The sequence below is a fragment of the Sorex araneus genome, chromosome X (assembly GCF_027595985.1).
Source record: "Sorex araneus isolate mSorAra2 chromosome X, mSorAra2.pri, whole genome shotgun sequence".
Taxonomy (NCBI): domain Eukaryota; kingdom Metazoa; phylum Chordata; class Mammalia; order Eulipotyphla; family Soricidae; genus Sorex; species Sorex araneus.
In genome coordinates this window covers 372,962,250-373,209,939 of record NC_073313.1, presented here as the reverse complement: position 1 = coordinate 373,209,939, position 247,690 = coordinate 372,962,250, and the positions used below count along the sequence as shown (strand labels likewise).

The 247,690-nt window shown below is 58.2% G+C and overlaps 5 protein-coding genes, 1 long non-coding RNA gene and 1 other non-coding gene across 11 annotated transcripts; 4 read left to right on the top strand and 3 right to left on the bottom strand.

The window, feature by feature from the left end:
- Positions 1-14,784: 14,784 nt before the first annotated feature.
- KCNG3 (potassium voltage-gated channel modifier subfamily G member 3) lies at positions 14,785-31,827 on the top strand. The gene is made up of 2 exons (XM_055123517.1): positions 14,785-15,415; positions 30,834-31,827. The coding sequence occupies exons 1-2, from the start codon at positions 14,826-14,828 to the stop codon at positions 31,477-31,479; spliced, it is 1,236 nt and encodes a 411-aa protein (XP_054979492.1). The 5' UTR covers positions 14,785-14,825; the 3' UTR covers positions 31,480-31,827.
- Positions 31,828-48,716: 16,889 nt separating this feature from the next.
- On the bottom strand, positions 48,717-50,988 carry LOC129399984 (uncharacterized). 2 transcript variants are annotated; one of them, XM_055121982.1, is made up of 3 exons: positions 50,300-50,988; positions 49,644-49,950; positions 48,717-48,975 (listed from the first exon to the last, which is right to left on the bottom strand). In XM_055121982.1, the coding sequence occupies exons 2-3, from the start codon at positions 49,873-49,875 to the stop codon at positions 48,968-48,970; spliced, it is 240 nt and encodes a 79-aa protein (XP_054977957.1). In that variant the 5' UTR covers positions 49,876-49,950; positions 50,300-50,988; the 3' UTR covers positions 48,717-48,967. The 2 variants fall into 2 exon arrangements, with proteins under 2 accessions (XP_054977957.1, XP_054977956.1); XM_055121981.1 differs by having other exon boundaries at positions 49,644-50,983.
- Positions 50,989-52,966: 1,978 nt separating this feature from the next.
- LOC129399985 (uncharacterized) lies at positions 52,967-55,779 on the top strand. The gene is made up of 3 exons (XR_008627328.1): positions 52,967-53,117; positions 53,824-54,327; positions 54,988-55,779. It is a non-coding gene; the product is annotated as an uncharacterized LOC129399985 (long non-coding RNA).
- Positions 55,780-56,388: 609 nt separating this feature from the next.
- LOC101537051 (cytochrome c oxidase subunit 7A-related protein, mitochondrial) lies at positions 56,389-58,869 on the top strand. The gene is made up of 3 exons (XM_055121704.1): positions 56,389-56,647; positions 57,097-57,228; positions 58,110-58,869. The coding sequence occupies exons 1-3, from the start codon at positions 56,576-56,578 to the stop codon at positions 58,248-58,250; spliced, it is 345 nt and encodes a 114-aa protein (XP_054977679.1). The 5' UTR covers positions 56,389-56,575; the 3' UTR covers positions 58,251-58,869.
- A 1,715-nt stretch (positions 58,870-60,584) lies between these two features.
- Positions 60,585-155,399, bottom strand: EML4 (EMAP like 4). 4 transcript variants are annotated; one of them, XM_055120619.1, is made up of 23 exons: positions 155,225-155,399; positions 109,653-109,835; positions 100,401-100,533; positions 97,090-97,263; positions 95,155-95,283; positions 94,714-94,739; positions 86,437-86,560; positions 85,444-85,593; positions 82,742-82,811; positions 81,543-81,653; positions 79,720-79,815; positions 75,268-75,402; positions 75,024-75,159; positions 73,326-73,477; positions 72,713-72,838; positions 72,503-72,634; positions 71,995-72,062; positions 68,323-68,411; positions 67,646-67,743; positions 64,843-64,930; positions 64,487-64,585; positions 62,754-62,884; positions 60,585-62,569 (listed from the first exon to the last, which is right to left on the bottom strand). In XM_055120619.1, exons 1-23 carry the CDS (start codon positions 155,247-155,249, stop codon positions 62,147-62,149), a joined length of 2,898 nt encoding a protein of 965 aa, XP_054976594.1. In that variant the 5' UTR covers positions 155,250-155,399; the 3' UTR covers positions 60,585-62,146. The 4 variants fall into 4 exon arrangements, with proteins under 4 accessions (XP_054976594.1, XP_054976597.1, XP_054976595.1 ...); XM_055120622.1 differs by lacking the exon at positions 97,090-97,263 and adding an exon at positions 94,505-94,537; XM_055120620.1 differs by lacking the exon at positions 97,090-97,263.
- On the top strand, positions 129,831-129,935 carry LOC129400453 (U6 spliceosomal RNA). The gene has a single exon (XR_008627694.1). It is a non-coding gene; the product is annotated as a U6 spliceosomal RNA (small nuclear RNA).
- A 42,468-nt stretch (positions 155,400-197,867) lies between the features above and the next one.
- Positions 197,868-203,714, bottom strand: PKDCC (protein kinase domain containing, cytoplasmic). The gene is made up of 7 exons (XM_004616086.2): positions 203,190-203,714; positions 200,878-201,000; positions 200,525-200,796; positions 199,720-199,799; positions 199,535-199,642; positions 198,428-198,601; positions 197,868-198,358 (listed from the first exon to the last, which is right to left on the bottom strand). The coding sequence occupies exons 1-7, from the start codon at positions 203,673-203,675 to the stop codon at positions 198,273-198,275; spliced, it is 1,329 nt and encodes a 442-aa protein (XP_004616143.2). The 5' UTR covers positions 203,676-203,714; the 3' UTR covers positions 197,868-198,272.
- Positions 203,715-247,690: the final 43,976 nt, after the last annotated feature.

Below are 247,690 nucleotides of genomic sequence, written 5' to 3'. Positions count from 1 at the left end.
CACACATACATACACACACACTCACACATACATACTCACACACTCGGACACATACATACATACATACTCACACACTCAGACACACACATACACACACACTCATACATACATACTCACACACTCAGACACACACATACATACACTCATACATACATACTCACACACTCAGACACACACATACACACATACATACATACTCACACACTCAGACACACATACACACACATATGTACATACTCACACACTCAGACACATAGGCATACACACACTCACACATATGTACATACACATTCAGACACACATACATACACACACATACATACTCACACATTCAGACACACACATACACACACACATACGTACATACTCACACACTCAGACACATAGGCATACACACACTCACACATATGTACATACACACTCAGACACACATACATACACACACATACATACTCATACACTCAGACACACACTCACACCCTCTGTGTGTGGGCCCAGCAGACAGGTGCGCGTGGAATCAGAGGCTGCCCACCCAGGTGCGTGGACAGTGCACCTGCCCAGTGGCCGGAGCCCCCACCGGGTGCATCCAGTCTGTTGCCATGTCACCCCCTTGCAGCCCCCCAGGGGCCCCCAGCTGCCCCCTGGGTGCGCCCTGCGGCAGCCCGACTGCCCTGGCCGCAGGCTCCTGGCGGGCAGGCCAGAGGGAGCAGGTGGGGGCCACCCGGTGCTCCTGGAAAGATTTCCAGCCAGGGGACACACTGGCAGGTGTCACCTGGACTTGCCCCGGCGCAGGTGTCCGCACAATGGGAACACCCCTGGGAAGGAAGGAGACCCCAGGAGCTGCCCATGCGGGGGGCGGGGGGCGGGGAGCAGGGGTCTCCTATCAAAGCTCCAAGGAGTTTCCAGTTCCCTGAGGATTCAGGATCCTAGTCGGCAGCCTGGCAGCGGCCACCAGCTTCCACCAAGAACAGGGGAGGGCAGAGGGAAGACAGGGAGAGGGCAGGGGAGAGTAGGGGAGAGCAGGGGAGGACAGGGAGAGGGCAGGGGAGAGTAGGGGAGAGAGGGGTAGGGCAGAGGGGACAGGGAGAGGGCAGGGGAGAATAGGGTAGAGCAGGGGAGAGTGGGGGAGAGAAGGGGGAAAGCAGGGGAGGACAGGGAGAGGGCAGGGGAGAGTAGGAGAGGGCAGAGGGAGGACAGGGAGAGGGCAGGGGAGAGTAGGAGAGGGCAGGGGAGGGTGGGGGAGAGAAGGGGGCAAGCAGGGGAGGATAGGGAGAGGGCAGGGGAGAGTAGGGGAGAGCAGGGGAGGGCAGAAGGAGGACAGGGAGAAGGCAGGGGAGAGTAGGAGAGGGCAGAGGGAGAACAGGAAGGGGGCAGGAGAGAATAGGGGAGAGCAGGGGAGGGTGGGGGAGAGAAGGGGGAAAGCAGGGGAGGGCAGGGGGAGGACAGGGAGAGGGCAGGGGAGGACAGGGAGGGGCAGGGGAGAATAGGGGAGAGCAAGGGAGGGTGGGGGAGAGAAGGGGGAAAGCAGGGGAGGGGAGGGAGGGCAGGGGGAGGGTGGGGAGAGCAGAGGAGGGCAGGGGAGGGGGAGGAGAGCCTGGGGAGAGCAGGGGGAAGAGCAGGGGGAGGGCAGGGGAGCAGGAGAGGGTGGGGAGGGCAGGGGAGGAGGGGGGAGGTCAGGGGAGTTTCACTAACAGGTTCCCGTGCTCAGATGTCAGACAGAAGCTTCCCCCTCGCCGTGCTTCAGCCTGACTCATTTCTTCCTTCCTTTCCCCTTGCTCTGCCCGTCCCTCTCCCCCTTCCCCTCCCTCCTCTCCCCTGCCTTCTATCCCCGTCCCTTTCCCCTCCCCACGAGGGCAGAGGCCGAGGCCCACGCAGACCCCCACCCAGCCACCCCTCCCTCTCCCCTCCCCCCAGGCTGAGGGAAAGGCCCTGGGGTCCCTCACAGCTGCCCCCTCAGGAGCCCCCAGGGGCAGCCCCTCCCCTCCGAGCGTGCCAGCGAGGGGGGGCTCCCAGTTCCGAGGGAATGGGAAAGGGGTGGGGGAGGGCGGACGGGGTGGGGTGCAGGCCGCCTGCCTCCCCGCCCCTGCCCGCCTGCGGCCTCCGTCCTGCCGGCCTGGTTTCTGCCCTGGCCGGTTCCCGTGGGTTCAAAGCTCAGCCCGGCCGGGACAAACACGTGGGTGCGACGCCTTTTATCTGCAGGATCTGCGGGAGGCGCCGGCCTGGTGTCCCAGAGCTTCGAGTGAGTCTGGGCAGGGCGGGCCCAGAGGGAGGCGGGGCAGGAGAGAAGGTTCTGGTCCTTCCCTGCTGGCCTTGAACCAGCTGTCTGGGGCGGGGCGGCCCCCGCACCCAGCACCGAGCCCAGGCCGGGCCCTCCCGGGGCGGCCACCCGGACCCTCTCTGCACCCACAACCCGCCCTGAGGGCTGTCACCTGGGGAGGGGTGAGTGCCACACCTGGGGGCCAGGGACACCCACACGGGGACACACGGAGACACACAGGGACATACAGGGACACACAGACCCACACGGGGACACACAGACCCACACGGGGACACACAGGGACACACAGACCCACACAGGGACACACAGACCCACACGGGGACACACAGGGACACACGGGAACACACATACCCACACAGGGACACACAGACCCACACGGGGACACACGGGGACACACAGGGACACACAGACCCACACGGGGACACACAAGGACACACAGACCCACACGGGGACACACGGGGACACACAGGGACACACAGACCCACACGGGGACACACAGGGACACACAGGGACACACAGACCCACACGGGGACACACAGACCCACACAGGGACACACAGGCCCACACGGACCCGCACAGGGACACATGGGGACACACAGACCCACACGGAGACACACAGGGACACACAGACCCACACGGAGACACACAGGGACACACGGGGACACACAGACCCACACAGGGACACACAGGGACACACGGGGACACACGGGGACACAGGGACCCACACAGGGACACACAGACCCACACAGGGACACACAGACCCGCATAGGGACACTCCACCACAGGTCCCCACTGATCCAACTGACACTGAGTGTGGTCGGGGGTCCAGCCCCTGTTCCCCTGGCGAGAACACACAGGGGTCCCAGGGAGGACTGGGCTGTCCCTGACGGAGGGGTGCGGGCACCCCCGCAGCCCGAACCCTCTGCTCCCCTGACCCTCCAGCCCCAGCCCCCGGGCCTGCCCTCTGTCCCCGCCCGTCCCCGCGACAGCTGGCACAGGGGACACCCCCTGCACGTGTCTGGCCCGAGGAGGGACGGGCAGGGGCCCCGCAGGGGCCGTGGGGCTGCCACTCCGACTTCCCTGTGTGGCCTGGGGTCTGCCAGCCGGTGCCCAGGGGTCACTTCCTCCCGGCTGCCCAGGGCTCACTCTGGCCAGGGGTGGAGTGGGTGTCGCCGTGCACAAGGCCAGCGCCCTCCCCCCAGCCCCTCTCTCTGGCCCCAGGGCCCGCAAGCTTCCTCCCTCTGCCCCAGAGCCCCGTCCGCCTGTCTGTTCGTCCGCGCTGTCTCAGCCCCGAGAGCCCCATCTGTCCGTCTGTCCGTCCGCGCTGTCTCAGCCCCGAGAGCCCCGTGCGCCTGTCTGTCCGTCCGCGCTGTCTCAGCCCCGAGAGCCCCGTGCGCCTGTCTGTCCGTCCGCGCTGTCTCAGCCCCGAGAGCCCCGTGCGCCTGTCTGTCCGTCCGCGCTGTCTCAGCCCCGAGAGCCCCGTGCGCCTGTCTGTCCGTCCGCGCTGTCTCAGCCCCGAGAGCCCCGTGCGCCTGTCTGTCCGTCCGCGCTGTCTCAACCCCGAGAGCCCCGTCCGTCTGTCTGTCCATCACGCTGTCTCAGCCCCGAGAGCCCCATCCGCCTGTCTGTCCGTCACGCTGTCTCAGCCCCGAGAGCCCCGTGCGCCTGTCTGTCCGTCCGCGCTGTCTCAGCCCCGAGAGCCCCGTCCGCCTGTCTGTCCGTCCGCGCTGTCTCAGCCCCGAGAGCCCCGTCCGTCTGTCTGTCCGTGCTGTCTCAGCACTCCGCTCTCATGGGCACCTGATTCCAACGGACGTCTTGGGCGTTGAGCACTGAGAGTCCTTTCACTGTGGCCAAATGTTCTGCTTTCTTTGGGGGGAGGGTGTGCACACCCAGCAGTGCTCAGGGCTGACTCCTGGCCCTGTGCTCAGGGAATCAGACCCCCCTGACCACAGTGCTCCTGTGCAGCCTCCGTGTGGGCTGGCTTGGCCAGGGTCTCCCCACTCCCGACCCCCACCCTAATCCCCACCTCTGGCCTGGCCTCACCCGGAGAGGTGCTGACTCAGCCCCGAGGCTCCCGGGAGTGCGGGGCCCTATGTCCACTCGGGCGGGGGGACGGGTCCTCCCAGGCCCCAGAAGGCCCCACAAGCCCCGGCCACCCCCAGCCCCCGAGCGTGAAGGACTTCTCTCCTTTCCTGCTTTTCTGTTTGGGTCCCGGCCACACGCGTCTCTGGGTGCAGCACGGGCCCCGCCCTCGCAGCCCGACTCTGTGCCGCAGGGTCCCCTGTCACCATTCCCCGGCCAGGGGCCACGCAGCAGCCCCTGGGGGTGTGTGTGTGTGTGTGTGTGCGACACAGGTGAGCATGGAGAGTCAGTGTGTGTGTGTGTGTGTGTGTGTGTGACACAGGTGAGCACAGAGAATCAGTGTGTGTGTGTGTGTGTGTGTGTGAGACACAGGTGAGCATGGAGAGTCAGTGTGTGTGTGTGTGTGTGTGTGTGTGACACAGGTGAGCACAGAGAATCAGTGTGTGTGTGTGTGTGTGTGTGAGACACAGGTGAGCATGGAGAGTCAGTGTGTGTGTGTGTGCGTGTGTGCGACACAGGTGAGCATGGAGAGTCAGTGTGTGTGTGTGTGTGTGTGTGTGTGCGCGTGTGTGTATGTGACCCCGCCCCGTACGACCCCAGAGTGCAGAGCGGGAGTCAGCCCTGGGCTGGCGTGCCCCCACCCCCAGGAAGAAAAGGTCAGAGTGTGTGTACGACACAGGTGAGCATGGAGAATCAGTGTGTGTGTGTGTGTGTGTGTGTGTGTGTGTGTGTGTGTGAGACACAGGTGAGCACAGAGAGTCAGTGTGTGTGTGTGCGACACAGGTGAGCACAGAGAATCAGTGTGTGTATGTGTGTGTGAGACACAGGTGAGCATGGAGAGTCAGTGTGTGTATGTGTGTGTGTGTGACACAGGTGAGCACGGAGAGTCAGTGTATGTGTGTGGGTGTGTGACACAGGTGGGCACGGAGAGTCAGTGTGTGTGTGTGTGAGAGACACAGGTGAACACAAAGAGTCAGTGTGTGTGTGACACAGGTGAGCACGGAGAGTCAGTGTGTGTGTGTGGGTGTGTGACACAGGTGGGCACGGAGAGTCTGTGTGTGTGTGTGTGAGAGACACAGGTGAACACAAAGAGTCAGTGTGTGTGTGACACAGGTGAGCACGGAGAGTCAGTGTGTGTGTGTGTGGGGGGGGTGACACAGGTGAGCACGGAGAGTCAGTGTGTGTGTGACACAGGTGAGCACGGAGAGTCAGTGTATGTGTGTGGGTGTGTGACACAGGTGGGCACGGAGAGTCAGTGTGTGTGTGTGTGTGTGTGTGTGTGTGGACACTCAGGAGCACGGAGAGTCGGTTTACGGGGAACATGGGTGGGCAGAGTCAGCTGGGGCAGGACGGGGGACACAGGACCAGGCAACCCCCCTTGTGGACACCTACTTGGGGGAGGGGTGCTGGGCCCCGCAGGACTCGGCGATTCCTGGCTCTGTCTGGGGGTCACTCCTGGTGGTGCTCTAAGGGCACGTGCCACCCCCCGAGACTCGGCCAGTCTCCTGGACGGCCCCAGCCGAGACCCCGCCCTCTGCCGTGTCTGTGGCAGGACGCTGGGAGCGGAGCGTGGCGCCCTGTGTGTCTGCTGGGCCCCAGGCCTGGTCTCGGGCTGTCCCCGAGGGAGCAGAGCAGACGGGGGCTCTGAGAAGAGAGGGTGTCGGGGCGCAGGGCCTGGGGAGGGGCGGCGGGAAAAGGGGGCCAGGCCACATGTGGGGCCCCAGCTCCGGGGCAGGCCGCGGGCTCCAAAGGCCTGACCCCGACTCCCCGTACGACCCCTGAGTGCAGAGCGGGGGTCAGCCCTGGGCCGGCGTGCCCCCACCCCCAGGTCAGCACAGGGCAGGGTCAGCACGCCCACCAGACGGCAGTGGACAGACCCCCGCACGCCCCGCCTGGCTCCCCGACTCCTCTGCTCAGAGGGGGCTGCACCCCTGCTGAGCCCTCGGGCGCCTCGCACTCGCCCCCACTTGGAGTCGGGCTCCCGGGAGGGCCAGGGGTCACTGTCTCACCACCACACTTTCGGTCTCAGGGGTCACCCTGGCGGGGCGGGGCCAGGGGCCGTGCGGGCTGCGGGACCGGTCGGGCCTTGCCCTCGCTCACAGTTCAGGATCCAGTTAGGAAAGATCCACTTAGGGAAAATATACATGCTACACGCACACGTATATATAGTCACAAACCACACTGCGTGATCAGAGGCGCGGACCAAAATACACACGCAGAACCCAGCGGAAACGCCCCAGCCTGCCGCCTCGATCGCGGGGCGAGGAAGCGTCTGGGAGGTTGGCTGGGACGCGCGCCCACCGCCCTCTGGGGGCAGGAGTGGGTGGTGGGTGAAAATAGCCGTTTCTCCCCCGTGCCCGACTGCGCAGCAAGGGCCCGCGCTGCCGGCAGAGTCTCCGCGCGTGGGGAGGCGGTGGGAGCCCAGAACTCTCGGGCCGGCCCTCCGGGCACCCGCCAGCCCCCTCGGCCGCGCAGAGGAGCCCCGTGAGCGTCAGGCCGCCCCGCCCGGCTGAGCGGGAGCCCGGCGTGGTCCCACGACACGTGTGCACGTCGCTCCCTCCTCTGCGGGGACGGGGCCCAGCAGCCTCCGCCTCCAGCTGCACCAGCCCTCCAGCACTTCCTGCCCACCGCCCGCCTCTCCCGCCTCACCCACCAGCACCCCAGTCCTCCGGCCTGCACTGGCAGCACCGCCCCCCCTCCGGAGTCCTGGAAACCACCGAGTCACGTGCCCGAGAGCTCCTGCCGCACCGACACTGCCACGCCCCGCATGCTCACTGCACCCCACTCCCCAGCCACACACTCAGCACACCCCACACAGTACACCCACACACTCAGCACACCCCGCACAGTACACCCACACACAACACACCCCGCATAGTACACCTGCACACTCAGCACACCCCACACAGCACACCCCGCACAGTAACCCACACTCAGCACACCCCACACAGTACACCCACACACTCAGCACACCCCGCACAGTACACCCGCACACAGCACACCCCGAACAGTACACCCACACACTCAGCACACCCCACACAGTACACCTGCACACAGCACCCCTCACAGTACACCCACACACTCAGCACACCCCGCACAGTACACCCACACACAGCACACCCCGCACAGTACACCCGCACACTCAGCACACCCCGCACAGTACACCCGCACACAGCACACCCCGCACAGTACACCCGCACACTCAGCACACCCCACACAGTACATCTGCACACAGCACACCCCAACCAGTACACCCGTACACAGCACACCCCGCACAGTACACCCTTACACTCAGCACACCCCACACAGTACATCCGTACACTCAGTATACCTGCCCTTTGGTACATCCTGCACTTAGTATACCACACACACTCAGTAGTCTCTGCACACTCAGTACACCCCACCCAGATACACTGAGTACGCACCCCCACACAGCATACCTCCCAGACCCCCAGAAATCAGTGCACCCCAGAGACTCCGTATCCCCCACTACCTGGACCGGGCCTGTCGCCTTTGCTGGAGAGGCAGCTCAGAGGGTGTATGGGATGAAGGTGCTGCGCCTGGTGGGTCTGTGGGATGACACGCGTGTGGTCTGTGGGGTGACACGCGGGTGATTCTGTGAGATGTGTGTGGGTCTTAGGGAGATGCACTGGCATGTCTGTAGGGTGACATGCAGGCGGATCTGTGGAATGACACGTGTGTAGGTCTGTGGGGTGACATGCATGTGGAGTCCGTGGGAGAAGGGAGACAGTGGGAAAGGAGCCGAGGTGGTGGCAGCGCCTGACAGGACAGCCAGGTGGGGCCCTGGGGGCTCCGAGGGAAAGTGGCCGAGGGCCTTGGGAGCTGGTGACACAGGAGTCAGGCCAGGCGACCTCTCGTCCGCCGGGCACCGTGGCACTGAGCAGCTCTGCCTTCCCGCCCAGGGTCTCCCCACTAGAGTGTCACACACACCTACAGCCCCATGGGCACACAACACACCGAAACATCCATCTCACAGACACGCACCACCACACATGATCAGACATCCAATCCACAGCCAGACACACCCACCCCAGCACCCACAACACCCACATGCACACTCACCACACGTAACATGGCAACACACACGTCACTCACACATTGTCTCACCCCCATCACACACAGTCACACTCACTCGTCCAGGCCTAGCACGGAGGCTGGGGGCCGCCCTGGACATCTGCTCTCTCTGCTGCTCACCTCACCGTGAGGGCAGATCTGGGCGGGCCAGGCCTCTGTCCCCTCTGTCCCCTCTGTCCCCGGCCTCCCGGGGCGTCTCCTGCGCGGGGTCTCCTCAGGCGGAGGCCTGACCGGCCCCGCGCTGGGCAACGCGGGCTGTTCCGCTCCTTGTGCCAGTCCCTGCTCCTGCTGCAGAGACCCCCATCCACCTGGGCTCAGGGCCGACTCCAGACCCCGCATGGGGCAGTCGCTGAGCTGTCGCCCGGCCCCCGGCCCCCCGCCCACAGTTCCAAACAACAAACCTCGAGAGTCTGAGGTCTGGAGAAGAGCAGACGCCCACACAGAGCAGGAGGGAACGGGGTGGGGGCCCTCGCCTGCCGCACCCCTCCCCCCTTTGGGTCCTGCTCCTGAGGGCGCCGGCTGTCTCACAGGCCGGAGGAGCATGGGTCCCGCCAACCTCCCAGAATTCGTTGGGGACAGGGGTGTCCACAGGACTGTGGGCGTGTCCAGACAGCCCTGGGCAGGCTCTCTGGCCAAGACAGGTGCCCTGTCCTTTCTTGTTTGTGTGTGTGTGTGTGTGTTGTGCATGGGGAGTAGGTGCTCATTTCTCTGCCTACGCGGTGACACTGTTTGCAGCGTTGCTGTTCACATTCCGGCATATACACGTGTGCATTAGCTCTTTTGTTTCTCCAGTTCATTTTGTTTTGGGGGCGGCACACCTGAGGGTGCTCATTTGTCGTGTCAGGGATCTGAGCCACATTCGTGTCCGCAGCTGCCCCTAAGCACCTCAACCCTGAACTCTCGAGCGCCCTGACCTAACTGCAACTGAGTTAGGTCTCAAACCCTCTCCCTTCAGCTTGACAGGCACAGAGTGAACGTTCACAGAGCTTCTCAAGTAAGGACAGACGCGATTTCAGGGGAAACATAAAAATGGGCATTTTGTACAAGAGCATGGAGGTGGTCCCCTGGGAGCACAACTCTCCCGCGCTAAGTCAGCCGCGGCTCGCCAACTCTCGTCACTGCAGACACTGAGTTCTTCAAGCTGAGGTGGAGGAGGAGTCGGCAGTGCTGAGTCTGGTGAAGCCGCATCCTCCCAGAAACTTCCAGGGCTTTCCAGAGCTTACCAGAGTCTCCTGGGATTTTCTAACGCCTTCTAGGTCCTTCCAGGGCCTTCTGGAGTCGTTCAGAACAGTTCAGAGCCTCCCAGAGGCCTTCCAGAACATTCTAAGACCTGACCTAGACCCTTCCAGAGCCTTCCAGAATCCCCCGTGGCCCCTCAGCGCACGGGCCTCCAGGGCAGGCTGGAGAGCCCCATCGTGCGTCCTCCCTGCTCCCTCGCCGCTGGGCCTCACCTCCCAGCGTCCCTCCTGGGGCCCTCAGCTCCTCCCGGCCGCGCCATGCCGCAGCAGCAGGGCCTGAAGAGACCGGCAGGCCGGCGCTTCCCCAGGGGTCCCTGCTGCTGCCCCCCACCCTGCCCCGGGTCTCCAGGCGGCCCCTAGGAAGCGTTGCCTTGCTCAGGCCTGGGGTCTGGGTCCCACCAGGAGACCCTTCCTCTCGCAGCCGGGCCCCAGCCGTCCCGTGGACCCCGTTGGCAGCTGAGTGGGCAGCGGCCTCCCCTGTGGGCCTGGCTGGGTGACCCCAGGGAGATGAAGTGGAAGACGGGGCACCCAAGCAGGCCGTGCACGTGTCACAGGCCCGAGGTCAGGCCTGCAGAGACACGCCGGCCACGTGTGACCAGGAGAACCCCCGAATCTATCTCCCTGCGACCCTTCGAGCTTCCACTTGGGGGCGCCACGGAGCCACGGAGCCCAGAAACGCAGTCAGGAGAGCTGAGAGCAAGGAGGGCTCACCTGGGCCTTGTCTCTGTCCTCAGCCCCCCCCCCCCCAGGTCTGCTGCACCCCAGTGCCCAAGCAAGGTGCGCGCGCGCGCACACACACACACACACACACACACACACACCCCACTACCATACCACATACACCCACGTACACACATGCACTTACCCCCTATGCACACGTACACAAACATCCCATCACATACATACTCCCGTACATACACATGCACCTAGCCCCCATGCACACACACACCCATGGATACACACACATACAAACATACCATCACATACACACACATGCATACACAAGCACCTACTCCCCATGCACAACATACACACACACACAAACATCCCACCACATACCATATACACATGCACCTACCCCCCAAACATGCACACACGCGCGCACACACACACATGCGAGCACACACACACACACACACACACACACACACACACCCCTCGCGCGCACCCTTGCTCCTGCAGCAGAAAGCTGGGCTTGCCTCCCGCGCCACACGTCCGGGGCAGTGGGCTCCGGTCTCCAGCAGGGTGGAGGGTGCAGCAGTGGGGGTCGGGGGTGTGCTGGGCACTCGGGTCTGAGTCCAGCGATGCCCCCCGTGTGCCTGCCGCGCGGGTCCTGGCGGGGGGAGCCCTCAGCGCCGCAGCATTCCCGGAGGGTTTCTCTCCCCACCCCGCCACCTCCTGCTTCTGCACCTGCTTGGGAAGTGCGCCCCCTCCAGGCTGCCCTCCGCTAGGGTGAGCGGAAGAGGCTTGTTTCCAGGAAACCGGCCAAGGCTGGGGCTCCGCCAGGGCAGGGTGACAGCCACACACACACACACACACACACACACACACACACACACACACACACACACACACACACACACACACACACACACACTACACAGTAGTTTGGGCTGGACTAGGCTGGGAAGGAAAGAGCCGGAGTGCCCCAGCCTGAGCCCGGGGAGCAGCCTAACTGGCTCTGTCACTACAGGCCCCTGGGCTGTGCTCCCTGGGCGGTGCTCCCTTCCAGGAAGGTCACACACGTGGCCTCAGGGGCACCCGAGGGCCTCGGTGGGACGCAGCAGGGACCCTCTCAGCTGCCTTAGCACTCGACAGGGGGTGCAGGGGCCCAGCCCTGGCCGCAGAGCCCGAGCCGTCCCCTCTGCACGTGGCCACTCCCCAAGCTCCGAGAACGCAGGGCCCAGACCCCCGGACCCTCTCCGCACCAGTCCCCAGGGCTGGGGTCTCGCCTCCCTCAGTCTGAGACCCCCTGAGGGTCAGGCCTCCACCCCTCCTCTCACCCGCCCGACGCCCCTCCTCACACTCCCCTGGGCCTCCCCGTGCAGCCCCAGGGCCCACCTGCATGCAGGACATGCTGTTTGACACACGCATCGCCGGGCAAGAAGGGGCAGGCGCCCTGCCTGTGCGGACTGCCCTGGCCATGCCCCAGGATGCCTGCTCTTGGTGGGGGACACGGGCAGTGGGCAAGGAGAGGCCCGGGAGGACGGAGAGCAGGCCAGAGGGCTTCCTGGAGGAGGAGGTGTCTAGGCTGAGGCGTGGCCAAGGGGAAGTGGACAGGGGACAATGGCGATTGCCACTGGCCAGGCTGAGTGTCCGCTGGCCCCGCCAGGCCCACTGCGATGGCTCCTTCACCCCCGGAGACGTAGCAGGCTCCCGGCTGCGGCTGACTCAGCACCCCCGACGCGACCTCGTGTTCCTGAGGCCGCCAGGCTCCCGACGAACACGGTGGCCCAGCAGAGCGCCCGGGCTCCAGGGGGCCGGGGTCCAGCGCTTCTCTGGGGCTCAGGCCACGCCCGGCCATGCTCAGGGCTTGCTCCTGACGCTCCGCGCCAGGTGCCGGGACGGGACCGGGTCGGCTGTGACCAGCGCAGGGGACGCCCACTGTCCTAAGGCCCCGGCAGCGGTCACGCAGGTGATCCCCTGAAGGGCTGGCGTGGACACTCGGGCGGCCGGACACAGGGCGTCCAGGGCATCGCAGGACGCAGGACTCGCAGGAGAGCAGCAGAGGCTGGGCTGCCAGTGGCGGTGAGGGCTGCGGCCAGGGTCAGCCGGGCGGCCGCTGACCCCTAGAAGTGGGCACTTAGGCTAGCAACACGCGGGGTCTCCGCACTACGCCCGGCTCCCGTCCCAGGAAAGGCGCAGGGGTGGCGGGCCGCGGGTCACGCCGCTGAGAGCCACGCTGTTCTCTGAGCAGCCGGCCCGAGCCGCAGACCAGCCCTGCGTCCACCGGGCGCTGCGCTGCGGGCGATGGCCGACGGCACCGGATCACGCCAGAACATTCCTCCTGAAGAAATGAAATGATTTTAGCCTCTAAGAAACTCTATGAAGATACGCCCAGGAGACACAGATCTCACTGCTGGCAAATCAATGTGTTTCCCAAGCCCCAGTTCAGTTTACAGTGTGGCAACTCTCCGGCGGTTCAGTGACAGACTCCAAAGGGACCGTCAGCCCCAGAGAAGAGGCGAGCACGCACGGCAAGGCCGCGTCAGTGACTGCCAAGAGCTGGTGACGCCGAGTAGGGAGCTTCTAGCAAGTTTTGGTTTTGTTTGGGGCCCCACCTGGCTGAGGCTTACTCCTGGCTGTGCATCAGGGAGCACTCCTGGCCTGCACCAGGGGAGCACTCCTCCTGGTTCTGCACCAGGGAGCACTCCTGGACTGCATCAGGGAGCACTCCTCTGGTTCTGCATCTGGGAGCACCCCTCCTGGCTCTGCATCAGGGAGCACTCCCCGCGGGGCTCTGGGCGGTGCCACGGTGCGGGGAGAGAGGCACCTCCCTGGCAAGGTGAGTGCTGTCGCCTCTGTATCTCCCCCCAGCCCCGCCTGAGTACTTTAAGGGAGGCCGAGACCCAGACCCCGCACTCGCATCTGTGAACCGGCCCCTAACTCGCAGGCGCCGGGCAGCCCCTGCCCGAGAGCGGCCCGCATGGGTGTCTCGGCGGGGAGCTCCGGCACCCCGCAGGCCGGCAGGGGTGGGCGTCGCAGGCCCAGAGTCTAGAGCTTTCCTGCCCGCCCCCGCCCCGAGAGCTCAGCAAGGCCCCTGCGCTGGGGGGGGGGGGTCGCCGCCCCGGGCCGCGCCGCCCGAGAGGCCGCTCCCCGCACGCTGCCCCCGCGTTCCTCACCCCGAGATGAATTCCCGCGCCCCCCGGGGCCCTCGCGCGCCGCGGCACAGCGGCCTCTAGCGGGCGCCGCCCCGCGCCGGGCGCAGAGACCCTCCCGGAACCGGCCGGTCCACGCGGGCCGGTGCCGCCGCCCGCGCCGCGCCCGCTCTCCCGCCGGCCCCGCCCACTCACCTGCGCGCGCCGTCCCGGGGGGCTCGGCCGCTGGGCGGGGGCGCGAGCCCGAGACGCCGTCCCGGGGGTCGGGACCGCCGGGCTCTGAGCGCAGCGCGCCGGGATCGGGGGCTCCCGCGGGCTGCGCTGCACACGCGGCGTCCCCGTCCGGCGGCGCGGGCGCGGGCAGGCTCCGGGGAGGGTCCGGGCAGGGTCCCGGCAGGGTCCGGGGACGGTCAGGAGCCTGGGGTGCGCGCTGCTCAGGGAGGCGGCGGCGCGGCGGGCGCGGGGTGCCTGGGGAGGGTTCGGGGAGAGTCTGGCGCCCGGGGCGCGCGGGGTGCCCGTGGGGGGAGATCTGGGGAGGGCCCGGCGGCGGGGTGCCCGGGGTGGGATCTAGGGAGGGTTCGGGGAGGGTCGGGCGCGGGTGCCCCGGGGGATCTAGGGTCTGGGGAGGGGGGATCTGGGCAGGCCCGGAGAGGGTCGGGCGCGCGGGGTTCCCGTGGGGGGAGATCTGGGGCGGACCCGGCGCGCGGGGTGCCCGGGGTGGGATCTAGGGAGGGTCGGGCGCGGGTGCCCCGGGGGGATCTAGGGTCCGGGAGGGTCGGGCGCCCGGGGCGCGGGGATCTGGGCAGGTCCGGAGAGGGTCGGGCGCGCGGGGTTCCCGTGGGGGGAGATCTGGGGCGGGCCCGGCGCGCGGGGTGCCCGGAGTGGGATCTAGGGAGGGTCGGGCGCGGGTGCCCCGGGGGGGATCTAGGATCCGGGGAGGGTCGGGCGCCCGGGGCGCGGGGATCTGGGCAGGCCCGGGGAGGGTCGGGCGAGCGGGGTGCCCGTAGGGGGATCTAGGGAGGGTCGGGGAGGGTCGGGCGCGGGGTGCCCCGGGGGGATCTAGGGTCCGGGGAGGGTCGGGCGCCCGGGGCGCGGGGATCTGGGCAGGCCGGGGGAGGGTCCGGTGCCCCGGGGCGCGCGGGCCGCCGGGGGAGGACCGGGGAGGGTCCGGCGCCAGGGGCGCGGCGGGGCGGGGCGCGGGGGGCGGGGGCCGGGCTGGCCCCGCCTCGCGCGCGCTCGGGGCCGGCGCGGGGCCGGGCGGGCGCGCGGGGAGCGGCGGGCGCCGGGCCGGCCCGACGGCGGCGGGGCCCCGGCATGCCGGCCCCGGTGGTGCTGAACGTGGGCGGCGCGCGCTACTCGCTGGCCCGCGAGCGCCTCAAGGACTTCCCGCTGCGGCGCGTGAGCCGCCTGCACGGCTGCCGCTCGGAGCGCGACGTGCTGGAGCTGTGCGACGACTACGACCGCGAGCGCAACGAGTACTTCTTCGACCGGCACTCGGAGGCCTTCGGCTTCATCCTGCTGTACGTGCGCGGCCACGGCAAGCTGCGCTTCGCGCCGCGGATGTGCGAGCTGTCCTTCTACCACGAGATGCTCTACTGGGGGCTGGAGGGCGCGCACCTGGACTTCTGCTGCCAGCGCCGCCTGGACGAGCGCCTGGCCGCCGCCCCGCCCGGCGCGCGCGCCCCGCCGCCGCCCGCGCCGCCCGCGCCCCCCGACGCGCCCCCGCGCTGGCTCGAGCGCATGCGGCGCACCTTCGAGGAGCCCACGTCGTCGCGCGCGGCGCGGGTGCTGGCCGGCGTGTCCGTGCTCTTCGTGATCGTGTCCATGGTGGTGCTGTGCGCCAGCACGCTGCCCGACTGGCGCGCCGCGGCCGCCGACAACCGCAGCCTGGAGGAGCGGAGCAGGTACCCGGCGCGCGCGCCTCCGTCCGTCCGCGCCGGTCCGTGCGTCCGTCCGCGCGCCCCCGCGCGCGCCGCCCGGGCGGGGGGCGCGCCGGCCAGGGTGGGCGGCGCGGGGGCGGCGAGGGCGCGCTCTCCGAGGGGTCAGCTCCGGCCCCGCGCTCCGCGGAAGGCCGCAGTCGGGGTCGGACCGGGAGGGGCCCTGGGAGCAACCGAGGCCACGGCCCGTGCTGGGTACTGCTAGGGGGGAGGAGGGTGGGAGCCCCGCGGCCGCCCCCCATCTCAGGCCCGGGAAGAGAAATGGGCGTGCGTGCAGGGGTGAAGCCGGGTTGCTGCGGGGCGCGCGTGCAGGGGGGAGGCCTGGTTGCAGGGGGGAAGCCTGGCTGCTGCGGGGTGTGCGTGCAGGGGGGAGGCCTGGCTGCTGCGGGGCGCGCGTGCACGGGGGAAGCCTGGCTGCAGGGGGGAAGCCTGGCTGCTGCGGGGTGCGCGTGCAGGGGGGGAGGCCTGGCTGCAGGGGGGAAGCCTGGCTGCTTTGGGGCGCGCGTGCAGGGGGGAGGCCTGGCTGCAGGGGGGAAGCCCGGCTGCTGCTGCGCGCGTTCAGGGGGGAGGCCTGGCTGCAGGGGGGAAGGCTGGCTGCTGTGGGGCTCGCGTGCAGGGGGGAGGCCTGGCTGCAGGGGGGAAGCCCGGCTGCTGCTGCGCGCGCGTGCAGGGGGGAAGCCTGTTTCTTTCTGTGAGCCTCTCCGGCAGGGCGGAGTTGAACTTGCCCCGGGCTATGCAGCCTGCACCTTTCCCTTCACCCCTGAACTCTGGGTACCCCATTCTTTTGGGGGAGCCGGACCCGTCTGCACTGAGGGCTTGTCCCTGGGCCAGTGCTGGGGATCATCCCCAGGTGGTGCTCAGGGATCACCCAGCAGTGCTCCTGGCAGTTGTGCGGGGTCAGCTGTGCGGGGAAAGCGCCTCCCTGCCGGCTGGAGCTCTGGGGGGTCCCCCCAGCCGTGCTCTGCTTCCCCCGACTCCGTCTGCAGGCGAGGGGAAGGGTGCGACAGTCTCCCCGTGCTCACCCTTCAGTGCTCGGGCTTGGTCCTGACGCCACACTCAGGGGTCCCCGTGGGATGCTGAGCCCGGACACGGTCGGTCGCAGCAAGGCACGTGCCCGCTGTCCTGTCTCCCCTGGGCGCTGCTTTCACGGAGGCCTCGCCCGGCCTCTCGGGCCTGCTCCCGGCTCTGTGGGGTGGGACCCAGGCCTGTCCTCTGAGCCCGTCCCCCCCCCACCCCCGCAGTCCATCCCGAAGGCCCGGCTGTGCCCCTGTGCTCCTGAGGGGCTGCCCGCGGCTGGCCCCCCATGTGTTCTCCAGGCCCCGCCCGGAGTGGCCCCTGAGCGCGGAGCCAGGCGTCGGCCCTGAGCGGGCGGGTGTGGCAGCGTGGGGGCCCGCGGGGAGCCCAGCAGGACGCGGGCGGCGGGGCACAGCCAGGCCTGGCGTCTGGTTTTGGGAACGTGGATCATGACTCAAGGCGGCTGTTTCCTGGATACCCAGATATTTCAGGCCGAAGGGGGTTTTTCTTGGCTCGAAGGACCAAATTTAAGCTTCCCTCAGAGCGCCTGCAGGAGGCTGCATGTCTGCTGCGCCTCGGACCCCTCCGTCCCGCCATCCCCCGGCCGCCCCCCTGCCCCCGCCCGCCCCGCAGCTCGCCGCTCCCTTCCTGTGGCCCCGAGTCGCCCCGCAATCCAGCCTCACTTCCTTCTGGCCCCTGGGCCCTTCAGACTCGGCCCCCACCCGAGCCGCTCTGGGGCCCGTTGTGTCTGGGTTTCACGGAAGGGGTGAGCGGGCACGTGGACACGCCACTGACGCCCTGTGGGAGGCGCTGCTCGGGGCCGAGTTTGGAGGGGGTGGCGCGGGCCCGGGGCCTGTCCTTCCGGGGGCTTGAGCTCAGAGAAGAGCGGGGGAGAAGGTTCTGGGCCCGGGCAGGACAGCTTGTTCTGTCGGGAGGACGGTCCTGGGCTGAGCTCTGGAGGCTGCCCTAGCCGTGGCACCACCCACATCACCCTCCCGGGGGGCCTTCCCAGGGGCCGGGCTGCGAGCACTGAGGCTCTGAGCATCCCCGACCCCCATCACGCGTGACCCTGCCTGACGGGCGAGCAGGGAACGCTTGGGCCCGGCCAGCAGCCGCGGGAACCTGGGTCTCCTGGGCTCGGGGCCGTCTGAGTCTCGGGAGGGGCGAGGCGAGGCGAGGCGGGGCGAGGTTTCCTCAGGCCGGGTGTTGGAGGGCAGGGAAGCGCATAGCCTGGCGCGGGAGAACGGCCCTGTGCGGGGTCTGCCGCAGCCGGAACCCCGGGGACCCCAGCCTGAGCCAGGGCGAGGCAGGGTGTGATTCATACGTTCTCTAAAGAAGAGCACTGTAGATACGAGCACCCGCCACGTGCGATGCTTTGAGAGACAGACGCAGGACTTGCCCGCAGTGCCCGCGGACAGCGGGTCAGTAAGGGGTGAGAGATAAGGCATCGCATTACATTCAGTGAGAAATGGACCGTCTGAATTGGGGTGGGGCTTTGGAAAGGCGTGGGCTGAGCCCTGAGGGGCAGGGACCCCGTGGAAGCAGGCCCAGCTCTCCTCCCGCTCCCTGCGGTCAGTTGTGTGGCCCCCAGCGTGTTCCGTGACCGTTCCTGTGGCCGCCTCCTGGCTCTGTTCCCTCTTCCCCACCAGCGTTCCCCGGTCTTGTGGCGTAGCCCATCTGTGCGATCTTCAGCAGCCCTGGGGGGCGGGGGGCTTCTGCCCCACCGCGGCCTCGGTCAGGTTCTGGGGTGCTGGGACTGCACCCGGCCCTGAGCACCCCTCCTCTCCCCGCCCGGTTTCTCCCAGCCCGGGATGCTCAGCGCGGCTTGGCGCCCTCTGGCCTGAGCCTGTGCTTCCCCAGGGAGCTCTGAGTTGGTGCTTCTTTGCTCAGCCTGTTTCCCATCAGCAGGTGGAAGAAGGTTCTGGAAAGGGCCCTCCTGAGGCCTGCGGTCCTCCTTCCCGCACTGCCAAGGGCGTGTCATCCCTCCTCTGTCCGGCCTTCCGGAAAGGCCGCACCCCGCTATCCTCCGGCGTGGGGGAGCGGCGTCTCCGTGCCCGGAGGAGGGTCGGGGTAAGGGGGACTCGCAGAGGCGTGCGGGGGGCACTCACCCGGGCTCAGAGCTCGCTCCTGCCCTGCTCTTGGCAGGGGGCCCCGAGGCAGCTGAGTGCAGCCCTGGGCCCTGCTGTGGGGTCCTGCCGGAGGAGAGGGGTGTGTGGTGCTGGGCCCCCCGACTTCGGCTGTGGCCCAGCCGTGGCGTCCCCGGGGTTTGAAACCTCCTCATCTCCGTGCGAAGCTGTCATTTTAATCTGTTCTCTACAAACCACTTCTAAAAATTGCCTTGCTGGAATCTTGATCTTTGATTTGTATTGCTTTGCCTTGTGGGTGAGCGCTTGTGAAGACTGAAGGATGTTTAAATTTCTGGCAGTGTTATTTTGAGCACAGGGTCTTTTTTTTTCCCTAATGAAACAAAACGAAACCCTGGGTGATGGAAGTTTAAGTACTGTGTGATTTCTGTTGCCGTTCAGGCTGAGACGTCTGATGGGTCTTAAGTCCGTTCAAAGCAGCGCTTGAAGCCGCACTGGCGGCTTTGCCACACGCTCGCTGCTCTGTCTCCGGCTCCGGGTCCCGCCTTGAACCAAGTGCCGGTTTGCGTCCCCGGGCAGAGCAAGTGACTCTCCACGTCAGCCTCTTCCCGCGAACTCGCGCTGCAGTTACACAGTGCTGGATGGACAGACGCCCCGGCCTGCTGCCCATTAGCCAGGTGCTGGCTTTCTTTCCGTGTGTGCAGAAACGCACACGTGTGCTTCCATGTGCGTAGGCTAGAGCACGTGTGCGGTTACATATCCGTGAGGCACGGTTATCTCCCAGCATCGTAACTGAAATCGTTCTGCCGTCTGGTCACGGACGCCATGTTGCTCTCACGCCGGCTCTCTTGAGCCCTCCCGGGCTTGGAACCTGGTCGTCTGCTCTGTGTGTCAGGCACTGCCTGCAGGGCAGCGGCGGGCAGCCGGGCCCGTCCTGGGGGACATCCTGGGGGCAGGAGCAGAGAGGACGTGCAGTGTGCAGTGTGTGGCCGCGGGCCCCGCAGTGGCCAGGGCTGCTAGCAGCCCGCGTGGCTGAGACTTGTCCGGCGTCGGTCCAGCCCTGCCCTCCACCCGGCCTGCCCTGGGCACGGCTCACTTGACCCTGGTTTTCCAGAGTCCGGGTGTGCAGGATGAGCCTCTCCCACGTACGCTTGCAAATCAGTGTGTGTGAGTGTTGGGTAAGCTCCGCAGGAGGAATGGCTGGACCTCAGGGTTGAGTGTACGGGTGGTTTAAAGTACAGGCGCTACCACGTGTCCTGCTAAAGTCTGAATGGGATTCACCGTGTCAGTCAGGAACGCTGCTGCAACAGTTACGGGCTTAGCGGTTAGAGAGCGAACATGGTCCTTTGGCAGAACTCGGGACAGCTTCGGTAGAGGCGGGTCCGGGCTGAGGCCTTACATGCCGGACCCAGATTCTGTCCCCGGCACCACGTGGCCCTTTGGGCACCAGCCGCCACACGGGAGTAGCCCAGCTGCCCAGTGCCGCCAAACCAGATCAGAGTGTTGTTAAGACCAAATTCCAGCCACACAAGTGTCACTGCGAATCACGGCTCAGCTCTCACCCGTGACTCCCCCTCACGCTCACCTGTCACCCTCACCTGTCCCTCCCCCCACCCCTGTCACTCCCCCTCACACCTGTCACACTTCCCACCCCCGTCACTCCCCCACACACCTGTCACTCCCCCACACACCTGTCACTCCCCCACACACCTGTCACTCCACCCACACCTGTCACTCCACCCACCTCTCACTCCCCCACACCTGTCACTCCCCCACACACCTGTCACTCCACCCACACCTGTCACTCCACCCACCTGTCACTCCCCCTCACACCTGTGACTCCCCCTCACACCTGTCACTCTTCCCACACCTGTCACTCCCCATCACGCCTGTACCTACACCCACCTGTCACTCCCCCCCACACCTGTCACTTCCCCTCACACCTGTCACTCCCCCTCACACCTGTCACTTTCCCTCACACCTGTCACTCCTCCTCACACCTGTCACTCCCCCTCACACCTGTCACTCTTCCCACACCTGTCACTCCCCCTTACACCTGTCACTCCCCCTCACACCTGTCACTCTTCCCACACCTGTCACTCCCCCTCACACCTGTCACTCTTCCCACACCTGTCACTCCCCATCATGCCTGTCACTCCCCTTCACACCTGTACCTCCACCCACCTGTCATCCCCCCTCACACCTGTCACTCCCCCCACACCTGTCACTCCCCCACCTGTCACTCCCCCTCACACCTGTCACTCCCCCTCACACCTGTCATTCCCCCTCACACCTGTCACTCTCCCGTCACGTCTCACCTGTCACTGACTGCCCCTCACACCTGTCACTCCTCCCACACCTGTATCCCCCACTCCTGTCCCTCCCACCACTCCTGTCCCTCCCCCCACACCTGTCCCTCCCCCCACTCCTGTCCCTCCCCCCACACCTGTCCCTCCCCCCACTCCTGTCCCTCCCCCCACTCCTGTCCCTCCCCCCACACCTGTCACTCCCCCCTCACACCTGTCACTCCCCCCTCACCTGTCACTCCCCCGTCACGTCTCATCTGTCACTCCCCCCACACCTGTCACTCCCCCCACACCTGTCACTTCCCCTCACACCTTTCACTCCCCCTCACCTGTCACTCCCCCCTCACCTGTCACTCCCCCCATCACTCCCCCCACACCTGTCACTTCCCCTCACACCTGTCACTCCCCCTCACCTGTCACTCCCCCCCACACCTGTCACTTCCCCTCACACCTGTCACTCCCCCTCACCTGTCACTCCCCCCCACACCTGTCACTCCCCCCTCACCTGTCACTTCCCCTCACACCTGTCACTCCCCCTCACCTGTCACTTCCCCTCACACCTGTCACTCCCCCTCACCTGTCACTCCCCCCCACACCTGTCACTTCCCCTCACACCTGTCACTTCCCCTCACCTGTCACTCCCCCCTCACCTGTCACTCCCCCCACACCTGTCACTTCCCCTCACACCTGTCACTTCCCCTCACCTGTCACTCCCCCCCACACCTGTCACTTCCCCTCACACCTGTCACTCCCCCTCACCTGTCACTCCCCCCCACACCTGTCACTCCCCCCTCACCTGTCACTCCCCTCACACCTGTCACTCCCGGCACACAGGCCACTACCAGTGCACAGGCCGGTGGTCAGAGGCTGCTCCCAGCTGAGGGTGCTCCTGCCCAGCCTGTGTGGAGGCTCTGACCTTGTAGGGCCTCCAATGCCTTCGACCTTGAGTGACCTTGAGTGACCTTGTGTGTGCTGGGCCTCTCAGCCCCTGTGGCGGGACCGTGTGTCCAGCGAAGGGCTGTGGGCACGGCCCAGAGGCCGAGAGAGGTGCGCGGCCTGCTCAGCTCGCCCCACAGGAGGCTGCGGCCCGAGGTTTCCCGCAGCCTCTCGGGCCAGGCGGCAGGGGGGTCCGTGCGCCTGCTCACGCCCAGGGGGTCCGGAACTCTAGCAGGTGACGTGCCCCCGGGTATCGGGGGCAGTGTCGGGGCCCTGGGGTCGGGCCAGTATGTCAGGACCGTGAGCCCGAGCTTGCAGCCCCCCGGTCCGGTTTCCGGGAGGGGCGGCTGGGGAAGGCCTGTCACCCCAGGACCCCCGACGGGGGCGGCATGTCAGAGGCCGCAGTCAGCGGCCGGTTGGAGAGGCGGGTCCTCGGCCCAGGAGCCCCGCGCAGCCTGGCCGGGCCTTCCTGTGGGCGCAGGAGGGGTGAAGCAGCGAGCACGGGCCGGCCGGCGCCCCACGGCCAGCCCAGGACGCACCTCAGGCCCCAAAAGGTGCGTCTGGTGGTGAGGAGTAGGACAGTAGTCATGTGTGGGTCGGCCGGTGGTCAGAGCCTGGTCGGCAGGGCTGGGTGGTGGTGGGTGTGGCGGGATGTGGTTGGGTGTGGCTGGCTGGGGGTTGGGCAGTGGTGGGTGGTAGCAACACCTGGTATACCCCAAAAACAAAAAAGAAAAAAAATGAGTTTTTCATCCAAGAGATCTTTAAAACTAATGGTTGTTTTTTTTTGTTTTTGTTTTTGTTTTTTTTTGCTTTTTTTGGTCACACCTGGCTCATGCACAGGGGTCACTCCTGGCTCATGCACTCAGGAATTACTCCTGGCGGTGCTCAGGGGACCATACGGGATGCTGGGATTTGAACCCGGGTTGGCCGTGTGCAAGGCAAATTCCCTACCTGCTGTGCTATCGCTCCAGCCCCTTTAAAACTGTCACCGTCACTGTCACTCATCCCGTTGCTCATTGATTTGTTCGAGCGGGCACCAGTAACGTCTCTCATTTTGAGACTTATTGTTACTGGTTTTGGGCATATCGAATATGCCACGGGGAGCTTGCCAGGCTCTGCCGTGTGGGCTCGACACTCTCGGTAGTTTGCCGGGCTCTTCGAGAGGGGCGGAGGAATCGAACACAGGTCGGCCGTGTGAAAGGCGAATGCCCTACCGCTGTGCTATTGCTCCAGCCCCTTTAAAACTAACTTAAAAAACTTATTTTAGAGGTTTTGTGGCCACCCCCAGTGGTGTTCAGGGCTGCTCCCGGCTCAGCACTCAGGGATCGTTCCTGGCGTGTTCGGGGACCCCGTGGGCTGCCCGGGCTCGAGCCGGGTCAGCCGTGTGCACGGCAGACGCCCTCCCCGAGGTGCTGTGGCTCCGGCTCTTCACCTTTTTTTTTTAATATATATTTTTTGGTGTTAATTTTATTTATTTATTTTTCCTTTTTGGGTCACACCCGGCGATGCACAGGGGTTACTCCTGGCTCTGCACTCAGGAACCACTCCTGGTGGTGCTCAGGGGACCATATGGGATGCTGGGATTCGAACCCGGATCGGCCGCATGCAAGGCAAACGCCCTCCCCGCTGTGCTATCGCTCCAGCGCCCCCCCCCCCCGGCTCTTCACCTTTCATGCCTCCCGACTCAGGTCGCTGAGTGGAGCTCGTCTGATGGACTCATCTCTGTGCTCCAGACTGACCTTCTCGGTGGACGTGACCTAGGGGGCGAACACGCACGGCGCCCAGTGTGGGGTGCACGTGAGGGGGAGGCGGAGGACTTCCCGGAGGAGGCCTCTCCTCTAGATAGGGGCACCAGCCTTCCCTCTGTGACAGCGGGAGCGGGGCTGGAAACGCAGAAGCTGCCGCTTCGCCAACAACAAACAGGACTTTGCATGTCAAGTTCCCGACTGCTAAACACACACGCGTGCGCTGAAAAGAAAGAAAAATCTCCATCTCATGAAAAATAGGGTTCCGGGGCTTTGGCCCTGTGGCTGGTGTTGGGGCGCCCGGAGTTTGATCCCTGCCACCCCCTCCCCGTCTGCTGCCCTACAACAGAATATCTTTATTTATGTTTGTTCATTAACTTACTTTGGGTTTGGGTCACGCCTGTAGTCAGGGCTTACTCCTGGCTCTGTGCTCAGGGATCACTCCCGGTGGGCTTGGGGGACAATATGCGGGTGCCAGGATTTGAACCCAGGCCAGCTCTGCAAGGCAAGCACACTCCTGTGGTAGATTGCTCTGGCCCTCGAATCAGAGACTTTTCAGCAGCTGAGCTATTATTATACCGGCTGGTGAACAGTAGCCCGCGGGGAAGGAGCCGGATTATTGCCGGAAGCCAAGGAGCAAACAACCCCGGAGGGTTCCGGCAGGGTGTAGTGTCGCGGAGAAGTACGGGAGGCGTTAGCAGTTTCCAGACGGGGAAGGTCAGCTCAGAATGCTGATGGGGGAGGGGAGGGGCTGCCCCGGAGCCCTGACGTCCAACTGTCCGTCTGTCCGTCTGGCTGGCGGCCGTGTCAGGGCCCAGGCGTCCGACTCCTCAGACGCTGGCAGGAAGCTGTGGCAAGGGGCCGGCTTTGAGACGTTGGTGTCGACGAGTCGCTGCTTCCCCGGGGGTGGGGCGGGTGTGAGGGGGCCCTGGCCGGGGTCCGCAGCCCTCGCCTCTTTCTGGCTGTGGAGGGGTGGAAGGTTATGGGGCACAGCGCGGGGCCGGGGCCGGGAGACTTCGGGGGGACACTGGCGGGAAGGGCCCACGCCCAGTGGCACGCGGTCCGCCCAGCCAGTGGTGGCCAGCCTGGTGCAGGACCCCCGACGGACCCCGAACTCTGGGTTTATTTGACATCTGTCCTCAAGGGGAGGCCCGGGTTTCATCCCGGCATCCCCGTGGTCCCCCCGGCCCCATCTCTGAGTGCAGAGCCGGGAGTTAGCCCTGAGCACCCGCTCTGGAGTGGCCCAGCGCCAAAGCCCAAACCCGAGTCGGGGAAGCGCAGAATTTCCCAGCGCCTGTGGAGAGAAATTTACTCCTGCTAACAGTGCAATATACAAGGAGCCTCTAGAACAAACTGTCCCCGCTCTCCTTCATTTGTGTAATTTATTTAAATTGGCGCCCGAGGCACTACAGCGGAAGCTCTGAGACTTCCTGCAGCCCCAGAGCACGTGGACGCCGGGGCAGATCCACAGGCAGCCGCCTGCTGCCCGGCACCGTGTCCCCTGACGGGTCTCAGCGGGTGGGCCATGCCTCCTCCCAACACCCACCTCCGCGCCTCGAGGGGCAGGTCCCCAAATGAAAACAAAACTAAGGCTGGAGATGCAGGAGCTCCGAGCCCCCTCCCCCTGAGGAGCCACGCTCCCTCGCATTGACTCTGGTTTGCGGTCACCACCGGCCACGCGCAGGGGCGCAGTGCTGGGGGCCAGCCTGGGGCTCCCACACCCGCCCTGCTCCCTCCCTCCCTCCCTCCCGTTGTTCATTGATTTGCTGGAGCGGGCTCCGTACCGTCTCCCTTGTGAGACTTGTTACTGTTTTTGTCATATCGAACACGCCACGGGTAGCTTGCCAGGCTCTGCCGTGTGGGTCCCCCTTTTTCGGGAGGGGTCACACCGGCGATGCACAGGGGTCACTCCTGGCTCTACACTCAGGAATTACCCCTGGTGGCGCTCAGGGGACCATATGGGATGCTGGGATTGAACCCGGGTCAGCTGCGTGCAAGGCAAACGCCCTCCCCGCTGTGCTCTCACTCCAGCCCCTTCCTCCCGTGTTTTGGGGGCACATCTGGCCGTGCTCAGGGGACCCACCTGGTCCGGCCGCATGCAAGGCCAGTGCCTCCCGCTGTCTGTCTCTCCGCCCTCTCCGATCTTGGCAGTCCCGCGTGAGCGTCCACGGCTGCTTCCAGGGGGCCTGCTGGACGGGGCCACTCCCTCGGGGCTCGACCCAGCAGTTGGGGGTGGGCAGAGGGGGCAGGGGTCCACCTGGGCTCACAGGTGCTTCTGTTCCATCACACTAGCCCCTTTCGCACCGTCCGGGCCGTGGCTTGTTCTTGGCCCACCTGGAGGTGCTCTCGGCTGCTCCTGCCTCCACCCACCAAGCCTGGCAGGGGCTTCTGGAAGGCCGGGGGGATGGGCAGCAGAGGAGCCCCTCAGGGCCTTCCGTGGGGCTGCACAGTGCGGGCATGTGTGGCTCCGCCCCCCGCGGGTCACTGGGCAGCAGTGGGACCCCGAGCTCAGGGTCTGACCCCCCCCAGGCCCCCGGCCCCGAGCTCAGGGTCTGACCCCCCAGACCCCCCCGGACCCCGAGCTCAGGGTCTGACCCCCCAGCACCCCCGACCCCGAGCTCAGGGTCTGACCCCCCAGACCCCCCCGGACCCCGAGCTCAGGGTCTGACCCCCCAGACCCCCCCGGACCCCGAGCTCAGGGTCTGACCCCCCAGCACCCCCGACCCCGAGCTCAGGGTCTGACCCCCCAGCCCCCCCGACCCCGAGCTCAGGGTCTGACCCCCCAGCACCCCCTGGCCCCGAGCTCAGGGTCTAACCCCCCCAGACCCCCGACCCTGAGCTCAGGGTCTGACCCCCCAGCCCCCCCCGGACCCCGAGCTCAGGGTCTAACCCCCCAGACCTCCCAGCCCCGAGCTCAGGGTCTGACCCCCCCCAGGCCCCAGGCCCCGAGCTCAGGGTCTGACCCCCCAGCCCCCCCCGGACCCCGAGCTCAGGGTCTAACCCCCGAGAACCCCCAGCCCCAAGCTCAGGGTCTGACCCCCCAGCACCCCCCCGGCCCCGAGCTCAGGGTCTGACCCACCAGACCCCCCCGGCCCCGAGCTCAGGGTCTAACCCCCCCAGACCCCCCAGCCCCGAGCTCAGGGTCTGACCCCCCCAGCTCAGGGTCTCCCCGCCCCGCCTCTCCTGCGTCCTCCTGGTCCCCCCCGCACTTCCCTCCCCGGCGAGGACACACGGGGCTTCTCACCGGCCACTGTCACACCACAGCATGACCGCCGCGGCCTGGCTGTCCCCTCACGCCACGTCACAGGGCCCTTCCCCACCCCCACACACCGGGCATCTCGCGGGCTGTCCCGAAGGCCTGCCCGCTCGCTGCCCGCGAGTCCCACGCGGGGTGAGGGGGCAGCAGGACCCCCGTGAAGAGCCGCCCCCGAACCGTCTGGTCAGACAGACCTGCCACCTGCCCCTGGGCCGCGCACGGCAGCCACGAGCCGGACAGACGTGCAGGGGCCGCGGCCCCGGGTCCCGCCAGCAGTGCCAGGCGCTCCTCCCCGTCCTGCTCCTGCTCCTGCTCCTTCCCCTTCTCCATTGCGTCTACCCACCAGCCTTTGCAGAGGAGACTGCCGCCTTCTTTGGGGCCGTCGTCACCCATCAGGGTCCCCGGCGCACTGGCCCCAGGCCTGCCATCCGTCACCCGTCACAGGGTCCCTGACGCACTGGCCCCAGGCCCGCCGTCCGTCACCCGTCACAGGGTCCCCGGCGACTGGCCCCAGGCCCGCCGTCCGTCACCCATCACAGGGTCCCCAGCGACTGGCCCCAGGCCCGCCATCCGTCACCCGTCACAGGGTCCCCAGCGACTGGCCCCAGGCCCGCCGTCCGTCACCCATCACAGGGTCCCCAGCGACTGGCCCCAGGCCCGCCATCCGTCACCCGTCACAGGGTCCCCGGTGACTGGCCCCAGGCCCGCCGTCCGTCACCCCAGCAGCCGTGCTGAGAAGGCGGCAGCAGCGTCTTGACCGATGTCCCCGCACGCGGAGCTGCGAAGCCTTGCAGGGCTCGGAGCCCGGGGCCAGCGCCGGGACGGACGCAGCCGGGCCGTAGCCCCAGTCTGGCTGGGTGTGAGGGGCGAGGACCCCTCAGGCACTGCTGCCCTGTCCCCCGGCCCAGCCTGTCTGGTCAGGCCCTGGCACCCCCGTTCCTGCCGTGCGAGTGCAGGAGGCCAGGAGGGTGGGGGCGACCCTCCCCCGAGCAGGGCCGCAGGGACCGCCACAGGGGCCCGCCCGAGGCAGCTCCTGGGCCGGGGGTGGGCGTGGAGGCGGCAGGCAGGGGGTCGCTGCGGGCAGGCTCCTCGCACACGGCACCACAGGCGCCCCCTCCCGTGGGCGGCCCGGGCGCCACTGCCTGGGGCCGTCCATGTCCACTCGGTGTGACCATGACGCCGTGTGATCATGGGATCGCTGAGAGCCTTACACAGAGGCTGAGTCCTCACGCCCCGCCCACCCCGCGCTCTGCCCTCTCACGCCCCGCCCACCCCAGGCTCTGGCGCGTGCCCTCTCACGCCCACTGTCGGGAGCTGTGGCACTGTGCAGGCTCTGTCCAGCACACACAGGCCTGTGTCCAGCACGTGCATGGCCCTCGCTGTCCTGGACATGCATGGCTCACGCCCTTCCCCGCGGGTCAGCTCCCCACCTGTCCTCCCCCAGGCCCGGTCTCTGCCCTGCGGGCAGCCTCGTGCTCCCCTCGTGCTCGGGGCCCCGGGAGCCTCTGCCGTGGCCTGTCTCGGGCTGGCCCTGGCGCTCGGGAGCCGGCAGTGTGGACACGGTGGTGGGGACAGAGCTGTCCATGCTGCCGTCTGCGACCTGGGCAGACGCTGGGTCCCTCCCTTCCCGTGTCCGCCCAGAGACATCAGCTCACAGCCCAGCCGGCCCAGCTGCCCGAGCCCCCCGCGGCCCGAGTGCCGGGAGCGCCGAGGCCTGTGTGTCCCCCGTGTCTCTCTGTCTCACTGTCTCTACGCCTCTCTCTGTGTTTCTCTTTCCCTCTGTCTCTGTCTTTCTTTCTCTCTGCCTCTTTCTCTGTCTCTCAGTCTCTGTTTCTCTCTCTGTCTCTATGTCTCTCTGTCTCTGTACCTCTCTGTCTCTCAGTCTGTTTCTCTTCCTGTCTCTGTCTCTCGCTCTGTCTTTGTCTCTCTGTCTCTGTGTATCTCTCTCTGTGTGTCTCTGTCTCTGTCTCTCTGTCTCTGTCTCTGTGTGTCTCTGGCTCTGGCTCTCTGTCACTGTCTCTGTCTCTCTCGTGCTCAGGCTGTGAGCGGAGTGTTGGGAGCAGCCGTGGCGGCTGTTTGCTGCGGGCAAGCCGGGAAGCGGTTGGCGGCCGTCCCCTGGAGCGAGGAGCGGGCAGCGCGTCTGCCGCGGGGCCTCTCCCGGGAGCCTGGGCAGCGCGGCCCCTCCCTGCCGCCCGGAATGGCCCTGGTGCTGCTGGAAATAATTAGGCAGAAAGCGTCCTGGTATTTTTGGCACAGTCAACGCTGTGCTAATGTGGATTTAATGGCGTCTCTGGGCTTTCTCGCCGTGAGCGGGAGGGCGGCTGAGACTCGAGAAGGCCCCACGCACACGCGTGTGGTCAGACACTGCCCTGCTGCCCGAGCCCTCGCCCTGCCCCTGGCTCCCCGAGACCGGCACACGGCACACGGCACACGGCACACGTGTGGCCTCAGGTCAGCCCTGCTGCCACCAGCCAGAACAGGCTCGGCGGGAGTGAGGGGTCCTGGGGTCCTGGGTCTGCCCCCCTCTCCCGCCACCCCCAGGGAGCCCCTCGGGCTTATGTATGGGTGCAGGCGAGGGCCCTGCTGGCGTCCAGCCCTGCCCGCCTTGAGGTGGATGCTGCAGACGCAGGTCACTGTGCTCGGGACCGGGAGGTGACCCAGGGCCCACGGCTGTCCCTGAGGGCAGAGGCCGCCCTGTGTGCTCTGCTGCTGGCCACACGCGTGCGGGCCCGCCTGGCTCTGTGGACGCCCGCCTGCCCTCTGGGTGCTGGCCGGGCAGGGCGGCAGGCGCTGTCCGTGCCTGTAGCTGCCCTCCCGCCCCTGCCCTGCGCGGGGAGGCGGGGGAGAAGCTGTCCCGCTGAGCTGGACGCCGGCTGGGCCTCGCTGCCCGCGCTGCAGGCCGGATGGGGCGTGCAGTAACGAGACAGGCCTGGAAACTGCCCCGGCGAGGCAGGAACGGCCCGTGGCCCCCCGGCCCCTGGGTGCACCCGCGTCCTTCCTGTGTGTGGCCGGCGGCCCCCCCCCCCTGCAGACCGCGGCTCCTCTGGAAAGTGCAAGTGAGTCTGGTCTGGCCACTGGCCGGCCTGGAGCCCGCGGGGGCAGCAGGGCAGGGAGACTGTCCGCCCTTTGCCCAGAGCCTGGACGCGCGGGTGTCTGCGGCCAGCCAGCCGGGCCCACTGGCCGGGCCCGGCCCTTGGTCAGTGAGGCGGCTTCCGGGCGGGGGCTGGCGGCGGGCGCCTGTTCAAGCTGGTGCTTCTGCCCGGCGGCCCAGAACCCCTCGGGGTTCGAGTCTGCCCGCGGTGGCCCTGGGGTCCGTGGGCCGGCACCCTCGGGGCTGCACTGCCGGTGTCCGCGTGTCTGTCGGCGTCCACGTGTCCCTCGGTGTCTGCGTGTCCCTCGGTGTCCGCGTGTCCCTCAGTGTCCATGTGTCCCTCGGTGTCCGTGTGTCCCTCGGTGTCCACGTGTCCCTCGGTGTCCATGTGTCCCTCGGTGTCCGTGTGTCCCTCGGTGTCCGCGTGTCCCTTGGTGTCCGTGTGTCCCTCGGTGTCCGCGTGTCCCTCGGTGTCCGCGTGTCCCTCAGTGTCCGCGTGTCTGTCGGCGTCCACGTGTCCCTCGGTGTCCGCGTGTCCCTCAGTGTCCATGTGTCCCTCGGTGTCCATGTGTCCCTCGGTGTCCGTGTGTCCCTCGGTGTCCGCGTGTCCCTCGGCGTCCGCGTGTCCCTTGGCTTCCGTGTGTCTCTTGGCGTCCGTGTGTCCCTCGGTGTCCGCATGTCCCTTGGTGTCTGCGTGTCCCTTGGTGTCCGTGTGTCTGTCAGTGTCCGTGTGTCTCTGTGTCCGCGTGTCCCTCGGTGTCCGCGTGTCCCGCGGCGTCCGCGTGTCCCTCAGTGTCCGCGTGTCCTTTGGTGTCCGCGTGTCCCTCGGCGTCCGCGTGTCCCTCGGTGTCCGTGTGTCCCTCGGTGTCCGCGTGTCCCTCATTGCGTGTCCCTCGGCGTCCGCGTGCGGCCCGTGGGGAGGCTGAGCGTGACGCCCCCTCTGCTCTCCGCAGGGTCATCGAGGCCGTCTGCATCGGCTGGTTCACGGCCGAGTGCGTCGTGCGCTTCATCGTCTCCCGGGACAAGTGCGAGTTCGTCCGGCGGCCGCTGAACATCATCGACCTGCTGGCCATCGCGCCCTACTACGTGTCCGTGCTCATGACGGTGCTGACGGGCGAGAACCCGCAGCTGCAGCGGGCGGGCGTCACCCTGCGCGTGCTGCGCATGATGCGCATCTTCTGGGTCATCAAGCTGGCGCGGCACTTCGTGGGGCTGCAGACGCTGGGGCTGACGCTGCGGCGCTGCCACCGCGAGATGGCCATGCTGGCGCTGTTCGTGGGCGTGGCCATGGCCGTCTTCAGCGCGCTCGCCCAGCTGCTGGAGCACGGGCTGGCCCTGGGCGCCGCCAGCGAGGACTTCGCCAGCATCCCGGCCGCCTGCTGGTGGGTGATCATCTCCATGACGACCGTGGGCTACGGGGACATGTACCCGGTCACGGTGCCCGGCCGCGTCCTGGGCGGGCTCTGTGTGGTCAGCGGCATCGTGCTGCTGGCCCTGCCCATCACCTTCATCTACCACAGCTTCGTGCAGTGCTACCACGAGCTCAAGGTCCGCTCTGCCCGCTGTGGGCGGGGCCTCTCGGCCGAGTTCCTGAGCTGACGGGCGGGGCAGGGCACCAGGGGTGGGCGCCGGCAGAGGGGCACCAGGCCGCCGGCCCCCCGAGTCCGCCTCGGTCTGTTCTGGGTGCCCGTGTCTTCCGGGAGCCGCTGCCCCCCGAGCATGTCACCGCCGGGCGGAGCCGGGGCCACTGTCCCCCGAGTGTGTCACCGCGGGGCGGAGCCGGGCCACCGTGCCGTTTCTTGTCGGAGAGGAACGTTTCCGTCTCCCAGTGTTTCAGAATCTCGTGTATCAATGTCAGAAGTATGCTGGGAACATATGTCACGGCAGGAGTGTTTAACCAATACTTGAAAAATCTGGCCAGCTCCTCGGCTCGGGGTTGGAGCTCTCGAGGCGGGAGGGGCTGGGGGGTTGGGGGAGGGGCTGGGGGACTGGGGGGCGGCTGGGGGACTGGGGGGCGGCTGGGGGAGGGGCTGGGGGAGCAGCTGGGGGTGCAGCGCCCCAGCCCCGGGTGCTCTCGGCCTGGGGACGCTCTCCCGTCTCCGTCCTCACTGGAGCAAGTCGCCAGAGAGTTCCGGAACGAAGAAGTTGCTTCGTCTTTCCCTGGCGCCTTGGTCTGAGCTCGCCGACGTGGCGTGACGACGTCCGTGTCCGTGTGTCCAACAAGGCCGCCAGCGTGACGAGGAGCAGAGATGGCTGGAGAGTAAGAGCCGGTTCCGTGTCTTCCTCCTCTTCATCCTCACCCCCGGCCCTGTGGGTCCAGAGCGACTCCCGGGCCGGGGGCTCTTCGCGGACCGTCTGCGCCAAGGCCTTCCTCGCGTCCCCGTGGCCTGGACTCAGGCCTGGGTCAGTCCCACCTCCTGGCCTCGGGCCGTGCAGCCGCCGTCGGGCCCGTGGGCCTCGGGCCGCGTCCTGGCTGCAGCGCGGAGGGTCCGTGAGGGGGGACTCGCCCTGCTCGCCCTCGGAGGCCACGCGGGGCAGGACTGGGAGTGACCGGCGCAGACCGTGGCTCACGGGCAGAGGGAGTCCGTGGAGGGAGTTGCCAGAAGCTTCCCAGAGGCCAGCGACTCTCGTCCAGGCTCGTGGGCGGATGCGCTTTGCTGTTCTCTGGGCCTGGGGAGGGGCGCAGCCCCCGCCCCGCCCCGCCCCTGCGGCTGGCCCGTCTGCAGCCCACGGAGGGGCCAGTCCGGGCTCTGGGCAGAGGCCTCCCTCCTGCGTCTGCTCCGGGGGCCGTGGGGTCCTGTGACGGAGAGACGAGGCCGGGGGGGGGGCCTCGTGTCAGACGGGCCGGCCGAGCTTTCTGGAGTCGCTTCTTTCTTTCTCTTTCTTTCTTTCTTTCTTTCTTTCTTTCTTTCTTTCTTTCTTTCTTTCTTTCTTTCTTTCTTTCTTTCTTTCTTTCTCTTTCTTTCTTTCTCTTTCTTTCTTTTCCTTCCTTCCTTCCTTCCTTCCTTCCTTCCTTCCTTTCTTTCTTTCTTTCTTTCTTTCTTTCTTTCTTTCTTTCTTTCTTTCCATTTCCTTTTTTTTTTTGGTCACGTGCAGTGATGCTCAGGGGTTCCTCCTGGCTCTGCACCCAGGAATCTCTCCTGGCGGGGCTCGAGGACCCTATGGGATGCCGGGATCGAACCTGGGTCTGCTGCGTGCACCGCAAACGCCCTCCCCGCTGTCCTATAACTCGGGCCCCTTTTCTTTTGTTTTTAAATTTGATTTAATTTAATTTAATTTTTTTGTTTCTGGGCTGCACAGCGTGTGACTCCTGGCTCTGTGCTCACCTGAGTCAGGCTCGCGCCTGCCGGGGCTCCACAGGTGCTTCCCGCTGTCCTGCCCTGGCCGGGCCTCCCTTTCTCCCCCTTTCCTTCTTTTTGGGGTCTGTCCTGCTGTCTGGCCCTGGGCGCACACTGGCTGTCTCGGGCCCTGCCAGCCGCGCGCCGAGGCTGACTCCGGCCACACTGTGTCCCGGCGCCCTGGTCCTCCTTTCTTCAGTTGTGACGCCACTGGCCGCGGCTGCAGGGACACTGTCCTGGGTGTCCCAGAGCCCAGGACTCAGGCGCCCGGTGCCCTGGCCGCTGGCCTCCTCCTCCCAGCGAGCACTGCCCGGCCTGCAGCCTCGCGCCCCGCTGCCTCGACGGCAGGAAGGATTTCTCTCCCGCCCTCTCGCACACGTGTGGTCTGGGCGTCCCTCCGGCGGGCCTCACGGACGGCCCCACAGTGCCAGCAGGACCACTGGGCAGGGCAGCAGAAGAGGCATGTCCTGGGTTGCTGGAATGTTCTGGAAGAGGACACTTGACTATTGCCCCCTTAACGCACAAACTAAGCAGTTCCTCTGAGGCCTGAATTCCCTGTGTGTGTGTGTGTGTGTGTGTGTGTGTGTGTGTGTGTGTGTGTGTGTGTGTGTGTGTGTGTGTTTGCATGATCTTACGTAACTGTTTCCTTTTAAAGTACATTATAGTTTAGGGAGATGTAAGTGTCGCAGTTGATGTGTTGGGGCTGGAGTGATAGTGCGGCGGGGGGCACTTGCTTTGCACGCGGCCAGCCCAGACTTGATCCCGAGCACTGCCAGGAGTACTCCTGAGCACAGAGCCAGGAGTCGGCCTGAGCACCGCTGGGGTGGCCTCAAACCGAAATAAAGACGTCAAGTGGATGGTGTTGATGTGTCAAGTTGCCATTTCCCTCCCCCCCGCTGCTCATCCCCTCAGCCGTCCCCACGTCCCACTGTCCCCACGTCCCTCTGTCCCCACGTCCTGCTGTCCCCATGTCCCACCGTCCCCACGTCCCACCGTCCCCACGTCCCACTGTCCCCACGTCCCGCCGTCCCCACGTCCCTCTGTCCCCACGTCCTGCTGTCCCCATGTCCCACCGTCCCCACGTCCCACCGTCCCCACGTCCCACTGTCCCCATGTCCCGCCGTCCCCACATTCCGCCGTCCCCACGTCCCACTGTCCCCACGTCCCTCTGTCCCCACGTCCTGCTGTCCCCACATCCCACCGTCCCCACGTCCCGCCGTCCCCACGTCCCGCTGTCCCCACGTCCCTCCGTCCCCACGTCCCGCTGTCCCCACGTCCCGCCATCCCCACGTCCCACCGTCCCCACATCCCGCTGTCCCCACGTCCCGCCGTCCCCATGTCCCCTGTGGCCCCTCCACTGCTGTCCACATGTCCCTTGAGACTGACCCGCCCTGAGGCCGAGGGTCTGCGTGTGGAGCCGTGCCGGCCTCGCTGCCCGAGGGTGTGGGCGCGCCCATCTGCCCTCGCCGGGACCTTCCCCTGCGGCCCCTCCAGCCCGGTCCTGCTGCAGCCCCTGAGGTCCCGTCTTTCCTCACAGTGGTGGAGTGACCGTGACCACGGGCCACACCTTTTAAAATTGGTTTAACCACCGCGAGTCCCAGAGTTATTCGTGGCTGGGTCCCAGGGCGGGTGGTCAGCACCCGGCCCCCCCCCCGTGTCCGGTCCCTGCGTGCTGGCCTCCCCTAGGCCTTGGTGGACACTCCCGGCCCGAGAGGCGTCTGCCTGTCTCCCGACCTCCCAGCCTCTGCTCCCCGTCAGGAGGCCCCTTCCCCGACCCGTCCCCTCCCCGCCCAGTGACCCCCTTCCCACTTGTTGGGGAACAGTTTCCCCCCCGCGGTGCCCGGACACGTTGTGCACCCGTCCGGGCAGACGTGGGTGACGGCTTACGGGGCGCGGAGAAGCACCGCCCGGACGCAGCAGAGGGGTTCACCTTACTGCCAGACGCCCGCACGCTGCCCGGGGGTCTCGCTGGAGAGGGTGGTCCAGTCGCAGAGTGTTCAGCGTTCGGGCCTGTCCCCTCCCCAGCTCTGCTCTGCTCAGTCCCGTCAGGCTGGACGCGGCAGGTGGGATGACCTGCTAAGCAGACGGGACAGCGTCTGAGTCCAGTGCTCCTGTGACCGGGAGGTGAGTGAGGCGCAAGGCCGGGCGCCCGGTGCTGGCTGACACCCTGTTCTTGCCGCCTTGGCCCAGAGACTCCCCCCTGCGAGGCTTCGCAGCTGGGCCGATCTGCAAGGCCGGGCCTTGCCTGCACCAGCCCCTGTCCCCTGCTCACTCCCTGAGGACCCCACCAGCCTGTCCCCTGCTCACACCCTGAGGACCCCACCAGCCCCTGTCCCCTGCTCACACCCTGAGGACCCCACCAGCCTGTCCCCTGCTCACACCCTGAGGACCCCACCAGCCTGTCCCCTGCTCACACCCTGAGGACCCCACCAGCCTGTCCCTGCTCACACCCTGAGGACCCCACCAGCCTGTCCCCTGCTCACACCCTGAGGACCCCACCAGCCTGTCCCCTGCTCACACCCTGAGGACCCCACCAGCCCCTGTCCCCTGCTCACACCCTGAGGACCCCACCAGCCTGTCCCCTGCTCACACCCTGAGGACCCCACCAGCCTGTCCCCTGCTCACACCCTGAGGACCCCACCAGCCCCTGTCCCCTGCTCACACCCTGAGGACCCCACCAGCCTGTCCCCTGCTCACACCCTGAGGACCCCACCAGCCTGTCCCCTGCTCACACCCTGAGGACCCCACCAGCCCCTGTCCCCTGCTCACACCCTGAGGACCCCACCAGCCTGTCCCCTGCTCACACCCTGAGGACCCCACCAGCCTGTCCCCTGCTCACACCCTGAGGACCCCACCAGCCTGTCCCCTGCTCACACCCTGAGGACCCCACCAGCCTGTCCCCTGCTCACACCCTGAGGACCCCACCAGCCTGTCCCCTGCTCACACCCTGAGGACCCCACCAGCCCCTGTCCCCTGCTCACACCCTGAGGACCCCACCAGCCTGTCCCCTGCTCACACCCTGAGGACCCCACCAGCCTGTCCCCTGCTCACACCCTGAGGACCCCACCAGCCTGTCCCCTGCTCACACCCTGAGGACCCCACCAGCCTGTCCCCTGCTCACACCCTGAGGACCCCACCAGCCCCTGTCCCCTGCTCACACCCTGAGGACCCCACCAGCCTGTCCCCTGCTCACACCCTGAGGACCCCACCAGCCTGTCCCCTGCTCACACCCTGAGGACCCCACCAGCCTGTCCCCTGCTCACACCCTGAGGACCCCACCAGCCTGTCCCCTGCTCACACCCTGAGGACCCCACCAGCCTGTCCCCTGCTCACACCCTGAGGACCCCACCAGCCTGTCCCCTGCTCACACCCTGAGGACCCCACCAGCCTGTCCCCTGCTCACACCCTGAGGACCCCACCAGCCTGTCCCCTGCTCACACCCTGAGGACCCCACCAGCCCCTGTCCCCTGCTCACACCCTGAGGACCCCACCAGCCTGTCCCCTGCTCACACCCTGAGGACCCCACCAGCCTGTCCCCTGCTCACACCCTGAGGACCCCACCAGCCCCTGTCCCCTGCTCACACCCTGAGGACCCCACCAGCCTGTCCCCTGCTCACACCCTGAGGACCCCACCAGCCTGTCCCCTGCTCACACCCTGAGGACCCCACCAGCCTGTCCCCTGCTCACACCCTGAGGACCCCACCAGCCTGTCCCCTGCTCACACCCTGAGGACCCCACCAGCCTGTCCCCTGCTCACACCCTGAGGACCGTCTCTCCTGCTCTCGGCTGCTGCCTTGGGGCTGATCAGTCTCCCGCTGTGTCTTTACGTCCCGCAAATGAGTGAGCCATCCTGTCTGTCCTGTCCCTCTGACCCATTTCCCTCGCTGGCACTCTCCCTGCCCGCCCAGGTGGCAGCAGGCGGCAGGGTTCCATCTTCTCCATCGCCTCGCAGTGTCCCGGGCAAAGCTGTGCCGTGGTTCCCTTATCCAGTCGTCTGTTCGGCACTCGGGTGGTCTCCAGATCTGGCTGTTGTGAGCCGTGCTGCAGTGCGTATGGGAGTGCAGGTGGCTGTGCTTGGGGGGTCTTGGGGTCTAGTCCCAGAGCGTGTTGCTGGGTCGTGTGGAAGCCTGGTTGCTGGTTTGCTGAGGACGCCCACATTGCTTTCCGAAGGCTGGGCCAGTGGCCTCCCACCAGCAGTGCGGGAGGGTCCCCTTCCGCCCGCACTCGAGCCAGCGCCGTGGCTGCTGTCCTTGGCCGTGTGCCAGTCTCCGTGGTGTGAGATGAAATCACGTTGTTTTGATGTGCGTCGCTCTGATGATTCGTGGTGTCGAGTATTTTCATATGCCTTTTGGCCATTTGTTTCTGTTCTTTGAAGAAGGTTCTGTTCATCTCCTCCCGAGTGTTTGATGGGTTTGGATGTTTTTGCTTTTAAAGTCCCACCAGCGCTTTATGCTTCTTGGATATTAACCCTTTGTTGGAAGAGTGGCAGGCAAACAGTCTCTCCCAGTCCTGTTGTGCTCTGTCGCTCCCTTTGAGACACAGAAGCTTCTTACTCCAGGGTCGTTCCATTTGCTTGGTTCCATTTCTTGGCTTCTGCTTGCTTGGCCTGCGGAGTTTCATCCCGAAGGGTGCCTCTCGCGTCAGCTTCCTGGAGGGTTCTGCCCGTGCTCTCCTGCGTGGGATTCATGGACTCAGCTCTGATACCAAGGTCGTTAGTTGTTTGGATTTGGCTTTTGTGTGTGGCGTTAGAAAGAGATCTGAGTTTTCTTGTTTTTGCACGTGGCCGACCAGTTTTCCCGGCACCACTTATGGGAGAGGCTTTCCTTGCCTCCTTCATGCTTTTTGCTCCCTTCTCGAAGGTTAACTGACTACATGCCTGTGATCTCTGGATCTCCGGCCCTATTCCATTGGCCTGGGCGTCTGTCCTTGTCCAGGTGCCACGCTGTTTTAATTACTACTGCTTTGTAGGACAGTTTGAGGCTGGGAAAGTGGTGCCTCCCATATTCTTTTCCCCAAGGATTACTTTGGCTATTGGGGGTGGAGGGGGATCATTCCATATGAATTTCAGGAGTTTCTGATCTATTTCTTTAAGAAATGTCCTAGGTATCCTTAAAGGACCACACTGCCCTCTGGTGCTTTGGGGAGTGCTGCCGTTTAGACGCTGTTGATCCTCCCAGCCCAGGGGCAAGGCTGAGTCTCCGTTTCCTCAAGTCCCCCCTTTTTTCTTTCCTTTTTGGGTCACACCCGGCGATGCTCAGGGGTTCCTCCTGGTTCTGCACTCAGGAATCACTCCTGGCGGTGCTCGGGGGACCCTATGGGGTGTCGGGTATTGAACCCGGGTCGGCCGTGTGCAGGGCAGACGCCCTCCCCGCTGTGCTGTGGCTCCAGGGGTCCACGTGTCTGGGCGTCGGCCCTTCTGCCCAGTGGTGCCCACGTCTCCTCCCCTCTGTGGGATGTCTTGGCATTAGCCCGAGTCTTTCGCCGTGCAGACCCTTTAACCTGATGTAGTCCCCTTGATTTACTTTAGTTCTTGTCGCCCTAGCCCTGAGCCTGGCCCCTGAGGGGACCCCGAGGGCCGTGTCCTGAGAGTCCCCGACGTTCCCCTCAGTGCTCCCGATTCTGGGTTCAACCCAAGTGCTTGAGCTCGCCCTGGACGATCTGCTGGGAATGGGCAGGAGACGGTTCCAGTCGTTTTCGCGTGTGCTGACGCCTGTCCCCGCGGGGCTAGCCGAGCCTCTCCTGGCCCCGCCCTGCCCAGCTCTCGGACCCGCGGCCGGCCGAGGGGTCTGTGGGGTTTGCCTCTTTCCCAGGCCACGGGGCCTGGGGCACTGTTGCTTCCTGGGACGGTCTGGGGTCCGCAGATGCAGTCCACAGACCCTCCCTTCTCCCCGGGATTGTGTTGGCGTCTGGGGAGTTTTGTGACTCCATGCAGGGCTGGGAGCGTCGGTTCTAAGTTCTCGGATGGCGTGTCGGCCTTGTGGCCACGGAGCCCGTGCAGTGCTGCCGTTTCGATGACGTCAGTTCTTCAGCCCAGGAGCACTGGGTATTGTTCCCTTCGGTTTCTCTCCATAGCGGCGTTGTTTTCTAGGTAGGCGCCTCTCGCGTCTTTCGTTCAGTCTATTCCTAGGCTTTTGGTGTTTGGGGGCACAGTTTTAAATGGCTGTAGGTCGTTGGTGTTTTTTGGGGGGCCACACCTAGCTGTGCTTGGGGATCACTCCTGCAGGCTCTGGGGATTCCTCGGGGTGCCGGGGTTGAACCCGCTTCAGCCACAAGGAAAGTGCCCTCCCTGCTTCTCTCCCCTGGGTCGGTGTTTGGGGCTTCACGGGGTTTTTCTGTTTTAGTTCGTTATTTGCAGATGGCAGTGCCGCAGATTTTTGTGTGTTGATTTTGTATCCTGCTTCCTTGCCATATTGGTTTATTTCTAGGAGGTTTTTTTTTGGGATTTGGGGGCCTTTTTTATTATCGTGTCATCTGCAAATAGTAATAGTTTAACTTCTTTTCCAATTCGGGGCCCTTTGATTTCTTTTTCTCGCCTGATTGCTGTGGGGTGGACGTCCAGCACTATTGAACAGTCCAGAAGGTGCCACCTTGCCTGGGCCGACCTCAGAGGGGTTCAGAATGCCTGACCCCTGGATACCCTCCCCCCATCCCCCTCTCCCTTGCTCTCCCCCAGTCCCCCCCTCTGCCCCCGGCCCCCGCTTTCCCCCCAGATCCCCTGATCTCCCCCCGGGCCCCCGTTCTCCCTCCACCACACGTCCGTTGTAACCAGGAGCTCGCGCTCTGTCCTGGCTGCTGGTCTAAGGAGCGGATCTGGCGCGTGCTGTTCACACTGTCGTCCAGACGGGCTCACTCCGAGTCGCTGGGCCGAGGCCCCTGTGATCTCTGCTTTGGTACCGCAGTGCTCTGCCCAGAGTGCGGCGCCAGTGATGCTCAGTGGCCGGAAGGCAGAGGAGGGAATATGGTCTGGACCTCACCGACTGGGACCAAGTCTCCCTGGCATCCGCCCGCAGCCGCCCAGCACCCCCTGGGGGGGCCGTCGCGTCCCTCCCGGCCCCGACATCAGCTGCCAGGAGACGGTTCTCCACGTTCCGGGGTGACTGTGCAGAGGGATATTGGTGTAACCTTTCTGCTACTGTTAAAGACCGGAAGCATGTCTTTAAGAAAGCGTTTCTCTGTGTATGAACACGCAGTGGTCTGTATTCTTACATTGCTTTTCAGCCGACTGTTCCGAGCTGGGCCTTCGGCTGATTCTGCAGTTTCCTACAGACGCAGAGACGGCAGCAGGGCAGACTGTCGCCGCGGCCCGGCCCTGGCTCGAGGCTTCCCTCTGCGTCTCTGTGTACGACAATAAACGTATGTTGTATAATATATATTGTCCCTTTCTTTCTCCCCACAGCCACTGTTTCACGTGAAACACTTGTTGGTAACATGCAAAATCCTGACAGATGTAAAGCTCGGGCCACAGGCGGCTTGTTCGATTCTGCGTAGGCGCGTGTAGAAGGTGCAGATATCTTAGAGGGTCACTGCCTGCTCTCCTGTATGTCTACTCAGTCATTCTTGCCATTTGAAGGTTTGTTTCTCTCCAGCGATGAATAAAAACTCCCAGTGTAAAGGGTAACGGCTCCCTTTCCTCCCAGGCTCTGTTCAGAGTGACCCGAGACAGTCCCTCTGGGTAGCTTCTGCGTCCAGCTTGCAGGGGCCAGAGGGAAGCTCAGCAGACGGCTGCGTTTCCCCGTGGACACCTGAGGTCCAGCCCGAACCCTGAGCCTTTGCGACAGACTCGGGGCCAGGCACCCAGAGCCACAGCCCCTCTGCCACGCTCACCCTGGTGGCGGGAGCGGGTCCCAGGGCTCCTCCCCGGAGCACGAGCCTCTCCTTCCTTCTGTCCGTGGGGGGCTTCAGCCCCCCAAGAAGCTGCCCAGTTTCTGGTGCGGCACCAGGCGCTGTGGGGTGTCGCATTCGGCTCTCAGGGCCCCGGTCTTTCAGGTGGTGCCAGGGGGCGTGTGGTCCCAGGAGGAGCTCGTGTCCCAGCCGCACCCCTCTGAGCAGGACCGTGCCCCCTTTCTCCTGTCCCTTGTGCTCCTTGGCGTGATGTGTGTCCATTTCCTTTTGTGACTTTCATAGTGGTTAGGAAGGTGGTTTCCTGGTTCCCACAAAAGTTGTCTGAGGGGGAGCAAGGGGGGCAGGGGATCCCTTCCTTTTACCAGCCTTCTAGATCTTTCCAGCTCACCGTCCCAGTGCAGAGCTGGCCGCGTGGCCATGAGAGGAGGGAGGCTGGGCTGGAGACTGGGCAGCGTGGCCAGGGCCAGGCTGGCACGCGGGCAGGGGCCGGGCTGGGCTCACGCGGGGCTCGTCCAGCTCCGCCTGCGTCTGCCCCTCTGCGGATGGACGTCTGGCCTCTCCGGCTCGAGGCAGCCGCAGCACTCAGGGGGGTGTCTTGAGCTCCTGCGGGCTCTCGGGTCACCCGGGCACTTGGCGCTGGACAGACGTGCCCACGCGCTTCCCCTCCTGCCTCTCCGTCCTGCGGCCCGAGTGTGGCCCCGGGGCCGGCTCTGCGCCTCCCCGCAGCCCACGCCACGGAGCGTCCCTCCAGGTTTCACTGACTTATTGATCATCCTTTGGCCCGAGGTTTTCACTCCGCGCCTTTGCCCGCTGGGAGCAGGGGCTGTCTCTGCCGGCCGGGGAGCCCGCGGTGGGTCCTGGGAGAAGCCCGTCCCGCCCGTGCCCAGAGGCGGTGACGCCACGCCCAGCGCCCCTGGCCCCACACGGGCGTGAAATGGGACCTCTGTGGCCTTTGAAGATTCTGTTCCTGTGCTTCCGTTTTGGGGTCACACCCGGCAGCTGGGGGCTTCCCCCGGGCTCTGTGCCCTGGGCTCGTCCTTCTCAGGTTCCGATCTGCCCCCGCCTCCGGCCCCACGCCCATCTTGAGTCGGTGCTGGGGGGGGGGGGGTGAGGAAGGTCCTTTCCTGCTGGACAGCTGACCCTGACCCCGGGCTGTGCACACGAGGGGGCTGAGCCTCGTCCGGCCTGGGGACTGCAGAGTCCAGAAACCTCAGGACCGCTGGCGCGAGGCCGGCCACCCTGGGGCCCTCGGGGACACAGGCAGGAGCCTGGGGCAGAGCTCCGTCCCCGCCCCCAGCCCCTGCGTGCTCTGTCTCAGGGCTGACGGGACAGTGTCCTCCCCAGGGCGCGGGCCTGGGGCAGACTGGCCAGAGGCTGGGCCTGGGGCAGACTGGCCAGAGGCTGGGCCTGGGGCAGACTGGCCAGAGGCTGGCCGGGCCGGCTGGACGCTGTCTCTGCCTTCCGGGGCGACGTCTCCTCCCGGTGCAGCAGCCCAGGAGGCGGGGGGTTGGGGGGGCGGGGGGGGGGCGGCTTGCTGCTGTATCCTGGGAATGAATCAGGTTTTTCTTCTAAGGAAAACAAGCAGGAAACGTTAGCCTGAACATTCTGTGGTGGCTATTTTCTGTGCCTTGAAGGAATGACAAGCTGTGCAATTGGTCGGAATTCTTGGAACCTCAGCATGAGAGCTGGAGTTTTGCCAGAACAACGAAGAAGACACTGGGGGAGGTTGGGGCCTCTCCCCTGCCCTTCCTGGCGTCCAGCCTGCGCGGGGTCCCCGCTGGGAGCTCGGGGACAGGGGACCCGCCCGACCCTGCTCATCTCTCCCTGGGCTGGGAGCCGGGAGAGGCCGGCACACGTTTGGCTCAAAGCTCCTTCTTTGGCTTGAAGACTGTGGCCCGGGTGGGGCCGGGGTCCTGGGGCCCGGGGCTGGCTGCTGGCTGGCTGCATCTTCACAGCAGAAGCTCAGACAGACGCTCCCCGCTGGGCGAGTAGGGACGCCCCCCTGCTCTGTGCCGGCAGCTGGGGAGGGAGGTCGGAGAGGGGGCGATGAGTGTGGAGCCCCCAGCACAGTCTCTCAGCACAGGAGTCAAGGAGGGCTTCCTGGAGGAGGGGTTCTTCGGTCCATCTGGGAGACCCGCCGGTGTGTGCCCTAGAACCAGCGGGCAAGGCTGCTCCCGGAGTCTCGCACGCCAGAGCTGGGGGCGGCACAGGGGGAGGTGCCAGGAGACGGTGTGTGTGGCAGCGCATCAGGGGATGAGGCTGGGCCAGGAGGGTCTTGGGGCAGGTCCCAGGCAGAGACCCAGATTCCGGCCGGCACGGAGGGAGCCCCCGGGAACCACCCCAGTCCTTTGACTCGGAAGGGCCTTCTGACGTTTCCAGAGGGCCAGCGACCGCCTGACCCCGCGGAGGGAGGGCACTCCCGTCCAGTCCCCGGGCACTCGCGTCCAGTCCCGGGCACTCCCGTCCAGTCCCGGGGCTGGCACTGGGCTCCTTGGCACAGCCGAGAGCAGGGCTGGCCTGCGCTTGGAAAGAAGAAGGTTCTGGAAGGCGGCACAGGGAGCGGAAGGAGGGACCGGCTGGTCCCGGGGCCAGAGGGGGGCGGGAGGACAGGACAGAGGGGCTGGCCGGAGTGCGTCCAGAGTCCCCTGTGGCGAGCGGTGGAGGACTGAGGCGCAGCCCCGGTTCTGTCCAGTCCTGTGGGACGCTGGCCTGTCCCTGTCCTGAGTGGGGCCTCGCCCGCCCCACCGGGGAGACAGTGGACTCTGCCCCGGGGTGGGGGCTGGGCTGTCCCAAGCTCTGGGCGGGGTCTGACCTGGATGCCGCCACCAGCCTTCAGCTCTGGGAGGGGGGCGCCCGCCCGGCCCCAAACGAGGACAAAGCGGCCGCGGGAGCAGCGGGCGCTCGGGGGCATTTTCCGTGAGAGTCGCGTGTCGGCCTGTGCGGTGACGTGTGCGGTTTGGCCACGCTCAGGCTCGGGCCGGCTGCGGTCGTGCTGGCCAGCGCTGGGGACCAGGCAGACGCGGGCAGAGACGGGGCCGCCTGGACTCACAGACGCTTCCTCGGACGTGTGTCCGAGCCCTGTGGTGCCGGGCTGCCGGGTCAGCTGGGCACCAGGCGCAGGGTCTGAGTCAACAGAAACGGGCGTCCGAGTCCGCCTGCTCCGGGCGCCCAGCACCGCGGGCCCGTGGGTGGGCTTCACCGGGGAGCGGGGGAGGGTGGCCGGGCGTGTCCAGTGTGCGGGGGGAGAGTGACCGGGCGTCTGCTGGCCATAGATGCGTGTCCAGCCTGAGGAGGGAGCAGAGCCCGTGCCCCGAGGCTGGTCAGCAGGTGGGTCGCTCTGGCCGGGCAGGTGGGCTGTGCTCGGCTAACGAGCTGGGCCTGAGGGGGTCCTTGTTTTGGGGTCCAGACCCCTCCCCTCTGGGACACGCTGCCCAGGGCCTGCTCCAGGCTCTGTGCTCGGGGTCATGCCTCGTGTGCTCAGGGGACAGCACGGGTGCCAGGGGTCAGATCTGGGTTGGCCTCGTGCCAGGCCAGCGCCCTCCCGCTGCCCCGTGGCTCCGGCCCGACCACGCTCTGACACGTGTCCCGGCATGGCTGCCAGGCGGTGAGCAGGGCTCCTTCCACGCGTGTCCGCCCACAGCGGAGACGGCAGCGGGGGCCTGCACTCGGCCGAGGCGGAGCGGAACGCGGGCCGCAGGAGCTGAGCACAGGCCGTCCCGCCTCCGCTGTGGGCCGGGCAGGGAGCGCCGGGCAGCCTGCAGCTCCAGCGACAGGCCCGGGGCTGCCCGCTGCCCGGCCCGGGCCCACGCCGCCTCACTCGTGTTTCTGGCCGCGCCCCTGCTGCAGAGACTGGCCTCCCCGGGGGAGGAGGGGACGTTCCGGGCGGGACTGGGGGCCGCCCTGGGGACTCAGAGCCCATCGGGGGCCGCCTCGGCCCCAGGGACTCGGCCCCACGTCGTGTCACCTGCTCTGGAGAGAGCACTGCGGGGAGGGCGCTCACCACGCACGCAGCCAACCCGGAATCCGTCCCTGGCACCTCGCAGGCCCCGGAGCACCACGGAATGATGACCCCTGGGTGCAGAGGCAGGAGCGACCCCTGAGCACCGCCGGTGTGGCCCCCAAGCAAGACAGAAACAGGAAAGTAAAAGGCCCCTCTGGCCAGCAGGGCCCACGGGCGGGGCCTGTCCCCGAAGGCCGGGAGCCACCCGGAAGACGCAGGGCGGGGAGGTTGTCTCAGGGACAGAGGCCCGGACTGTATGTGGCCCCCAGAGGTCTCAGCGGGCCCCGCGGCATTTGGGGCTCGCGCCTGCGGTGCTCCGGAGACCGGGTGGTGCTGGGGGCTTTGCCTCGCCCCGTCTGCCTCTCTGGTCCACGGCTCCGGGGTTCACAGAGGAAGGCGACTGTGAGCGGGCCCGGCAGCGAGTTCCTGGGCTGAAGGAGAGAGGAACGCCACAGCGGGGCGGCCTGGGACGGGCAGGGTCCGGGAAGCGCCCGCCCGCCAGCCGCCCTCGGGGGAGTCTCTGGGGGCTGGTTCTATGCCCAGCCACAAGCATGGGTGGGGGGTGCGGGTCTTTGCGGGGGAAGGCTTTGGGGTCCCCTCCAGGTCCCCACCGGAGCACGGCTGAGAACTCCATGCGCCCGGGGCCACGGGGATCGTCTCGAGTGAGACGCCCGAATGGGACTCAGCGTCTTCACTCCAGAAGGGGGCACGGTGGCGGGTCGGGTCAGCCCCCACCTCGAGCCGAACCCTGGAATCAGCTGTGCGCTGGCCGTGCCCTCACCCCGCCCTCGGCTGTCCCAGGGGCCCCAGTGCTCCTCGTGCAGGACGGCCACCAAGTGCCCCGTGACAGGAGACACCTGGGGCTCGGTACCAGCAGCCGAGAGACGGGCGTGTGCCCCCGACCTCCTGCCCCCACGCGCCTGGGGCGTGGCCCCGTGAGGGCGGCTGGGCCGAGGAGGCGCCGGGTCTCTGTCCCCTTCTCTGTCGCTTCCTTCAGAGACCCGGGACGGAATCTGCGGCCTCCGGCCAGCAGCTGGGCTTCCCCGAGCCCCTTCCCCGGCCCCGCCGGAGGCTCCGGCTCCCCCGGGGACACTCAGAAGCTCGGGCCGATGCCGGCCAGGGGCGGAGTCCACGCCTGACCCCTCTCCTCTCGCAGGGCGCTGGGTCAGGCAGGGCCGGGCGCTCACACGAGGCTCTGCGTTGCTGTTCTCAGGCGGCTCTTCCCAGAGGTCTGGAGCGAGGCCCCTAATTCAATCATCACAGGAGATGGGCTGAGCGAGGCCGGCTGCTTGGTAACCAAGGGCCGAGCTTCCCCAAAATAGAGCAAAATCCAATTGTGTGGTCGCCTCCTCGGCACGGCATGAGACTCCCCGCTGTGGCCTGCCACACACCACACGCCTCACGCCACACCATGTCACACATGCCACACACCACGCCTCACAGGCCTCACACATCACACACACCACACGTCACACATGCCACACGTGTGGGAACAGGGCGGGCGTGGCCTCTGGGGAGCAGAGGGGAGCCTGAGCGCAGCCCCAGGAAAGGAGCCTGAGCTGGTGAGTGCAGGCTCCGAGAGGGGGTGCAAGCAAGGCCCGGGGGGCTTGGTGCAGGCCAAGCCCCTCTCAGCCGGGACCCACACACCCGGGGGTCTCCCCACCTGCTGACTGGCTGGCAGGGCCCTCAGCCCGGGCTCCAGGCCCCTCTGGGGGACCCTCCCCGTGTGCGGTTCGGGGGTTGTGCTGCTCTTTGCTCTGGAGGCCACCCTGCAGGTGCTCAGGGATCAGCCCAATCGGGGCCGAGAGCCCAGTGGGTGCTGGGGGACCATGTGCTCGGCCAGCGTCTTCCTGGCCTCGGAACCAGAACCACAGCCCAGGGCTGTTTCTGCCTAGGCAGCTCTTCCTGCCGCTCCAGACCAGGGGTGGGTCCACCCTCCACCCCCAGCCCTGCCCCAGTCCGTCCAGCCGGGAGCAGAGGCCGGGGCCCTCCACGCCCAGCCCCTCCCGCTCTGTGGACTTTGGTGCTGCAGGCCTGGGTGGATCCTAGGCCCCCCCCCCTGCTTGTGGCCCCCCGGCTTGTGGCCCTCCTCCCTGAAGGAGGCCCGCGGAGCCCCGGCGCCGGACCAGAACCTCACTGCGGCCCAGCAGTCTCTGTTCTGCCTCCCCTGGCCAGAAGGCGCGTGGAGCGTGTTTGAGGCCTCTTCGGCCGTTGTGACGGGGATGTGTGCATGTGCACGCGTGTGCATGTGTGTGCATGTGTGCCCGTGAGTGTGCACGCATGTGCACACGTGTGCATGCGTGTCCGTGAGTGTGCACGCACGCACTCCTGCTCGCATTCACTGGGGAGCTCTCCTCGTCTGCACCTTACACCCAGTGGAAAGAATATTCTGGAAGGTGCACCCAGAGAAGGCGCTGCAGGGCTGGGAGCGCCCTGCAGACGGCGACCCGGAGACTGCCCGGTGTGAGGTGCGCCCGGAAACCCAGCACCCCCGGGGGAGGGGCCCGAGGCCGCACGGTTGTCGCTGTCACTCGCGGGGGCTCCATCAGGGAGGCGCCCCTGGCCACCTGCAGTGGTGGGAAGTGGCCCATTCCCCAGAAAAGGGTTCCAAGAGCCCCGGACAGGCCGCGGAGGGACTAAGTCAAGAGGGTGGAGACTGGCCCCGCCCTCTCCCAGCGGCCCAGGCCCCGCCCCCGTCCTCCACACCCAATCATTCTCTCCTGCAGGCGCCCAGGCCCCGCCCCCGTCCTCCACACCCAATCATTCTCTCCTGCAGGCGCCCAGGCCCCGCCCCCGTCCTCCACACCCAATCATTCTCTCCTGCAGGCGCCCAGGCCCCGCCCCCGTCCTCCACACCCAATCATTCTCTCCTGCAGGCGCCCAGGCCCCGCCCACATCCAATCATTCTCCGCAGGTGCACAGGCCAGCCCAGCAGCGCTATCCGCTGCTGGACAGGCTCCCCGAAAATGGCCTGGCCCAGCAATCTTGGCCCCCTGGCGGGGGACAGTCCAGCACGGGGCAGGTGGGCAGGCCCTGCCGATCTGAGCAGAAGCCCGGGCGCTGCGTGGGCCCCACGGAGGGAGTCACTTCCTTGCTCCCTGTCCCCCAGCCCATGGACTTAGGAAGTCGAGTACAACAGCAAATGTCCGCAAGACTCTTTTAAAAACGTTATCTTTGCACACATCGTAATAGAAATATCGAAAAGGAAGAGCACAGAAATGGAGGCAGCCACCTATGACTCCAGTAGCCTCCCTTCCCCGAAACGTAGGGGATCAGGAACAGATTCTCCTGCCGACCCAGAGCCCGACTGTCAGCTGGTGATTTGACACTTGACATAAAACAGGCTCGACATCTGTTTGTTTGCTTATATTCATGTAATATCCGTCCGTCCATCCATCCACCTACCCCTCGCGGCTCCGTCCACCCACCCGCCCCCGGGCTCTCTCTGTACCTCCCCAGCCAGCCTGCATTGCTCTGTGCCATCCATCATCCACCCGCCCACCACGGCACTCTCACACATCCCTCTCTGCATCAAGCCATCCACCCACCCTCCATCCATCACCCACCCCCTCACACCCTCCTCCTCCCTTTGTACTCATCCATCCTTCCTGCGTCCATCCATCAGCCACCCACCCACGCCCCTCTCCGTGCCCTCCGGTCGCCCATCCGTCCACCCACCATCTGCCCTTCCATTGATCCAGTGTCCGTAGAGCCGGCCGAGCCACTCCGGAGGAAACGGGCGCACACGCCGGCTCGCGGTGGCTCTGTGAGGAGCCAAGAAGCGCCCGCCGTGCTCTTGCTTTGTTTTTGCTACCAAAGAGCTTTGTGGAACATGAAAGGATTCACAACATCGCAGTCATTAGGGGGACGCAGATCCAGATGACAGCGAGACACCGCTTGGTGCACATTAGAAAGCTATTCCAAACAACAACAGAAAATAGGGTTGGCAAGGATGTGGGGAATTATAACCCTGCTGGGGACACGCAATGGCACAGCCGCTGTGGAAGCAGCATGGGGGTTCCTCCACCACCAGCCGCATTGCCACGCGACCCAGCTCCCCCGCCTGTGGGAAGGAGGCCGAGAGGCAGAAGCGGGCCTGGCGCTGTGGAGCCCCAGGAAGCAGCTGTGGACGGGCAGACGGGGAGGCCCTGCCAGAGGCTGGCCAGGCACGGGGGCCGGCAGGCCCAGACTCCTGCTGCCCCCAGCCCACTGGCGAGGACCCCCGAGAGGCTGGTGCAGCAGGAGCTGGTGAGCTGGTGTCTGCAGGAGGAGCAGGATGGCCCCTGTGGGGACAGTCGGTTCTGGGCACAGAGGGTGTGGGGGCGCCCCCTAGGGCCCAGTGCAATGTCGCGCCTGCCAGCCGCCAGCCCGTGGGGGTCAGAGTCCTGTTCACCGCGCTGCTGATTCGGGGCCCCTGTGCAGCCTTCAGGCCTCCAGATCCTCTTCTTCCCAGCACGGGTGACAGCGGGGTCCCGTCACCCTCCCAGAAGCCACCGGGTGGGGAGAGAGGCGTGGAGGCGGTAGCTCAGGGGCAGTCAGGCTGGAACCGTGGCCCTGGCCACAAAGCCCAGTGAGTTTCCTACCTTTGTCGTTGTGGTCACCACCAGCATCATCTTCCTCGTCACCATCCTCTTCATCCTCATCGTCACCATCATCTTCATCCTCATCGTCACCATCATCTTCATCCTCATCGTCACCATCATCTTTATCCTCATCGTCATCATCATCTTTATCGTTGTCACCATCAACGTCTTTGTCGTCACCATCACCATCGTGTTTGGTTGTCACCATCGTCTTTGTCATCACCATCACCATCGTGTTTGGTTGTCACCGTCATCTCGCTGTCATGGTCGTCCCCAGAGCTTGGCCACACACCTGGTTGGGGCAGTGCTGGGGGGGGGGGGCGCCAGCCTCGTGAGGAGTGGCGGGCACGTCCCCACACTCCGTTTCCAGAAAAAGACGGAGCCGCCCGCCGCCAGCAAGGCCCAGGCAGGTCGGCAGCTGTGTGCTGGGGCGTGGCTGGGGGTCCCGACCAGGCACGCCTGCGTCCCCGCCCACCCCCGCTGTGTCCCTCAGACCCTGCTGCTTCTGAGGGAACCGTGTGCGGTGGCCGGTGCCAGGAGAGATGCCCTCTGTGCCCGGGCGGGTGGGGGCCTCCCGGGGCCGCCCCCTCCTCCCACTGCCTGCCCACCCCGTCCTTCCCCTCTGCGCCTGGGCTGGGGTGTGGGAGCTGTCGCACCTTAAAGGGACGTGACGACCCGCCCGGAACCAGGCTGCTCCGGGCTCCTGCGCCCCGCCCCCGGCCTGGCAGTGCCGCACCCCACTTGATGCCTTTCAAAGCTGCGCGCCAGGCTGCTGGCCAGGAGCTGCAGCTGGGTCAATTTCTGAGCCCGAGGCCCTGTCCCCTTGCCCAGTCCCCAGCCGGTGTGCCCTGTGCCCCCTTGGGGAGACCCACTGTAGGCTTGCTGGGCACTGGGGCAGCTGCATGGGCAGAGGACACGTGGCTCGGGACAGCAGCTGGGGCCTCACTCTGCTGGGCTGGGGTGGGGACGGGCCACACGCGTCAGCATGTCCCGTGCAGGACACGCCTTCCCGGAGGCACCGTGGTCACAGGTAGGACACAGGCACAGTCTGGGGCTTGCTCATGGGACGCGGGGTGGGTGCAGCTCCTCCTGCCAGCCCTCCCCCACACGAGTCCCGGGCCCCTCCCCCACGCCGTCCCTTCACGGTGGGCCCTCGTGGGGACGTCCCGGGGGACAGCTTCTGTCTCTCTGCTTCACCCCACACGCCCGTTCCAGCCTGCCGGTCCTGCCCAGGAAGGAGTTCTCCAGCCGGAGACAGGAGCAGGGCTAAGCCCCACCCTACCCCCACCGTCACAAGGCCGTGCCTGGACCCCACAGAGAGGGGCTGCCTTTGGCCACTGACCTCGCAGGCTGCGGACACCCCCTTCCGGGTCCTGTCACCCCAGCTCTCAGTGGGGGGCAGCAGCGCCTGGTGGGGTTCACTCTACTTTCCGGGCCCCTGTCTTGGAATGCTGGGAGGCCCAGGTGGGGGCCTGAGGGGACCTGGGACCCGGGGCCATCCTGGGAGTGGCGACACCCCGCTCTCGAGAGACCCCCGTGCTGACCCCGGGTGCCACTCCAGGGCTGAGTAATCAGGCCCACTGTGGGCACCCGTGAGACCAGCTCATGCTTTTGCCCTTTAAGCCACCATCTGGGATAGGGCCTGGGGTGGGGGATGGGCCAGTGGGGGCATCTGTGGGGGCCTCACCGGGCCTCGCCGAGGGCCCGAGGGTCACCGTGAGGGTCTCTCAAGCTGGAGTTCTGAGAGGTGCCTCTGAGGAGGGCTCCTAGGGCTGTCGGGGATTGCGGCTGCCGGGGCCTCATCCTCCGACCTCCCTTCATTTCAGAGAGAACTGGGGAGGGGTCAGCAGAGCCACCCCCAGCCCGAGCCTGCCACAGGCGCCCACCGGACTCACTGCAGTGACGTCTCCGGCTTCCCGGCACAGGCTGGGCTGCCCCACGGCTGGACTGTTGGTCCCAGAGGCGCTCGCTGCCTTGGTGCCGCTTGCTGGATGACGTGGTGTGGGGGGCTGGGAGCTGGGGCGGGGCGTGGGGAGGCAAAGGCGGAGACCCTGGGTAGCCAAGAAGGCTAAATGGGCACACACTGTCAATCCATGTGCACATGAATACATGAGCTGATGTGTGTAGGTGCGTGCTTATTGACCTGTGTGCACACATCCGCACACATGCAGATGTGTGCACATGTCAGTCCACATGCACATACATGTACACATGTGGAGGCACACATTATTCACCCATGTGTGCGTGTATGTGCTCAGGTGTGGTGCATACATGTTCATATGTGTGCAAATGTGGGTATATATGTCCACCCAGGTGAACACATGTTCATACATGCGTGTATGTCCATGTGCATACATGTGGGTATACACACGTCCATCCAGGGGCACGTGTACGTGTGTGTGGCACAGGTGTATGTGCAGGGACATACGATGGTGCCCTTGTGTCCCAGAGCACAGGGACCTCCAGGTATAGGGCGGCCCCCCGTGGCCTCCAGGCTGTGACCTCCATGGCCGTGTCAGTGTCACCCAGGGGCCGCCAGACTGAGTCGACGTGGACTCGGGGTGGGGAGGCTGGGACCCGCAGGCTTCCCAGCAGCTGTGACTTCTGTGGTTCCCTCGGGGGCCCCTCTCAGGGCCGCCTGCCTGGGCGGGGCCCGGGAGCAGCTCCAGGCACTCCGACGGTCTCAGCAGTGCTCTGCCGTGCATTCCCCGGGAGGCGGCCCTGGCCTGGCCCTCCAGACCACAAGGGTGGCCGCCAGGTGTGGCCGTTCGCTCAGAGAGCAGCTGAGCAGGCCCCCTGCAGACCCCTGTTGTCTGTCATTGGTTCTGGCTCTGGCCCCGGCAGTGCTGGGGGGTTCCTCCTGTGGGTGCTGCCGGGGACCCCGTGGGTGCGTGGACGGACGCCCTCCCCGCTGGACGGTGGCTCTGGGCCCTCCCGGGCAGCTGAGCCCAGTGTCTCGGGAGCTTCTGCTCGCACGGTGCTCCCCGGGAAGCAGCCTCCAAGGCAGAGAGGCTGGTGGGCCGAGCGGCGGCCAGGGCCCGCCCCAGCCCAGACGGGCACAGGCGCCGTGCAGACCCCGCAGAGGACGCGGACGCGAGGGTGCAGGGACGCTCTCCGGGTCGCAGCTTGCTCTGTGCATAATTAAGTGTCTTTAAGATGATTTAAAATAAATCATGAGTCACCCCTCATCCTTCTGAACAGCGGAGTGAAGCGCGACGTGTCACAGCTGAGTTGGATCCATAATCCCGGCTGCGCTTTTGACACGCACTGACGAGCAGCGGGAGGGGAGCCCGCAGGGGAGGGGCGGGCAGCGCGTCCTGGGGGGGCAGGGGGGCGCGCCCCGGGAAGGGGCCAGGGCTTCCCAGCAACCCCAGGGCAGCTCGCGTTCAGGTTCCAAAGACAAGCCGACCCCCCCACGGACAGAGACACGAGCGCTGACCGTGGAGATTGCCAGCGAGGACGGGAGCCGCGGGCGTGAGTGACCGTGTCCACCCACACCTCTGGGCTTCTTCCTGGGGGCGTGGCCACCGATGTCCAGCCAGGGACATGTTTGCCCAAGAGAGGGGACGGACGCAGCCACAGTGCTAAGAGTTTTGTGCCCCTGCCCCACCCCCCACTGAAGGGCCAGTCCGGGCACGGTCGCCCCCAGGTTCAGGTTTGGCTGTGGCGGATTTTACAAGGAAATGTGGATGGGTGGGGCGGGGACGAGAGGCTCCTGGACGAGCCCTCCCGCAGGCCAGCCTGCGAGGGGCAGGGAGGGCTCAGAGAGAGGGACCCCACGGCCTCACGGTGACCCCTTTCCCACGGGAGCCGCCGGCCTCCGTCCTGCCAGGCCCACCCAGCACACAGCCCCAGGGCACCGCCGGTAAGAGCTGTTTCAGCGGCAGCCGGCCCGCGGCCGGGGGTCCCGGCACACTGCCAGGCGCTCGGCGTCCCCATCCCGCCCAAGCGCTCTGCCGCGCCCGGGGCCACAGCACAGCAGCTCAGGGGCGCTTCCCCGCGGACAGCCCGAAGCCACGGGCGCCCAGCCCGCTGTGGGCTGTCAGCGGAAGGGGAGACAATCTGTCTCCGATCAGCCGGGCCACGTGACACCAGCCCACACTCAGCTCTGACATTTCATCTCCCACTGAACAGCCCGGCTCCTGTAACAGTTCCAGGAGTCTTAATTTATGTCTTGCAGGATGTGGAAGTAGAAAGTGAGCCGTGCCCGCGACAGGCAGCAGCGTGCCTCCGAGGCGGACGGACGCGCTCTGCCCCGCCCCCCCAGCAACGGGAGAGAGGCAGATGCAGGCAGATTCACAACCAGGTCACGGAATCTCTCAGCGCCCCCGGGCAGGGCACACGCTGCTGCCCTTTCGGGGCTGTTGGGTCCTATCACGCAGGCACCAGTGAGCTGATTGACATGCAGCTCAGCCGAGTCAGGCGAGCCTCTCTGTGACCGAGCACTGCGGGAGTGAAGGGCCTCGGGTGAGACATGCCACTGAGTGTCTGCGTGTCAGGTCGAGGGTAGAGGCTGCGGCAGGGTGACAGGACAGGCCTCAGGTCCCAGGAGGTCTCAGAGGAGGGAAGAGCGCGGAGAGACAGCACAGCACAGCCTCGCACGCAGCCAGCCTGGGCTCATCTCCAGCATCACATCTGCTCCCCTGAGCACAGAGCCAGGAGTCATCCCCCAGCACAGCCAGGAGTAAGCCCTAAGCACTGCTGGGTGTGACCCCTAAGCAGAGGGAGGAAGGAAGGGAGGAATGAAGGAGGGAGGGAGCGAGGGAGGGAGGGAAGGTAGGGAGGAAGAGAGGGAGGGAAAGAAGGAAGGAAGGAAGGAAGGAGGGAGGGAGGGAGGGAAAGAAGGAAGGAAGGAAGGGAAGGAAGGAGGGAGGGAGGAAGGAAGGAGGGAGGGAGGGAAGGAATGAAGGAAGGGAAGGAAGGAGGGAGGAAGGAAGGAAGGAGGGAGGGAGGGAAGGAATGAAGGAAGGAAGGAGGGAGGGAAGGAATGAAGGAAGGAAGGAAGGAAGGAGGGAGGAAGGAAGGGAGGAAGGAGGGAGGGAGGGAGGGAGCACCTTAGACCACTCCGCCTCAGAGAATGTGCTCTGGAGGCCACATCCCGCTCTTTGCGCCCTCCATGAGCTGCCCGGGGCCCAGGGCCTTGAGTCCGTGGCTCACTGAACCTGCCCGTGTGCCAGCAGTGCTGACCCCGGGGTCCTGGGCCGGGTGTGGGGTGCGCTTGCTGTGGGAGCACCTGCTCCTCCTCCCGGTGCTGATCTGCATCGATTACCGCAGACTCAGTCAGCAGGCGAGCCGCGGCCCGGTGCCCGCCTCACTTTCCTGGGCCTGTTTTTCTGGCCCGAAGGTGGGTGGAAGTGGAGGTTGTCGGGCCGTGAGGAGCAGCGAGGGGCTTACTGGGGCGAGCTGGCTGCCGCTGCCCCGTCTCCGCACGCTTCCCAAGGACTCTGGGCGGCTGCGCACTGAGCTCTGCGGGGTGCCCGGCAGAGAGGGTGCCGCACCCCCTCCGCACAGTGGAGGCCGGACGGCCACTGTCGGCTGAAGAGCTCTGGACACTGGGGCCTCTGGGGCGCAGTCCCAGAAGCTGCCAGCAAGGTGAGTGTCCCTCCCCGCACGCCTGCCTCGCGAGCTGACCGCGGCCGCCCACCCCACGTGCAGCCATTCCCATAAATGTCAGGTCAGGGTGAAACGGTGGGAGACACTGCAGCAGCCGTGCGGGCAGGACAGTGGGCACCCCCACACCGTGCCAGGAGTAACCCCTGAGCACCGCTGGGTGCGGCCCCCAACCTAAGCCCCCAAGCCCCGCAGGGCCAGCTCCGACAAGGCCCAGACTACCCAGTGGAGCACTCCCGGGTCGCCAGGGTGCATCTTTAAAGCCAAGTAGCCAGCTGGCGGGCACTGTGCAGACGCGCACCGGGCACGCGCGGCTCACGGCGCGAGCCCACTCCTGGCCGGAGAGGCGCGGCACCGGGGAGCACGAGTGGGGAGGGAAAGAGCGGACACGGCTGGGGCTGGAGTGATAGCACAGCGGGTAGGGTGTTTGCCTTGCACGTGGCCGACCCGGGTTCGAATCCCAGCATCCCATATGGTCCCCTGAGCACCGCCAGGGGTAATTCCTGAGTGCAGAGCCAGGAGTAACCCCTGTGCAGAGCCAGGTGTGACCCAAAAAGCAAAAAAAAAAAAAAAAAAAAAAAAAAAGAGCGGACACGGGCTCCTTCAGCCTAAGACTTGCAGGAGAGGTCACCTTCGGAGCACTCACCCGACCCAGGGACCCGTCGGGCCCCGCCCCGCCTATAGTCGCCAATAGTCCCGCCCTCGGCCCCGCCCACAAACGATCGGGCCCGCCCACAGGCGCCGGAGCCCGCCGGTAGCCCCGCCCACAGGACCCGCGCCCTCCCATAGCCCCGCCCACAAGAGCCGAGCCCTCCCACAGCCCCGCCCACAGGAGCCGAGCCCTCCCACAGCCCCGCCCACAGGAGCCGAGCCCTCCCACAGCCCCGCCCACAGGAGCCGAGCCCGCGCGTAGTCCCTCCCCAGACCCCTCCCGGCCTCGTGGAGCCCCGCCCACCGTCCCATGGCTCCGCCCCCAGCCGGCCTCTCCCGGGCGAGCCGGTCGTCCCCGGCCGTCCGCAGGGCGCGCGCGCGTTTCCTAAGGCGTCCTTGTAGTGCCCGAACCGAGACGAGGGCGGGAGGGGCGGAGTGCGCCTCGGAGCTGCGCGAAGCCCCGCTCGGCGCCTCCCTGCGTCTTCCCGGCGTTGGTCTTTCCCTCGCCGTCCGGGGGCCCGGCGCTCCCTCGGGCCGAGGCCGGCGCGTTTCCAGGCAGGCGCCGCCCGGGCAGCCCCGGGTCGGGGCCTTGGCTCGCGCCTGCGCGGCGGCGGGCGCGGGGGCCTTTCCCGGGGCGTCGCGCGGGGCTCGGGCGGCGGGTCACGGGCGTCATGTACTACAAATTCAGCGGCTTCACGCAGAAGCTGGCGGGCGCCTGGGCCGCCGACGCCTACAGCCCCCAGGTGCGCGACCCCGCTGTCTCGCCGCCCGCGCCCCTCCCCGCCGCCCGCGCCCCTCCCCGCTGCCCGCGCCCCTCCCCGCTGCCCGCGCCCCCGCTGTCCTGTCCCCGCTGCCCGCGCCCCTCCCCGCCGCCCGCGCCCCTCCCCGCCGCCCGCACCCCTCCCCGCTGTCCGCGCCCCCGCTGTCCTGTCCCCTGCCGCTCGCACCCCGCGCCCCCGCTGCCCGCGTCCCCGCAGCTGCGGCCCGGAGGAGGGGCAGGACAGGCGCCGGGGCCCCTGCCACGCTCATCAGGCCCGTGACGTGACACGGCGCAGCCGTGCGGCACATCCCGAGACTCCCACGCCCGTCCGGAGCCTCCTTGGCCCCTCCTTGGCCCCGGCCCCATCTCCGCCCCGGTGTCCTGCCCGCCGGCAGCCCAGGGCCTCCCAGGCTGACCTGTTCCCTTCCGCAGGGTCTGAGGCCCGTGGTCTCCAGGGAGGCGCCGCCCGTCATCTTCGCGACCCCCACCAAGTTCCCTTCCCAGCTCGCTGCGGAGGACGCGGCGGGGAGGAACCGGGTTCCGGAGCTGCAGCGGTTCTTCCAGGTGAGGTTCTGCACCCCAGTCCGGGGCCCAGTCTCACCCCCAGCCCCCATCTGCTTCGCCAGGAAGATTCTGGGTTTGTTTGCCGAGGTGCTGCTGACGAGACAGGTGCCCCGGCCCGCGTGCTGGCCCAGGTGTGCGACCTGGACCGTCCAGTGCGGTCCGGCCTTCCCGTCCATTGGCGCCGCGCTTGCCTCGCGTTCTTTGCTGTTTGCTGTGGGACCCGTGGGCGGGGTGGACATTGCTCTGTGCCTGGGCCGCTCCGCGCTTGCTGAGCACCAGGCGGGTTGGCACGCCCAGATGTTGGTGCTCGGCTGCGTGTGCACGGGCGTGCCAGAGCCCACTCCTGGGATCCGGCGCCGCCCTCCCTCAGCAGGGGCTGCTGGGGAAGGGGTTTGGGAGGTCATGCAAAATCACCGGCTAAACGGGACGTTAGCCGGTTAGCCACAGGGCGGGGAGAAAGCGGGTACCTTTGGGGGCGTGACCCTGAGGGTTGCCCCAGCGCGGCAAGCGGGCGGCAGAGCCCCGAGCCCTATCCCTGTGCCTCGCCCAGTTTAGTTTTCCTTGTTCACTCACGCGGTTACATTGTGTTCGCATTGTGGTCTGGATGCCCCACGGCCTGTGTCACTTCTAGTGTGACCTTTCCCAGCTGGGCGATAAGCCGGAGTCCTGGGGACCTGGGCCGCAGCTGTGGGGACGCGGGCAGCGGGGGCGCGGGGTGCTGGAGGTGCCTGTGCCAGGCCCGTCTCTGCCTCGCTCTGCCTTCCCTGCCGCCTGTGCTTGTAAGGGGTCAGTTCTAGAAGCATGCTTCGCTCGCTGCCCGCCCCGCAGCCTGCCTGCCCTGCAGCCACCTGCCACCGCCTCCCTCCGCCCCTTCTCTGCAGAGAGCCGACGGTGTGCCCGTGCACCTCAAGCGGGGCCTGCCTGACCAGATGCTGTACCGGACCACGCTGGCGCTGACGGTCGGGGGCACCCTCTACTGCCTGGTGGCCCTCTACATGGCCTCGCAGCCCCGCAGCAAGTGAGCCGAGCCCTGCCAGGAGGCACCAGCCCTTCGGAGTTCCACGTCTTCTCTGAATCTTTTCCCTTTTTTCTCTCTGGTTTTTGGGCCATGCCCAGCGGTGCTTAGGGGCTGCTCTGAGCAGGCTCCGGCCCGTGTGATGCAGGGATGGGTCCCAGGCCTCCCGCGTGCAGAGCCGGGCCCCAGCCCTCTAACCATCTCTCGGCCCTGGACGTCTTCTCTGTGATCCGAACTGTCTACTTTGCCCTTTGTCAGGAAAGAGAAAGCCTGGGAGATGTTTGGCTCTTGAGTGGGACTTTCTGGGCCTGTCCAGGGTTGCTCAGCGATTGGAAAGATTGAAACGTGAAAGGTCCGTGCCGCTTTCCTGGCTGTGTGCTGCAGCCGAGCTGCACGTGGACATGGGCTGAGGTGCGGGCCTGGCACCGCCAGGAAAGCGCGAGAAGCTGTGTGTGGACCTGAGTCACTGCACAGTTGGTCTGGCGGGAGCTGAGCCCCTCTGGGGTTGCACTTGAAACTGATGGTTGTGGCCTGCGGTGTGACAGGCTTGTGCCTTTGACTGTGTCCAGGGCTCTCTGATGATTTGCTTTGATTGCGGAATAAAGACATGAATGGAAAAATCTCAAGTTTGAAGTCCTTGCCGGTGACTTGCCGAGTAGCTTCAGAACCAAGTGTGCGGACACCTGAGTCTACTGCCCCAGGCCACGGTGTGTGGGGCTGCTGGTGTTGGCCGTGTGGCACCCTGCCCCTCCATCTTTTCCCGCAGTGGCTGGCTCTGGAGCACTAGAGAGGGGGGATCAGGACTGGGTGCGAGGGTTGCCCACCATGGCAGTTCAGGATAAGAGCCTGATCCGCATCTTGAACGTGTGTTCTGGATTCTGGCCAGAGAGATACAGGGGAAGGCGCTGGCCTTGCAATCAGCTGACCTGGGCTCAGTTCCTGGTACCCCATCTAGTCCTTGAGCCCCTCTAGGAGTGACCTGAGTGCTACCAGGTGAGGCCCTAATCTCTACACACACTCACACACACTCACGAATGAATTCTTGTTCAGTGTTTTCAAACACACGCACACACGAATGAATTCTTGTTCAGTGTTTCACCCTCACTTGTTTTGAATTGACAGACGGGGAATAGAGAAAAGTAGTGCCTAGTTTACCCTTCTGAGTTTGACTCCTTTGGGAACTCTGTCCTGGGTGTTTTCTTGCTTTCTCATGTGGGCACTTATAGGAACATGCACATAGGAACATATGCACACAGGACGACAGACAGGAGTAGCTCACAGGAATAGGTGTGCAGGAATATGCACACAGGGACATGCTCCCGGGAACACACTAAAGGTGCTGGGTGCTGGTTTCTGAGGCTGCTGCAGATATGATAGTGGTGGGTCTGCTTGATCAGTCACGTACTCCTGAGGGCAGGGGACAGGCTTACGATTATCAACTGCTCCTTTCGGCAACCCTCGTGCTGTAAAATGGGACCACCCCAGGCTGGGGGGAGCCATTCCCGAAGAGACCAGGCCCCATAGCTGGGGGGTCCCTTCCTCCCACCAACAGGCCTTGCAGGCTTAGGGTTGGGCCACAGGTCAGAGTGGATCAGGCTGAGGGAGGCTGTAACTGGGCTCCTTCCTGGAGACTCCCAGGACTAGGTGACATGGTCAGCCGGAAGCAAGAGCAGTTGAAGGCACCTCCTTGGTCCCGTCCACTGCCCTTCTCTGGTGAGTTGAGTCTGTACCTCACTGGGTCAGCGTCAGGCCCTTGGGGGGTGCCTGGCCTCAGGTGTGGGATTCCCCCACTTGAGCACCAAGGCTGACTCGGTCACCACATAGGCGTGCCCAGCACCTGTCCCCTGCAGAGCAGGAGTTCCTGTGACAGCCAGTGTCCCCTCAGCATCCTGGCCACTTTTGCTCTCCGAGATTCACTTGGTAGCTCCTCCTGGTGGGGCTTGGTGGATCAAATGAGGGTAAGCCACGTGCAAGACAAGGGCCCACCTCCCACACTGCAGCCCCCTCCCCGCTCAAGGCCCGCCTGGCCGGCTCCCTGCCCTGTTACGGGAACCAGGTCCAGCCTGCCCCAGGGAAAAAAATCTGGCGTTGGCCCTGGAAGCTCGAGATGCCCTCTCCCATGACAGGGCTGCTGGCCTGGGCAGCAGGAGGGGCGGGCTGCGGGCAGGGCGGGCCCTCAGCCCGGGGGGTAGAGGGGGTAGTGGGCCAAGCTGTGAATGAAGTGTCTCCTGCCCCCGGAGGAGCAAAGACGTCACTTCCTCCAGGCGGTGGACTTCCCCAGTCTTGAGAACGGGAAGTAAACGGTGCAGGTGAAGGAAGAAGTCACACAAACAAGGAGATGTTTTGGTTGTGTTTTAATCAATGTTTTCTGCCATGAGACAGGAATGCATAATAGAAATGGCTCAACATCCTCACATGGAAACACTTGGGTTCATTTTCATTCACAAGTTTTTCTAAAGACACGGACATTTCTTAGTTCCACCCATTCCCAACTGTGGTCACAGGTTCATGGACTCACAGTCGCCGCTGCAGTGCAGAACTGGGCGCCTTCTGCAAGTCAGCAGTGTCCTTGGGAATGACCACCCGAGCGTCGCAGCAACCCCACGGGTGGGCGACTGCGCCCCAGCCCCTCCACACTTGCGGGCAGCATATGCCCACCGGTGCTCGGGTGCAGAACATTCTGAAAACAGGGTTCTTGGAATCTCGGCCTCTTTGGAAGAGCACTACTTTGAGGTTTTGTTTAGTAGCTGTAAACAAAAGGAAAGATATACGCGGACATCTATCTACACAGAGACACTGAGTATTTCAGTGTGTGTATCGGACTCAGATACACACAGACTGAGTGTCTGCACTCGCCCTTCGCACACCCCCACCCTCACGTACAGATGTCGTGGGTTTCCGTGGGGCTCACTGGAGTCTGTAGGTTACCAAAGGATGATGAACTACCTGATTTGTATTACTCCTGAGAAGATACTAGAAGGAATGACAGTTCTGATGCACTTTGGAATGACACAGTCACGTAAACTCTTGCATACTTAAGACTTCTGAACTCATCCAAAGTTTCTAAAAATGATTCAACCTGGGAAACAAGGTATCAAAACAATGCAGCAAGTCAAAAAATAAGGCAAACAGTTTTTTTTTTATAATCAAAGTATAAACAAGTACATAAGAAATTCTTATTTCAGTAATTTTTAAAGTAGGAAACACATAGAAAAAAACGAGTCGGACAAAACTTAAACGAGTCAATGCATAATCCAACGCCGGCCCCCACCAGTGGCTCGGGGCCGTGCTGGGGCGGAGGCTCAGAGGCCGCGGGGCCAGCGGACAATGCGTAGATGGCACGTCTGGTAGGGACAGTCTCTGGGGCTGTTCACACGGCTACAGAAGCCTTGCAATTTTCTATCTCATCCCTCAAGATAATTTGTACAAAAAAAAAAATTACAAAGGACAGATTTCAAGCACCGATCTAATCATTGAACTCACTGTGTATTTCTCTCATTACTGAGCGAACACATCACAGTGAAGGCTGAGCAGAAAGCCGCCGGTCTGGTTTAAAGGCGTGCGGTTTCCCCTTCCGTCCGCTTGGCTGTGGAGCCTGGCAGCGCAGGCCCGTCCCGGGCCGTGATCTGAGTGTCGGTTTCCTCCACAGCAGGGCGGCTGGCAAACCACCGTGTTCTCAGTCCCACGGCGGCGGCCCGGGAGGGGCTGGTGCACGGCACGCGGGAGCACCCGGGGGCCCCAGGGCTGCCGCTCGCTGTTCCTAGGTGCCTCACGTCATGCAGCTGTGCCCGTTCCAGTCTTCACACCACCCTCAGTGGTCACTTCAGAGAGCAGGTCGGGGCCGACTTCTTAGCACAGCCCCTGGGCCCGGCTCTCCGAACTCTGTCCCTGGCCTCGGCGCGGTCAGGGCAGTGGGTGCGGCTCCCCGGGGTCTGGGTTGGCAGTGGCCGCCACCAGCGCCTCTTCACACACGGCCTCCTCGACCAGGTCCTCGCTGCCCTCTTCGCTCTGCCCCTCACTGGGGGCTTCGCCAGGCCCTGCGGGCTGCTCCAGGCTGTTCTCCAGGGGGGCAAGGGTGCTGCGGGGCGGCTCCGTGGCCTCAGTCAGGGGTGCGGGGGGCAGCGGGGGGCTCTCGCTCTCGGGGGCTCTGGCGGGAGGAGGGTCTGTGGAGACGGGCTCGCCGGGCGGCAGGGACATCTTCTCCACCAGCCGCCACTGGATGATGCTCATGTCCTTCCCACCGGTGGAGATGAGGTGGCCGTCATCGTGTGTGAAGCTGACGTTGGTCACGTGGCTGCTGTGAGCGCTGTACTTGTGACTGGGCGCCTGTGGGGAGAAGCCAGAAGGTGGGGGGACCCTCCCTGCACACTAGGCGGAAACCGGCCCCTTCTTGGTGCACTGCCTGGGCGCTGGGGCTGTGTCCAGCACTGTGGACATCCTGAGAAATGCACCGCTGGGTGTGGCCCAAACCCAAGCGCTCTCATCAGCCCTCCCGGCACACGGCTCTCACCTTGGCCTTGGAGCAGGGGTACTGGAACAGGTGGACCTTGCAGAAGTCGTCGGCCACAGCGATGACCTTCCTGTTGTGGGAGCGCACCAGCGCGTTGATGTCGGTCCCGTCCGACCCTTCTGGCCAGACCCCTGGGCAAGAGGTGAGACAGGGTGGGCAGCGTCAGCCTGGCTCCTGCCTCTCCCTAACCCACGGACGAGCAGTGATGGTGCAGTGGAACCCAAATAACCTCTGGAGTCGTGGACGCAGGGGTGTGTGTCAGAGGCCCACTGCAGACCGTCCTGTGATGGGCACGGCCACTCAGTGTCGCGGATCACACTTGGGGGTCCTGCAAAGGCCCGTGGACCACATTGGGGGTCCTTAAGATGCTTTCTGAATGGGAGCGGCAGAGGCAGCCACTTGTGCTCCCTGGCAACTGTGACTTACACACAAAGGAATCTCAGCAAATCCCTGAGCCCTGGGGTCATCTCGCCACGACGGGCACAAGCCTGTTCCCAGCTCGCCAAGCTGACCGCCTCCTGTGGGTCACTGCCCCGCAGAACAAAGATACCCCTGACGCGTTAGGCAGCGAGCGCGGGAAGGCCTGGCTAAAGTCTCGCCCAGAGTAATGCCCCATCAGCAGTCCGTTCCCAGAATGGGGCCGCTGGTGCAGGGTGGCACCGGGTTCTTCTGCCCCCCCCCCCCCCCCGTTGCATTTAGAGCCTCTCAAGCCATTTTCTGTCCTTGCTGGGACCCCAGACAGCAGGGCCCCTACAGATGGCACCAGGGCTTGAGAATCTGCCTCACTTGACGTCAGGTGAGCACGCCTGACGCCACTGAGCTGCTCTGGGCCCAGAAGGCACCGGCCAGGGAAAAGGCAAAGGGGCACTCAGGACAGTGTGACTTGTCGGAGCTGCAAAGTGGGAAAAGCCCCAGCGCCACAGGCCGGGCACGGGTGAGCAAAGCTGCTGGTGTCCACTGGGCATCGTGGGGAGAGGAAGCAGCAGCCGGGTCCATGGGGGCAGCTGTGAGAGTGGCCCGGTCAGGGACCATGTAGCTGGGTGGGTGCTGGGGAGAAGCTGAGGGTGCTAGTCCTTGAGGAGCACGCCAGGGAGCTGCCAAGAGCAGGTTCTGAAGGGCCGGAGTGCCACTACCTAAAAGGCCTCCGAATGCCAAAGCTCTAGCTTCCACTTGGAAGACAGACAGTGAGAAGACTGTTGGGATCACCTGGTGAATTCCAGTGCATCATCTTTGCTGGGGACTGGAGCAATAGCACAGCAGGTAGAGGTTTGCTTTGCATGCGGCTGACCCGGGTTTGATTCCTCTGTCCCTCTCGGAGAGCCCCGCAAGCTACCAAGAGTATCCTACCCGCATGGCAGAGCCTGGCAAACTCCCCGTGGCATATTCGATATGCCAAAGACAGTAACAAGTCTCACAATGGAGACGTTACTGGTGCCCGCTCGAGCAAATCGATGAACAATGGGACGATGAACAATGGGACGACAGTGCTACAGTGCATCTTTGCTGGGAACCAGAGTCTCCTGGATTCTCCCAGGAACAAACTTTATGTTGGTTTAACCCTAATACAGTTCAGTTCTTGCAATCTGACACTATCAAAGACACAGCGACTGTTGTTTTGGTAGGTGGGTTTGGTTCTGGGGACCCCTGGGCATGCCCCACTCCCAGAGCAGCCCTTTCCCTGCCCTCCCTGCAGACAGCAGCAACATCTGCCTTTGGCTCCCCACGGGACTCACCAAAGACCTGGAAGCCCAGCACGCAGGTGTACGTGGTCCAGTCAATGTCCTTGCAGTCGGAGCGGTTCCTTATGAGCTTGCAGCCGTGAGTGATGTCCCCTGCCCGTGGAGAGACGGGTGGTCACAGTGGCATTTAGGAAACATGAGGGCACCGCTCAGGGAGTGGATGTGTTCAACAGCGGTTACGGAGCTGCTGGGTTTTCTGCCCTGAGAAAGTGTGGCTGCCCGTCCACTGCAGCCTTCCCAGCTCCGTGAGGGTCCTGCCCAGCCCTGCTGCCGCCCCCCGCCCCAGTGCCAGTTCTCAGCTGGCCGAGGCCAGTGCGCATGCTCTGCACGTCAGGCTGGCCTGGACTCACAGTACAGGATCTCGTAGTCTCCCGAGTTGGACATGATGTACTGGTTGTCTGGGGACCAGTCCAGGTGTGTGATGTAGCTGGAATGGCCCTGGGGAGGAACAGGCGGCTTCAGCGGACGTCTGGCGCGTGCAGGGAAGACCCTGGCGTGATCGCCAAGTCCTGGGGATCCTGCTGACCCTGATCCCTCTGAGCTAGATTCTCAGAAAGCCCGAGACTGTGCCAGAAGCTTCTACCGGGACATGAGAAGGAATAAAAGCAGCCGCAACGCTGGAGCCCCGCTGGCTCCGTGGGGCAGTCGGGGAGATGCTGCTCGGCTGGCTGCATCCAGAGGCCTCGTGAGACCGGTGTCCTTGGCAGCTGACCACCGTGTGCGCAGACCTCTGTGGAGCCGCTCTCACCCCAACAGCTGAGTGATCCCCTGAGCTAGCTGCTGGAGGGGTGGAGGTGGGGCTGGACACAGCTTCCTGCAGTCGCCCAGGACTGGGAAACTGGCTGGGGATCATCTGGAGGGCACACAGGGGAGCCCCAGAGCAGGTAAGATCAGGTCTGTGTCACACAGCCCCAAGTCCTAGAGCTTCGTGAGACACGAGTTAAAAAGAGCTTCTGGATATCAAGATCCCAACAGCTGGAGTTCTCTGTGAGACCTACTCAAGGCCTCAGTTACGCAGCGTGTGATGTGTGGCATTTTCGTATGCGTGTGTCACACATGCTGCTGTGAGGACATGCACAGTGCACATCCCACCCACAGTGTCCTCACTCATCATGTGGTAGTTCCGGCCACACCACCTTTTCATATTCGCTTAACACTCAGAAGATGAACGTTACGGGCTGGAGCGACAGTACAGTGGGGAGGGCATTTGCTTGCACATGGCTCACCCTGGTTCAATTCCCAGCATCCCATATGGTCCCCTGAGCACTGCCAGGAGTAATTCCTGTGCATGGATGGGTGAGACCCAAAAAGCAAAAAAACAAAACAAAACAAAAATTAAAAAAGAAAAAAAGATGACTGTTAGCATGGAAAGGGACAAAGGGTAAATAGGTGAGAGCCAAATTTGAGATCACAAGACCCTAGTAAGAAGCAATGCCAAGTGGATGAGGCTTCAAAGGACTGAGACATCAGAGTTTAACACTATCTTTATGAAGACACGAATTTCTTCAAAGGCTGAGGTAAAAAAAAAATAGATCTTTGATGCCTGGTGAACTTTACTAACATGAAAATGCCTTTCAGTGGAATGTTCCACCTGATCATATTATACTATTCCCTGTGCATTAAGACAAGTCAACTAAATTAAGATTTGCTTAATTGACACTGATTTATAACTGTTAAAGATTTTGGAGAACTCTCAAAGTTTGGATGTTGCTTGATAGACCAGTTTCTAGGCTGCGTTTATAAGGGGCTGGAGCGGTAGCACAGAGGGTAGGGTGTTTGCCTTGCACGCGGCCAACCCGGGTTCGATTCCCAGCATCCCATATGATCCCCTAGCACCACCAGGAGTGTAATTCCTGAGTGCAAAGCCAGGAGTAACCCCTGTGCATCACCAGGTGTGACCCAAAAAAAGGCAAAACAAAAACAAACAAAAAAACCCATGCAGTATAAAATATGTTAAAAATTAAAAAAAAAAAAAAGGCAGGGAGCTAAAGAGATAGTACTGAGGGGAGGACTCTTCCCTTGCACTCAGCATACCTGGGTCTGATCCCTGGAGCCAGTGGGCCCTGAGCACAGAGCCAGGAGTAAGTCTAAGAGAATAAGTCTTGTGTGTCCTAAGTTTAACAACTGGATCTGTTAATTCCCTCCGACTATTCTGAGTACCCAGGGATCTGGCTATTAATTCACCAGGCAGTATGCTGATTCCAAACGAAAATACAGGGAAAGCTCTCTTTCTCTCTCTCTCTCTCTCTCTCTCTCTCTCTCTCTCTCTCTCTCTTTTCTTTTTTGGGTCACACCCGGCAATGCACAGGGGTTACTCCTGGTTCTGCACTCAGGAATTACCCTTGGCAGTGGTCAGAGGACCATATGGGATGCTGGGAATGGAACCCGGATCAGCCGCGCGTAAGGCAAACGCCCTTCCTGCTGTGCTGTTGCTCCAGCCCCGCTATCTCATTTTTAAAGAAGTAAGTCTGCATACGCTGAACTCTCACGCCAAAAACTGTCTAAGAATCCACTATGGTGAGATGTGGCCGGATGCAGGCGGGGAGCGGGACAGAGCCGGGTCTGAGCCCAGGTCTAAGGGAAAGCTGGTGCTCCCAGCAGGGTGAGACGCAAATCCCACACAGATGCTGGCGTCAGGCCAAGTTCTAGGAAGACGTTTCTCCATTTGCTAAGTGGAAGGTCGTCTCTATCCTACAAATGATTTTACTCTCAGTGCCAGAAAACTGACACAAGAACCACTGTCTACCCAGATGAAAGCGAGGGACCTGCTCCTTTCAGATGCTCCCCTATCCCCAGAAATTGTTCTCCTGAGAGTCCCCCAATCTGAGAAACCATCTAAAAATGAGTCTCAGAGGAGGCCGAAGAACAGCTCAAAGGGCTGACTGTGCTTTGCTAGAGGTGGCCTGGGTTGCAGGCCCAGGATGGGAGCTGCCCACAGCCAGGTGTGGCCTCCAAACAAAACAGGAAACCAAAATTACAGAAAACTGGTCGTGGAGAAACAAGTAAACCGTCACCAAAAGGAGGAGTCCTTTCAGAGTGTGGACCGAGCATGACAAGTAGCTAAGGGTGGCAAACAGTAGACACAGCCCTAACTCTCCCCTTGACGGCAGAAAGCAGTCTAACTTTACAACTCCCCTGAACTTCACTACTTACAGAGCACTTCCCGTATCTGCTGTACTTTCTTCCGTTTTCTGAGACTGCATAGAGGTAAATAAAGTTGTCGTGCGACCCCACGGCCAGGAGGGTGCCGTCTAGAAGGGAACAGGGAGGGAACAGGTGAAAGAGAGAAGGACGGCAAGATCTTGTTAACAGTGCTATACTGGAGCCCGAGTGTCCCTATCTCACAAATGTTCCATTTTATTACTCTGGTTCTTCTGTGTTTTGGGGGCCACACCTGGCAGTGCTTTGGGCTTACTCCTGGTGCTGTGCTCAGGGGAATGGACGTGGTGCCGGGTATGAAGCAGTGCCTTGCCCCACCCTCTCATCATCTCCTCAGCTCCGTGGCACCTTCTGATGCACTCAAAAGACCTGGAGCCTGGGGCCAGCAGCCCGCCTGCAGGGGTGCTCACAGCCCACCCCATGGGGCCGTCTCCTCTGCTCAGGGGCTCTTCGCCGCATTTGAGGGGGCACCTTCTCCTGCTATCCTGCCCACACACCAAACAACAGCCACACAGATTTTAGCTGTCCCACTTGCACTAGTCATTTTGCCACGACTGGAAAGAAACTGAGGACAAATGCGCTGGGGGGGGCTTTCCCATGGTGCCCCGCAGCAGGGGGCTCTGTCGGGGACAGCCTGGCTGTGACAGGTGGGGGGTCCGGCCGCCGCTCACCCGCGGAGTAGCGCACCACAGACAGCTGCTCGTTGCCATCCGTGTGGATGGACACCAGGTCTCTCGTGTCCGCGTCCAGGACGAACCACCTGCTCGGGAAGAAGCACACTCCTCAGACACCAGCGTCCACGGGGAAGACGGCGGCTGACACTTTCTCCCCTTATAACAGTCTTGAAATTTCTTAAGTAATTTTTTAAATTTAGATTTTATTTATTTTGGCGGCCACACCTGGCAGTGCTCGGGGTTTACTCTTGCACTCAAGAGTCACTCCTGGCAGTGCTCACACACTATGCTAGGGACCGAGCAGGGGTGTGCTGAGTGAGAGCAGCTGCACAGGCCCAGTGCAGGGTGGGCTGAGCACTGGCGGACAACGGACCAAGGGCTTCCTGTCAGCTAAACTGAAGGCCCTAGGGTTAGACGGCCACGGCAGCACTGCCTGGGAAGCAAATGTTTAAATGGGCGAATTTTATGGTATGGATTATCCAATGAAACTATTAAAAAGAACCCTTGCTTCACGAAGATTAGGATGTGAAGTATTAGCACGACATATTTAATTTTTCCCCATTAAGAAGTATGTTAGGGGGCTGGAGCGATAGCACAGCGGGTAGGGCGTTTGCCTTGCACGCGGCCGACCCGGGTTCAATCCCCAGCATCCCATATGGTCCCCTGAGCACGGCCAGGGGTAATTCCTGAGTGCAGAGCCAGGAGGAACCCCTGTGCATTGCCAGGTGTGACCCAAAAAGCAAAAAAAAAAAAAAAAAAAAAAAAAAAAGAAGTATGTTAGCGACAGTCTTTCTGGCGATGATCTAACTGCCACATTAGGTCAGGGGAGGAGGCACCCTGCACGGCCTCAGTGTCCTGCATTAAGCTTCAGAGCCCTGAGTGAGTGCAGCCTTGCCTGTGTGAGACCTGGGGCCGGCCTCCCAACACCAAAGTCTAGCTCCTCCATGGCTTTTAAGGCCCAGGGTGTGGACAGCCGTTTTTAGGGAGCACAGCCAGGGCCTTCAGGCCCCTCTCAAAATAAAGGAGAGGGTCCAGAGAGATGGCATGGGGTATGAGGAGGGCACCTTGCATGTGCTGGCCCGGGTTCGATCCCCGGCATATCCATATTCCCCTGTGCCCCCCGGAAGAGACCCCTGGTGCAGAGCCAGGAGTCAGCCCTGAATCCAGCCAGGCGTGGCCAAAAAATGAAACCGACAAATGAAAAGGAGAAAGTCCTCTAAGTCGAGACTCAGCAGACAGGAGCTGTGTCGGCCCGACCCCACCCCCGCTGCTCACTAACAGTCTCCTCAAGGCGTTCCCACTCACGACTAAGAAAACACCGGCTCAATTCTCGAGTCGCTTGGACTCAGCAAGTTCATAATGATGATGTCACGGACGTAAAAATACAAAGTAATTCCAATGTGCTTGAAGCAGATGTCTTATCTTAGAAGCTGGGGCCTGGGCTGTAGAGAGAGCGCAGTGCAGGCTCCGGCTCCACGTGCGAGCCCCGAGCCCCGCCCAGCGTGGCCCCACAGAAACCAAACCTGGTGCATACCCTGCACCACCCGAACAAGGGCGGTAAGGGTCAGACCCTGCTGTCCCACACTCCCCGGAGTGGTGCCCTGGTACCCAGTGACAGTCAGCATGCCCCCACAGTCCAGGTGGCAGTGGGAAGAGACTGTCTTTCAGTGGGACCACACAGAAACTGAGCTCGGGGTGAAGCGATAGCAGAGCTGGTAGGGCATTTGCCGGGCACGTGGCTGACGTGGGTTGGATCCCCAGCATCTCGTATGGTCCCCCGAGCATGGCCAGGAGTAACACCTGCCCCCAACAAAAAAAGACAAGACAGAAAAGGGGGGGTCTGGGAGGCCAACAGCATCAGACTGAGAGCCCCAACTATCCTTCACGAAAAGTATTTAGGGCCGGAGCGACAGCACAGTGAGGAAGGTGCGTGCCTTGCACGCGGCCTACCTGGGCTTGACCCCTGGCCCTGTACGCATGGGACCCTGTGTACAGAGGAGCCCCGGTGCACTGCTGGAGTGTGTCCGAAAGAGGAAGAAACCGAGTTCAAATCCCAGCTCAATCCCAGCGACTAAACCAGAATGGGTCTTGGTCTGCTATCTGTGTAGCAGAGATAGACAGGGTCTGTAAGAACCCAACAGACACCCACTCCCACCCCAAAGCCATCCAGGGCTCACCCTCCAAGCCGTGTTCTTTCGGAACACACATCCTGCTGGCTTGTTTATGTCACTCTGGAGAAACCCGTGTTCTCTCCAACACGTCCTCTCTCTCCTGTCTTTCTAAGTAAGTTTCGATAGGACCACGCTGCTTCACCAAAAAACAAAAGCTCCAACATAACAGAAGCTTTAACAAACGCTGTTGTGACTATAAAATGGACTTAGGACGAGGCCTGTGGTCACATACTGAACAAACGGTAGCTCTTCTTTCTAACAGCTTTAGCATCTGTGTTACTCTGATCAGGCTCCAGGAATGGAAACTGGGAGAAATTCCTTTAAGGTTTTCTGAAGACTTTAGTATTAGAGCCCAGGTCCTTCAGTGTAGGCTTAGTTTGGAGTGTAAGAATACTGTCCTCTAAACCCTACAAGGTGATCTCGGTATGTTGCTTAGTAGCTCAAGCCTAAGCAGCTCTCGGACCTGGGTGGAATAAGGCATCGTGGGCGTGTTTCGGAGACCCGAGAGAAGAGCTGTCTCTATCCAGAAGCAGCCCGCAGGCCTCTCCCGGACAGCCTCGTTCTAACGGTCACTCCCGTCAACAGGACTCACAGGAGTCACACAGGTTTCAGGGTTCGCCTTTCTCTGAAGAGACAGTTTCATGATTCTAGATCCGGGAGGAAAGTCCTGTACGAGAAGGGAGCCGAGTATGTTCTGACTTCTGGAGGTGTTACTTAATATCCAAGTAGGAAAAGGGGAAAATAAACTGAAACGCCAACTTAAACTCTGAATATCTGAGTTTTGTTGGAATAAAATGAACTGGCAAATTTAAGTAACATTGTTACAAGCTCGGCTACAGTAGTAACACCTCAACAGAAGTCAGTACTCCACACCTGCGATGGGTGTACTCTGGGTGTACTCGTGGCACCTGAGCTGGGATTTGCCCTCTGCTTCTGGCAGGGATCTGTTACTCGCGTGAGGGCCGTCACTAGCGAAGGCAACGAAAGGGGCCCGTGAGAGGAGAATGAAGGCAAGCTGGCCCTGGGAGACCTTCCCTCGGGTCTGCGTGGATGGCAGCAGCGGCTTGCGGAAACAGCCCCTTGCTACCCGGCCAGGCGGCATTTAGAAGGGGCAGGAGGGCACAAGCTCCAACAACCGACTTCTGAAATGGGCTCTCCGGGGCTAGTCCTGCTTCAGTCGCTCCCTAGAAAGACGACTCTTCCTGACCCCACAAAGCAATGTGCAGAGGAGGGACGAGCGTGCGGGACCGTCCCTGCAGTCGGGTCTCTCGGAAGCTATGTCCAGCCTCCTTCCTCCAGGACATTCTCTCACACTACTGGCGGAGTTGTGTTCCCCATCCCCACTCCCCACGCAGTGGAGCGACGGGTCTGTCCGGGGAGCCTGCTGAGGCTGAGTGCTGCGAGGGGCCGGGCGGTGTGCAGGCACGGCGGAGCGGGCAGAAGCGCCACCCGAGGTTGCCCGCCATTCCCAGGGCTCTATTTCCCCTAGAGACCTTACCTGCCCGAGTGCGTTCCTATGGCCACCACTGAGCCACTGGGGTGAAAATCCGCACAGTGTCCTGGTTCCTGGAAGAGTGACAGGCAGGGTTGGGGAGAAGAGAAGATCAGAGCCGTGGGGGCCCAGCCAACCTCTCCGTGTGGACGGGCAGTGGAATGAGGCCACAAGTGCCGAGTTTGGGGGCTGGATGAAGACATGCTAGAGGCTGTGTATGGACCGACAGTTGCAATAACCAACAGTTAGCCTGTCCTTAGCGCCGGGGAAAGCATGTGCCGTGCCGTGGGGCAGGGCCGTGGGCTGGGAGGGCTGACGCATGGTGGGAGGCCAGGCCTTTCCACAGCGATGACGTCCTGAGTACGCAGCACGGGGCGCGTGCGGTATGCCTAATCTGCGGCTGCAGAGTGTGCCCAGGGAGCCCGTGTGACTTTCCTGGCTCCAGCCAGCGCAGAGTCCTTCCGACTAGTGTGGGTGCTGCGGAGAGGGTAACCTTGGGTGTCGTTTGACTCACATCCACAAGCCGAGTCCACTCCAGCCTGTGTTCCACCGAGTTCCACATGCACACCTGTCTGTCCTGAGCACATGTCAGAAGCAAATCTTTGAAAGGGTGTGTGGCAAGACCCCAAAGTTCATCTGTGTGGCCCTGGAGATAAAACCAGAACAGTCCTAAGAACCCGAGACGCCATGAGAACACGCAGCCAGCACCCACCACACAGCTTACCTGCACTTCTATCTGGAAGCCGTCATTAAAGGTGCCCCGTAAGATGAAGTTCCGCGATGTGCCCACTAAAAACTGGTCTGCCCTTCCCTCGGCCACGGCTCTGATGGTTCCGTACTGGTCAGGGACCTGGAAGGGGCATTTGGGAGCTCACCACACCAACACCCACTAGTCCTCTACTGCCAGCCGCATTTCCAGTGCCGGGAAGGTAGGGGCAAAACTTCAGATTCGGAAACAGTGATCTTGCACTAATGATTTTTAGCATTTCATTGTATTTCACAAAGGCTGTTATATTAAAACATTATCAACGGTTTCAATTTTAATTTGAAGTAAAATAGCATTTATCCAGAGAAATATGAGAGGAGTGAAAGAGGGAGGGCAATGGGTGGGGTCGGAGAGAAACAGTACTTTGCCTGTGGTTGGCCCCGTTCAATCCTGGCACCAGAAGGTCCTCCCCAGGCATCACACTGGGGTGGGCCTGGGGGTCCCCAGCACCCAGGGTCGGGGTCACACTGTCCTGGGGGCTGAGAAAGCCTGGGAGGTAGCCCAAGGCCTTACTCCTGCCAACCCCCCACTCTGGGCACACAATCTGGCCTTTCCTCCGAGCACTGCTTACCTCAATCTCCCTTTCGGGGCTCAGGTTGTGATCCCACAGAATGATTTTCCGGTCTTTCCCTCCTCCGGTCAGCAACGCCCCAGTCCGCAACTGACAGAGCGTGAACACGCTGCCGTCGTGGGCTCGGATCTGCTTACTGATCTGGTAGACGCCTGCGCGGTGGGGGGACAGACAGAGGCACGTGAGAACAGCCCCAGCTGCTTCCTTTTGTCCCCTCTGTCAGGAGTCGGCCAGGGCCTCGCCATGCTGGGCCGTGTTGAGTCCTGCTGTGTGCCCAGCAAGTTTCAGTCTCTTTGGGAAGAAAATGGGAGCAGAACTATCGCCTGCTCAACTGAGAAACAGCCACAATCCCATGACCGGAGCGTGTTTGCAGCGCGTCTCCTGATTCTGGAGCAGGGAGGTGGGTGCACGTGACTCAGGGTGCATGGTGCTGGGGACCTGGGCGGGGAGGCCGGCACCGGCCTCTGTCCTGTCTCTCCAGCCCTCAGGGAACAAACAGTACACTCTTTCCCACTCAGCAAGTATTTCAGTGCATTCTTCCGGAAGACAAAGCTGGGAAGCAGCAGCTACTGCCCACAGAGGGGCGCTGTCAGCTGATGCTCGAGAAGTCAGTGCAGGGCCTGCTCGGGGCCCACACAGCTAGCTCGGTGCCGAGGCTGTGACCCAGACTCAGGCCAGAATGTTCCGGTAACTATGCACGAAACCCTTCATCTTCAGCCACCACAGCCGGCCTGGGCGCCGTCTGCGCAGCCCAGGGCTACCCTCCTCCCTCTGCCCAGATGGACACCCCACCGGGCAGCAGAGAAGCACCTGTCTGGTTCTGTTCTTGCACGGGGGTGGGGGTGGAACCAGGACCCACCAGACAGCCTATGCTGTGGCCCTGAGACAGCCTCGTCCCCGTCCCAGTCGTGGGGAACAGGCCCAACAGAACGGCTATGACGGCTGGAAGGCAGCCCAGCTTTCTTGGATGTTCAAAACACTTTTTAAGTGCCCTGGGAGGGACAAGGCAGGCAAATGGAAAAGCTCTTTTCACTTCGGTCTCTGTGGACTCTGTCTCGGCAGGTCTGTTAAGATAAATGCAGTATCAGAGACCGGTCAAAGGTCTGGCTGGCTTCCACCCAGAGGCCCTCTGCAGGAACCGTCTGAAAAGCAGTGCTCTCCTATTACTGCTCTCTTCGCCTCTGGAGGGGCCATACCCAGTGGTGCCCGGGGGAGCACTCAGGGCCTGGCACATGCCACAGTGTGCTTCTCTACTTGAGCCATATCCTTCACCACGAGACCGTCTCCATCCATTAAAAGAGTCCAACACAAGCTACTTGGAGGACCGTTTCACTGAGCGCAGCGCCACCCTCCGTAGCCACCCTGACGAGGTCCCTTCGGGAGTTTGCGCTCTCACCCACCCAGCCGAGGGCTCAGCAGAAGCTGCCATCTGTGCTGGCTGGCTCACAAGAGCAGAATACCAGGATGGTCTCTCGAGCGAGTATTTACACAGCTTACATTAATCAGACACCTGTGTCGCCTCCTGATTACTTCGTATTGCCTATTGCCTCTTGCCTCCTACAAGGAAGGCTCAGTGTTATCAAATGCAGGCAACAAGCTTAATAAACTGTAACGAAAAGCAAATGGTTTCATTTGGAAAAGACCCCCCTGAAACTCTTCAAGTGGGGGTGGGGGGAACAGGGAGCCGGCACAGCGCACCTTTGGGCCCCTTCCCGGCCGTGGGCTCAGCAGCCGTCCTGCTCCATATGAGAATGACGCCGCCCGAGTCTCCGGTGAGCACGTCTCCGTTCCCCAGGAACGCCATGCACTGCACGAATTTGGGCTTTTCGTATTTCTATGATGAAACAACAAGGATGTTCAGTCGTCCCGTTGGCACGGTCATTTTACACTTACTTAAAAAGTCTTAGTTTTATAACAAGAGTAATGACATTTGGGCCCTTACCCCAAAAATTCCCTGTTTTCTTGTTAGTGAATTGCCACTCCAGGTCCAGAAAAATATATGGGATTTACCACAGGTTATTATGGTGTTTGCATCTGTTGGGTGGAATTCCACAGCCAGAACAACTTCATTTGTCGTCTGTGAAACGAGAGACAAAGCTTGGGGTGAATGTGCATCCTCATCAAGATCAAGGAGCTGTGAGCTATTTAGACAGGGAGAAGTCTCGGGCAAACACCTCTTCCCACCCTCACGATCTCAGTCCCCGAAAAAAAAAAAAAAGTCTTTACTATGATTTGATTTTAATATCCTTATGTATACTTATAGTAATTATTGTGCTATCTACAGTAACTGCATGAGGAATGCATGTAAATTAGTTGTTTTGTTTGTGGCCATGCCTGCTGTGCTCAGGGCTTACTCCTGGCTCTGTGCTCCGGAATCACTCCTGAAGTGCTCAGGGGACCACATGGGATGCTGGCTTCATACCCGGGTTGGCTGCATGAAAGGTAAGACCTTCCTATATCTTTGGCCTGGTTAGTTTTAATCTTTAATTTTGTGCACAGAGAAATGTTCACTGAAACTATAAAATCAGGAGCAATGTGCAAAATATCTTCAAGACATTTTTGACTGAAAAAAGAAGAGGGCAGGAGATGCGGCTTACAGTGACAGCGAATGCCTGACATGGGGAGCCCTGGGTTTGAGACCAGGGATACATGGGGTCCCAATACTGCAGGTGTGGCCTGGTGGCCCCCGGCAGTGCCAGCTCCAAGCACCCCCAGCATGAAGCCCTAGCATTAGGGGGCATGACCCCTATGTGAAAACAAAGGAACAGGCCTATTATTGTCATTACTGATGGTCAGCAATTCAAGAAAATATCACTGACTCAGAGATCTGTCCTTCAGGCTACTGCACTGACTCAAAGAACTGAAATAAAACACAGGCCCAAGCAGGAGCTCATTAAATCGAACCTGGGCACGAAAGAAAGCTCAGTGCCAGAGGGTCAGCAAGGCATGACCAAGCACAGGTTTTCCACTGAACTGAGAATATTGTTTTGAAAAACATGCCCAACTTCCATGAAGCAACTCGAGCACCATGGAAGCTCTCGCACTGGCCATGATCCAGGGACTCATAAATAAATCTCGAGAGAGTTGAGGAACTGCTTCTGGACCCTAGGCTATCTGCGTCATCCGGAGCAGCCCAGAGGTGGGCGGGTGAGCCCAGCACCTGCCCAAACAGTGCCCTAACAGCTGAAAACCTCCACACTCCACAATTGCTGCCATGTTCCCGGCCAGACTCCACTGCTAAGGATAAACCTCATGCAGAAAACAGTCTGTTGAAAAACTCAGATAAATGGGTTGGGACTGAAATCTTCAGGCTTTCATGCAGTTGGGGATGGGCTACCTCCCCTCTTCTCTCTGAACTTCTGGAAGCCCTAATAGTTACACACATACCCACAAAATGCCACCCAGTTAAAATTTAACTTCAATTGTATCACTTCATTAAAAATTTGGATTTACTGGAGCACGTGGTCGTGATACTGATAAACCAGGAGTAACATCAGATTGGATGGGATATACTGTAAAAGGTGTCCAATCTTGATTAACAAAATACTCACACACACAGAGATGGCCTAACCTGTAACAACATCGTAGTAATCTCTTATACAAGGGCTTAATAACTCAATAGTGTGATACACAATCTTCACTAACTTTTTTTGAGGAAATATTTTTTTGATCATTCTTCTAGCAAATTGTAACAAGCAATCTAAGATAAATTATTAAGGGCTTGATATGGGGGACAGGTTTAAGGGGTGGTTGGGAAAACTGGAGATAATGGTGGTGGCATTGGCGTTGGCATATTGAAAGTAACATACTGAACAACTTTGTAAACTGCAGGGTTATATAAGATGAAAGGGGGAAATTGGGGGGGGGGGAAGGTGTCTCTTTCTGTTCAAGTAAATCATGTTTAAATTCTGACTAAACTGACACCTCATGGTTGAAGTGGCAGTTCACACTGGACACGGCGGAGGGCTCCGGATGCTGAATGCTGTCATGACTGGCTGGCGTTTGTGTGCAGGATCATTATCAAATGACAATGTGAAGCAAAGATGAAACATTTCAGAGGCTTTACTTCAGACTGATAAAATGAAGGAATTGATCTTAACTTAAAAAATTTCCCAAGGTTCCCTCGCCATACGGAAGTGTTTCTGCTCTTTCCCTGACAAGCCAGAGCTGAGAGCCCCGCTGTGCTACACTAGGGGAACGGGGCCAGGCCGGCAGTGTTCTGGGGCTGAGTGCTGGCTGTGGAACCGGGTTCTCACCTTGGAGCTACCTCCCTGCACCTAGCTGCAAAGGCCTTGTATGAGCATATCGATGAACGGAGGCTGCCTGTTTCCCCTTTGATAGGACAGAATTCAGGCTGTACTGATGGGAAAAGAACTGTGTGCTCCTTAAAGGTCCATAATGTACTGACAGCAAAGTGGAAAGTAGTCATCTCCCCCGAAGGATGATGCTTTCTAAAAACAAAACTGGGCCAGAGACTACAGTGGGCAGGGTGTCTGCCTTGCACACTTCTGACCTGGGTTCCATCCCTGGTCTCCTGAGCCTATGAGGAGCGATGAGTCAGGAATAAGCCCTGACCACCACTGGGTGAGGGCCAAGTAAAACCAGAAACAAGCAAAAATTAAATCTGACCACCTGTTTTCACCAGCATAAAATAAACAGTGCTCAACAGTGAAATCCTTTAATCTTTCTTTTGGGGGGTGATTGGGGACCTGGTGATATTTGGGAGACCACGTGTGGCCCAGTGGGAGGGCGCTGCCCGAGTGGCGCACACCACCGTGTGAGTCAGCAAGCACGCTGCTGCTCCTCTGTCCAGCCTGTCTGTGGAAAGGCCACACAACTTGAGTCACAATTTCCTCTTGAAGGGTCCTGGGCGGTAGTCCCCAACCCTCCACTTTCTGCTACCCGTTTTTGACTCCCCGTCCTCTGGCCAAGAGACTAATCTCCTGCTGCTGTTCACAACCCGGAGCTCAACAGGCTGTGTCCGGGGCACACGTGTGTGCACGGTTCAGCAAGGGTAGGGACAGCCGCCCGAGCCCCAATGGCTGCCTCACCTTCTCTGCCTAGCAGGAGCCTACACAGGTTTCAGATCCGTTATACCCTGACCGCCTTGACACTTTCTTGTAAACGTTTCCACACATACTGTCAGGTGGACGCCTCCGTCACGTGGCCCGCCTTGTGGCTCTAGCAGAGTCCTCACTCACCTGCGCTTTCTCTGGCTTTCAAGTCTCTGACAAAACTTTAGACTTAGACTAACGGGCCAGGTAACAATTTCTTAAGCCTAAGTGGATAAAGGCAGGACAGAGCCCGTCTAAAGTGAACTAGAAGAGGGTCCAGGCTGAGGGGTGCTGTCCTGCCCCAGCGGGAGCCGCCTGACACCACCAGCGACCCAGGCAGGCACTGGGCGGAAGATGCTGAAGGCAGCAGAGGCTCAGCTGGGGCTGGGCACCTGGGCTGGCCAGAGCAACACGTGTACCTGTGAGATACGCAGGGCTCTGGCCCAGGGCAAAGGCCGCCCTTTCCACAGAAGGCCCAGGGGAAGCGTGCCCATCACTGCGGACACTGTGCTGAGTCACTCAGATGATGGCAGAAAGACAACTGTGTCTTCGCAGTTTAGAGTTCAAGGTCTGCTCATGCCTGGTACTTCTTCATGTTCGTGTACAATCAATGTGGCTGCTTTCTAGAGCCACATGCAATCTCAAAGAACCACTCTGGCCGGCAAGCCAAGAGATGCTTGAGGAGGAAAGGGCCACAGCTCCGGGCACAGCAAGCATATCCCAGGCTCGCTGACACACGGCGCACTGGAGCCTGAGAGGGAGCCTGAGTGGGAGCCTGAGAGGGAGACTCTGAGGGAGACTCTGAGGGAGTCTGAGAGGGAGTCTGAGAGGGAGCCTGAGAGGGAGCTTCACAGGGAGCCTCACAGGGAGCTGCCTCACAGGGAGCCACACCATCTCACAGCACGGGTGAGCACTGCAGCCTGCTCCACACCTACCACCGAGCACCGGCTCTTCTCGTCCCCACTTGAGCTGTGTGAAGCTTGAAAGAGGGAACGGGATCACATATTTTGTTATATTGAAGCAGCAGCCGCTGCCAAGTAGAGTGTTGGGTCTTATTTCAAGATCTGACACGTACTGACCTTTTATCCTTCCTACTGCCCCACTGGGCAGGACACCCGCTTCACACGCGAGGCCAGGAAGCGGGTAGCCACAGAGCTGTGGCCTCAGGCCTGCCCGGGCATTTCTGCAGACAAGAGGTGAGAAGCGTCTCCGGAGGAGTAGCGCTGAGCCCGGGAGACACGCCACGCCAGGCGATGTGCTCCCAGAACCACGGCCCAGACACAACTGCTTCCACATGGACTCGAGGAGACAGGGCAACTTAAACATGGGGGGAGATTTACCTTTATTTCTGCTGCTTTAGATTTTCTCTGCCAGTCCCAGACAGTGAGCATATGTTCATTGGAGTCATCAATGACACACAAATGAATACCTGAATCCTAAAGAGAAGTCAATTAAAGGCACTTAGAAATTTTCAAAGGACTGACTGTAAGAAAAAGAACGTATTAAGCCACCAACATCAAAGAACACCCCAATTCTCTAAACCCCTGGTCCCTTGAAATACAATGAAATATATTTGTCAGTAAGACTATTTTCTTCATAGTCTTTAAATGGATATTTTCTAGACAAAATGTTTTTCCTTGGCTACACGGAGTTACTTTACTATGGAGACTCCAAGACAGCAAATGTTTTCCAAAGGGTACGACCATCTCTCTGCACCCACACCCCTTCTCGGGGCCTATTCACCGTGTTCCTGACCAGAGTCTGTTAACTGGCTGGAACAAGGTAAAACTAACACCTAGTTTAAGATATGTCCCATTTGTTTTATGAAACACTGACATAAATCAACATAAATAAGCAAAATAAAATAAAACCCCCAAATTTCCTACTAGGTTTCTGAAACCATTTTTATTCACATAATTTGTTTCCAGTTAACAAACAGTAACAGTAGTTAAGGGTACTAAACAATCACTTCCTTCTCTGTCGTTTGTCAGGGCCTTCAATGTCTCTGAACAGAGCGCAGTACCTTGAGGAGAGCAGACCTGACTGTCACTCCCTCGGGCCACACAGCAGCAAGGGGAGAAGCTGAAAGCAAGGTGAAGGCACTTATCCTGCAAGTGGCCACGCTGCTTCTGTTCCAGTCTGGCACCACACTGGTCCCTGAGCACTGCCAGGTGTGGCCCGGCCTCTCCATCCTCTCCAAAAGAGCAGCACTATCTCCTTCTTGCCACTTGTTTTCTAAATGCCTTCGTCCCCACGGCTGAGAGTGAACCTCAGTCATTCAGCACCTTGAAGCTGGTGAAGTGTCTCAACACAGCCACGTCTCTGCCCCTTAGGATGCTGAAGGCAGACATCCTAAAGCACCAGCAAGCCTCTCCCCCGCCCCGGCGTGGAGGGACCCTAGAGCCTTAGCAAAGGGCCCTTCTGGGTGCCATAGAGTGCAGGGAGCAGCAGAACGAGCCACCTCTGCTTTACTGTCCCCTCAGAATACGCAGCAGGGCTTGGGGAGGGTCACCAGGCGGATGTCACTGGTTCAAGACCAAGACAGCTCAGGATTTTCATGAGCACAAGGGTCCAAGTATTTCTTCAACGTGACACCCAACAAAACCAATCCAAAAGACAGAAAAGTTACAGACTTAAGATCTGGCCAAGTTTTAAGTCTGTAAGTTTTCTGTTTTTTGGGTGGGGAGACCTTCCAGAGCTGCTGCTCTGCTTCTTGGTGACTGGGCCCACAGAAATGGCAATGGAAGGTTTCCTGTGGCTAATAGCTCGGAGAGTGTTTCTGCACCGTGCGGAACACTGGGCCACGCGACAACAACCTGCCCGGGTGGCGCCTTCTGCACAAACAGACCTCAGGGGTTCAAGCACACGCAGAGCCTACCGCTCGTTCCAAACTGTACTGAGTCACGTGGACGGCCCCCAGCTGCTCCCTGCCACTCCTCGGGAGCTGTCTCAGGACAGAGTATCAGCAGGTCTAGTGAGCAGGACACCCTGGGTCCCGTCTCAAGCAAGCGCCTTACTTACAGCTAAACGCTGGCTGCTGTCAAGCCAAAACCTAGCATTTCACTTTTCAATTGAGGGTTCTGGGCACATAATATGCAACTGAGCTTAACTTCTTTTCTGATGCTTCATTCAATTTCCCAATTCTCTGAGGATGGTTACTCACTGCTTTTGAAAAGTCCAGGCACCCTACTCCACGCTCAAAAGTTCCAAGTCCAATAATCTGCAGTGTGGACAGACTAAATGAATCCCATACTCTGACGTGGGGCTGCAAAGGCTACAAAACCAAGGAGAAAACAGAACAGCGAGGTTAGCTGGTATGCAGGTGAATGGAAATCAATAGCACTACGCACAGAGAGCTCTGCTATGTCTGACATGGGCACTTAATTAAAAACAGCGAGCACATTAAAAACACCCCCAAGACTCGTAAGCTGCAGTCTCTTCTCCTACCATAAAAAAGAGGGAACAACAAAGTCACAGTGAATAATGAGTCAGACTGTTCTGAGCACATCGCATGTATCGAGTCATTAAATCCTCTAGAAATGATGCACTAAAATAATCACCACCCGATGAAAAATATGGACATTCACCAAAACTCTACAGCAAGTGGGAAATAGTGCGAGTCAAGATTCTAACCCAGGTAAATCCGCTTGGCCTGCCTTTCTGAGAAAATAACACTCGGCAAAAATACTGGGGCCAAAGAGAGTAGAGTTAAGGTGCTTGCCTTGCACAGTCCCTTGCACACTGCTGAGAGTGACATCCCCACAAAAACACCCCAAGCCGGATACAGCGCAAGAACACTGCTGGGTGTGGCCCGAACACGTCTGCCCAACAACAGACCTGCCCCAATAAAGTACAAAGAAAACAGTTCTGAAAGAGAATTTAGAACTGGCGGGCACCTTAGAATTCATTCATAGAATCCCTCCAACCCCTTTTCCTTCAAGAAGTTGAAGCCAGACACAGCATGAGAACGTCCTATGTACGGTGATCAGTCACTGCTAAGTCACTGTTGTTTGATCGTCACAGGGGACGTCTTTATGGATGTCAACTTAATAACATTAAAGAGTATCTATTACAGGCTGGTATTCTCCTGCCTATCCAGACATCCTCCCATAGTTTACTTAGAATCTGGGGCCACCTCAGCAGCGCTCAGGGGTCACGCCCACTCTGGGTGGGACCATGTAGTACCTGGGGAGGACTGCGCTTCCGCATGCAAAGCAAACACTTCAACCCTTTGAACTACTTTTCCTGACCCAAGGAGCTAAACTTTTCAGTAAAAGAGTTATGGTTAAAATGAATATAAGTTCCATTCTAACAGCAGCATCACAGAGACGGGTACAGAATGCAGAAAACTGCGCCACTCACCCTTCCATCTTTATCCACTCCAGCTATCTGTCCTGTGGCAATCCTAATTTTGTCAGGATGGATAGCAAGGCTAAAAAGCATTTTTAATAACAATTTAAAATACAGAAAGCATGTCAAACAGCAGAAATATGCCACAGTACCAACATTTTCAAAATAACATCTGATTTTCTTTAGCAAATCAAATAAACATTTAATAGATTTCTAAATATAACATACTTTTGCCTTATTAAACCGAACAAATCAATGGAGCTAAATCTGACAACAGTATCTGTTCACAATGTGGCAAGGTAACAAAGTTATTTGGTCAAGTTCCCTTCCTATCCATGCAGACAGGCATACATTCTCATGGCGCTGTGCCGAATATGCAAACCCTCGCCTATGACAGCACTAGCATGTTTGTGCCTAGTCCAACGGATGCCCTCTGCCATTCCGCCTTCCTCTGCAAAGGACACACACAGAGGGGGTAGTGTGCTCGCAGCTGCCCATCACGTCTTGTCCTCTGCCTCTGGGTCAGTGGCTGAGTGACTTCTGGCAGAGCTCAGGGGTCCCACAGAGCCAGGGGCTGAGCTGCCACGCACGTGCTCCAGCCCTCTGTGCCACCTCCCTTGTCCAAGTCTATCTTTTCATCATTCTAATCTTCTACGGGGAGGGGAGGAGGGCAGTTAGTGCCAGATGCTGAGTCAGGGTCGATCCTTCACAGGCAAGGCATGTGCTTAACCAACGAGCCACATCCCTAGCCCCTCTATCAGCTCTCTACGCTAACCTTGTTTGGGGGCAGAAATTTTAAAATACAAATGCAATACTTAGAGCACTTAGTGCTAATTTCTTATGACACGCAGACAAATGATTAGCAACATATGAAAATACATTTTCATATCCTTATCTGGAATGTTTCTACATCCTGCAACCCAGGGCCGAGTTCAGCTGGGGGTGGAATTGTTGGTTCTCAGTCTGTACTGCTCATTACTTCCAGGAGAAGACAATCCAATATAAGTTTTCTATGAAACAAACATTTTTGTAGCTGCTTTTTTTTTGGGGGGGGGAGGGAGGGATATTTCTGGGCCACACCTGTTGTACTCAGGGCTTACTCCTGAATCTGTGCTCAGGGATCACTCCTATACGACTGTATAGGGTTCCAGGGATAAAACCGGGGTCAGCTGTGAACAAGGCAAACGCCCTCCCCATTGTACTATCTCTCCAGTCCTGAAACAAACTGTTTTCCAAGTTTCACTACAATTTCCCCCATATTAAGACTTAAAATTTTTAAATTCTTTGTGAATTTAACCAACACATGCTATTTTATTTCAATTACTTATAAAGAAGCCTAAAGCTCATCACTATGTTTCTTTAATTCTATTCCCTATTTAATAATTTGTCCTCTTTTTGAGGTCACTTACATTAAAACTAACTGACGTCTAATACAGGACCATCATCTTTATTCCCAATCTCCTTCCTTCAAATAGACCTGGCAGAGAGGGGATCCCAAGTGGTGCTCAGGAGACTCTGGGATAGTGTACAGGAACAGGGAGGACGGGCGTGGTGACCAGCTGGGCAGGTCAGTGTGGTGCTAGGCATGTGCATGGGGCCCTCTATGGCCATCCCTGGTGATACTGGGCGCATCCAGTGACGCACAGAGGACCATGTGGTCCCAGAGATCTAACACGAGCCTTCACCCCTGTCCTACTCTCCTGCACCTCAGATCTCTGAAAAGAATGGTTCCTGGGTTAGGCAACGTATGGTGCACGGCTCCCTCACCGAAAGCTGCAGGAAGCAAGAATGAGATCCCGCCCTGCCTTGCCCTGTCTGCAGGGGGCTCCTCTCTCTACCTTTGTTCCTGCTCCCTGCAGCCACAATCAGGTAGCAGTCACAGTTCACTGCTTTCAGCTAATAACTCTAGAGAAAAAGAATGCAAGAGGAAGCGGACACTTCTAAGAATGTCTTCTACCTTGTCACACAACAGAGCAGTGCACGCTGGGTGTGTACCAGGCACTCCCCTGAGGAAGTGTCCCAGAAGACCCCGTAGCAGGCTTCCTCAGTCTCTGTTGTGGACGGAACCCTCGGGGAACACAACTCCTCTCAGCTGAAAGGGCACGTAGACGCTCATCTTTACTATCACACACAATGCCCCAGCAAGTCATTCTGTGTCTGCTCAAGTGTACTTTAGTAATCTTGGAAAGCTTGGTAACAGGCATGTGTTATTCTAGACATTGATTTTCCCCTAGACATAGTTGCCAAGATAGGATAAACATAAGATACCTTGAAGTGCTTATGGTAAGGGGGGGAGGTATAAATGCTTGAAAATGAGTTAGCCTATAAATGTTTGAATTTACAGAGCACCAAGACTTATAATATTAAGCAATATAAAACAAACCTAACAATTTAAAAGGGGTTCTCACATTTTAACAGTCTGAACCTTACTCCTTTTCTTTGTTCCAAAGAGAAAAATTAAGACCCAAATTTCTGTGCCTAGAATGATCCCTCCATCCATGTTGAGTGACGGGCGTTCAGGTCTGAGCCCTGGGACGCAGGCCCCAGCAGAGGTGAGACTCGGGCCCCGGGTCGAGTCCACACAGCCTTTCTCACAATACTCTTGAGTTCTAAGTCCTCACGAGGAATTATTTTTAAGATGAGGCCAAATTAAAAAAACAAACACAACAAAACCAACGCATCAAGACAAGGCATGATGGTGTGCTGATACCAACCATTTCACACAGTCCGTGTGGCCCAGGTAATGGCGCTGCGTCCTCTCCTCATAGTCAAAGAGAACTACCACCGACGCTATGAAGTACACCATCTCCCCGGTGGGGAGAAGGTAGACATTAGCGCGACAGTCTTTGCCTCGATAACCGTATCTTAGAAGAAAGAGTCAAGGTCTTCAAGAAGTTTCCAAAGAGGCAAACGAACCATTCCCCCATGAATGCTTAAGGGAACCAGGGAAACAGGAATAAAAACGAGGAAAAGTGCCATGCTATTCTAGCATGGGGCCTTTCTCCATGCTCTGGCGAAGATGACAGACACAACTCCCACACACATTCATGACAAACTGTGGGGAGAGACCGGTGTGCTAGAACAAGGCCAGGGCGCATGGTCAGAAGCAAGGTCACCTCAGAAGGTGCCCTGCAGGCTGAGTGCAGCGAGCTGAGAGTCAGCCAGGCACTGCATGGTCTGTAGAGCGATAGTGAAGTTTATAGGACCTGAGCACCAGGCCACGAGCTTCTGAGCACCGCTGGGTGCTGGGTGGGGTCCAAAGACCCCAAACCAAACCAAATCAAATTGAAGGGTCATAGAATGACAGCATTTGGGCAAACAATGAGGAAGGGAGAAGTGGGAGCAGGAGCATCAGGGCAGAGAGCTCAGCTCCCTGTCTCCAAGGGTTTCTCAGAGGGGCAGGAGAGCTGTCAGGGTGGGCTCTTAGCAGAGTTGCTCCTGCCATCCCTCTGTGGGGAGACCATTCCCTGTCTGACAACGGCTCAGCGAGGAAGAGGCCATAGTCACCTTTCCCGGGAGTCAGGGAGGCAGCTCAGGCCCGAACCTGCCGATTCCTTGCTGCCACAGCCCAGGGCCCAGGTCGGGAGAGCTGACTGCACAGTGCAGGAAGGGAGAGGCGCTCCCGCGGGCTCTCTGGCTACGGGACAGACACTCTGCACTCGGACACAGCGCAGGTGGACACAAAGAGGCCTGGCCGAGGAGGATACACCCACTCCAGCTTGAGCTTCTCGGGAGGCAGTTCAGTCCTGATGTCGTCATAGTTGTCCACGTCCGAAGGGATGAACATTGTGATGGGCCGACCTCGCATAAACATCTTAACATACTCTCCCTCTGTTAAGACACAAGGCAGAAAAGAAGTCAGATAGCTTCTGAATAACCACACGAGTATACAATGCGACAGAATCAGAGTCGGACCTAAGGGTTTCTTCAGGTTCTATTCTCATTACATGCCACTGTTTCTGCATAAAGACCTAATCCAAAATACCATAGGGAAAAAAAATGACCATTTTTCGTAGACAAAGAGAACTACTTTTTTTTTTAAATACATTTATTTATTTTTAATTAATGAATCACCATGAGGGTACAGTTACGGATTTATACACATCTGTGCTTATGCTTCCCCCATACAAAGTTCGGGAACCCATCCCTTCACCAGTGCCCATACTCCACCACCAGTAAACCCAGCATCCCTCCCATCCTCCCCAATCCCATCTCCCCCCACCCCACCCTGTCACTGTGGCAGGGCATTCCCTTCTGTTCAAAGAGAACTACTTTTTATAACTAAAATCTGTACAAGCTGAAACTTGTTGACAAGAAAGGTCAGGAAAGCTGAGGGAGAAAAATGCAAAAGAAAATATCTTTGGGGATGAAGTTTTCCTGAAGGGTGAAAAGGTAGAGATGATGTAGGTGGACAGATGGCACTGTGTCCAGTATACCACCTGTTGTCCAAGCCCTCCAGGCAGCCCTGGGTTTGCAGAGACGCTGCCTGCACACCAATGCTGTGCAGAGACAGAGGCGGGCAGCAATTTTCTCAGCAGCAGCAGAGGTTTGAAGATGTCATTTATGTCGACCAGTATTTGCTAAAAGGCCTCCTACAACTGCCTAAAAGGCTTAAAGTAAAATATTGCATTTCTAAAGAGACTGTTTCGAGAAAATCATCATCCGTCCCAGCACTGCAATGATCCACATCTGGCAGGCTGGTGGTTGAGCAAGTCCCCAGAGCAGGTCACAGGCAGGGCAAAGGAAGGTCCAGAAGCACAGGGAAGTTGTCAAGTGTGGTTGTCGTCCAGGACAATTTCGGGGCTCTGACCTGGGCCTCACTACTAAGAGTTCACTGAAATTCAATCATTTTGTTTTGGTTTTGAGCCATACCCAGCGGGGCTCAGGGCTGACTCCTGGCTTGCACTCTGGGGTCTATCCTGGTGTTGCTTGGGGGACCAGATGTGCCAAGAATCAAACCTGGGTCAGTCATGTGCGAAGCAAACGCCCTACCCGCTGCACTACTGCTCTGGCTCCGAAGATCAATGATTGTAATGGGAATGGAGGCACGAAGGAAGGGAGACACGGCACAGCGGGGCGTCTGTGAGAGCACTGCAGAGTCGGGCGAAAGCCATGCTTACAGCGGCCGAGAAGGCCAAGTTCCTTCTACGATTCCGACTTCTTGTGATCCGAGTTCGGGTTGGCTGAGTCCCCGTGACGCATGTCCTCACCACTCCTACACCAGAGTGGGCACTGCTTCCAGATGTGCTCCAGCTAGAGCTAACGCTCTCAGCTGCGGGCATCTCGAACCTCACGTGTCTTCTTGTCCTCTGGAGGACAGACCTGGGCTTCTTCTAAGTGTTGATTTATTTTTTTTGGTGGGGGTAGGAGGACACACCCGGTGGTGCTTATAAACTTGTCTGTTTGCATTTTGTCTTGGCCACCCCGGGTGGTGCTTAGGGACCACTCGTGGTTCTGCACTCAGGGGTTGGTCCTGTAGGCTTGGGGGACTCTATGGGGTGTGTGTGTGGGGGAATCCAGGTCAGCCGTGCGGAAGGCCAGCCCCCTGGCCACTGTACTCTCTCTCCAGCTCCAAAATTATACATCCTTAAGGGGAGATACCCCGTACTATGGAATTCCTCCCAGGATTTTTAGATCAGATGCTTGAGTCCAAGGCCGAGTCCAAGCCCTCCTTTCACAGAAGCCGAGCCCCAGCGAGCCCCACCGAGTTCCAACGTTTTTATTCTAAAATCATGTTCCAGATCTGCGCCGTCAAAGCCGTGGTCAGCCTCAGCAACACAGCCTGTGGCCGGCCAGCAGGGCCAGCAGGTTCCAGCCCCTCACACGTCACTCACGCTGCCGAGACAGACAGGCTGCTGTGACAACAGGGGGACATGCAGGGAGTCCTGGTCGCTGCGACACATCGGAGATCAATAACAAGCGGTAGCAGATAGGGAAACCGGGCAGACGGAGACATCAGCCAAAGCCCGAGTCTGACTCTGCGGTGGCACTCCAGGGGGAGGGCTGGGAGCAACGGGGCCAAATGGCAGAGGGAGCCTCAGCCTCCCACGGGGAGGGGCCACACAGCAGCACACGCTCCACCAGGGGCGCAGCTGGAGTTGAAACCTCTACCGTGCCGTAAACCAACATTACTCCATGTAAGATGTCTTCACATGCTGCATACTGAAACGTCAGCTGGAAGATCACGAGCTTCATTTGACCGTCTATTTACTCTGGGGAACGGGGCGACCGTCCACTCTCCTTCTCCTAGGCAGTGGTGCTGGGCGGGAGGTGGCCTGCAGGACAGTCCCTGGGAGGGCCCGCTTCCTTGGAGGCCCAAGAGTAGACCAGAATGGAAGAGGGTTTTGACTCAATTCTCTACAATGCAAGTGGAGCCTCTCCAAACTGGAATTTTTGAATTTTGTATTTAGTAAAATGTAGCACAATATGATGCCACCAAATTCCAGAAATAAAATTCTAAACAATCTTTACTGTGTTTTTTTTTTATACCCTGAGCATTAAGGAAGAGGTCGGATCCTAGAAGTCCTGACTGTAATTTTGTAGTAGAAAGTGACAACCATTTTAGGTAGGCTAATACCTTCTAAAAAGAAATTTTTTTTTTCAAATGAAATATATTTAAAGTGCAAGTCACTGAACCACCTGTTTTGTAGCGATACTTAAATGCTCTACAATCTCAGTGACACGACATAACCTGCTCCAGAGAATTCTGCTCTGGCCCTGACCTGGAAGGTCGAACTGTCTTAACTGTCATCATCTGTGACTGACCCTGAAGAAAGCCCCTGCCTTCGGTGAGGCCAAGGGCCACTCCGGGGACCCTCAGGGCTGGGGGATCACATGGGGTGCCGGGGAAGGGAGCTGGGTGAGGCGTGTAGGGCTCCGCACACGCAGTCCCCGGCACTTGAGAGACTGCACTGGCAGTGAGACAGCCAGAGAGGGCAGTTCTCCACTCTCCACTTCGCAGAGGGGAGCGACGGAGAAGAACGGGATCTGATCCCTTAGCTCGAAGCTTTGAAAGTAACCCCAGTTGTAAGTCTGTCAAATATGCAGTTTGACTGGCTCCAGCAGGCGCCCAGGTCTGGAACACGCGCCCGTGTACTAGGAAACTGCCTTAATTCTCTCTACCCTATAGGCAGTGCTCTGAAGGTTGGGCAGTCTGGCGGACTCTTAATCTCACGGCAGGGCTAGGGGATTTGAGGCACGCAATGAAAAAGACAAACCCTTCAGTTTATCACAGTGACATAATAAGTCTTATGAAAGTGCTAATCAACTCAAACTAATTACAGTAATAAGTCAACTAGTAATTATGTTTTAAAATCGAAACCTCCACTAGATTTCTCCTGTTTTTGTTTACAAGTATGTCAGTTACTTAAAAATATGAGATCTGGGAGTTTGCTTATGAATTATAGAGTATATGGCTGAAAAGGATTCTTTTGGGAAAAAAAAATTGATCCCAGGAGGGTATGTATGCCCATGTCTGCACTCCCCCCTCACCCCCTGCATGGCTGACAGACTTGATGTGCAGAAGGAAACTTGGGGTCAGTAACCCCATTTCACTTTCATTCTCTGGTCTCCCAGCTGTGCTGGCAGCCCAAGACCTGAGCACCCCAGACGGAGCCACAGCAGAGCCACCCCCAGCAGTGCCTGGGGACCAGGCATGGCCTTACTCCGTGAGCTATGCGCATTTTAAACATTCCCTAGGGGCCGTCAGTTCTGCTGACCCGGGTTCAATCCCCACACCACATAAAGTCGAGTAACTCTTGCTTGAGTGCAGAGCCAGGAGTAAAATCAGAATATAGCTGTATGTGCCCCTTCCCCTCGCCCCCCAAGTCCCCTAAATCATCCATCCACTCACGTCTCTAGGAAAAAATTATTTTAAGCACGAAGTGAAGAAATTTCATTTATTTGAATACGGCAAGTTGGAATTATTTAGGGTAAGAACAATTTTTAAAACCTCCGAAGTCAGAGGCTGAAGCAGTACAGATGGTGGAACGCTTGCTCTGAATGCAGTCAACGGGGGTTCAGTCCCTGGCACCCCACATGGTCCTCCAAGTCCTGCCCAGAGGTGATTACTGAGCAGAGGCAGGAGTCAAACCAGAGCACGGCTGGGTGTGGCCAAAACAACAACAATAAAACCCTGGATACAAAATTCTGATTAAATGATTAAGGTGCTTTATCTTTTTAATGTTTTACTTCTTTTTTTTAAGAGGTTCCTGCTTTTTTAAAATTTTTATTTATTTTTGCTTTTTGGGTCACACCTGCGATGCACAGGGGCCACTCCTGGCTTTGCACTCAAGAATGACTCCTGGTGGTGCTCAGGGGACCATATGGGATGCTGGGAATCGAACCCAGGTCGAGCCGCATGCAAGGCAAACGCCCTACCCGCTGTGCTCTCTCTCCAGCCCTAATGTTTTACTTCTTAAAAGTAGAAATAACCCACATCAAATAAAACCGAACATAAAGATATAAAAAACCTTGGTGGGGCATATATGTATATGTGTGCTGGCTATATTATAAACACACTTTTTTTCCCCTGGGGGGGGCTTTTTGGGTTCCACACAGTGATGCTCAGGGGTGCCAGGCAAACACCCTACCAGCTGCACTATTGCTCCAGCCCCTTTGCATATGCTTCTAAAGATGAAAATGTTTTAGGATTTTTAAAATATTTTAAAAGTACTGTGGTTTGTTATCTCCAAACAGAACGGATTCTTTTTTTTTTTTGCTTTTTGGGTCACACCCGGTGATGCACAGGGGTTACTCCTGGCTCTGCACTCAGGAATGACCCCTGGCGGTGCTCAGGGGACCATATGTGATGCTGGGAATTGAACCCAGGTCGGTGGCATGCAAGGCAAGTGCCCTACCTGCCGTGCTATTGCTCCAGCCCCAGAACGGATTCTTAATTAGAATGTCTCAGGTGCATGTTTGAGGAACAGAGAATTTTGGTTAACTGTATTATCTAGTTTTTTTTTTTTTTAAATTAATGTCTATGGATGTGAAAATACAAGCATGACTGAAAAGTCCTGTGTCAAAGGTGTTCTCCTGAATGCACTGAGCTCTACAATAGTCAGAGGGTCAGTCTGCGATTGCTCCAAAGGCTGGACAGCTCACACTCTGGGCGCCTTTGCCACCTTTTGATTTGGATGACCACTGCAGCAACATCACCATGAAGCCCTGCTTACAGGGTACAAGTGAAGTACCACTGGTACTTTCCCTAAGTACTTTCTTATGAAAAGTCTCTGGACAAAACTCAAACCCACGGACCCGGGAACAGTCACGTAATGGGTTTAAAAATGGGTGAATGGGTCCAGCAGCACATGCTCTATAGGCCGGAGCCCTGATGGAGCAGCCCCGAGACCTGAGCTGGGAGGAGCCCACCCAGCTGGATGTGGCCCCCAAACAAAGCCAACAAACAGGAACCTGGATCCACACCTGAGAAGCGAGCCTGACTTCTGGAAACGCAATGTCCTCTTCCAGCCCTTCCTGCTTGTCCACACTAGCACAGACCACACTTCTCCCGAGAGGTGGGAGTGGCTTCAGTCCAGCTCAGTGGCACTAGGAAAGCTCGTGTCCTGTGTATCCCATGCTCCCCCCTCACGTGCCCCCAGCAGGTAGCTGGGAGAGTCACAGGACACTGCTCGCCCTCCCTGGAGCCATGCAGGCCTGTCCTCTCGCCCAGGCCCAGCCCCCCTCGGATGAGAGCCACCCGAAGGAGCGCAGTGCAGTTTCCCGGAATGAGCCGTGGGACGTGGACCCTGAGTGTCTGCCCACGTACACGCCAGCTGAAGTCGTAGTTCCTGCAGGATTCTAATCCCGTTGGCACTGTACTCGGGCTCTTCCCTCCCCTTCCCAGAGTCTACTGCTAACCAAGAGTTCATATCTGTTTTGTGGGGGCTGTGGGGGATTCGGGCCACAGCAGTTTCTCCAGCACTCACTCCCGCTCTGCTCAGGAAACACCATCTGTGGGGCTGGAGGGTCCACAGGGCGCGGGCTGGGTCAGCTCCATGTGGGACAAGCCCCTCAGCCCTGCTACAAAGCTGGAGGCTCCCCCCAGATGATGGCCCGCCCATCACTGCTCTCCTTCCCTGGCAGTCCCTCCAGCAGCGGCGGGAACACCTTCATCACGGTGTCTAGTCGCATACGGATGGATCGACACGACCCACTCGTCACATAATAACCCGGAGCTCCGCCCTCCCAGGGACACAGTGAGAGGAGACGGTCCTTTCTCCTGCACACATGGATTTCAGAAAATCTAAGCTGGGCAGCAGAATCGTGCAGCCCCTTAGGGTTAGTGCCTACACTTACGGGGCTTCTCTATCCCTCCGGGTCACGGGGCAAGGCCAGGCTCACTGCCCGTTTCAAACCAGTGCTGTGATATACAGTAAGGACTGTCTTTATTAAAGTTCATTTTGTCCTTAAAGTGTTCATCCATTATTATGCTTAATTACAAGGGAGAAAAAGTTAGGACCTAACCAGTGAATGTCAGCAACATTCGATTTCATTTAGAATTTCTTTTTTTTTTTTTTTGGTTTTTGGGTCACACCTGGCAATGCACAGGGGTCACTCCTGGCTCTGCACTCAGGAACCACCCCTGGCGGTGCCCAGGGGACCATATGGGATGCTGGGATTTGAACCTGGGTCGGCCGCGTGCAAGGCAAATGCCCCACCTGCTATGCTATCACTCCAGCCCCTCATTTAGAATTTCTATTTAAAAACAAATGATCTAAATAAGATTACAACTATATTGATTGTAAATCAGAGTTAAAGAAAGTAAAACCTCACAGAAATCAAGTTAACTCTCTTACAGAAAACTTAATCACATTTTAGATGTTGAGTATTAAACAGCCTGAAAAGTATCTCTGGCACAGGGGCGAGCTTTTAGACAGGACCTGCCTTCACTGAGGGCCCCGCTCTACAGTGACTGGGTGCTGACAAAAATCCTACTCTCAATTCAGTGAGAACAAGCCAGAAATTATGATTATACGAGAAAATTTTAAGAGGTAATGGATTTGCTAGATTCATCAGTTTTCAGTCTGATCTGAGCTATAGGAAATAAGTGCTTATTTGCAATAAAATTGGCAAGACAGGAAACTGTTAAAATTTTATCAATTTTTAAAATGGCTTTTCTAATACAACTTAGAAAGGGGGGAGTGATTCCCTGTAGTATTTTTTTTTGGGGGGTCACACCCATGGTGCTCAGGGCTTACTCCTGGCTCAGGGGACCATAGGGGTGCCAGAGATCTGAACCCTGGCTGTCCAGGTGCCAGGCAAGTGCCCTCCCTGCTGTACAACCGTTCCATGCCACCCCATCTTTAGTACTATTCTTCTTTGTCACTGTCATTGTCATCCCGCTTCTCATCGATTTGTTCAAGCGGGCAGCAGTAACGTCTCTCATCAAGAGACTTTTTGTTACTGTTTTCGGAATATCCAATACGCACGGGTAGCTTGCCAGGCTCTGCCGCTCGGGCTCGATAACTCTAGGTAGCTTGCCGGGCTCTCTGAGGGGCGGAGGAATCGAACTTGGGTTGGCCGCGTGAAAGGCGAACTCCCAACCGCTGTGCTATCAACTTCATTTATTTATACTGTTGAACTTGAATCAGCAAATCTCACAGAAATAAGTCAAATTTATCGAAAAGTAGCTGAGTGCACTGTTTCAAATGACCACCTATTTTTTACTAAGAGGAAAGGTTGGGGCGTGGAATTAGAAAAAGCCAAATAAGAGATCCATGAGCCAAGAGGAAATTAATTTTGAAGGCAACCAACTGTGTAGTTTATTCTTACCTTGGTTGTTTTTTTCACGGGTTGACATTTTTGCTGGTTAAGACAAAAATGACATATCTTACAATGAAAACTGAGCACTTCACAAAAACTATACAAATACACTTTCTTTTTTGATTACTACTGAGTGTACCTCAGTCTACTTTAAAAAGAATTATTATCAATTTGAAAAGATTTAACTGATGTAGAAAAAGAAAAGAATTTTAATTTACCTTGGTTGACGATGACATCTTTGTGCCTGCAAAAGAAATTCAAAGACATTAATTTTACAATTTGGCTGACCCTTAGCACTACATAAATAAATCCTGACAGTTTCAACGTCTAGGACACAATCCAGATAAAACTCTAAAAATGAAAATTCAGGTACTGCTACGTTTTTACGTTTCTCACTGGTTCTTATATATACTATTTTAAAAACATTGAATAGTCCACCTATAAAGATTGCCTACATAACAGATATAAAGCATTTATTATTTGAGATGAGAGGCTTTACCAAAAAACATACTTTAGAACACAGAAAATAAGAGAAGGTAAAAAATTATACTGTCAATTCTTTTAAATAATTTACATCATGTAGATATAATTTTAGTTACACACATGGTAGTGAAGGAATTATTTCTTTTCAGAGAAAACTAAGGATGAATTATACTTACTTGTCTGTGTTTTTTATAATTTTAGATATTAATTTTGATGTTGGAACAGCCTTCAATAATTTATTACGACTCTCATCTGAATTTTCCCATGAATTATGTAACTTTTCAGTCGCTGCTGGTCGTTTAATGCTGAAAGAAACATTCACCTCTGAGAGCTCAATTCCGCAAACAGCAGAGACATGCAGCGACAGCTCAAACAAAACCCCAGAGCAGCAGCCAGCACGTCCGCAAAGCTGATCCAGAGGGAGGAGAAGTGTTAGTGGAAAGGTTTTGCCCGGATGAGTAAAGGAGCTTAACAAGGCAACTTCCAAGTCCAGTGTGGAACTTTCAGTGTTATTCAGAAGATTCACTAGAATGCTATTAAAAAATTTAAAATTCATTATATGTATTTGTTGTTGTTAACAATAAAAACTACTTGGTTAAATTTCCATGTTTTTCTTAAAATATGCAGGAAAAATTACACTTTCATGCCATTGAAGACTGCTCATTTCACTTACGCCCTCATAATTAAATTATATCTTGGTACAATGGCCATTTCTCAATGATGTTATGAAAAGTAAAACTCCTCCTTATATAGGTCAAAGAATTTATCTCAAATTGGAAAGAAACATGATTTAACACAAGGCTATAATATCAATACTGATTCCATTGATTCATAACTGATGCTAAAAAATTTATAAATGATCTTTAGCTGCATTGCCAACCATCCTACAACTCATCTGGTCTTCAATACCTCTTGAAATAGTATATCCAGACAGCAGTTTTTAGAATGCAAGCACATTTCCAGGAGACCTAGAGAAGCTGGAAAAAAAAAAAAAAAAGATCTGGAACAAAGATACCAAGTCAAATTAGAGCCTTCAAGAGACTGGTTATTCTGAAAAGCACAAAGAGCCTTTAGCCACAAGGAATCCAAAGTTGCATGATATTAATAAGCTATATCCCAGGAAAACTCCACGTGAATTACAAACCATTGAGAAAGTGTGAGACACTGTGTGAGACACACAGAAAAAGCACATTTAGATGTGAAACATGCATCAATCAAGCGAAGGGTGCTTTGTTTTTCCAAACTTCCATCAGAGATTTGAATGGGAAAAAAAAAAGTCAAAAGATATTTCAGGAATGGCTGTGATTTGTTCTACTAAAATTCTAGCCAGATCTGAGAATGCTTTATAATCTCCTAGTAAGAAGTACAGAGGTAAAATATATCTACATCAACGCAGACAGCTTGAACCAGCATTTCTAGAGCAGACAGACTTGACTCAGTGGACGGAAAGAGCTGCTAAGGAGCCGGCTGCGGCCTCGAGGGCGGGTGGGCGGGCGGGTGGGGTGAGATCCCCAAGGAGGCTCACACAGTGTTAGAGTGTTTCTCCGAGCGCCTCTCCTAACTTTAAAATATGAATTACCACAGACACAGAGAGAAGCCCTCAAGCAAGCCTTTAGCACAGAGAAGACCAGGTGGAATGGATTCATTTCTCTACTCAAGCAAGAACTCAGCCCCCCACACCCAAACCTACAGTGGAGGAGCAGTGGCGGGGGAGAGGTGCTGGGGGAGGACCCTGGCAGGGTCTAGGCTGTAATGATCCCAAATGCGGTGAGGACAACGACACACGGCAGCCTGGTCGGAGTGTGCCACGCAGAACTTAAAGACAAAATTCTGCTCTGGATCATTTTTAGTTTTGGAGTAGGTCCCTTCTACCTTTCTTCCATCAGATTCTCGAGAGCTCGCTTTCCCCTCACCCCCAGCTTTAACTGATCAATAGTGACCTCACGTTTTTATTCTGAGGTGCTACGATATAGAATTACAGCAGCACAGAAAAGAGAAAGCAGCCACCAGGCTTCTCTCCTGAAATCCACTGCCAGCCAACGCTTTCCAAGCCCCGTGACCCAGGTTTCATTACAGCCATTCCCTACTCTGCTCGAGGGCCCAGTGGAGACCTTTTGGTGGGAGTAGGATTCTTGCTCTCTTGGATCTGTCTGTGTGTTTGGTGAGGCTGTGGAGAGGGCTGGGGAGAAGGTGGTGCTCGACTCTGTGCACTTTGATCATTACAATGAGATTCCTCTTTTTTTTCTCTCTGTCCATGTGGTTTTTCTTTCTTTTTTTCTGTACCACTGTAAAATAAAGTATGACATGGAACAACACAAATTTAAACAAATTAAAAGCTATATAAAAGAAAGTATTACATAAATCAAAACCCTGGTATCATAGAGTTGACACAGTTAATGCTGCTTTCACTCAACAATGAAAATACTTCTTTGAAAATTCTGGAAGCTGTTAAAGAAGAAATTTACAGTAACGCTAAAGTAACTTATTCTCTGAAGACCGCCCCTTAAGAACATACTGGCCTCTTCGGCATACTGCAAAGCTGGGAGGGGTGCTGTTAGCAGAACACTAATCTCCCTACGGGAGCACCAGCAATACTCAGAGCATCTCTGTAAAATATACTAACGCTCAGGCACTAAGTGCACATATTTTATAAACTATTGTCTAATTCCCATTTTTTTCCATCTACTTTTGCTGCCAGTTGAGTTTTAAACTGACCTAGAATCAAATGTTTTCCCCCAAACCCGTCAGTCTTGCTGTTTTAGATTTGTAAGCTAATGTCATATGCGCGCGCGCGTACACACACACACACACACACACACACACACACACACACACACACACACATACAAACTGACAAACATGCAAAGAAAAAATGCTGTAATTTCTATAAAAACTAATTTAAACATTCTGGAAAGATTCTATAAAAAAATAATTTGCTGGGGCCGGAGCGATAGCACAGCGGATAGGGTGTTTGCCTTGCATGAGGCTGACCGGGGTTCGATCCCAGCATCCCATATGGTCCCCCAGCACCGTCAGGAGTAATTCCTGAGTGAAGAGCCAGGAGTAACCCCTGAGCATCGCTGGGTGTGACCCAAAAAGAAAAAAAAAATTACTGTTGTTCTTCTTAAAATACAAAGATTTTCTAAAGAACTTCTGTTCCATTTTCTGTAGGTGGGTAATTCTAAGAATGGGGGAAGGTGGATTTTAATCTTGAGTTTTCATTCCTTTTGCTTTGTTTTGAATTCTGGGCATCTCACAGTGGTGCTCAGAGGACCAGATGGTCCCAGGGACTGAACCCGGGGCTCCGATATGCCAGCCCTCGCCCAGCCCTCTGAGCTTCTCCCGAGGCTATACTAAAAGATAAAACTATGGGTGGGAGAGAGAATCCCCAGGGTAAGGTGTTCAGGAGTGCACCCCCAGCTGAGCCAGGTATAGCCCCCAACCCCCAAAATAGTAAAATAACATACATCAAAAAGTTTTTTTCTATGAAAAATAATGTAAGTATATTTCAGGCAAGACAGTTAATGAGGAATCAAAGATGCATAGTTGGAAAGGGATGGAAGACAACATTTCATTAAAAATGGCAGATGTTTCAATTTTATGTTAAAATGAAAGCTTTAAGGTATTGGTGCATAACTTCTTATGTCCCCTGAAACATACAGCCCATGGCACTGGTATGCGGCCTCAGAGGGCACCTGTGATGAATGGATTCCAGGTCTGGCGAGAGCCGGCCCTGCAGAGCCTACAGTCCTTGCGCCGCGTATACGGGCACCAGGGCGGGCTCCCGCCGCAGAGCCCCTGTCTCTCCGAGCCACTTCTCCGGCCCAGCTGTACTTCTTAAGCAAACTGCATTTTTTACTTGACTTTAAGTGGCACAATTTGAGGTGTACGTCCAAGAACATTTTTTAATAAAACACACACAGCACGTACAACTAGGTAGCCTAATGACGACGCTCACACAGAATTCTGACAGAGCCATTTCTTCGCCTGGGTCCGTTCTGAAGCCTCTGACTGTAATCCGCTGGGCCTCGGCTGGCTAGCTAGCTCGGGTTCAATTTTTTCAGTGCGCTAAGAAATCTAAGTCTTTTATAAGTATATTACTAAAACTCTAAAACTGAGATGACTTCTTCCTTGTCAGTCTTTAAATTCTCCCAAATACATAGGGGCCAAGTCCTATGTGGGTGAGAGTCTTAGAAGAACTTTCTGCTGGGTTACTGAGAGGCACAGCGGCAGGTCCTGCATCAGAGCACTCAGAGACTGTCCCCTGGACTGATGAAAACACTCATCTGCCCGGAGCTAAGGCTACGGAAGAAAACGACACAAGTCTGAACTATAGCTAGATACAAGGAGTTATTAAAAACTGTATGTTTGTTTTCTGATGATTTGTCCTTTTCTCCTGAAAGTGTGGGGGACAGGTAAGCTGGGAATGATTTCTATATTCTTTAATGACAATGATCCAAACACTGAATTCCAGAAGGGACTTTTTTTTTCTTTTTAAAATGCCTAAAGATCTTATTGTTTCTTCATCATTCCTGTACCCCAATGTTCGGTGAACATCTATAAATCCACACCGATGAATAATTCAGTCACTGGCCTTAGTTTATTGAGGTAACCATTTTCCTTCAGTACATTATGATTTTTTTGTATTACTTAAGGTTTTTCCTCAATTATTCTTTGAAGAAAACAGCTGTAAGATTAGGTAGTTGATCTCTTCTGGTCTCTCCAAATTCTATATCGAATAATTTGCTAGGAATTACACAAAAGCAGAGAAAATCTGTAAGCAATTTTATTAAAAATAGATTAGACTAACTGATAAAAGAACATATAGAAACTAACCCTTTAATCCACTGAAACTACAATATATAACGTCAACACAGAACTCTAATACTCTGAATTAAAAGCCTTAACTTCAATGCTATAGAGAACAAAATCTGCAACAGTCTAATTTGTAACTAAACACTGTAAACACTGTAACACTGTTGTCCAGTTGTTCCTCGAGCAGGCACCAGTAACGGCTCCATTGTGAGACTTGTTACTGCTGTTTTTGGTATCACTGTATCACTGTCATCCCATTGTTCATCAATTTGCTCCAGTAACGTCTCCATTGTGAGACTTGTTACTGTTTTTGTCATATTAAATATAAATATATACAGAAGATTCTATTTCTTCTTTTTAAAAGCTCTATCCATGCTACCAAAATGCCACCTGTATCATCCAAATATTTAATGATATTAAATATGTATCTCAACAATGCTTGTTAAAAAACAAACCCAGACCAGAGAGTGAAGCCGATGTCCTTCCGCAAGAGTGAGGCACTCCCTGGACAGGCTGAACTGCACCCAGCTGTTACGCTCTTTCCCGACCCCAGTGACCACACCAAGACAACTCTGGGAGTCAGCTTCTCCCCCCCTCACATGGTTACCTTTTAGCAGCAGATGAAAGAGTTTCTTTTTTTGCAATGGAGACAGAGCTTGTATGATTCTGTTTTCTGTTTGCACCACTACTTCCATTGGTTATACAGGACATGGAAATAGCTTCTCGAAGGCCTGGCTGACCTAACGGGGTTGAAAGAAAAAATAGATTGATGTCAAACCGGTCCTCACAGACGACACTTAAGCAGGTCTAGACCCGGTGAGCCCACTGTTCCCGGAAATACTGCCCTGAGATTCCAGCTCAGCGAAGCAGACCCAGAGGAAGCCAGGTGGGCTGGGGGCCACAGCTGGGGGCTCCCCAAGAGAGCAGATCAGGCACACACCCTAAGTCGACATCAAGGAAACCCAAACCCCCCACCTCAGCGATGTTCAGAAGTCACACAGGTTGTTATAAAGCCATGAATTAGGAAACCTAGGAATCCTAAATATTCCACACAAATCAAGTGTCAGTGTGTGAAGCAACTGTGACCACAGCAGCGGGGTGAGAAGAAATGCCCAATGGATGCCAGTGTGTCAGGAAAACTCAGACACACACCAAGGAGCTCGGAACAGAACCTGGGCTTGGAATTCTGGTACTCAAGTTTCCCATATGTCCACCTGAAATCTTACATCTGCCCAACCTGTTTGCTTCTTTTCATAAGAACAAAAATTAAAAAAAAAAAATTCTTCTAGGTATCAAAAAATATTTAGTGTCCCAGAATTCCATCCAGGATGGTATGATGCTGAATGTTTGACCAAAAATAGCTGCTAGGACCCACTCGTATCTTAATGATCTAAAATGCTCCCCCCACACAGAGATTTCTAGACCCTACCAACGCCAAATAAATCAGGAGAGAGGGAGAGGGAGACCAAGTGTCTTATTTACCCTCTCCATACGTTCAGACAAGCCTCACGAGTGAAGGAACCAGCATAGGAATGCAGGTGTGCGGAACCTGGGGCTGAGATCTCCAAGCCTGCTCGGATCGGGACTGGGCCTCTTCCGCCCAAATCCCCCATTTTCCAGTAGCTAGGCTATCACACCCAGAAACTGCCCCCATCAACAGCCAACAGTCCAGAGACTATAAAACCAAACTCCCGGAAGACATCTTATAGCCTAGTTCTCCCTCTCAGAGAACCTGGCAAGCTCCCCGTGGCGTATTCCTATGTCCAAACCAGAACACTGATGGGTCTCATTCCCTTGACCCTGAAAGAGCCTCCAATGCAACACAATTGGGAAGGATAAGTAAAGAGAGGCTTCTAAAATATCGGGGCTGGGACGAATGGAGATGTTACTGAGATTGCTCAAGAAAACTGACGATCAACAGGATGATGATGGTGATGATAATGATTTTAGTGATATGATTAACAAGACAGATTCTTTTCTGTTTGGAAAGATATATGAGCAAAATCTAGAATTTGATTTTATCCTATCTTTGCTATGCCTGGGTTCCTGCATTTGCTCTGGAGCCTGCTTCACCTCCAGACTCATTCTCTTTTAAGGGGGGCAGAGCTGGGACCACACCTGGCTCAGGGGAACAGGACCAACGCAGTGTTGGTATTCAAACCAGAGGTGTGAATCTTTGTGCCAGAGTTTCTGGCCCTCCTCACCCTCACAGTTCAAGCTTTCACGTCAACCCCACTCTTTGAGGCTTTCCTCATCACGAGATCACGGTCGGTGTGCCCGTGGCCCTTACTTCCTTCCCAGGCGGGTCACTGTTCATGATGTTCCCTCATCTAGCAGGGTACCATGGTTTCTTTAGCTGTCCTCAGATTCTTATGGATCTATGTGCTTGGCACAAAGAAAGAGTTACTATCTGTATGTCTAAGGAATTTCATCCTTGTCACTACTACTTCATATTTCTCTTCTGAATTATGTTGAATTTATCTTTCTGTTAGAGCATTCTCCAGATTGCCCCGAATGATCTTTTTAAAACATGCAAATTCTCTTTGCATCTAATATGCCATCAACTGTAACAGGCATCATCATTTATTTTGCATGTCATTAGAAAGAAGTGCTACCCGTGAAAACTATGTTAGGTAGAATACAATGCAATTTCAGACACTAAGATACAAGAAATACAGGCATTTTAGAATTAATGGGTTACTGTGGATCTACCTGTTACGCCCCAGCTTAAAAATCTTTAAATAATTCTCTAGTGCCCTCAGGATAAAAACTAAACTCCGAAGCAAGGTAGGAAAAAGCCTTTCTCTACGGCCTGTCTGCCAGCCTCGGCTTATTTCTTGCCACACCCAAGCTCAACCTTGGCTTCTTCTACTCTGAACTCCCAAAGACTTTGACTCTCCAAGCTTTCACACATGATCCTTTTCGCTGGCCTCCTCCAGTCATCCCTGCCCACTAAATTAACATGTGTTCCTCATCTGTTTACCCATCTAGTATTTCCTCAGGCTTATCAGAATTCAGCCCTGTTTGCAGAAAAGCACAAAGGCAGCCAAAGAAATGGGGGAGTCTGTGAAAGAATCCCACTGGCAATGAAGAGGTGTCCTAAGTATAGATTAAGAGTACAAAGAAAAGATTCTTACAATCAGGGACAAAACTCAAGAACGGCTTCCTAGAGAAATGCCAAGTCTTAAAAGGAAGCAAGAGACAGCCACGCAGAAGGGAGACAGTGACCTCCTGGGTTCCGACCCCAGGATGGGGACAGATCAGCAAACTGGGGTGTGTATGTGTGTAGCCTGGGGACTGTGGGCTCAGGTGAGGTAAAAGCTCGCTGATACGGCGATAAGGGGAGCAGAATTCTCATGGGAGAAAGGCGGGAGGAAAGCAGGAGCCCAGTCATGGAAACTATGTAGAAATGGCCAGACCACTAAGAGGTCTATGCTGGAAGTGCAACTGGGCTCAGGGAAGGGCCCGTGGTAGAGGCAGGGGGTGAGCACCTGAGGCTGCAGGAGGAGGCAGGATGTGCTCAGTTTGGGGACATGGCATTTTCATAAATTCTGGAGGCCAAAACAGCAAAACAATAGATAATCCTGAGTTGTAAAAACCTTGAGACAATCTGTTAAGTGGCGTGAGCGAGTCACCACTGAACGAGCAGGAAGCAAGCAGCGGAGTCACACTCCCGAGGAACATTCTGATTGCAGCAGTCAGCACGCAGCCCTGTGCAACCATCCCGTGTCACAGACAGGACAGGAACCAGGGCCAGAGACACCGCAGGGAGAAGAGAAGGCGCATGTGTGTGTCCCAAACCGACAAGTCAGGCTGACAACTCTCACTCCATGCAGGACACGAAGCACTTGTTGGGTGGAGGCAGTGTCCCAAGCATTTTATACTTGTCACACAGTGCCAGGAACCGAACCTGGGTCGGGCACAGATGTAGCTGTACTATCTCCAGGCCCCTTCTCCCCCAAAGTGCACCGGGCGAGGAGGTGGAGGTGCAGACCTGTGCCCGACACCACCCCTGTCACAGGAATGCTTCTGCAGGAGAACTGACACCCTCCCTCCACACTACACGCAGCCTTGGGGGTGGTCCAGGTGACGGTGCTGGACACTCAGTTTATCAGCAGTTTTCTGATTTGAAACTCCATCTTCAGATCATCAACCCGACCCCTTAATTTCAAGCCACCATGTGCTAAGTATGTATTCACAGGTTGCCCTGGGCTGTATTCTCAAATGACATTCATGTGGTCACCCCCAAGAAGTCCTAACGGGTTTCCCAGGCACCATCTGTGACACAATCTGTCTTCCCAGTGGTCAGTGCTGCTGAAGTGTCCCCTGGGAGGGCTGCCATCCCTTCACCCCAGGGTCTGGGCAATTGCTCTTGCTCGGGCAGGGGTGAGGCTGTGACTGGCAGCAGAGTTAGTGAAGACACTCGCCATCAAAAGGAAAGAATCTCCTCTAGAGACGATGATGTGAGATTTCAGCAACTTGTCCCCTTAAAAATGGGATGGTGGGGAGTTCTCCTGACCTGCTCGTGGCCTGGGTTCAACACCCAGCACCAGATATGTTCCCTGAGCCCTGTCAGAAGTGGCCCAAAAGTCCTAAAAGTTTAAAAAAAAATTAAACTACTGGGAAAACTTTCTACCCCAGCTAAGAGTCTGGCACAATACATTTGAGAAGGAAAACAAACTAAGAAATCCCTGTGACTTTGCTTTTTATTCTACTGGCAGAATGGAAAAGATAGAATTCTGGAATGCCTAGCTCCATTTCTGGCCTCTGCATTTTCCAAGTGGCAGTATCAAAAGGAAGTGCCACAACAGAAAGCCACTTGGTCAGTAGCATCTGTACAAACTTTAGCTTCAGCTGTACAGCAAGCAAGTGCATCAAGTAGCTGTCTGCCTTAGGAAGAAAGTCAAACTTTACTTGAGCCACAATTTCATAGAGAATTCAGCTGAGTTATCCAAAGACATTTATCTTACTTTTAAAGTTCTCTAGAAAAATATAAAAACCTTAAGAAAACAGGCATATTATTAGTGATTCTGTCCTTGACTGATGTGAAGGGAAATACCATAAATTCTAATTTCACATACAAGATTCAATTATCTGTACTATCAAAGACAACTTTTCTTTAATCGAAGGGGGAAAAAAACCCCAAATCCTTAAAAACAATGTTTAAGCATCTTATGAAAACCTTCACTCGGGAACCCAGTCACAGCCATGCTCAAGGCCCCTCTCCATACGTTCGGACAAGCCTCATGCATGAAGGAACCAGGATAGGAACCCAGGTGTGTGAGACCTGGGGCTGAGATCTCCAAGCCTGCTCGGATTGGGACTGGGCCTCTTCTGCCCAGATCCTCCATTTTCCAGTAACTAGGCAGTCACACCCAGAAACTGCCCCCCCCACCCCCCGCGCCGTGTAATCCCATCAATGGCCAACATCCAGAGACTATAAAACCAAGCTCCCAAAAGAGAGCGACGACGAAGAGTCTCTTGCCCCCATGCCTGGCTGTCTTCACCCAGGTCCCTCGGAGGAGGGCTGAGTTTCCCTCCCTGCCCCGAGCAGAGCTCCGGCAGCTGAAGACCTGCCCCTGGCCCTGGGTAATCCCATCAACGGCCAACATCCAGAGAGTATAAAACCAAGCTCCCAGAAGACATCTTATAGCCTAGGTCTCCCTCTCAGAGAACCTGGCAAGCTACCGAGAGTGTTCTGCCCACCTGGGAGAGCCTGGCAAGTTCCCCATGGTGTATTCATATGCCAAAACCAGTAACAGTGATGGGTCTCATTCCCCTGACCCTGAAAGAGCCTCCAATGGGGCACCATTGGGAAGGATGAGTAAAGAGAGGCTTCTAAAATCTCAGGGTTAGGACGAACAGAGACGTTACTGAGAATGCTCGAGAAAATCGACGATCAACGAGATGATGATGATGGTGATGATTTTAAAATACTCTGCTCAAAAATTCTAGTAATGCATTTAAAAAATTTTCTAGGGGCTAGAGAAATAGTATAGGGGTTAAGGCCCTGAGCTTGTCTGCAGCTAACCTAGGTTCCATTCCTGGCACTGCATATGGTTCCCCCACTCCTACACACACACAAGCACTATAAGGACTGACCCCCTGAGCACAGAGCCAGGGAATAAGCCCTGAGCACTGTCAGGTGTGGCCCAAAAACAAAACATACAATCAAAAACCAACTTTCGGGCCAAAGTGACAGTACAGCAGATAGGGTGTCTGCCTTGCATGTGGCTGACCAGGACCCCATATGGATCCCTGAGCACACCAGGAATGATACCCAAGTGCGGGGCCCTGAGACCCACTGGGTGGGGCTCAAAAACCACCACCACCGCAAAAAACCCCACCTTTTTTATACTGTGAAATATGACAGCTGATCCTTTTTTAAGCTATGCAAATACTGAAAAACCACTTAAGCTATTTTTTTCCAACTTCTTTGCAACATCTATGTATACACTCCAAGTTAAAGCTACTTAGAATTTCCAGCTAAAAACTTTGAAGTATGTGCTTGGGGCCCTAGGGGCAGCCTCTGGTGAGTGCTTCGCCAGCAGGAGGCCTTGAGTTCAGTCTTGGGGGCTGCAACCTGCAGTGACCAGGGCCCGACAGCTCTGCGGTCTGCTACCCAGTGCCATAAGCACTATCTGAACATTCTGGCAAAGTGTTGTGCAAAGACTATGAGCACAGGGATGTGGGCCTGTACTCACTCTGAGTGTCCAGAAAGTGTGATCACTGGCAAGAACATGTGTGGGCCTGCCGCAGGTCCAAGACAGCACAACTAGAATGTGTGGGAGCATGTCTAACGGAGAGTGACCCCCGGTAAGCTCCCAAACGTGAGCGCACCACCGCCAGTCACAGGGGTGCCCCTGACCATCTGACCGAAGGACGAGAAAGGGAGCAAATGACGACCAACATGAGCTCGAGGAGGCTAAAGGGCCAGCATGCAGGCTTTGCAGGCTGGTGTCCTGCAGTCCATTCCTGGCACCAAATGGTCCCCCTGGGGTACTGCTGCAGTGGTCCCTGGGCACCGCCTGGTGGGGCTTCCCCAATAAACAAAGCACTCTGACTAAAAATAAATTTCATGAAGATGTATCTCAATGCTTTTACACCAAGAATAGAAAATATAACTGGTTGGCAGTCAGTTTTCCACGGAAGTAATTATTTCCATGAAGCAATTTGGGGGGGTGGGGAGGGAGGTCGGGTCACACCCTGCAGTGCTTAGGGCCTATTCCAGGCTCTGTGTTCAGGGGTTGCTCCTAGTACTCAGGAAACCATATAGTGCCAGAGAGCAAACCAGAACTGGCAACATAAAGTGCCTTAAGCCCTGTGCTATCTCTTGGTGCTTAGAGCAATTATTTCTTAACAAATTAAAATTATGCTCATTTCAAAAAACATTTCTTTGTTTTTCGCCAAATTACTACAAAGCCATGCCTCCATCAGCCCACTGCGTCAACAGCAAGCGAAAGCCTTTACCTGAGTAACCAGATAACAAAGCATCGCAGTAGTGACCCCCGCTGCAGAATGTCTCCATCAGCCGGACTGTGAGAACAGCAGAGCCAACTCACTAAGAAAAAGCCAAGGCGAGGGGCCCGTGTCGTGGCGAGTGAGAATCACTGTGGAGCAGCTGGATGTGGTTCCGGGCAGTTCCCCCTTAAAGAGCCTTTAACAAAACTCACCCTGAATTCACTTTTGTTTGGGGCCACACCTAGCAGAGCTCAGGACTCTCTCCTGGTAGAGTTCAGGGGACCCACCTTTCAGGATGCTGACCCAGTGCAAGGAAAGCGTGGTACCTGCTGTGCTACCTTTCTGGTCCCTAAATTAAGAATAATAAAGACAAGATAGAAGGGGAATATAAAGGCCGACTCAGCACAAACTAGGGAAGAGCAGCAGCTCTGATCATATTGATGCTTCCTGACACAGAAACAGCAGCCAAAATGTTAACGATCAGCTGCATATCTTCCAGGGGCTGGAGCAATAGCACAGCGGGCAGGGCGTTTGCCTTGCATGCGACCAACCCGGGTTCGATTCCAGCATCCCATATGGTTCCCTGAGCACTGCCAGGGGTAATTCCTGAGTGCAGAGCCAGGAGTAATCCCTGTGCATCGTCAGGTGTGATCCAAAAAGCAAAAAAGTAAATAAATAAAAAATAAAAAAAATAAAAACATCTTCCAATTTTCCTGTAAACTGTTGTGTAATGGTACTTGGGGACAATCTATGCCAGTACATGGTCCCACCTAGGGCCTTGCACTGACCAGGCATCTGTGTGTTCTATCACTCAGCCACATCCCTGCCCCTGCATTTCTTTAACAAAAAATGTTAGTAAATAAAAAGTTTAGTTTTTAAACTTTTACTGTTTACATCTTTGGGGGGGAGGGCTGGTGAGGGAGGTCAGATGTAAACCCTGTTTACATCTTTCTCAATGAGCTGCTTTTAGCATAGTATATGTTAAATACTATCTTAGCACAGTAAAAGTTTAAAGGTTTCTTGTAATAATAATGGAAGACATTGGGAAGGGGGTTAGTTATCCACACCCCGCAGTGCTCAGACCGATTCCTGCCTCAGTCTCAGAGATCACTCCTAGGAGAGCCCAGGAGAGCACATGAGATGCTGGGGATCAAACCTGGGTGGGGCTGCATGCAAGGCAAGCACCCTACTTGGCCTGAGAGATCTGTTTTTGTTCTCGCGGTGTCACAAGCAGCTCTGTGCTCAGGTTCTCTCCTAGAGGTGCTCGGGGACTGTAAGTGGTGCTGAGGACCAAACCCAGGTCAGCTGAGTTTAAGGCAAAAGTTCTATCCACTGTAGTACCTCTCTGGTCCTTAAAAGAAGCTTTTTGGTAGGTTGTGGACAGTAATCCAACACTGTATTTCTTTCTCTAAAAGGATTTGTTTGGTTGGTTGGTTTTTGGGCCACACCCAATGTTACTCCTGGCTCTGTGCACAGGGATCACTCCTGGCAGACTCAGGGGACCGTATAGGAAACTGAAACCTAGACTGGCAAGGGATTCCCAGCTGTAACAGCACTGGTAAGACACACAACTTTTACACAGTACGGTAAAGAAACACTGCAGACATCAAGTGCAAGGCAAGAGTCCTCCCCACCATGCTATCGCTACAGCACCTCTCTACCAGGAATTAAAACAGTTAAAGTCAGAAGGACCAGGGTCCATGAGAAGACCTATGAGAGATGGGAAACTTGTTCTACTGTATTTTGGTTGCAGTAAAATTTCAGAATTTAAAGGAAAATCTTCAGGGTTCTCTCACTATCAAACACAGCAAGCTTAGAATAAAGCAATCTGAACTACAAAATTTGTTATCATTTTTTGTAATAAGAAGAGGACTGGTCTCACAGGCACACCTGAATGCCTATCTGCTATGTGTAAGACAATGCAAAGAATTAAAGAAGACCAAAGAAAAGTCACTGTCTGTTCATATAATACTAAACACACAAAGCAGTATGACATAAAAGCGCATAGGCATAACTGGTGCTATGATACAAAAATCCCAATTTAAACTAATAAATGATAACCTTCCAGAATTTCTTGGAAATGAGAAACCAGAGGGCTGAAGCAACAGTACAGAGAGTAAGGTGCTTGCCTTGCATGCACCCAACCTGGGTTCTATTCTCAGCATCCCATATGGTCCTGGAGCACTGCCAGGAGTAATTCCAGAGAACAGAACCAGGCTTACGCCCTGAGCAATGCTGAGTGTGACTCCCCCAAAAGAGAAAAAATCAGAGGTACTCTAAAGGAGAGACTTTGCTGTTAGACTCCCAACTGCCACAGCACTATAAGACACACAACTCACACAGTAAGGTAAGGAAACCTGCAGTCATCAACCTGCACCTTCCCAGCACCCTCGGTTACCTTTGCTTGGCACTGATTTCCTCATTGAGGTTACATGGTCTTCAGTGATTGCAAGACGTCTCAGCACATCGGCCAGAGCTGACTTCAGCACAGTGATTTCATCTTCTTGTTGCTGAACTCGTAACTCAAGAGCTGACAGGCGATCCTGAACATCAGAGGTGCTTGCTGCAGAGACACTGTCATCTACGGAATAAAGCCAAAGACTTAAAACTCTTATGAATCAACAACAAGTGAAAAATTACACAAAGACAAGTCTTTGGGAAGATGAGAAAAAGTATTTCAAATGCCCATTTTTATCCAGATGTGAAGAGCTCCTGTAAAGACCTGCAGAGTGGAGCAGGAGACAGCTCGGCGAGCAATGCATCTGCCGACAGGCCTGAGCCCCGGTCCACACCCCACAAAGCTCACTCGCCAGGCACAGAGCTCACAGGACACCAGCCACTGATAGCCACACAACTGCAGATCTGAGGCACCGCCACCCGGCAGGGCACCAGCCCTCTGTGCCCCTGGGAAGAGTGTGCGAACACTGAAACTCACTGTGAGACCTGCAGCAAGCAGTGCCAGAACCAAGCCTGGCCCGGCATGGGAGCCACCACAACACACGTCTGGGAGCCACCACAACACACGTCTGGGAACGCAACACAGAGGAGAAAGAAAAGGTCTCCATAGCTATTAGACCTCATTTCAAGTAGCAAAAGGGCAGTTTAAAGAGCCAGGGACATGGCCCGGGTGGTAGGCCACGTGCCTGGCCACCCCTTGAAGCAGCACGACCGCAGAGCACAGCTAGCAGTGACCCACACGGTCTCAGGGCTTACTCCTGGCTCTCTACTCCAGAATTACTTCTGGAGGTGCTCAGGGGACCATTATGGGATGCCAGGGATCAAACCCGGGTCAGCTGCATGCAAAGCAAGTGCCCTACCCACTGTACTCCCTATCTCTGGCCCTAAAATTAATTTTTTGAAAAAAAGCAACTAAAAAGAAAAAAGAGTTGACATGTAAGTAAAATTATGAACAATTTTCTCACAGTCCAATTTTCCCTATCAGCACCTTAGATTTTTTTTCTCATCAAAATACTTCTTAAATTTGTTATTAGTAGACATACGAAACCTGCAAGAAGGGTCAGAGGGACAGATGTGGGGAAGTGCTTCCCGTGCACACGACAGAGCCTACTCTAATCCCCAGAGCCATGTATCAGTGCCCGAGTACTGACCAGGTATGGTCCAAAACTTCATCACCCACATAATGAAAGAAAACTTCCAAGACAGCAAATTATTCAGCATCTTAATTCCCATATCACTCCCAGGTCTTTACTATCACATGTTGTGGAATTAGCAGTCTTTCTTTTCCCCAAAATCGCAACCTCAAAAAAAAGGCAGAGCTTCCGACAATAACAGAAGCACATGATCTCTCTGACTAAACCTCTCCTGTAACATGTCCAATAAAAAGCTGGACTTTATTGAAAAAAAAAAAAGTGTTTTTTTTTTTATAAAAAGGTATGGGCTCTAAAAAGCATATAGCTACTATCTGCCTTAGGCATGAAAATAACAAAAAAACTTTATTTTTATTTAGAATTGTTTTCCCAAAACATGGCAATTACAAACTATTTCCAAAGTGATGTAATTTTGGAGCACATATCAGGGTCAATTTGGGTCCAAATGAACAGAGAGCAAATGCTCTTGGCTAGTTCACGGTAAGCAGGAAAATTTGGGGGGCTGTGGGGGGCAATTTAGACTAATCAAAGAGTCTGGCCCAGAGTGTGAGCTGCTGGGTCAGGCAGTAAGCCGCTTTTCTTATGTTCAGATAAAATGTTACCTTCCTAAACCTGAAAATCTACAAGTAAAACAAAAGAAGCCCCTTACTAAGTAGCATACAGTATTTCTATTTAGCATACCCCAAAAACCTTACAGAAATACAGATGTACTTCCTCAGCCTTCAGAGGCATTTTATTAACAATTTTGGGAAATGTGGTATGAATGGAAGAGTCAAGATTTTATTTTCAACTACTTTAATTCTGCATCTATATTAGCTACATAATCACAGGTGAGTTAACTTCTCTAACTCACTTTCTTCATCTCTGAAGGGCATGTAGGTGCCTCTGGTGCCGTATAAGCTCATTAACGAACATGATCCAGAGATGCACAAATAAAGCTCTTGGAAGAGAGCAACACAGAACGATACGCCACAGAGATGCCTCAGAATCCCAAAGTCACCATCCAGTTAAAAAACAAAACAAAATAAAACAATTAATCTCAGCTGTATAACCATATTTAAAATTTTAGGATTCCTGGAGTGCATCTGCGGCCATGCAACAACTCATACATCTCTCATACAAGGGCTTACTGGCTCTGGGGTGAGACACAACAATCTTCACACACTTTCCTCTAAGGAAACTTTTTAGGATCATTTTTAGCAGATTATTCACAACAAGCAATACAAAATAAATTATTTTAGTTCCTGCTTTGGGGGCAGGGCTTGGGGGTGGGGTGGGAACACTTGAAATGTGGTGGGTAGGTATAATGGTAGTAGGGTTGGTGTTGCAATATTAAATGTAACACATCATTGTGAATAATTTTATAAAAACTAAAAAATTAAAAAGAAAATAAAGAGCATTATTGGAAGGTGCCTAGACCATAGCTGACATCCAATAAAATGCTTCAAATCTGACAGCAAAGCACAAGCTCTGAGCACAAGTGCAACACAAAACAGCAGCTGTGGCCCCTGAGCCGCATGACCACCTCCCTTCAGCGAGTCCCATCATCTCCGCCGTGGTCCCTTGGGCCAGTCAATCTCTGCGCTTGGTGAGTGCCAGAGCAAGACGACTGTGCAGGCCCTTCCGAAGGCAGTGCCATCAGGGCTGTGCCGGTACAAGGCCTCGGGAACAGAAGCTCCCCTACTACAAGTCAGAGAGATGATGGCCATCGCAGAATGCAGGAGGGGGCCCGCTTCCTGGCCAGCCAGTCCTGACACATGCTTCCCGCTCAGGCTCTGGAGCCTTCTCTGGACCTCCAGTCTGAGAGCTACTCGGTATTTCCTCACCAGTGACGTAGCTAATAAACTCTGTGTGCAAACTGTCACTTGTCTCGTGAACCAAAGGTCCTTAAAAGTCAGTAAATTCATGATGTCTTCCCAAAACTGTTCTCCATTTATGAAGGATGAGTTATATTTTAAAATTTCAATCTCAGGTAATTATGATTCTACAAACCAGAATCTTAATTCTTGTGAGATTCTTGTGGAAAGACAGAGCCTTGTAGAAATATCAAAGCCAACATGCTGGTCCTGACATGGAAACCAGCTTAAACTTTTGGCAAGCCCCTGACACAAGTAGAGAAAGTGAAAATTTAATGGGCAACATACGGATCATGAAAGCAACATGCCCAGCAGAGACGAGAAAGGAGCTGAGCAGGAGGCCTGAGTAGCCTCTGTTACTGGACTTCTCTTCCACTGCCAGGGAAGTACGACTGTCCTTCTAGAATTCAGGCGTTACCCGCTCACCATGAGGAGGGCTCTGAGCGCTGCCCAGTGCTCTGACTTCTGCAGACAAGCATCTTGGCACAGCACCTGCAGGTGTGCTGGTCAGTTTCAGACCCTGCAACAGCGACACCAGCAGGAGGCCATCTCCAGAATGCCTCTTACATAAGCACACACAGGGGTCCGAGTGCGCAGCAGCAGTATTGGGGTGAGCTGAGATGTCTGAAAACACAAGACACTAGGCTTAGTGGGAGACCAAGCGGGCGCGGGCACATGCGGCGGGACAACAGCACCAAGTGCGTGGCACGGGCAAGGTCAGTGCGTGGCTGCCCCACTTCAGCCTGGAGAGTATTACTGATGTGGAGAAAACTCCCTGTGGGTCCTCCTCAGACCCAAACCTGATCCCAGCCCGGAGAGCACACGGGTTCCTAATCTCAGGTGAGTTTCTATGTTCAAGAATCATCATCTGTCATCAAGTTAAAAACGGTCCCCAAAGGTTGATTCATTCATTTAAACATTTGCATACTAACAAGTACAGAAAACTGTCACAATGCTGAGGAAAATAAGCAATTTTACCATTGGAAATACTACCCATGAGGAATTTGAAATCAAAGATTTAAGAGCTGTGGCTCAAGACACAGAAATGATGGAATACGATCACTGTCTTAGGAGACAGTGATTAGGCAACACTGAAAAAGACAGGAACTAGGAAGGAAGAGTGGGGAGCAGGGGCGAAGGGAGAGTATGAGGAGAGGTCGCATACCTGCTGAATCGGATCCCTGTACCAAGCCTCTAACTAGGGGCTGAGCGATAGGACAGCGGGGAAGGCGCCTGCTTTGCACGCAGCCAAACTGGGCTTCATCCCAGCTTCCCATATGGTCCCTGACTGATTCCTGAGTGCAGAGCCAGTAGTAATCCTGAGCACCGCCGGGTATGACCCAAAAATAAAACAAAAAAATGTGGGACTTAACTGGGATCTCAACTAACAGCTGTAGCCAGGAGACTTGCTAAAGTGGGCAACAGGGCCAGGAGAGACCGAACACACAGAGTACAGCTAGAACACAGGCTGCCAGAAAGGCGGGCACAGGCTCAGGATGAGAGACCTCATTCACACGCAGGAAGAACCAAGGACTTTGGTCATTCTCAAAGTGGCAGTTCTAAGAAAACTCTCCCACAGGGAGCAAGAGGGGCTGAGCCACGGCAGGAGGGAGGTGAGGGAGGTACTGAGCACTGTGCTTCGCTGATGGTGGGTTCTGTTCCAGCTGGAGGGCGGGGCAGTTGCAGGGTTGGTGGCCGGTACTGACAGAGCAGGCAGCACACCAGAGCTCCAGCATCCCAGAGGATGAAGACGAGCAGAGAACAGGCCAGAGCCTGAGCGTGAGGAGCCGTGACCTCAGGGAAGACTGGAGAGGAGGAGAGCCCACACACACGTTTGTCTACGAGCTGCTTCCCTGCTGGAAGGCCTGGGTAGAGCCTTCCCGAGGATCAGCGTGAACTGTCCATCTGACTCACCACACAACACCTGAAAGATCGTGTTGGGAGGTTCCGTTCTAAATTCCGAACTAGCTTGTGAATCCCTGGGGAGAGGCTACCTCTTGTCTGTTCTCCTCCTGATGTGGAGAGCACCGCACACGGGTCTCCCAACCCTGGGCTCTACGGCACAGACAGACACAAGGGGAGACAGATCACTGCGACTTTGTGACATTCACAGAAGTGGGAGAGAGAAACAGAAGCACCCCCCTCATTACTGTATGGGGGGGGGCGAGGATCTGGAAGAGACTTCAACCAATGACTGCGCCCAGAGAGGACAAATACGTCCCTCACTGCCCCAAAGAGTACTTCCTTCAGGGGCTTTCTCGCCCTGAATACTCCTATCTTCTTTCTGTACCTGAACCTCAAGATTATCTGCCTCCTTCCTTCCCTCTCTCTGCCACAACATGTCCCCCAAACCACCTCCGGTCAGCCATACAAACTCATCATCAGCCTTGCTTCAGAGACCCATAAATGAATCTCAAAAGAGATCAAAAGCCACAGTTAATCTTGAACCTGAGCAAAGCTAAGAGACTGGGTAGATCAGAGTGGGGGTGGGTCAGCCTGGTGCTCACCCAAGCAGAGCCCCTGACAGCTGCTTGTTCCCACCATATCCCCCACCAGACTCCCCTGTCTACGGACGAACCTCACTGAGATGTTAATCTGCTGAAAATTCAGGTATGTGAGTTTTGTGACTGAAATCTCCAGGCTTTCTCAGGCTCGGAATGGGCTATCTCCCCACACCTCCCTGTACTTCCAGAAGCCTCTGCAGTCACATCCCACATCACGTCCCACCCAGTTTTTAAAATAGATACTCTATCTTGCCTTCCCGATAAAAATACTGAACGCCCTGAACAAACACACAATGACCTCTAGTACCTGAACTGTTTAGTACCTGTACTGCAAACCATAATGTGTGTGTATGAGAGAGCGAGCGAGAGAAAGAGACAGAGAGGGCGAGAGCCAGAGTGAGAGCAAGAGAGAGAGAGAGAGAGAGAGAGAGAAGAAAGGAAAAGGTGCCTGCCATAGAGGCAGGCAGGGAGTGGGAGGTGGCAGGGAAACTGGGGACACTGGTGGTGGGAAATGTACACTGGCAGAGGGGTAGAAGCTGGAACACTGTGTGACTGAAACCGGAGCATGAAGAGCTTTCTAATGGTCTATCTTGCAGTGATTAAAAAAAAAAAAAGCAGCAAGCAAACCTGGCACCAAAACATGAGTCCAACTCTGTTCCACTAAAACTTCTACTGTGGGTCAAGGAAGAACAGAACAGGCTGCAGTGCAGACTAAAGAGCATAGCACGGAGGGTGCTTGCGGCGGACCCAGTCGGACCCCTGAGCACCACTAGGTGTGGCCCCCAACAAAAATGGGGTGGTGGGCTGGAGTGCAACGCTTCATGTGTGGAAGCCCTAGGCTCAATTTGTGACAGTTCCCGAGCACTAAGTCAGGAGCAACACATTATACTACTGGGTGCAGGTGCAAAACAATACAGCAACTATTAGAATTTCGTATCTTTAGAAAAATAAAGGTTGCTGGTCAACCTATAATACTGAATGCAAATTAAGCAGCTCACAAGATTTATCTAAAGTTTGATAGGTTAAAATGGACAAATTTACCATTTAAATAACTTGAAGGTACCTCTTTTGATTCAAAAGAAAAAAAAATAATGTTATGAATATGGCTGAGAAAGTAGGCGGTGTGTTCACTGGAGGGTCTGGCCCGGGGGAGATGAGCACCTGTGCTGGGCCTCCCTCGGGACTGCTGGCCCGGGAAGCACAGCTGCAGTCCTGGAGGAGACAGCAGCTCCCGGAAGCTACACAGGGACCCCCAGGACGCAGGTGCGGCAGAGAGAGGCAGTCTGGCAAAGCTGGTGCCAGCCACCAAACACTGACTTTCTGATGTCCCCTGGTCTCTGTCTGCCTCTTGCAGCCGTAGTTCTGACAACACGTGGTCAACACAGGCCTTCCCTGGGGGCCCCGTCTAAACTCCTGATCAAAGAATCCATGATGGCAATTAAGTTTGTGTGATTGATTATTCAACCATAATGTGCATATACCAAAGAACTAGAGTACTAAACACTGAAGTGCTAAATTCTTTCTGAAATAAGCAACAAAACAAAGATGCCTACTCTCACTACCTCTATACTACAATCCTACTCGATTCAAGGAGACAAGATTAGAAAAGAATGAAAATATCCACAATTTCATTACATATACTAAAAGCCCCCAAATACACTGTCTATTAGAATTAAAGTGAAAGAGCAAGGGGCTGAAGCAATAGCACAGTGGGAAGGGCGTTTCCCTTGTACGCGGCCGACCCAGGTTCAATTCCCAGCATCCCATGCCAGGGTAATTCCTGAGTGCAGAGCCAGGAGTAACCCCTGTGCATTGCCGGGTGTGACCCCAAAAGCTAAATAAATAAATAAATAGATAGATAGATAGATAGATAGATAGATAGATAGATAGATAATAAAGTGAAAGAGCAAGACTGGTGGATATAAAATGAACTGTACTATATTCCCAGCAACCTGAGAGAAGACTATTTTACACTACTACTAATATAACATCAGGAATAAAAATGACCAACAATGTTTAAAGACCTCTGCATACAAAACTATTATTACTAAGAAAAAACGAAGACCTAAATAACTGGGGTAACTATACCATATTATGAAGTGTCACTGGCTCATGTCACCACGTTACCCAAATGGACATGGAAATTAAATGCAGTATAGGGAAAGTACAAATAGTTTTTACGCAGGCATGCATGTGCATGAAATCTGATAGGTTTATTCTAAAGTATTCATGAAAAGAATGAAGGACCAAAAATAACTAAAATCTGGGGCTGGTGCCATAGCACAGCGGGGAGGGTGTTTGCCTTGCATTCGGCCGACCCGGGTTCAATCCCCAGCATCCCATATGGACTCCCGAGCACCGCTAGGAGTAATTCCTGAGTGCACAAGCCAGGAGTAACCCCTGAGCATTGCCAGGTGTGACCCAAAAGGCCAAAAACAACAACAACAAATCTAAACTAAAATATTTTTTTCTTCAAGGGACGGGCAAGGCTAAGGAGCATTTGCTCTATTTGGTATCAAGATTAGAAACTCATAGTAATTAAGATGAAGACAGAAAAATGAACTAAAAAACAGGAACTAAGAAGAGCAACCCCAAACAAGCTCATCTATAAGCAAAGTAATATTTCAGGGAAAAACAAGTGCCATCCCCACAAGGACTAGACAGGGGCTCTCCGTATCGGGAGGGAGAAGGACCAGGAGCGACCTCCCGACCACCAGTCAAGTCTGGGGACTGTGACTCTCAACAGGAAAGACAAACCAGTGTTTAGGCTGTTTTTAAACAAAACACAGAAATTCCTCCCAATGAAAAGGATGACAGTGATTTAAATTTGAGCAGAGGGGGATAAATTCCAACAAAAATAGTGAGTCTGTTTTGAAACTCTAACAACAATAGTGAGTTGTGTGTTGAAATCTGGAATGTAATCAAGGTAAAGAGAAAAGGAAGTGAAATTATCACTCACGCACGGGGTGGGGGGGGTTGGGGGTGAGAGGTGGGATGTATACTGGTTTTTTTTTGTTTGTTTTTGTTTTGTTTTTGTTTTTATTGGTGATGGAATATGGGCACTGGTGAAGGGATGGGTGTTTGAGCATTGTATAACTGAGATATAAGCCTGAGAACTTTGTAACTTTCCACTTGGTGATTCAATAAAATAAATTAAAAAAAAAAAGATAGTCAAAAGAAAAAAAATAAATAAATAAATTTGAGCAGAGACTATTCATTTAAAAAAAGAAAAAGAGTGAAAAGACAAATAAGGAATTGGATACAACAGAGCTCAGATCCAAAACATACAACAATACATACAACAGATTAGAAAAAGAACTGTCCTATAGAAAATTTGCAAGGAACTTAAAGGGACTATGAGACAATGGGCAAACGGTAAGTAAATATATTAAAAGGTGCTCAATCTTATTAGTAACTGACAAAATATAATTTGAAACCACAATAAAATACCACTCCACCAGATGGCTTAACTTTAGAAGATTAATAATTAGAATTGGTGAAGACAGGAAAGAGAGGAACAGGAACTCAGTGGGATTCTATATAGTCACTATAGAAAACTATTTGGTGTTATCTGTAAAACTGTTTTTTATTTTTTTGCTTTTTGGGTCACACCCGGCAATGTTCAGGGCTGACTCCTGGCTCTGCACTCAGGAATCACTCCTGGCTCTGCTCGGAGGACCATATGGGATGCAGGGAATCGAACCCAGGTCGGCCATGTACAAGGCAAAGACCCTACCCGCTGTGCTATTGTTCCAGCCCCATCTGTAAAACTGTTAATAACAGGGGTCAGAGAAATAAGAGGGAGGGCAGGGCACCTCCTTGCATGCAGCTGATCTGGGTTTAATCCCTAGGATCACATATGGTCCTCCGAGCACTGCCTGGTGTGACCCAAAATCAAAAATTAAAATGTAAAATTACATTGCATTTTTAGAAGTCGAGTAGATATTTTTGGAAAATGTAAGAGTTGTTTCTGGGGGTGAGCAAGTTTCCCTGGCCCAGACTGTGACTGTGGAACTATGTTATAGAACAGCAAGGCTTATGCCAAGCTCAGGTTCCACTATTTATTTTATATAGTACTACTCTGCTAATATGGTATGTATATATCAAAACTTGAAAGTGAAGAATACTAAAACAGCAACAACAACAACATCAACAACATATCTTGATGCCCTGCTAACATGCCACCTAGGGGGCATGCAGTGGAAGAAATCATACACATTTGTTCCAAATGAAGCAAACAGCTTCACCGTGTGGTTCTAACTTTTTACTAGTTTCCCACACCACCCATACATTGCCTTATTTTCCCAACAGGACTCAATCCCCAAAATGCCTGTAATACTGATATTTCACATAGGAGCGGTGAATGATACTTTGTTGCAAACCAGTGAACTGCTTTCTGGTCCTTCAATCAGTTCGTATTTCAGCGGAAACACAGATTCATGCCCAGCAGCCGGACCGCACACTCAGCTGTCAGTTTCCTACTGGTCTCCTGTGCTTGACTCAGCAACTTTCTCTTAAATCCCGAGTTTCTTTTCAAGACTTGCTGAATGAAGCCACTTGCCTGTTTTGTCAGAGTACTGACTGACGGCACACGGCAAGACACCACAGAATCAAGACCCCAAGAAGGGCCTCTCCGCCAGAGGGGCCCCAGGGCTCTCCAGAAAGGGGCAGTGAAAGTGACCATTTACTACAGGCCAGGCAGGGCTTCCTCTGAAGATCTACATTTCTGTGTTTTACCACCACTGTGGCGAGACCAAAAATGTGATTATGGAGCTCCATCCACGGGGGTTAAGAGGAGGAGGAACTCAGCCTGTGGGCTGGTGGGCCAGGGACTGTGAGAACGAGCTGGCGCCAAATTGCGGGCAGTGGCACCGCAAATGCAAGGGCAAAAGAGGTCACTGCCTCTAAAGGAATTAACGAAAGGCTTTTTGTTTTTCACCCTTTCTGACTCATCATCTTCAGCACCCTCCCAACATTTTCCATTGATGAAACATGTATTTAATATGGACAACTGATAGCTTTCTAATCGGGTATGATGTGTGCCAGGCACATGAACAAGATTGTTCTTAGAGAACTGTGCTGCTCTGAGTGATTTAAACAGATTCTTGAATTTTCTCCACCTGCTATCCCTTTCTGCCCAATAAGTCTTTACAGGACCCCAGGTATACTATCCTGGGTACATATCTGAAGGCCTAGGTACCATGTTTATTATGTAGGTACCATGTCTATAAAATAGGAAAGAAACTGCCTGGCAATGTAAATATTCTTATTTTGTAATTGTAATTATCTGAAGTCGTCTCAATACTATGTGTATCACTGATTTTTTAGAAATAAAATTCTTGGGGTTGGAGCAATAGCACAGCGGGAAGGGCATTTGCTTTTCACGCAGCTGACCCGGGTTCTATTCCCAGCATCCCATATGGTCCCCGAGCACCGCCAGGAATAATTCCTGAGTGCAGAGCCAGGAGTAACCCCTCAGCATCGCTGGGTGTAAACCAAAAAGAAAAAAAAAAAAGAAAGAAAGAAAATTCTTTTAAGTTTATTTATTAATTAGTGAATCACCATGAGGGTACAGTAACAGATTTACACAATTTCATACTTGTGTTTCCCTCACACAATGTTCGAGCACCCCTTCCTCTACCAGTGTCCATTCTCCACCACCAGTGAACCCAGTATCCCTCCCACCTCCCTGCCTCTGTGGCAGGGCATTCCCTTTTGTTCTCTCTCTCTCTCTCCTTTTGGGTGTTGTGGTCCGCAACAGGGGTAATGAGTGGCCATCGTGTTCACTCTATAGTCTACTTTCAGCACGCATCTCCACTCCCGAGAGGGTCCTCCAACCAGAGAAAGAAATAAAATTCTTTTTTTTTTTTTCTTTTTGGGTCACACCCGACGATGCACAGGGGTTACTCCTGGCTCTGCACTCAGGAATTACTCCTGGCAATGCTCAGGGGACCATATGGGATGCTGGGATTTGAACCCAGGTCGGCCGCGTGCAAGGCAAACGCCCTACCCGCTGTGCTATCACTCCAGCCCCCGAAAGAAATAAAATTCTTACATAAAATCTACAGCTTTGAAAACTACAGTGTTTTCAAATAAATTAGTATTTATTTGAATAAAAAATTAAATATATAAATTAGGCATGCAAAGCAAACATTTACAGGCAATAAATCATGAAAAAAATTACTTTAAAACACTTTGTTTCTGGGAATGTCGGCTAGTTCAGCCCTTTTGGAAAACAATATGGACGATTCTCAAAAAACTAGAGGTTGAGTTCCCATTTGACCCAGCAATACCACTGCTGGGAATATATCCCAGAAAAGCCAAAAAGTATAGTCGAAATGACATCTGCACTTATATGTTCATCGCAGCACTGTTTACAATAGCCAGAATCTGGAAAAAACCCGAGTGCCCTAGAACAGATGACTGGTTGAAGAAACTCTGGTACATCTATACAATGGAATACTATGCAGCTGTTAGAAAGAATGAGGTCATGACGTTTGCATATAAGTGGATCAGCATGGAAAGTATCATGCTAAGTGAAATGAGTCAGAAAGAGAGAGACAGACATAGAAAGATTGCACTCATCTGTGGAATATAGAATAATAGACTATAAGACTAACACCCAAGAATAGTAGAAATAAGTACCAGGAGGTTGTCACCATGGCTTGGAGGCTGTTCTCTCATTCTGGGCAACTCAGAGAAGGGAACACCAAGTAAAATGTGGTTGGAGGTCATGTGGGGGAGAGATGATGCGGGCTGAATATAGACTAGAGACTGAACACAATGGCCACTCAGCACCTTTGTTGCAAACCACAACACCTAATCAGAGAGAGAGAACAAAAGGGAATACCCTGCCATAGTGGCAGTGTGGGGTGGGGGGAGACGGGACTGGGGAGGGGGGGAGGGATGTTGGGTTTACCGGTGGTGGAGAATGGGCACTGGTGAAGGGATGGGTTATCAAACTTTGTAAGGGAGAAACATGAGCACAAAAATGTATAAATCTGTAACTGTACCCTCACGTTGACTCACTAATTAAAAATAAACTATTAATTAAAAAAAACACTTTGTTTCAAAAGTCATGTGACCACATATGGTGCACCCCAGTTTAGGCAGCTAGGATTACAGCATATAGTATATGAAACTTTTTATTCAAGTAGTATATGAATGAGACATTTTATTCCAAAGCAGCTACCCCCAGTACACACAAATTGCTCCCCACAGCTCTTTCTACTTAGGAAATGCTGAAACTATGACTCTGGGCTGCAAAGAGGGTTTTAGATGTTCCTACATTGGCACAGAACAAAACCATGAACCATATAGACAAAAGTTTGTAGTTCGAGTTTCAGTTTTATTTACTGAGGGGGAGGCCTCCCTGGGAATGCTCAGGGTGTTAGTACGGTAGGACAGAAGTGTTGCGAGGGGAGTTCTTACAGGGCCAGCAAGTGGGCCTGTGGTGCTGCTTGGGGCCCCGCGGTGCTGTGGATCCCTAGGCCACACTGGTCAGGCCCAGGGACTGCCCTGGCTGCACCTGGTGATGCTCAGGGGACCACGTGGTGCTGGAATCGAACCTGGGTCAGGCATATGTCTAATAAGGGCCCTAACCACTGCCCTATCTCTCAGCCCCAGACCTTCTGATACTAAAGAACTGTTCAATTCGATTTTTTTTTTTGAAAATCGAAAGAAAACAAAAACTCAAGCTGATTACTTGTGTAAGTTGTAAATGTCTAAAGTGTAAAATGTCATTTTGAAAACATCCATTTTCTTATGAAAGGGTGCTGTTTCTCACTGATGCTGCTTCTGCTAGCATGAATCAACTCAAGGTCTTCAAAATGGTTTGGGGAATCGGGGTTTGGGGCCACACCTGGTGATACTCGGGGGTCACTCGTGGATCTGCACTCAGGAATTAGTCCTGGCCTGCTCAGGGAACTATATAGGATATAGGGGATTGAAGCTGGTTGGCCACACACAGGGCAAATGCCCTACCAGCGGTACTATTGCTCCAGCCCTCTACATCCAAAACTAATCTTGCCATGAGACTTGTTTCTATGTTCACTCTGAGTTCCTCACTGCCAATCTTGTCCTTATTTAAATGATACCATTGACGAGCCAGGCAAATGTGTCTTAGTTAAATGTGGGAGATCATTGTTAATGGATCATTCTGAACAAGTAACACAAAACTTATTTTGTACGTGCTTTGGAGGCAGGTTTGGGTGGTGGTGGGATGGTGTAATGGTGCCAGGACTGGTGTTGGAATACTGAACATTATAAATTATTGTGACCAACTTTAAAAAATTAAATTTAAAAAAGACTAGAAATGTGGGAGAAATATATAATAAACATTACTCAGGTTTTGCTTATACATTGCTAATAAGTGTTTACTAACCATAAGAAAGTGTAAAAGCTATTTGCAGAATACTGGCTGAAATCTAGAACTCCATTTTTTTCAGTCCAAGTAAAGCATCCTTAATATTAAAGAAGAAACCATATACTCCTTGCATAAAATTTCCATTATTCTAGCTGAACAGAAACCAAGGTCAAGATGCAAACACCAAAATCTGGTGGGAAAATTCAATTCTCCTTTCCTGGCCCATCTTTCTCTGCGCAAAACAGAGATCTAAATATGAAAAATCAGACAACTGTCCCTAAGCTCACCCATCAAGTCCAGCTTTACAGACTCACAATTAAATCTCAGAAGATGTCACAAATATTCACAGGTATACTGGTCTTCTGGCTAAAAATTCCAGCGCATGTGCGTGCTTGTGTGTGTGTGTGTGTGTGTGTGTGTGTGTGTGTGTGTGTGTGTGTGGTGGGGAGGGGGGGCGAGGGTATAGTCCCTGCCCTGCTGAGTCCCAGCAGCTGCACTCAAACTTCACAGCTGCCGCTATGCCATTGGCCCAACTCTGCTGCCTCATGACAGAGCTCTGCAGAGATGCCAGATTGCCAAAAATTCCAGGTACACTGGTCTCTAGGCTGAAGCTCTGGAGTCTTGGGGTGGGGGGCGAAGATGACAACGGGGACAGCCTCTTTCCCACCCCAGTCCTGTACTTCTGGAAATCCAGCCGTCTCACCCACATCCCACAACTGCTGCCTTGTAAGCTCACCTCCCAGTTAAATATTTTGGAGTTTCTGGAGTATTTGTGACCAAGCAACACTTCCAAATTTTATTGTACTAACATCCCAGTAGGAAGAGTAATACAGGAGCCAACTGATCCCAATAAGCAAAAATCAGACTGAAGGCTCAACTAGCAAAGAACAGCTCAGTAAACCTTCAGACAAGAAATTAATGCCCCCATGGTAGGATATAACAATTTTCACAAATTTTCCTCTACTGAAGTATTTTTTGATAATTCTATTAGTCATTTAGTTCTACAAGCAATATAAAAAAAAGTTATTTTGTGCCTGCTAAGAGGGCAGGCTTTGGGGTGGCTGGGAAAATGGTGGAGGGAAGGTCACACAGGTGATGGGACTGGGGCTGGAATATTGAATGCCTGTAACAAATATATCATGAACAACTTTGCAAACCAGTGTTTAAATAAAGGTTAAAAAAATTAAATTAAATGAAAGTGAAAAAAAACAAATAGTACTACTCAGGAGCACAGACTATACACAGTAAAGTACATTTTTAAAAGGCACCCAATCTCTGAGATCACCCAAGATCTAAATGACCCATTATTTAATCCCAGGATCTATTCTGAGAATTTTAAAAAAGTAAAATGATTGTAGCCAGATCAAATTCCCTATGACTTACTCAAAGTAAATTTACATATTCAAAATTAAGATGAAATCCACTCCACTTTCTTGAGTGAGATAGCTTGCTCTATTTATGAGCAGATCTGACTCTTAGGCATATGTTCTAGAGACAATCCCAGCAACCAACAAAAGATGCTCAAATTACCTAATTGCTCATTAAGACAATAGATGTCTGTGCACATGACCTAATAGAGACCAGAGCATGTTTGAAGATTCTTTCTCATAGGCAGGAAGCTCCATTTGTCTGAATCTGTCTTGTAGGGAACTGAAGTACAGTGATGCCCAAAAGGAATGATCGACTTTCAAGTATCCATATTAATTTCAACAACAGAAGCAATGGTGTGCTGCTCTCCACCAATATAAACTTGCACGTATGGTAGCTACAAATTTTTCTGCTTACTGATTGTTTTTCCAGATAAGACACCCCTGATTGCTATGATTCATTCTTCCTGCAAATTGACCTTTACTGTCCAACCAAAATGATGCCTGATATAGTGTTCATCTTAAAGGCTAAGTCTATTTCTTCTTTCTTAGTCCTCTGTGGAAACTAATATGGAAATTAAAATGCCAAAGCAGGGGCTAGAGTGATAGCACAGCGGGTAGGGCGTTTGCCTTGCACGTGGCCGACCCGGGTTCGAATCCCAGCATCCCATATGGTCCCCTGAGCACCTCCAGGGTGATTCCTGAGTGCATGAGCCAGGAGTGAACCCTGTGCATCGCCGGGTGTGACCCAAAAAATAAAAAAAAAAAAAGCCAAAGCAGTTACAAAAAAAGTTTAAATGCCCACTGAAAGACAAATCTGGAAGTTTAATATTCAATACTATTTCAAATGATGTGTTGTTATAAATATAACACAATTAAGATGGACATTTTCATTAAGAACTTAAAATCCTAGCAGGTGGGGTGTTTGCCTTGCACACAGCCAACCTGGGTTTGATTCCCAGTATCCCATATGGTCCACTGAGCACCGCCAGGGGTGATTCCTGAGTGCAGAGCCAGGAGTAACCCCTGTGCATCGCCGGGTGTGACGTAAAAAGAAAAAAAAAATCCAGGTCTGGGGATATGGCTGAGTGGTGGTGGATTTGCTGAGCATGTGGCCATCTGTGAGGGAGGGAGAAAGGCACTCTCATCTCAAAGGATGACCACCAAGGCTCCCAGATAGTTGAAGGAAGCCACTGCACACCTTCATGTACTGTTTCCAAGTGGGAAGAAAATATCTCTGTTCATTGCTTCTACCTGCACACTCTAAATAGCCAATCTAAATGTCATGTTTCAAGGCAGTAGCTTTAAACCTTATGATGGAAGGCTGAGGGAACCAATTTGTTCAAATACTTTCAACTCAGCAGTGACCTGGCGACTCCCACTGGTGCAGACTCTGCTAGTTAGTCACAGCATGGCTGCGCCTCAGCCTGCTGCAGGCCCAATACAGGGCTCAGCCCCGGCAGCTCCCCTTCCTCTCACGCACACTGGCCCTGCTTTATGTGACGGCTCCCAAGCCAACCTCTATCACCCAGTACCAAATGCTCACCGGATTCAAATGGTTTTGTCGAATGCACTTAGAGCCTGCTGACCAAATACAAGTCTGTGCCCCTTCCTGACAGAAGACATTATTTCATACCCTTTTTAAACCTCCCACGGTGACTAATATGAAAAGTACAACAAGCATAGCACAGGTATTTCTATAGCTGTTGAGGCCACTACAAAAATACTAACATTCAAGTGAAGTGTCTGGGACAGACGCTTCCACGCTCCCATCACTTCGGGGTCAGGTTTCCGCTGCTGCGCAGCTGTGCAGTGCTGGAATCAAAGCCGTGCCCCACGCATGCGAGGAGCACCTCTAACCACGGCGCCACAGCCCCTGCCCCAGCTAAACCTAAGGATTTTTTTCTTATAAAGCTACTTTATAGCAAACAACGTATTGTTTTATTTTAAAATAATCATGCCTGGGCCAGAGAGAAAGTAGAGGTGGAAGGCACTTGCCTTGCACAGCACCCATTCAGGTTCAATCTTGGCACCATTTCTGGTTCCCTGAGCCTGCCAGGAGTGACTCCCAAATGCAGAGCCAGGAGTGGCCCCAAAACAAAACAAAAAATAGTAATAAATAATAACAATGTCTAAAAAACAGAACTTGACTTTCTCGTACTTGTTTTACAGTATTAAAAAGGAAGTTCTCAAAAAAAAAAAAAAAAACACTGGGAGTCTATCAAAGGGAATCAAGAGCTACCTGAAAGAATAAGAGGAAAAACTAAGCAGTACTGAATATAACTCAAGTATCAGATAATTACCTACCAACCATGCTGCTAAAAATAAGTTAAGTGGACTGAGGACTAGAGGAAGAGACAATTCTCCCATGCGGAAAGCAAACAAAATGGAGACACACCATCCTCCAGGATGCAGGGAAAGCGCCACCACCAGAGGCCTGCGAAGGAGTGTAAGACAAACTCTCCACAGCTCTAAACCCCAGTCATGCCCAGAGAAGCAGCCAACTCCATGGAAGGACACCTGACAACCTACAGAACTGAACTGTCACGGTCTGCAAAACACAAGAATTCAGGATGAAACCAAGCAGATGACAATTGGAAAGAGTCCTGAACAGAAAGAATGCATCTGGTAAAAGCTAAGACAAGTCACACAAACTACAACCTAAATCGGCTACCACTGCTATTTTGCTAATCATATCAAGCGTCCAAACTATAATATCACAAGGAATATATACACATTAATGCAGGTGGCCAGAATATTCTGGTCTCCACCCACAGTTCCTGGCTCATGGCTCCCAAAGCCTTGGGATTTCCTCCTTGCTGACAGCGATGGTGTTGCGTGCAGTGTGGATGGGGGCACTTCCTGAGAGGCACCTATGTATGGGGGAGTAGAGGGTCCAGTCCCGCCAGACAAACAGTTGGATGACAAAGGCAAAAAAAAAAAAGAGATTTTTATGAGAAATAATATGAAGTGGTATTAAAAAAACCAACTGTCGAGTGACTGAGGAAGTGAGGTACTAGGAATTTTCAGGGGGAAAAACACCCACATTGGACAGAAGCAGTTCTGCTCAAAGACGAGATTCCATGCAGTTCCTGGAACCTAAGCCAACCTGGCTGGAACAGGACGGAGAAGAGCAGCTGTGCACAGATCAGAGGAGCAGAGCCTGCTTTGTTAAAGGAAGGCCAGAGCCAAATTATGAAGAGCTTTGAACTCGGCCCCAAAGAAAACTGGATTTCGTATTACCAGCCACAGCCAATCACCGAGTGATTCTGACAGAATATTATTCATGCAAATAATGTCCCCCAGTTCTGTCTAGACTGATTCACTCAACTCTGCGTCTTAAAAAGAACCTTTCCTTTTATGCTAACAGATATTCTGATTCCTTCATTCAAGTGCCTGATTCTCATCACAGGCGGAGGATTTAATATCAGAGATTTACTGAGTGCTTACTAAGGGTGAGGCAAGCCTACCCAGGAATGCTGACTCGGCACCAACCAAGCTGTCTCTATCAAGGACAAGATGAGAGTCAGAGAGCTAGTACAGCGGGCAAGGTGCTTGCTTGCCTTGCACTGTACACAGCCCACCCAAGTTCAATCTCCAGTGCTGCATGAGAGATGCAAGCACTGTCGGGATTGATCCCTGATTGCTGAGTCCGGTGTAAGCCCTGGACATAGCCAGGTGTGGCCTAATTTAAAAAAAAAGTTTTAAATAAAGGGTAATGCTATCTGTACCAGCAAGGGTTACTGGTCAAAATAATCCGTGTATTTTTCTCCCTAGCAAAAATTAAAATAAGACTGTGCTATTTCAGTGCTGACATGTCAATATGAAAAGCTGTCGTTAAAGGAGACTGATAGGGCTCAGCGGCCAAGCTCTTCTCTTGCAAATCGGAGCCTGTGACCCCTTCATCCCCAGTGCCATCTGCCATGCCATATGATCCCTGAGCTCTGCAGTCTGGGGCACCCCACCCCCCAGCCCCAGTGCGCAAACCCCGTAGAGCCAGCTGTGTGCCAAGACTGCAAGTAGGAGTGATCACCCAGAGTACTCAGGGCAAGCACCATAACGAATCTTGGCACACACAATATGAGCACTGCAAAGAAACAGGACTGAGCACCACGGAAAGGGCACCAAGCCTTTGGCGATGTGTGTGCCAGCACGGTGACCAAGCCCACGCAGAGTTCACCCTCATCTCTACAACAGCAACGGCACCGGGGAAGGGAACGAAATGCCGTTAAGCATTTTCACTTAAAATCACATAACTGGGATCACATCTGGAAGCATTTTTGGCTGCACCTAAGCCAAACTTACCCTACACTATTCTACGAGAGTTCTCAAATGCATTTGGCCAACTACCTCCCCCTTAGAAAAAAAAGATAGTTCTCCCTAAATAATAAAAAGTATACTATTTTTTTGCTTTTTGGATCACACCCGGTGATGCACAGGGGTTACTCCTGGTTCATGCATTCAGAAATTACTCCTGGCAGTGCTCGGGGACCAAATGGGAAGCTGGGAATTGAACCCAGATCGGCCGCACACAAGGCAAATGCCCTCCCCGCTGTGCTACCGCTCCAGCCCCCAGAAGTCAACCTTTTCTACGGGACTGAACAGAAGCTTCTCCATACACAGACCAACTGCACCCAAGGCTACTATCACCCCCCCACCACCACCACCACCACATCATTCCAACCCTCGGGAACTGTTTTTCAAGATCAAGTTTATGAATGGCAGGGACCGGAGCGATAGAACGTGAGTAGGGCACCTGCCTCAAATGCAGCAGACATGGAGTCAATCCCTAGTCCCCACGAGAAGTGACTCCTGAGTCCAGAACCAGAGGCAAGGCCTGAGCATGTTGGGTGTGCCCCCCAAACAAAAACAAACAGTGCTCACTTCGGCAGCACATATACTGAAATTGGAACAATAGAGAAGATTAGCTTGGGCCCTGCATAAGGATGACACGCAAATTCGTGAAGCGTTCCATATTTTTTGGAGCAATAGCACAGCAGGTAGGGCCCTGTTTGTCTTGCATGCGGCTGACCCAGGTTCGATTCCCAGCATCCCATATGGTCCCCTGAGCACTGCCAGGAGTAATTCCTGAGTGTAGAGCCAGGAGTAACGTATGACCCAAAAAGCAAAAAATACAAAAATCAAAAAAACACAAAAAAGTTTATGAATGTTAAACTGCTACCTTAAAATGCAAATTCTGTAAACCAGAGACCAGTAACTTTGGTTTAGAGGGCATCCCCCCACCTCCTCAGTGCTCAGGGCTTACTCCTGGCGTGCACTCAGGGATCACTCCCGGAGTGCCTCTGGGGACCATATGTGGTGCCAGGGATGGCATCGGGGTCAGATGCACAGACACACTATACCATCACTCTGGTTCCATGAATCATCTTTTTAGAGAATCGATCGCCTTTACCTCTCATTCTGTTAGCTACTGAACTGCCCAAGCTAGGCTTGGTTACTTATAAAGTCAAACCTTCTGGTGACTCTGGATTCTGTGTCTATAGTGAATTATTTGTTTTTCTTTTTCTTCTTAATCTTTTCCTATTTCACTATTGAACAATGTTTTTTGCTTAAATTCAGAAAGACAAATGCTGTGCTCCTAACACCTGGGAGCGGACTGACTCTGAAATAGACCTGCTCCTGGCACCCGACTCAGTACCTGACTCAGGCTCTAGTCACCACAGTTCCTAACACCCCTAACAGCGGGGTCTCGCTGAGATCTCTGAATGGACCTGGGCCAAGCAGCAAAGCGACCTTGGCATCGGTATGGAACAGTCTAGAAATCATTAAGCACAGTCTTGATACAAGCTGTGATGACCTCAGAGACAGGACCCCATGGGGTAGGGCTTCGTGGAATTCAGGGTAAAATCCCAGCCAGCTTTTAACCTTAGCCCCTGGAGCCCAGAGAACTAAGTTTTGGAATCTGTGTTTATCCAAATAACTGCAAATATTGTAAGAAGTAAATGTAATTGTTTAATATATACTAGCAGCAAGGGAAAGAAAAAAAGCAATATAGATGTATTTCTCAATATAGTCTCTAGGGGGCTGGAGCGATAGCACAGCGGTAGGGCGTTTGCCTTGCACGCGGCCGACCCAGGTTCGAATCCCAGCATCCCATATGGTCCCCTGAGCATCGCCAGGAGTAATTCCTGAGTGCAAAGCCAGGAGTAACCCCTGTGCATCGACGGGTGTGACCCAAAAAGCAAAAAAAAAAAAAAAAAAAAAAAGCCTCTAGACAGCAAGTCCTTGAGTTAATTCCCCCAAAGGAATTGCCTCCATTGAAAAGCTTGACCTCTGTAAAAGATCAATCACACCTACGGGCAGTTCTATACCTCAGATCCCCTCAGATTCTCTATCATAACGCTGTTCAGTTCTGAATTAAACTGGACATTGATGACTGGCCGGTGGTTCCCATCTCCTCATGCTCCCACCAGGAGGCAGCTCTTAGAAGGGACCCCCGACACTCTCTGTTCCTCTCAATACAGCTACAGGGAAACCTCCCCCTATAAAACTGTTGTGGTCCAGGCCTTCAACAATAGATACATGGCACCAATATAGTTCCCTCCTCCGTTCTGGTTTCTTTCCTTCATACTTTGGATAACCGAAACTCACACCAAAACATGTATTATTAAAAAGAAAGACTTCTATAAAATGTAGGGTGGCTATAAAAATCTAGAAACATGGGTAAACATATATAAAACTGACTTAGACTATATTTGTAGTTTCCCTGAATAAATGCTTCCACAGGCAATGAAACTGTTTACTATAAGTAAAATTTATTAAACAAGTGAATATATTAAACAAGTTAACTTACATTAATAATTTGGGCACTGTCAATACATTTGGATAAATTATGATAAACCAAATTTATTCAAGTCCAGAAAACCTAAAGTATATGTATATAATATGGATTCAGTGTTTTTATTTCAGGTCTTATGGTATTTGGTGTGTTTTGTTTTAAAAGGCCACCATCAAGGGTAGATAAACTGCTTCTATATATAACTCATAATTTAAATTTTAATGGCCATAAATTCAAGTTTAAAAATTAATGAAAAATGGTTATAGACTGACCCATGCTGGGTGACCCTGGAAATGAACACAGCCTTATTTTCTTCATCTACACATGTGTGAAATAATACTAACCCTTCACGAGGCCACTGAAGGTTAAATGAATAATACACTGAAAGAACTTGGAATACAACCCAAAACCAGTAGGTCAAGTAGGAGAGCACATCCAAGACGGACAGGCCTTGGGTTCAACCCCAACACTGCCATCTGAGGTGATCCCACAACAATGTATTAAATATTTATGTAATTATGATTCCACAAAATTGACTGTATTTTGATGGGAATGCTTCCACAGTTTGTAACTCATTAATATATAGCCAAGGAAAATATTATGAATGTTGGCAAAGTTCACAAATCTCCAGAAGTGTAACTCTATTGAAGGGAATTAGAAATCAAGTACCCTTCACCTGAAAGGAATTCATTTACAGGACACAAGCTTAAAACAATCAAAGGTGGCCATCTTCAACACTTGGGATCTTCCAATCCCCACCCTGCCACGTGCCGCTCAGGTCAGGCTAGCCAAGTCCAGCCGACTTTCTTTTCCCAGGTGGCCCTGGGGTGAGAGTCTGCTCTCACTGGGCTGGGAGCAGCTGCAGTGTGTGGTCTGTGGGGTCTCTGTCCTGCCTGTCTCCTGTAATCGTCAGTTAACCCTTAGTTTTAGGTGCTGTTTTCAATGAGAGCATTCTGGCATCATTTTAGGAATATCTGCAAAAGCTGAAAACACCAAAAGCGAACTGAAACTTTCCTTCAGATATGAATTTATTATACTTAGAGTCAAATTTCTTACTGAAGATTTTCTAAACCAATGTTTGAGTCAATGTACAATTTCTGAAACAATCTTTTCAACTAGATTCTAACAAAAAAGAGAATTCAAACCAAACAAAAATTCAAAGAAAGAGTTCAAACAAAATAGGTGTAACATTTGACCTTAATGACGAGCAAATAAGATCCCAATACTTAATTTTGTCAATTAACTGGATTTCCGTAACAACTACAGCTGAAAAGCCAGAGTCCTCAGTTTCACGGTTTCTCTCCACCTCTTTTTTTTTTTCTTTCTGCTTTTTGGGTCACACCTGGCGATACTCAGGGGTTACTCCTGGCTCTGCACTCAGTAATTACTCCTGGCTGTGCTCAGGGGACCATATGGGATGCTGGGAATCAAACCTGGGTTGGCCGTCTGCAAGGCAAACACCCTCCCTGCTGTGCTATGGCTCCAGCCCTTCACTCCAACTCTTAAACTTCGCACTAGTCTCAGTTATTCTGCAAATACTGGCAACTCTCCCCAACACTCACTCTCAGATATCCCCTGCCTCCTCAAAGAGAACAAAAGCTTCGGGGGCATAAACTAGTTAGACGGTTATTCTGACATTCCCATTCGTCATTCAAACTAGTCTCTATCATTCCAGCCTTCTAGCACACCCCGGAGAACTACAACTATCTGCATCCTCATGGATCCAGGATCACGGTCCATGGATCAGAGGGGAAGAACCACTACGGTCCATCTGCGCTTCACGTATGTCATAATTAAATCCTCACATAACCCCTCTAGCATTACTCGGTTTTACAAATGAGGCATAGAAAATATAAATAATGTGCTCAAGGACATAAGTGAGCAATTGCAGAAGCCAAAACTCAGGGTGAGGCACCGCAACCAGGCACTGGAACATGGTCCCTTGCTTCAATGCTAAGGCACCCATGGTGCCTCTGATCACACCCCAGCGACTCACTAGAGGAAGGGGAAAGGACTGGAGCATCTGGAATTCTTCCCAGAACTGTCATCTTTGTTGATAGTTAATGATGCACTTGACGCATGAACCGACATTCATTCACTAATCTGATACTGGTTTCTTCGGTGGTGCCAGTAAATGATTACTTCCAAATGTTTAACATGAAGTATTCATTGTGGGCGTTGCTCGGGGATCACACACGCCAGGAACTGAACTGAGTGCTCCTGTACACCAGGCATGGCTCAACCTTTGTTGAGCCATGTGCTCCTGCTCTCTAACACGCACTGAGATGGCTCGAAGAGCAGGACTGGCTCTGCCTCCTCACCACTCCTTCCTGCTCAGGTCTGGTGACCAGGGAACCAGGGGCCGAGGTGTGTAAGCGGGCACGCATTGGCTAACTGCCAGGTCAGCACGCTCAGAGAAGGCAGGGCAGATTTAACTCCTCACAGACAAATCCTATAATCTAGGATTTCTTGGGGAAGCCAGTAAATCCCCACTTATCCACAAATCCATGCTGTCTCCTCAACTCCCACTACTACCAGAAAGCAGAGCCAGAGATACCTGCCTCATGCTGGGTCTATTATTTCCTTATTGACCTCAAAGAAGAGGGTTAAATGTCTGGTACCCTAACTATAAGCCAGTGACACAGTGTTATCAGATAATAACAATCAAAAATCACATATAAATACCTTTTATATCATTGGCTACCCTAGCACGCGACAGGGACAAATGGAGATGTTATTGGCGCCCGCTCAAGCAAAAAAAAAAAAAGATCAAGGGAAAGACAAATGATACAAGTGAATACATTTTAATCTTAATCTTGCAAGGTATTTTTTACCCAAGCTAATGGAAAAACTAAGGATCACTGTCATCCCGTTGCCCATCGATTTGCTCGAGCAGGCACCAGTAACCTCTCCATTGTGAGACTTGTTACTGTTTTTGGCATATCGAATACGACACAGGTAGCTTACCAGGCTCTCTGAGAGGGGCGGAGGAATCGAACCTGGATCGGCCACATGCAAGGCAAACACCCTACCCGCTGTGCTATCGCTCCAGCTCAAGGATCAAAAAAGTTAAATAACTCATACAAGCTTCCAATCCAGTCAATTTTATAAATAATCTCCAATCTCAAATACTGGTGGTCTCGAACTTCTCCCTCAACTGATGAAGTCTCTCAAAGCAGCCAAAGGGTGGTGTGGAGGCGGAGGGCCAGCACCAAGGTCAGGGACCCGTGTTCTGCCCCAGGCCCCATTCCCAGCAGTGTCATCAGCTCAGGGCCGAGGGCACTGCAAGTAAGGGGCTGCTGGCAAGCCCCAGCAGGGACCACAGGGTCAAGCAGCTTATCCTCAGGCCCTGGCCTGGAACGGTCCTTCCTGTTGGCCAACAGCACCAGGAAGAGCTCCCAAGCCCCTGAGCACTGCCTGTGAGCAACTCCCCTCACAAAAGTATAATATAAAGTATGATCAATATTTAAACAAGCATCAAAGATACATTTGTTCACTACAAAAGGAGTGACTAATTCTTTATACAGCTGGGTAATGAAATACTTAACTAGGTTGTACAGGGAATTCAGTTATTGAAAAATAATTAACTTAAACAACACAGGACAATAAAGATTGGAGGAGAAACCTCTATTGGCTGGAAGCTCCAGTTCTGGAAGTCCAGGCTCCCTGTCATAAACATATAATGCGACAATAAAGCTCCTTTAGAAATGAGTGTCTTGAATCAAACCTATCGATAAGATAATGATTACCCACGAGTTGCACCAACCCAGCCCTTAGAAGACGACTCTTGGTTAATGCTGATGTCTCGAAATGGAAGCCATGCTCACTTCAACATGTCCAAAGGCACACAGAACTATAGCTTGCACGTTTAAGTTTGTCTTAAATTTCTGCAATTATCATCAGTTACCAAAAGACCCAATAACAAATGGACTTTAGAGTGCTGTATTTACATTTCTTATTATACACAAAACCCTGGAAAATTATTTCCTCATGTTTATTGGAATTAGTGTCTTTCCACCTATCTTGGTAGAGCATAAAAGCTGAACATGCCACATTAGCATTATATTACTTTGAATGCTGTAGTCTTAAAAATGTAATAAAGTGGGTGAGAGAAAGAAGAGAAAGAGAAAGGAGAGGGAGAGAGAGGGAGAAGGAGAGAGGGAGAGGGTGAGAGAGGGGAGGGAAAGACAAGGAGAGAAAGGGAGGGAAGAGAGGGAGAGAGGGAGAGATGGTGGAAGAGAGAGAGAGGAGAGGGAGAGGGAAGGAAAGGGAGGGAAGAGAGGGAGAGATGGTGGAAGAGAGAGAGGAGAGGGAGAGAGGGGGAGAGAAAGAGGGAGGAGGGAGAGGGAGGGATGAAGAGAGAGAGGGAGAGAGGAAAAAGATGGGAGAGAGGGAATGGGGAGAAAGAGGGAGAAGGGAGAGGTTGGGAGAGAGGGGAAGGAGGGAGAGAGACAAGAGGGAAAAGAGGGGAGGGAAAGAGGGTGAGAGAGAGAGAGGAGAAAGAAGGGGGAGAGAGGGAGGAGGGAGAGGGGCGAGGCAGAGGGAGAGAGCAAGCACCCAGCAGACCTCTGCACACAGGAAGCAAGATTCAATTGCTGGCACTGCACGAATCCACAAGCACTACCTGAATGTGGTTCCAGAAAACAGAAAACAAAATAAATGCAGTAAGTCTGTTATTTATACGAAATCAGTGACTCATCACCTTGGGTCTATACTCTGAAGTTCTGCCTGGTAGCACAAAGCATTCCAAACCTTTGTTCCAGAACAGTGGTACCAATCTACCAAATGGCTACAGCACGTTAGGAAAGTATTTTGTGGCCACAAACCAAAGCCAAATTAGTGGAATCTTGAAGGAAAGAACTATAATTCTGACCTCAGAAGAACTGGTAGGGCCAGAGCAGCAGTACAGCGGGTACAGTGCTTGCTTGCCCACTCAGGATCTCTGGCATCCGAGATGAGCCCCCAGCACTACCAGAAGTGATCTCTGAACACAGAGCCAGGAGTCACCCCTGAGTACCGGTGGGTGTGGCACAAGAGCAAAACAAAACAAAAAAAGAATTCGTTCTATAACCAGCACGCTAACTAAACATGTAGTCACTTGAATTACTTTATAATGTAATAGCCAAAGCTTAATTGGGTAGTAAGACAGTGTCTTTAACAAAACAGTACTGTTAACTCCTCGTTAAGGAAAAGAAATGAATTTTAGCCCTACTTTGCACCACAGAAGTTAATCTGATTAATAGATCATAAACCTAAAAGCAAAAACAATAGCATTAGGAACAAATTATAAATCGTACTTCATCAAAATCTTAAAATTCCGGAGCCAAAGTCAAGGTGTGTGCCTTTTGTGCGGCTGAGCCAGTTCAATCCCCAGCACTACATGGGCCCCGCAGCACTGCTAAGGAGCGACCACCTCTGAGCGCAAGACCACCAGAAGGAACTGCGAGTCCTACTCACTCAAAGACATCATTAGGACACTGTTCTGCACGCAGCGGTGCCAGTCCAACCCTGATTCCAATCCCAGGTACCGCATACGAACCGAGTAGTGCCAGAGATCACTCCCAAGCAGAGCCAGCAACAGACGGCCCAAACCCACCTCCCTGAAACAAGTAAATAAAGTATCTCGGGGAGGCCAAGTAAACAGCTAGCTCAGAGCCTGCCCTTGTGCACAAGGCCAGCAGCTCAGTGACAACACGAAGGAGAGAAAGGGAAGAATGGGTAAGCCACAGAGTAAAGAAAACATTAATGACACATGAGCCTGACAAAGAATTTGCATTTATATTCCAGTATTCAACAAATCAACAATATACGTGATCAAAATACACATGATCGAAAAGAAAAAGTGGAAGTGAAATATAAACCAACTGAAAAATACACATATATACTTTACCTAATCTTATTTTAAAAGGACTTGATTTTCTTCAACAACTGTAAGTCATTCCAGTTTTAAATAACACTAACATTAGAAATAAAAGAAATGGATCACAATGCTTTGGGTATATTCATGTAGATTATAAAAACAATGTATTATAATCAGGATTGTAAATGAGCAAGACAGACAGCATATGTGACTCCAGGACATATGAAGCCTCAAGTTCAATCTCTTGTGTTGCAAACAAAATGCAAGTAAGACTTTTCCTAAAAACCGTTAAGAAAAGAATTCCTATAATCTGACAGTATTATTTCAAAGGCACATGTAGAGAGCAACATATTTAAATAAGGATGCATTTAAAGATTCTGGGTCGGAGTGGCTGGACAGCAGGTATGGCGCTTGCCTTACATGCAGCCCGTGTGGGTTCAATCCCTGGAATCCTACAGGGTCCCTGAGCATCGCCAAGGGGGATCCCTGAGTGCAGAGCCAGGAGTCAGCCCTGAGCACAGCAGGTCCTCCCAAACTCCTCCAAAATTTTTTGATTCCTGACAATAATTTAAAAAAATTAGAGGGCAAATTTTTTAAAACATTCTCTAATTTTTGACATTACTATTAATGAAATGAATGCAAATGAAATAAATTTAACACACAAATGAGTGTGAACAGTGGAAAGCCTGTTGGACTGGGGGCCTTAGCTCCTGTTTTATCACATGAATTATCTGGGCTTCTTTACTTATAATACATGGATATTATGTCATATCCAATGCCTAAGTCTGTTAGTGAATCAAAAGATTATGTTCTGACAGTTTTTAAAAGTAAATGATTAGCAACAGTCATTGAAGTATGTCACTTTCTCAGTCTACAAAGTTTTAAAGTTAGGCCAGAGAGACTGCACAGGGGGAAGGATACATGGGTTTGATTCCTGGCACCATATATGGTCCCCTGAGGCCCGCCATGAGTGAGGCCTGAGCACAGTCAGTAGTAAGCCTTGAGCTCAGCCAGGTGTAGCCCCAATTATTTTTTTTTCAAATCAAATAAAAATTAAAAGTTTAAAATTAAATCCATTCCTCTAAATAGTTTTAAATAAAAATTTTGATTCAGATTTTATTAGATCACTAGCGTTAGCAATCAAAGAAGTCTGGTTATTTGCTTAATGATATTCATGGCAATCCATGAACAGAACAGTGAAAAAGTAGGCTGCCACATTGTAGCCTGCTCATTTTCAGCACAGACGCCAAGGTAAGTCAACGTATCTTATTACTCACAAATGGTGCTAGAGCTGAGGGGTATCCATGTAAGTGAACCTGGATTCTTATACCTCACACCACACCGAAGCATTAACCCTAGAGAGAATATAGACCCCAAAGCACACTAAAAGTAGAACCTTCTAGAATAAGACAGAAACTGTGACTACAAAATTTAAAAATTCCAATGATACACAAACCTAGAAAAACAAAATAACCGAAATGGCAGCTAAGTGGTTTCCAGCACTGGGACAGGCTCCATGAGCTCATGTCCGAGGGCGCCTGCAGGAACGGAGATGCTTGGGACCCTCGCTGGGGCAGTGACCACAGACACAGGGAAATGCTTCAGACCTAAAGAACACTTAACACTGGCATGTTCTCATGTTGGTAAACAAAACCCTAAAAAGCTGATTTTAAAAATCTGACATCTCTGGGCTGGAGAGAAAACACAGCAGATAGGGTTTTGCCTTGCACATGGCCAACCCGGGGTTTCATACTTGGCATCGCAGATAGTCCCCCAGCACCACCAGGAGTAATTGCTGTGTGTAGAGCCAGGAGCAAACCCTATGCATCGCTGGGGGTGGCCCCAAACCAAAACCAAAACCAAATAAAAAATCTGAAATCTTACGACTACTCTGCAGTCTATTCATTTTCAGTAAGATCAAGATAAAATGAGGTGTTCGGTCCCAGGTTCCGGCACCAAAAAAAAAAAAAGATAAAAGATAAAATGAGGCGTTTTGCAACATTTTAAAAACAAATGAGTAGGAGAATTAGTGTCAATAATGCATTTTATTTGATAACAAAAATACCAGATAAATTTCCAAAGGAACCGAGTACACTCCATTTTTTAACGTTCATCGAAGTTTGGGGCCAGAGAGATGTAAGGCAGGGTGCTCGCCTTGCACACGGCCAAAAGGATCCGGTCCCTCCCATTATATACGGTTTCCCAGCACTGCCAGGAATGTAATTCCTGAGCACAGAACTAGGAGTAAGCCCTGAGCACCGCTGGTTATGGCCCCAAATCCCAAAGTAAATAAAAGTTCATAAAGCGTGACAAAAATTGCCAATTGGCTTATTCATTTTTCACAAAATATGTGGCGTATTAGAAATGCCAAAAACAGTAACAAAAAGACTCACAATGAGAGACTTTACTGGTGCTGGCTCGAACAAATCGATGAGCAATGGGATGACAGTGACAAATAATGAGAAGATGATTCTCAAAATCTTGTCCTAAAAAACTCTTAGCAATGTCTTTTACAATATCTGTTGATTTCCAAACTCCATAATTTTCCTGGGTGGAAGGAATAAGGTAAACCCGTCAATTTGAGAGTTAAAAATATTTAAATAATTTTTTGGAGATGTAAATAGAGAGTCTCTTGCCCGCATGCCTGGCTGTCTTCCCCGGGGCCCCTCGGAGGGGATGGGCTCCAGCTTCCCTCCCCACCCCGAGCAGAGCTCCCGGCGGCCGAAGACCACCAGAACCTAGCTACAGCCATGCTCGAGGTCCCTCTCCACACGTTCGGACAGGCCTCATGCATGAAGGTACCGGCAGAGGAACCCAGGTGTGTGTAATCCCATCAACGGCCAACATCCACAGAGAGACTTAAAAGCAAGCTCCCAGAAGCGATATCTTTAGCCTACTTCTCCCTTTGGGAGAAACTGGCAGCTTCTGAGAGTTTCCTGCCCACATGGGACAGCCTTGCAAGCTTCCCATGGTGTATTCGTATGCTAAAGCCAGTAACAAGCTGGATCTCATTCCCCTGACCCTGAAGAGCCCCCAGTGCAACATCGCTGGGAGGGCCGAGTCGAGAGAGACTTCTAGGATCTCAGGGAAGGGACAAAATGAGATGTTACTGAGCCGCCCGAGAAATCGGTGATTAACGGGATTTCATGATCGTGATTGTAAGTAGATAATTTCATTCTGAACCCAGAACAGACAAATCCATGCTCACCCTAAGGAGGAAGGAGAGTACATAGCAACAAGAGTTCACGATCTTTTTGATGCAGACACTTATTACATGCTAGAAACTTCTAACATCTCGGAGCCTTTCCAGCTGTGTCACAGCTGACCATTTCTGAACTACCGCCAGCACCTGAGAAATGCATGTAACATTCTTAGAGAGTATTTCCCATTCCCTCTGTCCTGCTAAGGGACCGTGAGCCACAGGGAGGGGAGCCGGTCCCAGGGGCTTCTCAGACCCCTCACAGGCTGCAGGGACTCCCGCTGCTGCCTTCTCTGCTGCCTGCCCCCAACAACCCATTCTCCACTCTCAAGAGCAGCAGTGATCTTGGAGAATGATTAGGCTGTTCCCACTGCTTCCAGCTGCTCCCCAGGGCTTCTGGCCCCACAGCAGGATGAGCGAGGCCACTCAGGGATCTGTCGGATTATGCCCTATCCTGACCCCCTGGGCCCTGAGGCCTGGGTGGGCACTGGAAACAAACTGGAAAGCCTTGTGGAGATGCTGTCTGCTCTCCTGGCCTAGCCAGCTCTCACCACTGTACCGGGCCCCCACGCTGGAGTGCAGCTGAAGGGCAGGGGTGGGAAGGAAATCCTCACTCTACACAAGTTTACTTTAAGAAGGGCTGGGGGCGTTGGAGACACAGGATGCTTGCTCTGCATCCCAGCCGGGGTTCCATCCCTGGCATCCCACGGAGTCCCCCAAGCCCCGCCAAGAGGATCTGAGCACCCGAGCACTGTGGGTATAGCCCCCAAACAACAAAATAAGAGTAAGAAGGGCTTGAAAACTACTAAGGACTTCCTAGTAAATATTTTAGATACTGAACGCTGTCTATAACAACTCTTCAACTCACCAGCAGCTATACGCAATCCCTAAACAAATAAGCAAGGCTGTGTCCTCCTCCCCCCAAAAAACCCTTTTATTTATGGACACTGAAATTTAAATTTCATGTAATTCTTTCATGTCACCAAATACTATGCTGAAAATGTAGAAATGACCACATATACAAGGGCTGGCTGTGGGTGGTAGTCTGAACCCTGATCTGTGCCCTCATTTTCTCTCTCGATTTCAATTTCTTCATTCCTACGGGGTGGGGAACATATGGCCTGTGGAATGCTTCTTGTTGGCTGTTTGCAGCCACCCATCTGCCAAAACTGCAGGACCCACAAATTATACTATAGATATCCAAAGGCCCTGGGTGCGCGCACACACACACGCACACGCACACACACACACACACACACACACACACATTCCCACTTTATAAGATGGATCTCTGTGAATAAAAACCATGTGCTAAGAATTCATAAGAGGAAAAAGTCAGTGAAATAACGAGGTTGGTCAGAGGAAAAGATGGGACGCTGGTTCTTGATTTTGATAAATAGCAATTATTAAAGAGAAAGGGGCAATGCCATAGGTATCAGCTCCAAAACAGGAAGAGTAGCACAAGAACAAGATGGCAAGAAATCAAGCTGTAAAAGTGATGCCAAAGGACTCAACTAAGACTGGGGGTGGGAGGGTGGGTTTATAACCGACAAGGCTGAAAAGGTAAGAAACATTCCAGTTACAGGAAAGTTTGCATACCAAGCTAAGAGTTGACCCATAAAAATGATTGAGTACAACAGGTAGGGTGCTTGTCTTGCATGTAACCTCCCTGGGTCCCATCCGTACATTCCATTTGGTCCCCTGAGCACCGCCAGGAGTAACCCCTGAGAATCACTGGGTGTGTCTGCCCCCCACCCCGCCCGGACAAAAAAAAAATATTTAAGCAAAGCTTTGAAGCTGGGGAGTAACTTGAAAATGCTGTGTTAGAAAGAATAATCTGGTGGCCACAGTCATACGGAGGTTCATGAAAATAGGAAATGGTCAAAGGCTTAGGCATCAATTGCCTGGTCTGGTCACAATACTTACAAGTCACACCTCTGTGACACTCATCCAAAAGATAGCTCTCATCATCGTACAGGTGCGACTATTGAGTCAATAGTAAGACAGGCACCAATGTCCCGAGAAAGAAAGAGGGCCAGAAGGTGAAAGTGGCACTCTCTCTCCTCCGCCACAGCCACCGCTGCTGGCCTCCACCATCACCACCCTCCACAGCAGCCCAGTGACCCCCTTGGACATGCAAAACGCCCTGAGATACGGGCCTATCACAATAAACCTAAAAAAACTAATAAATGCATCCAAATCCTAACGCAAGAAAAAATATTAATCTGAAAGGCATACGTGCTCAAACATACTTTTTATAGTATCACAGTGAACAGCAAAACCTTATAGATGAATGCAAAATCGAAGACTATTCAAAAGATGTCTGCATATGTAAAATCAGATAGTGACCAAGATCAGTGATGACAATGTAGTCTTGTCTCACACAGTTGTCTCTCACGCCTGTTCCTACAGCTCTCCAAGCACTTTCCTGAAGCCATCTGACCTGTCAAGACAGGTGAGCATCTTCTTACAACTGACAGTGCAGGTACCAACACCTCCCAGAAGCCACTGAGACCTGGTGTGAGTGACTACATGAAAACCATTTCTTGTTCCACTCCTCTCACTATAAGCAAGAGAGCAGGAATTTGAGTTTCTTTTGTCACTGATACATTCTCGGTAGGATAATAATGCTGGTGCTTTGAACAAATACCGAATTACTAGGCTTTCATGGGGAAAGTAGTAGTACCCTTTACCTTATTACCATTTTTGTTAAGTCACATAAACCAAATTTCTTGAAATGTGGTATAAAAACTACTGACCGTATGTATCAAAGCAATTATATCACAGACCATAAGTGTAGTCATTACAAGATGCATGTTCCAGCAAAGACAGAAATACTCAATTGTGTAGAAAACAGCAGGGATCTGCCCAGAGCTGAAAACCTCTACATTCGCCGCCATGCTCCTGGCCAGACTCCATTGCTCATGCAGAAATTAATCTGTTGAAAACTCAGATATGCAGGTTTTATGACTAAAATCTCCAAGCTTTCTTGAAATTAGACACGGCTACCTTCCCCACCTCCCTGTACTTCAGGAAACCCAGGCAGTCAAGCACATACCCCAAAATGACACCCAGTTAAGAATTTAACTCCAGCTATATCACCCCATTAAAAATTTTAGACTTCCTGGAGTGGGTGGCAGAAACACTGATAAACCAGGAGTAGTACATCAAATTGTATGGGATGTACCATCGAAGGCATCCAATCTCGGTTAACAAAATATTAACACAGAAGGCTTAACGTGCAACAACATCTTAGAATCTCTTGAATAAGGACTTAATAATGCAATGGTGAAATACACAATCTTCAGCAACTTTCTTCCGAGGAAACATTTTTTGATCATTCTTTCTGCAAATTATAGCAAGCAGTATAAAATAAATTACTGAGAGCCTACTATCTGGACAGGCTTAAGGGGTGCTTGGGGAAATTGGAGATAATGGTGTGGGAAGCTGTAATGGTGGTGGGATTTACTGGTATACTGAATCATCATGAACAATTTTGTAAACCACAGTGTTTATGTAAGGTGGAAGGGCAGGGAGGAGGTGGAGGAAACCAATAATGGCAAAAAAAGAAAGAAAGAAAACAGCCAGGTCTGGACAGAAGAGACAGAGGAGACAGGCTGCTTCTAAAAGCAGAGGAGTACAGTGATCTGTGATCTTCCACTATCTTCCTCCTTACACTGAAACAAAAACATGCACTTGGATTCGCAAAACCAAACGTAAAAGGCTGTGAGATGGCAGAGGCTTAAAGCAGCCCTCCAAGTTTCCTATACTTCCTTATCTGCATTTTAAAGGCCAACGTTATAAGCTCCATAAGGGTTTTGTTTATAGTTGAAGAGGGTTGAGCACATACCAAGCATTCAATACATAGTTCCTGAGTAAAGACTGCCTGGATTCTCCACAGAATTATAAGCTTCACAAGAGCAGGAATTTCAAGAGTCTCATTCACCAATTTTCCAAGCCCTTAAGGCAGTGTGGGACCCAAAGAGACTAATCCAACGACTTGCTTCTTGCGCTCATCAGCGGGAAACACAGAAAGGGCAGCGTAAGGCTCACCGGCCCTGTGGTAACAGGCACTGGTCAGCCAAAGGGAGGAATGTCCCAGTGCGATCTTTAAATCTCAGTGAACAAAAAGTTTATTTCTTTAGAAAACAAATACTAATTACTTTCCCTATCATCTCTCTCTCTCTAAACTGAACTTTACCTTAAATAATCATGATTCTAGATCCTAAAAAATAGAGCAATCCATTTGCCAAACATATAGCCACACTAATTTTAAGTGGAGCAGATTGAAGAAATAAGATTACCAAGAAGTAGTCAGAGAAAAAGCAAAGGTTATGCCCCACCTCTTACTCTGAAAACAGGATATCCTTCAAATATTTTTTTTAAGTTCCCACTTACTCATCAACACAAGTCAGTTATGACACTTTGGGAGGGGGGAGGGCGGGGGTGCGGGGGAGGTTCAAAGAAAAATGCAAACAAATGTGTGCTCTGTCATGTTATTTAAAGATTAGCATAAGGTGGTGACATCAAGACCAGCATGCAAGAATAAAACCGGATTTAAGGGGAATGTCAGATGGCAACACTTGACAGTTCTGCTCTGAAACAAGAAAGGGCCAGGCAGATGGTGGGAAGAACACTTGGAGGCCCCACCCACCACCACTGGGCCCCCAAAGCTGTTCACTGGGCGAGCCCCCTCCCTGTTCACTCTGGGTACCAAGCATTGCTGGAGACAATCCCCAGAACCATTTTTAAAAAAATATTAATGAAACAAGTCACAGAACTTTAGGAAATCATAAATTTTGGAAAGCCAGAAAAATTACACTCTGGAATGAAGTGCATTCTTATTACAAACTATGATTAATACCATACAGCAGAATCTTACTCTATTATTATACTACCAACTCACTGGTTCTAACACTTAATGGAAGGGGGAAAAAAAGGCAACATAAGGGACTATAATTTTAAATACATGAACAGTAAGTTTTTAAACTGCTCATGCATTTTATCCAGAAGTCTATTCTTTTACTTTGCTGGATATTTGGCATCCTGTTACTCAAAATATCCCCAACAGGAACTGTGCTTATTAGGTGTAAATGCAAACAATTTAAAGGTACAGGCCTTGTTCAAACTGGTTTTTGTTCTGCTCTTTAACTAAGACTGTCAAAACGACCTTTCCCTCCGAGTCCCTTCTCAGAGATGCCATCTGCGCCATGCTGCACTCTAGGGACAGAGCACACTGTGGGCTCTTGGAGCTAGCTACTGGCCCCCGGGCCGGAGCACCCTGTGAGCTGCAACGCTGCTGCAGCGCTCTTGGGTCACACCTTTAGTGCTGGTGCTGACACACACCTGGGCAGGGCGGCAGGAGCTCATGAGTGATCTTACTGCTTAACCATCTCGCCCAAGCTCCCATCACACATACATGCATCCAAACCTTGCTCTAAGACACTGGCTGAGTATTTAAGCAAAGGGGAGCATGAAAAATAGAATACTGACGGACTCCCTATTAAGAGGAAAGACTTTCAAAGCAATTTACATTACAAGCCTGATTCATGTGCTTAACACAACCTTTACTGTAAGATAAAATATTATCAGCTAAAAATGTACAAAAGGGAGCTGGAGCAATAGCACAGTGGGGAGGGCGTTTGCCTTGCGTGCGGCCGACCCGGGTTCGATTCCCAGCATCCCATATGGTCCCCTGGGCACCGCCAGGAGTAATTTCTGAACGGAGAGCCAGGAGTAACCCCTGTGCATCGCCGGGTGTGATCCAAAGAGAAAAAAAAAATGTACTAAAGGACCATTAAAAAATTGCAATTTTCAAACTATGTATTCCAAACACTTGTCCAAAACCCAGGGACATTAGAGGATGTTAAGAATAGGCTCAAAGGGACAGAGCCCACGTCTGGCACATGTGGGGCCCAGTGTCTGAGCCTCTACACTGTATGGCCTCAGCACACTGGGTCGGGTATGAACCAGCCAATCCAGGGGCAGCTGCTGCAGGAGTACCTACTGGCCCTGTATGGAAAAGTGTATGAATTATATATGCAGTTACTATGGGCTGAACTGGGCACCCTAACCACTTCATGCCAAAAAGAAAGTCCTCGGGGAAAGGTAGGAACATGTCAGATGAATGCAGAAGCCAGCAGGGATGGGCACCAGCTGGACAAATTCGAGTCAGTCTGAGCTTAGAAATAATAACATTATGATCCACTGAGGAAAAAAATAGGATACTTGACTCCACACAGATATCAAGCAATAAATTCAAAATCTGAAAAGGAACAGAGCATTTACAACATTTCAAAGCAAATCTCACAGAAATGTTAATTACAAAGTCTTAAAAGTAATCTTACAGGAGAAAAAAATTCAGTGGATACCACTTTAAATTATCAAAATGAACATTACCAATAACGGGACAAGTCAAAACTGTGAGCCATCTAATAGGATACAATGCAAAAGTACATGGCACTTGTACCACATGTAATCTGAATCTTATCAGAAGAGACATCAAATTCAGGGACATTCTACAAACAACTTGCCTGTACTCTTGCAGGTGTTAGGGTACGGAAACTCCAGGAAACACCAGACTGAAGGAAGCTACAAAAACAGTACCTAAAGGAACTTTTGATCCTAAATGAGATACCCTTTGCTATGAAAGGGATTCATAAAAACACTGGCGGAGCTGAGACAGGGTAACTGAGTGAGACAGGATCATAGAGTCATTACTTTGGTGACTGTAATTTCCTGATTTTTATGGTTGCAGTAGGATTATGTAGAAAGTCCAATTTTTAAGACATGCACACCAGAATGCTGGCAAATGATAAAGCATAAGTTGAGCAACTTACTTCTTAAATTGTCATGAGCCCAGAGCAGAAAGACCCTCCCCTGTTTCTAGACAAGGTAAAGGCTGTGAACATGCCAAGAGCTCTGGGCCCAGCAACAAATGCCTAAAGCTAGCCAGGCATACGGCAGAAGAGGCTGTGTGTCCATCCCACCACTCAGTGAGTATGGAGATCACAAACCATCTGGAATGAAAATCCACCAAGAAAACCTTTTTTCCACTAAAAAAAAATTCTTTCCGGGGGCTGGAGCAATAGCACAGCGGGTAGGGCGCTTGCCTTGCACGCGGCCAACCCAGGCTGACCCAGGTTCGAATCCCAGCATCCCATATGGTCCCCTGAGCACCGCCAGGGGTAATTCCTGAGTGTAGAACCAGGAGTAACCCCTGTGCATTGCTGGGTGTGACCCAAAAAGCAAAAAAAAAAAAAAAAAAAAAAAAAAAAAAAAATTCTTTCCCCTAACGGCTGGAGCGATAGCACAGCAGGTAGGGCATTTGCCTTGCGCGCGGCCGACCGGGTTCGATTCCTCCGTCCGGAGAGCCCGGCAAGCTACCGAGTATCCCGCCTGCATGGCAAAGCCTGACAAGCTACCCGTGGCGTATTCAATATGCCCAAAACAGCAACAAGTCTTACAATAAAGATGTTACTGGTGCCCGCTCGAGCAAATCGATGAACAACAGGATGACAGTGATAGTGATATAGTGATTTTATATAAAATTCCGCCCCCCGCCAAAAAAAAAAAAAAAAAGGTGGAATGAGAGGGAAGACGTCCCAAGCAGTGCTAAGATTAGGGGCCCCTCCCAGTAATTTTTAGCCAACCTGACCAGCAGTCCAATGCCAGGGCACGAAGATCCTGGCCATACGGGGGTCTCCAGGCTGCAACAAAGATGCGCCAGGAGCCATGCAGTACTGGGCATCAGACAAGGGTCAGCTTCATGCAGGCAAGTACCTCAGCTCCTGTACTATCGCTCCAGCCCTTAAAATTTCTCAATTTTAAAAACACTTAAAGAGGCCAAACAAAACATGTTTGTTGGCTAAATCTGAACCACAGCTGCCTCTGGCCCAGAGGCATGTTTCTGAGACTAAGGCCCAGGGAAAGGGAAACCACAGCGTATACACAGAACAGTCTCGAAGCCACATTTTTATCCCAAGAATCTGCCTGGAATTTTGGGGGGAGATTTTTCTCTACTTTCCAAATAGTGTATAATTCAGAGTTCTCATGTCTCCAAGCACGCGTGTGCCTGTGCACACCCACACCCACAGGTTTGACTCCAGGGCCTCACAAGCGCAAGACATGTGCTTTGCCACTGAGTTATATTACCTAGTCCAAATATCACCTGGTTTACCAATAAATAAATAAATAAATAAATAATTTGAAAATATGAGCTCACATATTTCCTTTCCTTAGAGGAGGGTGTGTGATACTGTTGTATTTCACCCAGGAGCCAGTCAGCCGTTCTATAAGAGATTACTAATATGTTATTAAGGGTTGAACCTTGTGTGTATCTATATCTATACAGACATAGATATAGATATGTGGAGAGATCTCCAAGGTAGATATATGTGAGATCTATGTGAAATCATAGATATATATGAAATCTCCAAGCCTGCTCAGATTGGGACGGGGCCTCTTCCACCCAGATCCCCCCATTTTCCAGTAGCTAGGCTGTCACACCCACAAACTGGAAAATGGGGGATCTGAGCGCCCCGTGTAATCCCATCAATGGCCAAGATCCACAGACTATAAAACCAAGTTCCTGGAAGAAGCAACGCAGAGTCTCTTGCCCCTGCGCCTGGCTGTCTTCACTGGGGCCCCTCAGAGGGGGTGAGTTGAGTCCCCCTCCCCGCTCCGAGAAGAGCCCCCCAGCAGCCGAAGACCTCCGGAACCCAACCACAGCCATGCTCAAGACCACTCTCCACATGCTTAGACGAGCCTCACGCATGAAGTAACCGGCAGAGGAACCCAGGTGTGTGGGACCCGGGGCTGAGATCTCCAAGCCTGCTCGGACTGAGACTGGGCCTCTTCCACCCAGATCCCCCATTTTCCGTAGCTAGGCAGTCACACCCAGAAACTGTCCCTGGCGCTGTGTAATCCTATCAACGGCCAACATCCAGACTATAAAACCAAGCTCCACGAAGCAGCCTCGAGACATCTTATAGCCTACTTCTCCCTCTTGGAGAACCTGGCAAGCTACCAAGAGGTTCCTGCCCACACCAGAGAGCCTAGCAAGCTCCCCATGGCGTATTCATATGCCAAATACAGTAACCATGATGGGTCTCATTCTCCTGACCCTGAGAGAGCCTCTAATGTGGCACCGTTGGGAATGACAAGAGAGGCTGCTAAAATCTCAGGGCTAGGATGAATGGAGACTGGAGACGTTACTGGGCCTGTTCGAGCAAATCAATGATCAACAGGATGATAGTGATAGTGATAATGATGAGCTCACAGAAAAGTTTTAACAAGAATAATGTTAGGAGCACTGTAGCACTGTCATCCCGCTGTTCATCAATTTGCTCAAGCGGGCACCATTATGAGACTTGTTACTGTCTTTGGCATATTAAATACACCATGGGTAGCTTGCCAGGCTCTGCCATGCGGGCAGGATACTCTCGGTAGCTTGCCAGGCTCTCCAAGAGGGACCAAGGAATCAAACCCGGGTTAGCCGTGTGCAAGGCAAATGCCCTATCCGCTGTGCTATCGATCCAGTCCTGACAAGAATAATACAAATAACATTCAATACAGTTTTTACCAAATTCACCCTCTGGTTAACATTTTACTTCTTTGATCTACACATAAATTTCCTATCCTTCCGCCTCGACAATACATACACACGTAATTACACATACACCTGAATGGCTTACACAAAATACATTTATACACAGCTCTAAAATACTTAATCATAAATTTTCCCTCATAGTTGAGAGTAAAGCTGCATATATCACAGGTCTTTATCCCCTGCAAATTCATATGCCTAGGGATAAAAAGAACCAACCTTAGCAATCTACTTCGCCAATACAAAAGCCTACCACCCATATTTCAATTCTGCAAGCGATTAACTCTATAGCATTTCCACCTAAACGCAAGATCCAGCTCGACTAGGTATTTAATGTATTTGTCATGTTCCTTTCATATCCTTTATCTGAGAACATTCTCACAGCCTTTCCTTGACTTTCTAACATTTTTTGTGTTCACTTCCACCCTTTTGAATGGAATATTCTCCATCTGGAGTTCAGCATTCTCAGGGAAGCACACTCAAAGACACACAACACCTATAGCTGCAACCTACCTGATCATGCACACAAGGAGCCACTGGTAAGAGTAGAATACACTGAGGGCTGGAGTGATAGCACAGCGGGTAGGGCGTTTGCCTTGCACGTGGCTGACCCAGGTTCGATTCCCAGCATCCCATATGGACCCCTGAGCACTGCTAGGAGTTAGTTCCTGATTGCAAGAGTCAGGAGTAACCCCTGTGCATCTCTGGGTGTGATCCAAAAAGCCAAAACAAAAAAAAAGAAAAAAGAGTAGAATACACTGTTGACACCCCTTGCAGCTAATAAGGAACGTACAGGGAGAAAAGTAAGACCATGCAAATATCCTGCTTGCAAAAAAAAAAAAAAAAATCCCCCTATTAGCATCTATCACTGCATCCTGCCTGAACCAGTCCTTATTACAATGGTTGCAAAACAATCTTATATATGTTTAATCCAATAGACTGTAATGCCACTAGATATTGAAGTCTCTGAGGGATGTCAGACAAGCTCCACACTCTTAGAACACTCAAACACAATGGTCTGAGCACAAGACCCAAGGACTTGTAGGGTAACTTCCAGAAGGAAGGAAGGAAGGAGGGAGGGAGGAAGGGAAGAAAGGTAAATGGAGAACCAATCAGGAGACAAGTTAATCAGGAAAGCTTAAAAATGTGTGTATGTGTGTGGAGAGAGGGAGAGCGTGGAGGGAGAACATCCTTCGGCAAAGTAAATAACATACCCTAGTCTAACCCTTATCAAAAACACTCTTTTATGTACTGTGTTTGTCTAGATAACAATGATTCTGGGACTCTATTTCTGATCAGATACCAATACTTCAAAACCAGAGCTCACAACTCACTCTACATGTAACTGCTCACCTGCCTTTTCTGTATGTCAGCCTCTCCCAGTCTCTTACAGAGAGGGATTGGGCTTGATCATCTGATAGTGACCCACAGCAGGAAGTTAAGTGTTACACCACAATCTAAGGCAAACGTAAATAACTGAACGTAAGGTTTCTTTATACAGAATCATGTGATGCCCCAATGCTGTATGCTTTCCTTTCTTCCTTTTTACTCCTTTTCAATATTAATTTAATCAAATATATTGGTTTTTAAATTCATAATAACAGGCCCTGCAAAAGACGTGCCTGGCAGACACTTCCCTACAACCTGGCACCAACTTCTTTGATCGGACCCATTCTTGATCAGTGAAGTTCTGAAACAGTTTTGATTCCTTTCTATGTGAAGAAGGCAAATGAGAACAACAAAACGAGTGATTAATTTTTACCCCTTTCCTGTCCTTTACTGCTTGTTGCTGCAACCTGGGCTCTCACACTTTCAAGTTAATTTCCGAGGGAACTCCAGGAGGTTGTACATGATAATCTTTTGATCTTCAAAAGCAAAGTCTTTATGAAGCAATAATGACAGTGAAGATTCTAAGCGGCTATTTATTGTACTGGCTCCCTAATCTTTCCTTCCCCCACATTTTACTGGATCATGAAATCTCCATTGTTTTGCTAGTTGGAAATTCAAAAATATGTCTAGATGTCAACCTCCACAAGGCTAACAATTTGGCTGGGTACATACATCATTTTAAGACTTGTAAGAAAGACTCAAGTGCCCTAAGGATACGCCTATGTCAAAAGCTCCAGGGTGACTACTTTGAGCTAAAAAAACGGGAACAAGAAGACGGGATGTTCATCTCTGTGGGGGGAGGAGGACAGGTCAGGAAAGAGACCACCACAAACATGACGGAGGGAAGTGGTCACTCTGACGATGACTGGGTGCTGAGAAGAGGCAAAGTGCTATGTGCAATACCCTTTCGGCAGCAGTATCGCAAACCACACTGCCTAAAGCGGAAAGGAAGATGCACCTGCCAGCGAGGCAGGCTGGGGTGGGCGGTCACCTGGGGACACTGGACAAAGGGCGCGGACACTGTGGAGGACCTTTGCTCCAACACTGTGCCCCTGAATCTCAATCATGAACAACTTTGTAATTCACGGTGATTCAATAAATTAATTTTTAAAAGGAGGAATATTCATAAGGAAAATCTTTGAGCTGGGTCTTGAGGCTTGCTGGAGAATAATCACCAGGAATAAAAATGCCAACCAAATCTGGTGAGCAAGGAATAGATCATTCTGGCCAGAACCACAGTGAGACAGTAAAAAGATGACAGGGGAGGGAGAAACATAAAAATAAAGCTGAGGTGTTTGAATGTAGTAAATCAATCTATCTGAGAGTAAGTGAATGAAACATGGAAATGAACCGCTTCAGGAAGCTCATCTCTCCCCCCTCTCCACACAAGGTTAAGTGGATAGTGGAGGCTTCTTGAGAAAAGTCCAAGATGCAACAGGTATCTGAACAATTGCAGTGAAAATAGGAAGAGATAAGAAATAACAGTAAGAATAAGTCAATCTCCTAAGAGATGTGACAGACTAAAACAGGACTCAGAAAAGGTTGTGAGACTTGGAAACTGCCCACTGACGGGAAATAAGGGTGATGCAGAGGAAGAGGAGTTTAGATTCAGGCACGAGAGACGAGAGGGACTAGGGAGTTACAGAGACTGCGCCAGGACAGGGAAAAGAACGCCTCCCCCCATCGGTCATCTGAGTGTCAGAGGGGGGTGGGCGGACATCAGGTCAGGATCCAATGACAGAACCAAACTGCAAGACTATGCTCGAGTCCTGCAACTCTATTAAAAACAAAAACAAAAACAAAAAAACTAGGTACAAGAAGACTAAAAACAAACACAACATGTAACTGTCAGCTGGCACAAAGGAGCCGGAGAAGATCATTACTCTTCCTCCTTTTGTATTGTTTTCATCATTTAAAAATAACACGGGCCCAGAGACAGCTCAAAGGGCCCTAGTGCATGCTGTGAGGCGCAAGGCTGCCAGGTGCCATCGTGGGGGGCCCACCACAGCACCCTGGACCTAGCGCTGAGCAAGCACTGAAACCACGGTCCACTCGGCTAGGACAGGGAATCATAGGGAGAGGCCCACTCGCTGCTCGGAGTCTCCCTTCACCAAACAGTCAACAAACCCGACAAATAATGTGGAAGGGGCAGGGCTGTGGCTGAAGCGGTACGAGGTGCTGGGCTGGATCCCTGGCGTGCACACACACGTGCACACACATACACACACGCGCGGCAGTACAGCAGGTAGGCCCACCAGTTCCGTGCGGAGCCCGGAGCAAACCCTGGGCAGCCCTGGGTGAGACCCAAGAAACAAACTGAATCGTGAGATGAAAACAGCTCGGGCCCGAGTGCACGTGCCCTCCCCGGTCTGACCCCTGCGCCGCGTACACGGTCTCCTTGGCACCATCTGCCAGGGAAACCAAGCTCAGCAAGCACCCTCCGCTCTCGGTCCTCGGGCAGGGCCTTGCTCCGCACCCGCTGGCACGAGGCGGGCACGCAGCAGCCTCCTCCTTCCTCCTTGTCCTTCCCGGGGGGCCGCCACGCACCTGGTGTCCACCCGCACCCGCGTTCGCGGGATCCCCGGAGCGCGCCACGGTGCCCCGCGCCCTGTGTCATCGGGGAAGCGACCACTACCCGGCGGAGGCGACCTAAGCCCGGCGTCGTCTACGGAGCACCGCGCCCGGGTCACACGGCGAGCACCCGCGCGGGTGCAGACGCTTCCGGTTACCATTTTACACTCGCACGCGGCGGCACTCCTCGGAGGGGCCGCGAAACCCCGGCCTGAAGGCCACGCTGTCGGCCAAGTCTCCCTCGGGGCGGCACGCTGGGGGGCTCCCGCGCGGAGCCGCGGGGGGCGGTGGGAGCACTCCCGCGCGGCGCGGGGCCCCGAGCACTCCCGCACGCGCTCGGCACCTGCCGCCGGGACCGGCCACCCCGCCGGGCCGCGCCCCGGGGTCCTGCGCGCCCGGAGACCCCCGGCACCGGCTCGCCACGGCGTCCCGCGCCCCCCCCCCCGCCGGAGCGAGGGCGAAACGCCGCGCGCCCCCCGCCCGCCCCGGGGAGACCCGGGAGCCGGCCCGCGCCCCCGGCCCGCCCCGCGCCCGCCCCCGGCCCGGCCCGGCCCGCACGTGCCCCGCGCCCCGCGCTCCGCGCGGCCTCCCCGCGGCGGCAGGTGCCGGCTGCCCGCGAGGCCCGCGCGGACCCCGGAGCCCGACCCGGTGCCGACCCGGTGCCGACCCAGAGCCCGCCCGGAGCCCGACCCGGTGCCGACCCGGAGCCCACCCGGAACCCACCCGGAGCCCCTCGGAGCCTCGACCCGGTGCCCACCCGGAGCCGCCCGGAGCCCGCCCCGGAGCCCCCCCGGAGCCCCCGGCCCCCCGGCCCCCGCGCGGCCTGGCCGGCCGGGCCCACTCACCCAGGCTGCCGGCGAACCCGTCCATCTTGCGGGGCAGCGCGGGGCGGGCCCTTCATTCACCGGCGCGAGCGCGGCGCGGCCCCCGCCCCCCGGCCCCGCACGTCGCCGCGCGTCCGCCCTTCGGCCCGGGCCGTCCCCGCCGCGGCCGCCGCCTCCGTCAGCTCGAGCGCGTCGCCCGCCGCCGCGCGCCGCCCGCCCGCGCCCCGCCCCCGCCGCGCGGCCCCGCCCCGCGCACGCCGCCGCGCTTCCGGCCCCGCCCCCGCGTGCCGGCGAGGGGCGGGGCCCGAGGGCGCGGGGCGGGGCCTCGCGGAGCCGCCCTCTCACCTTGCGGCGGGCCCGGGGCTGCGCGTGCGCGTGGGGGGGGGGTTTGGCCGGCCGGGGGGGCGGGGCGCGCCGAGCCGCAGACACGCGGGAAGCGCCACCTCCGCGCCGCGCTCGGGCCGGCCCCGCACCTGTGTGTCCCCGGCCTCCGCGGGCCCCGCGGACGCCCTGCTCCGTCCTCCGTGAGGGCCGGCCCGGGGGACAGACGCCCGGGGCACAGACGGGCGGTCCGAGGGGACAGCCGGGGGGGGGGGGGAGGAGACAGACGCCTGAGGGGACGAACAGCCCGAGGGGACAGACCCCCAAGGGATAGGCTGCCCGAGGGGACAGGGGGACAGGGCCCCCCCAGGGGACAGACGCCCGAGGGGACAAACTAGCGAGCGGCCCGAGGACACAGGCTCGAGGGGGGAGGGACAGACGCCCGAGGGGACAGACGGGCGCCTTAGAGGACAGGCGCCCAAGGGGACAAACGGCCCTGGGGACAGGCCCGAGCGTCTCTCCTGCGTGTGGGCTGTAACCGGCCTCGCGCCGCCGCTGACGGGCCTGAGGCTCCTCTTCGGTGGGAGGAACCGGCTCCCCTCGGGCCGCTGCCTGAAGCCTCGCTCACCACACGTGTGAGAAGAGGCCCCGACGGCCGTGCGCGTGCTGCCTTGGAGCCACTGACCGGCCGCCCTGCCGCGCGCCTGCCCCGGGACCGCACCGTGCGCCGACGCGTAGTCCCGCCGGTGTCTTGCCGCTGAACGAACGAGCCCTCGTGTTGTGGGAACCGAGGGCGCACGCTATAGGGGAACCCTTTGAGGAAAATGTGAGAGTTACAGATACAAAACTGGGTTCAGTAGAGTATTGATTTAAATCGACTAAGAAATCGCGACTGTTTACACACAGTAAGAACCCTGTAGATAACACGAATCTTGAAAGGGGAGAAACGGGGACATTAGTTGTCAGCACGCCTCCAGTACACTCTTGGATGGCCTCTTTCCCTTACAAGGCCAGGCCCTGCGTCCAGAGAGATGATGGGACAGTAGGTAAAGCATTTGCCCTGCACGTGGTCAACCCGGATTCTACCTCTGGTATCCCACTTGGCCCCCCAAGCCCTACAGGAGTGAATGCTGAGCACAGAGCCAAGAGTAAGCCCTGAGCACCATCGAGTGTTCCCCTCCTTCCGAAGAAAAAATCCTTCACCGGGGATCGATCTGTGACAGATTTTGCACCTCGTTGCTTCATATGTAATCACCCCATTTCACTCTCAAGGAACACCTCAGAGATCAGATGTATGAATGCGACCATTACAGTAGTAGAAGGGGGAGAACCAGTTCTCCCTCCAGCATGGTTGGGCAAAATTCCCTTTACTCTCTATCCTTAATTTGGGCTGTGTGAGAGAGCAGTTCACACAAAGGACAGACTGATTCTAGGATTGCTGAAAGAATTCAGATTCACTTCATTTCGGATGATTCTCACTTGAAAAAAAAGAGAAAAAGTGCACAGTGAATTGAAAAGTGTCATGCACGACATTATGGGGTCTGTTCCTAACAAGAAGAGCTTCCGCATCTGTGAGAACCAAAACTTAGAACTGAACCTACAGGGGATTGGGCAGATTTTCCCTAGCCAAGCTTCTGGCTCCTGATCAGCTGCTTCCCCCACACTCCTTGAATGTGCTCTAGCCATGAGCTCGTTCACATTCTGACCTCAAACCCTGCCTCTCCATGACCAGATGCTGGCAGAATCAAGGTAGGGACCCAAGCAGTGTTCCTGGAATCTGTAACTAAACAAAGATGGCCAGAAGTAACTGGATTAAATCACAATGACCATGTAAGTGTATCTCATTAAGCCTGAAATCAAATGTATCCTCAACTCAATTTTCCCTCGGCCAGATACGCTAAATATCCAGGCTGTTTCGGCAGCTCCAACCAGAGGGAACAGGGAACATGGGAAGGGCAGTGGGAGTGGAGACAGACATTTCGAGAGACTTGAAGCCTACCCCTGCATGGAAGACCTAGAGTTTAGCTTTGCCAATCTCTAATTCTGCATGCCTTGGGCGCTTCATTCCTAAGCAGCCCCGCTTCACACATGAAAACTGACCAGAAGCCTTTGAAAAATAAAAATTAAAAGGCCGGGAAGGACCAGTGAACCAAGATGATCCTTCAGAAAAGAACCGATAGCAAATGTTTTAGTCTCCTGCCAGATGTTTCTGGAATGCTGCAGGTATTATGAAGAATAAGGAAGATTCTTCCCTGAATTCCAAGGATTCCTTTGTCCATTGTGCTCTGTGATGCCTGACTTGGCTATTCTATAAGAGGAGCAGGGACTGACCCCTCTGATTAGGGCTCACCTCCTCTCGGTGCAAATAGGAGATCTAAAGCTTACTTTCCAATCCAGCTAATCAAAGAGTTTCTTTGGGAATGTGAGTCTTAAACACTGGCTGACTTTGGACGTGTTTGCTTCAAGTCCACTCCTTGTGCTGATAACCATACTCAAAATTCCTCTCTATGCACAGCTGAGCATGATTTCCATCTCTGCCTTCCACCCTCATTGTCTCAGTTCAGTGGGATCTGCTCTCTGCAGGCCTCCAGACCCGGGCAAGTAGAACACTCGCTTCATCCATCCTGGTTCTGCGTCTGGTGTTAAGTAACATGGGTGATTCAAAAGGTCTCTGTATTTTGTTTCCTGTTTGGTGGACTGAGGCGTTGCCAGTTTTCTAATTTATTTTATTTTTTTTTTTTTGCTTTTTGGGTCACACCTGGCGATGCACAGGGGTTACTCCTGGCTCTGCACTCAGGAATTACCCCTGGCCGTGCTCAGGGGACCATATGGGATGCTGGGATTTGAACCCGGGTCGGCCGCGTGCAAGGCAAACGCCCTACCCGCTGTGCTATCTCTCCAGCCCCTATTTTATTTTATTTTGGTTTGAGGTTCACAGCCACTGTAGCTCAGTGGCTATTCCTGGGTCTGTGCTCAGGAGTTGACCCCCTGGTGATTCTCAGGGGACCAAATGTAGAGCCAGGATTTGAATCCACGACCACATGCGATGCAAGTGCCTCCTTCCCTCTTGTACCATCTCAACTCTCCAAATTTCTAATTCTCATGTATTTGCCTATTAATTCTCACAACCAGTTGATTGTAGCAAGAGCTCTTTGTCTTCATGCGATGCTTTGCTGCCACCCGAGCCGATACACAAGTCCTCTTGCTCAAACTGCCCAAGAAATCTTCTAGGCCAGCACTGTGCAGACAATAGTTTCCATAAGGAAGAGTTTTGGCAGCTTCATCCAGATATAGCAGGTCTTCGAGGATTCTCGCACCCATTCCCACCTTTCCCACACCTCCTTGAGCTGTCTGTGCAGATCAAGGTCACCTGATTCAGAGGGATGTTTTCTTCCGAGAATTATTTTCTAGATTATTTCAAGACAGGTGACACTGTTGCAAACGACTCTGAAATCTGAGGGAGTGTCACTTAATAATAAAGATGTTCACGTTTCCCGCCATCCAGCAGACCTACCGTGAAGACATTCAAGGGTCCAGGATTCTTTGACCCTGGTATCTTCTCCTTTGAGGCACCGAGTGGGGTGGGTAGGGAAGGGGACGTGATTTGTCAACAGGGAGGACCCATCCAGAAAGTTCTGCGGCCCCAAAATGGAAGTGACTGCTTCACTGTTACTCTCACCGCATTAGCCAGAATTCAACCCCAGGATGACCGTGGACTGCCCCGGAGAGCGAGAAACAAGGTCTGTGTGAGTGAAAAGAGGAGAAACATGATGGTAACAAGGAACAGATGCTTTCTACCCTCCCTCAGCACAGGAACATTGGCTGGGGCGAGTCTCACCCATCCTCCTGACACCTCCTGACACCACCACCTGACACCCCGACGTCCCAGGTCAGGGAGGCGGGAGAGTCTCAGGGCTCGGTTCTGACTTGTAGCGAAGGTTGCCTTCTTCAGATCAGTGGGGTCTGTGCCCCCTGCACCAAAGGCCTCTTTGTGTCTCAGTTGCTTATGAGGATGTTTGTACTTCCTAGACATACTGAGGGAATCGGTGTGGGAGAGATTTACTCTAACCCTGAGAACAGGGCCCAGCCTGCTGTCTCGAGCCGGCCTTGGCTGCAACTCTGGTTATTCTGGCATTGGTTTATTTTTGCTCACCAGGTACACTCAGAGCCTTTGATATTAGCTATCTGATAAATATCTATTGAACATTAAACAGATTTAGAACTTTAAACACAGTTCATCTGAATGCCTTGTTCCAGCTGCCAACGCCCAGTTGTTTTGATGGGCCAGTATTAAATGTCATATTTAGCAGTAGGGTCAGAGAGGTAGTGTCGGGGTTAGCATCTTGGCCTTGCATGTGACAGATCCAGGCTTGGCCCATGGTATCACCAGTGTATCTCTGAAGCCCCCTCACCCCACAAGGTGGTGGGTGCCCCAGCAGTGCACGGCCAAAGCAGCACCACATCCTTGGGCCTCCCCTGGCTGGGGGTCACAGTGGCTCAGTATCACTGAGACCCCTGAGCACTGCTTGGGAGGTCCAAAAAAACCCATCAAATTACAGCTCATAAAGTAGTACTACCATAAAAGAAAGGGAATGTTTAGCATTAATTCCTAAAAATGAAAACATAGCTGACACTATCATGGAACACACACATTGAAATTCAAGTATACTAGCAGTTCCCAATAACCGGTTGCGCCTCTGGACTCGGCAACAGATTTATCTTTAGATTTGTTCTCTCCAGACACCCCTTTGCCTACTCATGAGTGAAGCAAAAGTAAAATATGCTTTTTTTTTTCCAGAAACCAAATTTTATTTGTAAAAGTATTTGCAATATGGATTGCTAAATATTACAAAATTTAGATGTTCTTTCCTTCCAAAGACTCTTGCCTTTTGCCACAAAAATGGGTTCATTCCTGAGCTCCTGGACTCTTGAGTATTACTTGAAAGATTTTCAGACAAAACTGAGGCTTTAGTTCAAGCTCATTGTCCAATGTAAGTAGATGGGTCCACTCCGTCCCCAGTGTCCAAACCTCCCCTTGCACCTGTGTGTGATCTCACTTCTTCTGTCTCCCATGCCCAGTGCAGATTGACACCCTGGTCCTGTCCCTCTATGTGGCCCAGTCTTGTCCCTGCACCACAGTGCATGTTCCTGACCTGAATCTGCAGCTGTGACCCATCCGCTGAGTCCTCTTCCCGGGGTTGCTGTGATCTGGGAGTAGGCTTGCTGTCCCCTCGGCTTCCCTGGTCTCTGGCCGTAGCTGTACCCACTGCTGTCGTGTCTTCCATCTGCGGAGAAGCCGGGATGGGCTCCTTCTGTTCTCCTACTGTCACCCCGCCACCCATTACCTGTTTCAGCTGGAACCTTTTCAGCAGGTGAGCTAGAGAATGCCCAGTGAGGCTCCTCCTAAGCCCGTGTCCCCTCACTTGCTCACATCTGTGTCTCTGCTTTCCCCACTCTGGAGAAGCCTGTGCTCCCTCCTGAGCATATACTCCCTCTCTTCTTCTCCCCTCACATCTTCCTAAGTTTCAATAGAAACTGATTTGCTTCACCAAAAAACAAATGAATGAACAAATGACCAATGAAATTAACCGGTTGGCCTGGTGCCCTCTCCCCTACTCCTGCCTTTCATGACTGTGTCAGAACGAGCCAGTTGGAGTGAGCTGGGATCAGAATACTGGGAAAACAGACAGTTTCCCTGGTCCCAGCTTCCGTGGCTTGAAGGACAAGAGTCGATGCTCACCTCCTGCTCTCATCATCGAGATGACCTCGAAAGGTGACTCTCAAGTTCTTGTCTGACATCACTTTCCAAGTGTCATCGAAGCAGCTGGAACTTTCGGCCGACACACTGACACGGGGTGGCTCTAAGACGGTTTTTCCTTAAAGTCTACTTCTGGCTTCTTCTGTTTCAATGTCTTAATGTTATCTTTGAAACAAAACCCTATAGTCATGGAATTGTCCTGATTACAAACACTGATTATCCACATAAGCATAAGCTTGATAGAGGGGAAAAAAATGTTTTCCTTTGGCCTTCAGAATACAAAATCTGCAGAATCTGAGACGGGAGGGAGGGCGGGGGATAGGGACTTTTGGCTTTTCTAATATATTTAGCATAAGCAGTGTTTGAAAGAGTTCCAAAATCTCCGAGAGCCTAAATGGCAGTGTTGTTCTAGCTTCTAACCATAAAGAATGCCTAGGGAAAACTTTTAAATTATTCCAAGGGGGGGGGCGGAGAGAGTGTGGGAGGCTACACCCCAAAGTGCTAGGGAATGAAATTCATGGGAGAAAAGGCGGTGGGGGTAGATTTATGTTGTTTTATATTATATTTTAATATAGTTATATTTTAATATAGATGTTCATAATTATACTTTATTGTTTTTATTTGTATCATAAACATGTATTCTTTTTCCAAAAACCATTAAGGATGCAAAAAGAAACACTTTTCCTCTTGCATTGCCCTCAACCCGGGTCTGTAGAGACTGGTTTAAAATATGCTTATTAAATAACTTTGGCCAATCTTGGCACGATGGTTATCTTTCACCTAAGACTTTCCAGACTGACCTCAGAAGGAATCGAGCAATGAGCAGGGCTGTGGGGTCTTGGCAAGAGCTTCCGGGGCCACGCCTGCTGGTGGAGAGCACAGGGCAAGAGCACTCGGGTGATTCTGAAGGTACCGGGGAGGGGCAGAGAGCAGAGGCAGGGCGGAGACCCAGCTCAGGTTCCCAAGGCCCACCCACAGTTCCCCCCCTGAGTGGGGCTCCTGTCCCCGAGCGCCCCTCTGCTGCAGCCCCCACCCGTATTGACTGAGTGCTACCAGACAATGACTGCGACCCCCGCTCCTCCCGCCCACGAAGAAACGCATCTCGGCCTTTCACAGGACGGGGCTTGGAAGCAGGGTTCCGTGAGAGCTGCCACCAGGGAAATCCAGCCCTCAAAATGAGTAGCACGGGATGTTCTCAGCTTCAAAAAAAAAAAAAATATTTCCAAAGGGTCATTTGTAAGTCAGCATTGAAAGACGGGAACAGTGTCATAAGCGGTGGGTGGACGCGCCCCCACACACGCAGTTGCTCCTCCAGCCTGCCCGCCCGGTAACCGCACCGATGACAGCGGCTCCGAGGGCTGGGTGCGGGCAGGTCCGTGTTGGAAACTGGCCGCCCCGAGTCTCCGAGCTGATGTAACCACGCTTCCCAAGGCCCGCTGCAAGGCCTCATTCTCCCGCTTGGGCCAGAGCAGCTAGAGGGCAGAGGCGGGAAGTGGGGGTCAGGGCTGGACGCCAGTGGTCTGCGGCCAACGCCCACCTTCCCTCTCACTCGAATTCTCTCATCGCAGCCCCTTGAGGGCCAGGCTGACGCATCCAGCAACAATGCAGCAGGTGATAGGATCAGAGTGTCGCTACAGGAAAACGACTCTGGGCGGGGAGGTGGAGGAGGCGCTGGAAGTGGGAATGTGATTAGAGGCTGTGGCAGGAGGAAGCAGAGAGGAGAAAAACAGAGAGCGGACAAACACTCTGTGTGTCAGAGGGGAGACCGGAGGGAGCTCTGGCCCTCAGCCGCGTCCCAGTCTGAACCCTGAGCTCAAGCGAAGGGTGAAGGGGGAGCCAGGGGTGTTCCTCCAGCCACAGTCTCTCTCTCCCTGCACTCCTCTCTGCTCTCTGTCCTCTCCCTCGGGGCCAGGGACGTGGCTCACAGACAGAGCGCAGACTTGACGTGTGAGGCCCTAGGTTCGTTCCCTGGCATTGTCTCAGAGACACACAGACAGACAGACACACACAGACACACAGACAGACAGACAGACACACACACACACACACCATTTGGGGTCATGTTGATGGCGGCTCCACTGAGCCCTCTGGGAGAGAAGCCCGGGCAAGGCTGCATTTCCTTCTGGTCGGGAGGTTGTGGGTGAAAGAATGAAGAGCCTGACGCTGAGCGTACTGAGCGGGGTGTCTGGGTTCTGAGGGACGTGCCTTGGTGTCCCTTTGTCCTTCCCTCCCTCGAGGGCACTGGCCTTTCCCGAAGCTCCATTTCCTGATTCCACCTGCGGAGCCCGGGACCCCAGGAGCTCCCAGACTGGTGTCCTGGTCCTGCCCCTGGCTTGGGGCCTGCTGCTGGGGACAGGAGTGGGTGCAGGAACGAGGGGACCCTCGGGTACTGTCCTTCTGCAGCTCTGGCGGGACACGAGTGACAGTCCCCTGTCCTTGTGGGTCCCATGGGCCCAGAACAAGCACCCCTGCTGGGTAGAGCAGCTTCTCCTCGGGAAGGGGGACTCGTGGGGAGAAGGGCGTCCTGCTCGTCACAGCCGGCTGGGGGGTCGGGGCCGTGTCGGGTCCCCTGCACCCCTTGCTCACCAGCACCTTGCCCCGTTGGTCCCAACGAGCGGGTCCCATGCAGTCGGGGGCGGCCCGGGTGCCAAGGGAGTGGAACCCTCATTGGCTGCCACAGATCACAGACGCAGGGACCCTGAGAGAGAACACGGCAGAGCCCGGCTGGCGCGCTTCAGTCCCAGGAGCAGCAGGACCGAGCAACGCCAGGAGAGCCCCCCAGCACCACCGGTGTGGCTCCAAGGAAGGGAAGGGAGGAGGGTTAAGGGTGGAGGCCAGGGAAGGGAGGCCCGGCAGCAGACATGGGTGCAATCCCCGGCACCCCATTCTGCCAGGGTTAAGCCCTGAGCATCACCAGGTGTGGCCCCCAAACCCAAATGAAAGGCAACGCTGAGTGCCATCCTCTCCCCCTTTCTCTCGACACTGCCCGGCCCCCGGCCCGCTTGGACGCAGAGGATGCGGCCGAGGCGCCCCTTTGTCCCTCAGGAGGAAGAGACAGACCGTGGGAGTGACGCCCGCTCGTCTCTGCCACCTGGGAGGGCGGAGGGTCTGCCTGAGTCAGGCCTGCGGCTGCGCCAGGGGCCATCTGAGCCCGTCCCCAGGGCCCTGAGAGCAGACAGAATTGTGGGTTTCTCCCTGCTCCCCACCGGCCAGCGGTGTGTTTTGTTTTATTCTGTTCGCAAGCCTGCAATTTCTGTAATCACAGGCCCTGCAACTCAGCCTTCAGCGCACACAGTGGAACGGTTCCTGGCCCAGTGGAGCGGAGCGCCCTCGCCACAGGTCTGCAGGGAACCCCAGCCCTGAGCAGCCCCTCCCGCCCTCCCACTCGCTCCCTCACACAGCAGGCTGCCACGCCTGCCCCCACCGCTCTGAGCCGGGCGGGGGTATGTGCGCAAGTTCCCGGGTGACCTTGGCTTTCCCAGGAGCCTTGCTGGCCTGATGGAGGCTCCCGACGGGGGCTGGGGGGCACTGCCAGGGGCGTCCTGGCCCTCTCGGAGCCTCGTGTGTGGCTGTCCCAGTGCTGTTTGCTGCGTCCTGGGAAAACAGCCGGGCCGGGCTCAGGTCCCCATGGGCGCATGGGGAGGAGAGGGGAGCAGAGGCCTAAGAAGACCCCTGCCCCTTCCCACAGAGCCCCCACAGTGTCCCACCCTGTTCGCAAAGACGCAAAGGGTGAGAGACACCAGCAAGGCACAGAGCAGAGTGCGGTGGGCTCGGAATGGCGCGGCCCAGGGGGCGGGTGGGGGGTTCCCAGCACGGCCGTGGGACTCGGGGGCAGGCCAGAGCTCCTTGGCGACACCAGAGAGTCCAGTAGAGAGAAAACCCGGACTCTGTCCCTGTGGGAGCTCCGTCTGCGGACACGATGGTCCCCACCAACAACGTGAGACAAGACTCAGCCCTGCGAGCTCTCCAGTCTCCCATCTGGTGTGGAGGGCATTGGCCAGCCGTCGTCTGCCATAATCCGCCGCCGCTGCTGTTTTTCCCGTTTAATATACACTTCCCTGATGCTGAGCATGGATCTGCCAGATCACCTGGACACGCTCCAAAAGAAATAGCTCAATCTGACGGCAAGGCAGTAGGTACACGTCGGAATGCTGACGCAGCCGGGGGCGGGCGGACGGGGACAGGGAAGGGGCTTCGTATTTCACTGGCAAACTTTTGACCAGATATTCAGACCCTGAGCATGTCAGGAATTTGAGTTGGCCAGGCCGATTGTGAAAGACTGAGACCCAGCAGGAATAGAGAACAGGCCGCTGGTGTGCAGGGGTGCGTGCCGTGGGCCCCCACAGACTGAGACCCAGCAGGAAAGAGACAAGGCCGCTGGTGTGCAGGGGTGCGCGCCGTGGCCCCCCACAGACTGAGACCCAGCAGGAAAAAGACAAGGCCGCTGCTGTGCAGGGGTGCTGGTGTGCAGGGGTGCGCGCCGTGGGCCCCCCACAGATCATAACGGAGCACGAACATGTTTGTTTCCTGGGGCTGTTTCCTGCCCCCCCAGACCTCTCAGCCTCGGTGGGAGCCCGTCTGCCGTTGGTGTCGGGCAGAACCATCTGGAAAGCTGGCGTTGGCTGGGCGAGGAAGGCCACCAACTCAGCAAACATACCGTCCGATGTGTCCCCAGCCGTAGCTGCACCCCTACCCCAGTGTGGTGTCGCCTTAGCCTGTTGAGAGCCGCAGACGTCTGGGAGGAGGTCTGGAGACAGACACCTGGAGGAGCCCAGCTCAGGCCGGGTCGTCTTGGGCAAGCTCCTGGCCTCTCTGATCCTCAGTTTCCTCATCTGTAAAATGGGGGCTGAGCTGCCCCTTCTCCGACAGCGTCCACATGGGATGAGATTAGCCAGGAGGAGGGTGCAGGGAGCCCGTGCAGACCTGATAAGTGGGCGGTGGGGGGAGCGGGCGCCCCAAGGGCTGGTTGGTGCCGGGCCCCTCCGGTGCCTTCATGCTGGAAGGAGCCTGGCACCACCATCACGAGGACAGTGGCAGCAGCCGGCAGTGTCCAGGGAGCAGCACAGGCCGGTCCCAAGGTGCTGCCACCCGCCCCGGCAGCGCTGGGTTAGAGCCGAGACATGCGCGGGGCTGAGGCTGAGGGCTCCGGCCTGAGTTTCCGGGTTGTTCCTCGTCTCCCCCGCATTACCCAAGTCCCCGATCACGCCCCAGGGGGCTCTGAAGGGGCTCAGGGCCGGGAGATCTGCGTGGGGCGCCCGCTGGGAGGCAGGTGGCCACGCAGGGCTGCCTCAGTGGCTTCCCGGGAGTGAGACCCCGGGTGGCAGGAGTGAGGCGATCCTGTGCGGGAGCACGGTGGTGGGAGCACTCGCCTGGCAGCAGAGGCGGGCGTGCGCAGGGCTGGCGGGACGCCCTCGGCTTCTGCGAGACGGTCGCGTATCTTACTCGAATTCCTTGGTGTGGTGCAAGTTTGGACTCATCTATTGATTTGGGGATTAAAAAATAATTGTGAAAGGAAGGAATTTATTTTAATTCAAAAATATTTATGAAGGGCTCACCCCAAGCCTGGCAGAGTTCTTAGAGCTTCACCAACGCTAAATGACTTAATCCTCTGGAAACGCTGCTGGGGAGAGGCCAAGTCAGGACGGAACCGGCCCAATCTGGCAGCAGATTCTGTGTTTGCAGACACGTATGCATGCATGTACGCGTGCGTCTGTGGAGATACACACACAGGTGATTTGTAAATGACATTACGTTAAGTTTGCGCTTCCTGAGAGAGCAGTTTCAGCTCACGCGGGTACGATCTCCAGAGAAGACGGGACACAGCGACGTGACTCCAGCCGGCGTCCCCAAAGATCCACAGAGACGCGGGGTGTTTCCTGGACACGCCTCCTGTTTGCCTTGTGAGAAGTTGGGTTGGGATCTTTTTCATGAGCACCCCTAGAGGTGCCCCGGGCTGGGCTGGCACCCAGAGTCCTTCCCACAAAGCTCTGAGTGTCTTGGCGGGCAGCTTGTGACCTGGCCCAGGGCCTGGGTGCCAGGAGCTGACGAGACGGGCCTGACGGGAGGGTCCGAGAGACCCGCGCTTCCTCCTTCCTCTTTCCTTTCTCCTGAGGAGGAGGCGGAGAGCAGCACACGGGTGCTCAGCGCTCGGTGAACTGGGGTTTGTCCTTGCTGTGAGGACGACAGTTCCTCGGCCCCCGTCCCCTGTACAGCGGGGTGAGCCCCCCCACCTTCCTCGGGACACTGTGCCCGGGAGCGTGTCTGACGGGTGCTGTCGAACACGCAGCCCCAGCTGGGACGCTCGTTGATTCACTCTTGGGACCTGCAAGTAACGAGCAGGACAGGACAGCAGTTAGGGCGCATGCGCCAGCGGGAGACCACCCAGCCTCAGTCCCAGCACCGCACGCTCCCCGAGCCCTCGGGGTGCAGCCCCAGGCCCCAGCTCTGTGGGGTGGCCCTGGGGCCCCCAGCACTGCAGGCCCGAGCAGCTCTCGCCTCTCGGGCCCCTGTGTGGAACGGACAGTCCGTTTGCTGAGAATTGCGGACGGGGCCCCTGGACGTCCTGAGCACTGGTTGGGAGCCCCCAAGCCCCAAACCATCAATTACGGACATAAGAAATTCACAAAGTCGTCACTTCCCTTCTGTTCAGCTTCTGATCCAGCAGAGAGTTAAGAGAAAGGAGAGGCAGGGACTCACCCCAGTCCCGGCAGGGAGAGGCCGCTGCAGAGGCCCCCAGACAGATGGCCGCGTTGGGCGGGGGTTGGCGCAGCCTCACGTGCCTCCTGCTGGGTCACTGCACCGAGGCCCGCTGGGCGCATGGGCTTTCCCAATGCTCACAGCTCTGCTACAAGGCCTGCTGGTGTGTGTGTGCGTGTGTGTGTGTGTGTGTGCGCGTGCATGTGTGGTATGTGTGTGCGTGTGTGTGCATGTGCGTGTGTGTGTGCGTGTGTGTGTGCGTGCGTGCATGTGTGGTGTGTGTGTGGTGTGTGTATGTGGTGTGTGTGAGTATGTGTGCGTGTGTGTGTGGGTGCATGTGTGGTGTGTGTGTGGTGTGTGTACATGTGTACGTGTGTGTGCATGCATGTGTGGTGTGTGTGTGGTATGTGTGTGGTGTGTGTGTGGTGTGTGTGTGTGCGTGCATGTGTGGTGTGTGTGTGGTGTGTGTGTGGTGTGTGTGTGGTGTGTGGTGTGTGTGGGGGGGTGTGTGTGGTGTGTGTGGTGTGTGTGTGGTGTGTGTGTGTGGTGTGTGTGGTGTGTGTGGTGTGTGTGTGAGTGTGTGTGTGGTGTGTGTGGTGTGTGTGAGTGTGTGTGCGTGTGTGTGTGCATGTGTGGTGTGTGTGTGGTGTGTGTGTGAGTGTGTGTGCGTGTGTGTGCATGTGTGGTGTGTGTGTGTGGTGTGTGTGTGTGCGTGTGCGTGTGTGCGTGCATGTGTGGGGTGTGTGTGTGTGTGTGTGTGTGTGTGTGTGTGTATGCTCGAGTGCGTGCGGGTCTGCAGAAGCTCCCACCCAGGCGGGTGAGAGCAGGAAGTGAGGGCCAGGGGCCACCTGAGCAGAGGCCCAGAGCGGGTCCGACACGGAGCTCGGCCCACTGTGAAAAGGCTGTGTTCTGCGTGTTGAGGGTTCTTTATTGGGGGGGGGGGAGTGGGCACACCCAGCAGTGCTCAGGGTTGACTCTGAGTCAGGGTCACTCCTGGTGGGGCTCACTCAGGGGGCCAGACGGGTGCCAGGGACTGACCCCGGGCAGTGCTGTGCATGACAAGCGCCCTCCCTGCGGACTAATAAGTACTTTATTAGTATTTAGACGTCCTTCCCGTGTGTGTGTTACTTTTATTCCTGAATCACTGGCACACACGATCATTTTCACATTTCTGTGCAAAATAAGTTGCAATGCACTTTTCAGATAATCTGGCAGGGCAGCTTCGGAGGGTGCCCGCTGGCCGGGGAGACGCCGCCCGGGCTGGCAGAGAGAGCTGTCGCCAGAGGAGGCCCACGCGGGAGCAGGAGCCGCAGACGCAGGGAGGCGGGGGTGTTCTCTGGGTGGGAGCTCTGCCTGCCGCCCGACTCCCCCCGCGCAGCCAGAGACCCGCTCCCGCCCCGGGGATCTTTCTGGAAGCTCCGCTCAGGAATCGGGGTTTCCGCGGGCCCCTTCACTCAGCAGACACTTCCGGACTCTGGTCCCCGAAGACGCTTGGCCGGACCCTGTGCTGGGCTGTGCGGGGCAGCCCTGCTCTGCCCGGGCGAGTCAAGACCCCTCCTGGCTCGGCCCAGGCCGCCCCCGACAGGAGCCTGAGGAAGCGGAGCGAGCGCCACGTGGGTCCCCCACGCTTCCGGCCTGCGGTCCTCCCCGTAAATCAAGCCGAGCCCAGCACATCACCCCACCAGCTCCCCTCCCCCCCTCCCCACCCCTGCACCCGCCCCCTCAGGGCCAGACTGAAACCCAACCCCGTCCCCCGCCCCTCGCTCATTCTCTGACTTGGGAGCAGCTGTGTGGACCGGAGGCCTGAACAGGGGAGAGGCTGAGCAGGAGCCGGGGCGCCGCCGGGCTCCAGGGTCCCACGTGCTTCCCGTGGACGGCTGACCCCGGGGGCCCCTCCAGGAGGAGGGCAGGTTCCAGCCACACCCCTGCCCTGGAACTTAGAGGCCAGAGGCTGGGGTGGGGGTGCGGTGGGTCAGGCTGATCTCACACTTTCCCAGGCTGCACCCCTGCAGCCCGCGGGGACAGGCTGCTTCCGAGTCTCACACGCGACCCTTGCAGAGGGACCCTTCCTTCCCCACGGCCGCAGCAGGTGACAAGGTGTGAGGACACGAGAGAGGCTTCCCGGCTCCTCTCGCGGCTTCCCCGGTCCGTGGGGCCCCTCGCCGGGAGCCGTGGCCGCGGGCTCAGGGCTGCTCTTCCCTCCCGCCTTCTCCGGCAGGAAGCGGAGGAAATAGGATGCGCGTCCGGTGCTCCCGGCCGGGAGGGGGCAGGAAGGGCCGCGTGCTGGAAACGGCAGGGGAGAGTCTGTCCCCCGTGGGGGCAGCCGCCTGCCTCAGCTGAGCTGGAGCTGTCCCCGGAGGCGTCCAGCCCGGGCCCCTCCGGACTGTGGCCCCCAGGGCTCCGGCCCCAGCTCCAGCTCCGCACGTGGGCTTGTGGCTCGGGCCGAGGTGCCCCTGGTGTCCGCCAGGAAAGAGGCAGAACCGAAAGTGTTCACAGGCTCTGAAGATCCTTGACAGTGCTCGGGGCCAGGCCGGGACCTGGAGCCAGCCCTGTCCTCACACCTGCCGGGGGCTGCTCTGGGAGCACCGAGGGGACAGCCTGGTCCCTCACACAGGCCACTGCCCGCCCCCTGCCCCCTCCTGAAAGCACAGAACCTGGGACCAGGGTCTGGAGAAACTTCCCCACGCAGCATCCGGCTGCCCTGAGGACTCACGGCTGCTCTCGCCTCCCGCGGGTCCGGGTAGTGTCTGCCAAGGCTTTGAGGCCCGCACTGCGGAGTCTCAGCTGACAGACGGGAGGAGACCTGAGCTCCTCGCCCGAGTGCCGAGACCAGGGAGGCCGATCCCCTGCCCTGTGCCGCTTGGCCCCGCACAGCCAGGCGGGGAGGCGGGCGCGCGCCCCTGCCGGGAAGGCTGCCAGGCTCCCTTCTGTGCTCCTGGCATGGCGCCCCGTGGCGGCCACTCTCCGCGGGCTCTCCCTCCTCTCCTGGGCACGGAGCCGGCAGCGGGCGAGGCAGAGAGAGAGGAAGAATCCGCAGAGGCTGCAGGGGGAGGGCACGCACCACCGCGGGCACCAGCTCAGGGAAGGACGCAGAGCGGCCACGCTGTGGGCGACCTGACAGCCCCGGAGGAGGGGAGGGCGACCGGAGAAGGGGCGCGGGAAGCACATCGGACCCCGGCCCTGCTGCCCCCCTGGTGGAGGAAGAGCCTGGATGCAAATCCCCCCGGGCCCGCGCCCCCCACCTCAGGGTGTGCTCGCGCGTGGGTGTCGGAGCGGAGCAGACGTGGGTGTGTCTGTCGGGCTGTGGAGGGGATGAGTTTGGTCTCAGGCGCCAAAGGGGGGTTCCTGCAGGCGTCCCCGCCCCCGCCCCGGCAGCCTTAGCAGAGCACAGGGCCTGGGCTGCGTCTTCCCCGCCAGGACCTGTCCCGTGCGAGTGGCCGCGTGTGGCTGGGCACCGTCCTGCCGCTGCTCAGCCACCAGGCGCTCAGGGCAGTGTGGGCAGCAGAGGGGAGGGCGCTTGCCTCGCACCAGGCTAACCGGGCGCCATCCGGGCATCCTGTCCTGAGCCCTGAGCCCCTCCGGGAGCGAGCCAGGAGCACAGCCAGGGCGGCCCGAAAGTGAAGGAGCAGCAGCTCCCACAAACGTCTCTCGGGATGCTTCGTCCCCGCACAGTGCGCATTCCCGGGCTGAGGCGCAGTGTGACCAGGCCAGCATCCCCACAAGGAAGACCGGAGCGGCCGGGGGGCCCCAGGTGTGGGCGCATCTCCTGAAAGTTCAGTGGGTCACACCGTCCTCTACCTCAGCGCATGCCTTTCTCCTCCTCAGCACACACCATCCTCCTCCTCAGCACATGCCGTCCTCCTCCTCAGCACACACCGTCCTCCTCCTCAGCACACACCGTCCTCCTCCTCAGTACACACCGTCCTCCTCCTCAGTACACACCGTCCTCCTCCTCAGCACATGCCGTCCTCCTCCTCAGCACACACTGTCCTTCTCCTCAGCACACACTGTCCTCCTCAGCACAGGCCGTCCTCCTCCTCAGCACACACCGTCCTCCTCCTCAGCACACGCCGTCCTCCTCCTCAGCACACACTGTCCTCCTCAGCACACACTGTCCTCCTCAGCACACACTGTCCTCCTCAGCACAGGCCGTCCTCCTCCTCAGCACACACCGTCCTCCTCCTCAGCACACGCCGTCCTCCTCCTCAGCACACACTGTCCTCCTCAGCACACACTGTCCTCCTCAGCACATGCCGTCCTCCACCCCCGAACATGCCATTCTCACTTTACCCCACACCGTCTCCACCTCCCACACGCTCTGTCAGAGGCCACTTCACCCAGAGCTTCGTCCCGGGAGAAGACGGCGCTTCCTCATGAGCTGACGCCGCTTCCTTCCCCCCAGACGGCGAGAGCCTGGACAAGTGCGTTTCCCTGCAGACACGCCTGTGCTCAGCCCCAACTGCAGCGTCGTGCTGGCCCCGGGCTGAAGTCCTGCTCGCGGGCAGGGTGCTTCCTCCCGTGCAGCTGCCGGTCGGCCAGACGCTTCTCACCTCCAGTGCTCAGAGGAGAACTCGGGGGGCTTCCCATGGTTGCACATGGGGACCCAGGCACGGCCCAACAATGGCCTGAGGCAGGCACTGGGGGCTCCCATCTGGGCCTTGGGGCTGCGGTTCTACACCACCCGGGAGACGGGCTGCAATGGAAGGAGTTGCTGGGGCGCGGCTGTGTCAGGCCGCCCGGGGCCTGAGGAGCCCGCGGGGCCTTTCAGCCAAACGGGGGAAGCAGCTAGCCGAGACCCCCAGGGCTCTTCGGGGGGCGGCCCATCCCATCCGCTCACGCCCGGCCTCCAGGCCTGAGCAGCCCCTGAAGTGGCGGCGCTGCGGGCGCGTCTCCTCAGCAGCCTGGCTTCTCCCGAGCTGCCATCTGCCTGACGAGGGCGGGTGGCCCGTCCCTGCTCTGGCCTCACGCCCGCCCCCCGGCCAGTCCACTCCCCACCCACGGCCAGCACAGCCCCGGGGGGGCTGAGAAGGGGTCCCCGAGGCACGGCTGGTCCCTGTCAGCTCCTGCCTGAACCCCAGGGAGCCCGAGGCTTGTCTTCGGGGTGCGACTGTGGGGCCCTGCGGGCAGCCTGGGGCAGGGACAGGGATGGGACAGGGGCCCGCGGGCCATTCTGGAATCTGGCTGCGGGTCTGGGGGTGCCGGCGGCGACTCCTGCCGGGACAGGGTCTGGGCCGTGGCTCCTGGGGGACCCCCAGCCCCGAGGCAGCACACACGCTGGGGCTGGGGCTCCGGGCCCCAGGGCTGTCTCTGGTGGGACTTCGCCTGAGGGGAGAGAAATCGGGGCCCAGCTGGGACGCCCTGAGAGACGTGCGTGGTGTGACCTCAGCTCCCCTGGGCCCTCGGCCCACCTCCCGACGGCCAGTTTGGGCGGGATTTGTGGCCAGCGGGGGCAGGGGGTGGGCTCGGGCCCCTCAGCCCATGGCCACATAGGACGGGCTGGTGAGCGCAAGGCAGTTGTTCCCCTGTGCTCGCCCAGCCCTGGGCGCTGGCAGCCCCCCCACCCCTCAGGAAGGGGCCTGGGCCCGCGGCCTGGACAGCGGCTTAGCTGGAGGTTGCTAGAGGCAGTTCCCACAGGCCTGACACCTGAGTCCGGGACCCCCGCTGGCAGCCCCCCTGGGTGCCGGGCCGGGGAAACACAAACCCAGAGCTGACCAGGCCGAGTTTCTCTCCCGCCCAGCGTGAGCCGTTCCAGGCACCGAGAGCCCACGGCCAGCACAGCCCCGGGCTCGGTCAGCGCCCACCGGGCAGGGGGAGGCCGCCCCTCAGCACACACCTGAGTCCAGCAACAAGCAGCACAGGCGGGGGGACGGGCGGGGGGCTGTGGCCGGCTGGCCGCCAGGTCACGTCCCCCTGCCTGCGCCTGAGCGACACACAGCGGGCGTGGCGGCCAACACCCGGCTTCCCATCTGGCCCCAGGCCCGCCGGGAGGGACCCCCAGTGCAAGCCAGGAGTCAGCCCTGAGCACTTGGGTGCGGCCCCCAAGCAGACAGAGTGCCAAGTCCTTGAGGCGCCAGGACGGGGCTGCCTGGGCATGTGGGAGGCCCCAGTTCCAGCCTGTCTGGCATGGAGCCTTGAGCACTGCAGTGTGAGCCCAAATCCAGGACACAAAGGCTCAGAGAGGACCTGCCCTGGCCCCCGGGGGTGAGGGGCCTGGGCTCTGCTGGGGCCGGCTCTGAGGACGGGGCATTGGCCAGACCCCCACGGGGAGTGGTGGCACCGCGTCTGCCCACGGCTCTGCTCCTGCAGAGACCCCGCGGGCTGCAGGTGGGAGCAGGGCCTGGGCTGCGGACAGGGCGGCTGGCGGCCGGACATTCCCACCAGGCCTGAAGGAGGACTGGAACGCAGCCCGGAAAGTTCTCCTTGTGTACCGGTCACCAGGCCGGAGGGTGGGTGGACATGACCTCGGAGTGACCGCACTGCGTCCCCACCCTCGGCCCTGGCTTCCTCCTCCACAGCTGCTGTCCCGGCTCCCAGAGACCCGCTGCAGGGCCCAGCGTGATGCTGGACGCCCACACACCTGCCTGCACCCTCTCCGGCCACATGCACACACGGACACGCAGACACACAAACACGTCAACATCCACATGCATGTGCAGGCACAGGATGCACACATGCACACATGCACATACAAATGAGCACACAAAACGCACTCACACGTACACAGAGATGCACACAAGCCCATGCACACAGTTGCACACAAGCACTGTAATAGCCACACACATACACACATGTGCACACAGGCAGTCACCAGCGGACAAGCACATGCATGCACACATGTCTGCCTCGTCTCACCTCTCAGAGGGCAGAGGTGGGCCCTGAGCTTCCTTCTGGCCTCCCTGAAGCGCCTCCAGGACCCCGCTGAGCTGTAGGTCGGGATCATTCCGGGAGGACTTCAGGGTGGAGGAACAGTCACGGGTCTGGGCGTGGCTGCCAGAACACAACCCCCCAGTTAGGGAGCCGGGCTCGGCCCCCGCAGTCTGCACACGGGGCGGACACGCTCCGGTACCCAGGGGCGGGTCTGCTCATTGGAGCCAGGCCCTTCGAGAAGGAAGACAGAGGGGGCAGGAGCACCGGGGGCCGCACAGACGCCACAGGCTGCTGAGGACCACCAGAGACTCTCCAGGGGGAAGAGGGGGAGGGGCGCTGAGGGGGGAGGCGCCCCCGGGGGGAACGGCGCCCCAGAAGGGCCCGTCTCTGGGGGACGGTGCTTCTCCTCGGGCACCCACGCCCGGACAGCCCCGGCTGGAGGCCAGAGAGGAGGAAGTTTCACTGCAGGTGGGGAGGGGCCGGGGGACAGGGCGGGCTCCAGCCCCCGCACCACACGCGGGAGTCAGCCCTGAGCAGCTGTGTGCGGCCCTGCAGGAAGGGGTGGAAATGAGCGACCCTCTGCGTGACAGGCCTCCTGGAGTCTCGCTGGGGCAATGAGCATGCCGTGGAGCGAGCACTGGGATGATGAGCAGTGCTGTGGAACACTGGGCGATGAGCAGTGCTGTGGAGCGAGCACCGGACAATGAGCAGTGCCATAGAGGAGCCCCAGAGCCCAGGATGGCCCAGTGAAAGGCAGCCGCCCTCCAGGAGCGAGGCTGGTTTCACCCTGGTGCCGCCCACACGTGGCGCACACGTTTCTGGCCCCAGAGCCGCCCCAGGGCGTGCGAGCTGAGGGGCAGAGTGAGCGTGAGTGAGCACCTCAGCTCGCGTGCGCCCGGGCGCCTGGAGACGGCTGCGCAGTGACAGCTACACCCACCCAGTGGCTCGCGAGCTTCCCCCGAGCTTCCCCTGCCGCGTGCCACGGCCTGCCACAGAGGGGGGAAAGCCGGCCCCGGGAAACCATGCAACATGGAGAGGAAGCACATGGGGTCTGGAGAGCTGCATGCATGTACACACACACGCACACACAAGGTAACATATGCAACATGCAAACACACATGCACACCTGTACATACAACACGTGGATGTACACACATATACACATGTAACATGCAGGTATGCTCAAACACACAACCCATATGCACACACATGCACGCACTCATGCATTCGGACACTCCTGCATGCACGCACCAGGTATATACACATGCATGCACACTCGTGCCCGCACACATGCATGCACACCCCCATGCACGTGCACATGTGTACGCACACATGCACACATGCACTCACATGCCAAAGAGGCAGGTGAGGGCCCAAAGGTGAGACCCGGGTGAGACCCAGGAGGCGGGTCTGCGAGGCTGCGGGAAGGGGCTTTGGGATGGAACTGTGTGTGCTGTGCTCGCCCCGTGGCCCGCGGGGCCTGTGCTCGACCAGGCTGGGTTCTGGCAGTGCAGCGGGGCCAGTGCCCAGGGCTCAGTGCTTGGCGCTGTCTCCTCGAGCAGCGGGGGCGGGTGGGCTCTCAGGAGTGGGAGTACCAGGGGGCCTGCACAAATCCCTCTGTCCCGTGAGACTGCGGTGCCGGGCAAGGGCTGGGGGTCTTCCTCACCACGGAACGGACAGTCGCTAAAGCATGACTGTGGCCCCAGCCCTGCAGGATGGCCCTGGCGTCTCGCTGCAGGGGCGGCTCAGACGTGCCCGGTCTCTGCGCGTTCCCCGTCTCGGGTGGGGGTGCGCCCTGCAGCTCCTCCCGGGAAGCCGCCCAGACGTGTGAGGGCAGCTCGGGCCCAGCTGCCAAGGGGCGTTTCCAGGGAGCGGAGCTGGCGCCGCTGTGGAGAGCACTGGAGGGCGGGCAGGGCCGCCTGTGGACTGCTCTGGGAGACGCCGGGAACCCCGGGGTCACCCCAGCGGCCGAGGCCGAGCCTGCCCAGGAGGAACCAGGTTTGCACAGACCCGACTCCTGCCCGGAGCCCGGACAGCATGCCACGTCGAGTCACGGACATGCCCGGCAGAAGGAAACAGTCGAGTCAGCTCCCGAGAGGCTCGGGGGCACCTGGCCAGCCTGGGGACCGGACCCTGCCCTCTGGAAGGGGGGAACAGGCAGCGTCTCCCTCCCGGGCAGGCACGGAGACTCGGTAAGGCCCCGGGGAGCTGGTGAGTCCACAACACACTGTCCTGGCACACGGGAAACCGAGAGAGAAATGGGGCAGGTCAGCCGGTTCCCCCGAGCCCACCGGGAGTGGCCTAAGGTCCCCTCCCCCTAAAATAAAACACTAACGAAGGCTTGGAGCCCTTCCCCCACTGATTGTGGTTTTTGTTGGGGGCCACACGTGGTGGTGCTTGGGGACCGTGCAGTGCTGGGGACGGAACCGGGGCCTGAACTCCATCCAGCCTGTGTCTTACCAACCCTCGGCTGCCCCAGTTCTGAGTTAATTAGTGTCACTTGTGGTCCGAGCACAGGAATAAGCCCCAAGCACCACCTCTGTGGCCCAAGTGAACAAAACAACAATTACAATATTCAGGCTAGTCAAAACAGGGTAGGCTTAGAATAAAAGCGGGCACTCGGGCCAATGGCACGGGAAGCCCAGAACAAGGCCTCGGCGTCCGGACTCAGGACAGAGGGAAGAGTGAATGGAGGAGAAGCCTCCAGCCCGTAGTGCTGGAGATGGGTGGGCAGTGCTCGGCGAGCCCACACCCTGCACACGGCCTGGCACAAGCGGGACGTCTCTCCTGACTCTACCCAGCACAGGAGAACACATACAGGCCAGACACTCGACTGGCCGCAGAAGTGCCTTCAGTGACTCAGGTCCACTGCAAAGACAACACGGTGCAGACGAGCCTGTGGGATTCCGTCAGACCGGAAGCTCTCTGCACGGAGAGCTGCCACTAGGCCGGGCTCTCGGCTGAGCTCTCGCAGCTGACGTCGGGCGACGGTTCAAGACACATAAAGAATCCACAAAAAAAAAATCACGGGACAAACTGCTCCTATAAAAGGGGCAGACGAGCCGAACAGACACTTCTCCAGAGGAGAAAACAGATGGCTAGCAGACGGGAGAGAAACTCGGGCAGGAGGCGGGCCGCAGGGAGGGGGAGCGTCTGGCACACGCCCAGCCGGGATCCAGCTCCAGAGCCCTGCGTCCCCTGAGCACCACTGGATATTCCTAGTTCCCGGCACTGCAGGGGCGGCCCGGGGTCGTCAGCAGCTGCGCGTCCTTGGGCCCTTGCGTGGGACCCAGGAGCTGCTTGGCCTGGCCAGACCCACCAGTGGGGTCCCAATTCCCGAGTAATGCATGGGGGCCCCCACGCCCCCAAAAGGCAAAAAATAAGTGTTCATAATTTTGGATCATAGGGGAATGCAAATCAGAATGACACTGAGGTGTCCCAGCATGCCACTGAGCAGGGCCTACGTCACAAGGTCGGAAGCGTGGAGCCTGGCTGGGCGCAGAAAGGGGCCCCTGTCAGCGGACGCTGGGGTGAAGACGCTCCCAGCCTCTGCAGGAAGCCTCGCGGAGCTGTCTCAGGGCACCAAAGACGCATCTTCCACGTGGCCGGGGGTGGACCTCTAGGTCCATCCAAAACCCACAAACACAAGTTGGGGAAGACATGTGTGCCCCTCCGTTCGGGAGGTTCCATCCGTGAGGACGAAGACCTGGGGCCAGCACGGCTGCGCCCTCTGAGCGCAGGGCCACCGCGGCGCGGGGACCAAGGGTGCGGGAGGAGCAGAGGGCGCTGCTCCCTGGGCGGAGGGGCCCACTGCGCTGGCGGAGGGAGCTAGTGAGGCACAGGAAGAGGACGCAAGGCTGGTTCGGGACTTGGGAAGCAACCGATGTCACGCCCCGTAGCAGCTCGCGCGAGAGGAGGCAGCAGGAGCGTCGCCGTGGAACCGGAGCAGGCGCTGGGCTCGAAGGCCCGTCTCTGCTGTCGGGGGGGAGCAGCCGCAGGGGCCCCGGGATGACGCGGCCGGCAGCACCTGGAGGAGACAAGGCCCCGCCACGCCCCAGTCCCGTCCAGCTAGTGTGGGCCAGACGGCCAGGCTGGGGGCCCGGGGCTGCAGAAGGGGCTCCCCTCGGACAGCCGGAAGGTTCCAGCCGACATCGTCAAGATGGCTGTGGAGGGGCCCTCGTGAATTCACCAGCTGCCACTGCATCTCAGCAAGGGCTGGCGCTGGGCACCACAGTTACTCGTGTGAGCACCACAGGTACATGTGTGAGCACCAGTTATACATGTGAGCACCACAGTTACACGTGTGAGCACCAGTTACACGTGTGAGCACCACAGTTACACATGTGAGCACCACAGTTACACGTGTGAGCACCAGTTACACATGTGAGCACCACAGTTACATATGTGAGCACCAGTTACACATGTGAGCACCAGTTACATATGTGAGTACCACAGTTACACGTGTGAGCACCACAGCCCATGTGTGAGCACTACAGTTACTTATTTGAGCACCAGTTACCCGTGTGAGCACCACAGTTATCATGGGAGCAGCACAGTTAATGTATGAGCAGCACAGTTACACGTGTCAGCCCCGACCATCTCAACACCACAGCATCAACAGGGGAAGGAAAAAGGACGAGAAAGCGGTGGTGAAAGATGAGGGTGAGAGTAGGGGTGCTGGGGGGTCTCCCGGGAAGGCGCAGGGCTCAGACGGGAGCGGGCGGGGCTGTCTCACGGGAACTGGACTGAAGATGACTGTGCCAATAATCCTTCGGAGACCAGTGATATCAATGTCAGCACTTCAAGACCCTGAACTTGTCAGCTGCCGCGCGCCTCTCCAGGAGAGCAAGCCCCGGACTCTGAAGAGGCATGAGAGGTCAGCGAGGCTGGGTGCCGCGAGAGACCACGGACACTGGGTGCTGGCGAGAGACCACGGACACTGGGTGCCGGTGAGAGACCACGGACACTGGGTGCCGGTGAGAGACCACGGACACTGGGTGCCGGTGAGAGACCACAGACGCTGGGTGCAGGCGAGAGACCACAGACGCTGGGTGCCGGCGAGAGACCACAGACGCTGGGTGCCGGCGAGAGACCACGGACGCTGGGTGCCGGCGAGAGACCACGGACGCTGGGTGCCGGCGAGAGACCACGGACGCTGGGTGCCGGCGAGAGACCACGGACACTGGGTGCCGGCGAGAGACCACGGACACTGGGTGCCGGCGAGAGACCACGGACACTGGGTGCCGGCGAGAGACCACGGACACTGGGTGCCGGCGAGAGACCACGGACACTGGGTGCCGGCGAGAGACCACGGACACTGGGTGCCGGCGAGAGACCACGGACACTGGGTGCCGGCGAGAGACCACGGACACTGGGTGCTGGCGAGAGACCACGGACACTGGGTGCCGGCGAGAGACCACGGACACTGGGTGCAGGTGAGAGACCACGGACACTGGGTGCCGGCGAGAGACCAAGGATGCTGGGTACTAGGGAAAGACCACAGATGCTGGGTACTGGTGAGAGACCACGGAAACGGGATACTTGTGGGCGCCATCCTGCAGCTCGTGAGCCCCATAGATGTGGCTGCGATGTCAGTTCTCCCGAGGCCCCTCTGCAGAGTTGTACGATTCCCAGAAAAATGCCCCGCCCCGCCCCTCGAGGGAACACACCTGCAGGGAGGGCGCTGGGCTCCTTCCGGGCCAGAACCCAGGCCTGTGCGTGTGTGTGCCAGCTCCCACCCGCCCCCAGTCATGCGTTTAGAATAAGTGCACTCTTCAAAAGAACAGTGGCCAAAATACAGAGAGCCACAGAATGGGAAAGAATATTGACCCAGAACCCATCTGATAGGGATTAATCTCCAGGACATACAAGTCACTCGTAGGATTGTACAAGAAAAAGACCTCCAACCCCAACAAAAATGGGGAGAAGAAATGAACAGAAGTTTCCTCAAAAAAGAAATGCAAATGGCCAAAAGGCACATGAAAACCTGCTCCACATCGCTAGTCATCAGGGAGATACAAATCAAAGCAACAATGAGATATCATCTCACACCACAGGGACTGGCACACATTCAAAAGAACAAAAGCAACCAGTGCTGGGGTGGATGTGGGGGAAAAGGGACGCTCCTTCACTGTTGGTGGGAATGACAACTGGTCCAGCCTTACGGGTTCAGCCTTTCTGGAAAACAACATGGACATTCCTTTAAAAACTAGAAATTGAACTTCCCGCAACACCACTTCTGGGAATATACCCCGAGAGCGCAAAAAAGCACAGTAGAAATGACATCTGTACCTATATATTCATTGCAGCACTGTTCACAATAGCCAGAATGTAGAAACAACCCAAGAACAGACGACTGGTTAAAGAAACTTTGGTCCATCTACACAACGGAATACTATGCAGCTGTTTGAGAGATGAAATCATGAAATTTGCTTATAAGTGAATAGACATGGAGAGTATCATGCTAAGTGAAATGAGTCAGAAAGAGAGGGACAGATACAGAACGACTGCACTCATTGGTGGAGTATAGAACAACATAACAACAGACTGACACCCAAGGAGAGTACAGAGAAGGGCCAGGAAGATTTCTCCATGGTTGGGAGCCTGCCTCATGAGCTGGGGGAGAAGGCAGCTGAAATAAATAAGGGATCACTAATAAAACGATGGTTGGAGGGATCATTCAGGATGGGAGATGTGTGCTGAAAGTAGATAAAGGACCAAACATGACGGCCTCTCAGTATCTGTATTGCAGATCATAATTCCCAAAAGAGGGAGAGAGAGAGAGAGAGAGAGTATGAGGGACATTGTCTGCCATGGAGGCAGGGGGAGGGTGGGAAAGGGGGGTATACCGGGGGTATCGGTGGTGGGGAATGTGCACTGGTGGAGGGGTGGGTGCTTGAGCATTGTGAGATTGTAACCCAGACATAAAGCCTGTAACTATCTCATGGTGATTCAATAAAATAAAATTAAAAAATAGAATAAGTGCATTGTAGCGTGTCGGCTAGACCTTAACAGACGCTTTTGCAAACGCTGCCCAGGCCGGCGTGGACACTGTGTCTGAGGACCTGGCAGCTCGGTCTCAGGCTGCGCCGGGCCCAGAGGGTTCAGAGCCAAACCCCGCGAGTGCAGAATCACCCCTGGGGCCGCCGCTCCGTGGGGGTCCCAGGGAACAATGAGCAACATGAACTGGGGGGGGGACCGAGGCTGTCTGCAGGGACACTCGCTCCCGGGGGTGTGGAGGGCTGAAATGTCGCTGCCCCCTCAGGACAGTCCCCTTCCTGTCTACTCCTGGAGGTGGTGGAGCCCTGGACACGGCCTTGCATGTCCTAAGCCGCCCGTGTACGGGACTGCGGGGGGCCGTGTCCCCAGCTGCTTCGGCTGCTGCCCCTCAGGAAGGTGCGGGAGGCTCAGGAGCGCAAGTCGAGGCAGCAGTCAAGCCGCGCCCAGCATGCCCCTGGCCCTCCACCGCGTCCCCCAGCCCAGGGCGAGACTCGCTGCCTCTTGTTGTGGAGGGACGAGGCGGGAGGGACGTGCGTGGCTGCCGCCCGGAGACCACTCGGGCCAGGGTCTGGGGCGAGAGCCGCAAGGAGAACCCGAGCAGAGCAGCTGCCAGGCGGGCCGGGGGCTCGCACCCCCCTCAGTGTCCCTCCAGGCACAGCGGCCAGAGCTGCTCCCAACGCCCTGAAGCCCCCCAGGGGAGGGGAACTGTGTGTGCTGGGCGCACTGCAGCCTGGCTCCCGCCCCGCCACTCCGGACTGCCGACCGCAGGGCTGTTTTCCCGGGCAAAGCCTGAGGTTCGGAAAGGCATATTTCGTTTTGCCTAAAACAGACGCATTTAAACAAACATTTCCAACACGTGCACATTTGCAGCTTCAGCAAAGCGTTCCTGCTCGGCTCCGACCCGGCCGGGCCCTGATCAACCCGGTAATTTCCGTCTGAGCTTACGTTGCAATTTCAGTCAGTGCCTGATGGTTCTCAGCAGAATCGAGAGGAGAAAGAAGCGGAGCATGCGGGTTCCTTCCGGAGTGATCACGAGCAGTTTCTGTCCCCGGGAAGAGTGGGAGCCAGCGTGGGAAGGGACGTGGGACAGAACGACGGCCCTGCCAGCAAGACCAGGCGGCGTGCGGGGCTGTGGGCAGCCGCCTGCTCTCCGGGTTTGGATGAGCCTCGGATGCCTGCTGGGGCCAGACACCCGGAGTTCAGGGAGAGCCGAAAGCATATGGATCAGCTCCCGGCTGCTCAGAGACGAGATTTACGTCTGCGGGAACTAATGCTTCACACGGTCTCTTGTGCCGGTGGGGTCGGGAGCTGCTGCTCCTCTCTGCTCTCCCAGGGGGACCACAAAGGGCAGGCGGGTGGGACCCCCCGGGACGGCCACCCCGGCACCCCCGAGCACGTGTTCCTCCCTTCAGCCTCTTGGGGCTGACGGCGCTCGGGGGACACTTGCAGAGCTGCTGGTCACTGGTCCCGGCACCGCTCGTCCCTCTGCCTTTGGCCAGTGTTTCAGAGCCGTGGGGGGGGGAGCAGGAGAGTCCAGCAACCTGGCGTGGCTGAGAGTTGTCAGGGCACTGCCCCCACCCCAAACCCAGCACGCAGGACACTGCCACCGCGTGTGTCGAGTGGGCAAGCGGAGACAGAGCCGGAGATCAGCCGTTAGCAAAGTATTGATTGAAAAATAGGACTCTTAGTAGGACACTAGGCGAACAGTTGATATGGGAGCCCTGAAGTGAGGCGCCAAAGAGAGCCAAGCGGGTGACACGGGCACCCGAACAGGAGTCAGGCAGCCGTCCAGGCGACCGATCGATTGATGTCGGGGCTAAAAATAAGCAGAGGCTCCCTCGATCGATCCCCCCGCATCGAGCGTCCTGTGTCACCGCTAAGTCCTGCCCCCAGACAGATGAACACACCCGCACCCCCGCCCCCGCCCGGGCTCACGGCAACCTCCCCCCCACCCCTCCCCGCCTCGCGACCCTGCCAGCCGGGCTCAGAGGGGCGCTGGGCGGGCCCAAGCCGGTCTGCCCGGTAGTGGACCCTGCACTTCGTCCCCACATTGCTGTGCTCTCCTGGACCCCGGGACTCCCGCCCTCCCCCACACTTCCCGGAAGGGCTGTGCTTCTCTCCCAGTGGGGGCTGCTCTCTCGGCCTCTGCTCCGTGCCCTCCTGGCACCGGCCTTCGAGAGCGATGCCCAGGCCCATCTCTGAGAGGCAGCCGCAGGGGCGGGGTCCTGGGGTGGGACTCCAGGCCTCCCCTCTGTGGGTGAGGAGTGGGGGTCGGTCCTGCACACTTGGTTCTGGCGCCCAGCCACGGCGAGTGCCCCCAGGGACCCCCCCAAGAGAGAGCAGAGGGCGGGGCCTCGGCGGGGAGCACCCCTGCAGGGCGGCCTCCCTGTCTCCCGCGGGAAACCATGCTCGCTCACGCCCTGCCTTGGGAGGCCGTGGCATGGGGGGGGGTCCCTGAGCCCTGCAGCCCCGGGAGGCCAGGCGTGGGGGGTCGGTGGGTCGCCAGCTCTCCCTGCCGTTGCCTGCATTCCTGCTTTTGCACATTTAGTACTTTTCCGGCTGGGCCAGAGCCCCTTCTCCTGCCCCGCCTGCCCCCACCTCAGGGGCCCTCGCAGCCAGGCCGGGCTGTCTCAGGGGCCCGTGCTGGCCGCTCTCCTGCTCTGCTGGGCACCGTGCCAAGGCAGGGGCCTCCGGGATGGCCGCGCTGAGCGGGCCCAGCAGCAGCCCCGTCCTTCCCGCCCGCCCCCGCCCTCCCCCCCGGTTGCCGAGACAGGAAATGCTGGCCGGGACCTGGAAGCATTCTGGGCTCAGCGGCTCCGGCCCAGACCTGCTCCCGGCGGGAGCACCGGCCTGGCTGCCCGCGCGGGGAGATAAGGAGCGAGGGAAGGACTCGGGGCCAGTGTGTGCACACGCGTGCGCCCGTACACCTACGCGGGCCAGCCTTGCACACGCGTGTGCACACGCGATGCAGACATGGGACAGGCACGGAACTGCAGGTGCGTGTGCATGTCTGCCGGTGCACGGCGTGTATGCATGCGTGTGAGGGAGGTGCTGAGGCAGGTGAGGAGGAGCGGGAGCCTGAGGGAGGAGCAGCAGGCGGCTGTCCCCCGAGGGCCCCGCCCTCCAGCAGGCTGGGCACCCGCAGGGATGCTCAGAAGCAGGGGGAAGCCGGGCGGGCGAGGGGGACCCCAGGGACACGGGAGGAGTTGTGGTGCGGGCCCCTACCTGCTCTGTGGCCCACGCTCGGTTCTTCGAGAGCGGCCCGGCCCCCCTGCTCCACACCGGGTCAGAGAGGGACGTGCCGGCCCCTCCTGGCCCCGTCAGAGCTCCCAAGGCAGGCAGCCCCTGGGCCCGGAGCCCCCCATCCCCTGCCGTCCGGGCGGGTGCTCCTGGGCCTCAGTTTCCCCCGCCCGGGGCTGGTGCTCAGGGGCTGGTGCTCAGGGCCTGGCGGAGAGGCTGCAGTGTGTTCTGGCCCATGCACGGACGGAGCCCGGGGCTGCTGGCGAGAGGACTGTGTGCACCCAGACTCCCTGCCTTGGGGACCCCTGCCAGGGGCCGGACAAGGAGTCACGGGCGCAGGCCGCAGAGCACACCCGCACAGCAGGCCGGGCCGGGCAGGCGGTTCGGGGAATTCTGCAAGTCGGAAAACCCCCGAGGGCTTCCCAAGAAAAAGGAACCGAATTTGGCATCTTCCCTGGGGACACGGGAACTGACCCAGACGGTGACCTCTGACCTCTTCCGCTCACTTCCTCCTCCCAGACTCTGGGGAGTGGAGCGGGGTGAGACGGGGCGGGGGTGGGTAGGAAGGGGGCTACTTGGGGTGAGGACGGCAGACAGGGGCCTGTAGGTGCTGGGTGTCAGCCCCCCACGGGCTGGGGGCGCCCAGGGAGCTGAGGGCAGCGCCCCCCCACCGCCAAGGCCAGGGGACAGGTGAGGGGGCACAGCAGGGCGGGGACAGTGCGCGAGGGAGCGGAGGGCAGCGCTGACCCTCTCACACCGGCCCGCCCGCCCCACCTCGGTCCTGCGCCGGGCGGGACACGCGCGCCCCCTGCCGGCAAAGGCCGGCGCGACGGCTGGTGTGGGCTGGCGCCCCGCGCCTGGATCCTCGGCCTGGACCTCGCCCTGGACCCCGCCCTGGACCCCACCCTGGACCCTCAGCCTGGACCCTCGGCCTGGACCCTCGGCCTGGACCCCGCCCTGGACCCCGCCCTGGACCCTCGGCCTGGACCCTCGGCCTGGACCCCGCCCTGGACCCCGCCCTGGACCCTCGGCCTGGACCCTCGCCCTGGACCCCACCCTGGACCCCACCCTGGACCCTCGGCCTGGACGCCGCCCTGGACCCCGCCCGCCCGCGCCCCCGCCCAGGCCGCCCTCCCCGCGGGGAAGGGTCCGAGCAGGTGGGCGGGGCGCAGCTGCACCCGAGGGACAAGCACTGTCCACGCCTGCCGAGTGGGCCCAGGGGGACAGCTGGGCGGGGCAGCCAGAGGGGATGCGGCGGGCAGGCGAGGGCCCGTGTCCCCTGTGTCGCGGGCCAGCCCGCCGCCGCCTCTGCGCGGCCCTGCAGGTAGGAAACCAGGGTCCAGCCCGCCGCTGCCCCGTGTCCACTCTCGGCTGACCTCTTCTCCACTGGCCGTTGATGTGTTATCACAAAAAAGGGCCGCGGGGCTCTGCCTCTCCCGCCGCCCGCGTTCAGCGGGGTAGGCTCACGCCGCCCCACCCCGGAGGTCAATGGCCATGGGCAGGCGAAGGAGGAACGAGGGCCAGGCTGGTGGGTCTTGGTTGCAGTTTGTTCCATTCCCGACTCCATTCCCCTCTGGGTCTCCTCCTGCTTCTCCCTCCCCCGTGGTACTTCATCCTCCTCCTCCATCTCCCTTCATCCTCCTTCTCTCTCTGGCCTCGGGTCTGGCCCCCCCAGCCCACTCTTACAGCCTGGTTAAATCCCCCAGCATGAGGGGTCGGGGCTTACACACAGGTGTGGTCACGTTTCTTTCCCTCAACGGATGCTGTTTCCAGGACAGATTCTTATCCAGCAAGACGACTGGCCTAAAGGTAAGTATGGGTGTGTTTCTCCTCCTTAGTCCAACAAACATATAAACAGTCATAATATTAATAATCTTGCATGGACACAGTAAGAGATACATTAAACTTGTAGAATTGCTCTCCTGGGGTCACCTCGATCTCAGACTACAGTGCTCAGGTCAGATTAGTCTTTCCTATCCCCAGCAGGGTCCTAGTCTCGTCGTTACTATTGGATCATGACAGCATTTGTCCATGACCATGCTCTCAACTTATAGTTGAGTATCGTGGCGCTTTGGCCTGGCCCATATCGATGCCAGGGTAGCTCACAGCTTGCCCTGGGTCCCTTCTGTCCCTCGTCAGGACCCTGCTTTTGGGGTGCTAGGAACTAAGGGCAACTGAGCCTCAAGTCGAGAAAGCAGATGCCCAGGAGTGAATAATATTTGAAGCCAATTAAATCCCAAGTTATAAAGCATAATGTTGACTGTCTTCCTGTGTCTATAAAAGGACATTGCTTTAAAATAGACTATTCAAAAGACACAAGGAGAGGAGAAGGGCAGTATTTCACTCATACATATGAAATCATGGATTTCTGAGGAATCTGACCTTACAAGTCAACAGAGTCTGATTAGGGGGAGAAGGTGATTGACCAGTGGGGGAAGAGAGCATGGAGAGGAGTTTACAGGTAAACGCAGTGGAATGGAAGTGCCTCGGGAGCACTGTGATAAACCTAATCTTCCTGTGGCAAGGGGAACAGGACATACCAATGTTGTCCTAACAGGTTTAGAGCTACATTCCAATAAACACAGAGGGATGGAGGTGCTCCAGGAGCACTGTGATGGGTGTTACCAGATAAACCTAAACTCTTTGTGGCAAGGGAGAAAGGATGAACCAATGACATCCTGCAGTTAGAGACCAGACTGTGGGCAGTTAGTCAGCTGGGGGCTGCTCCTGTCCCCGCCTCCCCCCCCCCCCGTTTGGCTGTCCTGCCCTGGCCACGTCACTCCTGGCCACCATGGACACTCAAAGGGGCGAGTCCAGCGAGATTCCGTCCTGGCTGAGACCCCCCCAAGGCCTCCTCACTGTGGTCACCACGGGCCCCGGGAGCTGGGTCATCCCCACCCTTGGCCGATCAGGCTGGACATCTCAAGGCTGGGCCCACTACAGTGTGGGGGGCTGGGGGGGCTGCAGGAATCCGCCCTCGGCTGGCCTTAAGGCACATCCCGCGGGGGAGGGGCAGGCGATGTCCAGAGAGTCTCCTGCGTCTCTCGGCCACTCAGGGACTCTGGTCCCCTGGCCATCGGGCTCACCTCAGTACCTTGAGCTGGACTGCGGCTCAGTGGCCTGGAACTCTGGGCTGTGGGCCTGGGCATCTGGGCACTGCCCGGGAGTCCCCCAGGAAGGAAGGATTTGGGGGCCCAGCACAAGGGAGGCTCGAGCTCCCCCTCCCGGCACGGGCGAGCCCCTACCTGGCCCCTGGCCAGGCCCTGGGGTCCCCACAGAGGCCGCGGGAAGATGACCACGGCCTGCGCCCAAGGACACGGAGGAGCGCCCCTCCTCCCACAGGCCCTCCTCCTGGTCGCAGGCTCTGCCTCCGCCTGGCCCGTGAGGCTCGGGCACCCTGAGCAGTGCTCAGGACCGAGCCGCGGTCCGCCCTGGGCAAGGCAGGCGCCTTCCCCTCCTGCTGTCTCTGCTGCCGAGCCCGAGAGTGTGGAGGGGACGGACAGATGGCCAGGACGGACAGGCTCCCCGCCAAGGTCTAGCAGGGGGGAGTAGCGTCCAGAGGGGAGGCAGGGCTGCTGTCGGAAGGTCGGAGCGGAGCCCGAGTCCGCCAGGTCGGGCCCCAGGACCAGCCTAGCACAGCTGCCGGGAAGCTGACAGACCCGCAGCCCGAGGGGCTCGGCCAGCAGCGGCCCGCAGGGAGGCCAGTGGCCAGTGTGGGTCACAGTCACCCCCAGGGGCTCCTGTCCAGCTAAGCCTGATGGTCCCGCGTGCCTTTGCGTGTGACAGAAACTGTGGAATGAAGCTGTGCCCGCGAGGGGGCAGGCGGGGGTGGACGGGAGACGGACACGGGTGGAGGGAGGCGCCCGGTGTGGGATGGCGTGTGACACTGGTGTGGGACCATATGTGGGCAACTTAGCAGGTCATGGGGCTACAATAAATAAGGAGAGTTTCACGGCCCGACCGGACAGGCGGTGGGATGGAGCGGGGACCCCGCAACCGAGTGGTGCTGAGCAAAGCCGGGGCCGGTTCCTTGGAAGGAGCAGGAGCGAGCCCTGGATTCTAGGGGGGAGGGCAGGAGGGGAGGGGGACAGAGGGCAGGAAGGACAGAGAGGTCAGCCCGGCCCCCGCCCAGCCAGGCACGTCCTTCCCGATGCAATGAAGGCACTTTGGGCAGAGAGAAGGGCTGGGACAGACAGGGGGACAGCAGGGCTGGGTGACAGCAGGGCTGGGGACAGGGGCGAGGGGCTGCGGGAGCGCCCGGTGGGAAGGCGAGGGGGCCCGTGACCCCGCTCAGCGCAGAGGGCCGGGCCGGGTCTGCGCAGCCTCCCGCCAGGGCCGGGTGTGACGGGAAGGAGTGGCCCTGGGAGCAGGCAAGGTGGATCCACTCGGGGGCACACGGACGGCCTGAGCTGTCCGGGTCCCCCTGCCTCCCCCGCCCCTCCAGCAAGGCTGGGTCCTGGGCACTCGCGGGCAGAAGCGTCAGCAGCAGCCCGGGGCGGTGTGCGCCCTGCACCCTCCGCGCCAAGGGTGCTGTCCTGGGCCCAGGGCCACTGAGGCTGTGGGGGACCCCTGGCCAGGAGCCAGTGCGGCCCCCCCCCGCAGGCAGGCCCTGTCCCTCAGGAGTAGGGAACTTGGCGGTTTCTGGCCGGACGGAGCGTCTGGCTGCAGCTGGGCCAGGGTGCGGGACACCAGCTCACAGCTGGCGGCCCCTGGGGCGCTCAGGGCCCTGCGTGGGGGCGGGCAGGGGGCGGCTGCCTGTGGGTGCGAGGGCTCCAGGCAGGCGGAGACGCGGGACACAGGTGCCGGCTGGGGCCCGCCCACGGCTGGAGCAGGCAGGGAAGACAAGCTCCCGGGGAAACTGAGGCCCAGCCCGCGGTCAGTGGCGGCTCCCTCCTCTCCTACCACAGGGTGGGGACGAAACGTGCTGTGGGGGCCGGGCAGAGCGTGCGGGGGCTCCCTCAGGGGTCCCTGAGCACCGTGTGGGAGACCCCCACACCCAGACACGTGCCCAGGAGAGGGGCCGGCCGGGGCCGCAGGACACAGAGGCCCTGGGAGCCGGGCCTGCAAGACTCAGGGCGAGGCCGGCGCCTGCCCACCAGCAGGTCCCGCATCTCCTTCCCAGGGGTCACTGAGTCTGCTCGCCCCCATGGCCTGAGGGTCAGGACAAGGGCCCTGGGGAAACGCCCCTTTGGGCCCCGGCCTGGGGGTCACTCCCCGCATAAGGGGCCAGCACGGTGGCCCAAGGCCAGGCAGGGGGCGGCCGGTCCTGGGCACTTGCTCCATCCAACCACCAGGTGGCGACACCGCTTCAAACAAGCCGGACCACCGGGCCCACGACCTGCATCTTGGGGAGCGGGTGCCGGGGCGGGGTCGCCCTCTGACCCTCAGACTCTGGAGCAGCCGCACTGCAGCCCCCAGCCCCCAGATCCAGACTGGGCAGGTCCCCAGCCCCGCTGACCACTGCCCATAAGGGAACCCCGAGCTCCTGTACCCCGAGACCCCCGCCTGCGCCCCCCCGCCCCCACTCCCCACCGCCACCTCCCCCTCCCCCTGAGGCATCCAGAAGCTCGAAGTCGCTGCCTCGCCCACCGGTGCCACCATGTTCCCGCCCCCTCCCCGTGCCTGGAGCCAGCTCCCTGGGAACGAGGCTCGGGCCGTCCCTCAGCTATGGGGAAACTGAGCCGGGGCAGTGCCCATGGCCACGGCTCAGGGGAGTGGGCGCTCAGCAGCCGCCCTGGGACTGAGGGTCCCACGTCCTACCCAAGCCCAGACCCCTGAGCTGCTGGCCCGACGCTCTTCCTGCTGCTGCGGCCCGGGCATGTCTCTCTGGAGAGAGGACGGACGTGGTGGGGCAGAGATGTGGAGATCTTGTCCGTCCGTGCATCTGTCCCTCCGTCTGCCTGTCCGTCCTTCCCTCTATTCGTCTGTCTGTCCGTCTGTTCATCCGTCGGTCCCTCTATTCGTCTGTCTGTCCGTCTGTTCATCTGTTCGTCCCTCTATTCGTCCATCCGTCTGTCTGTCTGCCTGTCTGCCCATCTTTCCCTCTATCCATCCATGCATCCGTCTGTCTGTCTGTGACCCCCACAGGGACTCTGACGGTGCAGCCGGAGCTCAGGGAGGGGTTGGGGTCCCGAGATGGCCCTGCACCCCCCCAGCCTCCCACAGGCCCCTTCTCTCCCCCTCATGGAAAGGCCCTGGCTCGGGTGCGGCTTCCCCCCGGGGTGTGCCCCGACGTGGCTGCGGGTATGTGGGTGACGGGGTGGGTGAGAGGGCAAGGCTCCCCTCCCCGCACCCCTGGGCTCCCGCTCGTGTCCCATGGTGGCCCGGGGGTGCGTGCGGGGCTGGCGGGAGAGCGACAGGAGGAGCAGAGGTGGCCACACCGTGGTCAGCAGGGGCAGGAGGACATGGGGTGCCCGGGGCGAGAGGGAGAAACCATCAGGGCAGTGCCCGAGCCTGCAGGGGTGCTGGAGGGGGGAAGGTGGGAGGAGGGTCCCTGGGACGGGCAGGGGAGGGGAGGCACCCCCGGCCCCTATTCTGGACGGGGAGGGTCTGCATGGCAAGGGCGGGGTCCCGGGGGGGCAGGAAGCCCCGCCCAATCAGGGTGGTCCCGCAGCCTGGCTGAGGAAGGACCAGGGGCCCGGGGTTCCCTGAGGAGAGACAGGCCCGGGCGACAGCCCCTGCAGGACTCGGTCACTGGCCGTCCCGTCCGTGGCGGAGCCCCGGGACACGCATGATGCTTCTTACCTGACATGCGACACGGGCCGTGGCTCCTGCGCTGGGCGGCCCCACGGCGAGTGTGCGAGGAGCCTTCTGAGCCTGCGGGACACTCGCCACCACTCGGGAGGGCAGAGGACGGGGGCGCCGGACCCCCACGCGGAGGGCCGACGTCTGCCGTGGCTCTGATCCGGCAAGCGCAGGGCTGGAGCTCGGCTGGGCTTGGGGACGGGGCGCAGGGGGCACCCAGGGGCGGGGGGCAGGCTGCCCCTGCTCCAGCCCCCAGAGACTCTGCTCTCCCTTCAGAGTGTCGGGCAGGCGTGGACACCCGCCCGAGAGCCCAGACCCCGCCGGGCTTCCCCCGCCCCCCGCTGCGGGCTGAGGAGGGGCAGCAGGTGCGGGAGGGGCATGGGGGGGCCCACCCCCTGCTGCACGTGGCCTGTAGGGCCTCGGCGTACCTGGGCGGGGTCCTCCCAGGGCCACTGGCCTGGCTTCCCGGAGCCGGGGTCTCTGCAACCTCCTCTCGCCCCCGGACCCTCCTGTTGGCTTGGGCGCACAGGGGTGTCCCCACCCCCAGGTACTTCCATCTGCCCTGCCCAGGCCCCAAGCTGGCGGCCCTCGTGCCAGCCCGACTCCCAGGAGCTCAGGACCAAGCAGGACAGGTCAGAGCTGGGCTGGCAGGAGACGGGTGCTCCCGGGGGAGGTGGGTGCTCGCCCGGGAAAGGGGTGATCGGGGAGGTGGGTGATTGGGGAGGTGGGTGCTCACCCGGGAAAGGGGTGATCGGGGAGGTGGTGCTCCTGGAGGGAAGTGGGTGCTTCAGTGAGGGAGCGTGTGTCCGCAGGGGAGGTGGGTGAGCCTGGGGGAGGGGAGTGGGTGCTCCCAGGAGAGAGCTGGTGCTCCGGGGAGGGTGACAGGGTCCCAGCTGCTGGGGCTCTTGTCAGCAGCAGCCACCCGGGACCCTGCTGAGGCCAGGCCCCCGCCGCGGTGGCCCCTGGGGGCCACAAAACAGAGTAGGCACAGGCGGGGGGTGGGGTGGGGTGAGGAGCCCCCCTCTGCTGGGCCTGACTTGGGGTGACCCCAGCGCTGGCGCAGGGGCGAGGACACCAGCTTCTCGGGACAGGGCTCGGGGGTTCCTGCTCCGGCCGCCCCCTCTGCGGCTGGGACCCGCTTCTCACCGCACCGCTGTGCCGGAAGGCGCAGCTGCCCCGCAGCCCACGGGCCGGGAGACGGGTCAGGCCGGTTCTGGTGGTCTTCATCAGCACGGAGGCCTGGACAGGGAGACAGGACGGCGCAGGGAGAGGGGGCACTGTGTGACTCAGTGTGAGCGACTCTGTGTGTGTGTGTGTGTGTGTGTGTGAGTGTGGGTGTGACGGAGTATGTGAGTGAGGTTGTGTGAATGAGTGTGTGTGTGTGTGTGTGTGTGTGAGTGTGGGTGTGACGGAGTATGTGAGTGAGGTTGTGTGAATGAGTGTGTGTGTGTGTGTGTGTGAGTGTGGGTGTGACGGAGTATGTGAGTGAGGTTGTGTGAATGAGTGTGTGTGTGTGTGTGTGTGTGTGTGTGTGTGAGAGAGAGAGAGAGAGAGTGAGGGGAGAGGGCGCCTCCTACCCTCAGACCTTTGTCCCTGGTCCAGGGTTCAGGGTCAGGAGTAGGGCTGACCTGGGCTCCTGTCCTGTGTCCTCTGCCTCGTGGCCGGGCCTGTGTCCTGGGTTTGTGTCCTGGTTTCCGTCCCGGACGTCCTATCTGAGAATCCATGAGCCCCCCATGAGAGCTGGGACCCCCTGCAGGCCCTGTGTCCACTGAGCCCACGAGGCTGTGCCCTGCGGCCTGCGGTGGCTGGCCTTCTCCCTCCCGCTCTCCGTGCCAGAACAGGGCAGAGGCCGTGGAGGGTGAGGGCCGGGAGCACCTTCTCAGAGCCCTGGGGAGCACTGGAGGCTGAGCCTTCCTGCCCAGCAGTGGGGGTGTTTCCCTCAGCCGCCCCCCTTCCTGTCTCTTTGAGGGGCTTTGAGGGGCTCTCAAGCGTCTCCTTCCAGCCTGCTGCGGACCCTGGAAGCCCAGAGGAGAGAGGCAGCAGGCCTGGGTCTGGCTGTGGGCAGTGGCCACATCCTGGTCAGCCCGGTGGGGTCCGGAACTTCCCTTCAGAATGGAGCCCCCGAGGCTGGGCCGTGTCAGCGGCGGTCTGGGCCTGGGGTCCGCAGGGGGGCAGAAGGGCGCAGGCTGTGGGGTCCCACCCTGGCGCCAGACCCCGAGGGTCCTCTCAGGTCGTCCAAATCCCCCCAAGGGGGTCCTGCTGGGGGGGCTTGTGGGAGGGGCCGAGGGCCCCATGGGGGCTGGGGGTGATCTCAGAGCACACACGTGCCTCCCACATGCTCCTGGTTCCGTGGGATGTGCTGACTTGGCAGGAGCGCGGCCTGGGCCACATGTGGCGGGCGGGCAGGCCCCCCCAGCCCCCAGCACGGCGTCTCTCTGCACGTTGAAAGTAAACATCTGGCCACATCTGCAGCGCCCAGAATAAACCGAGAGCTAACAGGAGGCGTCTGCGACCACACTCGCCCGCGGCAGCCAAGGCCGGGGGGCAGGCCGCTGCGTGGGCCTGGAGGGGCGGGAGGGAGGGGCCGGCCGGCCGGGCTGGCGCGGGGTCAGCACGGGGGCGACTGTCTCGGCCTCAGGCTGCAGGCGGGTGACTTGGTGACACTCGGTGACAGCTGGGAGGAGCGGGGCGAGGGCGTGGGAGCCGAGGGGCAGCAGATGCGGCAGGGGGCCGCCCCGGGGCTGGGCTCGTGGCCCGGGTCCTGCCCAGCCTCTGTGCATCGCGAGCCTGTTTCCAGGCCGGGGCGAAGCCCAAGGAGCAGGCGCAGCTCAGACGCCAGGACCTGGCCGGGGCCCGGGGACCCCACCGCCAGGCAGCCCTCAGCCTGCAACCCACCGGCTCTCATCCGTTTCCTTTCACTTACCCCGTGTTGCTCTCATCCTTTCATTCACCAGTCTTTGATGCTCCCGGTGGCGCTCACTCCCAGATCTGATCACTCCTGGCTCCCAGCAGTGCTCCAGGCTGACTCCTGGCTCTGTGCTCAGGCCCGACCCTGAGCTGGCGATTGAGCCCAGCGTGGCCGAGTGCTTTCCTCGATGTTCTCCTGTCCACCCCCTCGTGGGTGAGTGCCCCTCTCTCCTGGCGTGTGGGGCGGGGGCGCGGGCTGCAGACACGCCCCGCTGGGCCCGTGGGGTCTCTGGGCACTGCTGGGCACAGACCCAGCAGCGTGCCGGGGGCCTCCCCACACAGTGCTCCTGGCAGGGCAGCTGGCCCTGAGCTCGCAGCACCCGCCTGAGGCTGCTCTGTGGCGTCTTTCCCGGAGCCTCCCAGAGGCTTTTAGGACAAGCTGGGAGGTGCTGACCTCGCGCCCGCAGGGCTGTAACCCTGAGCCCACAGGGCGGCGACCCGGGGTGCCAGGTTCCCACAGCGGCCAGCGCACGACACGCGGTCAGAATGCGGAGAAAAGTGCCCCATTTTCTGGAGAAATGTCTGCGCCCTGCCCCGGGGGCCCTGTGAGCAGCAGGCCGGGCGCCCTCGCACGGTTTCCCTCCCGCTCCCTCACGGCCGGCTCGCACGGTGCCATCTCGCTCCAGGGCCCCGCCCAGGCCGTCACCGGATGCCCGGGAGGACCCCTGCAGGGCCGGGAACACACCCATTCACACTTTCTAGAAGCCTCCATCACCCCGCACCGTGCCTGCTCCAGACACCCAGCAGCCGACCTGGGAAAGGGATAGAGCGCCAGCACGGGGGACCCACCCCGAACCCGCCACCGCCACCCTCACCCTGCTCCGTGAGGCCGCTGTGTCCCGCAGGCTCAACATTTCAGGGGCCTCCAGGGGCCCCCAAGGCCCGCAGTGCTCTCGGCCCTGGCATGGGAGTGGACAGGAGGAACCTGGGGCTTCGATCTTGATCCTTCATCAGCAAGTCGGAAAATATGGGGGAGCCACGAGGTGCCAGGCTGGGGGGGGGCAGTGTCCGCGGGGGCCTGAGCTCAGTGCACGTGCCTTTCTCAACGTGTGGAGAGAGAAGACGCGTAATGATGAGGCTGGGAGAGACCGTCAGGGGGAGCAGGTGTCTGTGGTGTGAGAGACATGGGGGGGAGCAGGTGTCTGTGGTGTGAGAGACATGGGGGGGAGCAGGTGTCTGTGGTGTGAGAGGTGTCGGGGGAGCAGGTGTCTGTGGTGTGAGAGACATGGGGGGGAGCAGGTGTCTGTGGTGTGAGAGACGATGGGGGGGCAGGTGTCTGTGGTGTGAGAGACAGTCAGGGGAGCAGTTGTCTGTGGTGTGAGAGACGGTCGGGGGGGAGCAGGTGTCTGTGGTGTGAGAGACAGGGGGGAGCACGTGTCTGTGGTGTGAGAGGCGTTGTGGGGGGAGCAGGTGTCTGTGGTGTGAGAGACATGGGGGGGAGCAGTTGTCTGTGGTGTGAGAGACGGTGGGGGGGAGCAGTTGTCTGTGGTGTGAGAGACGGTGGGGGGGGAGCAGGAGTCTGTGGTGTGAGAGACGTCGGGGGAAGCAGGTGTCTGTGGTGTGAGAGACGGTGGGGGGGGAGCAGGTGTCTGTGGTGTGAGAGACGGTGGGGGGGGAGCAGGTGTCTGTGGTGTGAGAGACGGTGGGGGGGGAGCAGGTGTCTGTGGTGTGAGAGACGGTGGGGGGGGAGCAGGTGTCTGGTGTGAGAGACGGTCACGGGGGGGAGCAGGTGTCTGTGGTGGGAGACTGTCGAGTGAGCAGGTGTCTGTGGTGGGAGACTGTCGAGTGAGCAGGTGTCTGTGGTGGGAGACTGTCGAGTGAGCAGGTGTCTGTGGTGGGAGACTGTCGAGTGAGCAGGTGTCTGCAGCCGTCGTACCCAGAGTTCCAGTACACATGTAGTTTCACTTACATACCAGGTGTGTGTCTCACTGACATGCCGGGCGCGTGTACAAGGTCACTTACTGGGACCAGGAGGACCAACAAAGGCCACAGGGGACAGTGAGGGGCCACGGGACAGTGAGGGGCCACAGGGGACAGTGAGGGGCCACAGGGGACAGTGAGCGGACACAGGACAGAGGGGACACAGGGGACAGTGAGGGGACACAGGGGACAGTGAGGGGACACAGGACAGAGGGGACACAGGGGACAGTGAGGGGACACAGGACAGAGGGGACACAGGGGACAGTGAGGGGCCACAGGGGACAGTGAGGGGTCACAGGGGACAGTGAGGAGCCACAGGACAGAGGGGACACAGGGGACAGTGAGGGGACACGAGACAGTGAGGAGCCACAGGACAGAGGGGACACAGGGGACAGTGAGGGGACACGAGACAGTGAGGGGTCACAGGGGACAGTGAGGGGCCACAGGGGACAGTGAGGGGCCACGAGACAGTGAGGGGTCACAGGGGACACAGCAGGCTTCTTAGGAGGGTCCTGGTGCCTCTCCTGGCACAGTTGGGGCCTGGGGTCTCGTGTCCGGGTACAGGGTCAGGAGTGAGGATTGACGACCTGTGGGGTGGGTGGGCCTCCGACGCCCCCGTCCTGTTCTCGGCCTTCCCTTCCGGTGCCTCGGGGGTCCCCTTCCCCATGGCACAGGGCTGGGCGTGGGCAGCTGCCCCGGAGCCCTGTCCAGGCCGGGTGGCCAGTGGGATAAGGCCAGCCTGTCTGACCAGGCCCCGCTGCGTAGGTTCCAGACCATGTGACCCGTGAGTGCGGGACGGTCAGCCGCAGTGGGGAAGTGGGGCAGGAGTGTCCAGGGAGCAGGGAGAGCGGCTGGGCGGGCAGCGGCACGAGGCCTCCCCCTGGGTGCAGTGCAGATGCCCCAGCAGGCGGTGACCAGCCCGAGGGGTTAAGGTGGACATTCTGGGGGCTCCCGGGTCTGTGGGCCGTGGGGTGGGCCGGGGTCTTTGGGCCGTGGGGTGGGTGGGCCCGGGTCTGTGGGCCGTGGGGTGGGCCCGGGGTCTGTGGGCCGTGGGGTGGGTGGGCCTCGGGGTCTGTGGGCCGTGGCTCCACTGGGCAGTGCCGTGCTCTGTGTGGACGCCCGTGTCCGAGTCCCTACCCGTCCCCACAAGAATCCTGCATGAAGCGTCTTTATTCACGGATGTTTTCTTTTTTTACAAAAATAAACATTTAACGAACAGGAAGTACAAAAGCTCTGGGTACAGCCTGGGCACGGCCGCGTGGCTTTCACTGAAAGCAAATGGGCCAGCAGGCCGCCCGGCTCTCGGCTCAGTCACGCCTCCGCCCGCCGGCCCAGTCCCCGTCCATGCGCTGGCCAGGGGCCCCGCAAGCGGGAGCAGCTCCGCAGGGCGGGCGGGGCCTGAGGCGGGCAGCCCTGGGCGGCGTGATGCCCCCGGGTGGCGTCTGGCCTGCCCGCCTGGAGCGACTCACATTTCACATCGGCTTATTGCACCTTGTCTGGGCCCCTCGAACGCCCAGGGTGTCCGCAGGCCACCAGCCTGCTGCCTGGGTGCCCGGGTCAGCCAGAGGCCCGCACGTATGTGGTCTTGTTGGCGTCGGGCACCACGTGATTCCATCCCGTCTTGAAGAACACCAGCTGCCGGCCTGGCACGGGCGAGAGGGCAGTGAGTGGCGCCCAGGCAGACCCGCCCCCGCAGGACCCCCGGGGCCCACCTGTCCAGGTCGTCTGGTTGGTGAGCACGAAGGCCCGGCACTGGGCATGGCCGTCACAGACGCGTGTGGCCTCGGCCACGTCGAACACGGACAGGAGGCAGCCGTCGTGGCGGTAGGAGGGCCAGCAGCGGTAGTCCTCCCCGGGGACCGCCCTGCCGTCCAGGCGCCGGTACTCTGGGGGTGCACAGGCCTGAGCGCCCGGCCCTGGGCCCGCCCCCTGCCAAGCCCAGTGCTGCCGGGCGGGTGGGGGAGGGGGCTCTTTGGGTCTGTATAAGCTTCTTCTGCAGACATGTATGTCTGTACACATGTGCGCACATATGTGCATTTTCACGAGGATGGCTACATGCATGTGGCCGCACGTGATCATGTGACCACTGTTTGACTACATGTGTGGACATGCATGTGCAACAGGATCATACGGATCATACACGTGGACGTGTGTGTGCACATGTGCTTGTCTATATGCGTAACTGTGCAGGCATGTATGTGTTCTTGTACACGACTACAGGCACATACACATGGGCATGGGACATGTGGGGGTGTGCAGGGATGCACACATGTCCATATGTGTACATGACTGCATGTGTGCTGTCTGCAGGCATACACACGTGTACGTGTGCATGTATGTGTGTGCATGTCTGGGACTCAGTGGTCTGGGCCCGCCACCCGCCTCTCAGGCCCTCCGGTGCCCCTGGGCCCAGTGCGGGGCAGAGCCAGGGCCCCTTCGCCACCCTCCAGCCTGGTGTGGGCCGTGACCCGGGCGGGCTCCGCAGGGCCGCGGGGAGCCGGGGACCGTGCAGAGCCCGCCATGCCGCGCCCGCCCTTCTCCAGAGGGAGGCCAAAGTCCAGCGTGATTTACTGCCCGGAAACTGGCCCTCGGGGACAGCCGGCCATTGTTCACCTCGTTAAACTTTATTCCCGCCTAACTAGCCCCCCAGCCCAGCCCGCACAGGCCTCGTCCCCGCTGGGATTCCCCGAGCCTCCGCCCGTGAGGGGCCAGGACGGCGGAAACTGCTGGTCCTGGTCCCCGCAGGAGCGGAGGAGCTGGGGAAACTGAGGCCCAGGGTGTGAGCGGCTCTCCCAGGGGTGGGCGGGCCCCACACTCACCGCTGGCCCGGGGCTGGGCGCTGTCCTGCAGGTACTGGCCACTGCGGTAGAGGTGCAGCACCGTCTCCAGCTGCGCCAGCGTCTCGGCCGCCCCCCAGGCCAGCTCTCCTGCGGACAGGAGGCTGCGTGTCAGGCCCCGACGCGCACGGGCCCACCCGGACCCCGGGGAGGTTGGGGGGCCTCACCTGTGGCGTTCACGATCCTGTCCAGCAGGGGCCGCAGAGCGGGCGGGGCGCTGTGCGGCAGGAGGTACGTGAAGAAGAACCTGTGACGCAAACCGGCCGGGCTCAGACGGGCCCTCCGGGAGCCCCTCACACACTCACGGGGCCAAATGTGGGACCACCCCAGCACTTCTCACCCCCACCCCTGCTGACCTGGGCCACTGCGGCCCAGAGCTGGGCCCCGGGCAGCAGAGGGCAGGGATGAGGTGGGGCTGGGAGGGCAGGGCTGGGGCTTGCAGGGGCAGGGTTGGGAGGGCAGGGCTGGGGCTTGCAGGGGCAGGGTTGGGAGGGCAGGGCTGGGGCTGGGAGGGCAGGGCTGGGGCTTGCAGGGGCAGGGCTGGGAGGGCAGGGGCAGGGCAGGGAAGGCAGGACTGGGGCTGAGAGGACAGGGCTGGGGCTTGCAGGGGAAGGGCTGGGGCTTGCAGGGGCATGGTTGGGAGGGCAGGGCTGGGGCTGGGAGGACAGGGCTGGGGCTTGCAGGGGAAGGGCTGGGGCTTGCAGGGGCAGGGCTGGGGCTTGCAGGGGCATGGTTGGGAGGGCAGGGCTGGGGCTGGGAGGGCAGGGGCAGGGCTGGGAAGGCAGGACTGGGGCTGAGAGGACAGGGCTGGGGCTTGCAGGGGCAGGGCTGGGAGGGCAGGGGCAGGGCAGGGGGGCAGGGCGGGTGCCGAGCTGGAGGCTATTTTGAGACTCCTCCAGCTGCCGCCCCTCCCCCCCTTTCCCTGGCTATTTTCGGCCCGGCCGCCCCTGCGCCCTCCTGGCCCGAGCCCACCTGTAGGCGTTGTAGAGGTTCCGCTTCTCGTTCATGCCCTGGCAGCGGCCCTGGGCCGAGCAGGCCAGGCTGAAGTTCCTGGCAGGGAACTCGAGCGTGCAGTCGGCGCTGCTGGCGCACGGCGTCTCGTCCACGCGCGCGTCGTCCAGGTCCGTGACCTTGAGCTCCCCGTCCACCAGCACGAACTGCCGTGGCCGGAAGTCCAGCAGCGTGACGGAGCCCAGCGGGGAGTGCGCCAGGTGGTAGAGCAGGCGGCCCAGGCTCAGGCAGACCTGGGGGCGCACCGCACGGGGGTCTCAGCGCCCTCCCCAGGGTGCCCGTGCCCCGACCCCCCGCCGGCCCGGCCGCCTCACCCGGAAGCGGTCCTCCCAGGCGGCCTGCAGCAGCTGGATCATCTCCACGGGGGCGCCCAGCTCCGTGATGGTGGTCAGGGTGTTGGGGATGTCCTCGCTGTCCTGGTAGCAGTAGCCGTAGAGCTGGGGGCAAGGGAGAGGGCGCTGTAGCCTCGCACAGTGCACACCCCGTCAGGGTTTCCGCGCAGTGCACACCCCTCAGGGTTTCCGGTCAGCGGCCAAGGCGCCGCGTCCTCTCCTGCGAGCAGGGCCCGGAGGGGCCAAGCTACGGCCACAACGTGACCGAGAGAGCTGGCGGGCGGCAGCCTGCAGGCCGCCGGGGGGACCCCGAGGCCGACCTGGGGTGGGCTGAGGCTGCGATTCCCGAGGGCTCGGCCTGCCCCCGGCCCGCGGCCCCCACGGCCTCTCCGGCCAGCAGCGGCCACCACCCGGGCGGCCTCCCGGCACCCTCCAAGCAGGGCCTGCGAGGGTCAGCCCAGGCTGTGGTCCCTGCCGGAGTCGTTACACAGCCGGAGGTCGTTAACCGCCCTGTTAACGAGGTATTAATCAACACGCCTGGGGGAGAGAGAGACCCCTGACCCGAGCCTGGAAGGAGGGAGGGGCAGCGAGCCTGGCTGGGAGGGGAGCCGTGCCCTCTGACCCCGGCCCCGGGGTGCCTGCAGGGCGTGGGGGCTCACAGCCCGCTGCCTGGAGTGGGGGGGGAGTGGGCCCGGCCCCTCCCCCCACACCTCCCCCGCCAGGAAGCAAAGGCTCCTGCGGGGCCAACATCACTTCCAGTTCCCCCCGCCGGACACTTCCTGTCGCAGCGTCCTTGGCGGCAGGGCGGGGGGATGCGGGCTGGGGGTCAGGGGAAGAGGGAGGCTGCCCCGCGAGGCGCGTGCCCTGGCGGACACCCACGGGGATCCCCCTGGGCTGGGGAGGGGCCCGGGTGCTAGCTGGTGGACTTTCTGCTCCACTTGTGTTGGGCAGGGCTGGCCCAAAGGGAGGCCGCGCACTGAGGGGTCAGCGGGCCTCCAGCAGGCCGGGTCCTGCTCGGCTCACGCCCTTCCCCGGCCGCCTGAAACACAGCCCACACGCCAGCACTTCCAGAAAGTTCCCCGAGCGCCGGGAAGTGAGGGGAACAAGACGCTCCGCGGAGAGCAGGCCACGTAACCCAACAGGCCACGTAACCGGCTGACGTGCTAGCGCGGGGTGTCCTGGGCCCGCTGCGCCCGCGGCCCGGCCTGCCAGAGCCGTGCCCGGGGCCTGCGGGGTGCTGGCCCCAGTGGCACGGCATATAAATAGCCCCTCTGGCCCGTGGCCCATGCTCAGGGCCCGCCCGAGCCTGGGTGGCGAGGCCCTGGGTTCCGGGTCCTCTCTGTGGCGTGTGTGGGCTGGGGCGAGCGGCGTGGGCACCCCACGATCCAGGGCCCTGGGCAGCCCCCTTAGGTCTGTGCTGGGAGCTGGCCTGCGGGGGCGCCTGGGGGTCAGAGGAGGGTGGGCCGGGCAGTGCCGGAGCCGCTCACACGGGCAGGCGGCGGCCGTCTGCGGGGTCCCCGGGGCTGGCTGCACCTCCGCCAGCCTCTCGGCCCCATCTGTGGGGATGGGGACAGCGATGGCCCCTGAGGCCCCCGCGCGTCCGGGCAGCGGGGAGCCTGAGGAAGGCCCAGGGGTCAGTCCCCAGGGCTGGCCTCCTCCCAGCCGCCCAGTCCCAGAGCTCCAGGATAGGGCGGGTGTGGCCAGGAAAGGCCTGTCTGACCCTGCCGAGCCCAGCACGGTGCTGTCTGGTGGAGGGGGGGTGTGGGCACCCAAGTCCAGCAGCATAGGGGGTCCGCCTGTCACGCCTGGGGGCTCCAGCCCGTGTGCAAAGCCTTTGCCCACAGTGGAAGCCGTCACTGGCCCTGCGCCTGGGGTCACCCAGGCGGCCCCGAGTCTGGGGTCCCTCGCAGGCCCTGAGCCTGGGGTCCCTCGGGCCAGCCCTGACTCTGGGGTCACCCAGGCGGCCCCGAGCCTGGGGTCCCTCGGGCCAGCCCTGACTCTGGGGTCACCCAGGCGGCCCTGTGCCTGGGGTCCCTCGGGCCAGCCCTGACTCTGGGGTCACCCAGGCGGCCCTGAGCCTGGGGTCACCCAGGTGGCCCCGAGCCTGGGGTCCCTCGGGCAGGCCCTGACTCTGGGGTCACCCGGGCGGGCCCTGACTCGGGGGACTTGGGGCGGCCCTGACTCTGGGGTGACCAGGGCTGGCCCTGACTCGGGGCCCCTCCGGCCGCCTGCCTCCTCCCCCCTCCCCGGGCCGCCGGGGCAGGGAGCGGCCGTGCGCCCGCGCGTCCCCCTACCTGCAGCACGTTGGGGTGGCGCAGCCGCTGCAGCAGCACCATCTCCTTGAGCAGCTTGTGGGCCGCGAGCCGGTAGCAGCCCCGCCGGGCCCCGAACTCGCGCACGCAGCTGCCCAGGTCGTGGCCGCCGAAGTCCACCGCCTTGAGCGCCACGGCGGCGCCGCCGGGCAGGCGCGCGCGGTACACGGCCTTGGTGTAGCCCGAGCCCACGTACTGCGCGCCCGACACGTTGCGCAGCGCGGCGCAGCCCAGGCGCGGCCCGGGGCCCGCGTGTCCGGCCGGGGCCAGCGCCAGGTCCATGAGGCGGCGCCGCTCGGGCCGGCCGCGCGCGAAGCGCTGCACCTCGTCGTAGCGCGCGCGGATGCGGCGCGCCAGCTCGGCGGGGCCCGGGGCCGGCTCGGAGCCGGGGGCCAGCAGCGCGGCCAGCACGGAGCCCAGCAGGAAGGCGGCCAGCACGCCCGCCGCGGCCGCCCGCCGGCGCCGCATCGCCACCCCGGCCCGCACGCCGCGCGGGCGGCCGGACACTGCCCGGCCCGCCCCGCCTTATAGGGCCGCGCCCCGCCCCGGCCCGCCCCGGCCCGCCCCGGCCCGCCCCGGCCCGCCCCGGCCCGCCCGGCCCGCTCGGGGGCGGAGCCGCTAACGGGGCCGGCGCGGGGGCGGCACCTGCGGCGCGTGGGCCGGGCGGTCAGCGGCGGGTCAGCGGCCCCCGGCCCGGCGCCCGGCGCGGGGGGGTCCCGGGCGCGGCCCGCGCCCCGCCCCCCGCTCCCCGCCAGATGTCCCGGGCCCAATTAGCCGCGCCGGGAAACCGAGCCGGTCTGTAAACAGCTACCGGGGACGTCAGCGGCCCGGCCCCGCGGACCCCCGGCGGGCGCGGGCTGGGGGCGGGCCGGGCCGGGCCCGCGCTGTGGGGCCTTACGCATCGCGCAGGTATTCTAATGACACGTTCCGAAATTGGGTAATTGGGCCCGGAAACCTCTGCCAGGCGGCCGGCTCCCGTGCGCCCGGGCCTGCACACACGTCGTACACGCGCACACTCGCGCACACGCACAGGCGCACTCATACCTGCCCCCCCCCACTGCACACGTGTACACAGGGCCGGCACAGGCACACGGGATGTATGTTCACTCCTACTCAAACAGTTCCATGCACACGTGCCCACACTCACACGTGACCACTCGTGCACACACGTGACCGCACAATCTCATGCACGCATGAGCACATACACATGTGCACACATGTCTGGGCTCACACTTGCACACGCCCACTCGTATATACATGTGCACAAATACACATCAGTCACACCGGCATGTGTGCACACCCACACACGCTCACACCCACTTGCAGGCACGTATGCACATGCCTTTACACACAAGTAGTGACTCACGCCCACTTGCAGGCACACATGCACACGCCTTCGCACACGTGCAGTGCAGTCACGCACACAGACACGGTACACAGACGGTCACGCACGCACATGTCGATGCCCGTATACACACACACGCCGACACGCAGAGGACACAGGCGCGAAGGCTGTGTCCTCGGAGCCCGGACCCTAGAGACGCCCCCCGAGGGGGAGCCGGGCGCGGCTCAGAAACGGTCTGACTGACCGTTTTTAAGATTACGGTTTCGGAATTGGCGGTTCCCAGGCAAATTTTGCGTATTTACTTTTTTTTTTTTTTGCCACCCACGGAGAGGAATCATTTCACAGGGCTGAAAACGACAGAAATGCCGGGCTGCGTGGGGTGCTGACCCGTGCGCACCTGTCCCCACCGGTGGCCCCAGCCCCTGACCTGGGCCCTCCCCGCCGCGCGCGAGGCCCCGCCCCCGGCTGCCCGCCCCTCCCCCACCGGCCGCCGGCAGGCCGCTCCCCTCCCCCACCCTGACCCCGACTGGCTCCCGCTGGGGAGGCGGATAACTGAGGCTCCGAGCGCTGCATTTCCTGCTCCCAAGACGCCCCTCCCGCCCGTTTCCATCCCAGACGGCAGGGCCCGCGCCTCGGCCTTCCCCGGGCTCCAGCGCGCAGGGTCCTGGGCGACAGGCCTGTCCCCGCTCCGGCCTCGTCCCGCCTCCCGCGCCCCTGCGGCGGCCACGCGCCTCCGCCGGCCAGAGCTAGGGCCTGCCCTGGGCCTGCCCGGGTCCCTCCCTGGTCCCCCCGGCCCCTGCCCAGGGCCTGCCCTGCTCCAGGCAGGCGGGCACTGCCCCCTCAGCGGCTGCAGCCCCCCTGCCTTCCCCATGTTCTCCGCTTTCATACCTTCCCCTGCCCTGACCCCTCATGGGACTGGCCTTACCCGCTGTCCAGTGGGCGAAGTCGCACACAGCCCTGGGGAGATGACAGAGGGTGGGGGTCTCCTCTGGCGTGGCAGACCCCTCAGAACCCCTGGCACCTCTAGGGGTGACCCCTGAGCACAGAGGCAGGAGCAGCCCTGGCCCAACCTCCCTGCCCCCCCAGAAACAGACGTGCAAGGAGCAGGTGGAGGCTGGTCCTCAGGGTGACCCTGATGCGGTGACAAGCAGTGTGTCAGGGTAACACTGAGCAGAGGACGCCCCAGGAGCGGGGAAGGGGACGGAGGCCGCCCCACCCCCACTCCCCAGGTAGGAAGTGAAGCTGCCTTCCCCAAATATAAAAAACAGATGAGGAGGGTCGGGTTTCCTGGGGGGGGGGGGCGGCGCCCCAGGCAGGGCTGAGAAAGGACCAGACAGGCTGTGCGCGAGGATGAGCAGGACCCCAGGCCCGCAGCCCTGCGCTGGGCAGTGTGGGTGTCCACAGGGCGCCCCCAGCCCGGCCCCCTGCCCAGCCCAGAGGCCCCGCTGCGTCCACTGCCCTCCCTGTCTCTGGGGGAGGGTGCTGGGGGCCCTGTGTGGGGTTCGTGGGAGCAGGTGGGAGCAGACTTTGGGGTGGTGCGGGCTGAGGGGAGGCTGTGTGTGAGAGCGGGAGTGGGGAGGGGCCCAGAGGGCCAGCGGGGGGCTGGGACCCCGACTCTTTCACAGACACGGCCCTCTGGGTCCCTCTCTGCGGCCCCCTGGCTCCCTGGCTCCCCTGCACGTGGCTGCGGGGCTCCGTGGCTCCCCGACTTCGTGGCCCCGTGGCCCCCGGCCCCAGGCAGGGCCGCTGCCCTCCGGGGCAGGTGGATGAAGCCTGATGGGGCTTTGTAGGCTGTTGGCTGGTTGCAGAGAAGATCCCTGGGAGGGAGACGCTGAGGGGCACCGTGTCACCGTGTCCTGAGCCACTAGTGGGGGCCACCGCAGTGCACTCCCGCGTGCTGAGACGGGCTGTGGGCACCGCGACCGCAGCTCCTCCCTCTCTGACCCAGACTCCCGGTTTATTCATTGCTGTGGGGTCCTACCTTGCATTGTCTGGGGGTCCCTGCGAGGCTTGTGCAGTTCGGGGCCCCGAGTCTCAGGCTCAGAACACTGAGGGGCCGGGGGCTGGTGGGGGGCTGCGGCTGCAGTGGGGGGAGCGGGGCGGGGCCTTGTCAGGGAGGGTTTCCTCAGACTGGGGGTGGTGACCCTGGGCTCCCCTGAAGGTGCTGTGTGCAAACACAACGGGGCCGCGGGGCTCTGCCTCTCCCGCCGCCCGCGTTCAGTGGGTAGGCTCACGCCGCCCCACCCCGGGAGGTCGATGGCCATGGGCAGGCGAAGGAGGAACGAGGGCCAGGCTGGTGGGTCTCGGTTGCAGTTTGTTCCATTCCCGACTCCATTCCCCTCTGGGTCTCCTCCTGCTTCTCCCTCCCCTGTGGTACTTCATCCTCCTCCTCCATCTCCCTTCATCCTCCTTCTCTCTCTGGCCTCGGGTCTGCCCCCCCCCCCCCCGCCCCAGCCCACTCTTACAGCCTGGTTAAATCCCCCAGCATGAGGGGTCGGGGCTTACACACAGGTGTGGTCATACAATCAGTAGGGTTAAAGTTCTTTCCCCCCGGGGACGCTGCTTCTAGGACAGATTCTCATACAGCAAGATGACCCGCCTCAGGGCAAAATACCATCTAGGGTGCCTTTCTCCTTTCCTTAGTCCAACAATCATTTAAACATACTTTTTTTTTTTTTTTTTTTTTGCTTTTTGGGTCACACCTGGCAATGCACAGGGGTTACTCCTGGCTCTGCACTCAGGAATTATTCCTGGCGGTGCTCAGGGGACCATATGGGATGCTGGGAATCAAACCCTGGTCGGCCGCATGCAAGGCAAACGCCCTACCCGCTGTGCTATCACTCCAGCCCCATTAAACATACATCTTAATTCTACATTTTAATATTATTCATTTTGTATGGACACAGTAAGAGATACATAAAGCAAAAAAAAAAAAAGAGATACATAAAGCTCATAGAACTGCTCTCCTGGGGCCATCTTGATCTCAGACTACAGTGCTCAGGCCAATTTAGTCTTTCCTATCCCTAGCAGGGTTCTAATCTTGTTGTTATTTTTGGATCATGACAGCATTTGTCCATGACCATGCTCTCAACTTATAGTTGAGTATCGTGGTGCTTTGGCCTGGCCCATATCAATGCCAGGGTAGCTCACAGCTTGCCCTGGGTCCCTTCATTACCTTGTCGGGACCCTGCTTTTGGGGTGCTAGGAACTAAGGGCAACTGAGCCTCAAGTCAAGAAAGCAGATGCCCAGGAGGGAATAATATTCGAAGCCAATTAAATCCCAACTTACAAAAGCATAATATTGACTGTCTTCCTGTGTCTATAAAAGGACATTGCTTTAAAATAAACTATTCAAAGACACAAGTAGGGGCTGGAGTGATAGCACAGCAGGTAGGGTGTTTGCCTTGCACGCGGCCGACCCGGGTTCGATTTCCAGAATCCCATATGGTCCCCTGAGCACCACCAGGGGTAATTCCTGAGTGCAGAGCCAGGAGTGGCCCCTGTGCATTGCTAGGTGTGACCCAAAAAAAGAAAAAAAAATGAAAGAAAGAAACTGGGGCTGGAGTGAGAGCACAGCGGGTAGGGCGTTTGCCTTGCACGTGGCCGACCCAGGTTCGAATCCCAGCATCCCATATGGTCCCCTGAGCACCGCCAGGGGTGATTCCTGAGTGCATGAGCCAGGAGTAACCCCTGTGCATCGCCAGGTGTGACCCAAAAAGCAAAAAACAAAACAAAGCAAAACAAAAACCAACAAAAGACACAAGGAGAGGAGAAGGGCAGTATTTCACTCATACATATAAAATCATGGATTTCTGAGGAATCTGACCTTACAAGTCAACAGTCTGATTAGGGGAACAGGTGATAGACCGGTTGGGTAAGAGAGCATGGAGAAGTGGCTACAGATAAACAAAGGAATGGGAGTGACTCAGGAGCACTGTGATAAACCTGAGCTCCCCGTGGCAAGGGGAACAGGACATTCCAATAAACAACAGAGGAATAGAGGTGCTTCAGGAGCACTGTGATGGGTGTCACCCGATAAGCTCTTTACAGCCAGGGGAAAGGACAAACCTCCCCTACAGTGCTGGTCGCAGGAATTGGCCACAGCAGAAGGTCCCGCTCATGCTCAGCGGGGGGAGCCACGATGTGGCCCTCCCAGGAGCCGCCGGCTGCCACCGGGCAGGGGAAGGGCATGTCCGTGTCTGTGCCGCTGCCCAGTCCAGGCCCAGAGCAAGGCCGGGACGCTGAAGAGGCCTCAGCCATGAGGCACCGGGGCCGTCCTGCCGGGCGCCAGGCACGTGGTGGGCACTGGGGCAGCTGGGCGCGTGTGAGCCGGGAAGCAGGGACCCCGCTGGCCCGCCCAGGGGCAGACACGGGCTCTGCGTGGCCCCTGCCCGCCCTGGGTGGAGGCTCCAAGGTGTCCCAGGGCCGTTGTCCCTCCTGGCTCCTCTCGTCTGGCATTTTCATGGTGTCCGTCTCTGCCGGGCCCTGTCCTGTCCACTGCGGACTCCTAGGGGCCCCTCTCCTCCCCTGCGGCCAGGCGGCCCACACCTGCCCAGACTCACTCCCCCTGGCAGGGCCCCCGGGGTCCCGCCCACCCTCATCCCTGTCCCTTTAGCCTGGTGACAGGTGGCCTCGTGTCCTGTGTCCTGCCTCGGTTCTCCTAGTTGTTCCCAGTGTCAGAGCACTGACTGCAGAGCCCAGTGTCCACTCGCCCTTTGCACCTGCGTGGGTGTGTGCGTGGCTGTGTGCGGGGCAGCTGGGCAGCGCCCGACCGGCCTTTCCGGGGTCGAGAGCCGACTCGGGCGACTGGCCACGGCCGTGTTCGAGTCGGTGGCGTGGACGCTGCTGCCCACTCCAGGCCTCCTCTGCTGTCCTGAGATCACGGGGCCTGACCTGCCCCCCCCGCCCGACACGTATGACGGGGCTCAGGCCTGAGTACAGGCAGGGGCGGTGTCCCAGGGGTCACTCCTGGGGGTCAGGGCACCCTGTGCAGCGCCTGTGGCTCACCCAGGACCCGCCACACGCAAGCAAGCGCTAAGCCCTGGGACTCCCCCTGCCGGGACCACACCTCACCCAAGTGACGCCCACGGCCAGTGCCCGAGCCCCTCCCCCGCTCGGCGGTGCTGCCCACGGCTGCCCCAGCCCCGGCTATTCTCAGCAGTGCGGCCTCCACTCGGCCTGGGGCAGCCCCTGGGCCTGGCCATCTGGGCCGCCCGGGCTGCCCTGCCCCTCTGCTGCCCCAGCCTCCTCCCCCTCCTCCCAGTGGGCCCCTCTTTGGAGGCTGTGGCCAGTAAGTCTTCACTGCCCGTGGGCGGACGGAGGCGCGGGTGTGAGGAGGGCAGGGGGCCCGGACGGGGAGGGGGAGCCGCCTGGCACGGACGGCCCTTCTGGAGACAATCAAATAAATGCTTTATTGAAACAATAAAATTAGTAGGGGTCTCATGGAACTTAATGAAAGGTTCTTAAAAATCAACTTCATGAGGGCTGGAGCCGTGGGACAGCAGGGAGGGCGCTGACCTCACACGCAGCCCTCAAAGGGTTGATCCCGGCACCCCACACGGGCCCCTGAGCACCAAGGGAGTGACCCTGAGCACAGAGCCGGGAGTGACCCTGAGCACAGAGCCGGGAGTGATCCCGAGCACAGAGCCGGGAGTGAGCCCCGAGCACAGAGCCGGGAGTGAGCCCTGAGCACAGAGCCGGGAGTCAGCCCTGAGCACAGAGCTGGGAGTCAGCCCTGAGCTCCGCTGGGGGTGGCCTCAAAACAAAAAGCAAACGTGAGCCTCACTGCGTCCTCAGCTTCAGACTAAGTGCTCCCGAGCGAGGTGTGGCCACACTCCATCCAGCGAGTTCCTGCCCACGGGGCCCTCTGGGGCGTGTCCCTGCCTGGGCCCCCTCAGGGACGGGCCACAAGGAACAGGGCTCAGGCCCCCGGACCAGGTGTCAGGGTCCCTGAGAGGTGATGTGGGGGCCCTGCCCTCCTCCAAGGCCCTGGGGTCCCCTGCTGGTCACTCCTGACCCCCTCCTTTCTGGGAGCCACGGCCCCAGGCTCAGCAGGTCTGAGGGAGTCCAGCAAAAGCAAGGCCGTATGTGTGCACATGTGTGTGCTTGTGTGTGCATGCATGCTTGTGTGTGCATGTGTTTACACATGTGTATACACATGTGTGCATGTGCTTGTGTGTGCATGTATGCGCATGTGTGCATGTGCAGGCTTGGGCATCCTGGGGCTCTGGGGCTTTGCCTGTGCCCTGGAGTCGGCCCCGTCCCCACTACCACGCCCCGGAGCGCCCAGCATGGTGGTCTTCGGGGAGGTCTCTGGCTCTCCCGCTCTTTACTCCTTGGATCTGTCAAGGCAGCTCCTGGCTTCCTTGGGAAGTGCCCCCACCCCCGCTCCACGGGGCCTTTACCCAGAGCTGCCACGGCGCCCGCCCACAGCCCCCCCTCACCCCTGCTCCCCTGCGTCCCCCACAGCTGGGCCCCACCCAGGTGTCTGCCTGGGGCCGCTGACTGCGCCCGAGGGGTAGCCTGGAGCGGCCGCCTCCACCCTGGCCCCCAGGCCTGCAGAGCCTGAACCCCGCGGTGTGGCCCCCGCCGCCTGCCCAGTGGCCCCGAGCTTGTCTCCACGCGGGCAGAAGGGCCCAGGCCAGGTCGTTGCACCTGGTTCAAAACTGTGAGGACCTTTCTGCAAGACTCCGTCTCAGAGTGTTGGGCCGTGCGCCTGTGCCGTATGCGTGTCCCGGGGTCTGGGAAGTAACGCTTGGGCTGTGGGGCGGGGGGGGGGGGGCGGTGGTGGGGAGGCCTCCTTCGCACACGCCGGCCCGGGCTCACTCTGGGGCCACGCAGGCTCCCTGGAGCCCCTCCAGGCACGGTGGCGAGTGCAGAGCCAGGACTGAGCCCTGAGCACTGCTGGGTGGGACCCACCCATTTTGCTGCTGGAGAAAGTACGAGAAGCAGAGGACAGCCCGGTGACCCGCCACTGTCCCTCACACAGCCCGTCCACGCTCGGAAGCCGCCTGCCCCTCGCCCCTCCGACGTGGCCTGTGGGAGAGCCGAGACGAGATTCCAGCTCTGAAGAGATTCCAGTCTGTCCCTCAGAATAAACCGGGAACAATAGGGGGTTTCTTTCTAATTAACGGAGCGGCCTGTTTCCACTTCAAAGCCCCGGGAGAGGACCCTTTTGTTGAGGCCTGGCGGGCTGGGAGCGGAGGGGCGCCAGGCCCAGCCAAGCGGCAAGCTCGTGAACCTGAGAGCCCGGTTTGCCGGCAGAGGAGCTCAAATTTAAAACAACAACGTAACTTGGTAACGGGCCCTGATAAAGCGCGCGGGGCCTTTTCTCTCCGGCGTCTGCGGCGAATGTTATTGCAGGTGTGTGCTGGCCTCCCTGCGGCCCCCAGCTCCAACACACACACACACACACACACACACAATGTACACGCTCACACACGCATGCACGTGCACACATATGCACATGCACACACATGTGTACACATGCACACGCTCACACACACGCTCACACACACGCACACACATGTGGCAGCTCTGTGGCGCCGGATGACCAGCCTTTCCAGGGTGCTGTCCATGCAACAACTGTCCACGCAGATGACACATGGGTGTGTCATCTCCAGCCTTCACAGGACCCCGCGCCAGCGCCCATCCCTTGCCCAGAAGGCCCTGACCACAGACTGACCCCTGAGCAAGCCCAGGCTGAAACAGACCCTGACCCCAAACTGGCCCAGGTGTGCTCGGGCCGCAGCCACCCATGTCCTTGTACTGTCCATCCGTCCGTCTCTCCCCTCCCACCCCCACGTACTGTCCACCCATCTGTCCCCACCACATCCTCCCCACCCACCGTCCTCCATCCGCCGGACTCCGGGGGAGGACAGGAGGGGGACAGCTGGCTGGAGAGGCAGGAGGCCTGTGGGCAGCCCCGCACTGCCCCTCTGCCCTCCCCCACCAGGCCGCACCCAGAGCAACGGGGGGGGGGGGGGTCCCACCTTTCATGTGCGCCTGTGTAGGTGCTCCATCCCACTGCCCCTCCTCCTCCTTCTCCCTCGTAAACTTTGACCTGATTCAGACCCCTCACTTCCATCCTGCTCCAGACCCAACACCCCGAGCCCGGAGCCTGAGTGCCCAGCACCCACCCAACCCACCGCCCAAGGCTCACCCAGCACCTGCCCACCCACTGCCCACACGCTCATCCAGCACCTGCCCACCCACTGCCCACACACCCACCCAGAGCCCACCCTCTGCCCACATGCCCGCCCAGTGCCCGCCCTCTGTCCACACGCCAGCCCAGCATCGCCTGTCCGTCTGCTCTCCCGTTCACGGTCCAGCCTCCTCCTGCCCGTTTGCCCCATCACTGCACCCTCCGTCCTGCGTCGGAGACTGGCCACAGCCCCGAGGGCCTGCGCTCTCTCCGCCTCCTAGTTGTCGCCCGCCCTGGACTTCCCTGCTGCCCACTTTGGGCAGCCGTTTCCGACTGTCCAGCCTGGCTCCCTCAGTGGCTGTGGACAGGCCTGGGCAAGCCCTGCGGGGTGTGAGACGGCCGTCAGCGATGTGCTCAGTCCGCACAGCCCTGCAGGGGAGAGTGGCCACCGGCTGTCCCTTCTGGGAGCTGCCCTGGGGTGGACAGGAAGCAAAGGACTTGCCCAGGGGAGCCGGGAGCTGGTGTGGGCGCGGGGGCACGTGCCCGCCACTGCACCCTGACCCAGGGGAGAGGACAGCCTGGACCCACACCACAGGCACCGAGAGTGGTCTGTCCCCGGCTGCTGCCTGCCAAGGCCTCGGGGGCACGGCTGGACTCTGCCCACTCCCCCCAGCCCGGTCTGCGGAGCCCCGGCTCTGCCCAGGCCTGGCCTGGCCTGCCCCAGGGCCAGTGCTCGTGATGTGGCCGGCAGAGGCTCCTGGTTAGTTCTCCCTAATTGAGCGTGAAGAATGTCAGGAATGTGAGCTGGCCTGACCCGCACTGCTGACCCCTGCGGCCCCAGCCTGCCCCGCCAGGCACCCTCCGGCGCGCTGGCAGGGTCGCCTCTTGGGGGGGGAGCGGCCTGGACTTGAGGGCACCGAGGGGCATGAACTGGGCAGCCCCCAGCCCTGTCCCCCGTGTCCGGTCAGGGCTGGGCGAGTCCAGCGGACACCTGTGTGTGCTGCCCTGGCTGTGACGGGGACGAGCCAGGGTGTGACTCAGGGCCCCCCTTGGGGCTGTCCCGTCCTCGCCGGGGCCCCGGCTGGTCCCCTTCCTCCCGCTGTGAAGGGGGCTGGCACTGGGGGCCTTCGCCGGGCGACTTTGGAGGGCCTGGACAAGGGGCCCCTGTCCCGGCGTGGCCCGAGGGGCAGCACCTGAGCAGGGCCCGGGGGAATAGCCGCGTCTGAGTGTTGTGGAGGGGCCCCGGGCCTGGTCTGAGCTGGGAGCACCACGTGGGGAGCACTAAGGAAGGGGCCCACAGTGTCCGGGGAAGTCCCTGCTGCAGGCACGGGCGGGGCTGGGGGGGTCCCTGTCCCCTGTCCCCTGTGCTGGGCCCTGTGGGCTTTAGCGGGGGCTGGGCCTGCCCAAGGCATAGAGGCCTCCTGCATGCTCTGTCCCCTCACTGGCACCTGGAGACCCCAGGCCGGCAGCAGCGAAGGGCCCTGGAGCGGAAGGAGTCGGGACAGTCAGGCCTGCGGGGGACAGTCAGGCCTGCGGGGGACAGTCAGGCCTGCGGGGGACAGTCAGGCCTGTGGGGGACAGTCAGGCCTGTGGGGGAGAGTCAGGCCTGCAGGGGACAGTCAGGCCTGCGGGGGACAGTCAGGCCTGGGGGGGACAGTCAGGCCTGTGGGGGACAGTCAGGCCTGTGGGGGAGAGTCAGGCCTGCAGGGGACAGTCAGGCCTGTGGGGGACAGTCAGGCCTGCGGGGGACAGTCAGGCCTGTGGGGGAGAGTCAGGCCTGCAGGGGACAGTCAGGCCTGTGGGGGACAGTCAGGCCTGTGGGGGACAGTCAGGCCTGCAGGGGACAGTCAGGCCTGTGGGGGACAGTCAGGCCTGGGGGGGACAGTCAGGCCTGCGGGGGACAGTCAGGCCTGCGGGGGACAGTCAGGCCTGTGGGGGACAGTCAGGCCTGCGGGGGACAGTCAGGCCTGTGGGGGACAGTCAGGCCTGGGGGACAGTCAGGCCTGCGGGGGTCAGTCAGGCCTGGGGGGGACAGTCAGGCCTGTGGGGACAGTCAGGGCTGTGGGGGGGACAGTCAGGCCTGTGGGGGGGACAGTCAGGCCTGTGGGGGGGACAGTCAGGCCTGAGGGGGATAGTCAGGCCTGGGGGACAGTCAGGCCTGGGGGACAGTCAGGCCTGGGGGGGACAGTCAGGCCTGTGGGGGGGTCAGTCAGGCCTGTGGGGGACAGTCAGGCCTGTGGGGGTCAGTCAGGCCTGTGGGGTCAGTCAGGCCTGTGGGGGTCAGTCAGGCCTGTGGGGACAGTTAGGCCTGTGGGGGTCAGTCAGGCCTGGGGGACAGTCAGGCCTGTGGGGGACAGTCAGGCCTGTGGGGGTCAGTCAGGCCTGTGGGGGGGGACAGTCAGGCCTGTGGGGGTCAGTCAGGCCTGCAGGGGACAGTCAGGCCTGTGGGGGACAGTCAGGCCTGTGGGGGTCAGTCAGGCCTGTGGGGGGGGACAGTCAGGCCTGTGGGGGTCAGTCAGGCCTGTGGGGACAGTCAGGCCTGTGGGGGTCAGTCAGGCCTGTGGGGGTCAGTCAGGCCTGTAGGTGACAGTCAGGCCTGCGGGGGACAGTCAGGCCTGTGGGGGACAGTCAGGCCTACGGGGGACAGTCAGGCCTGTAGGGGACAGTCAGGCCTGCAGGGGCGGAGGAGCAGGGCAGGGGCGGGGCTGCGGGAGGCTGAGACACCCCAGGAGGCTGGACGCTGACCCAGCTCGCTGGCCATGTGGCGGCCCACACCTCTGTACAGTGACGTCCCGCAGCCCTGCACTCCCCCCCACAGCCCTGCACTCCCCCCCCACAACCCTGCACTCCCCCACCCCACAGCCCTGCACTCCCCCCCACAGCCCTGCACTCTCCCCCCACCCCACAGCCCTGCACTCTCCACCCCCCCTGCCCTGCACTGTCCCTCCTGCAGCCCTGCACTCCCCCCAACCCACAGCCCTGCACTCCCCCCACAGCCCTCCACTCTCTCCCTACCCCGCAGCCCTGCACTGTCGCCCCAGGGTTGGGCTGCGGTGTCTGGAGGATGACCCAGTGGGGGCTCCAGGCCCCAGGCTGGGGGCTGCGTCTCTGAGGGGCCTCGGCGGGGGCGGCCCCTCTCTTTGCGGCAGGTTCCGGACTCCTGGGGAGCAGGAGGACCCAGGACTGTCCTCAGGGCCCTGTCCTCAGGGCCGCCCAGGTCAGGCGTCTCCTGGGGACGGGCAGGACGGCAGGAGGCGGTGTCCGGTTCCCAGGAGACTGGGCATGGGGGCCAGGAGCAAGTGGCCGGCCCGCCACGCCGGTGGGTCTGACAGACGAGCGTGAAGGCCGAGCACAGGCGAGACGGGGCTGACGCACCAGCAGGCGTCTGCGGCCGAGTGCCCGGCCAGACCCAGCCCTGGCCAGCACCGCGGTGGAAACACTGCCCAGGAAGGCGCCAGGGAGCCTGGGAAGCGCCTTCTTACTGCTCCGGTCACACCTGTGTCCTGGGAACACGCAGCCAGTGGGGTGAAGGGTGGGAGGCTGGAGGTTGGGCTGGTGCCCTGGGCAAGAACCCACCCTTAGCCTCAGCGGGGGAGACAGTGTGTGCGTGTGTGTGAGTGTGTGCATGCACCTGTGTGTGCACAAGCGTGTATACAACAAGCCTGAGTGTGCTCCTGCATGCTCACATGGATGAACACAGGCATGCCTCTGTGCACAGTGTGTATGAATGCATGTGTGTGGATGTGCTTGTATGTGTGCCCAGGCACACACATATGTTCTGTGCTTGCACATGTGTGCACAATGTGAGGTTAGTGCCTCTATGTGCACACAGATCCAGGCATGAGTGTGAGCATTATATGTGCGCACACGTGTTCTGTGTATTCATGCATATGTGTATGAGCGTCATATAGACACAAGAATCACATGTATGTGTATGAACACCATGAACAATCCATGTTTCACACATGTGGATGCTTACACACATGAACACTTTGTGTGCACACATGTATATGTGTACAGGTGCAGGCGTGTGTGAGCCCTGTAGGTGTGCAGGCATCTGGGTGTGTAACATGCACACATGTGAGCACTGTGTAGATGAGTCTTGCTTACACACAGCTGCCCCTGCTCTGACAGCCCCCGCACGGTCTTCTGGAAGGTTCGGGCTCTGAGATTCGGTGACGTGTCCTGGGCCGCTCTGGGTGGATGGGAGGTCGCTGGCCGGGGTGAGGGCGGGCAGGCTGGTCCCCAGGAGGTGCAGAGACAGGCCGGCGCAGGGCCCCTGGCTGGGGGCTGGGCCGGGGGTGGGGTCTGCTCTGCTCAGCTGGCCCTGCTTGCCGGGTGCTGGAGGGGCGTCTGAGGAGAGCGAGACTGAGCCCGGGGGGGGGGGGGGTGCTCTGCTGGGGGCAGCACAGCTGCTCTCGGGGGTGGGGGCGGGTGCGGGCAGGGCTGCGCGGTGCAGGGGTGCAGGGGGGCGGGAGGGGCAGCGCCCAGCCCCTGGCGCCTTTCCTGGGCCACCGAGGAAGGGGGAGGGCAGGAAAGGCAGAGCTGACCCGCGCCCCCTCCCCCTCGCCGCCGCCGGCTCAGGCCAAAGCAAACAGGCCTTCCCGCGCCCCACTTCCTGCCCGGGAAGATGGCTGCCCCTCCCGCTGGCCGCGAGCTGGCCGGTGTCCGGTTTCTCTGCGCCTTCCAGAATGGAGGCCCAGCCGGGGTGCTGAGCCGACCCGTCCTTTCTTCCTGCCCGGGAAGGCGTCTCCGCGGGGGGGGGGGGGGGCAGGGACGGTGGACAGGCGCGTGGGACAGAGAGAGGCCGGGGCTGCCCGTGGACACAGGCCGTGGGGACACCAGCTCGCCCTGTTTTCTGGGTTCCTGCCCCCATGGCGCCCCAGGCCCCCAAAGGATACCCGGGTGCCCGCGAGTCCCTCCTGGCCCTGAGCGCTGTGTGTCCCCTCCCGGTCCGCGGCTGGCCCCTGAGCGCTGTGTGTCCCCTCCCGGTCCGCGGCTGGCCCCTGGGCGCCCGTGTGTCCCCTCCCGGCCCGCAGCTTCCCCCTGGGCGCCCGTGAGTCCCCTCCCGGCCTCATGCTGGCCCCGGGTTTCCTTCCCTGGTCACTCGCCCCCGCTGGGCCGAGGCTGTGCTCCCGTGACTGCCTCGTGCCCTCAGACGTGGACTCAGAGCTCTGAGCTGAGGGGCCACTCCCGGCCCTGGCGGGCAGTCCTGGCCTTTGTGGACACTCGCTGTGCCCCTGCAGATCAGGGCAGGCTTGTCAGTGAGCTGGCCTCTGCTGCCCGCGTGTGCTCGAGCCGCAGGTCCAGCTCCACGCACAGTGGCCGGGAGGAGGCCGGAGACCGAGGCGGCTTTCACGGACGGTTTCTTTAGGCTTCGGGTCACACCCTGCAGCACTCGTGGCTGACCCCAGGCTCAGGGACCACGTGGTGGCCCCAGGACGGCCGCCTGTGAGAGAAACGCTCTCCGCGCTGCAGCGTGTGGCCGCCGAGGGGGGCCCAGGGCCAGAGGTGAGCCCAGGGCAGCTCCACCAGGCGGCTCTGTGCTCCTCCTCCTGGTGGAGACCACCGCCTCCTAGCAGGTCTCCAGGTTGGCCACCTCAATGACCACCTGCTCTCACCACACTGGACACATCCTTTGCCCAGTTTCCTCCTCCACGTCTCACGGGGACGCTCCGCCGGGTCCATTTTCTGTTGCGTTTGTCTCGCGATGCATCAGAATCTCCCTCAGACTCAGGCAGGAGACCGGGGTGGCTTCCCCTGGGGACTGGTCTGGGGGTCAGCAGCAAGTTATCAGAATCTCCACAGGGTCCACAAAGACCCCCTGAGCCCGAGGCACCTGGGAGGGCCCCGGAGACCCCGAGATGGACACGGATGACGGGGCGAAGGCCTCGGAGGGAGGCAGGCTCTGGGCCTGCCCAGAACCTTCTTCAGCCGGGGCCTGGGAGAGCTGGGGTGTGTCCAGTGCTGGCAGCAGTGCTGGCCCGGGAGGGAGCCGCGAGCTCCCGGAAGGCGGATTTCGGGGATGGGCTGACCTGCTACCCACTGCTGACCCCTCAGTCAACGGCGCTGAAGTGGGCAGGGTGCATTTGGCTGTAGCCATGTCCTGGTCTGAATCTTGACACTGGACATGGTCACTTCCCCAAGAATCACAGGTATGGCCCCTGAGCACAGAGCCAGGAGTCAGCCCTAAGCACAGAGCCTGGAGTCAGCCCTGAGCACAGAGCCGGGAGTGAGCCCTGAGCACAGAGCCTGGAGTCAGCCCTAAGCACAGAGCCAGGAGTGATCCCTGAGCACAGAGCCGGGAGTGAGCCCCGAGCACAGAGCAGGAGTCAGCCCTGAGCATCGCCAGGCGTGGGCCAAGTGCGTGGGACTGGAGGTCGCTCAGTGGATTTGCACGTGGGTGGGCTGTATCTGACCCCCTCACCACAGGCCCTTGAGCTCAGCCCTGAGAGACCCCCGAAGCGAGTCAGCCGCCACCAGGAGGCCTCGAGCCTCTGGAGACGCCTCGGGTCTCCGCGTCCCCTCCTGATGCAGCCCTGCCCGCAGGCAGGACTCGTGTGGCCCCTCTGCCCTGCGGCCCCGAGCTGTCTACCAGCTGCCGGCCGCGTGCGCAGAGCAAGGTGGGGTCCGGGGCCGGGTGTCCACTGTCTGGGGGTGGCGGCCAGATGGCTGTGGCCTCTGGCCAGGCCAGTGCTGCCCCCACCCTCCCGGCTCCCTCGTCAGCCTCCGGGCCGAGGTCGGGGAGGTTCTGCTTTGCCCACCAGCAGGAGGGCCCCTCCCCCCCCCCGGCACGGCCCTCCTGGCCTGCAGCCCGCTGGACACTTGGGCGGATGTCCGGTGCCGGGCAGAAAGGGCCAGGCCCAGTGACGGAGCCGGTGGATCCTGCAGTCTGCAGGCCCGCGGTGGCCAGCTCTGGCAGGGCCCCAGGTCTGGGCCGGACGTGGCTGCTCTCCCGCTGTCACGCCCCTGAGTCTCGCACCCGGGCACAGACGCCCCGGAGGCCTCGGGACCCCCCAGACGCTGAGCCCTCTGTGGCCGGGCCCGGTTCTCTCGGCAGCTGGACTCTCCCTGCTGGCCACAGTTACAGACTGCAGGGGCGGCGTGGGGGAGGGGCACTGCTGGCCCCCGGGTCTGAGAAAGCCCAGATGCAGCGGGTGAGCGAGTCGGGCCAGGGTTATCTCTTCCGGGGACAGGCACCCCCAGAGACCCCCAGCTCTGAAGGGAAAGTGGATGTCTCCAAGCCCACTGGACGCATCCCCAGGTCTGTAATTTGGAGCCGCTGCTGGAGCCTCCCTCTCTGCAGGGGCAGCGGAAACAGGAGGGGGAGAGCAAGCGGGCCCGAGTCTCCTGCAGGGAGCAGCTGCGGCAGAGACGCAGCAACGGCACACCCCAAACACACGGACACACACTCACAGACACACATAGACACGCACACACAGACACATACAGACACACACACAAGGAGGCAGACACACACAGACACACATAGACATGGACACACAGATACACAGACACACACATAGACACGCACAGATAGGCAGACACACACAGACACACACATAGACACGTACACACAGACACACACAGACACGCACACAGACATGCACACGCAGACACACACAGACACACACACACAGACATGCGCATAGACACACACACACAGACATGCGCATAGACACACACACACAGACATGCGCATAGACACACACACAGACACACACAGACACACACACAGACATGCACATAGACACGCACACACAGACATGCGCATAGACACGCACACACAGACACAGACACACACAGACATGCGCATAGACACGCACACACAGACACAGACACACACAGACATGCGCATAGACACGCACACACAGACACACACAGACACACACAGACACAGACACACACACAGACATGCGCATAGACATGCACACACAGACACACACAGACACACACACAGACATGCACATAGACACGCACACACAGACACACAAACAGACACGCACACAGACATGCACACATACAGACACATACACAGACAAAGACATGTACAGACACACACATACATAGATACAGACACACAGACACACAGACACACACAGTCACGGCTTCCCTGCCTCAGCTTTTGGAGTCTTCGACGTTTTGGGTCATGACGGAGTCCTGGCAGCTTCAGGAAAACACAGCACTCGCACCCCCATCCCTGTCCCTGCCGTCACCTTGGGGTGGTCACTCTCCATGCCCTGGAGACAGCTGGGGAGACTGTGCTTCCGGGTGGAAGGTCGCCTGGGTTCAAACGAGGGCCAACAACTCTGGGCCCGCAGCGGGAGCAGGGAGGTGTCAGTGTCGGGGGGGTGACTCCTGGCTGGGGAAGCTGCAGCGGCGGGCGGGCCCAGGGGACCGTGCACGCCTTCCCCGCCCCCCCTTCCCCTCGTCTGTCCCCGCACATGGGGCCCTGCCACCTCCCTTTGCCCCCAGCTGCCGCAGAGACCCCTGGTGGGGCCTCACCGAGGCCGGCCCCCACCGCGTGTCCTGCAGCTCTGCTCTCGGGCTGAGGGGTCCAGCGCCCCCAGGATGGCGTCACACCAGTTTGGAAATCCCTGGTCTGGGGCAGGTGGAGCATGGTCTCTTGGTGGGGGGAGGAACAACGGCCGTCCTTGTGTCCACACACAGGACGTGGGTCCATCCTGCCACACCCAAGGGTCACAGAGAGGAGGCTGCGGCAGCTCAGACACTCAGGGTGGTGCCAGGGAGGGCGAGCCCGGAGGAGCAGGGGCGGGGGGCTACTGCACTGCTGGGTGGAACGGGGCCAGATGAGGCTGGCGGCACAAGGCAGCCAAGTGGGGGTGGGGGAGAAGCCAGTGGGGAGGGGTACAGGGGGGCGGTCACTAGCTGGGAGGGAGGGGTGCTGGGGTGGAAGGCAGCCAGGGAGTGGTGTGGGGGTCAGTAGCCAGGGAGTGGTGCAGGGTCAGCAGCCAGGGAGGGGTATGTGGGGAGGTCAGCAGCTGGGGAGGGGTGTGGGGGGTCAGCAGCCAGGGAGGGGTGCAGGGGGGTCACCAGCTGGGCAGGGGTGTGTGTGGGGTGTCACCAGCCAGGGAGGGGTGTGTGGGGGGTCAGCAGCCGGGGAGGGGGGTGGGGGGTCACAAGCTGGGGAGGGGTGTGGGGAGCTGCAGCTGGGCAGGGGTGTGTGTGGGGGGTCAGCAGCTGGGGAGGGGTGTGGGGGGTCACCAGCCAGGAAGGGGATCAGGGGGGTCACCAGCTGGGCAGGGGTGTGTGTGTGTGGGGTCACCATCTGGGGAAGGGTGTGGGGGGTCTGCAGCTGGGCAGGGGTGTGTGTGGGGTCAGCAGCCGGGGAGGGGTGTGGGGGGTCACCAGCCAGGGAGGGGTGCAGGGGGGTCACCAGCTGGGCAGGGGTGTGTGGGGGGTCACCAGCCAGGGAGGGGTGTGAGGGTCACCAGCCAGGGAGGGGTGTGGGGGGTCAGCAGCCGGGGAGGGGTGCGGGGGCGTCACCGGCTGAGGGGGCTGTGGGGACAGAGCTTGTGTGGCTCGGGGTCGCGGCTGGTGAGGGGCGGCCCTGCCCAGAGGCGTGCGCGGGGGCCTCCCTGCAGACACGCCGTCGCCGCTGGGGCTCCCACGGGTGGGGGGGCCGCGGGCTCTAATTATACTTCTTCAGGGAAAGGAATTTTCCCCCAAAAGAGACTTTAAATGATAGTCCGTGAAGAACCTCCCTGGCCCGGCTGCTCTGGCAGCCTTCTCAACCACAGGCCGGGGCCGGGCTGCACCCCGAGTCCAGCTCCTGAGTCAGCCCCCGGCCCCCGAGGGCCCCGGCCTGGGGCTGGTCGCATGACCTCGCACATGAGCTTTGTGACCCTCCTGGGGCTCGGAGAAGTGAGGCTGTGACCTTGACCTCTGACCTTGAGCAGGCCTGCTCTGTGCCGTCAGCCTGCCGTCCGGGAGGCAGCGAGCAGTGGCCTCTGGCTGGCTCCCTCGCCCCGCTGGCCACAGTGCTCTCACTGGGACGCAGCGGGCGGCCGTCAGGTCCTGCCCTGACCGTGCGTGTGGCCGTGGATCTGGGGCCCTGCTCGTGTCTTTCCTGCGTGCTCCCCCCCACCCCCACAGAGGACCTGGGCCCTCCCTGGTCAGCCTCAGAGGCAGCCGCGTCCGGTCGGGGGCCCTGCCCAGGCCAGGCTTCTGCACGGGAGGGAGGCCTGAGGCCTGGCGGCACGAGCAGTCAGTGCCGCGTCCACGAGCTGAGGGTGCAGGAGGGCAGGAGGCCAGCGTGGGGGGGTCCCGGATCTGGGCTCGCCCGGGGCTGGGGGCGGGCGGCTCAGTGCTGCGCCCTGTCCCCGGCCCGTCTTGTTTATGTAATCCTTCCTGCCGTAACAAGGTGCTTACTGTCGCACAAACACAGTCTGGTTTAACGGCTGACAGTAAAACTGTCTGATAAAGTTTGATTTAGTGAAAGGAAGCAAAATAAATCCGGGGGCACGGCCAGCCGAGGGAGGGGAGACTGCCCGGGCTTCCGAGGGCGAGGGAGGGGCGGGGCCGCCTCTCGGCAGCTGCAGTGCTGGCCGCTGCGTGCCCCCGAGAGCCCGCCCCCACGAGGACCCTCTTGGGACCCCACAACTGCACGGACCCACCCACCCGGGATCCTGCTCCCTGAGGGCCGTCCTGGGAAGACCCTGGAGCTGGACACAGAGACTCGGTCCCCAGCAGGGCACCGGGGGCCCAGACAAGCCTGACGCCATCCCAGGCCTATCCACTGGGCTGCTCCTGTCCGCCGACCCCCGAGATGGCCCCAGACACACAGGGCCGTGCACCCCAAGGTTGGGGACTGGCCAGCTGGAGCCCTGACCCAGGCCTGGCCTCCCTCCTGGCCACCCTGCCTTGGTGCTCCCCCGTGACCTCCCCAGCTCGGGGGCTTTGCTCTTCCAGTGGGTGTGGGCAGCCCACATGGTCCCCCTCAGCGTGCGTGGCAGACCCCACGGCCTGGGCCTCCCTGTCTGGGTGCGGGTGGGTGCCAGCAAGCCGCTGTCTTGCGCCCGCCCATGGTCTGTCACATGAAGTGCCATGGGCATCAGGAGTGTGGATCTCGGGGTGTCCGTCTGACAAGCAGGGTCGTTTCTGGGGTCACAGTGGGCGCAGGGATGCCCAGCCTTTCTGGGCGTCCCTGTCTCCCTGGCAGTTTCTCTCCCCATCACGCCGTTAGTGGCCCCCAGAAGCCCTTTCTGTGTTCTGCTCCGGAGCCTGTTGCTCAATATTTATTCTGCAAACAGCGTCTTAGGAGCAGTGTTGGGGCTGGAGCAATAGCACGGCGGGGAGGGCGTTTGCCTTGCACGCAGCTGATCCGGGTTCGATTTCCAGCATCCCATATGGTCCCCTGAGCACCGCCAGGGGTAATTCCTGAGTGCAGAGCCAGGAGTAACCCCTGTGCATCACCGGGTGTGACCCAGAAAGCAAAAATAAATAAATAAATATATAAATTAAATTAAAAAATAAGGAGTAGTGTTTTATCGGTGGAGAGAGTCCGTCTTCCTAGAGCCCAGCTCGCCGGGTTTCTGGGTTGTCCTGCAGAGCCGTCCTGCCAGCTGTGGGTCGCCAAGGTCCCTGCGACAGCCGCTCCGTCTTCCTGCAGGGACTGCTGGCACCTCACAGCCTGCGGGAGCCGGAAGGACCCTGGGCACTGGACGCAGAGCCAGCCCCGAGAGCCTAGCCTGGCGAGGACCCCCAGGGTCCCTCCTGGCCCCGGCAGTGTCAGAGAGGTGGGCACCCTCTGTGCTACCTCTTCGGAGCAGGTCCCTCCTGGGGCACCCTCACCCCGCGTCCCAGGAGGGGACCCGAGGCCGGAAGGGAGGGGAGAGCCTGAGGCCACTGACCTGCCTGGATGCCCCAGGTCCAGGCCCAGCAGCCAGGCCCTCACTCCACTCTGCCCGCCCCTGCTGGCGTCTGTCATTCTCCATGGTCTGTTGTCTGTCCAGCTGTCCGTCTTCCTGTCCAGCCTCCAGCTCCGGTCCACCCACCCAGGTCAGCAGGCCCTGCCCCCCCGCCCCCTCCCGCTTCCTGCCTCTCCTACCTGCCTTCCCTTGCTCCTTCCTTCCATCCCCGTCCATCCCACCATCTGTCCTACTGTCTGTCCTCCGATCGCCCTCCCCCGCCCTCCGTCATGGCCTGTGGTCTGCGGACCTGCTGGCCAGGCCGTTCGGTTGCCCCTTTCCCACGTGTCCCCATGTGGTGCATCTCCCTGGGCCCACGGGGCCCTGCGCTCACCTTGGCTCGGCCGGGTCGCGCGAGGAAGCGGCCTGGGGTGTGTGAATCACTCGCTGTGAGGACGGGGCTGCGCCCAGCTTTGATCCCGGCTGGTCTGTCAGGGGGGGGGGGGCAGGTGCAGCTCCCACATCAGAAGGGAAACCCGGGCACAGCTCACTAGTCCAACCTCTGACGTGGGCACCCGACAAGAAGCGGCCGTGAAAACCTGGAGGGTGGAGCACGGAGTCAGCCCCCAGCCCCTGCAGTTACACTGACACCTTTTATTGCAACTGTTTCTGCCCCAGTGCCCGCAGTTACACTGTCAGCTTTTATTGCAACTGTTTCTGCCCCAGTGCCACCAGTTACACTGACAGCTTTTACTGCAACTGTTTCTGCGCTGGGCCAGGGGAAGGCGAGCGCACAGCCTGGCTCCTCAGTGGCCAGCCCTGGGTTTGGCAGAGAACATGCAGAAGGCCAGGGTGGCCCCGGATGGGAGACCAGCCTGCGGCGTCTGAGAAGCACCAGTGGGATGGGGCTGCCTGCAGGCACCTGGCCCTGCCTCTGGGCACCACCCCCGGGCCAGCAGGAAGGCCCTGCCCGCAGTGGCTCCCGGGGGCAGCTTCCGAGAGGCCTTATAGAGTGCCAGGCTGAGCCCTCCTCCGGGCGTCCCCCGCTGCAGGTGAGGGCAGGGTGGGTCCTGCTGAGTTGCCTCTGCCGGTCCAGGGACGTTGGTCGTGGGGCGGTTCCCTCCCAAGAACCTGAGCTCAGGCCCCGCTCCGGGAGCACTTGACTGAGAGTGAGTCTGCTCTGCCCTCAGGCACACACAGAAACGCATGTGTGTGTGTGGGGGGGGAGGGGTGTGTGTGTAGGGGATGTGTGTACATGTGGGACCCATCTGTGTGCGGGGATTGTGTGCATGGGGATATTTGTGAGATGTGTGTTGTGTGTGTGGGGAGGATATGTATGTGATGTGTGTGTGTTGGGGGATGTGTGATATGTGTGTGATGTGTGTGAGGAGGGCTTGTGTGTGGGGGGGATGTGTGTGTGGTATGTGTGCTAGATGATTGTGTGTGCAGGGGATGTGTGTGAAGGGTATGTGTGTGATATATATGTGTGTGATGTATGTATGTGGGGGTAGTGTGTGTGTTGGTGGGATGTGTGTGTGGCATATGTGTGTAGGATTGTGTGTGCGGGGATGTGTATGCCAACTATATATGTGTATTGGGGGGATGTGTGTATGTGTGATGTGTGGGATATGTGTGTCAGAGGATAGATAGTATGTGTATGTGTGTGATGTATGTGTATGTATGATGTGCATGATGTATGTGTGTGATGTATGTTTGTGATGTATGTGTGATGTGTGTGATGTATGTGTGTGGTATGTATGATGTATGTATGTGCAATGTATGTATGATGTATGTGTGTGATGTGTGTGATGTATGTGTGTGTGATGTGTGTGATGTATGTGTGTGGTATGTATGATGTATGTATGTGCAATGTATGTATGTGTGTGATGTGTGTGATGTATGTGTGATGTACGTATGTGTGTGATGTACGTATATGTATGTGATGTATGTACGTATGTGTATGATGTGTGTGACGTATGTGTGATGTACGTATGTATGTGATGTATGTGTGTGATGTGTGTGATGTGTGCATGTGGGATGTGTGTACGGGTGGATTATGGGAGGTTGTGGGCTCAGGTGCCGGGGTGGGTGAGGATCCCTGGTGTTGGTGCTGCAGGGGGCTGGGCACTTGTTCTCATGGTCTGGGGGGGTGCCTGGTCCCCAGACCCTCTGCTGACCTCGGCCCTTGCACCCCTGGCCCCTCGCGGCCCTGCGTTCTGGGGGCCATTCCCTTATGTGGGAGCAACAGAGACTCCAGCCCACCCGTGTCTGGCTCGGCGCCCCTCTCATGCCGGCCCATTCAGGGCCCAGAACCCCCCACGCTCCCACCAGCAGCCCAGGAAGCCACTCGGGTGCTGGGGGGGGTCCTGTGAGGCGGGTGGTGAGTGGGGGGAGGGGGTGGTCCAAGGCCCGTGAGGCAGGCCGGGCTGTGCCAGCCCGAACACTCAGGAACAGGCCGAGTCCAGCCCCTCTGGCGTTCCCACCCCAATCTGAATATATTAACATGCGCCTTTCCAGCTGTGTGCGTCCCCAGGCCATCGGAATAAAAGGTTTTTAACTTTAACCATTAAAGGTTTAACTAGCCAATAAATCTAAGCATGTGGGGGGTTGTTACCAAGCATTTATTGTGTGGCTCTTGCTTTTAACTTAAGAGCAAACTGCCAAGCGTGGACTTCCAGGAAAAAGGGGCCTTTATGGCCGAGCCCGCGCCAGCCCCAGCTGGAGGAAGCAGGAGTCGCCTCAGAAGGTGCCCGGCCCCGTAGGAGGCAGAAGGTGAATGTCAAGTTTGCAAACCAATTTGTTGCGGGAAAGAGCGCTCCGGCTGCCGGGAGCCACGTCAGGAGGGAGTTAAGCCTCGGCTCCGCCTGGCGCAGGGCTGCTTGGCGCCGACTCTCCCAGGGCCAGGCTTTGGAAAGGCACTCGGGGGCCGTAGCACGAGGGAGGGAATCGCCAGGTCCATCTGCCCCGGGCTTGGGGTGCACTGGCCATCGGCCTGTGCCCTGCTGGGACGGGCGGAGGGGAGGGGCCAGCCCTGAGTCCTGGCCAGGCTGGGACACCCAGGAGAGACGGAGACTCGGCCACTGACAAACCAAACCGCAGCCCAGGACGGCTCAGTCCACGGGCAGGTTGCTGGGCAGCCGACAGGGTGCCCAGGCCCCTGGCCTCCGCGCTCCCGGCCCGGCCCTGTCCTGGCTCTGCCAGGCACCATGGGGACCTCCCTGGGAAGCTGACCTGGAGTCGGGGCCTGGGCCAGGGTCCCTCCCCCAGTCCCTGCGGGCTCCGCTTCCCCCCAGGAGGGGCCTCAGGGGGGCTCGCAGCCTCGCAGAAGGGCGCAGGGCCCCCTGTGGGTGTGGCTGGGAAGCTCAGTTCCCACAGGGGAGAGGGTGGGGAAAGTTCCAGAACCAAGGGAAGGGGCTTGGGCGGAACCTCCCGCTGCTTCCTCGGCCTGAGGGGCTGCGGCCCTGGGCCCTCCCAAGCCTAGGCTGCTCCGCCTCCACCTGCCAGATCTCCACCTGGTGACCAGAGGACGAGGACGGAGCCGGGGGCCAGAGACTGGGCCCTGGCTGGACCCACAGGAGGCTGCTGGGGCGGCCTGGGGGTGGGGCAGCCTGGGGCTGTCCTGCAGGCACTGGGGGCTGCTCCTCCTGGTGCCCCACCTGCCCGGCCCACCAGAGCCTGGCCCTGTGTGAGCTGAGAAGTCGCCGGCACACCCTGAGCTTCTTGGCGAGCCTTGTGGCTTCCGTCTCCCCAGGTTTCCTGTGGTGCCGCCCCAGCACCCCCTAACCCTCCCGGCGCCCCTTGGACACCCACCCCCCACTGCCAGTCTGTCCTGCTGTTCCCCACCCCGGCGGTTCCTGAGGGTGGGAAGGGGCCTTGGGGCGTTTCTCCCACCCGGGGATGGGCGCGCCCCACGCGGCTTCTCCGTGATGTCAGCCCCAGCGGCAGTGACCCACGGCTCTGACTCAGACGCTCAGAGGATGGAAGGTTGCGGCCGTGCACGCTGGCCAGCGGCCACTGGGGACGTGCGTGAGTCCTGCAGCTCCTGGCCAACCTCTCCGCACTCCCCAGGGCCCTTGCCTGGTCTGCCCTCCATCCATCTGCCAGCAGGTGCACGGCCCTGGGTTCGACCCTTGGTGTGGGGAATGTGGAGAGAAGGAGCTCAAGGTCAGGCGAAGGTCATTGCCTAACTGGCTGCCGCTTCCGCCCCACCTCAGCCCGACCTCTGTCTGACCTGGGCCCTGCCGGGAGCCACGTGTGGGGCTCGGCCTTGGGGGTCCAAGGGCACCGAGGCAGGAGGCTGGGGGTTTGCTGTGGACTTTGCGGTGGCTGTGGGCTGGGGGAGGCCCTGAGAGCTGAGGGCAAGGTCCAGGGGCTCCCACGGCCGGGACAGGGTGTCCAGGAGGGGGGCCAGGGCCAATGCCGGGGGCTCCAGCAGGGCACTCTGCAGTGAGTGGGCGGGGACAGTGGCTGGACTCTGCAGTGAGTGGGCAGTGGCCGGTGCAGTGGGCTCAGACCTCTGTGGGCTCTCCCCCAGACCCCTAGGCTGGAGCTGGCTGCCCCGCCTCCCCCCCACCTCCCTCCGCCCACAGCCCTGCAGCAAGGGTGGACAGAGGCCCCGTCCCTGCCGAGGTCAGAACCTGTGCTGCTGGCAGAGGGCGCCTGACCCGTCACTGCCCCCTCCCCCGCCCCGTGTCGCTCTCGGGGCACCATCAGCACCATTAGCAGGTGTGTCCCGGGCCGGGACGGTCCCCCAGGCAAGCTGAGGTGGGCCCTGAGGTCTCGGCTCCCGGTCAGGCCATCCCTGCTGAACTGGGGGTGCCCTGGATGCACCCCTGGGCCCCAGTCCTGGCCGAGGACCCCAGGCTGACCGCAGTAGGGCCCTCGGGTCCCCTCTGGTCTCAGACGCGTGTCAGGGCCGTGACCTCAGGCCTTGCCCCCTGCGTACCTGCCCGCCAGGACGCGCGTAGCCCTGCCCTGCCAGGGACTTTTGTGAATCAGCTTTTATGCTTCAGAGCCTTTAATTTGAGATTTAAAAAACATCATAGTTCGCCAAAACCAAATAAACTGCAGCTAATGAAATTCGCAGAAGGTCTAGGGGAGGCTCCTCGCCGTGCCCGCGTGATTTACGGACGGGGGTTGTAAAAACAATCTTATTAAAGGTCATAATGTGGGCCGGGAAAGGCCCTTGGATTTATGGCCTAATTAGGCTTCCTCCACTTGCAGCGCAGGCGGTCAGGGGCTGGGGGGGCTGGGGGGGCCACCCACTTCCTCTTTATGGCCCTTTTATTGCTGCCAAAATAGTCAGAACAGGGAGCTGATTAGGGCGGCTGATGCCTCCTGATTATGGGGACACCTGAGGGGACGCCGGGAGGGGCTGGAGGGAGACGGCTCTGTGGGGGCACGCCCGGGAGCAGGCAGAGCGGGGGACAGGGCCGCGTCCTTCCCCGAGCACAGCATCCAGTGGACGCACTGTGAGCACAAGCGCTAAGTTCTGGAGCCCACTTAGACCCAGAAACTGTGGTGAAGTCTAAACAAGCCCACCCCCGCCGTGCCCGCCTGCCCATCCGCTCATTCCCCAGGGTCCGGGGACCAAACCCATCCCGGCAGCTCTGGAGGAGGAGGCACCGACCTTCCATTGTAGGTGACCTCACGTGCACACTCACTGATGTTCCCTCCCATGCATCATCTCACACTCACATTCTCACATACATCCTCACACTCCACATTCTCTCACTTACTCACTTCATAGTCACACTCTCGATCCTCACACATTCACATCCTCTCACAGACGCATATTCTCACACTCTCATAAACTCACACTCTCTCATTCTCTCACACAATTTCACGATTCTCTCATACACTCACACCCTCACATTCCCAGTCACATTCTCTCACACACTCACATCCTCACGTTCCCTCACACTCATATCCTCTCACGCACATATTTTCACATTCTCTCATAAACTCACACACTCGCATTCTCTCACAATCTCATACACTCACATTTTCTCACACACTCACATCCTCAGGTTCTCTCAGTCACATTCTCTCACACACTCACATCCTCATGTTCTCAGTCACATTCTTTCACACACTCCCATCCTCAAGTCTCTCAGTCACATTCTCTCACACACTCATTCTCTCACACACTCACATCCTCACGTTCCCTCACACTCATATCCTCTCACACACATATTTTCACATTCTCTCATAAATTCACACACTCGCATTCTCTCACAATCTCATACACTCACATTTTCTCACACACTCACATCCTCACGTTCTCTCAGTCACATTCTCTCACACACTCACATCCTTACATTTTCTCACACTCATATCCTCTCACACACTCACATCCTTACATTTTCTCACACTCATATCCTCTCACACACATATTTTCACATTCTCTCATAAACTCACACTCGCATTCTCTCACAATCTCATACACTCACATTCTCTCACATACTCACACCCTCACATTCCCAGTCACATTCTCTCACACACTCACATTCTCACGTTCTCTCAGTCACATTCTCTCACACACTCACATCCTCATGTCTCTCAGTCACATTCTCTCACACACTCGCATTCTCTCACAATCTCATACACTCACATTTTCTCACACACTCACATCCTCATGTTCTCTCAGTCACATTCTCTCACACACTCACATCCTCACATCTCTTGGTCACATTCTCTCATATACTCACATCCTCATGTCTCTCAGTCACATTCTCTCACACACTCACATCCTTATATTTTCTCACACTCATATCCTCTCACACACACTTTCACATTCTCTCATAAACTCACACACTCGCATTCTCTCACAATTTCATACACTCACATTCTCACACACTCACACCCTCACATTCCCAGTCACATTCTCTCACACACTCACATCCTCATGCCTCAGTCACATTCTCTCATACACTCACATCCTCACGTTCCCTCACACTCACATTCCTTCACACACTCACATCCTCACATTCTCAGTCACATTCTCACACACTCACATTCCCTCACACACTCACATCCTCACATTCTCAGTCACATTCTCACACACTCACATCTTCACATTTTCAGTCACATTCTCCCACACTCACATCCTCATGTTCTCTCAGTCACTATCCCTCATCTTTCTCTCACACGGTTGCTTTTCTGCACCCTCACTCAGTTGGAGCTCTGTTCCTTGGGGTTCTGATGGGGAGGCAGTGGGATGTGTGTCTGCAGTGAAGAGACTCAGGGCTCAGATGGCCCCGCAGAGGCCAGGAGGAGACCAGCATGTAGGGAGTGGCCTCTCCCATCCCAGCTGGGCCTGGTGGCATGGGGGCCACTGAGGACGCATTAGCTTCCACACAGACTGAGTTTCTGGGGGTCCAAAGATACCAAAGAGCCAGTGGCCCACATGTCCGGCAGTCCAGCTCCGCTCAGGCCGGGTGCCCACATGCCAGGCATGGGTTCTACTTGCACCTTTGAAGATTGACTCTCCCTGCTAGCTCCTGCGGGGAGGCGTGCGCTCACTGGCCCGTGACTCAAGCGCTCTCCTCGTCCCCCGTGACACCCCAGAATCAGGTTGGCCCAAGCATCCGGGCACCTGTGGCCTGGCAGTGTGCGCAGGGAGGTGACTCTCTCCCAACACTAAGCTTTGGGGGGTTCGGGGAGGACAAGAGCACTGTGAGCTTTGCCCCACAGGGGACTGGTCAGCAAATGTCTCTTTATTCGAGTCTTACCATTTAGTTGTCTACATTGGTGGCGCGTCTCGCTTCCCTGAGAAGAATCTGGCCATTGGAGGCGTGATCTGGTGTGTGTGTGTGTAAGTGTGTGAGTGTATTCGTGTGTGTGTGTGTGTGTGTGTGTGTGTGTGTGTGTGTGTGTGTGTGAGGTTCCGGTCTGGGGGGTGTGAGGTGCTGTGGGTTCTGGTTCCGGTCTGGGGATGCAAGGCGCCCGTGGGTTCGGGCCGAGCCCCTGGCTGAGTTCTGCCCCTCAGGTGTAGGAGAACATGGGGTTTGTCCTTTTAGCCTTGCCTTAGGGAACATAGTTTACCTTAAAGCAATGTCCTTTCTGTATGACACAGGAAGACAATATTGTGCTTGTAACTTGGGAGTTGATTGACTCCAATAATATTTACTCCTGGGCATCTGCTTTCTTAACTCAAGTTGCCCTCAGTTCCTAGCACCCCAAAAGCAGGATCCCGACGAGGGACAGGATCCAGGGCAAGCAAGTGGTGAGTTATGTGCTACCCTGGCATCAAAATGGGCCAGGCCAAAGCGCCACAATACTCAACTATAAGTTGAGGGCATGATCATGGACAATGCTGTCATGATCCAAAAGTAATGATGAGATTTGGATGCTGCTGGGGTTAGGAAGATTAACCTGGCCTGAGGACTGTGGTCTGGAGATGTCCTCAGGAAAAAACAAACTTTATATCACTTACTGTGCTCATACAGAATGACACTGCTAGAAATATTAGAAGTAGATTTACTATAGCTATTTAAGTAGATTACTAGCTCACACCCTGACACACCCTTGTTTAGACACCCACCCTTGAGTGGATCTCCTTAGATGAGATTTCCTTAGATGAGATTTTGTTAATCTCCTCAAGAATATGGTCTTACCCTTCTTTGTTGATTTGTTGATGTTAAACCCACCTTTGTGTCACCACCCTGTGTAGTTTGCTATATAAACTAAGACTGTGGGGCACTGAGGGAGATAGAAGAGACAGGGATGAGAGAAAAGAAGACAAGGGAGACAGAGGAAGAAGGGACAGAAGAGGGAGACAGATGAAGAATACAGAGAGCTAGAAGAGACAGAGAGGCAGAAGAAGAAGACAGAGGAAGAAGACACAGAAGCAGGCGCAGAGAGACAGGAGCAGAGAGACAGGCGCAGAGAGACAGGCGCAGAGAGACAGGCGCAGAGAGACAGGAGCAGAGAGACAGGCGCAGAGAGACAGGAGCAGAGAGACAGGCGCAGAGAGACAGGCGCAGAGAGACAGGCGCAGAGAGACAGGCGCAGAGAGACAGGCGCAGAGAGACAGGAGCAGAGAGACAGGCGCAGAGAGACAGGAGCAGAGAGACAGGAGCAGAGAGACAGGCGCAGAGAGACAGGCGCAGAGAGACAGGCGCAGAGAGACAGGCGCAGAGAGACAGGCAGAAGAGAGACAGGCGCAGAGAGACAGGCGCAGAGAGACAGGCAGAAGAGAGACAGGAGCAGAGAGACAGGCAGAAGAGAGACAGGCAGAAGAGAGACAGACGCAGAGAGATAGACACAGAGAGACAGGCACAGAGAGACAGGCAGAAGAGAGACAGGCGCAGAGAGACAGGCAGAAGAGAGACAGGCGCAGAGAGACAGGCGCAGAGAGACAGGCGCAGAGAGACAGGCGCAGAGAGACAGGCGCAGAGAGACAGGCGCAGAGAGACAGGCGCAGAGAGACAGGCGCAGAGAGACAGGCGCAGAGAGACAGGCGCAGAGAGACAGGCAGAAGAGAGACAGGCGCAGAGAGACAGGCGCAGAGAGACAGGCAGAAGAGAGACAGGAGCAGAGAGACAGGCAGAAGAGAGACAGGCGCAGAGAGACAGGCGCAGAGAGACAGGCAGAAGAGAGACAGGCACAGAGAGACAGGCAGAAGAGAGACAGGCGCAGAGAGACAGGAGCAGAGAGACAGGAGCAGAGAGACAGGAGCAGAGAGACAGGCGCAGAGAGACAGGCAGAAGAGAGACAGGCGCAGAGAGACAGGCGCAGAGAGACAGGCGCAGAGAGACAGGCGCAGAGAGACAGGCGCAGAGAGACAGGCGCAGAGAGACAGGCGCAGAGAGACAGGCGCAGAGAGACAGGCGCAGAGAGACAGGCGCAGAGAGACAGGCGCAGAGAGACAGGCGCAGAGAGACAGGCAGAAGAGAGACAGGCAGAAGAGAGACAGGCAGAAGAGAGACAGACGCAGAGAGATAGACACAGAGAGACAGGCAGAAGAGAGACAGGCGCAGAGAGACAGGCAGAGAGAGCACAGTGGCACACACATAAGCAGAGCACAAAGTGAAAGAAGTGAGAGCGAGCAAGACAGAAAGGGGAATATTAGAAGATCCAGAGAGAGATCGAGAACGGGGAGGAAGCAGCGAGAGAGACGGGAGTGTATAGAGAGGAGATTGGAATAAACTGCGATTGAGACCAACCAGTTTCGCTCCGTTCCTTCCTTTGCCTGCCTCATCATCGCCATCAACCTCCCCGGGGTGGGGAATCAGCTGGAGACTCCGAACACGGGCAGCGGGAGAGACAGAGCCCCGCCTGGGCCCTGTCTTCTCTTTTTGTGTTTTTACACACTCAGGCTTGCGGAGACTCTCCTGGCGTGAGTCTGTCTCCAGAGGGACAGAGGCCGCGCGCACTCGCCTTTGCTTTTCTGGTGTTTCTGCCCGGCCTGGCATCTAGTTGCTTGTTCCCTCTGGCGACGGGGCCACACGCCCACAAGTCCCGTGCTCCTGTGCTCGAGGGTGCTCCCAGGTGTCAGATGGGGGCAGCCAAGGTCGTCCCGTGGCCCAAGGCCACACCAAGAGCTCATGTGCCCTTCCTGTGCCCTTCCTGTGCCCTTCCTGTGCCCCTTCCTATGCCCTCCCTCTGCCCTCCTGTGCCCTTCCTGTGCCCTTCCTGTGTGCTGTCTCCCTGCGTCTCTATGTCCCTCTGTCCTCTTTCTCCCTGTCCCTGCATGCCCATGTCCCCATTTCCCCATGTGCCCGTGTCCCCGTGTGTCCCCGTGAGGAGGGCCCCGGGTAGAGGCTGGCTGGTCTCTGCTCTTGCTCAATGACCCCCTTCCTGCTGTTGGGGGGGGCTGGGGTGCTCCCCCGTCTCTGGACCCGCCTGTCCTTCCCGGTCCTCTTGGCCGGGCCACCTGCTGCTTCTCCCAGATGCCGACACCCTGTCACCAGGCTGGGGTGGCTCAAAGCTGAGGGGTGCAGGGGTTCAGACCCTACGGCTGGGGTGCCCACCAGCCAGCACCCACTCCCTCCCGACCCCCGAGGACCCCCGCCCAACGCAAGCTCCCAGGCAGGAGCTGACGCCCGTGGCCGGGCTGGAGGCCCCCTCGCAGCGCGAATGCTTGGGATATTTCTGTCCCGGCAATAAACACTGGCCAGCAGCTCAGCCACAGCCCGGGGTGATGGTGACGGACGGGGCCGTGGGGGTCAGGAGCCCTGGGCGGGGGGCGAGGATGGATAAAAGGTCAAATTCTTGCCAGATCTCTCAGGGCACATTCTCCAGGCGCCCTCCCGCCCCCCACATTCCTGCCTCCTGGCCTGGGGCCCGCTGAGGGGGGATGGGGGCCCTGCCCCCACGCCAGGCCGGCCAAAAGCCGGCCAGAGACCCCTGTTCCTCCAGAATGAGACATGGGCGCCGAGGCCATGCCAAGCCTGACCACGGAAGCACTTAGTTCTCAGGATGCGAAGGGGCCCCCAGCTTCAGGCCGATCCTCTCCCGGGCACACAGCATCATAGACTTGGAGGGTCTGCAACAAAGGTGGGTGGTGACCCAGGCCGAGGCGTCCTCCTGTCCTGTCCAGCACCGCCAGGGACAGAGTGCAGGTCCTGCCTCGCCCCTCCCCTTCCCTGCATCCTCAGGGGCTATGGTCCACTCCTGCAGGCTGGCTTTGCTTCTGGACAGTGGCATGGGGCCTTTCTGCGTGTGACCTTGGTTGAGGATGGATCCCCAGGGCCAGGCTGTGGGAAGGATGCCCAGTCCTGGCGAGGCAGGGGCACTAAGAGCTGGAGTCTATCTGGGGGATCTGGGGTCTGTCCGGGGATCTGAGATATGTCTGGGGATCTGGGATCTGTCCAGGGGGTCTGGGATCTGTCTAGGGGATCTGAGGTCTGTCCCAGGGGATCTGGGGTCTGTCCTGGGGGACCCAGGGTTTGTCTGGGGAATCTGGGGTCTGTCCCAGGGGATCTGGGGTCTGTCCTGGGGGATCTGGGTTTTCTCCGGGGGAACTGGGTCAGTTTGGGGATCTGGGGTCTCTTCCAGGAATCTGGGTTCTGTCTGGGGATCTGGGATCTGTCTGGGGATCTGGGATCTGTCTGGGGATCTGGGATCTGTCTGGGGGAGCTGGAATCTGTCCCGGGGGATCTGGAATCTATCCAGAGGATTTGAGGTCTGTCTGGGGATCTGAGGTCTGCCCGGGGGATCTGGGGTCTGTCCGGGAATCTGGGATCTGTCCGGAGGATTTGGGGTCTGTTCAAGGGAATCTGGGGTCTATTGTGTCCAGGGGTCATCAGCTGGGATGCAACAGCTGGACACTTGGTCATTCTGGTCTTTTGCTTCTTCAAACCACAAGATGGCCAAGGGCCTTGGGCACCAGCCGTCAGCCAGACGCCTGGGCACTTGCATTTTCCCTGGGCCTGGACTTCCTGAGGATGGCAGGGGAGCCGGGGGAGCTGTTTGGTTCCAGGGCATGGCAGGGCAGGGGAGGCCGCGGCCCAGTGTTTTTCCAGGAGGGGCACCAGACAGTTGGCTACTGGGACCCCTGCCCAGGATCCCTCTGTGGGCAGGGAGAGGCCGTGCGCAGGTGTAGGGGTGGGACACTCAGGGCCCCCTTGGCTGCAGGACAGGCAAGAGGACGAGCCAGTGCTGTGGGTCCGGGCGCCGCAGAGCAGAGGCTGGGAAGCTGCGGGCGGGAGCCCCATGGCCTGCAGGCTTGGCCGGAGCTGCAGCGGCCAGCGCACGGGGGTATTCCCGTCTGCCCTGGCTCCCCCGCCCGGCACCGGAGGGGCAGTGGTGAAGTGGGTCTGTGTGCGCCCACTCTGGGACCCCTGTGAGCGTCGGGGCCCTGTCCTTTGCCAGCCCTCTGAGCCCCAGGAGGCGGCAAGCTCAGCTGGGGTAGCCGGGCCATGGCCTGGGTCCCAGGGCAGCCGCAGGTCCTCTGGGGGGTCAGTCAGGCCAGCCCCTTGGCCCCATGTGAGGCCCGGTGCCAGCTGTGGCCAGGATGAGCCTTGGACTGGGCGCAGCTGTTGGCCAGACGGACATCCCTGGGGGTCCCCGCACGGCTCCGCAGCCCCTTCAGGTTGCCCCTCAACTGTCCACTGAAGGCATGGCCAGAGAATACGGGCCCCTCTGTGAGCGAGGCCGCTGGCCAGCGTGTGGGCAGTGGGCGGGGGTGAGTGCCCAGTGGCTTCTGCTTTCCCACCCACGCTGTGTGGTCCGTGCGTTGGGACAGCCTCTGAGGGCCTTCCTGCTGGTCACTCCTGGGGCCCCTTGGCCTGGCAGCTGGGCGTGCCTTGGAACCCAGGCTTTGGAGTAGCAGCCAGCGGGACGTGCCAGGCTGTGGTGCGGAGACCCTGGGGCCAGGCAGGCTGTTGGGGCTCAACGTCACGGCTCCCAGGCCTATACCCCTGGGAGAGCTGCATGCCGTCTCTGGCCTCGGGTCCCCACCTGTGTGGCCGGTGGGTGCAGTCAGAGAGCCTGTCCTGACCCGACCGGGACGAGGCTCTGCGCTCAACTCCCGGCCCAGCGCTGTCACCAGCCTCGCCCTGAGAACTGACCCACGGCCTGGACGGTCGCGGCCACCCAGAGGAGAGGACCCCGGGGAAACGCGTGTCACACTCAGGTGCCAGCAGACAGGTTGGGTGAGACCCCGATGGGGGCTTGGGGTGCTGTGGGGAACCTGCTGGGCTCCGCGGGGACGGGGCCGTGAAGCCCCACTACTGAGGGGACATAGTGAGAGCTGGGGAGACGGAGGAGATGTCAGGAGACGCGGCGAGTGTCTGTGAGACGCGGCAGAGTGTCGGGAGACGTGACTGAGTGCCAGAGACGGGGCTGAGCATGAGACGTAGCTGAATGTCGGGGAGACATAGTGGCGTGTCAGGAGACGGGGCTGAGTGCTCGAGAGAAGGAGCTCTGTGTCGGGAGAGGCGACCGAGTGCCAGGAAAACGTGGTTGTGTTGGGGAGATGTGTCTGAGAGTCAGTGAGAGTTGCTGAGGGTGGGGAGACATGTATGGGGTAAGGGAGCTGCAGCAGGGCCTGCTCTGGGCATGTCCTCAGGAGAGACACGTCACCCAGAGTCCCCCCACATAACCATCCTGCCCAGACCCGTCCCCATAGACCCTCCCCTCAGACCCATCCCCCACAGACCCCCCTCAGACCCATCCCCCACAGACCCGTCCCCATAGACCCTCCCCTCAGACCCATCCCCCACAGACCCATCCCCATAGACCCTCCCCTCAGACCCATCCCCACAGACCCCCCCAGGCCTGTCCCCACAGACCTGTCCCCACAGACCTGTCCCCCACAGAACCATCCCCACAGACCTGTCCCCTCACATCCGTCCCCTCAGATCCGTTCCCCGCAGACCCATCAATCTCCCTCCCCCGCAGGCCTGTCCCCGGCAGCCGGTCCCCCCCAACACAGGCCGGTCCCCGCAGACTGCCCTGGGAGGGAGGCAGCTCTCTCGGGCCCCTGCGCCCCGGCGGCTCCCTCGCACACGCACGGCCGGGTGAGCCTGTGCGCAGACGGCCTCAACTTCAGATCAGATTCACAAATTTAATTTCCTATTCCTTAATTTAATTCTGCATTTTAGTTTTGTTTTTATTATTTACATGGGTTCCCTTTAATGACTCCAAATTGCTCCTGCCCTCTAGCAGTTTTTTGTCTTAGGTTAACTTCTTGAAAGCCGATCGGCATCGGAGTTTATTCCGCACTGGGTTTCGTTAGTTTCTGAAACGAAGCACAATTAAATTAGAATAATGAACACGCTCTTTAGAGGATTAATCCACAATAAGCAGGCCATGTGCTGCAGCTCACAGAAGAAAGGGCACGAGCACCGAAAGCTGCTTTTTCTGCCTAAATACGAAAAGTACATTCTGCGGAGCAGAACAAATCAGCTAATGACATCCAGAGCACCGGGCCGCCCCAGCGCGGCACCAGCTGGCATCTCGAGTTAGCGGCGCTGCGCGGCCTTCCACCCTCGCAGTGGGCACGGCGGCTCCCGGCTCCTCCACACACCGCGAAGCCCCGACTTCACAGCCTGGGGCGCCCCGTGTGGGCCTGCGCCCCTGCTGTGCAGCCACGGACGCACGCAACTGTACGTGTGTTTGTGTGGACATACAACTGTGCACACGAGTCCACGTGCACGTACAACCGTGTGTGCATCCATGCGTACGTACAACTGCGCATGTGTCTACGTGTACATACAGCACAGCCGTGTGTGTGCATCCATCGTACATGCAATCGTGCATGTCCACATACACATACAAGCATGAGTGCGTGCGTCCTCTCTTGGTTCCGAGGCCTGGCCGGGAAGGACACTGCACTCCGGTCCTGGGATCCGAGAGAAGGACGGGGGCGTTCTCGCAGCAGGCAGACGTGCAGGAGACACATTCGCACGTGACTTTCAGCCGGCCACGTCAGCTGGGCAGAGGCCTGAGGAGATGAGAACGTGTCCCGTGAAGGAGACTCAGTCCAGGATGTCCCAGGGATCAAGAATACTTCAGAGGCCATGACCCAGCGGCGGCATCCAGGCCTGAGGTGCCAAGGCCTGCATTCTCGCTGGACTCAGAGGAAAGCGAAAACCAAACAGAAAGTCCCAGAGGAAACGACTTAGGGCAAAGCGTCTGAAGTCTGAGTGGGAAGGACGAGTCCAGGGCACAGTGGCCATGCCTTGTAGAAGGAAAAGTCAGGAGGGCCTGAAAGAAGGGAGGGAGGAGAGGAGACCATGTCCCGTAGGGCACGGACAGCTGCTGGTGTCTGGAGTCACCTTGGGGAGTCGAGCAGAGGGTAAGCATGATCTGACTGACAAAATCTCTGACGAGATTTCTCACTGAGGGGATCTCTGACTGAGGGATCTCTGAGGGGGATCTCTGACTGAGGGATCTCTGAGGGGAATCTCTGACTGGGGGATCACTGAGGGATCTTTAGCCAATGGCTGAGCACAGACTGAGGGGTGAGTTGGTTTGGATAAGGTGAAATTGGGGGAGTGAGGTGAGGTATGAGGCAATGTGAGGGGTGAGGTGGGTCAGTATCGGGGGTGTCTGAGGGGATCTCTGACTGAGGCGGATGTCTGAGAGTACCTCTGACTGGAGGGATGTCTGAGGGGAATCTCTGACTGAGGAGATCTCTGAGGAGTATGTCTGAGGGGATCTCTGACTGAGGGGGATGTCTGAGGGCATCTCTGAAGGGATCTCTGAGGGGTATCTCTGACTGAGGGGATCTCTGACTGAGGGGATCTCTGACTGATGAGATCTCTAAGAAGTATGTCTGAGGGGATCTCTGAGAGGGATCTCTTATATGAAGAGGGATCTCTGACATGAGAGGGATCACTGAGGGACCTCTGACATGAAGGGGGATCTCTGGCCAATGGCTGAGCATAGACTGAGGGGTGAGGTGGTTTGGGTAAGGTGAAATTGGGGGAGTGAGGTGAGTATGAGGCAATGCGAGGGGTGAGGCGGGTCAGCGTTGGAGGTGAGGTGAAGTCTAGAGAGGATGGTGGGGTAAACTGGAGACTCAAAGCAACAACTCAGGCTTCTCCCCTCAGGCCCTAAGCCCCACCTTTGTTCTCTGTACTCACCTGAAGGCCCAGAAATGCTTTCAGAGCAGTTATGAGTCAGGTCCCGACCACCCCTGCACACCCCAAGCCCCACTGACCCCCGAGCACAAGGGAAGCCTGCCCTGGAGGGTCTTCGGGTCGGGGCCCATCCCTGTGCTCCCACCCCATGGGCCAGTCCCTTATAAAGGCACGATCGGGCCTCCTCTCGGCCTTGACCCCCACTGCCTGCCCCCCGCCCCACCCATGGCACATCTGGCACAGCCCCGAGCAAGGCAGATGTGCGAGGGACAGACAGATGGACGGCTGGATGGCTGATAGATGAGGACCGGTGCTCGGAAGCTTCCCCTGCTCTGGGGTGCGCCCCCATCCCTCCGATTTCTGCTGGGCTGCCCTCTCTGACCAGACTCCCCCCACCCCTGGGAGGCGGCAAGGCAGCTGTGGTTCTGGGGGACGCAGCGGAAGGTCTTCGTCCCCGGCCGGGGGGCAGTGCCTGACTGTCACAGAAGAGATCTTTGTTCTCAGCTCCCCAGAAAGTGGGGCACATCCCATGGTCAGGGGCGGGCAGGGGAGCTGAGGGGAGCTGGGGGTCTCCCAGGGACGGGACGGGTGTGTTGGGGCAGAAAGCTGGGAGCCCTCTCAGCTGGCCCTGGCCTGGTGCAGGGGGGCTCTGGGGGGCCTCTGGGAGCGCTACAGGGGTTGAGGTCTGAGGCATAGGGGTTCAGACCTGGGACTCGGCTCCTGCAAATGCGGCGCGGCCGTGTTGGGAGGAGCCCCCGGCGCTGCCACGCTGGCCCACACTGCACCCCCAGGCCCCCACAGCTCAATAAACAAGCAAGTGCGGTGCCAAATCTCCGTCTGGGGACTGTCTACCCCAGTGGGACCCGTGCTTCCCGGCGAAGGGCAGTGAAGTGAGGAGCCGCCCCTGGGGCTAGATGTGGCTCGGCGCCGCCTCACACGTGGCTCAGCAGGCTCGGCCCCCAGCACCACACAAGGGCCCCGGTGCACCAGGAGTGAGTGACCCGTGAGCACTGACAGGTGTGGCCCCCAGACCAAACAGCCACTAAGCACCCGCCATCTGAGAGGCGCCTGGTGGCCTGTTCTTTCCTCCCCAAGGACCCTCAAGCCTGAGGTGGGGGGTGCGGGGGTCCCCGAGCCCAGGCACCGGGAGTGCCATGGCAGGATGGGGGCACTGTTTGCCGACATGCCCGCCCCAGGGCGTGGTCTGGACCGAGGGCGGAGGTGGGGGATGAGGGGAGCACCGGGGCGGGCAGCATCCCTGCAGGCAGGAAGCCCCGGGACTGACACTTCTAGAAACTTCCCAGATGAGTCTGCCTGGAGAAGGTGCTAAGCCCCAGGGCCTCGCAGCACGGGGTCCGAAGGACGGGACAGGCCCTGTGTGTGGTGAGGACGGGGTCTGGCCCTTGCAGGGTCTGCTCGGGCGAGAGTGTGTCCCCTTTATGTCTGGACGTGGCTTCCTAGCACACACGTGTGTTCCGGGAGCAGAGGCCTTCCTGTGTCCCTTCCCCCAGGACAGCGACTTGCTGGGGGCCAGGAACGACCCCACATGGGTCGGACCCCCAGTGCCCCGAGGCAGTGTTTCTGCTCTGCTGATTCCCTGGCCCGGTGCGTGCCCTGTGCGGGGGAAACCGCCTCCCGGGGGGCTGCCAGGCGCGGCACTGCCCCCACGGCCTGGCTCTCTCAGAAGCCCAGCCCCCGGCCCCCTCCCCCCCTTGCCGCTGGCCCGCCTCGGGGCAGGGCTCGGGCTTTGCTGCTGCAGACAAAGGCCTCCTTAAGGCCTCTCACAAGCCCACCTTCCTCCCCAGGACGGGGCGGGGCGCAGCCCAGGGACAGAGCAGTCCCTCTCAGTGCCCGCAGGGCAGGGGGTGCGCCCGGGGCCACTGTCCAAGGGCCAGCGGGGCGCCCCTGGGCCTCTGGCAAGGGGGCTGAGACCCCGCGGGCAGTCCCGCTGGGCGGCACCTTGTCCCCCCCCCGCCCCCGTTCTCCAGGTTCGGCTGCTCCCCTCCTTCCCGCGGGGCAGAGACTGGGGGGCTGGGGGCTCCCTTCCTCCCCTCCTCCTGCCCATCAGGCTGCGGGATCCCACGTGGCCGGCCACGGTTCCCGCCCGGGCACGGCTGGCGGCTGTAGGAGGCGCGGGGGCGCGTGCGGGCCCCCTGGGCGCTCGGCTGGGCCGGGCCCCCGGGCGGGCTGGGGGTCGGGATCTGATTGACGGGAGTTGGGGTGAGCCCAGCCGGGAGCTGGCGCTGCTGGGCTCCCTCCGCACCCCAGGAAGCCGCTTTTACACCCAATTACCCTCCCGCGGGGCGGGGCGGGGCGGGGCTGGCGGACCCGGCCGGGCAGGGAAGGGGCGGCGGGGGCTGCTCGCTGTCACCCACACGCTGTGCTCGGCGCCCGGCGCTTTACCTTCTACGGGCTGCGCGGCGGCGGGAGGTGGCTCCAACCCCGTCCAATGAGGAGCGGGGGCTCGGAGACCCGTCCAATGAGGAGCGGGGGCTCGGAGACCCGTCCAATGAGGAGCGAGAACTCCAGAGCCCCGTCCAATGAGGAGCGGGGATTCCGGGGCCCCGTCCAATGAGGAGCGAGGACTCCAGAGCCCCGTCCAATGAGGAGCGGGGATTCCGGGGCCTCGTCCAATGAGGAGCGGGGTCTTTGACCCATCTGCCCCGGAGCCAGTGGAAGCCCCTTCCCTGCCTCCAGAGCTTGGGGGTCTGGCTGAGTCCTCCCCGGCCTCCTGACCTCAGGGCTGGGCTTTTGCTGCCCCGTGCCCCGCCCCTCACCGACGTCCCGGCCCCGCGTCTCTTGGGGGCCTGTGGACTCAGGAACGTGGGGCCCAAGGGGGCTGCGGGGCTGTTGGGGGTGCAGGGGATCGCGGGCTCCCACTGACGCTCAGTGACTCCCAGACCCCCAGCAGGCCCCCTGAGTCCCCCTTTTCCTCCGGAGACGCCTTCCCTGGCGCCCCTCCAGTTCTTCCCATCCCGGATGCGCCCACACTCCCCTTCTCCCTCTCTGGGTGCTCATGAAGGACCCAAGTTCTGTGTTGGTCACCTCAGTCCCCGCCTGGCTGCTCCTCTCGGTCCGCACCAGCCTGCGCCTGCCAGAGGAGGGCAGGAGGGCGCAGGCAGGGCCCACACCCTGGGGCCTAGGTCCAGCTTCAGAGGTGGGGCCCAGCCCTGGCCTGCAGGGGCAGGGGCAGCCGTGGGCCCCCAAACCAAGGGCGTCCTGGCTTAGGTTTGCAGCAGGCCCGACCCGGACTTTCAGGCCTGCAGCGAGCCAGAAAATCCAGTGTCACGTGATCCTCAATCTCACCGTTAGATGTGGAATCTGGAGGGGAACAAAAAGGAGAAAAAGTCCAGGTCCCTCTACCAGATGGTTCCAGCCATGCCGGCCTGCAGAAGGGCTGGGGGATGGGAGGAGCGGCCACTGAGCTGCTCAGTGGGGACCCCAGGAAGCGCGTGCCTGGGCTGGAAGCCACTTCCCAGACACTGACCCACATGTCACCGCTGGAGGTGCCAGAGGTGCCTTGTCGAAGGGACATCAGGGCCGGAGGGGACAGTGGGTGGTGTCCGAGTGCTCGGGGCTGACCCGGCTGAATCCCCAGCACCCTGTACGGCTCCTGAGCGCCTCCAGGGTGAGCCCTGAGCACCGCTGGGTGTGGCCCCAAACCAGGATAAAGAACAGAATAAAGGGCACTTCCGAAGGGTGGGTCAGCAGCAGCCCCCCAGGGCCGTCCTTGCTGGGGCCATCTGCTTCTGTGAGCCCCCGACCCTGTCCGGCCTCCAGCAGGAGGGGCAAGGCAGGCTGGTGGAGAGAGACAGGGCAGAAGCTCAGGGCCCTTGGCCGGTGCTGTAACCGCCCCCTCCCCGAGACCAGGGGACTCAGCTTGATCCGCTCAGCCTGGCGCCAACCCCACGTGCTGCTCAGACCCCAGGTGGAGGTGGGTCTGGCCCAGGGTTCTGCTCCTGGGACTCTGGGGCGAAGGTTCCCTGGATCCCGGGTGCTCTCTTGGGGCAAGCGTCTGCCTGGGGCCCCCCGATGTGGGGCCTGGCTCCGGAGTGCATGAAAAGGGGCAGCGAGGGTCCAGGTGAGGACCCTGGGTACGGGAACCTGCAAACCCACCCTGGCAGGGCTGTTTCCAGAGCGCCAGGGCAGCCCCTGGGACAGAGTTCTGGGCCTCAGCTGCCCCCAGAGACCCTGGCCCCCTGCAGGCAGTCGTGCCTTGGGATCTCAGGCCGGCAGCGTGCAGCTTCTGCCCTTCCTGGGGCCGCTGTGTCTGCGCGGTGGCGGCCGTCAGAACCGGGCAGTGGAAGCGGGAGGGGCCCGGCTGCCCTTTGCCCGATGGGCACCAGCGGGCATTGTGCTAGGGGCGGGGAGACGAGAGGAACTGAGTGTTGTGGGACGCTCAGAGACGCGGTGGCCGAGTGGGCCTGGACAGAGCCTCCTCGGGCTCAGCCCACAGGCTGCCCCGGGACAGGCGTTCACGGAGAGGCGCTCGGGGCTGCTCCCAGCCGCGTCGGGGCGGGGAGAGAGGCCCAGCCCCACAGGCCGAGCACAATGAGAGTTTCCCGAGCGTGTTCCGAGAGTCGGAGCTGCTGAGGAGACGGGTGGACGTGGCCCGCGCAGGGCGGGCAGCCCGGGCCGTGTTGCCCGAGAGTGAAGGCTGCCCCTGCAGTGGGGGGCCGGGGGGCCCAGAGTGGCCGCCAGCAGCACTGCCCGTCCCCTTCGTTTCTGAGTTCCTGCTGCTCTGGGGTCTCCCGAGCCCTCTCGGGGCCAGGGGCCCCTCCAGCCATGTCTGCACCCGACGGTGCGGGCGGCTGACGCTCAGAGCGCGGCTCGGGGATGAGCAGCTGAGGCTGCTCCAGAGGGGACAGCTGGGCCCGCGCCCGGCCGGGCACCGCGACCAGGGCCACACACAGCTGGGGGTGCGACGCCTGACCACCCTCCTGAGGGACAGGCAGGGAACAGCCCTCAGTGCTGGCTGTCGGGGGCGGGGGAGGGGAAATGGCCAGCCCGGCCCAGGCCCGGACACACGCCCTGCTCGGGCCCTGGGCAGACGTGCTGGCCTCGGCTGGGCTTTGCTCCCCCTGGCCGGGTCAGCCCTGTCCAGGCGGGGAAGCAGAACGGGCCGCCTCGCCCAGTCTGACCATCCGCTCTGCAGAGCCGCCTTGGCACCGCCCGCTCAGGCGGACCCCACCAGGACGGCGAGGGGACGGGGGCACAGCTGGCCTGGCCGGGGCCTGTCCCGGGCCTGTCCCGTCTGGGCTGTGTGTGGGCCCGCGGGGAGGGAGAGGACAGCGCCTGCGAGGGTAGCCCGCTCGGCCCGCCCGCTCCTCCCCCTGCTCCCCCTCTTCCTCCTGCTCCTCCCTCTGCTCCCCCTCTTCCTCCTGCTCCTCCCCCTGCTCCTCCTGCTCCCCCTCCTCCTCCTCCTCCTCTTCCTCCTGCTCCTCCCTCTGCTCCCCCTCTTCCTCCTGCTCCTCCCCCTGCTCCTCCTGCTCCCCCTCTTCCTCCTGCTCCTCCCCCTGCTCCTCCTGCTCCCCCTCCTCCTCCTCCTCCTCCTCCTCCTGCTCCTCTTCCTCCTCCTCCTCCTCCTCTTCTTCCTCCTGGTGCTCCTCCTCCTGCTCCTAGCCATCGTCCTCCTCCTGCTCCTCCTCTCCTCCCCCTCCTCCTGCTCCTAATTGTTGTCATCCTCCTCCTCCTCCTGCTCCTCCTCTCCTCCCCCCCCTCTGCTGCTCCTCTTCCTCTCCCCCTCCTGCCCTTCCTGTCTGGGGTTCCAGGAGGAGCCTGTGGTCCCCCCGCACTTCCCACCGGGCAGTGCTCAATGGGCCCTTCAGCCCGCGCTGGAGGGGCCGCGAGGGGCCCTGGGCACAGAGGCCCATTGACAGCAGCCCGGCCTTCTCGCGGCTCCGCTCCGGGCGGAGAGCGCCGTCCCTGGAGGCAGTGTCCGGCCCGGCCACCATGAATGACCTCAGTGTCTGGGCTGCGGGGCTGCTTCCCTGCGGCCCCCGGCCCCGCGGGCCCGATGGCGTTAATTGGAAGAATTGGCTCTTTGTGGCCGCTGGCAGGAGCCGGAGCCAAGGAACACGCTGCTTCTCCCCAGCGAGCCGCAGCCTCTGGACGAACTCCTGGGTGGCAGGGGAGCGATCGTGGCGCAGAAAGAACACCCCGGGCTGTTTGCACGGCCTCGCCCGCCCGGCTGCCGGACAGCTGGCCGTCCCCTCCGGCTCTGTGTGGCCAGCGGGGAGCAGGCTGGGGCTGGGGCCGGCGTGTCTGTCCCAGACGGCCCTGGAGAAGTGGGCTCATGCACACTTCGGGGGCGAGTGTTGGGGGGTGGGGCTGGGTCACAGCAGACCCGGGGGACAGACGGGGCCGCCCTGCCCCCACCACTGGTGTCCACCAGAGCAGGGCCAGATGGACAGGGCCCGGGGGACCGAGCTGGCAGCTCTGGGACAGACGGTGCTTCCAGGGCAGGTGATGGGCAGGGAGGCCACGGCCCCACCTCCCGCTCAGTCTCCCGCCTCCTTCACACTCCCAGCTGCCCCACGGGCTCCACGCAGGAGGACACCGCACCCGCCTGGCCTCCCCACCCCTCCGCA

Coding starts and splice junctions, on each gene's coding strand:
- PKDCC (XM_004616086.2), bottom strand. CDS start 203,675: ATGCGGCGCCGGCGGGCGGCCGCGGCGGGCGTGCTGGCCGCCTTCCTG. Junction 200,797..200,877: donor CCTGGGAGGACCGCTTCCGG/GTGAGGCGGCCG, acceptor GTGCGCCCCCAG/GTCTGCCTGAGCCTGGGCCG. Junction 198,359..198,427: donor CAACCAGACGACCTGGACAG/GTGGGCCCCGGG, acceptor CGCCCGTGCCAG/GCCGGCAGCTGGTGTTCTTC.
- LOC129399984 (XM_055121982.1), bottom strand. CDS start 49,875: ATGGTGATGGTGATGACAAAGACGATGGTGACAACCAAACACGATGGT.
- EML4 (XM_055120619.1), bottom strand. CDS start 155,249: ATGGACGGGTTCGCCGGCAGCCTGG. Junction 94,740..95,154: donor ATTATAAAAAACACAGACAA/GTAAGTATAATT, acceptor TTTCTTTTGCAG/GCACAAAGATGTCATCGTCA. Junction 68,412..71,994: donor ATAGGAACGCACTCGGGCAG/GTAAGGTCTCTA, acceptor CTTCCCGAGCAG/GTGGTTCGTCCTGGACGCGG.
- KCNG3 (XM_055123517.1), top strand. CDS start 14,826: ATGCCGGCCCCGGTGGTGCTGAACGTGGGCGGCGCGCGCTACTCGCTG. Junction 15,416..30,833: donor AGCCTGGAGGAGCGGAGCAG/GTACCCGGCGCG, acceptor TGCTCTCCGCAG/GGTCATCGAGGCCGTCTGCA.
- LOC101537051 (XM_055121704.1), top strand. CDS start 56,576: ATGTACTACAAATTCAGCGGCTTCACGCAGAAGCTGGCGGGCGCCTGG. Junction 56,648..57,096: donor CCGACGCCTACAGCCCCCAG/GTGCGCGACCCC, acceptor TCCCTTCCGCAG/GGTCTGAGGCCCGTGGTCTC. Junction 57,229..58,109: donor AGCTGCAGCGGTTCTTCCAG/GTGAGGTTCTGC, acceptor CCTTCTCTGCAG/AGAGCCGACGGTGTGCCCGT.